At 42.7% G+C, this 288358-nt stretch overlaps 1 protein-coding gene across 1 annotated transcript; it reads right to left on the bottom strand.

The window, feature by feature from the left end:
* Positions 1-22603: 22603 nt before the first annotated feature.
* On the bottom strand, positions 22604-223277 carry LOC126153199 (suppressor of lurcher protein 1-like). Its single transcript, XM_049916053.1, has 6 exons — positions 223257-223277; positions 222606-222850; positions 168323-168513; positions 123155-123368; positions 30047-30288; positions 22604-26294 (listed from the first exon to the last, which is right to left on the bottom strand). The coding sequence occupies exons 1-6, from the start codon at positions 223275-223277 to the stop codon at positions 26239-26241; spliced, it is 969 nt and encodes a 322-aa protein (XP_049772010.1). The 3' UTR covers positions 22604-26238.
* Positions 223278-288358: the final 65081 nt, after the last annotated feature.

A 288358-nucleotide genomic window follows, 5' to 3' on the forward strand; every position in this document is an offset into this window, starting at 1 on the left:
AAATATGAAACTAATGAGAAGTAGCAGAAATGAGAACAGCGAACATGATAATCGTTATCCTTTGCTGTTAAGACATTATTTTGTAGTAAAGGTAATAAATTACGTGTTTAGGAAATACGATTTAATTTTCTCAGCGCCTTACCACTCTCCGACTGGTTCCCTATCGACTCAGTTTGATTTTCTTCCCAAGACTGCAGAGTGGGCTGTTCAAAATGGGACCCAGTATAGAGTGTAGTTTCTTTCAATCGAACAGAAAGGGATCTGGTCAGGGGAAAAATGTCTGCAAATTGGGAATACACTACCTCACTGACCTGACAGACGAAAGTGTAAAACCTAGAAGGGGAAGAGGAAACAAGATGAAACTTCACGGGTTTAGAGGCTATGTAATGTTATTTGAGTTGTTATAGAATCGAGTCAAATTTACAAAGAACTTGGTTGTGTTTACCCACATATCAGTATGACCTTGCACCCTCTGTGGCCTTGACGCATGCTCTGATTCAGTGTCTCCTGAGGCTAGGTCCACAACTGCTGCAACTAAACCTTGGTATCCTGGACCTACATCTACATACATACATACTGTACTGTGCGTGGCGGAGGATAGTCTGTACAACTACTAGTCATATCCTTTCCTGTTCCGCTCTCAAATAGAGCGAAGGAGATACGACTGTCTATAGGCTTCCGTATTAGTCAAAATTTCTCGATACTATCTTATTGGTCCTTAAGTGAAATGTATGTTGGCGGCAGTAGGAACGTTCTACAGTCAGCTTCAAATGTCCGTTGTCTAAATTTTTCAGTTGTGTTCCACGAAAACAAAAGTCGTCTTACATCCACGGATTCCCATTTGAATTCCCGAAGTGTCTCCATAACACTTGAGTGTTGTTCGAACCTTCTGGTAACGAATCTACCATCCGGTCTTTGAACTGCTTCGATGACTTTCTTTAATTCGACACGGTACGGAGCCCAGGTAACTGAGCGATACTCAAGGATAGGTCTCAGTAGCGCCCTATATGCGGTCTCCTTTACTGATGAACCACAATTTTCCAAAATTCTTTCAACAAGCCGAAGTTGATCATTCCCCTGCCTTACATAATCCTCATATTTTGGTTCTGTTTCATATCGCTTTGCACGTTTACGTCCAAACATTTAAACGGGGTTACTGTAACACGCAGTGCACTAATAATGCTGCATACGAAAATTATGGGTTTGTTTTTCTCTACTTTTACGCAGTAACTTAGATTTTCTACATTTAGAGTTGCTGCCATTCATTGTACCAACTAGAAATTTAGTCCAAGTGACCTTGTTTCCTGCTACAGTCACTCAACTTCGCCACCTTTCCGTACACCACATCATCTGCAGCAAAGAACCGCAAATTTCTGCCCACCCTGTCTGCCAGATCATTTAAGTATGTAGAAAGTAACAGAGGTCCTATCTCTCTTCCTTGGGGCGCTCCTGACTATAGCTTTGTCTCTGAGGAACACTCGTTTCCGACGACAACATACTGGGTTCTGTTACTTAAGAAATCTTTGAGTCACTCACATATCTGCGAACCTGTACCAGTTGTTCGTACCTTTGTTAACAGTCTGCCGTGAGTCACGGTCTCAAATGAAGTCTTCGGAAACTCTCTCAAATTCTGGTTCTAATATGGGATCCCCCATCTCTTCTAAATCGACTCCTGTTTCTTCTTCTATCACATCAGACATATCTTCCTCCTCATAGAGGCCTTCAATATACTTTTTCCACCTACCCGCTCTTTCCTCTGCATTTAACAGTGGAATTCCCGTTGCACTCTTAACGTTACCACCGTTGCTTTCAATGTCACCGAAGGTTGTTTTGACTTCCCTATATCCTGAGTCAGTCTGCTGTGACCGCCTACATCAGACATCGTAGCACCTCTTGCTTCGGCGTCTCCCTTCACGTCGAACCAACAAGGGATGCCTACAGCACAGGGTGTATATTTAGCAGGAAAACTTACGTCGTCTGTATTGCCAATACAAATATTTACGGCGGCCACAACACAACACAATACCAGGTCTCCATCAACAACCGCCAGAGACCACTACCCGTTCGCGAAGCCTGCAGAACAGCTCCCCCAGAGGTCGCAGCTGGCTCAGGAACTACTTTGATACGCCAGGCACGTGATCGCAAATATTTCTGGAAGATACATCCGCGAAACGGGCTTTATATGACGGCGCACTGCCGGCAGAGGGCAATTCGACGCACCCCTTGGAAAGATACAACGCTGCCAACCCGGCAGCTACGGCCTGACGCCTATTCTTGCTGGCCGATCTCTTGCTGATGAACTAGGTATAGTGGACGAACATCTTGACGTTGTAGAATATTTTTATTGTGATCTCTGCCCATGAAGAGTCGGGTCTTTTCTATTATTATTTGTTATTTTATATTTGGAACGATTCGCAGTTGGACTCGAGTCTGTTGTTCTTTTGGAGAATGTATTATTGTTTCGTTTTGGTTACAACAATAAATTGTTTTCCGGCTTGTGTTTTCCATATTTCTATTCTGCTAGAGCAAATATTTCAGTCCTTCCGACAGTTATTTCTTTATCGATATCTTCACATTTTCCATGAAGCCACCTCGTCCCAGCTTCCCTACATTTCCTATTTCTTTAATTCCTCAGCGACTTGTATTTCCGTATTTCTCAATTTCTGTGGACATTTTTGTATTTCTTTCTTCACTGAAGTTTTTCTTCTGTTACCCATGGTTTCTTCGCAGTTACCTTCTTTGTACCTATGTTCTTCTTTGCAACTTCTGTGATGGCCCTTTTTAGGGTTGTGCATCCCTTTTCAACTGTACCACCTACTGAGCTACTCCTTATTGCTGTATCTATAGCCTTAGAGAACTTCAAGCCTTTGTCGTCATTACTTAGTACCTCTATATTTCATTTCTTTGCTTATTGATTCTTCAAGATTAATCGCTTGAACTTCAGCCTACCCTTCATCACTACTACACTGTGATCTGAAACTAAACCTGCTTCTGGGTGCACCTTACTTTCCAGTATCTGATTTCGGAACCTCTGTCTGAAATGATGTAATCTAGCTGAAATTTTCCTGTAACACACGGTCTTTTCCAAGTATTCCTCCTTCTCTTGTGATTCTTGAACAGAGTATTCGCTATTACTAGCTCAAATTTATTACAGAACTCAATAAGACTTTCTCCTCTCTCATTCCTTGTCCCAAGTCAATATTTTCCTGTAACCTTTTCTTCTACTCCTTCCCCTACAACTGCATTCCAGTCCCCAATGACTATTACTTTTTTTTATCTCCCTTTACGTACTGTATTACCCTTTCAATATCCTCGTATACTTTCTCTACCCCTTCATCTTCAACTTACCACATCAGCATGTATAGCTGAACTGTCGTTGTCGCTGTTGGTTTGCTGCCGATTCTGACCAGAAGAACCCTGTCACTGAACTGTGCACTGTACCACACTCTTTGCCCTGCCTTCCTCTTCATAAGAAATCCAACCCCCGTTATACCAATATGCTGCTGTTGATATTACATTGTACTCATCTGACCGGAAGTCCTTGTCTTCTTTCCATTTCACTTCACTGAACCGTACCGTATCTAGATTGAGCCTTTGCATTTCCCCTTTCAGATTTTCTAGCTTTCCTACGACGTTTAATCTTCTGAAATCCCATGCCCCGACTCGTAGATCCTTTCCTTCGTTATTCAATCTTTTTTGGTGATCACCTCCCCTCCCGGAATACGAATGGGGAACTATTCCCGAATCTTTTGTCTATGGAGACATCATCATGGCACTTTTCCAATTGCTGGCCACATGTCATATGGATACATGTTATGTGTCTTTGGTATAGTGGTTCCCATTTTCTTCTGCGTCCTCATGCCGTTCATCATTTATGATTCTTCCGCCTTTAGGGGCAGTTTCCCGCCCTAGAGGAGAGACTGCCCTGAACCCCTGTCCCTCCTTTGCCCTGTTTCGACAAGGCCGTTGGCGCAATTAGGGTGACTTCTCATGCCGGAAGTAGTCGGCCGCCAGTGCTGATTAAGTGGTGGCTCATTTCGAACGCGGATCCGAGGACGTTTTGAGTACTAATCAAATACTCTTCCAGTTTTTTCTTATCTCATTTCGCTCTATATTCTTCGTTGCATTTGTTCGGGGCCGACGTCCCATGACACCCGTTCAAGTCCAATGTTAGTCCTTTCACTCAGTTTTTTTATAACAGAGGCCAACTAATCCTCTGATCCCCTCGACCACGGATCCATGTGAGCTGTATAAATTATATAATCATGTCCTTGAAAATGAAATTAAGTTTTAAAGTGGTTGTTAAAAAAGTCAGTCCTGGAATAACATGTACGGTTGTCAAGTTCACTTGAAAGTGAACTGATTCTTGGATTTAACCAGAAAACATCTGTATATGACCCTGTACAGTCATCTAAAACTTATCGATATGCTTAGTAAAGCTTTGGAGAAAGACGAAAGGAATTAGAAGTTGCAGAAATGAGAAACTAGAAACTTCAGAATTGGTGATCACGTAGTACATGGAGTTAAGGTATTCTGCTTCATAGGCAGAAAAATAGCCCGTGGTGGTCGGAGCAGGGAGGACACAAAAAGCAGACTAGCGCTGACAAAAAGAGTATTCCTGGCGAAGTGTCATAAATCTTCATTTGAGGAAGAAATTTCTGAGAATGTACAGTCGTGCTCAAAAGTATCCGAACGACCTGAATTACGTTTCGCCTGATTTGCATGCAACCCACATAACGCAGCTGTCTAGCAGGTCTTCTAATCGCTCCTTGGTACAGTCGTTTGACTATTGAAAATGTGTCCAACAAGTTACCACTAGAATACATTGCTCTGTATTGCAATAACTAAAAATGTAAAGTAATACCACGATACTAGAAATATAAGGGAACAACTTATCACAGATGAGACTGTCCTTAAGGCTTGTAAGTTCACATTTATTGCAATAAATGACGTACCTGAAATGTTACCACTCTCATTATTACGTCAGATAGGTAACGCACGTAGTAAGTTAGTGGTATTCATGATTTGGCCTTCAAAGTAACATACCGTACTTGTTATTTAACAAAAAATGACATTAAAAACTTAAGTTACTCACGAGCAGCTGGTTGATAATATGTTTGAACTTCAAATGACACAACGAACCGTCTCGTTCTGCATATGGATTCAAACCCAGGTCATGCAGACAAAGATTTCGTGACTGACGGAAACTAACACTCATTCGTGACTAGGCATACAGAGAGTGATATACCTCGATTTTAGACAGTATCAGTTAGTAAATATCAACTTTAAATTACATAACGTAAACATTTTAACGGACGCAAATTCCTACCCAGCATCTATTGTCCATGTTAACGAACTACGGGAGATGTCAAATATTGCTTCTTCACAAGTAACTTACTTGAAATGCCGTGAGGTAAAGCTTTGTGTTGGACAGGAATTCGAACCCAGAATCTAATCGGATTGTTATGGAAGCACAGTCAACTGTGACATATCGGATTTTCTCGGCAGCAGCTAGATGTTTTAACTGATATGACGAGACGAAACATTAATTTTTTCCTTCCCAGGACTCCAACACGGCACTTATCGCTGTTATATTCTAGAGAAAACGAACGTTAAATGTGGGTTTGTATCACAAGCAGCGACATGTGAATATGTTTGAACTAGAAATAATATGACGAAGAGTGCAGTGCTGACTGGGAATCGAACCCCACGCACATCGTTGTTGACTACACACAAACAGACGTCAGCTACCGAATTTTTCTCCACCAGCAGCTCGGAATAACATCCTTGAACTTACAGTGATCTCGCAAATAGTTATGTGTCTCACTGGGAGTCCAAAACGTCAGATATCGTTAGTGTTGACAACGAATGAAAATGCTTAAAAAAATCAAAATTATTATCCACCAGCAGATAGGTGTTCTCATGCTAGAGCTTGATAATTCATAATGAAAATCTTAGTGCCGGGCCAGGATTCGAACCCATTCATGCGCAATATGTGGAGATGTTGAGGAATCTGCAGTTTTGAACAAACAACAATTTGTAGTCGAGCTGTATTGTCACGAAGGAATCGAATTCCGCGTTAAGGGCGGTCTGAGTTGCATTCCCAGTTCAGAACCAATTTTATCGGCATACAGAAGCTCAAATAAAAGATGAAATAAGTGTCCTGTGACCCTACATAGCGTTTGTTTCGTCACTAGAAATAAATAACTAGTATAAGTAAGGATACTGGTGAAAGAGTTTCTACATGTCGCCACTCCTGACTTCATTGTGGTCAACCTTACGTCTACTTGGTAGAGAAGGAATATCATGTTTAATGTGACCTTCAGACCACAATGCCATTATACTTTCTTCACTTGGCGTAGCCAGAAGCAAATAGAATCTGTCTCACCCTATGAAAAAGCATCGGTAGAAGTTGAAATCGAACCTTAGCCGTCAGCATATAAGCCTATCATCAACCCAACAGACCACCAAAGCCTCTTCTACGTGACCCATTTTTCTATCGTAACACCCGTCCACTGAGACAGAAAATTCAATTTTTTGGCTAAACAAATGCTATTCTTCACATAAGTGACAACTTTTATAAGCGTTTACGATGCGTTATGAGGCTGAGCGACTAATACCATGATGAGAGTGGGGTGTTGGCAGCAGTGTGTCCGTAGCCACATGGTACCGCCCGTGTCTAGGGTAGTAACGGTTCAAGGAGTCATCAGTTATAACTGTGGTAGGGGCCAGCGTGTGTTAGGTTTTTTTTTTTTGTTTATTTTATGGAGATGCGAATTCCCAGAAGAAATTCGGTAACGAAATGAGAAGAAAACCTTCACACATCAAATCCTCTTGGCAGTTCGACTCAGAAAGTTGTTTTAATGGACATAGAACTCGGCTTTCGGGCATTAAGACCCACTCCTCGGTACCTGGCCTGACTTCAGGTGATGAGGTCCTTGTTGATCCTGTGGATATCTCCAACGCCTTCGGCCGCTTTTTCGCGGAGGTTTCAAGCTCCGCCCATTACCACCCTGCCTTCCTTCCCAGGAAAGAGGCAGAAGAGGCTCGGCGACCTTCCTTCCACTCGCTGAATCTGGAAAATTATATTGCCCCCTTTACTATGCGGGAACTCGAACGTGCACTTGCACTGTCCCAGTCCTCTGCTCCGGGGCCAGATGCCATTCACGTTCAGATGCTGGCACACCTTTCTCCGGCAGGCAAAAGCTTCCTTCTTCGTACCTACAATCGCGTCTGGACCGAAGGTCAAGTCCCCATGCGTTGGCGTGACGTCGTCGTTGTTCCTATACCCAAACCCGGGAAGGATAGCCACCTTCCTTCTAGTTACCGCCCCATTTCTCTTACAAGCTGTGTCTGTAAGGTGATGGAGCGCATGGTTAACGCTCGGTTAGTTTGGATTCTTGAATCTCGACGGCTACTTACCAATGTTCAATGCGGCTTTCGTCGCCGCCGCTCCACTGTTGACCACCTTGTGACCTTGTCGACATTCATCATGAACAACTCTTTGCAAAAGCGCCAAACGGTCGCCGTGTTCTTCGATTTGGAGAAGGCTTATGCTACCTGTTGGAGAGGAGGTCCTCCGCACTATGCACAGGTGGGGTCTACGCGGTCGCCTGCCCCTTTTTATTGATTCCTTTTTAACAGATCGAAAGTTTAGGGTACGTGTGGGTTCCGTATTGTCCGACGTCTTCCTCCAGGAGAACGGAGTGCCTCAGGGCTCGGTCTTGAGCGTAGCCCTTTTTGCCATAGCGGTCAATCCAATTATGGATTGCATTCCACCTAATGTCTCAGGCTCTCTTTTTGTCGATGACTTCGCGATCTACTGCAGTGCCCAGCGAACATGCCTCCTGGAGCGCTGCCTTCAGCGTTGTCTAGGCAGCCTATACTCATGGAGTGTTGCAAATGGCTTCCGGTTCTCTGAAGAGAAGACGGTTTGCATCAACTTTTGGCGATATAAAGCGTTCCTTCCGCCATCCTTACATCTCGGTCCCATTGTTCTCCCATTCGTGGAAACAACTAAGTTTCTAGGGCTCACACTGGACAGGAAACTTTGTTGCTCTCCGCACGTCTCTTATTTGGCTGCTCGTTGTACACGTTCCCTTAATGTCCTCAGAGCTCTTAGTGGTTCATCTTGGGGAGCGGATCGCACTGTCCTGCTTCGCTTGTATCGGTCCATAGTCCGATCAAAGCTGGATTATGGGAGCCTCGTCTACTCGTCTGCTCGGCCATCCCTCTTATGCTGTCTCAACTCCATCCACCAATGGGGGTTACGTCTTGCGACCGGAGCTTTCTACACTAGTCCCGTCGAGAGTCTTTATGCTGAAGCTGACGAATTACCATTGACCTACCAGCGCGACGTACTGCTTTGTCGGTATGCCTGCCGGCTGTTGTCAATGCCCGACCACCCCTCTTATCAGTCCTTCTTCGCCGATTCTCTCGACTGTCAGTATGGGTTGTATGTGTCTGCCCTGCTGCCCCCTGGAGTCCGCTTTCGTCGCCTGCTTCGACAATTGGATTTTGCCCTCCCTACCACTTTCAGAGAGGGTGAGAGCCCGACACCACCTTGGCTCCAGGCTCCGGTTCATGTTTATCTCGACCTCAGCTCGCTCCCGAAGGAGGGTACTCCGGCTGCAGTGTATTGCTCACGGTTTGTCGAACTTCGTGCGCGACTTGCCAGTCGCACCTTTATTTACACTGATGGCTCCAAAACTGACGATGGTGTCGGCTGTGCCTTTGTCGTCGGGGCCGTCACCTTTAAATACTGGCTCCTCGACCAATGTTCCGGCTTTACGGCCGAGCTTTTTGCTCTCCATCAGACCGTTCAATATGCCCGCCACCACCGCCATTCATCGTATGTACTCTGCTCTGATTCACTCAGTGCTCTTCAGAGCCTTGGAGCTCCATATCCGGTCCATCCCTTGGTGCAACGGATCCAGCAGTCCCTGCATTCTTTCGCTGAGGGTGGCTCTCCTGTCAGCTTTCTGTGGGTTCCCGGTCATGTAGGAGTGTCTGGGAATGAGGCTGCTGATGCTGCAGCCAAGGCTGCAGTCCTCCTGCCTCGGCCAGCCTCCCATTGTGTCCCATCATCTGACGTTAGTGGGGTTGTTTGTAAGAGGCTTGTGTCCTTGTGGTGGGCTACTTGGTCCTCACTTCAAGGAAACAAGCTCCGGGCAGTAAAACCATTCCCAACTGCTTGGACAACCTCCTCCCGACCATCTCGGCGAGAAGAGGTCCTTCTGACCAGGTTGCGGATTGGGCATTGCCGGTTTAGCCACTGCTACCCACTCTCTGGTGACCCAGCCCGGCAGTGCCCTTGTGGTCATGCATTAACAATGCGCCATGTTTTATTGTCGTGTCCACGTCTTATTCAATCTCGTGTTGTCCTATCTCTGCCATCTACTTTACAGGATATTTTAGCGGATGACGCTCGAGCAGCTGCTCGTGTTCTTCGTTTCATTGCTTTGACTGGATTGTCCAAAGACATCTAACTCTTTCACTTATTTTATCTGCCTCTTTGTAAGAACTTTCTGGTGTCCCCCCCTCCCCCTTGAGTTTTACTAGATTCTGTGTGCTCTAACAATTGTGACTGGGCGCTAATGACCTCAGTAATTGAGCGCCCTTAAACCCCAAACAAAAAAACAAAACAAAAAAAAGAATTATCCAGCTCTAGCATGAGAACACCTATCTGCTGGTGGATAATAATATTGATTTTTTTAAGCATTTTCATTCGTTGTCAACACTAATGACATCTGACGTTTTGGACTCCCAGTGAGACACATAACTATTTGCGAGATCACTGTAAGTTCAAGGATGTTATTCCGAGCTGCTGGTGGAGAAAAATTCGGTAGCTGACGTCTGTTTGTGTGTAGTCAACAACGATGTGCGTGGGGTTCGATTCCCAGTCAGCACTGAACTCTTCATCATATTATTTCTAGTTCAAACATGCTCACATGTCGCTGGTGGTGTTACAAACCCACATTTAACGTTCGTTTTCTCTAGAATATAACAGCGATAAGTGCCGGGTTGGAGTCCTGGGAAGGAAAAAATTAATGTTTCGTCTCGTCATATCAGTTAAAACATCTAGCTACTGCCGAGAAAATCCGATATGTCACAGTTGACTGTGCTTCCATAACAATCCGATTAGGTTCTGGGTTCGAATTCCTGACCAACACAAAGCTTTACCTCACGGCATTTCAAGTAAGTTACTTGCGAAGAAGCAATATTTAACATCTCCCGTAGTTCGTTAACAGGGACAATAGATGCTGGGTAGGAATTTGCGTCTGTTAAAATGTTTACTTTATGTAATTTAAAGTTGATATTTACTAACTGATACTGTCTAAAATCGAGGTATATCACTCTCTGTATGCCTAGTCACGAATGAGTGTTAGTTTCCGTCAGTCACGAAATCTTTGTCTGCATGACCTGGGTTTGAATCCATATGCAGAACGAGACGGTTCGTTGTGTCATTTGAAGTTCAAACATATTCTCAACCAGCTGCTCGTGAATAACTTAAGTTTTTAATGTCATTTTTTGATAAATAACAAGTACGGTGTGTTACTCTGAAGGCCAAATCATGTATACGACGAACTTACTACGTGCATTACCTATCTGACGTAATAATGAGAGTGGTAACATTTCAGGTACGTCATTTATTGCAATAAATGTGAACTTACAAGCCTTAAGGACAGTCTTATCTGTGATAAGGTGTTCCCTTATATTTCTAGTATCGTGGTATTACTTTACATTTTTAGTTATTGCAATACAGAGCAATGTTTTGTAGTGTTGACTTGTTGGACACATTTTCAATAGTCAAACGACTGTACCAAGGAGCGATTAGAGGACCTGCTAGACAGCTGCGTTATGTGGGTTGCATGCAAATCAGGCGAAACGTAATTCAGGTCGTTCGGATACTTTTGAGCAAGGCTGTACGTTTGGAGCCCAGCATTGTCTGGCAGGGAAATATGTCCCGTGGGAAAACCGGAACAAAAGATAATCGAAGGAATTGAAATGTGGTGTTACAGCTACAGAAGAATGTTGAAAATTAGGTGGACTGGTTAGGCAAACAATGAGGAGGTCTTCGCAAGGTCGGCATGGAAAGCAACATATGGAAAAGACTGACAATAAGAAGGATTAAAGGATATCTGTTAAGACACCTGGAAACTACTTCAATTCTATTACAGTGAGCTGTAGAAGGTAAAAGCTATAGAGGAAGACAGCAAAAATTGAGGATGAGATTGCACCTGCTACTCTGAGATAAAAGGGTTGGCACAGGAAAGGAATTTGTGGTGGGCCGCATCGAACCAGACAGAAGACTGTTGACTAGAAAAGAGAGCTTTGAATTTTGATGAATTAATTGCTTTTAGACTGACTTTAAAGTAATTTATTTGTATAATAAATATTTTTCCTGATTTTGAGATTGATAGCAATAAAAATCGAGTGTCATCCCTTTATTTTGACATTTAGTCGTTGTGGCTTTGAGATTTAATGTATTTCGTTATTCACTGTTCATTGCTCCTATGTTAGTATCGGGGAAGAAAACCAATGGGGCTCTTGAGACAACGTTAGAAGCCGCGAGGTAAGAAAACCTTTCGTCCAGCCACAGTGAAAGGAAACTTGCTAGAGCTTCTAATTGCGAATTGGCTAACGTAGCCCTCCACATGCAATGATCTGCAAAGAACAACCTGCACTGTTGTTATGTCCGACACAGTAATGTCTTGCGGCAGGAACATTCTAATTATTTAATTAGTTAGAAAGAAGCAGAAACAGCTACAAGGTCTTAGTCACCTTTTTTACAAAAAATTCTTTCGCTGTACAGAAGTTCAAATAGGTCTGCTTGAAATCTGGACCCTGCTGGAGCCTCACGTCTTTTCAGCCAAATTCCAGAGGAGCTCAGAGAGAGTCTGAGATGGAAATATTTGGCGGGTATATCCACTTTCTACATATCTTATAGCCAAGGAAAACTTCCCTGAAAACCTTGGCTAGAATGGTGGGATGGGAACTATTTTTAATTTAGTTCAAGGATAAAACGTTCCTCATAAAAATTTGAAACATAGAGTGTAAGAAACTGTATTTGTTTGAGCGTTTACAGTTTGAAGTTGAGGACTTCTCGATATGTGCAGCGTACCTGCGTAGCTACTGGTGTGGATGAGAAGACTGTTTTGTCTGTACCTATCATTCTCTGCTCCAAGGAACACGCGGGCCCTTTGAGATCTGGGGACGCGGTTTACATTGAAGTAGCAAAAGTAAAGAGATAGCGCCGGCCGCGGTGGCCGTTCGGTTCTAGGCGCTTCAGTCCGGAACCGCGGGACTGCTACGGTCGCAGGTGCGAATCCTGCCTCGGACATGGATGTGTGTGATGTCCTTAGGTTAATTAGGTTTAAGTAGTTCTAAGTTCTAGGGGACTGATGACCTAAGTCCCATAGTGCTCAGAGCCATTTGAACCATTAATGAGATAGCGATTTGAGTCTATACAGCTGGCGTGTAGTATTGCGTTCACGAGGTAGAAAGGGCAGTGCATAAGCGGAGCTGTCATTTGTGCTTACGTTGATACATATAAAAAGGTTTCCGACGTTATTAAGGCTGCACGACGGGAATTAACAGACTCTGAACACGGAATGCATGGGGCACTCCATTTCTGAATCGTTAGAGAATTCAGTATCCCAAGAGGCACAGTGTTAAGAGTGTGACGAGAATACCAAATTTTAGGCACTATCTCTTCATCGATAACACAGTGGCCGACCGCCTTTGCTTAACGATCGAGAGCAGCGGCGTTTGCGTACAGTTGTCAGTGCTAACAGCCAAGCAATACTGCGTGAAATAACCGCAGAAATCAATGTGAGACGTACGACGAAAGTATCTGCTAGGACAGTGGGTTGAAAATTGGCTTTAATGGGCAATGACCGCAAACGACCGACGCGAGTGCATTTTCTAACGGAACGACATTGCCTGTAGCGCCTCTGCTGGATTCGTGACCGTATCAGTTGAACCATAGACGACTGGAAGACTGTGGTACTGTCGGATGTGTCCCAACTTCAGCTGGTAAGAGCTGATGGTAGGGCAGGAGTGCGGTGCCGATTCCACAAGAGCATGGGTCCCAGTTGTCAAGAAGGCACTGTGAACGTTATTAGTGATGGCTCCATAATTGTTTTGGTTGTGTTTTTAGGGAATGGACTGTATCCTGTGGTCCAACTGGATGATGACGATGATGTTTGGTTTGGGGGGCGCTCAACTGCACCGTTATCAGCGCCAGTACAAATTCCCAACCTTTTGTTCAATCCAAACGCGCCACTTTCATGAATGATGATGAAACGATGAGGAAAACATAAACGCCCAGTCATCTCGAGGCAGGTGAAAATCCCTGACCTCACTGGGAATCGAACCCGGGACCTCGTGCTTGGGAAGAGAGAATGGAACCACGAGACCACGAGCTGCGGACTGGTCCAACTGGACAGATCGTTGACTGGAAATGGTTTTCTAGGCTACCTGGAGATCATTTGTACCAATTCATGAACTTCATTTTCCCAAACAACGATGCAATTTTTATGGATGGTAATGCGTCATGTCATCGGGACACAATTGTTGTCGATTAGTTTGAAGAACATTCTGGACATTCGACCGAATGTTTAGCCACCCAGGTGGCCCGACGTCAATCCTGTCGAATATTATGTGACATAATCGAGAGGTTAGCTCGCTCACAACATCCTGAGCTGACTACATTTTCTCCATTAGGGAAGGCTACGTTAGCAGCATGGCTCAATATTTCTTCAGGGGACATCCAGTGAGTTGTTGAGACCATGTCACGTCGAGTTGCTCTACTACGCAGAGCAAAAAGAGGTCCGACACGATTTTAAGAGGTATCCCATGACTTTTTTAGCCTCAGTGTACGTCAGGTAATATCCTAGTAGGCTGACAGTGTGACCAACGACGACCCAAGGTTGGAATTTAGGTTAGAATTCGTAGATCCGGCACTCGCCAGACAAGCAAGGGAAACCTGCAGTAGACCATGATCGGGACGGGCCATTGAGAGTAACTTCTCGGTAAAGGCAGTCCATCGTCCCAAACAAATATTAAAAGTGAATGTGTACAAGTGGTGTGTTGCATGTCAGTGTATAACACGATACGGTAGCTATTTTTATAAAGACTTTTTACTCTACCTCTAAAGTTAAGAGTAATGACTCACTGAAGAGCCAGACACTTTGCAACGAAACAACAGACGAGCTGTTAGTGGAACAGAGGGAATCCCAAATGGAAATATTTGGGAGAGGATTCCAGTTCCAGTAGTTGTTTTACTAGGGAGGGAAGTCTCCCGGACACCAAAAAATCAATTCCAATGGATCCGCCTCCGTAACTGAGTGCTGCCGTTACGGTAGCTCAGCATGTGCAAATTGAAGCAAATTTTCATTTGATACCTCTCCCCGTTTGAGGACAGACGGACAACAAATAAAAATAATTTTAGCTACTAATTAAACATTTAATCAAAAATTAACTGTTTTGGGCTTTTTCCTTCACATGTACTGTGAAACCTGTGACACAAATACCCGTACCTTTTGACTGAATAGATGTACACTGAAGCACCACAGAATCTAGTGTAGGCATGCGCATTCAAACACGGAGATATATAAACAGGCAGAATACGGCGCTGTGGTCAGCTACGCCTATATGAGACAATAAGTGTCTGGCGCAGTTGTTACATCGGTTATTGCTGCTACAATACAGGTTATCAATATATAAGTGAGTTTGAACGTGGTGTTACAGTCGGCGCGCGAGCGATGGGACGTAACATCTCCGAGGTTGCGATGAATTGAGTATTTTCCCGTACGACTATTTCACGAATGTACCGTGAATATCGGGAATCCGGTAAAACATCGACTCTCCGACATAGCTGCGGCCGGAAAAAGATTACTCGAAAACGGGACCAACGACGACAGAAGAAAATCGATCAATCTGACGGAGGTACAACGCTTCCGCCGACTGTTGCAGGTTTCAAAGCTGCGCCATCAAGTGTTAGCGTGCGAACTATTCAACGAAACATCATCGATATGGGCTTTCGGAGCCGAAGGACCACTCGTGTACCCTAGATGACTGCACGACACAAAGCTTTATGCCTCGTCTGGGCCCGTCAACGACGAATCTGGACTGTTGATGGCTGGAGACATGTTTCCTGGTCGGACGAGTCACGTTTCAAATTGTATCTAGCGGATGGACGGGTATGGGTGTGGAGACGACGTCATGAATCCATAGACCCTGTATGTCGGCAGGAGACTATTCAAGGTAGTGGAGGCTCTGTAACGGTGTGGGGCGTGTGCAGTTCGAGTGATATGGGACCCATGATACGCTTAGAGACGACTCTGACAGGTGACATGCAAGTAAGTATCCTGTCTGATCACCTGCATCCATTCATGTCAATTGTGCATTCCGACGTGCTAGGGCAATTCCAGCAGGACAATACGATACCCCACACGTCTAGAATTACTACGGAGTGGCTCTAGGAACACTCTTCTGAGTTTAAACTCTTCCGATGGCCATCAGACTCCCGAGAATGAACATTATTCAGCATATCTGGGACGCCTTGCAAGGGGCTGTTCAGAAGAGATCTCCATCGTACTCTTACGGATTTATGGACAGCCCTGCAGGATGCTTGGTGTCAGTTCCCTCCAGTACTACTTCAGACATTAGTTGAGTCCATGCCACGTCGTATTACATGCTAGAGGGGGCCCTACAGGATATTAGGCAGGTAACCAGTGTTTTTGGCTCTTACGTGTAGAAGTTTAAATTATTTGCATCACAAAGGAACCATAAGCCCCAATACTTGGCATAAATTTCAACAATACCTCTGCCAGTCCTAGGGAAATAGAGGACTTAACTGTCGGACAGACACACAGACGAACAAACAAGTGATCATACAGTCGTTGCGCTTTTGCCGACTGAGGTGTGGGATCCCACAAACTACTGAGGAAACAGGTAGTCAAAACCGGTGGTAGGCAGAAAACATCTTTCGAGATTGTCCTAAATGCTTTCTCCGAAAATTTTTTCGAGCAGTTAGTCCACGAACCCACGCGAATTATAAATGGTTGCGAAAACACACTTGACCTCTTAGCCACAAACAATCCAGAGCTAATAGAGAGCATCATGACTGATAAAGGGACTAGTGATCACAAGGTCGTTGTAGTTAGGCTCAATACCGTTTCTTCCAAATCCACCAGAAACAAACGCAAAATAATTTTATTTAAAAAAGCGGATAAAGTATCACTAGAAGCTTTCCTAAGAGAGAATCTTCATTCCTTCCGAACTGACTATGCAAATGTAGACGAGCTGTGACTCAAATTCAAAGATATAGTAGCAACAGCAATTGAGAGATTCATACCTCATAAATTGGTAAGAGGTGGAACTGATCCCCCATGGTACACAAAACAGGTCCGAACGCTGTTGCAGAGGCAACGGAAAAAGCATGCGAAGTTCAGAAGAAAGCGAAATCCCGAAGATTGGCTAAAATTTACAGACGCGCGAAATTTGGCACGGACTTCAATGCGAGATGCCTTTAATAGGTTCCACAACGAAACATTGTCTCCTAATTTGGTAGAAAGTCCGAAGAAATTCTGGTCGTATGTAAAGTACACAATCGGCAAGACGCAGTCAATACCTTCGCTGCGCAGTGCCGATGGTACTGTCACCGACGATTGTGCCACTAAAGCGGAGTTATTGAACGCAGTTTTCCGAAATTCCTTCACCAGGGAAGAAGAACGGAATATTCCAGAATTTGAAACTCGAACAGCTGCTAGCATGAGTTTCTTAGAAGTAGATACCTTAGGGGTTGCGAAGCAACTCAAATCGCTTGATACGGGCAAGTCATCAGGTCCAGATTGCATACCGATTAGGTTCCTTTCAGATTACGCTAATACAATAGCTCCCTACTTAGCAATCATATACAACCGCTCACTCACCGATAGATCTGTACCTACAGATTGGAAAATTGCGCAGGTCGCACCAGTGTTTCAGAAGGGTAGTAGGAGTAATCCATTGAACTACAGACCTATGTCATTGACGTCGGTTTGCAGTAGGGTTTTGGAGCATATACTGTATTCAAAAATTATGAATCACCTCGAAGGGAACGATCTATTGATACGTAATCAGCATGGTTTCAGAAAACATCGTTTTTGGGCACCCAATACTTGGCATAAATTTCAACAATACCTCTGCCAGTCCTAGGGAAATAGAGGACTTAACTGTGAGACAGACACACAGACTAACAAACAAGTGATCATACAGACGTTGCGCTTTTGCCGACTGAGATGTGGGATCCCAAAAACTACTGAGAAAACAGGTGGTCAAGAAGTAGGAGAGAAAAGAAAAGGGGTCAGCGCATCTGACTCTCATGCACAGGACCCGAGTTCAATAACCGGTAACGACAGGGATTTTTACTTTGATGGAGGACTGGAAGAGAGTGCATTCAGCCTCGTGATGTCAGTTAAGGAGCTATTTGAATGAGATTTAGTGGCCCTAACGTCTGGAAAGTCTAAAACGGTCTGGAGAGTGGTGTGCTGACCCCATGACTCTCCACACAGCATCGGCTTGGCGTCGCGTGACAGAGAGTGACAAGGCGGCTGGGCGACTTTGAATGACCTTTCGGACAGATCCGCACGCAGAGTGGGAGGGGCAGGGGGCCTTGACTCCGTGCCCCCGAATGTTCGGCCTTATAGTAGATACAATGGAAATTTTCTAGTATCAAAATGTTTTCTTAATGTTGTTCATTCTTGATTATGACTGCAGGTCCTTAAAGGAGTTTCAGCCGTAAAGAAGTTGATGAAAACAGAGGAAGATTCACGAAACTATAAGAGACTTCAGTTCTTGTAAAGCAGAGTAGATGGTGAACAGTTTCATAATGTTGCTAACTGTGTATTTGCGGAAAGGTTTCCATGTAGCTGAAAACAGGTCACTAAAGGACAGTTCTGAGGCAATTACCTTCATTTGTTTCCAGGCCCATTGCTATAATTAGCCACATAAGGAAACATTTAGGTGCAACAATGCTGCATCTGGGACATTTCGCAATAGAACAGAATATGCTTGAGTTATTAGCAAACTTATGTAAAATAATAGATGTCTTTCACGTAGGAAAAAATAGCAAATGATTTTGACTTAAATTTGTAACCTTCTGTTAGTTTCTTTGGATTTTTCGAGGTATTTGCTTTTCTATTGCGTGCTACGTGAAACTGAAGCTTTAGTAACACAGCTGTACATTAAATAAATATTTATCTAGTAGTTATCGGAAATTTGAGCTATTAACACGTTTGTGGATCATTTACGGCAACTGAAAACAAATATTCTTGTCCGCCTCTCTTGTATATTAAACGGTTTAATCTCGTCTGTATTTACATTAAAATATAAAACTCACACTAGCTAAAATTAGCTTTCTGATATACCTCACCCCTCCCACCGTCCGCTCGAAAAATAAACCTTTGTAAAGGCCTGCTTCAAGATCTGGGTCTAACTTTTTTAGTTCTAGTGGATGTCCGCATTATGTAAGAAATGTTCCTTCCAAACTCCGTGTTTCTAGGACCAATATCTGGCTGAGATGTCAGATTGTCTGTCCTTTTCTATGCTGGCATTCAGGTCTACGAGTCATCACGCTCGTTTTCTCTAGTGTTCTGGCAGATATTCACAGTATTAAGTTTTTGGAATTTGTAGACAGATTAAGGCCTAACACTCATTTGCTCATCAACTGTTTCATGCGACGCCAAATATCATTGACAAAAGTAGTTTATCCAGGTTGTATCACGTCTGCATCTCTCAAGCTAACATCGTATTTATTGAGGTTCACAAGCAAGTATATTTTCCTAAAATACTTACGTAGATAATTTCTGTTCAACTATATTGATTGTGAAGGTGCCTTATGTGAAACAAAATTTGTACTGTAATATTTACGAACAGATGTGTATATAAAGCTTCTTTAATGACACACCAAAACAATCCAGATCTCTAGAACATCTCCAAAAATCATATTAGTGATAACCAAAGGAATACACAATTAGACACTGGAATCAACAGAGTTATATTTTTAGCGATCCTTTATGTCTGCAGATATTATTCTCGTATCAATCGAGAAGTAGTGTGTGAAAAGCGCTGGAATGTTAACGCTCCTATTTTGTGAAATTGCCTTTTTTCTGTGAGAAATGTACCTCGATTTTTGAACACTGCTGGCTTTTGTCTTGTCTTGCTTTGCTTTTTTATATATTTTTTCCCTCTGTTTTCATAACAAGTTCAGGCACATCATCTTTCGCAGTGCCATAGAATTGGAATGTAAGCCTGTTAAGATGCTGAGTACATGAGTCAGCAACAAACTTTGCTGGTGCATAAACAGAGTGAAAGTCTCTTAAGGATGCTCTTACCTTCGTGCTGAGTGCTGCTCTGCGTACTGTGGATCTGGAGCTCTACTAAAGCTACCTGCTCGTTGATGGCTGGAAAACGAGCACGCAATACATTCTCTATAGTACACATACAAGTACAGAAAGTTTTATTCGAGGAACTTGTATAAATATATATTATCCTCAGTTTCCATTTGTTTACTTCCAACTATTGTTTCACTTCTTAGTGACCTGCAAGCCTTTCTAATGGAAGAACTACGAATTTGCTGTATATCTGTCATAAGTTCACGAGTACATCTTCGTAAGGCGTTTGTGTTAGATTAAGAGAACAGATTGAGAATAGACTGAGAGCAACAAAAGTCGTCTCCTTCCTCCACACATTGCGTTAAAGGCTCATGGCATTTGATGAAATAACAAATTGATCGAAATTTGATGAAGAAGCATAATGTCCTAATCAGAGTCTCCTATTAATGTGCCATTTGCCTTAATTTATAACCAATACCTAGAAAAATGACTTTGCCATTATTAACAGAAATCTTGGTATATGGTAGAAGTACATAAGGCCTTTTGTGCTAATTACATCAAGGTAAGGTATTAATGTTGCACAGTGTAAATACTATCAGATTAATCACAGCCAAAAATAGATATCATAGAAAAGAGAGCAGTTGTTTCCAGAATAAATTTTCATTCTTCAGTGGAGTGTGCGCCGATATGAAACTCCCTAGCAAATTATAACTGTGTATTGGGCCGGAAAACGAACCTAAGACCACGTTCGGGTCCCAGTCTGCCAGAGTTTTAATGGGTCTGGAAAATTCGGAACCAATTGTAACGCCTCATTATCACAGGTGGTTCCTTGTATTTTTGTGTACTGCATATGTTACACTCAAATTCATTACTGTAATTGGTTTGAATGAAAGTAATTTTCTGCACTAAAGTGAATTGCTCCCGCTTATCAAAGACATTTAAATTAAACTAGTTCCTCGACCTACATAAATCCATAATAAATCGAACATTACATCTTTGTTTATGCAAAAGTTATTTCTGAATCTGTGTGTCTCGTTTTTATTAGGAGCGGTAAGTGTAGTCCTAACTTGTTTGACTTCCACTAAGAACCCATTTTTTTCTGGCTAAATTCATTGACTGGTGGTTTAATTAACATATAAATCGTATTAGTTTCTTATATTCTCAGTGTCTCTTGACAAGTTCATAACACTCAAAATGTAACATGTGCATGAATATCCTCTATATAAACCAGTTTGTTGGTTTAGCAAGATACTTATATATTATGTTGGTCAGCAACATATGCACATATTTTTAGTTCCTCGTTCTCGCAACTGAAAAGTGAATTCTACAATGGAATGTCTGTAGCATTATGGTTTTTTCTGTTATTTTTGTTTAAAAATATTATTGGAATTTCTTTAGATGTACATCTTATCAGTTGTCTACATATTTCGTCACTTCCGTGACCATACTTATTATTCACCTTCTTCAGAGCTTAATGCAATTTCCTAATCTCTTTTAAATGTATTAAGCTGTTTCCTGTCTGTTGCCATTTGTTGATCTTTGTACATAGTTTACCTCTTTTAGCTACAGTTTATTACGTAATCTAGTTACAAATCTTTGTGCATGGCGTGTTTTTCTATGATCATTGTCTGTTGTACTGAGATACTCGACTTTTTAGTAAGTAAACTTTGGCCTTGTATATAGACCATCATCAGCTGCGATTATGGATCTACCGTAGTATTTATTTGTGAGCCTGTGGATGTACCTACTGCTGACCTAACACTGTTACATATTGTTTCCATTGCGATTATCTACATATTACCTATAAGGCTAGGTCTTGACCCATATTTATTTATTCGTAAATTTTAATGTTTCTGTACTTACCTTCTTTGCTGGACATATGAGATGTCGATTTCTATGAGAGGGCTGTGTATTGTGAATTTTTTAGATCACTTAAATTGTAATTAACAGATGAAAAGTATCCTGCACACACACACACACACACTCACACAGACACACACACACACACACACACACATACACACACACACAGACACTACTGTTTGAATCTGCATCACATTTCACATAGGGCATGTGATGCTGCACGGGACACACAGTTATAAATTCGATTGTATGTCCATCGAGAGAAGAAATGGCTTTATGTTGTGTAAAATTCATTACTAGATCCTAGTACAGTATTCTTTGTATAGGTAGATTTGCAAACATCTTTTTAAGGTATTGGAAATGATTGTGTCACCAATGTGATACAAAATATCCAGCATAAAATTGTGTTCGAAGCTCAGTGGAGTTCACACACTTTCCTTATTGTGTCGACAGAAGATTGTTTGCATCGTATTCTCACTCTTCGAAAATATAAGAATATTTTCAACTCTAATGTAGCTTTATATGCAGTAATTTCTAAAGGAATTACGTATCATCATATGGTAAATTATTAGAGACCTTGAACAATAGAGAGGAGTTACTCTTTGATCTAGCCTAGAACTCCCGCAAAATACGTCGTAATTTGAAGTAGCATCACAGGTTTGCCACCGACTAATCTCGAGATGTGCGATAGAACTGCTGAAGTAAAGATTTTTTTTTTTTTATTTACCTTCCTGTCAGCATCTGTTAGTTAAATGTCTTATGGGAAATCTAGTTATTTCACTTTTCCTCTTTCTCACGGTGTAATCCTGAAGATCGATGATTTTGGTGTTGGTGTGCCTATAAAAGTGTTTCTTCGTTCGATGATACTTGAATGTATTGTCTAAGCACAAATCTTTCCCTTGCAGGGGTTAGTACAAGGAAGATGCTCGTGGGATGAACGTTTAAGTCAAGCAGTGGGACTCATCTGAATAGCTTAATCACTGAGAGTATTGTCTGAGAGAAGTGACAGACTGGTTACATCTCAAAATCCCACACATACATTTAATCTCTCAGGAAGTTTCATATTGGTTAACTCTGTAACATATCCTCTATCTTCCTTTTTTCAAAAACGTGACATTTGAATATAAAGCGAGTGATTCCATCCAACTTGACAGCATAAAGGAAACAAGCTGTATGGCAGTGATGTTAGTCTTATATACATACATTTCTACATTTTTTATTAAATTGCTGTTGTTAGAGGAACAATAAAATTTCTTTTGACTTAAAATACAGTACTGTGGTCTAATTGGATTTAAACACTGTGGAAGCTATGTTTATCTCTAATGACACACAGAAAAATTTATCTCAAATTCATGTTGCTTGTCTGCCAAAACTGTAGGGGAGGTGCTTCTTACAAAGACACACCATTAATTACAAAGTAGTTTTTGGAAAGTGTCTGTAATTACTAGGTTAATTATAGTGGAAACTGTGATAATAGAGGACTCATCTCATTGGATGTTTAAGCAGTGTACAGTTCAAGGAAGTAGCAGATACATAACATAGGCTATGTGTGAGAATTTTTAAACAGAGTTTCAGAGCAACTAGAAAGAAACTCTACCACAATCTGAATGAGCTAAGCTTAACAATAGTACTTATGTACCAAATAACAAAATTGACAATCATGACGTAAAATTTCCAATCAAACAACCATTTATTTTCGTTATTAAACATTATGATATGTTTCTCAGTAATCTGGGTTACAAATATTCTTTTATGAGATTTACAGATTGTACAACATTACAACTAAAAGTGCTCATAAACAATATAAGTGTGAGTTGGGCACTCATACTTTTCGATTTATTTTTACAATGCATTAACCTCGCTCAATATCTTTTGGGGTCCTAACTCACATGTTTTACACAGTGTACAATATTTGTGTGCTGTTGGTAATGCCCACTGCCGTAGTGAGTGCTGTTTAAAGCTGTCAGGTGTCATTTACTTAAATACTTTTAAGAAATCCTACCTTCAGAACTGCAAATGTGTTAGTATATACAATTTTAAGAGAGATATTAAGCTCGTGAATACCATGAAGATAAAAATCATAGATCAAATCACAAGATTTATCTGGAATCTCACCATTAAATTGTAGTTAGTCGACAAAAATTGTCATAAATGGCTTCCTCTTTCATATCATATTCCCCAAACGCTCGACAAATAAGTACACAAATATTAGAAACACTTTTATTAATATGTTCTGCTGCAAGCAGGTTAATATCTAATTAGTGAGCTGACAGTACCAGTATTAGTATAAAATTCATTTTAAAAAATGAGATATAACAAAATTTATTATGAATTTATGTCAAGGGATCACAGTATAAAATCTGTTTAGAAATATGAAACTTCAAAGGTTTGGTTATTAGAAAATAGAACAGATGTTTTCGTTTCAGGGAACTGATTTCATAATTCTTGTAAACTTTATGCAAATTTAAGCGATGTCAGTTTGAATCAAATTTGTGTATAATATAAGTAACATGTTCATAGGAAAAGAAACTACAGTACAGGATTATTAATGTTTATGAAACGAAAATTCTTATAAAGGATTATGAAATACAATATATAGATACATATTCATAGCTGCAACTATTGTTAATCAGTTACACAAGGCAGACTTACAGGAATAGCTACAGTAGACTTAATGCATCTGCATCACAACTCTGTAGCAGTACTAACTAAGGAGTATCTTTATGTGTATTTCCAATCTCTTTGCAACCTATCGAGCTAGAACAGTATTTGGACAAACACAAACTTTTTGGTACAATTTAAATTTCAGCAATTTATCCATCATTAGTTAGAAATTCTGTGAAAAAATGGAATGAATTTACTTTGTTGTATATAACACAAAGGTTTGGTTGTGATATATTACAGAAATAATGACAGTAATGATTACAGTTTATGAGATTCTCAGTGACTAATTACAGCAGAGTCAAGCAATAAGTTACTCAAGTTTTAGGTAAATGTTTGGTTCTGCACATCAACTTGAAACATGTTCCTTCAGTAGCATAACGTATAGTGTGTTAAAGAATAATAATTTCCTTAGACATTAATAGTGGATCAGTATGGACCTTGTGCTGTTTACTTGAAGCACTTTAAAAAGTGTCTGGAATTTATGGTACTGTTTGTCACTTTTTTTGTAATGTGAGTTATTGTGTTCAGATCATTTAATTTCACATATTAAGAAATAATATTTTACAAAAAATAGCAAAAACATTTTCACAAATATGATCGTGTAATAATGCTAAAACCTGCTAAGTTTGCATATATTTTATAAGAAGTGCTGGCAAAAGATTTGCAAGTAATGCAGTGCATACAGAACATGTTTACTCAACTGATCAAGAAGAATACATGACTGGAACAGTGTTAATTGACGCCATAGGCAACTTAAGTGGTAAGTGTAAGTAAATTAGTTTATGATCAAAGAACAGACTGGAATACTGAAATCTTCTCATAGCATAGTATCTATGCTTTCAAAAATGCTCTTTTGTTTCGTAATTATGAAGCAATGTTACACAGAAAATTTGATTACTCTGATTTTGAAATCTCACTATTCATAAATGCATGAAATGTATGTCTGATGGTTCCATCGCAGAGCTGCAGTAATTCCTGTTCACATTGTAGATGATAAAACAAAATACTTCGTTATGAACGCAAACTGTTGTAAACATCAGATGAGAGATCCACTGAATCAACACCTAAGGCGACGTTATGAGGATATACAGAAGTTCAATTCATTAAGATACTGCTGCATTCAGTGCTGTTTCGTGTTTCACTTCTACGTTATTTGTTTCAGACACTATAAATATAATTTTTGCCATATTATTATTTATTTTGTAAGTGGCAGGGACTCTCATTGTCGAACCATCAAAATTTCATGCTGAAAGATTTTCGTTAGTATACATGCTCTATCTGTGAGAGGACATTAACTTCTTGTGTTGCGTAGTGATAGATATGACCGAACACACTTAAGGTGCAAAACACACCGATGTTATTCATATTCTATTTTCGTGTACAGGCACCGCAGAATTCGTGCTAAGGTACAACGCCAACTTCTTTACGCTGTCAACAGAATTCAACTTTTTGAATAATTACAAAATGCTCCTCTTCATAACTGTCCAACACAGTTTCCACAAGCAGCTATCATCAGAAGTACAATAAAGTTATTAGCATATACTAATGACGCTACTGTGCATAGTGCGAGGTAACGACAACGTGTTGTGTTTCAAGGGGATTAACAATTGTAGTTTGTTTTTCTAGATGTAACCCATGTAGAAACAAGTCTAAATAATTTATTTTTGGCTTGAAAAAATACCACTGTTCTCCTGTCTGAGAGAAACTCGTGGTGAGCTTAAATACAGGGAAATGGAAGAACAGATGTTATTGCTGAAATTTTTAATACACGTAGAAACTATAATGAAAGCTTATATACTAAAAGTATGTAGTCTGAGTTTTGGATGCAGTTAGGATGATTAAAATATTCGATCTGTGGCAGTGACCTCGTAATAATGACATGTGACGTATCTTTTAAAATAATGTAGTTCCGTTTAGCAATACCTTCGCTTCTATTAAAATAATCAACACTTCCATATTGGTCATATATTTCTGAATTGGCACACACGTTTAACAAACTACTCTTACTTTGAGTTTTGCCTTAACATGTGCTAAACTATTTACATAACGAAGTCTGTCTACAAATAAACTTTAGTAATTTTCAACATTACTTTGTTCCCACGCATGTGGTACCTGCGGTATTAAGAACAGTTACAAATAACTTTTATGTACAGTGTTTTCTAAGTAGAGGCTATAATCTATTGTAGCATTGTTGATTGTCCTTCTGTTCAGCACTTACGAAAAGGTTGTCCATGCGCTCGCAAATGAGCATCAGAGAGAGAAAAGTAAATAAACCTTTTTAGTTATAAGCGCTGTGTTACATCTGCACTCGTTGTTTCAAGAGTTGACATCAGCACAGCAGGGAGAAGATGTTGAGGATTACCAAGGCCCAGCAGACTGCATTTCCTGTGAATAGAATAGGTGTTTGTCATATATGTAACACACTTAAACATAGACAAATTATGGTCATTCAGGACTGGTACAAGATTTTATACTGCCATGCATTATACTTAAAGCTACTTTCACTGCTACCATGGGAAGGTTGTGCACTTAGCAGTTTGACTGGCAGAGTGATGGTTTGACATTGTTATGAGACATATTTAAAAAAGACTGTTTTGTTCCTTTGGTGGCGGAAGAAAAACTAGAAGGAAGCAAAAGAAAAGAAAGTGGCATTACAGTTTAACGTGTTGTCAATTAGAAGTTCTTTAACAAAGGAAAAGGAATTCGGATCATGCATGTATTGGATATTAAACATGTCACAACCACATTAAAGGAATCATTCTGTCATTTGAATTATGTAACTTTAGAAATTTTTTAAATGTTTAAGTTGCTTTCCTGGTATAGATATTTAATCTGATTGAATCTGGTGTCCAGATCCAACAGCATGAAGTTTGAATTTATAGCTAGTTTACAATATTTTAAGTGACTGACTCTGAAGTACAAATACATTTAGGTTATTTTCAGTATTCTCTCTATGTTAATGTTAAATTATAACCTATTGCCTGTATTAGTGTGATGTTAATGTTCAACAGTTTATTGACTGAAAATTATTATTTAATTTTTCCTCCATCCTAGTTTAGTATTACTCACGCCGGCCGCTGTGGCCGAGCAGTTTTAGGCGCTTCAGTCCGCAACCGCGCTGCTGCTACGGTCGCAGGTTCGAATCCTGCCTCTTGCCTGGATGTGTGTGATGTCCTTACGTTAGTTAGGTTTAAGTAGTTCTAAGTCTAGGGAACTGATGACCTAAAATGTTAAGCCCAATAGTGCTAAGAGCCATTTGAACCATTTTTTGTTACGCATATTTTGGTTATTGTTATGTCGATTTGGAGTTTTGCAGGGTCCAGTGTGCAAGGAGCAAAAATGTAAATGATGTTTAATTACAAGTGTCCCGTTTTCTGACAAGAAATAATAATGGTGAAAACTAAAAAAAAAGTTTTATAAGGATATGATCGGAAATAAAAAGACCTTGGGTTATGACCTACAGGTCTTTCTTCACCAGTAATTTCTGAACGAGAAATTAATATCAGTATTCGTTAACCCCACCACTGCAGAAATAAGCTTGATGTACGTTATAGACGATGGGAAAACATACCATTTTCTGTACCTTGTATGACGGCACATAATTGAAATGTTTAATGAACGATGTATTGCTCTAGAAGATGCAGTATTATTGTCTCAATGGTGAATTCACCTTGGTGGTTAAGGAGAGTTTTAAGAGTTGGGATATAGAATGTACATGTGACCAATGTAAATGTTCATGTGACCACAACCAGTCGGGTATATTCACCTGAGCTTCTGATACGTCGACAAGGAGCGCCGAAGGACGTATTAGATAGCAAACATCAGCTGGAACGCATCCTTCGGTCTCAGTAGACGGACAGCTATTATAAGACTCGGTCATCGAAATATAACCAAATTTGTGAAACTTCATTTTTAGTTTTGGTGAAGACTATGCTCTCCAACTTGAAAACATTCTTTTCAATCCCCTAGTGCTTAATTCCAGCCTCGATAAAGATCGCATGGACGCTGGTTTTGCCCGTTCGATGAGATCGTTGTTCTACTACTTTACAAAACAATTAGGTGACTAGATACGGACGTGCACATCCGTCCCAGACTCAATTCTTCATCTAATCAGTCTCATTTTCAGTTCACTCCAAGCTGCCATCACTTGAAACCACAGTGTTGAGCTCTTCACTAACCACCTAAATTTAAAACAACTGGGCATTTGGCGTATAAGGCATTGTAATGGAACTCTTTCATTACGATAAATAAGTTATAACGTCTTGTGATATTTTAGAGATTCAGACATAGTGGGCAGACGCAAGGGTTCACTTAAATGCGTAACGTGATGTAACAGGTAAATAGTGCTTTGCAGAGAAGAAAAACGTTATTATTTGATCATCGAAAAGAGGAGAGATGGTAGCGTAAAGTTCCTGATCAACAGGCTTCGCTTCAGCGAGGTCGACTGAATTACAGACTTCTCTGCAGTGTCTCATGGAGTGAGCAAATGTGGCACTGACGGGAAGTATCCGTCCGTCGGATCGGCCCCATTGCCGGTGTTCGAGAGGAGAAGACCATGTGACTCCTTTCTCACGTTATAGATCACAATCGTGACACCAAAAACAACCATCACAGTCAAAATATAACCTGAAGATAGCACTCTCATACCGTGCGAGAAAATGGACCTCTGTGCAAAGGGAATAAAATCATTTTCGATTAGTCTGCTGAATCAACATCTTGGGGTCCATCTAACAACTGAGGGTTTCACTACTGGTATTTGAGTCTCTGGCGAATTTTGTTTTATAGGCATTAAGCTTTGGTCTACGCTGTGATTTCATTCGAGGATCACGTTGGCTCACAAAAGTCGGCAACGCGCATTGATGTCTCGCTGCAATCCGCAACGACGAATGGGAGGCGTTCCTGGAGATACGCACTCTCTCAGCACTGCAAAAAATGGCTCTGAGCACTATGGGACTTAACTGCTGTGGTCATCAGTCCACTAGAACTTAGAGCTACTTAAACCTAACTAACCTAAGGACATCATACACATCCATGCCCGAGGCAGGATTCGAACCTGCAACCGTAGCGGTCACGCGGTTCCAGACTGTAGCGCCTAGAACCGCTCGGCCACTCCGGCCAGCTCAGCACTGCAGCGCCATCACATAGAGTCCTATACAGAGGCGAGCACGGAGTCACTCTGACCCAACTGGTGATCTCTGATGAAGCAGTCAGTATCATCTAGTTAGGATACCGATGCTACTCAAGTTTCAGATGGATCTGTGCTTGTATGTCGGCCGGTGTGGCCGAGCGCTACAGTCTGGAGCCGTGTGATCGCTACGGTCGCAGGTTAAAATCCTGCCTCGGGCATGGATGTGTGTGATGTCCTTAGGTTAGTTAGGTTTAAGTAGTTCTAAGTTCTAGGGGACTGATGACCTCAGAAGTTAAGTCCCATAGTGCTCAGAGCCATTTTTGTGCTTTTGTAAATGAACTTGTACGTATAATTGTGTGCAAAAGGTGATGTTTCACTGTCAAAGACAGATGTAAGTTTTCGACATTCTCCTGTAGCAATGGACTATATAAAGTTAAGTACGCCTTTTTATCATCCTTGTAATAAAGTGAAATGCTGTCTCATATGTTGTAGTCCGATAAGCCATCTCCCTGGCCAATCAATTATGACCGGACGATTGTAATTTCGTCAAGTCATAACACGAGGCATATTTCTGTGACTGATAAGTCGTCTTCCAATACTTGAGAAATCATCGGGGGCTAAAACGACTCAGTATGCAGTTGCAATCTCAGACAAGGTTGCGCGACTTAGCCATCGGTCTCATGACACCACGAACCAAACGTTGCGTGCATACGTATGAACAGCTCGGATTGCTGAGCTTGTGTGAGGTTGTAACTACTTTCTGAGCCGTTATGGCATCTGACTATGTCTCCAGCATTAGAACCCGAAACCTCGGGCTGAGAAATACGGCTTGGATCACTGCCTAATGCCCGTTGAACAAAATTCGCCAGTGACATCGTTGTGCCAAAACTAACGGCGATACACGACCCCTTCTTGAATGTTTGTTTACGTCGCTGACAGTAGACTCCTCGCAGCCCTAGTTGCACTATTTACGAAGCGACTCGGCACACCTGCAGACAGACATACGTACCTCTGGCGCTGCTGGTCGGTCTCGGCTTGGCGGGCGAGCTCTCCTCCTCGTCCAGGAAGTAGTAGGTCGCGTTGAAGCCAGTGCCGTCAAGCCGGTCGTTCGAGCGGAAAGTCAGCCTGAAGAATTTGCGGTCAGACTCGATGTCGAACTCCTTCAGCTGGCCGCAGTATCTCGAGTACTTTCGGTCGCGTGCCATGAAGTTGGAGAACTCGACGTAATCGCTGGCGGAAGATGCTTCGCACCTGCAACAGTGCAGTTAGTGAGATGAAACGAATGGCAGAGTATGTACATAACTGATCGTTCAGCGTCACGACTGTATGGAAGAAGAATTCTGCACAAAGTAATGCACGATGTGTTCTACCGATTTATGACCCACTAACTGTACCCGACGACACATTATTGTGACACGGTGTGGTTGGACGAAAAAGAAAGAAATATGTATGAGAACTGGATAGTTGTCCTAATCTCCTTCTGCCCCCCCCCTTCCCCGTCTCTGTCCACCTCCTCCTCTTCCTCTCTTTATCATCTCACCCTCCTCCCCCCTATCTCTGTACATCTTCCCCACCACCTCTATATCCATCTCTTCCTACCCCCTCTCTCTGCCCATCACACTCTTTCGCCTCCGCCGATAAGCTCGAAACACAACTTTACCGTTTTCTGTGAAAGCCGTCTGCGAGAAGGAAAACAAAACAGCACATTTTGTGTATACAATTTATGTTTAAAAATAGTCCGCCCCGATAGCTGAGTGATCAGCGCGAGGGATTGCCGTCCTACGGATCCGGGTTCGATTCCCGGCTGGGTCGGGGATTTCTCCGCTCAGAGACTGAGTGTTGTGTTGTATTCATCATCATTTCATCCCCATCCGGCCCGCCGGTCGTCCAATGTGGCGCCGAATGTAATAAGACCAGCACCATGGCGCCGGACTGCCCAGTAAAGGGGCCTCCCGGCCAATGACGCCAAACGCTCACTTCCATTTCGATGTTTAAAAATATAGACAATTAGAAAGAATGTTTATGGGAGAAATAATTTCTCTAACTAATTTTTCTAGATCCATCGTTTGGATGTGGATGCGGGACGGGAGCTTATCCATAGCTCGTAGAGAAAGTACATCATGAGCCGTAATTCTTCCTAAAGCAAGCGTCAAATGTGGCTGCCTGAATAACAAAAAGTTTTAGAAGGAATTAAGCGTCTTGGTATCCTTTTTTCTAAGAATTTATCCAATGGTTTAAATATCCCACTATCGTAGTTAAAATTGGCAGCGAAAAAGGAAACACAACCGCACATTATTAAGACAAAGCACAGCACAGCATTTTCTTCTAATGATTAAATGTTATTAGCTAAAATCTCGAATAGTTCTTGATCAACTTACTTCAAATTTTAAACGATACTCTGTTATACATTTAGATCGACAGAGACTACATATTGTTTTAAACAACAATGGGCAGGCTTTCTTGTTTAAAAAAAAACCGTCTACGACAAAAAAAAATGCTCTTCTATGCTCTAGTCAATACATACAAGTATATAAACCCTAATGCCCGTCTGAATGTGCCTTAGATTATCACGTAACATTTTAAGCAAATCTGGCAAGAACGTTACGAGATTTTTGATAAAAATGCTCCTCTTTGTATATTACATTTATATACACTTCAAGGGAAAAAAAACACACACACACACCAGAAGCAATTATCGAATTCGGTAGAAATCTGCGGCAGTAACGTACATGTACAGACAAACACATGATTACAATTTCAGAAAATATGGACGATTTATTCAAGAGAAAAAGCTTCACAAACTGAGCAAGTCAAGGCGTTGGTTCCCCTCTGGCCGTTATGCAAGCTGTTATTCAGCTTGGCACTGGTTGACCGAGTTGTTGGGAGTCCTCTTTAGGGATATCGTGCCAAATTATTTCCAATTGGCGAATCAGATATTCGAAATAACTAGTTGGTTGAAGGACTCTGCCCATAAAGTTCCTAACGTTCTCAATTGGGGAGAGCTCAGGCGACCTTGCTCGCCAAGATAAGACAAGCAGCGGGCACTATCTTGCTGAATTGTAGGCCCAAGGTGGCTTGCTATGAAGGGCAACAAAACGGGAGTACAATATCGACAACGTATCGCCTTGCTGTAACGGTGCCACGGATGACAACCAGAGTAGTCTTGCTATGAAAAGAAATGCCACCTGGGCCATGTCGAGAATCGGCCTACTGCGCCAGGTTTTCGAGAGCGTCCAAAATGGCTCTGAGCACTATGGGACTTAACCTCTGAGGTCATCAGTCCCCTAGACTTAGAACTACTTAAACCTAACTAACCTAAGGACATCACACACATCCATGCCCGAGGCAGGATTCGAACCTGCGACCGTAGCGGTCGCGCAGTTCCAGACTGTTGCGCCTAGAACCGCTCGGCCACCCAGGCCGGCTCGCGTGCGTCCACGGACGGCTTCTAAAAACTGCTGAGGCAATGTCTTGTAACATTGTGGCAAGCTACGGAAATGCTGCGTGCGCCGTCTTGTAGCATGCTACAAAAGGCAGCAGCTTGAGGCATATGTTGCACGCGGCAGATAAATTTGTATCAAAGCAACAGAGTTTGTGCCACACTGAATCGGTCTTGCAGGAGAACGGGTGATAAAGTGATTGCGGCGCCTGCTTACTTGGTCTCACACATGCACTAATAATTGAAAAGAAAATAAACGGAAGAGGAAACGGTGGTGGAAGACAAGAATATTTAAAATGGGTCCACTAACTAGTATGATAGGAGATCTAGCAGCAGATGATGGCGGATTATTTAGTAATTTTACGACAATGTCCAATGAAGACTTTAATTATTTACTGCAGTTAAGTTCAAATGGGGGGTGTTAAATTTTATGAGACTTAACTGCTAAGGTCATCAGTCCCTAAGCTTACACACTACTTAACCTAAATTATCCAAGGACTAACACACACAACCATGCCCGAGGGAGGACTCCAACCTCCGCCGCGACCAGCCGCATAGTCCATGACTGCAGCGCCTAGACCGCTCGGCTAGTCCCGCGGCACAGTTAAGTACACGTCTTATTCTGAAGAAAGATACCAATTGGCAAGAGAGTATTTCACCAAGAATTCGAATGGCCATCACGTTACGATTTTTAGCCACTGTGGATTCGTATAAGTCACTAATGGACTTATTCAAAGTTTCTGCTAGTTCCCTCATAGTGCCAGAAGTACGTGAAGCTATTTCATCAGCGCTGAAGAATTACATAAAGTCAGTACACAACATCCAATACTGACTTTATTTAAATAATATTTTATTTTCATTTTTAAGTAAGATTTAATCGAAATTATATAATTGCTACAAGATATTTCACTTATATTTAAAATCGCAAAAATTGGTGTAGGTCATCTGATGTATCTGCTACTTCAAAGAGTTCTTTGCTCTCACCAGTATCGTTGTCAACATACATAATTTCGCAGATAGCTTCAGGACACCTTATTTCTACAGTTTTCTTATTCGATAACCGATAGTGATGTTTTGCTGCGGGTCTGCTTCTCATACTACACCAACGCTGCTTTGAACAGCACATTTGCAAAGATGCTGCCACGCGGAGTGGCCTCGGTTTTAGAGGCGCCTTGTCACGGATACGAGTCCTCACTCGGCCATGGGTGTGTGTGTTTTTCCTATCGGGCATGGGTGTGTGTGGTTTTCCTAAAGTAAGCTAGTTTAAGTTATGTGTAAGTCTAGGGACCGATGACCTCAGCAGTTTGGTCCCTTAGGAATTCACACACACACACACACACACACACACACACACACACACACACACACACACGCACATATAAAGATGTACTTCACGTATGTTTCTGTTGTCGGGGGAAATTTTTTCATTTCATTGGCGATGAACTCGCAACACACACTCCATTGACCTCTGTGCTACAATGAGATGAATGCAGTGCTGGTAAGCTTCCTCACCTCTATCTATTCACTGAGTTGTTCTTCTTTTGGGTTTAGTAATTCTCTTTCGCTGTGTTTACTCATGAGATATAGTTGGTGTTCGAGGCACATTTTCTTCAGAACGCTGACTTGCACATTTACCTTTTGTTTCTTTGTCCCCTGCGTTGTCATTCAGAAAAAAATAGGGAAAGTAATGTTTATGTTTTACCTTCAAGATTCCGAAAGATAACCAAGAATGGAAGAACGTTGCCAGAAATTTGGGAGTGAAGTGGAATTTCCCTCAGTGTATAGGAACCATAGATGCCAAATATGTGGAAATTATATGTCCCGTCAATATTGGAAGTGAATGTATTACCTACACCAAAACAATGTAGCATTGTCCTTATGGCGATTTCCAACGCGAATTACTGTTTTCAGTATGTACATGCTGGTTGTCAGGATAGCATATCAGATCGAAAACTTTTTTTAAAACACTTCGTTTTATAAAGCGGTAGCAGAAAATAAATTTCTCTCCAACAATGTTTTCCAGTAACAGAAAATTTGACACTGTATGTTTTAGTAGCGGGCGAGGCGTTTCCATTGCTCACAAATATAGTGAAACCGTATGCTGGGCTATTACCGGGGTCGGAGGAAAGTATATTTAATTACCCACTTTCTTGAGTACGACATACTCTCTTAAATGCTTTCGGAAAAAATGTCCTCGGTTTTTGAGTGCTTGGGAAGCCAATGTTACTTAAAGTTGTGAACGCTGAAAAAGTTGCAAAAGCTTGTACGTATCTCCGTAGTTTTTTAAGGCAACTATTTATTCACCTCCAAGTAGTTCGGACAAAGAAGACGTAGATAATGGTGTAATTATTCTTGGAGAGCGCAGAGAAGATATTCGTAGCTCTACAGGTCTACCGAATTTATCAAAGGTGCTCTGAAGACCTTCCTGTGGTGCACAGGCAATAAGAGAGGAATTCGAACAATATTTTATGACGCCATATGGAATGGTTGAGTGGCAGAATAGATACCAATAGTTTCATCCTGCTTCTGTGTATCTTAATTATGTACGTGCCACGATGGTAATCATTTACGTAAATAAATAGAATTATATACAGGGTAACAATTATTGAACTATACGAAAAAAAACGTAAGTTAGTCACAAAGTACGGCGTGCACACACTTTATTCAACATGTAAACGTCAGTAGAGATATTCGAATTTAGGTTATGACACGTTCGATATACCTGCCATCAGTGGCGATGATGTGGCGCAGGTGAATAGCGAAATTCTGCATGACCCGCTGAAGTGTCGGAATGTTGATGCGGTCGATGATCCCCTGAATGGCTGTTTTCGACTCAGCAGTGGTTTTGTGGTTAATGCTGTACACCTTGTCTTTAATATAGCCCCACAAGAAGGAGTCTCAAGTGCTCAGATCCGAAGAATATGGCGATGCCAGTGGCCTCTGTGTACCTCCAGAGGCAGGATGCGGTCCCCGAAGTGCTCGTCCAGGACATCAAACACCCTCTTGCTTACATGAACCCCATCTTGTCGAAATGAGGGTCATTTTGGGTAATGGGGGTGAAATCATCTTCCGAAACTTTGACGTACCGTTCGGTAGTCACCGTGCCATCAAGAAATATAGCACCGATTCTTCCGCGACTGGACATTGCACACCACACAGTCACCCGTTGAGGGCGAAGAGACTTCTCGATCGCGAAATACGGATTCTCAGTCGCCCAAATATGTCAACTTTGTTTATTGACGAACCCATCGAAATAAAAGTGGGCTTCGTCGATGAACCAAACCATATTTCACGCACTAATACGCATCATGCCCCGCGGTCGACCGTACAGTTTGAACGTCCTAAGGCCAACTGTTCAGAAGTTTGACGATTTTGATTCGTACAGTTCAATAATTGTCATCCTGTAAATGAACTCAAACATTTTAGTTACTTTTTTCTTACAAACTCGTTGTGTGGTCTGCTGTAGTAAAATGAATTTAGAAACTACTATTTACATCTATCTATTACATATTTATTCGAATGCATTTTGTAGAAGGTACTATATGTAGCGTATTCATTAGAAGAATTAAAAATAGTTGGATTTTTCTAAGAAAGGAATAAAATTTCGTATTTTACAAGTACACTTATTGATGGTTTTTGGCCATGGAGTGGTATAGTACAGTACTCTGTTAAGAAATATGAAAAGTTACTGAAATCAAGATACTTACAACTGAGCTGTCCATTCCTGCACGTGGTTCCGTCACATATAGAATGAATTTTAATGATTCATAATGGGACTATTTTCTTTCCGTATTAGGCGCTGAGCAGCTTTCTCTATTCGTTACAGCGTGTGTTCATGATGAAAGGCATTTCTCAGATTTTTCGTCTTCTTTCTCAAAGCGTTCTCATCGATTTCATATTTTGAAATGAGATTCCGTATAACGTCTCGGTTCATTACATTATTATTAAAATTACTTTCACGTACGTTCCTCAGAACCTCAAGTTGTTTCCATGTTTTCGGATTTGCCGCTGCCGCACAGAAAATGTCGTACACCCTCCCATCCAGCTCGGACGCTAGTTACGGCACGCTACGGCAGCCTGCGACATGACACACGGTGCTGTCTATGCCTCTTGAATCAGGCGACAACGTGCGTCATCCAACATGCGGCACTGTAGCATGCCACAATGTTGCAAAATGATGCCTCAGTGTATAGGAGGCTTAAGAGGTCTCTAGCAAGCTGGCTGTCTCGCACAAGTGAGCCGAGGAGACAGGTGGTTGTTAGCTGGAAAGCTGATGGGACGCGAGCGGGTCCTGGTGGTCCGCGGTGGTTGGCTGTGCCTTCGACGGCGGGCGTGTGGGCTGCGCTCCGCCGTAGATAGTGGTATCACGGGCCTTCTCTGCTGCGGCCTAAGGACTGGTGCTGCAAACCGCTGTCTGTGCCAGAGTTCTACTCAAAGTGCTGACACGGGACCGCAAGCTGCATGTTCACGTCTTTCCTCTAGCACCTGGTGAGGAGGTTGAAGTTGTTGCTTACATTTAGCAGTGCAGCAGCGCTTTTCTAACTGCGATTACGCCACGTTATACCAGACGAGTGTTTCGTAAGGTGCGCCAACACGGATAATGTTCGTTAACTGGGCGGACCACTGAGAGAAGACGATACCCGCTAATTATCACCTTCCTATTTATATCACTTGATTTGTTTGTGAAGGTTCAACCTCCAATGGTAAAACTTCCATCTAATCATATACCTGCTGTTTATTGCGTTGGTCCTTCGGTGAGGCGAGTGGGTAAGGGGATACTATCTTACATGTAAATTTTGCCGTTGTTAACTTTGTAGAGTTTCGAGTGATTTTTAATGCTCTATCTGTGTTCTAGCGGCCTTCCTTATGGAGTTGGCTAGGCTGCGTTGTCCAAGTACTTGTGGGAGCCGGCCATTGTGGCCGAGCGGTTCTAGGCGCTTCAGTCCGGAATCGCGCTGCTGCTACGGTCGTAGGTTCGAATCCTGCCTCGGGCATGGATGTGTGTGATGTCCTTTGGTTAGTTAGGTTTAAGTAGTTCTAAGTCTAATGCTGACCTCAGATGTTGAGTCCAAATGGTTCAAGTGGCTCTAAGCGCTGAGGTCATCAGTTCCCTAGACTTAGAAATACCTAAACCTAACTAACCTAAGGAGAACACACACATCCATGCCTGAGGCAGGATTCGAACCTGCGACCGTAGCAGCAGCGCGGTCCAGGACTAAAGCGCCTAGAACTGCTCGGCCACAGCGGCCGGCAGATGTTGAGTCCCATAGTGCTTACAGCCATTTGAACCATTTTGTACTACTGGAATTCTTTAAGAACTGTAAATGAAGAAACATTGTATTAACTTATTGTAAGTCTGTTATTATCTGGTACCTGGAACTTTTTTACTTGTCCTTTCTTATACGATAAAACAGTGGTTTTGAAGGAAGAGTCTGAGGTTCAGCTAATTGTTGGCACGCTGTATTGCGAGCGTTAATTTTGTTTTTGTAACGCGTGTTGTGTATGTTTTACAACCTTTTAACCTGGGGTACTGGGCCGAGTTTTCGTGCAGTGTCACGGGCTCTACCGCCTGGTACGAACCGGTTACAATACCAAAAGGTAACTCTGAATATTTTGTAAAAAGTTCATCTTAAAATTTATTATTGGAGTTGTTGTATTCGTCTTTTTTAAAACATTCTTTACATTAATTAAATGTCACTGGATGTGCACAGTTAAGGTTTTAATGTGAGTTTGTGTACATTAGCGGGCAGCTAAAACCTGTTAAGTGTTATTTGATTTTATTCAAAGCCTATAGCGTTTACTTCATGTAATTTTACTCTAAAATACTCACTGAACTAAAGAATATTTGGTAAATTTCATCATACCCAGATATTTGTCTTGCAGTGCTCTTAATTTATAAATCAGTGACTTTATAGTTTGGTTTTGAGGCCCATTTTTTAAGTTTGCGGCCAGCCGCTGTGTTCGAGCGGCTCTAGGCGCTTCAGTCCGGAGCCGCGCGGCTGCTACCGTCGCAGGTTCGAATCCTACCTCGGTCATGGATGTGTGTGGAGGTAAGTTACGTTTAAGTAGTTCTAAGTCTAGGGGACTGATGACCTCAGATGTTAAGCCCCATAGTGCTTAGAGCCATTTGAACCATTTTTTTTAAGTTTGCTGATTTATTCCGAATTTTATAATATTGTATTGTATTGTATTGTATTGAACTGGGGATCTCAAAACGACGGAGAGGCTTTGTCCCCGCCATAGCCAACAGTGGTACACAACTGCACAACAGGCTACAGCAGTCCACTCATCCCACTGCCGCCCCACCGAACCCAGGGTTATTGTGCGGTTCAGCCGCCACTGGACCCCCCCCCCCCCCCCCTCCCGCGAACACCAGACGAGTGTAACCCCAATGTTTGCGTGGTAGAATAATGATAGTGTACGCGTACTTGGAGACAGTGTTTGCGCAGTAATAGCGGACATAGTGGAACTGAGGCGGAAAAGGGGAACCAGCCCGCATTCGCCGAGGCAGATGGAAAACCGCCTTAGAAACCATCCACAGACTGGCCTGCACACCGGATCTCGACACGAATCCGCCGGGCGGATTCGTGCCGGTTACCGACACGCCTTCTCGCCCGGAAAGCAGTGCGTTAGAGCACACGGTTAACCGGGTGGGCTTTTATAATATTAATACATTGTAATTCAAACCTGGTTTTCCGGGCCTATGGCGGACGACAGTCAAGTTGGTATCCTACTGCTGTCCGGGGCCTCTGCGGAAAGGTCTTCGCCTCGAATATCATTGACTGTAGAAAAATGGTCCTCAGTGACGAATCCCACTTGGAACTGAGCCCCGATGATCAGCAAGTTTAATGAAGAATTATGTTAAGAGTGAACTTTAAACAAATACTTACAGCTTATATTTTTACATGGAACTGTTAACAATGTCAATGATTTAACTTCACTGAAAGTGAACGAAGATAAATACACTCCTGGAAATTGAAATAAGAACACCGTGAATTCTTTGTCCCAGGAAGGGGAAACTTTATTGACACATTCCTGGGGTCAGATACATCACATGATCACACTGACAGAACCACAGGCACATAGACACAGGCAACAGAGCATGCCCAATGTCGGCACTAGTACAGTGTATATCCACCTTTCGCAGCAATGCAGGCTGCTATTCTCCCATGGAGACGATCGTAGAGATGCTGGATGTAGTCCTGTGGAACGGCTTGCCATGCCATTTCCACCTGGCGCCTCAGTTGGACCAGCGTTCGTGCTGGACGTGCAGACCGCGTGAGACGACGCTTCATCCAGTCCCAAACATGCTCAATGGGGGACAGATCCGGAGATCTTGCTGGCCAGGGTAGTTGACTTACACCTTCTAGAACACGTTGGGTGGCACGGGATACATGCGGACGTGCATTGTCCTGTTGGAACAGCAAGTTCCCTTGCCGGTCTAGGAATGGTAGAACGATGGGTTCGATGACGGTTTGGATGTACCGTGCACTATGCAGTGTCCCCTCGACGATCACCAGTGGTGTACGGCCAGTGTAGGAGATCGCTCCCCACACCATGATGCCGGGTGTTGGCCCTGTGTGCCTCGGTCGTATGCAGTCCTGATTGTGGCGCTCACCTGCACGGCGCCAAACACGCATACGACCATCATTGGCACCAAGGCAGAAGCGACTCTCATCGCTGAAGGCGACACGTCTCCATTCGTCCCTCCATTCACGCCTGTCGCGACACCACTGGAGGCGGGCCGCACGATGTTGGGGCGTGAGCGGAAGACGGCCTAACGGTGTGCCGGACCGAAGCCCAGCTTCATGGAGACGGTTGCGAATGGTCCTCGCCGATACCCCAGGAGCTACAGTGTCCCTAATTTGCTGGGAAGTGGCGGTGCGATCCCCTACGGCACTGCGTAGGATCCTACGGTCTTGGCGTGCATCCGTGCGTCGCCTCGGTCCGGTCCCAGGTCGACGGGCACGTGCACCTTCCGCCGACCACTGGCGACAACATCGATGTACTGTGGAGACCACACGCCACACGTGTTGAGCAATTCGGCGGTACGTCCACCCGGCCTCCCGCATGCCCACTATACGCCCTCGCTCAAAGTCCGTCAACTGCACATACGGTTCACGTCCACGCTGTCGCGGCATGCTACCAGTGTTAAAGACTGCGATGGAGCTCCGTATGCCACGGCAAACTGGCTGACACTGACGGCGGCGGTGCACAAATGCTGCGCAGTTAGCGCCGTTCGACGGCCAACACCGCGGTTCCTGGTGTGTCCGCTGTGCCGTGCGTGTGATCATTGCTTGTACAGCCCTCTCGCAGTGTCCGGAGCAAGTATGGTGGGTCTGACACACCGGTGTCAGTGTGTTCTTTTTTCCATTTCCAGGAGTGTAGCTACATGTTATTTGTTGCAGTACAGAGATAATTGTTTGTTTCTTTTACTGAACTATAGGAGGAGGATATTGGTGTTTAACGTCCCGTCGACAACGAGGTCATTAGAGACGGAGCACAAGCTCGGATTGGGATGGCTGGCAAAGGAAGTAGGCCGTGCCCTTTGAAAGGAACCGTCCCGGCATTTGCCTGAAGTGATCTAGGGAAATCACGGAAAATCTAAATCAGGATGGCCGGACGCGGGATTGAACCGTCGTCCTCCCGAATGCGAGTCCAGTGTGCTAACCACTGCGCCACCTCACTCGGTTTTTACTGAACTATGAAAAGACCCAATTGTTTAAATAATTTTCTATATTGAAGTTTATTTCAAGAGTGTAGACCTGTTAGTTGTATTGACGCTTTGCAACAATAGAGCCGAGTGCAAAAGAATCAGACTGCATTGTAACAATTAGTGCTACACGTGAAATATAATAACTCTCCCTACTACACTCTGGGTCTGATAATAAGCCTTAGCCAGAAAATCATAGTCAAAAATGTAGATAAATCGTATCTAACTAATTTTATGTATTGTGTAATATGGCTTACATTGTCATCGTAAATTTCTACCGCTCTTTATTGGAGGGACACGGTACCAAAATACTGGGATGCTTTTTCAACTGTACCTGAGCCTTCATATTTAACCTTTCTCTCTGTAGCGGCACTGCGCTGCTTTGAAACTTCGTGACAGTTATTGTGAGACCGTCCAGACTTATTCTACACCAATCAGGCATTTTTATCTTACTTGCTCACATGAAATCTCTGCCTGTATGTCAAAGATTTACTTATTAACAATTAGGTGTTCTCATTATGATAAATAGCTCGGCAAGATGCAGTGCTCAGATAAACCAGCATACCCAACATGCTCAGGTCCACAATTTGGGTGAGCTTGGAGACCCATAGAAAAATCGTGTATCCTAAACTATAGCGAGATGACGCAGAAATACCTGATATAACTTGGTCGATAATATGAGACTGCTTACTGTGGCTGCAGCAATTTGTATTGGCAGAAGTGTTGAGTACAACTGAGGACTGTGTAATACAACTGCCATACATCGATTCACTATTTTTGTTTCAACTCTGTTATAGTTACTTCATAATTTATTGTGCGAGCTTGGTACTCTTAATCTGAGTGGAAAGTTAATAGGTTTCTTGCTGGAAGCGAGTGGGCCTCGAGTGCTCAGCAGTGTACAGTTTGTTCAGTTCAAGCCGGTCGAGGTGGCCGAGCTGTTCTAGGCGCTTCAGTCCTGAACCGCGCGACCGCTACTGTCGCAGGTTCGAATCCCGCCTCGGGCATGGATGCGTGTGATGTCCTTTGGTTAGTTAGGTTTAAGTAGTTCTAAGTTCTAGGGGACTGATGACCTCAGATGTTAAGTCCTATAGTGCTCAGAGCCATTTGAACCATTTGTTCAGCTCAAGGCTTTCACTATGTCTCAAAATCAGAGAACTGCAGTCTCGTGGGAGGCGCCCAGTTTCCAAATAAAGCTTGTTTCCAAAAATGTCATTGTAGGCCATTCCCAGGCGCCTGTCCGGTGCAACAGGCATGATGCTGCCGGCCGCAACAGCGTTCCCCTGTGGAAACTTCGGGGTGAAATTTGCCGTTCTGTTTACACATCAAAGGAAGCCGCCTAACGGCTCTACACTGATCACGTGAGAGCTTGTTACTTTCCTTTCGATTTATGGACTAATCATTCCAGAGTAGCACCCTTGACACCAGCCCTGGGGCGAACGATGCTGACCAATGCAGAGAGACTGTTCAGTACCAGCACCAACTTAATGAAATGTGATATGCATTTTTGTATGGCTTAAGAGGCTTGTTTCTGGTACCCCCTGTCACTACACAGGTGAAGAATATTCTCGTTCGTTACATAAGCAGCTGCATTGTCACCCCTCCAAGTGGAGTTTTGGAACTGTGGTCAGTTCAGAAGTGAGAACTTGAAGTTAGTATCTATTCGCTTCACAGCTCTCGTCTTGTCCTGACTGGAGCACAGTCGCTGCAGTTGGAAAATGTAAGTATCACTCAGGCTGTAGCGCACTCCAGCCTCTGAACAGCTCGCAGATAACTAATTCTTTTCTGCATCTTGCAAGCAGGGTGGCAAGGAGAAGTCTGGCGGAGAGAGTGCTCACATCAGTATCTTTCTTATCTGTGGGAGTCATATTACAGCAGAGACAACTGTGCATGACATATTTTGCTGGCAGCAGCAACAGCATTTGCTTATCTTCAAGGTCGTACCCGGAACGACATGCCAACATTAAGGATGGGACGGGAGCGAAAGGAAGGGGACAGTCTGACTCCCCTCCTACCCTGCCCTGCGCTCTTACAATTTCCACAAAGCACCCCCACCCCAAGTGCCCCAGGTCTGCAACCAATGATGTGCATGTTGTCAGCATGTAGCACAGCGCGGCATTCGCGCTTTTGTGGGAGTGAGTGTCGACTGCAGTTTCCATGCGTGTCATATTTCACCGACATCAACGCCAGCATCCAGCCACAACCATCCCATGCCACATATGAAGTGCAAAATATGTTGGAATTGTTTGAGATGCCTATCTGCACAACAGGCAAGAACTTATTCATCCATCTATAATTATTTTCTGTATGACGTTATACTTATCTTTTTTCGTTACTGTTACAGCAGTAGCACGTTTTAGGTTATCAATATCCACGCACAGTGTTCTCATTGCATTTGATTTGTCTTGACAATAAAGACGATTGATAAGGATTTTCTTCATTAAAATCCTTATTTGGCAGCAACAGGATAAATAAATTAAGGCCGGTCGCAGTGGCCGTGCGGTTCTAGGCGCTCAAGTCTGCAACCACGCGACCGCTACGGTCGCAGGTTCGAATCCTGCCTCGGGCATGGATGTGTGTTATGTCCTTAGGTTAGTTAGGTTTAAGTAGTTCTAAGTTCTAGGGGACTGATGACCTCAGAAGTTAAGTCCCATAGTGCTCAGAGCCATTTGAACCATTTGAAATAAATTAATCCAGAGTGCACTGTCATCCATCCCTTAGAATACGTTATTCAAGGCTGTACAACTTAATTTACGTAACAAGCATAAAGTAAATTGTACTACCTGATATTTATTAAAACATGTAAATAAAAACAACGAAAAAGTCATCACTGAGCTCTTGCTAAAATGGATGAACCAATTTCTCTTTAATGATATTGCAGTACCTGTGCTAAGGAGGATCCAATGTTCCTTTGGACACGCATTCATGTCTCAAAAAAAGGGCACTTTTGCGACTACAGTCGATATGAAATACATAAAACGTATTTGCAGTAGCGAACACGGACGTCTATAATGGAATGACGGCAATCAGAATCTGTGCCAGACCAGGACTTGTATACGGATTCCCAACTTTACGCGAGCGGTCGGTGTTAACCACTTTGACCATGCATTTACGGAGGAACGTTGCATTATTCTTCTTAGCAACAAGGGCAAAGCAGTATCGTAGTTATCCGCCGAATCAGCAAGCGACTTTAATTAACAAAATGTTCTCCCCTTGCGGGAATTATAGAAGGTGAATATTAATAAAATAGACATACTGCAGGGACGGATTACTGACCGGAAATGGAGGAAAAAAGATTCTGTGAACATATGCCCGGAAATGCATGGTTGCCATGGTACATGGCGCTGAGGAGTTCCTCTACCATGAGCAGTACCGCTATACCAAAACAAATGCCCTCAAAGACACCAACCACATCACACACTTCAAGCTCTTTTGAGCGTTTGTATGATCATCGATTCTTCCAAATAGACGAATGTGCAGTGAGGCGGTGGACTGTACGTAAATCAGATATGGAGGGCAAGGCTCTAAAGGATCTTGAGACGAGCCCTAGTACAAGCTCTCAGGTAAGCGGCCCGCCAACATGGTGTAAGCCAAAGTACGAATATCCGTATGCTGCATGACATTGCATCCTATGGAGGCCACTTTGAACGTATATTGTGACGTGGATGCGTTCCTGCTCTGTACCGTGTTCTGGGATAATTTGTTGTCGCTGTATGTGTACCGTCCATTTATTTTCAGACACATGTACATCGGACCTTTTTTCCTCCATTTCCAGTCAGGAGCCTATCCCTATAGTTTTTCGGTTTTATTAATGGCCACCATGTATAATATGTCTATGAGTACAGGTTTTAACGCAGGAACGACGACACACGGAAGTTTGGGACGGCCAGTGAATCGTACATGCATAGCCAAAGCGGTTTAGGGAACAGCTCGCGCGAAGCTGGAAATTTGTTTCCGAGTCCAAGTCTTGCACAAATCTACACTGTCTACATTCTGTTACACACTTTGTCGTTCGTGTTCTGGACTGCGAATACATTTTATGCAGTTTCTGTTGAGCTAATTCTGCTTCCTGCTATGAGAACAACTGTAAGATTTGAAACCATGCATGGAAATTTGGATGTTTCTGCAATATTTTGATGACTGTCATAGATGAAGTTAGACCATTAGTGTTGGCTTTCATAGTAGCGTTGATGTTTCTGAATCACATAACAAAGACAGGACTGACGACTCAGGTGTAACTGTTATTCTTTGTAGTAGGGCACAATTTCCAGTCGAGTTTCAAAACATCTTCGACCATTACTGATTTCTTCGATGTTCTGTTCATGATGGCCGGTTTCTTCCTAGTCCATTTCTATATCCTGTTCTGGTCACCGCATTGTTACGGCGTCTGCACCACTTGTTAGCAGCAGACACAGTGCCTGCGCCAAAGACTGAGACGGCGTGGAGTTTTACAATTATCAATTGAACTTTCTTTACAATTTCTCCCTCGTCGTCGCTGCCCAGCCCTGCGGATCCCTCTGCCTGGCTGCTGCTGTGTAGATTCTCCGACAATGGTCGCAACGCGCGCCGCTGATCGCACTCGGGAGCCTCAGGCCACCAGTGCTCCGCTGAAGCCAGGATGCCCTGTGGTTGAGATGAACTTGTCGCCGTGAGGTCAGCCTCCGACGCCTGCTGACCGGCGGCTGGGAAGCTGTCAGTCGCGATGCCCGCGAGGTCCCGTCATGGACGGACCACGCGCCGTGTGGCCGGGTTGCCTTGACGTCCGTGCGTCTGTCCCCGGTGGCGTCTGTGACCGAGACCGCGCTGCGGCCGGTCCTGCTGGAAGTTCTCACTGTAGTTAGTCAGCCATGGTGCCGACCGGACTCGGGCCGACCTCCAGAGCTGAAGCTGAGATCTGGCGGCGCACGGATGACTCCTGCGAGCTGGAACAGACTTCCGGTATCTTCACCTACGAAGATTGAACATTCATACACGGATCACGTCCGTCCTCAGATCTGAACTGCTTCCTAATGGCTTCTGTCTGTTGCTGCCTGCGCTCCACTATTTATATCCGGCAGGAGGAGGCTTTTTACCCTCGGTGGTAGCCTTGTGTTATTGCTCCGGCAGTATTTTTGCAGCATAACTTAGCGTTCTGGCTTCACTCGCCTTATTCAGCACTTTCTAGGCTTCGCTCGGCGCTTGACCTGTGCGCGTCCTTGCGTCGGTCTGTTGGTAGACTGCTGCTGTCAGCAAGGCTATCTTTGCATATTTACTGCGCAACACCTCGGTGGCCGGCGTGCCTCTGTTTTGCCATTCTCCACTGCGTGAAGCAATGCTTACTACATGTGGCCGCAACACTGCCTCCTCCAAAAAATTAAATTCGTCCCCGAATTTACCCTATACGTTAACTCTAGTTCTATCCTATATTCTACTTCTTCCATATATACACCCAGGTTGCCCTGACTCATGCCTTATTGGTAATCCATTCTACAGGAATCTCATGGGGCGGTCTTGCATTAACATGCTGAATCCTCCGTTTTAATAAGACATATACCACACCCCTAGATACAATCAATGGTAATAGTACTGGTGGAAATACCAACGGTCACTATGGTACGTTTCCGCCTGGTATCGTACTCCTCCACGTGCCTTAATAATTGCTGCATTGAAATTTGACCTTTCTCCAAATCTACTAGTTTATCTATCGTTTGCAATAGTGTAGCATCCAAGGTGTTGTTAATATACGTCAAATTTTCTGCTGGAGCGATGCTGAATGACACATCTGGCCAGTACAACGGCAGATGAGTATCTGTAAGCTTGGTGACTCACCAGACTGTCACTGGTAAGCTGAAACGATCCCCTACTATTTCACAATTTGTCCCGTTGATTAGCAAACCACTGTCCCATAATTCCATCTCCGTGGTTGCTGTCCAATTCCCATTGTCATAACACTTGGCTGATATCTTCTCCATAGTGAACACTGCATACAACCATTCTCCGACACTCCGAAACTTCTGCTTCTGCCCTAAATAACTGGATCTCACACGACCCCTTGCCAATGAAAACAACCCGTGATGGACAAATGGAAACTGACTCCGTTAGACATCTACTCAACTCTAAACTCGACATAGTAGCATGAGTATCACCCTCCTTATAAATTCATAAAACCTCCTGTGTCCTGAAATGTACGCCCTTCCGCATGCACTTCCATCTCACCAGATAAGGATGCACTGTGTAACAGTGATACTGTCTCCCCACACTAGTTACTAGAACTGTACTCTCTATATACACTCCTGGAAATGGAAAAAAGAACACATTGACACCGGTGTGTCAGACCCACCATACTTGCTCCGGACACTGCGAGAGGGCTGTACAAGCAATGATCACACGCACGGCACAGCGGACACACCAGGAACCGCGGTGTTGGGCGTCGAATGGCGCTAGCTGCGCAGCATTTGTGCACCGCCGCCGTCAGTGTCAGCCAGTTTGCCGTGGCATACGGAGCTCCATCGCAGTCTTTAACACTGGTAGCATGCCGCGACAGCGTGGACGTGAACCGTATGTGCAGTTGACGGACTTTGAGCGAGGGCGCATAGTGGGCATGCGGGAGGCCGGGTGGACGTACCGCCGAATTGCTCAACACGTGGGGCGTGAGGTCTCCACAGTACATCGATGTTGTCGCCAGTGGTCGGCGGAAGGTGCACGTGCCCGTCGACCTGGGACCGGACCGCAGCGACGCACGGATGCACGCCAAGACCGTAGGATCCTACGCAGTGCCGTAGGGGACCGCACCGCCACTTCCCAGCAAATTAGGGACACTGTTGCTCCTGGGGTATCGGCGAGGACCATTCGCAACCGTCTCCATGAAGCTGGGCTACGGTCCCGCACACCGTTAGGCCGTCTTCCGCTCACGCCCCAACATCGTGCAGCCCGCCTCCAGTGGTGTCGCGACAGGCGTGAATGGAGGGACGAATGGAGACGTGTCGTCTTCAGCGATGAGAGTCGCTTCTGCCTTGGTGCCAATGATGGTCGTACGCGTGTTTGGCGCCGTGCAGGTGAGCGCCACAATCAGGACTGCATATGACCGAGGCACACAGGGCCAACACCCGGCATCATGGTGTGGGGAGCGATCTCCTACACTGGCCGTACACCACTGGTGATCGTCGAGGGGACACTGAATAGTGCACGGTACATCCAAACCGTCATCGAACCCATCGTTCTACCATTCCTAGACCGGCAAGGGAACTTGCTGTTCCAACAGGACAATGCACGTCCGCATGTATCCCGTGCCACCCAATGTGCTCTAGAAGGTGTAAGTCAACTACCCTGGCCAGCAAGATCTCCGGATCTGTCCCCCATTGAGCATGTTTGGGACTGGATGAAGCGTCGTCTCACGCGGTCTGCACGTCCAGCACGAACGCTGGTCCAACTGAGGCGCCAGGTGGAAATGGCATGGCAAGCCGTTCCACAGGACTACATCCAGCATCTCTACGATCGTCTCCATGGGAGAATAGCAGCCTGCATTGCTGCGAAAGGTGGATATACACTGTACTAGTGCCGACATTGTGCATACTCTGTTGCCTGTGTCTATGTGCCTGTGGTTCTGTCAGTGTGATCATGTGATGTATCTGACCCCAGGAATGTGTCAATAAAGTTTCCCCTTCCTGGGACAATGAATTCACGGTGTTCTTATTTCAATTTCCAGGAGTGTACATCTTAACTAGATCTGTTGTTACCTTAATCCTAGACATATGATAAAAAAGTGGCACACTCGCTTCAATTATCGGCACTATGTGCTCTGCTCACTCTGGAAACTCTCCCTCTGCCTGCTTGAGACTCCGTCAGAATTTTTCTGGTAACATCAAAGTCACACTCACCTGCCCGTGCAATGCGTGATGTACTGCCTCTTCCAATGCATACATCCTCACTCATACATCACCAATGCTGCTAATCAGTTCCCGCAGCAATTTAGCCATTGCCAGCTTCCTTTACACCATATCCTATCGCGTTTGTAACTGTTCCAGATCCGTATTCAATAATCTCTGTGTTTGTTCTATTTATGCTTGTAACCCCGTAGCCATCCCACGCACCACGTGTGTCACATTCAACAACTCTGCACCTAGTCCCCGTATCTCTGTTGAGTGTATATCCACTGCTTTCCTCCCTGTCGTGAATAACTGTTAAAGAATTGTTCAAACCCTCAATATCGTCTCTATCCACTGTTCCAAAAATTGTTTTCAGCAACTTCCCACCTGCATTCAACCAACCCCTTTTTACTCTCTTTCTCCTCCCTGGAATTATGCTCACGACTTGGCGCAGTTGTTCCCTTATCTCCTTACATGACCTATCCAAAGCCTCGTACTCTTCTTGCATGTCCCGTAATATTCCGTTCTCAGATGCAACCGTTTCCACACTCGATACCACCTCCTGTAGCTGCCGCATCTCGTTCCTTACCTGCAGGATATTGAGTGCCAGCCGAAGCGTCCACTCGTGACTCGTGAGGACCACATCCGGTTGTTTCCCGAGCAACACCCCACTTCGCAATGGCATATCCTGTACCTGGCCAGCTTGTGTCAGCTGCCAGAGGACTATGCCCCATACTATCCACTTGTACCCCATCCTGCGTAACCTACAGAATGGAGGAGGAGATTAGTGATTAACGTCTCGTCGACAACAAGGTCATTAGAGACGGAGTGCAAGCTCGGGTTAGGGAATGACGGGGAAGGAAATCTGCCATGCCCTTTGAGAGAAACCATCCCGGCATTTGCCTGAAAGGATTTAGGGAAATCACGGAAAACCTAATGAGGATGGCTGGAGGCGGGATTAGAGAATGGAGAGAGAAGGAAAAAACTCCCATCACTACCCCTTAATACCAAAAAAATAACCCTAGTCCGTGCACAAAAATAATACACACATGATAATTACTGCTAACTACACATCCCTCGAACGCAGCTTATGCTTAATACCCGGTTTACTGTCTGCTTCTGGCGCTTCTTTTCACTTTCTGCTAGAAGGAAAAGTACATATACACGGATCTACTACCGCCTGGAACGGCTTAACTCTGCTAACGTGAACCACCATTGTCTTGGTAGGGAATTGTAATTTTACATTGACAGGTGATGTCATTTCCACTACCTGGTACGGTCCCTGGAACTTGTTTGTGAACTTCTTGGTTCTCCCTTTTGAAACATACGGATTAGCTAATAGCACCCATTGGCCAACTCTGTACTGTGGCAACTTCATCGTTGTACGTCCCATCCGTTCTTGTCGTTCCAACGCTTTCGTGTTAGCTCGTCTAACTGTCTGCCATGCTTCCTTAATGGTTTTTGCAAATTGCCTTACATGCTCGCCCTCCGCTCCCAGCCTTGGACGAAGTATGTCAAAAGGTAATAGAATCTTCCGCCCATACACCACTTCGTATGGCGACAATCCTGTCGATGTATGTTCCTTACTATTATATGCACTGGTTACGAATTGCAAGTACACATCCCAATCGCCGGCCGCGGTGGTCTAGCGGTTCTGGCGCTGCAGTCCGGAACCGCGGGATTGCTACGGTCGCAGGTTCGAATCCTGCCTCGGGCATGGGTGTGTGTGATGTCCTTAGGTTAGTTAGGTTTAAGTAGTTCTAAGTTCTAGGGGACTTATGACCTAAGATGTTGAGTCCCATAGTGCTCAGAGGCATTTGAACATTTTTGAACATCCCAATCGGTGTGTTGAATATTTACATAGTGACTCAACATCTTAGCGATCGTGCGATGCACTCTCTCCGTTCGACCATTTGCTTGCGGATGGACTGTACTAGTCCGTAGTTTCTTTAGCTTCAATAACTTACACAGTTGCTTCATCAGATCAGATGTGAAATTAGTACCTTGATCCGAGATTAAGGACTGAGGTATCCCATACCTGAGTAACCAATTATTAACTAAAGCTTGTGCCACCGTACTTGCTTTCTGATCTGGTAATGCGACCATGACTAAATACCTAGAAAAGTGGTCAGTCACTGTTAACACATACTTATTCCCTGCTGCACTCGTATTACATGGGCCTAATACATCAATTCCGATTTCTTGCAAAGGTCTGTCTGTCTCTGGTAATCTTTGAAGCTGAATCTTTTGATGGCTCAAGTCCGCACGCTGTGCACATGGCACACAATTCCTGACATACCCGTCCACGTCTTGACGTCGTGTCCTCCACCAAAGCTTCTCCGCTATCCGCCTATCCGTAGCTCTTCTCCCGCCATGTCCTGAAAGAAAATGATCAGGCGCCTGTTGCAAAACTTCAGATCTTAACGCTGCTGGTACGACGACGCGCGGGCCGCATTTCGTCGACTTGCAAAGTATCCCGTCCTGTACTAGGAACTGCGGTTGCTTCTCAACAGTTGGCAATCACTATCCACGGCTTGTGCCATTTTCCACTCATCTTCAGTCACCCCTGTTACTTGTAATACTGCCACTGTCCTGCTCAATGATTCAGCATTGGCATGTTTCACACCTGGCTTTTGTATTACCTCACAATCGAACTCACTGAGTTTCAGCGCCCATCTCACTAGCCTACTCGCTGGGTCTTTCAGACCTAATAATCATTTCAGAGCTGAATGATCAGTCACAACCTTAAACCTTCTACCGTACAGATAACATCGAAAGTACGAAATCCCGTATATTACCGCGAACAATTCCTTCTCCGTCGTGGAGTAATTTTGTTCCGCCTTGTTAAGTTGACGAGACGCGAACGCAATCGGATGTTCTTTGCCATTAATTTCTTGCCCAAGTACAACCCCAAGAGCGCGATTAGACGCGTCACATTGTAGTATAAACTCCTTCGAAAAGTCGAGAAACTTCAAAACTGGATCTGATGTCAGTATCCGTTTCAACTCTTGAAATGATTTCTCGCACTCTGATATCCACTGGAAGGTAACACCTTTTCTTAGCAACTTAGTAAGTGGCCTCGCTATTTCTGCGAACCCCTGTACGAATGTTCGATAATAGCTCGCCAGACCAATATACGATTGCAATTGTTTAACCGTTTGCGGAACCGGAAAATCTCGTACTGCAGAAGTGAGACGAGGATCTGTCCGTACCCCGTCCTGACTGATAACATGCCCGAGATTATTTACTTGTGCTTGCGCAAAACGGCATTTGTCCAAACTTAATGTTAGCCGTGCTGCCTCTAATCTTTTGAACACCTCCTCTAACCGTTCCACATGCTGCTCTATATCTCTTGAAACAACTATAATGTCATCCAGATACACCATGCATTTTTTCGGTTTCAACCCACGAAGGACTCCATCTAACAACCCCTGAAATTTTGCTGGAGCGTTTTTTAGTCCAAACGGCATTCTTTTATACTCGAAGTGACCACAATGCGTCGTAAATGCTGTTTTTGGCCTGTGCTCCAGACATACTTCAGTCTGGTGATAACCGGTTCGCACATCCATAGTGGAGAAAAATTTACACTGCCCTAGGTTGTCTAACGTTTCTGTGATATTCGGAATCGGATATACGTCCGCCACTGTCCGTTCATTCAAATGTCTGTAATCGCAACAAAAGTGAAATTTTTTAGACCCGTCCGGTGTCTTCTTCGGAACTAGGATCACGCTACTAGACCAAGGACTATTGCTGTGCTGGATTATCCCATCTTCCAGTTGTTGCTCTATTAATTGCTCTACTACTGGTTGTAATTATTTCGGTAGTCTGTATGGCTTACGATACACCGGAGCGTGATTCCCTGTCGGAATACGACGCTGTGTCATCGGTGTAGCAGGTAACGTACCCCGTGCTTCAGCAATGCTTTATACCTTAGTAATAATGCTTCCATACCCGAACGATCATTCCCTCTCAAATGATTTACCTTGTCACGAAGTGCAGACATGCTGACGGTTTGCTTTACATCATAGTCTAGCCTCGAACTATCGATGTCCTCTTCATACATTAACTCTACTGTGGCTATTACTAATCCCTTCGGCAGATCGACATCATCCAGCCCGAAGTTATCTAAACTCACCGGAACCATAGACTGCCACTTTATCACTTATTTCATAAATTCACGTGATTCTAATGACGAGCGGTATAACAGTTCAACAAACATATCTTCAATACTTTCGCTAATGTATTTTAGGCTTCTGTCCTCTCAGAACTGTAACCGTGACTGAACAATTACTTTAAGAGCCCTTCGTCATTTCCAAGTGACTTATTCAGGGTAGTGCGGCTATAAAAATAACAGCACACTTTCTCCCCGAGATAAGGTCTAGTGACCCCTTACACAGCAGTTAAACACAGGCGAAACACAAGGTTTCTGAATGTTATTCAGGCAGACCACCATAAATAGAGACATCTAGACTTCCCATAATTCCAAAACATTTCATCGGCAGCAGGTCTTCTGATTCAGCAGCGACACTGGATTTGCTCGTTAAATCCGCAATTTCGCACAGTTCCATAGTCCCTTAAATGGACTGTGAGCAGTATAATTTTCAATAATGTCCTGCAGCTGTTCATGAATCAAATAGGAACTTTCCAACACACATTTTAAGACCCCAAATCAAAAATATGCTACCTGAGTCACATTGAGCAATACAAACCTATAGTATAATTGTGGTGCTTCAGTCGAACTGTGCATAGTCAAAGACAGATGAGAAACCAACGGTACACGCCACTGGCATGCTCACTTACTAGAATCCGAGCTCGAATTCCTTTGACAAATACAGGCATTCTGAAGTTGGGCAGCGCTACGATGAGTAATTAAAGCCATACGTTTACTCTGTAGGACGGAGATCGCCATCAAATTAACTTTGTCGTGCCTCTCTCCTGTCTACTCGTTCGACATTCAAAATTAGAAGTCGAAGTAATTAGCAGTTACTGCGCATTCGTTGTATGTTGGCTCTAGCGAGAGGACAGATACTGAAACTGCTTTCGGCAAGCGTCGAGGGTATGGATTACACTTCGCTCGTCTGTCCTCTCTTGGAGGACTGCTACGTGGAGTGTGATCTTTACCAGGTAGGTTTAACGGAGGACATCGAGAAAGTTCAATGAAGGGCATCACGTTTTGTATTATCAAGAAGCAGGGGAGAGCTGTGTCACGGACATGACGCAGGATTTGCGATGGATATAATTAAATCACAGGCGTTTCTCGTTGCGGTGGGATCTTCTCACGAAATTTCAGTCACCTACTTTCTCCTCCTAATGTGAAAATATTTTATTAACGTCGACCTACATAGGGATAAACAATCATCATAAAAATATAAGGGATATCAGAGTTCGCACGGAAAGATATAGGTGCTCGTCTTTTCCTCGCGCCGTTGGAGAGCGGAATAACAGAATTATAGTGAAGGTGGTTCGATGAACTCTCTGCCAGGCACTTAAGTGTGATTTGCAGAGTAGCCATGTACCTGTAGATGTACTGTCGTATAATTGTTTCACGCTGTGCACAAAAGAGAGCAGAAATTCGGTAGAGGAGAAACTAATTAAGCTCCAAGGATTCAGGCAATGGAACCAGACTGCTAGCGAAAGCTAAATTGGTAATATCCATTGAAATTAACTTGTCCAGGTTGTAGCAGGCTCACTTTGCAACACAGTAATTAACTCATCGGTTTTCTGTTTCTGTTTATCAACAAACATACAATTTTCTAAAACAGAAAAAACAGACATCAATTTCTGAGTTCAATGTCCGAAACTGAAGCAATGAATTGAATCACTACAAAAAAAAACAACCATGTTGAGAAAACGTTGTTGAAATTCGTTATGTAGGGTTTGCTCAATGATCCATTTCTTACGTCTTTCTGAATAACACGTTTCCTGTTTCTTGTAGTGTATTTTCTTGTCTAATTACTTGATTTGGAGATAATAATTAGCAAATTATATCACTCCTACGAATTTCAGCGGCACGGGAATGTCATACAACTACAAAATAGTGTATCATAATCAAAAAGTATGAAACTCACATGTATAGGTTTGTTCCAATACAGCGCTGGAGCAATTTCTACTGAAGTAGGTAATAAATGATTTATCATCTGGAAAATAGTACCGATAGTACCGTGGAAAGGAATACGTGACTTAGAACACCCCTAGAACCAACAGAGGTGGAAATATCAATGAAAAAGAATGATATAAAAATAGTCATAATCCTGAAAGTAATTTAAACTAAATTTTGTACGCATACAACTTAATATATAGAGAATAATAGTGTGTCACAAAACTCTATCAGGGCTAAGAATGGAGAGGCGGTGAGAAAATTAATTACTTAATTAAAAACAAGTGTAACTACTATACAACGGCTGGAGTAGTTTTAACCAAAACTGTGACGTCCTAACTGAACAAAGCTTCTATGTGAGCCAGAAAAACGTAGAATCCATAGAGAGGACGAGGGAAGTGGGAATAAAAGCTATTTTGCATACAATAGGACATGTTCCACGCGCAAAGAGATCAAATGGAAAGAAAACTCCAGGTGGAACCTTGCAGCTGTTCCGGAGAAGATAAACAGTGACTTAAACAAAACTACGTGCTTCAAGAGATTGTGAAAGGATACAATAAAAGTCTATCAGAAAGAACTGGTGAGCACGAAGAAAGAAAAAAGTAAACCACATAACTTTTTCACCAGTTCAACTGACAGTTCCAACAATCACAGAGAATATTGTACCAACATCCCACAATATATTAAAATGTTCGTATAATTCAAGAGATAAAACGAGATCCTCTCCTTGTAAGCGCAACATGTTGCAGAGTTGTACTTCTTTCAGGCTGTCACTTATTTACTCTCGAAACACTTGTTTGTTGGTTTTAAACGTAGAGCAGAGTACCGCAGACAATGCGGTCATTTCAGGAATGAGATGAATGAGCTACTTCTCGCCTTAGTGTAATGGAGTAACTGTAGGGCACGGAAACGTTAGCTAGTAAAGTGAGTTCCGGGGAAACGGCGGATAAGCTGGAAGTAGGAGGCATTTCCAGGAAAAAATGTGTTTTGTTAGTGCTAAACGTAAGCGAAATGGTAGTAATTATCGCAGAAACGTAAACAATAAAAGTAAGGTTTGTGAGAATTTTTCTATCTGCTTTGGTCGACATATGAGCGGTAAGAGTGAGTAGCAAGGAGTTAAAATAAAAAGTTCAAATCTGTGCGAATGTAAGGAGAGAGCACATTGGAGAACTATGATTCACAGACGCCGCAGTTAGGAGATTTTATTCTGAATGCAAGACGTGTAGGAAAAATATAAATAACGAGGTGATGTACTTGGAATATGCTTCCATTTTTTGGAGAACTTTCCTTTGCCGAATGTACCAATGGAAAAATATTTTCGTAGGTAACTGTGATTGAACACAATCAGTATCCATAGTCTGAAGGCAATAACGCACAGTACTGTTCATGTCATGAAGGTTCAATCTCCAAATGAGGTATGTTCATTTCTGCTTCATTACATTCAGAATAGCACCCCTTAAGCAGTGAAAGAATTGCATATTTTTTCAAATAACTGCGGCGGGATCAAAACAGATATAGTACCTTTATTCGACTTTTATTTGCGCTAACTAAAATTGGGAATGTTTCATAAGATCAATCAGTGTGTCTCACAGCGAAGTCATTAATTTCTTCCATCATAGCCTGAGTTCACGAAGTCAGAAGATAGGCGAGGGTATATATGTCAGGATAATATATACCTTAAACAAACAGGCAAGCGTAAAGAGTAAATACGCTGTTAATACAGTCACTTTGAATGATGTTCTGAACATCAAAAGAAAATTTGCCAGAATTTTGCAAGAGAATCTGCTGCCTAAGAATGGTACTTGGGATAAAAAGTGAAGAGAAAATGTTTCCTCGCGCGCAGTTAAGTGAATTTGTTTACTCAAATGACAAACCTGGATTTGTAAGGGCTAGTGTTTACAATGGTAATAGAGTAACTTACGACATATTGTCTTTGCGAAAACGTGTCGCTGGACGCATGACGTTACCCATACAAAAGACATACAGTGTGTCAACTACCATTAATAAAAAAAAAAAAAAGTGAAGCAGTACAATCCTAACAGAACACAGTACCTTCTCTGAAGATGTGCAGGGCTGGCCATTTTGTGACAAGGTGTGTGCGCTGAGAATTACGTTTGAGATGACACTGTGTGCATCAGTGTTCTGCCGTTCATTTTGGAGGTTTACTTTGAAATATTTACTGCAAGACTGAAACAACTCTTTATTAAGCTGTAGTAACTGTTACTCATAATACGTCAGTCTCATTTCTTTAATGTTAAGGTATGTCGTTTTCTAGCACGGGAGAATTTTGTACCTTGGAACAATTTTCAGACTTCCACCTGTAGACAGCTTTGTAATAGATGCTTAATATGGTCTCTTATTCCAGTTTTTAAAGGCCGCATTCACTTTTAATGTGCTACAGTCGTCTTCGAAAACTTTTACTCCAGAAAAATAAGTTTTTTTTTCCAAATGTGAAAAACAGTTTCGAGATACATGTTCAGATACCTAGGAACAAATAGTCTGTTACAGCTACAGTCAAGAAAATCTTGCCAATACTGTATTTAAAAGTGTATATGTTACTTTAGTATAGCGCTACTATGCACTTACAAATAATATATGTTATATTAGTATTGCTCTACTACACACCGATAAATAATAAGTGAAATAAAATTACGCAGATGTATTATCAAAAACCAGTTATATCTTGAAATAGAACCTGCTGAAAAATAACATACATTTCAGTATTCTAGACAGGTAAAATTGATAAGATATTGAAGAAACTAGTTCATTAACAAATATTCACATTTACAACGGTGGAAAGCCTTCTACCATTTTAGGATACAAAATGGTGCACGACTGACGAAGCATAGCTTAGCCGTCCACACGTTAGGCCATGTTTTAAAAATTTACAGAATTTTACCGATTATCACACTCTACTATTGAAGAATAAACATTAGCCTCTAAATATCTTTACTATATTACGCAAGCAGTTCAATGTATACAACCAAAAATATTTGGAAATGCTCCACAAAATGCCGCTTCATGTCTCACAGCAACGAGAAAACCAGGAATGACGAGAACTGCTAATGTCTAGCTCTAGTGCGTATACCTTCACCTCCATATAAAACCGATCACTAGACTGAAACATAGAGCGGGTACACTATCCTCCAGGTGCAACACTCTTCCTTACCTTCCGTTAAGCTGTATTTGACTGTCTGTGCATAAATAAGATTTATAAATTGGAAAACAGTAGGAAATGTAGGGTATGTCACTTGTTTGCTTTCTGCTGTAGTAATTATCCTTTTTCCACAACACTTGTGCTTAAAAAGTGATGTGTTCCACTACATTCTTACGGTATATCAGACACTACATTATTGAGAGAAAGTAACTATAGGTTAGATTAAAGAATATTCTAGATACCTCAGGCTTAAAACGTGCACAGTGAAGCTTCTTGAATATTAATCTGAGTTTGGGAGAAAGGGCTATAAATATTAATTACTGGAAGAGAAATTAATTTTTCTTTTATTATCTCAGGATTTACATTCCTTGATTTATCTCCTTTCTCCAGTGACCGATTGAAACAGGATTTTCAAATTTAATATTGCGATGTGGTGGAAAAGAAAACCGTACATAAATGTAAATTATCAGCTTACATTCATTCACTTTAAATACGAAAACTCACGGTTACGCAGTTATGAATTGAGTTATGCACATTTGAAATTACTGAGAGCTACAGGGATAGTATGAATGGATCAGGGAAGAGACAAGAGTTGAAGATGTAATTATAGCTGTAAGGAAGAGGAATTACGGTAGGTGGGACACACAATCAGGCGAACGACTTTCATATCGACCAAGGACGTTCTCTGACGGTTTGAGAGACGAACAGATAGCGACAACGACCTAATGAAATATGTGCAGATGAAGTTGAAAGCCATACGGGAGAAACATGGACGGGTAACACGTCTTCATCGGTCAGTACAAATGTTTAACTTGTGCTCATTTTGACTGCTGATTTATGCAAATTATTCAGACGAAATGCATCCACAGCTCTTGTTCTAAGTTTTTTGCATTCCATGTCAATCTATTTTTCCCCATTATCATTGTTTTTGTTTTATCATTGTAAATCCATATTTAAAGTTCCTATCTGCAAGAGGTGATGTGAATTGTCTCTGTTACATTGATCGACAGGTATATTATTAACGCAAACTGAGGTTGTAAAGCATGAGAAATTAGAATAAGCTTGTTTCCCATGTAAATGTTATACATGCTTTTAATGCTCCGTACTTGAAGTCAGATCAAGAAAATTTATGAAAATATTGTCCTGAGATTCAATTGCAAATATGAAATGATGACTTAATGGATCAAACAAAAATGTACGAAGGTGGGAAAGAGCTATTAAAGAAGCTTTAAAAATAATGAAAAAATGAAAGGTAGCTGGTGTAGACGGCATTAACAGTCGTTTTATTGAAATGTGGCGGAATTACCATTAAACTCAAATTTTTACATTTCCTAAAATTTTGCTGAGAGGAAAGCGCGAAAGGTGAACAGCGGTTGTGTACTTAATTTTTGAGAAAGGAGATGGAAGCGACTGTAATAATTATGCGGTAATTGCTATTTTAGTAGCATGATATGAAACACATGCAATAATTTCAACTTTGAGATTAAGACCAATAGTCGAAACAATTTTGACTGAGGACCAGAGTGGGTTTAGATTTGGTCGAAAAACAATGGACAGATACTGATAATAAAAGGAATAGAATTCAATAATGACACACATACTGCTTTCATCGATTATGTCGAGCCGTCTGAGAGGTTAAGCAGGACGAAACACTCTGCGATACAATAAGAAAATGGAATTCCGCGACACTTGATACGTGCTCTAAGGAGCTTGTACAGTGAAACTAAATTTGAAGTAAAAACAGGAAAGAAACTAGGAAAGAATGGCATTAGAACTAAGCAAAACGTTAAAAAATGTTTAAGCCTTTCCCCAATTCTTTTTAGTTTGTATATGAATAACAAAATTAAAAATTGTAAGAAAAAGGAAAAAAGGACATTTATAAAAAAATTTATCTAAGTTGACGATCTGACTATAACTACTACTTTGATAGAAGACGATATTAGAAATGAGCTTAAAATATTTACAATAACAGGCAAAATAGACTTATTAGCAGAAGGGGAAGTAACATGAAAATCGAATGTAACGAGTTGGTTACCAGAAATAGTTTTGCAATTCACAGGATGATTCAGGAGCACTTACCGATGCCGTTTTATGGAACTCGCAAAGTTATTTCTGGCCTTCAAAAACCACGCGCTAAATTTTCATATTCTCTCGCTCGCTACCGCAGACTTTTTTAGTCACACAGAAAAAAATAAATAAACAGGATCCTTTTGCAGGTAATTTTACTTTGTGCTGGGATACATTTGCGCTAGGTATCGCAATTTTCGTGTTATTGAAGAACAGCATAAGAACGTGAGCTTCAAATCCCACTCACATGCCCAGGCCCACCCGTCAGGATTTCTAGTATGTGTGTCTGTACTGTAAACGTATTGCGCCTTGGCAAATTACAGTCAATAATTGTGCTACGGCACTGCTGGTTTATAGGGACTGTGCTAAGGCAGACAGTTACGGGAGTTAGGTGTGTTGTGCATTTGGTTAGGTCATACTTGAGGAAAATGTATTTTTATCTCCTGCGAAGATGACTGTATAGCAATGGTTCCCAAAACTTTTTGAAACGCGACCCACAATTTTTCTGGAAACATTTTCGCGACCCAGTATATTCATATGTATACTCTACCATTACAGTCACTACGCAGTAGTTAATAGTAATATGAAAATTATATATAATATGAAACTGAACTAAGTATTGTATGGAAAAATGCTTTTCTGAGTAATAATTTTGAAAATGCTGAAACAATAGTTTGACCCCTAAGAATTTTATTTCACGCAAATTAAATAGTGAACTTAATGAGATTCGTGGTATTGTTTAGTCTTGGTGTTAATGACACCTTCTAAATCTGTATTGAAGCTTGTTAGTCTTAGTCGTAAACTGTTTTCCGCGCAAAGATGGTTTCTATATATATTTTAAGAAAACCAAGCTAGAAAAAGCACATTCACACACGTAAATAGTTAGTTCCTTCAAAGCTATGTTTGCAAGCACTCGATACTCTCCCTTTAATTTGATCCAAAATGGGATTAGACTTAATTCTTGATTTAAAGGTTTCAAAGAAGAATCACACGACAGGTATACCAGGGAGTCTTCCTCAGATGTCGACAGTTTTAACTTTTTAATTTTGTGTTCTTCAAACGGATTCCTTATCCATAGTAGTTCATCAGGAATTCTTGGGAAGTAATACATACAAGAAGAAATCAGTATTAAGTAACACTCTTGAATAAGCAAACAACTATCAGGAGGATTAACGTAAAACTGTCAGATTCTTTTGAGGACGGCCTAACTATCATTTTGAAAATGGAGGTGGTTGACCTTAATTGTTACTTTTGCATGTTGGGTGAAAAACAATAACACGAAAATTATAAACACGTTTAATAAGGAATACTTCAAATCTAAGTGATTGCTAGTAAAATTATTTCAGAAGAAGTACCTGAAACTAGAGGCCAGTGCTTCAAGATGTTTCTTTATGGCAGCTGCTGTTACCTCGTTAACTTAATTCAATATATTTCTAAGAAATCACTGAGGAGTAGGAATGCATCAAAATAGCCCTCTTTCACTTAACTGGACCATCTTTCAAGTTTCTTAATAGTTGCTTCTACTTTATCTTGAACATAGAACTTGTGGACATGTCTCCCTTGCAGCGATGAATTAAGACTATTAAGAGCACTGAATATGCCCCCAAATATGAAAGACGTATTAGCCAGTTTCCGTCATTTAAAACGTCCAAGAAACTGCTCACAGATTTCGCATCACTTTTTTGCTCGAACAGGAAGATTCTCATCTCATCTCGAAGCTCAAATAATCTTGATAGCACTTTCCCTCTTGTCAACCAGGGTACTTCACAGTGAAGAAGTGTTTTGTGCTCACTGCCCATCTCATCATACAGTATGGCAAACAATCTTTCAATTTTAGGTCTAGATTTAACGAAATTCACAATTTTCACTGCATCATTAATGATTTTCTTCGAGCTATCAGACAGACCTTTACATACAAGGGCCTCTCGGTCAGGCTACAATCCACTGAACAGAGGGGGCAACTGCCCTCACTTTGGCAGTCAAACCTGAGTAAGCGCCAGACGTAGCACAGGCACCATCTACATCTACATCTACATGATTACTCTGAAATTCACATTTAAGTGTTTGGCAGAGGGTTCATCGAACCACAATCATACTATCTACCATTCCACTCCCGAACAACGCGCGGGAAAAACGAACACCGAAACCTTTCTGTTCGAGCTCTGATTTCTCTTATTTTATTTTGATGATCATTCCTACCTATGTAGGTTGGGCTCAACAAAATATTTTCGCATTCGGAAGAGAAAGTTGGTGACTGAAATTTCGTAAATAGATCTTGCCGCGACGAAAAACGTCTTTGCTTTAATGACTTCCATCCCAACTCGCGTGTCATATCTGCCACACTCTCTCCCCTATTACGTGACAATACAAAACGAGCTGCCCTTTTTTTGCACCCTTTAGACGTCCTCCGTCAATCCGACCTGGTAAGGATCCCACACCGCGCAGCAATATTCTAACAGAGGACGAACGAGTGTAGTGTAAGCTGTCTCTTTAGTGGACTTGTTGCATCTTCTAAGTGTCCTGCCAATGAAACGCAACCTTTGGCTCGCCTTCCCCACAATATTATCTATGTGGTATTTCCAACTGAAGTTGTTAGTAATTTTAACACCCAGGTACTTAGTTGAATTGACAGCCTTGAGAATTGTACTACTTAGCGAGTAATCGAATTCCAACGGATTTCTTTTGGAACTCATGTGGATCACCTCACACATATCGTTACTTAGCGTCAACTGCCACCTGCCACACCATACAGCAGTCTTTTCTAAATCGCTTTGCAACTGATACCGGTCTTCGGATGACCTTACTAGACGGTAAATTACAGCATCATCTGCGGACAACCTAAGAGAACTGCTCAGATTGTCACCCAGGTCATTTATATAGATCAGGAACAGCAGAGGTCCCAGGACGCTTCCCTGGGGAACACCTGATATCACTTCAGTTTTACTCGATGATTTGCCGTCTGTTAGTACGAACTGCGACCTTCCTGACAGGAAATCACGAATCCAGTCGCACAACTGAGACGATACTCCATAGGCCTGCAGCTTGATTAGAAGTCGTCATTGCAACACAGCTTGTCCACTCTGTTTCATTTTCTATCATAAAGCCATCAAGACATTTAAAAATTTCTTCCCCTGTTGTTGTCATTGGCAAACTTGTACAAAAGAGCATATCTTCTTCTATACTCCCATCAAATTCAAATCTAACAAAAGCTAAAAGAACAGCCTCACTGGCTAGTCACTGTGATCATGGACTTCTTTACAAACTCTGACATTTCATCGATCCTTCTCTGTACCGTTGTGTTTGATAGACGTATTTCGCAAATTAGTCTTGTGTGCTTTTCGCTAAATAAAGCATGAGATATTATTTTGGCCGCTAGTGAAATGATACCCTCTTCTACGGTGTGAGCTGCCTCCTTCTCGGCTATCAATAACGACAGTCGATATGAAGCGATTGTAACTTGCTTATTGTGTTCCCCAGAAGTCGATTTTGTCATCACTGATTTTGACTTTAAATATTCTCTTTTTTTGTTTTGGAAAAGAAACGATTGACTTGGATGTTTCTTTGATAAATGTCTTTTCAGTTTTGAGTATTCCAAACTCTCGTTAGAAGTACTTCAAAGTAAACAACACACTGAGGAAGCGGCTCGAGATCTGTGCCAGAAAACACAAACCCATATTTCAAATAACGATCATTATATTCACGAAAGGAAAATTTTGCCTTCTTCTGGAAGGAGTTCAGTTCACTATCTTCACTAACACATTCACCTTTAGGTGTATTACATGATGCGCTGGTACCGGATGTACTTACGCGAAGTCTGTCTTTCGCAGCACCTTTTAATCCAAGCATCCATAGTGAAATAACATGAAACGAGCCGCCACAGTAAACACGCATGCACACACTATACCAACCAACAAACAAAGGACGCTCTCACAGCCATGAGTCACTTTATCGCAAGTGGAAGGGTAAGCGGTGTTGCAATATCGCAATTGACGATCAGTCCTGCGCCTGCGCTGTTCTCATTTCGCCCAGAGCACGTTATTAAGCTACAATATTTTCTTGCTTAGGATGATTTTGTATATAACTGTTCGGATTATTAAACTTTCGTATTGAAATAAGATTTCACATTGTCAGTCGGTAAAATATTTTACTTCGTTATCTTAAAAATACCCACCTACATAGTGGGTCGCGACCGACAGTTTGGGAAACACTGCTGTAGAGAATGAACGTACAACAGTACAGCTGATGGCAGAAATATGCTTTTTTTTAAGTGTCGAAAGATTTCTTACATACGAGGCTTGCCCAGAAAGTAATGCACCACATTTTTTTCTCAGCCGAAAAAAATGCTTAGAATGTGAAACTACATGTATCTATTATCTGAAGTCTCCTGAGTGAGCGCGCCGAGTTTCCGTCGCCTCCGACAGAACGGAAAAGCGTGAATATATTCACTTGCCAAATTTTATGGTGATGAAGGCAGAATGAGGATTGAGGCATCTGGTTCCCCAATCTTCTGTCAGTTTTTTAAAGTGTAACAAATTTGCCTTTTTTTCGCTTCGACAAGAGAATTTTTCTGCTTGTTTCCCTCTTCTGCTTGATACAGCAGAGTGTGCTGCTTATATTGATGGAATTCTATAGGTCAGGAAATTTTTATAGTTTATTTGTATACTTCGGCACATTTATATACTTTCACGCATATAAAGAACAAATCAGTACACATAGTACAAGGTTAACACACAATCGTTAGCTTTACATTTTTTTCTGTATAATTCCCTCGTCGATCGAAGGTTCATCGAAAACGCTTTGTACCTTACGAGTAAATGTGTTACTAGAAATATTTTACTGAATCTGTTGTCTTCTCAGTTTTATATTATGTTTGGCAGTCATTTTAAATTCTTTTCAGGCATCTTAAGACTTCTTTTAGCCCACATTTGGTCACTGCGGTATCCGTCGGGCATATTTATGCTAGGGTGAAGTTCAAATTATGCTGAGACGGCGCATCATGAAGTTTTGTTGGCGAAAATACAGTTTGGTGACATCAGAACTATAGTGATTCTCATAGAACTTTTTCGATGTGTTCACAACGTCAGCTAAAACTACATTTACGCCTCATACCGGATATTTCTAGCATAAGTACAGTAACTTTGAACCTATGGATCTCGGTAACTGATAGAGATAACGAAAAAAGTTTCAAGGTTGCCAGAGGACATCACCTTAAGAATATGTGTAAAGCATTTCGGTTATCTGGCATGAATATAAATTGTACAAGTGAACATCCCCACAGCTGGTGCTTTTAGTACCCAAAAAATTATGTTTTGTCGGGATTTTCTCAGGAACCGTCCATGAACAGATGTTGCTTTTATAAGCCACCAAAAGTCCACCCTACACGACACCTAATGCGAAAGAATCAACCCATCTGCTGAATTAGTCTGGGTGGGAGGAAATATGTAATACTTAAATTTTGATCCTGTAGTGCAGGATAGCTGCAGTATGCCCATTCTCGGTATACTAGTGGTCGCTAAGCCAAGAGCTATCCAAAACGCTTGTCCCCTTATCTATGTGATAACTGGAACTCGAGGTTTGACTCCAGAAAATACCATTTCCGCGCGCGGCTTTTTGGAACGTATTGATACCGTGCACGGAACAATAAATGATATAAATTATTCCATTGTTCGTTGTATGTAGTTATCTGAATATGTCTTTGTACCACGAAAGCCTCCGCAAGCATTTAAAAGGAATGCGAACTACACACAGTAATGCCAATGCTATATGTCACGTCTACCGACTTCACGGGACAGTCAATTGCCAATATAGCGTGTCACTTTTCCTGATTATTCAGTACTACTAATACAAGCATCAATCAAACAATGAAAAGGAAGGTTGCTACTCACCACGTAGCAGAGATGCTAAGTCGCAAAACAAAAAGACTCTCACAAATAAAACTTTCGGCTCGTAAGGCCTTCGTCAAAATAGATGACAGACACACAAACATAACTCACGCACACGACTGCAGTCTCAGACAGTTGTGCTAATCACCATTCGGCGAAGATGCTGAGCTGCAGATAGGCACAACAAAGAGGCTGTCACAAATAAAGTTTTCGTCTAGCAAGGCCTTCCTCAGAACAGACGACAGACAGACAGACACACACACACAAACGCAACTCACACACACAACTGCAGTCTCAGGTAACTGAAACTATGCAAACTGACTACGAACAAACACACACACACACACACACACACACACACACACACACAATCGCAACTCTCACAGACGACAGTGTGTGCGTGCGTGTGTCCGTCATCATTTTTTGATGAAGGCACTATTGGCCGAAAGCTTTATTCGAGTCATTATTTAAATAGTATCATTTAACATCTTCTAGACGTTCAGTTGCAACTTTCTTTTCATAATACTAAGCACCATGTATGCTGCGCATGTCACAACACACAGCAATGAGAAGAATTGATCTACAGAATCTCGACGAATAACACACACACGTCGGCTAATTTATAGTGTACAAAGAAAGTAAGTGCCTGCGAGAGAAACTGTTGCTGTTGACCATGTTTCAGACTGAGCGAGCAGTACGTGGTATGTGTGTCTGCCAGTCGAGTCAAATGTTTCAGATAAAATAGGATTCCATGTTTTAGTTGTATCATAGCCGTTGTTCGCATTGCTAATATTATCTGCCAGTCTAACTTCATCCTATTCCTGTGAGACATGGTCCAAACAGTGAGCCGCAGGAGCAACTACTTGTGTCCCATCACACATCATTCTGCATCCTTCACAGGGAAGTAAGATAAAGACCATATGCTTACCATATTTTCAAGTCCTGTATGATGTATAATCGTAAGTGAAGAATTATTCGCGAAAATACGATAATTTTGGGATTTCTACTATATGAGCGAGAAACCGTAGCGAGACAAATCAATTTTGCGTACGTCATTAGGTTACAATCAAGCGATTACGAAGCACATACGTGAGGAACTACGCCCGCTTTGAGACAGTTCAGTATAAGAACTGTTTCCGATACTCGCACCTCTCAGGGACGTAGCTGTGCAGTACGGTTCACTTTAACGCCGTGTGTCATAACAGTTCGGCTTAATACTTCAATATTTAATGAACAACGGATTTCGACTAGGTGCTTCCTGCAGTCTACGATTTCTCATTACTCGTGGCTGCACCGTCTGCAGTGCTGTGAGATAACAATCATTCTCAGCTCTTCGTCCTCTCGTTCGTTACATAGCACGCGTTGTCAAACAACAAATAATATAGACATTCTGTGTTAATTTGTGTACTTTATTAAGCAGGTTTTATGTCAAGTAGTGATGAAGAGGTGTGGGGTATTTATACGCCAAAGAAAAAGAAGATACAAAGAGGTGACTTGAAAAAAAGTGAGAAACCTAAACAATATCGCACTGCATGGCTGAAGGAGCCAATATTTCGTTCATAGGTAGGAAAGGACCCTAATAATTGCTGTAAGGCAAAAGGCAAACACTGCAATGATTCCATAGTAGCTGCTCACGCTGTATTAAAGAAACACATGCAATCAAAAAAGCATATTAACAAAATGAGTGGTATCACTGAACAATCATGCGCAACTTCTGTAAAGTTTTTGCCTAAGACACGACAACACTCGACAAGCAACAGAAGCCGAGGTTAAAACTGTCGGTTCCTAGCAGCTCATGATATTTCTTTAGATACAAATGATCATTTGACAGGTACTTTAGAAAGTGAGTTCCCTGATTCTAAGATAACACAAAATGTTATAAAAACTAATGAAAGCATGGCTAATACGAGAAATACTGTTGTAACTTATCATAAAAATGATACTATTTCAAAGCCTCAAGAAGTAAAATCCTTTATTTTTAAGTACTGATATTGCTTCACCCAGTTCTTCTTGCATTTTTGTGTGCTATTAAGACAGACAGGAATGCCGAATATTGAGCACACTATTCAGTTGGACTGAAATAATAACTGTCTGCAATTGGCGCAACCAGGACTAACTTGTATGAGAAACTCACTCAAGCTGCACAACAGAATATTCCATTAGGAAACGTCATTGGTTTTGGCTCAGACGATGCAAATACTGTGCCGAGGAAGCACAATACCATATCCAGTCGATTAAAAGAGTTCCTTCCTGGAACAATATAATACAATGCATTTGTCATTCATTTCACTCGGGTGCTAATGATAGTTGCGAGGTAGTTCCTAGTCGTTGCAAGCTGTACATAATTATTTGAAACTAAGTCGCAAACGGCGATATCAGCTAGATCAATTTCAAAAATATATGCTGCTTAAAGTGAATAAAAATCAGGCTCGTTGACTTTCACTTCTTTATGTTGTGCAACGGATGTTGGAGAAGTCGAATGCATTAATTTTATTTTTTATTTGTCTGTTGGCCACTGGAAAGTTTAATAAGGCCAAAGAGGTTCTAAACTTGTTCAGTGACCCATTTATTAAAATCTATTTCCAATTTCTAAAGAGGATTTCGCCCATATTTAATACAGTGAATGCTCACTTCCAATCATCAAAGCTTGTAGTGCTAAGAGAAACTTAAAGAAACAAAAAGAAAAATCTTTAAAAGACATTTTGCTAACCAACATGACACAGGATTATGTTCACAAAGAATCTCTGGCTGCCTTTATTGTGGATCCTGTAGCGGCTGCAGATGAGACCAAATTTTTTGAACATTAACAGCATTTACTTAGGTGTAGAACTTCTGAGACCAAAGAAGTCAAAGAATGTTTTGGCCATGCCTCCACTTATAAGAGAATTAGGCAGAGGCGTCACAATTTCTTAATCATTGAATGTAAAGGATTTCAGATGCCGTTTATATTTCATGACCCACTGCTAAAACGTTTATCTGTGTTTCCTCTAAAAAGAGGCCTGTATCATAACAGAGAGCTATGTTACACCGACTTTTACGACGCTGATAGATCTTGTATCGCGAGTTAAACCACGTGAAATGTAAGAAGTGGATGACAGATGGTTCTCTTTGCCCTCGCATGTGCTTCCAGCAGATGTTTCTACAGAAGCTAAGCTTGATAGATTTTCGCACAAAATAATTTAGCTTTCCATAGTAATTTTCTGAGTACGAAATTTTAAAATTAGGCCTATTTAAGTTTGAATCCGCACATGAAGGGAAGAGTGTTATGTCATGTTTCAAATGTACATAAACACAGGCCTAATTAGGGGATAATATCTATATTTTGGAGGTTGGACTAATCCCATCCGATGACAATGTGCTTTAGCGGACTTCACCCTGGCAGTACTATCACTTCCGAATGTCATAGCAGAATGCATGGGAGGGAAGGTAAAAATCTTTAGCGTGAGAAGGTTGTAAGCTGTTTGGTTGTTACTGTTAGCATCCTTATAGGGAACTAATAAGATTATTTAATGAAAGAAGAAGAGAGAGATGAGGCATCCCAAATCGAAAATTTTCAATATTATTTATCTGAATTAATTTCCTCTTTAAATTTTTGTTTTCAGCAATATATTCAGAATGAAAACCAACTTGATGAAACGGCTGTCTATACCTATAATGAATGGAACTCTCCTAGCATCAAATTTCGTTAAACAGTCGGCGGTCGCTGCACTACTTTCCACCAAGCCTCTGATTGAAAGAATGACCACTGCTCATCTTTACCCATCAAAGGATGTAAATGAAATTGATAACTTACCAACTATATCAGACGATTATAATGAAGTCAGTGACAGAGAATAGATTCATCCACACAAACGCAAACAATTCTAGTAGCGGCATTGTTTATTTCAATTTTATTTCGTTAAACAGTTTTCATGTTTTTTATAACATAGGACAAGTAACACTATTAGCGTAGGCCTAGATGGTAATAGGTGGGTAGAGAGTGAAAAAGGAAATTGTATATTTTCAGAGGTACCATGATACTTTTCTGGTGAGTTATATGATCCATTTGCAGTGACTTCCTAACAACACGTCAATGTTCAGAAAAAAGCGAAATAGAGGAACTTAGGGAATTCTGCTACCTTGGGAGCGATATTACAAGGACATAAAAAGTATCCTAGTACAGGTGAAGGGGGCATTTCTGACCAAAAGAAGTCTACTAGTATCAAACATCGATCATGATTTGAGGGAGGAATTTTTGAGTATGAACGCTTGGAGCACAACATTGTACGAAAATAAATCATACACTGAGGGAAAACCAGAAAAGAAGAGAGAAGAGAACTGAAGATTTTCACCTCTAATGCTATAGAAGGATGTCGAAAACTAGGTGTACTGATATGAAAAGAAATCACAAGGTTCCCGATGATATCGAGGAAGAAGGAATGAATGGAAAACAATTACTGTAGGAAAAGACAGAGTGATAGGACATGGGTTAAGACATCGGGGAATAAACGTCACGCTGCTAGAGGGAGCTGTGCAGATGTAGAGGGAAAAAACTGTAGGGAAGACAGAGATTTGAAATTCTCCAACATCCAGGGTAAGGCAGGCCATCCCAAATATATCCAGAACAAAGAAATATATCGATGTGCGGCTTTCGTCAAGTTACAGCGGGCAATATGATGAATTGCCTGACGATTGCAGGTAATCTTTATTATTGTACAGTCTGATAAACGACCTCTTTCCAGTAGACTGTGCATTTTTTTTTCACACTACTGGTTCCGGGCACTGCCCCTTCTCAAGCGCATCTGAAAACGTAGCGACACACCGTAACAAAAAATATCTAAACACAAATCATGTAACTAATAGGACACTGGTAATATTTACCTCTAGTAACATATGTTACTACATCGTTGTCATTAATTTATAAATTTATTTTTATTGTTATTTGATGGGCTGGGGTGCCAGCGGTACAAACAATCCACATTTCAGGGTCGGCAAACGTTCTCTTCTAAAACATAAGGTGCATTACATGAAAGTGTTTATAAGAACAAAAGTATTACCACGTTATTTAAATGTCAAAGGCAGCCGGAAGCACTAACGAAACAAACTTTGAAACATTTTCTACGAAGCACACTGTTTACACTCACTCAGCGAACTGCCACTGGTGCAATTTGCATTGCCTACTTTGAACTGTCAGTCAGAGAATAAAAATACATGACAATTTTATAGCTAGCTCCATAATATCAAATGATGGCAGTACAAGACTGTTGAAACTACTCGTCTTGGAGCAACAAAAATGATTATACTGCGATAGCGGTGTACGAAGTGTGTTCATTTTCAACCATATTTATAGCCCCACACCACAGCATGTGTATCTTACAAAAAATGCAAGGATCTTAAAACTGTCGATAGGATTTCAAAAATAGCTCCGTCTCCTAGTAAAAGTTGTGTGAAAAACGTATTATATAAATAATTCGTGTCGCACATAAGTACCGTTAAATAATCTTTAGTATGTATGTCGAGACATACTTCATGAACTGCACAAAAGCTATTTACATCGTATATATTCTGTACATTTTTAATCGATGTAAATAACGTCAGATCTCAAAGATAGTATCTCAGTACGAAAAATATGTCCACACCTTTAGTCTAAAACAACGTGTTCACAATTACACCATGTGACAAACATGGAGAAACAACATTAGCAATTGATTATGGATAAAACAAACTTGTTAAGTGTCATACACAACGGTGCCCATACAAACTATAATCAAGATAAACGATAACAGTAGATATCAGGTGAAAACAAATAACATTTAGGGGGGACGTATGCAAAACTACAATTCTATGAAAAAATCTTATAATGACCATAGTTTCCATGTTTTCGTGCCTATTGATGCTTATTGAAGTTATGCGTTTGCAGATGTAAACAACTGAAATTTTTCAACATTATGAATACAAATACTGTTTATTTGAAAAATCTGTCAGAATCAAATTGATGTTTTTTTGCACAAAGACTGATATACCATTATTACAGATATCTCTGGAACAGAATATTGATATTTTCTTTTGCTAGATTTTTACAGCTCTCCAAATTTCTGTGAAAAAATATACCAAATTTTAGGGCTTTTTTCTTACATAAATGCCTTACTATTGTAGTAAATGAAAATTACTCCCACAGAACGTTCAAATATGGTATTGAATAATTACATGCAAAATTTAAGTACTATAGTTTCAGTGTTTTGTGATGAAAAGGTGCCTAAAGCTGTCAAAATGTACGTTACGGGATATCTGAATGAAACACTTGATAGTGTTTATGTTAGGCCTTACGTTATTTGGGTGAACTAGTGCAAACCATATGAATTCTCCTCTTCATCCTCAAGCTGTCTGTATTTGCTTGTCCTCTAAGGTTAACCTGATTTTCAAATTGAGTAACAATAATGCCAGCTGCATCAGTTCTCCTGTTATCGATTTCCTCCACTGTCAAAAGTGTGAAAGCTCCTGGATCAAATACTAGCCTCTGTACAGTCCGTAGTCTGCCGAGATTAGCCCAGTTAAAAACTAAACAAGCATCGTACTCTGCAACTTCAACGGCAGTTGAGGAAAGAAATGTTGTTTTGGGGCCTGTTTATCCTATCAGAGAGTTGTAACAATGATTAGGATTTTGAGTTTTTCCATACACACACACACACACACACACACACACACACACACACACACACCTTTGCGCAAGTTATGAGTGTGCTAAACACAGAAATATTCCCACATCGTGATTACATAAAACTGGAAGATAATACCGCCGCAATAAATAATGAGGAAATACAGAACGACGAAGGAGCATGGCTCCGCGCAAGCTTTTGGTAATTATTATTTTTATCATAGTTGGGAGCGGAATTTGAACATAATATTCAGGACGTGAAACGTATTATTTAGGAACCGAAATTTCAATATCATGTAGTAAACGAAGATCAAATAAATTTTTTTTCACGATACGCTTTCGCGTTCGTCCCACCTTACGACGTCAGTCTGTATACGGAGTTGTATATGCAATAGTGTCTTCTACTGTAAGCATGTTTCTATGGGCTTTTGTGTGACTATTCATGGTTGTTGATGGCGCATATCCTCTCCTACAGTGTAACCATACTTGAAAAATTACACAATCTCTTTTAGGAATAATTCTTATCATATAATAAACTTATATACGAGGGTCACTCGAAAAGAAATGCACCCTTTTTTTAAAAAAAATCCATCTTTTATTCTACAGGTTTGAAAGTTTTACAGTGTGTAGGTACTTCCTTTAGGTACAATACTTTCATTTCTCCTCATAATTTCCACCTCTCTCAACTGCCTTACGCCATCTTGGAATCAGCGCCTGTCTACCAGCACGGTAAAATTCTGGACCAACCTGTTGGAGCCAGCGTGCACAAGGGAGTCATCATCTTCAAACCTTGTTCCACGAAGAGAGTCTTTCAGTTTCCCAAAGAGATGAGAGTTACATGGAGCCAGGTCAGGACTGTAAGGCGGGTGTTTCAGTGTTGTCCATCCGAGTTTTGTGATCGCTTCCATGGTTTTTTGACTGACATGTGGCCGTGCATTGTCGTGCAACAGCAAAACATCCTGCTTTTGCCTATGTGGTCGAACACGACTTAGTCGAGCTTGAAGTTTCTTCAGTGTCGTCACATATGCATCAGAATTTATGGTGGTTCCACTTGGCATGATGTCCACAAGCCAGAGTCCTTCGGAATCGAAAAACACCGTAGCCATAACTTTTCCAGCAGAAAGATTCCGAATCAGATATTGAATTGTAAGGTGCACCCAGGAGCAGATATACCACAATTGAATAGTGATGGAGAGTAAGTTGAAGTTAAAGAGATTAGTCAATCAGAGTCAGTGTGCACAGACGTGGGATACGAAGTACCAAGGAATGATGAGATGCACTTGAAGTTCTCTGAGGCTGTAGATACTGCGATCATAAATAGCTCTGTAGACAGTTAGTTGAAGAGGGATGAACTTCTCTGAAAAGGGCAATCACAGAAGAGGACAAAACATATATACAAAGAAGGTAACTGCGAGAAAATAATAGGTGACAGAAGAAATAATTCAGTTTATCGATGAAAAGAGGAAGTACAAAAATGTTCTGTGAAATTCAGGAATATAGCAATAAAAGTCACTTAGGAATGACATAATTACGGAATGCAGGGTAACTAAGGCGAAACGGCAGCATGAAAAGTGTGAAGAGACCGAAAAAGAAATGATTGTTGGAAGGATTGACTCAGCATGTAGAAAAGTCAAAATAATCTTCCGTGAAATTAAAAAAAAAGGGTGGCAGCTTCAAGAGTGCAATGGAATTCCACAGTTGAATGCAGAGAAGAGAGCGTATAGGTGGAAAGAGTACACTGAGGGCCCTTTTGAGGGGGAAGACTTGTCTGATGGCGTTAGCCGGCCGGAGTGGCCGAGCGGTTAAAGGCGCTACAGTCTGGAACCGCACGACCGCTACGGTCGCAGGTTCGAATCCTGCCTCGGGCATGGATGTGTGTGATGTCCTTAGGTTAGTTAGGTTTAAGTAGTTCTAAGTTCTAGGGGACTTATGACCACAGCAGTTGAGTCCCATAGTGCTCAGAGCCATTTGAACCATTTTTTTGATGGCGTTAGAGCAGAAAAACAGGAGTCGACGTAGAAGAGATAGGGGATCCAGTGTTAAAAATTCAATTCAAAAGGACGTTGGAAGATTTGAGATCGATTAAGGCAGAAGGGACTGATAACATTCCATCAGAATTTCTAAAATTATTGGGGGAAGTGGCAATAAAAAGACTATTCACGTCGGTGTCTAGAATATATGAACCTGGCGAAATACCATCTGATTTTCGGAGAAACGTCATTCACACAATCCCGAAGATTGAAAGAGCCGACAAACGCGAGAATTATCGCACAATCAGCTTAACAGCTCATGCATCCAAGTTGATGACAAGAATAATACACAGAAGAGTGGAAATGAAGATTGAAGATTGTCAGATGACGATCAGTTCGGCTTTAGGAATGGTAATGGCAACAGAGAAGCAATTCTGACGTTGGGATGGATACTGAAAGCAAGGCTAAAGGAAAATAAAGACACGTTCATAGGATCTGTCACCCTGGAAAAAGCGTTCGACAACGTCTAATGGTGCAAGATGTTCGAAATTATGAAAAAAATACTGAAAGACAGATAATATGCAATATGTAAAAACTGTTAGGAAGGAACAATAAGAGTGGGGGACGAGGAAAGAAGTGCTGGTATTAAAAAGGGTGTGAGACAGGGATGTAGTCTTTCGTTCCTACTGCTCAATCAATGCACTGATTAGCAATGACGGAAATCAAAGAAAGGTTCAATTGTGAAATTGTGAAAAGAATGCAATGATACAATTCGCTGATGACATTGCTATCCTCAGTGAAAGTAAAAAATTACAGGGTCTGCTGAATGGAATGGACAGTCCAGTGAGTACAGAGTATGGATTGAGAGTAAATAGAAGACAGACGAAAGTAATGATCAGTAGCGGAAATGAGAACAGCGGGAAACTTAACGTCACGATTGGACATCAAGAAGTAAATGAAGTTAAGGAATTCTGTTACCTAGGCCGCAAAACAACCCATGACAGACAGAGCTCGGAGGACATAAAAAACAGACCAGCACTAGCAAAATAGGATCTTCCTGGTCAAGAGAGCTCTACCTGTACAAAGGCCTTAATGCGAAGTATAAATTTATGAGAACGTAAGTTTGTAGCACCGCATTGTATTATAATAAAATAAGGACTGCGGGAAAACCGGAAAAGAATAGGATCGAACCATATGAGATGTGGTGCTACAGAAGAATGTTGAATATTAGGTAAGAAATGAGGAAGTTTTACGGAGAACCGGTGAGTGAAGGAACACATGGAAAACAATGATAAGAAGGAGGGAAAGGATGATAGGACGTCGCTTAGGACATCAGGTAATGACTTTCATGGTACCAGTGGGAGCTGCAGAGGCAAGAAACTGTAGAGGAAGACAGAGACTTGAATACATCCAGCAAATAATTTGGGACCTGTTGCAAGTGATACTCTCAGATGAAGAGATTGGCACGGGTGGCGGGCCACATCAAACTAGTAAAAAGAAAAACTTATGCTACTCTCCCTCTGTCTTTTATCTTTAGCGAAACATTCATTTGCCATTTCATCTGTATCACTCCTGTACGTAGTCAATAAATCCGCTTTTTATATTCTGAATAATGCAAAAAAAATTGTTAATTTGTGGCAAGATCTTGCAGGACCCTACTGCGTAGGTCATCGGTCCCTAAGTTTACGCGCTATTTAATCTAATTTAAACTAACTTACACTATGGACAACACACATATCCTGCCCGAAGGAGGACTCGAACCACCGATGGGAAGGGGGGGGGGGGGAGCCGCGCAACCGTGACAAGACGCCCTAGACCACGCGGCTCCCCCTCTGAATAATGCAACTGAATCTATGTCTTTCTATTACGCAAAACACTCATTTCTCCAAGCGCCGTCATCTAATGTGTTTCAATCGTTTTACTGTCATATAGCTGAAGAGCAGCGACTTGCATCTGCTGACAGTGCATCCCCTCCCCGCCCCACCCTCATACCCCACCCCATACGAGGCGAAGGGATTCAAATGATAATAAAGGGAAATGAATGTTTCACGACTGCAAAACCAAAACAATAATTACAGGCCTAATCACCCGCAGCTTGCGCCTCCACGACTTTTATCTCACCATTTACGACCAGACCAAACTATCAAAACTACTAACCGGCCGAAGATAGAGATTGCTCCCGTCCACAATTCTCCACACCTACAGGCATAAATCCCTAATCCGACGCCTCATCTGCTGTGCCAATGTGGTATGGACCTACAGTCCACCTTCTATTTATCACACCCTACAGATCCTCGAACGTCATGCACTTAGCCTCCTCTTCCAGATCTCCCCCACCTACATCCATTACCAAATTATAAAATTCCCGAGTCTATTCTACCAACTTGAACACTTCCGAATATTCTACGTTACCCGCAAAATAGACACTACCCGCTCCTGTAGTTCATCCCCTACTCACTGATCATGGCATTCTGCCTCGCCTCTATCACCACATTCCTCCAACACTACACCTCCACATCCTCCACATCCTCCACATCCTCATCCAACTAAATTTTGATCGGCTTCTCTTACCCGACCATGAAATCTGCCCTTATGTGTAACGACACGTTGTCAGGGCTCCGTTCCTCTCCAATCGTCTGCCCCCACTTCTTAAGTCCTGGTTTGGAACCACACCCCTATCCATGCTTCCCCTATCCCTCCTGCAAACATCCTCCCGTACAAATACCCTCCTGTGTACTACCTTTAAGTGCTACATTCCCATGATATCCTTCTCCCTGACTACATTCACTCATCTCTTCCCCTATATATGTATCTATTTTAAACATTCAACACACTGGTCTTTCAGTTTTACTTTATACAGTTCTCTATCGGTTTTTGTATTTGGTGTGCGACGTTCTTTCCCGATCATTTTTATCTATACTTTAAATAACAACCAAATTAACCTTTTATATTTTAACTTACGCAACGGACGATTTGCCTTCCTATCGTATAAAACATATATTTTTATATTATGTTTTTAAAAATTCTACTCTTGTCTGTAGCGCGGCAAATTATATCCGCTGATAGCCCACCTTCCTATTCGTATGGGGTGGGAGGAGACGAAATAACAAAAAAGGGAAGAAAGTGTGACGACTGTGCTTTTCACAATTAAGCATGGCACTCGATTTTTAAACTAATGACGACGATGTAATCACTATATTACTAGAGGTAAATGTTATCTGTGTCTAATGGCACGTCCAATTAGTTACTTGGCTCAAATGGCTCTGAGCACTAAGGGACTTAACATCTGAGGTCATCAATCCCCTAGAACTCAGAACTACTTAAACCTAACTAACCTAAGGACATCACACACATCCATGCTAAAGGTAGGATTCGAACCTGCGACTGTAGCGGTCACGCGGTTCCAGACTGAAGCGCCTAGAACCGCACTACCACCACGTCCGGCTAATTAGTTACTTGATTTGTGGTCCCAGGCACACTTGAGAATGGGCAATGCCCGAAAACAATAGTGAGAAAAAAAACACAATTTCATGGAAAAATGTCGTTCTTCAGATTTATTGAGTCTGGGAGCCCACGCAGAAGAATTTTTTAGTCATCAAAAGTTACTGCACTGACTTTGTTTTTTATAATGGAACTATCTACTTTTTATGTGACATTCGAAAGAACCTTCTAATAGAACATCAATGGCGTAACATGTATGGCACTTGATTAAATAGTATCAAGATAACTGTGCCGCCAAACTCTGCCCCGCCATAAGGAGAGGAGGATCCATAAACGGCTGCCGCGTGATAACAAATGTAAGAAAACCTGCAAGGAACGGTTCGTCTGTTTATTATCACGGCTATCATATAATGCCCTAATAATGTTGACCCTGAGTGTTGCTACAAGCTATATACTAGTTGACAAAAGTCGTAGGATAGTGAAATGCACATATACAGTACACAAGGTATAAAAGTGGAGTTGTCATTTGTGCTCAAGTGATTCATGTGAAAGAGTTTCCGACGTGGTTATGGCCGCAAGACTGGAATTAAAAAACTTTGAATGTGGAATGATAGTTGGAACTGGACGCATGGGACAGTCCATTTCGAAAATCGTTAGGGAATTTAATATTCCCAATGTCACGGTGTCAAGTGTGTGTTGAGAATACCAAGTTTCAGGCATTACCTCTCTCCACAGACAACTTAACGACAGAGAATCGCGGCTATTGCATAGAGTTGTCAGTGCTAAAAGAGAAGCAACTCTGCTTGAAATAACCACAGAAATCAGTGTGGGACATACGGCGAATGTATCCGTTAAGACAGTGCGGCGAAATTTGACGTTATGGGCTGTGGCGGCAGACAATCGACGCGAGTGCCTTTGCTAAGAGCACAGCAACGCCTGCAGCGCCTCTCCTGGGGTCGTGATCGTAACGGTTCGACCCTTGATTTGGGGGGGGGGGGGGCGTGGCCTAGTCAGATGAGCGCCCCGATTTCAGTTGGTAACAACTGCTGATATTATTCGAGACTGGCGCAGACTCCACGAAGCCATGGAACCAAGTTGTCAACAACGCATTGTGCACGGTGATAAAGTCTCCATAATGGTGTGGGCTATGTTTACATAGAATAAATAGATCCTCTAGTCCAATTGAACCGATCATTACCTGGAATTGATTATATTCGGCTATTTGGGGACCATTTGCATTAATTGACCTCATGTTCCCAAACAACATATCGCTGGGCCACAATTTTACGCGACTGGTTTCAAGAACATTCTGGACAATTCGAGCGAACGATTAGGCCACCCAGATCGCCCGACGTGAATCCCATCGAATAGTTAAGGAACATAGTCAAGAGGTCAGTTTGTGCACAAAATTTTGCACCGGTAAAGCTGTCACAATTATGGACGGCTACAGGTGCGGCATGGCTCATTATTTCTGCAGAGGTCTTCCAGCTATATGTTGTGCCCGTACCACGTCGTGTTGCTGCGAAAGGAGGAAGGACACAATATTAGAATATATCCCATGACTTTTGTCAACTCAGTGTAAAGTAATTCTACAGAAACAACACTGCACGCTGAATTTCGTCTGGAGTTAATGGCAGCGTAAGCCCGTGTTATAAGGCATTTCATGCCCACGGGGATCGTCGGTGTTTCCTGATAGATTTTCGTTACAGATAAACGTATTGAAGCTTTAAGTTTGGTGAGTGTGCAGACCATTTTGTATTTCCTGAACGACATTTCCAATTCTCTCCAAATGTTCTCTTCAGACAATGTGTCGTTACAAGTTCGGAATTAAAGAGACATTCGTCAGGTTGGTACCATACTGATTATTATCCAATGGGATGTTTCCAATAATTTTGGTAGCATCATATCTTAGAGACTCGAGACACTGAAGTGCACTCAAATTCCCATAAATAAAACAGGGGTCCGCAGCTCGTGGTCGTGCGGTAGCGTTCTCGCTTCCCGCGCCCGGGTTCCCGGGTTCGATTCCCGGCGGGGTCAGGGATTTTCTCTGCCTCGTCGTGACTGGGTGTTGTGTGATGTCCATAGGTTAGTTAGGTTTAAGTAGTTCTAAGTTCTAGGGGACTGATGACCATAGATGTTAAGTCCCATAGTGCTCAGAGCCATTTGAACCATTTGAGCCAATAAAACAGGGACCAATGATTCAGGTCTTGAATAACATACTTCGAACGTTGACGCGTCAAGTGCGTTGTTGTATGCACTTCTTTGATTCAGTGTAGATTTTCAACTAATGATTATTGCGTACTGTGAAAATCTACATCTACATCTACATGGATACTCTGCAAATCAGATTTAAGCTCCTGGCAGAGGGTTCATCGAACCACCTTCACAATTCTCTATTATTCCAATCCCGTATAGCGATCGTAAACAATGAACACCTAAATCTCTCCGTACGAGCTCCCTTATTTTGTCGTAGTGATCGTTTCTCCCTATGTAGGTCGGTGTCAACAAAATATTTTCGCATTCGGAGGAGAAAGTTGATTGGAATATCGTGAGAAGATTCCGTCGCAACGAAAAACGCCTTTCTTTCAATGATGTCCAGCCCAAATCCTGTATCATTTTTGTGACGCTCTTTCCCATAATTCGCGATAATACAAAACGTGCTGCCTTTCTTTGAACTTTCTCGATGTACTCCGTCAGTCCTATCTGGTAAGGATCTCACACCGTGCAGCAGTATTCTAAAAGAGGACGAACAAGCGTAGTGTAGGCAGTCTCCTTAGTAGGTCTGTTACATTTTCTAAGTGTCCTGCCGATAAAACGTAGTCTTTGGTTAGCCTTCCCCACAACAGTTTCTTAGTTTGAAAAAGATGGTTCTTCCTTGAACAAAATATTACAACTGCCGAATCACTTTATACTTCTGGTAGTTAAAATTCGGAGAATGTAACCAATTTTGGAAGTCATTGCCAAATAATTGTAGATGCATCGAAAAGTGAACAGGATGAAATGCGATGGAATGTACTCGTAGTTGATCCCTCTCGTATTTGGCACACTGTGGATATTCTTTATCATGCAACCACACCGCATCTCTAATAGTTTGCCGACACTGGCCGTAATCGGTATCCACTCTTTCGACTGCCCAATCAGTGTGAATGTCATAAGGGCTTTATGAGCAAGTTATTTGATTGCTACATCAGCAAAACGCAGACTCATGGGCTTCAAGTACACAGTTAAACACAAGAACATTACCTGAGTTACGTGTGTGTTTACATCTGGTATAATAGGGCATACGTTTGTGGTACCTCTTCTCCATACGCTAGGATAGTACTTTGCGGCGCTGAGCCAAAGAAACTGGTACACCTGCCTACGGCCCCCGCGAGCACAAAGAAGTGCCGCAACACGACGTGGCATGGACTCGACCAATGTCTGAAGTAGTGCTGGAGGGAATTGACACCATGAGTCCTGCGGGGCTGTTCACAAATCCGTAATAGACGAGAGGGTGGAGATCGCTTCTGAACAGCAGGTTGCAAGGCAACCCAGATATGCTCAATAATGTTCATATATGGGGAATTTGGTGGCCATCGGAAGTGTTTAAACACAGTAGTGTATTCCTGGAGCCACTATGTAGCAGTTCTGGACGTGTGGGCTGTCGCATTGTCCCGCTGGAACTACTCATGTCGTAGCTAGACGTATCAGAGGTCCCATATGACTTCAACTGCACACGACGGACACCACTACACAGTCCCCACTAGTTTCAACAGTCCCCTGCTGACATGCATGGTAGATGGATTCATGAGGTTGTCTCCATACCCTTACACTTCCATCCGCTCTATACAATTTGAAACGTGTCTCGTCCGACCAGGCAACATCTTTCCAGTCATCAACAGTCTAAAGTCGGTACTGGCGGGCCCAGGCGAGGCGTAAAGCTTTGTGTCGTGCAGTCATCAAGGGTACACGAGTCGGCTTTCGACTCCGAAAGCCCTTACCGATGATGTTTCGTTGAATGGATCACCTGCTGACACTTGTTGATGGCCCAGCATTGGAATCTGCTGCAATTTGCGGAAGGATTGCTCTTCTGTCACGTTGATCGATTCTCTTCAGTCGTCGCTGGTAGCGTTCTTGCAGATCTTTTTCCGGCCGCAGCGATGTCGGAGATTTGATGTTTTACCGGATTCCTGATATTCACGGTACACTCGTGAAATGATCGTACGGGAAAATGCCCACTTCATCGCTACCTCGGAGGTGCTGTGTCTCTTCGCTCGTGCGCCGACTATAGCACCACGTTCAAACTCACTTAAATCTTAATAACCTGCTATTGTAGCAGCAGTAACCAATTCTAAAAACTGTGCCACACACATGTTGTCTTATATAGGCGTTGCCGATCGCAGCGCCGTATTCTGCCTGTTTGCATACTCTGTATTTGAATACGCATGCCTACTCAAGTTTCTTTGGCGCTTCAGTGTATTTGATCAAGTCCCACGCGTGGTATTTCGTTGAAGTTCTCTTAGAAAATTCTTTCAAATTTCACAAGAAAGTGTACATATTTCCTTTAGAAAAAACAATGTCGATGTTGTAATTCGGCGCCAACAAACGACAGAAAATATTTGCGAACGTCAGGAAATTCGTCATATTGCCTGCTACAATTTGTAACTTGGTCAAAAGCGCTCCTCGATGCATTTATTTATTCTGCAGATATATGAGGTGTCTTGCCTTTGTCACCTCACCCTGTAAACTGAAGGTGGAGAGTGTAAGTGCTATTCTGGGATAAAGATGTTGGCACAAAAGAGGAATTCGTGGCGTACCGCAACTCACCAATCATCAGTCAGTAGACTGATGAGTCAAAAAAAAGTCTCAAGAGAACTTCAGAAGCTCATCATTTGTCAGTACTTCGGTATCTTATTTATTTCCACGCTGATTCTTCCGGGCTATTCTCCTTCAGCCTTCTTTTCATTACCGATAGTAATTGTGATGTGAGTCTAAATTTCCTCCTGGGAATAACTTACGATTTAATATCTGATTTTAGCATCCAATGCAATGAAAAACCAAACCTTTTTTTCCTTTTTACAACTTGTAATGAATTGAGGGAAAAATCATCAGAAGTTGTTAGCTACTTAAGATCGGTCGGTGTCGTCTTTTCATGAGGCGTGTGTAGTCTAGAGGGCAGCATCTTTCGATAGTAATCAAAACTTTCTGGGCCTCGCCGTTCCAACGAAAGTACTGCTCAGATTGTGAATAACAAATATCAGCAATAGCAGCCAAAGACATCCAGCATAAGAAGTCACCTTCGTTTTGCCAACGACCTTATCAAGGAGGGTGAAGGTGTGGACGGAAGTTCGCGGCACTGTCTTGCCTGTGGGATAGGAAATTGCTCCGAAGAGTCAAGCAGTATATTGCTCACTCCTACGTATATCTCGCGAAGAGACCATGAGGATAAAATCAGAGAGATTAGAGGCCACACAGAGGCATACCGACAATCCTTCTTTCTACGAACAATACGAGAGTGGAATAGAAGGGAGAACCGATAAAGGTACTCAAGGTACCCTCCGCCACACACCGTTAGGTGGCTTGCGGGTTATGGATGTAGATGTAGATGTATCATGCGGAAGAATGAGAGCTGATCAGCGACATGAGGGTACAGAAGGCAGCGCAAATCACTTCATTAAAGACACATAATGTGTATCCACACAGCACGTGACCCACAACTGAAAATGTGTCATGATGATCTCTCTAATGGCAAAAAATTCCGGACGAGTCACCCATTCGCATCTCCGAGGGGACTGCCCAGGTGGAGATGACCATAAGAGAAATGTAGAATAACCAACGACGAGATAACATTGTACAAGTCGGAGCGTGGAACGTCAGAAGTTTGGACGTATTAGGAAAGCTAGAAAATGTGAAAAGGGAAATGCAAAGCTCAGTCTGGGTGCAGGCTAGACGACGAGGGCCATGTATCATGTTTTGTATTTTGGTGGCAGATGGATAACATATTTGTCAGAAATTCAATGCAAAAAATAACGAAGTTTATTGCTGATTGTCAAAAACACATTGTTGAACCAGTGGTATGCCTTACTACCATTTGGTAGAGTGAATGTTGTACCTTGCAACACTTTTCAGGCTCTCACTTGTAGCCAGCCCTGTAACAGAAGTTTGTTACATTTTCTTATTCCATGTTTTAGTCCGTCCCGATAGCCGAATGGTCAGCGTGACGGAGTGCCTTCCTAAGCGGTCTGGCTTCGATTCCCGACTGGATCGGTGATTTTCTCCACTCAGGGACTACGTGTTGTGCTGTCTTCATCATCATTTCATCCCGATCCGGCGCGCAGGTCGCCCGATGTGGCGTCGAATGTAATAAGACCTGCACCAAGGCGGCCGGACCTGCCCCGTAAGGGGCCTCTGACCAATGACGCCAAACTCTCAATTCCATTTCCATTCCGTGTTTAAAAAATGGCATTCACTTTTTATGCTCTGCAGTCTTTTACTGAAATTACAAAATTTATTCTGGATGTGAAGTTTTTTCCTAATATGAAAACGTGTTCCAAGGCACACGGTCGTGTACCTAGGAACACATATTCTATTGAAATTTAAAAACATTGCAATCCAGAAAACCTTGTCAGTACTGTTTTTAGTCGTTACTTTATTTGATTCACATCAGTAATCAATAAGCGACATCAAATTAAGCAGAAATATTAACAAACACGAGTTACAAGTGAAATACATTTTGAAATTTGATCAGTTGGAATCTACATTTTCAGGACAGCTGAAATTCCTTAGACACTAACGAAACTCAGTTAATCTCTAAATATCACATCTGCCATGGTAAAAGACCTCCTCCTGTTTTAAGGTACAAGCTGATGCAGAATCACTTACGTATGCTTAACCCTCAATGTGATGCACGATCATCGGTGTATGCTTAACCATACATAAAATTTTATGACTAGTTTTAAAAATAAGCGATCCAGTCACTGTAGCGTCGATAGTTCCGATGCCACAGCGTAGGTGCACGCTCGTAGGTCGGCAGTACGAGAGCGGACCAACTACGCCGACCACAGCGCCCTCTGGCCGACGCTGTGGAGCTCAACGAACGCCGCTCTGCTTTCTGCCCAGTTGATCAAGAGCAGACTACCAGGCAACTTAGCTTCTACTTCGTAGGGGTCTAGCCATTACAGACTTTGCCTTTGTTACTTCAATGATAGTTTGTCCAACTACTAGTAACTGTTAGCTGTGATACATGGACAACAGCTTCGCACCTACGTGCTCATCTTTACCAAAAGTTACATATATGTCATTGACTAATATTCTCTATTAAATGTGCTTTTACTTAACATGCAGCCCACCTTCTCCAGTATGCTGACAACACCGCCTTCCTGGCTCTCTATCCTACCCTTCAACGGTCCCAACGTACCCTCCAAACCCACCTTAACCAGTTCACCACTTGGTGTAACCAGTGGTTCCTCTGTCTCAACCCCTCCAAAACCCAGGCAATCATCATAGGTCGCACCACTCGCTCCTTTCGCCTCCATGATTTCTACCTCACCCTTTATTATCGTCCCATCCAGCTCACCCCCACCCTGAGATACCTTGGCCTCACCCTCGACCGACACCTCATCTCCAGACCATCCAGCAGAAAGCCCATTCCCTCCGCCTTCTGAAACTCCTGTCTGGCCGGACATGAGGATTGCATCCTTCAACCATCCTCCACACCTACAAATCCCTCATCCATCCTATCCTCTGTTAAGCCAGCGTTGCCTGGATTTCCGCCCCCACCCGCTTTTACAAGGCCCTCCAAATCCTTGAACACCATGCGCTCCGCCTTGCTTCCGTATCCACCTTCCTTCCCCCACACGGCTCCTGTATGAACTGATCCTCTTCCCCCACCTCCTCCTGTTCCTCCAACATATCCGCATCCTTTACATTGTCAGCAGGCTTGATCCCCCCCCACCCTCTGGTTTCCTCCTTCCTCTCCACCCCCCACCCATTGCCTCGGCTCTATCGCTGCATCCCTCCCTCTCTCCACCTCCACACCCTCCATCTCCTTCATCAGGGCAATTTCCAGCGCTTCCCCCTGCCGGATGACGAACTTCGCCGTGACATCTACCCTTCCTTCCAACTATAACCTGGCCTTGTTCCCCCCCCCCTCCCCAGGGCCCCCTTTTTCCTCTCCCCTCCTTCTCCCAGAGTGGCTTTTCCTCCTTCTCCCCCCCCTGGGACCCTGCAACCCATACTTGCCTCTTTCCTTCCCACATCCCTCCCTACCTGGCCCTCTTCAGCGCGCCCCCCGCCCATCTCCCCCCCTCTCCTCCCCTCTCTCCCTCCCACCCTTCTTCTGGTCTCCCTCATCTCCTTGCGCCTGGCAGATCCTCCGTTTTGATCATCATCAGTGTGCCACGTCAGTGTTGTGTTTAGTGCTGTTTCTCCTGTGTGTCAAAAGTTGTGATTTTAATTGTGAACTGCCTTGAGGCTGGCTGTCAGTGTTTGTTATGTGCTACACCATCCGTCGATACTTTTTATGTTCCGGTCATACTGTGCCTTGAGTTCTTTTAATCGTCGCAGTGTGTGGCTTTTTGTGTGCGCTACTTTTAAACAGTTTTTATCTCCATTTTACAGTCGCCTCTTTTTTTTCTATTGCCTTCCATGATGTTCCCCCTTTTTATATCTAGTTCACCATATTTTCTCCTTTGTATATTTTAAATGTCTTCTCTTGTTTGTTCTGTCTTTCCGCTGAAAAGCAGCGCATATGCTGCTGCCATCCCGCCCCGATGGGGAACTGAAATACAATAAAGAAAAAAAAAACAAAAAAACATGCAGCACCGAAGTGCTTTACCTGCGGATCACAGGAGCAGACTGACGCACTGCCTTCCGGGCGTGATACAAAGGTCGCAGTAACGTAACCACCGCAGATGTTCGACGCCAACGTGCAATAACCACACGTAGACGGCTTGTGACAGACTTGGGAGCGGAGGATATAAAAAGCAAGTCGGAGGGGGTAGGAGGGACGTAGTGGCTTTCGAACCAAGGATGGAAGCATGTCCAAAACGGCTAAGTTTGTGAACTGTTCACGTGCCGCCATGGTTAAAGTATACTGTGAATGGCAAAATGCCACTATCCAAAACCGGCACCGAGGAGACTGTAGTGCACCATGGGCCATAGAAGACAGGCATGAACGACGGCTGCGGAGATGTGTGGTGTTAATAGATGTGCTGCTGTTCAGCAACTGACCGCACATATGAATAAAGGGGCTGTCAACAACGTCTCCTCAACGACCGTTGCCGCGTATGGGCCTCTGCAACAGGCAGCAGGAGACAGCTTCATGCACCCATGGTGACTGCTGCTCATCGGCGACGAAGGCTGGAACTGGCACGGCGTCATTGAACTATACATCCACTGAGTACCGACAGTTGGCCTTTCCTTTATGCTTCATCGAATAGATGGCCCTTGGCGTATATGGCTGGAGGGGTAAGTGATATGGTCTAGTGAACGTTTGTTAGCATGCCCTGCGTGATCAAGTCATTCTGGAAGTTATAATGGCTCAACACAACTATGCACCTATCCTTGGAACCGTGCCTGCCCCTGCATGAAGTCTCGTTTTTCATCGGCAGGGTGACATCTATCAAGAGGTTATTGCAACGTGTCACACAACTCGCTGCGAACGTGCGTAGTTCTAAGAGCACCAGGTTAAGTTTACCACGTTCCGCTGGTTACCAACCTGCCCGCATTAAACCCAGTCGGGAATCTGTTGTACTATAGCGATCGCTCATTGAGTCTCTTCTTTCATGTCCGCACTGCAAAAGGTGGTTGTGCAGGCTGTCGACAGGTAGTCACACTAATGTGAATGGATCTATATAGCTCCACTCACCACAAAATTCTGTAACTGAAGTATTAACAGTATACTTCAAAGAGCTATATCATATAGTCCTTAAATGTGTACAGCTCGAAATATTTAAAAATGCTGCACAAGACACAACCTCATATCTAGCAACAACAAAAACTGTAGGAGACTCATTTGGCGGTCTCTAGTGTAGATTCCTACACGTGATTCTAAAATCAGTGACTGAACTGAAGTACCTACCGAAAAGATCGTGTTCGTAGGCGCAATATACTTTAAGTACGACGTTCCCCCCACATAGTGAGAAATATGAAATTTATCTTTTGAATCGAAAACTTTCTCAAACTGTGGACCCTATTTTGTCCATCGTATGAGTAAAATATCTAGTAAATATTTGTCATTCAGGTAGTGTCAAGGGCTGATAACAAACCTCGTGCGTAGTCTTGTACCTTGATGCTGTTTTCTTCTAGAAGAAACCTGCAAAACAAACAAGGCTTCCTTCTCGAAACTTGTCCTTCATGGTGTCATCAGCTTGCACATCAATAATCCCAATTTGCATTGCTGCTTGAACATCTTCCTCTTCGCAAGAAAACGGGTTCTAGAAAATTTTAATCTCCTTCGAATGAGCTTTTAAATCAGATAACAGAACTTGAGATCACCAAGAAATTCTGTTGCAAACAAGAGTGGAAAAACTGAACAATGTTCATTTTTCAGCGACTATCGTTTGACGAACACTGAGAAAATTTTCTTTCTAAAGTTATGTTAAAAAATTATTAGCCTGTGTCTGAAAGCCTTAACACATGTTTAAGGGTTTCAAATAATGTTTGCCTCCCACTGCAGTTTTCTTATCCAGTTGTTTCAAATGGAGATAAACGTCAGCTAAGAAAGCTAGATTCCCTAGCCATTCTTTGTCAGACAGGACTTCTGAACGATTATTTAGCTCCTTCAGACATATTTAAATCTTTGTTCTCAAGGAAAAGAAACTTGACAAAATTTTACCACAAGCTAATGCGTGGGCTGTAATAATAACATTATAAATCTGGTCATACGGTATGAGAGATAGCAAGGCAAAAATTTTACCTCTTCTAGGAAAGATTTGAATGACGATGGTGGAGTACATCGCGGCGTATGAAACTGAGAACCAAAATTACAGGCTTCATCACATACGAACTTATCTACTGGCTTTGCACAAAGTGCTTCCTGATTAACAACGCAGTGTAGTACCAAGAGTCTGGTAACTTCACTTGCTTCACCTTTTCCTACGAAACCTGCATTTTTACTACACATATTCCTGCCCTTATTTGCCCATGAAAGGAAATCAGATCCGCTAATTCTTTAGTACCTTGGGAATCTGTGTTAATACCTCTCAAAAAGTCACTTCTTCAGCATTATCAGAGAGGTCTGTAGATTCGTCCACTATCTAGCAAAGTTCTTGTAACTCTTACCTCAACTGTACGCGCCACTGTATTTGCTAAGCAAGTAACTGCTTTATATTGTTTGGTTTTCTTGGAAAACAGTGCTTTAGCTGTAATTAAAATGAACCTTTTTTATCAAACTAGGCACCACTTGTGTTTTCGTAGTAGCGACGAATATTGTATTCACTGAGAACAGCAATAACTTCGTTACACATAGCATGTACTGATTTGTTATCTCTCTCTATAGATGAATATTTCAGAGCCCACATTGCAGTGAACTTACGACACTTACTATTCATTTTTCTCTAGTTAGTTCCAGCGGACATATTTCAAACGAATTCGAAAGAAAGTTAAAAGTAACAACACAGCAAACACAGCCAGGAAATCAGTCAGCTGCAGGCAGAGCTCCTGGTGGCAGTTTGGTTACTTTTGAACAAGTTAAGGCAGTACTCCTAGTAGCCTGTCTTAGAGTTAAACGAGCGAGAATCCTCGCGCTAATTAAAAAAAAAAAACTTTCTCTTCTGCGTGGTCTGTATGAAATGCCATAGCAGGTCGCATGCGACCCAGGAGCCGTATTCTGGATACCCCTGATACGGGGTAACATCAACAGAGGCAGAAAGTGGAACAAGGGGATTGTAGGATTTGGTTTGAATAGAAAAGCAGAGTAGAGCGAACCACCATGAACACTTCAGTGATAGCTCTGTTCTCATCAGATTCGACAGCAAAAAAAGAAAAAAAGAAAAAGAAAAACAAATGAAAAGGATAGTTCAGGAACGCACGCCGACGTACAAGCAGCAGATGAAGAGATGAGGATGTTAAACGGATAAAAGGAGATGAAAATCCAATAATGATGTGGGACTGGAACGCGGTTGAACGGGGAAGAAGCAAAAGAGAGGTTTATGGGAGAATAAGGGTTTGGCAATAGGAATGTGAGAGGAGAGTGACTAAGTTTGGCAATAAAGTTCAGATAGTAATACCGAATACGATGTTCAACAATCACAACAAAAAGTACTTGAAAATACCCGGAGACACGGGAAGAAGCCAATTGGTTTACATTGTTGTCAGGCAGATATTGAATTGCAAAGCGTACACAAGAGCAGATATAGACTCAGATCATAATTTACTAATGGTGAGCTGTAGACTGAAGTTTCAGACTTGTCCGGAAGAATCAGGGTGGAAGGACGTGAGTTACTGAAATACTGAGGAACGATACGACTCGGCTGAAGTGAGCCAAGGATGTGGGTACTGCAATGAGGAAAACTAGAGCAGGCACTTCAATGAATAGGAACGAGCATCTCTGAAAAGGGCAGTCACATATATTGGACAGACAGCCATAGGTAAAAGGAAAGTAAGTACAAAGAAACCATGGATAACACAAGATATATCAATTGATCGACGAAAGAAGGAAGTACAAAAAAGTTTAGGGAAATTAAGGAATGCAGAGGTGCATGTCACTTAGGACAGAAATCAATAGGAGGTGAAGGGAAGCTAAGGAGGAATGGCTGCAGGGAAAATGTGAAGAAATCGAAAATGAAATGACTGTCAGAAGGACTGACTCAGCATGTAGAAAAATCAAAACACCCATCGATGAAATTGAAGGGAAGGGTGGTAACATTAAGACTGAAATGGGAATTCCACTATTAAATGTAGAGGAGAGAGTTAATAGGCGGAAAGAGTATATTGAAGGATCTATGAGGGGAAGATTTGTCTGATGACATGAGAGAAGATGAAATTTGTGTCGCTATGGAAGAGATAGGGGGTCTGTCAGAATTTAAAAGAGCTCTGAAAGACTGGAGATCAAATAAGGCAGAAAGGATATATACCATTCCGTCAGAATTTCTAAAAGCATTGGGGGAAGTGTCGACGAAACAGATATTCATTTTAGTATCCAGAGTCTAAGGGAATGGCGACGTTCTATCATACTTTCGGAAGCATGTCATAGACAAATTTCCGAAGATAGCAAACGCTAAGCGTGAGAACTATCGCATATTCTCCTTAACGGTTCATGCATGCAAGTTCCTGACGAGAATAATGCGCAGAATAGTGGAAAAGAAAACTGAAGATCTGTTAGATGACTTTCATATTAGTTTTAGGAAAGGTAAAGAGAGGTAGTACTGACGCTATGCCTGATAACGGAAGAAGCACTGATCAAAATTCAAATCATGTTCAAAGGTTTTGTCGACCTAGGAAAAAAGCAAGATTTTCGAAATTCTGAGAAAAATAGGAGTAAGTTACATCGAAATGCGACTGATTCTACATTGTACAATAACAGAGAGGAAACAACAAGATTGGAAGACAAGGAACGAAGTGCTCGGAGTAAAAAATGGATAAGAGAAGGAAGCTGTCTTTCGCCACTGCTGTTCAATCAATAATAGAAGCAATAATGGGAATGAAAGAATGGTTCGAGAGTTGGATTAAATATCAGTGTGAAAGGATGTCAATGATAAGTTTCACTAAAGACGTTGCTGACTTCAGTGTAGGTGAAGAAGCATTGGAGGACGTGCTGAATGCAGTGAAGAGTCTTATGAGTACGAATTATGTACGGAGAATAAATCGAAGAAAGATGACAGTTATGAGGAGTATCAGAAAAGATCAGCGATAAACTTATGATCACGAAGTGGACAATGTGAAGGAATTGTTCTACTTTGGAACCAAAATAACTCATGGCAGACCGAGCAAGGAAGACATGAAAAGCAGATAATCACAGAACGGTAAAATAAAATCGACTAGTATCAAATATGGGCATTAGTTTGAGGAATAACTTACTGAGAAAGTGCGTTTAGAGCACAGAATTGTATATTATTGATTCATGCGCTGTGGTAAAATCGGAAAAGAAAAGAAACGAAGCATTTGAGATATGGTGCTGTAGAAGGATGTTTAAATTTAGGTGGACTGATAGGACAAGGAATGAGGAGGCTCTACTCAGAATCGACAAAGAAAGGAGCATATGAAGAACACTGACAAAAAAGCTCTTATGAAAACAGAAATTTGGTGACATCAAAGAAAAATTAAAATATTTGGATGTTTTCTGAAGAGATTTGTGTGAAGTGTATCATTGTAGGGAAGTGAAACCAGGACAATACACAGTCCAAATAATAAGTGAATAGTAGATTTTGAGATGTGGTGCTTCAGAAGAATCCTGAAAATTAAACGGATAGATCGAATAATCTATGGGGCGGTAATGAATCGGTCTGGAAACACAGTAAGTTTGCGGCCAAACCTAACTAAAAGATGAGATCAGTTGGTACGACGCATCCTGATATATCAAGGAATCGTCAGTGTTGTAGTGTAGAGTAGCATGGGGGGCAGAATTGTAGACGGAGGCCAAGCATCGAATACAATAAGAAGATTCAAATGGATGTACACTGAGGTAACGACGTCATGGGGTAGCGATATGCACGTATACGCATGGCGCTAGAATCACGCGCACAAGGTATAAACTGGCAGTGCATTTACGGAGGTATCATTTTTACTCAGGTGATTCGTATGAAAAGGTTTTCGGACATGATCAGGGCCACACGACCGAAAGTGCACGCGCACAAGGTATAAACTGGCAGTGCATTTACGGAGGTATCATTTTTACTCAGGCGATTCGTATGAAAAGGTTTTCGGACATGATCAGGGCCACACGACCGGAAGTGCACGCGCACAAGGTATATACTGGCAGTGCATTTACGGAGGTATCATTTTTACTCAGGTGATTCGTATGAAAAGGTTTTCGGACATGATCAGGGCCACACGACCGAAATTAACTGATTTAGAACGTGGAATGATGGTTGTAGCCAGACGCAGGGGACATTCCATTTGGGAAGTGTTTAGGGAATTCAGTATTCCGATACATCCAGTGTCAAGAGAGCGCCGGTAATACCAAATTTCAGGCTTTACCTCCCACCGTGCACAATGCACTGGCCGATAGCCTTCACTTAACGACCGAGAACGGCGGTGTTATTGCAGAGTTGTCAGTGTTAAAAGACAAGTAACACTGCGTAGAATAACCGCAGAAGTCAGTGTCGAACGTACGAAGAACATATCGGTTAGGACAGTGCGGCGAATCTGGCGTTAATGGGCTACAGCACCAGAAGACCGATGCGACTACCTTTGCTAACAGCATGGCATCGGCTGCAGCGCCCTTCCTGAGCTCGTTGCCATACTGGTTGAACTATAGACGGCTGGAAAATCGTTGCCTGGTAGGATGAATTCCGATTTCAATTGGTAAAAGTTGATAGTAGGATACGAATGTGGTATTGACCCCACGAGCACATGGACCCAAGTTGTCAACAAGGCACTGTGCAATCTGTTAGCAGCTCCGTAATGGTGTAAGCTTTGTTTAAATGGAATCGACTGCATCTTCTGATCCAACTGAACCGATCATTGACTGGAAGTGGTTGTTTTCGGCTAGTTGGGCACCATTTGCAACGTCTCATGGACTTCGTGTTCCTAAACAAATGCGGAGCTTTTATGGATGACTGTGCACCATTTCACGGGGCTACAGTTGTTCGCGATTGGTTTGAAGAACATAACGGACAACTCGATCGAACGATTTGGTCACCGAGATTGCCCGAGATGAATCCCATCGAATATTTATGGGTATAATGTAGAGGTCAGTTTGTCTATAGCGACAGCATGGCTCAATATTTCTGCAGGGGCTTCCAATGACTTGTTGAGTTCATACCACGTCGAACTGCTGCACTATGCCGGGCAAAAGGTAGTCCGACAAGATATTAGGAGGTACTCCATGACTTGTGTCCCCTCAGTGTATGTTACAATAGTATTGAGAGATGAAGAAACTTGCACCGGAAAGAGTTTCGTGGAGAGCGGCATCAAATCTGTATTCATACTGAAGGCCGCTGCAACAACATGTAACGGTAATTGCTAACAAAATTTTATTTCACTAACTAGCACAACAGCGTACCATTTTCATCACAATATTGAAACAAAATTTGTGTAGGCTGTGTGTATACACTGAAACCAACCAAATGACCTAGGTGCCCCTACTTCTGTTTCACTGGGTGTTAAAATAAGCTATTCACCGTTCGAGAGTTTTAGCATTGCTCGAGTTACTGGCAAGCAGGAATCGGAGTTGAAAGCCATTCTAGCCGCTGATCTGCAGAGGAAAGTCTAATAAATTGTACCACTTTCATAATTTTTCTGATTTTACTCAAATTTTATATGTATTATCTAATTTAATGCTAATGCTCATTCTCTCAGACACATATGTTGAAAGTTTCATAACAAATTTTTCCACAACTTAAACAATTTAACAAAACTCGTAGAAGGGTGCAAAGTGGTGCACTTTATAAGTAGGTCTTCTAAATTGTACCACTAAATATTTTCTCAACCAAAGCAAGAAATACGTAAATTTGGTATGATTAGTATTTATTTTAATCTTGTTTATGGAGTCTTCCGTCACTTCTTGGTAGCACAGTTACATATTTAAGGTTAAATAACAAGTAAAATGCTTTTGTTTCAGTGATTTTTGTTTATTTCTAACTAGTTTTCGGCTTACTAGGACAGCTTCAAGAAACAACGACTAGCGTCCGCAAGGGACAACAGATCTTACTTAGGTAACCAAACGTTATAAGCGAAGATACAATCCACTTGCACAGACTATGCTACACCAGTCTTGGTTTTTAACGTTGTAAATGACAGTTTAAGCAATGGACACTATTAAAGGCAATAAATAATTAAACTACACAATATTACAGTATTGCAAATTGTATGGTTATGATGCTATACTTGTGTGGCGTGACACTGGCTGAAAACTGTCAGAGCACTAGTCACTTATGTTGTGCACCAAACATGGTTTACACTGTAATTTACTATTTACTCAGTGAACAATATTAAACAAAGTACATGATTAAAATACACATTATTATATTCTTAGAAGTTATATTGTTATAGTGTTAATGAAAACAATGTAAGGAATATGAAATTGTGAAATACTATATTTTAGTATTGCAGTATGTGCTATTGTGATTGTTTGTGTATATGTGGCTGGTTGACTGCATCGACTTTTAAGCTTCAAATGATGAAATCAATCAGCCACGTACCCACAGACGGCGCATGAAACTGCTACAGAAAATTAAATAACGATAAAATTTCATATCCTGTGCAATTATACAGTTCTCAACCAATGTCACGGCCTCACAAACTATAGCATCATATAGCATCATAACCATTAGCCTGTAATACTATAATATTGTGTATTTTAATTATTTGCTGGTTTTTATATTGTCCATTGCGTTAAGTGTAATTTACAATGTTAAAAAAATTATTTAACGTTTACAACAGTAGCAAATTTAACATACGCATTATCTAATATATTAAATCTATACTGTAGCTACTCATTCAGGTTTGCAGCTGTCACAGTAATACTCTTTCTTTTCCTCACTTACTGTCGCACATCAAGTATGGAATCATATACAACATTCGAGGTATTTTATCAGTTCTTTCTGTTAATCAATTTCGCAGATCTTACAGAACCAGCCTGAAGACGTACTGCCATTTTCCACTTTGCCAGTTTTACTTTAGTTAGGTCTACTCGCGTTTCTGTCCCATTATTTGTCCCAGAGGAGCCTCTTATAAGGTATATCGGTGATCCCAAAAGCAGATGATGTTACTCTGCTAATTTTTTGTAGAATTGGTATGGAGATTTCTTTGGGTTCACTGACACTGTCTTTCTACAGGTGATTTCTTGATTTGTCTATTCACTCATATGTTCTTCCTCATTTCTAGCTTCTGATTCTGGTTTGGACCTAGTCCCACGAAATACGAATCATGAAAAATCTGGGGATCCAAAGGCCAGAATCCCGTTTTGGAAGGCTACTAATAGTATTTTATACGGTTGCAGCCCTGACATATGACTCTTCTAACAACTGAGCAATCCTTGTGTGACAAATTGCTCTCAGGGTTTGTGCGAAGCGTTTTATCAGTTGCTTGATTGTAATGAGCTGCAAGTACCTTAAAATTGCAACGTCTAGATGATGAGGCCTGTAAGTGGCATGCAGAGACAGGCAAAGGTGAAGTTTGCAGGTTTTTAGGTATTACATATCATTCTAGTATTAGTAACACGTTTCTATTAGAGTCAAATTTTATGATCTTACGATTACGTGTTTCACTAAAATAATGCAGCACATGAAGTGCAGTAAAACAATATTTGAAAACTGCAATTACAAATTTAACATAATTTCTCTTATTCTTTAGTTAAATAAAATGAAATGATAACTAACATTTTTACAGTTCACAAAACATATACCAGTGCAATTATTACATCAAATAAATTGTTAAAACATGTATAATGAACACTGTTTCAAAATGAAGCGGTACAATATACAAGAAAGGTGATGGTAAATTTATAAGACGAAGCCATTTTTTCCAACTTACTTCTTACTGCACAGAGGCTATGGTGATTTTAAATGTTTCTACTCCTTATTATCACAGAATATGTATGTCTATGTTCTATACAAATTATAAATAGACTTTACATATCTGTAAGGGTACGGGCGATTAGATTCATAAACAAATATTTACATCCTCACAACACAAAATAAACTTCACCATCTCCACGTCAGAATTCTCAATAGTCTGTCGAACTGGTCATCTGCAGCCACTAAATATAACATAATACACATTTAATCTTTGTTGGTTCATTACAGCCAGGGAACATCGGTTGGTAAGTACTTTTCAATTCTATAAACTTTACCAACAGCCGTACACTTTAAGATACTTTATTTATTTTGAAAGCAACCAGTTTCGCCAATTCATTTTGCCATCTTCAGGTCCCATACACGTTTGTCGAATCAACGAACTTATCATATAGCGCCATAAAACTGGATATCGTGAATCCCAATGTTTATGCAGCTGATTTATACGAAAGCGTGACAGCAAAGTTGCTTAAAGTGAACGGATATTGGTAAACTTTATTGAATTGAATAATACACATGTTGTTCAGTTGCCAGAATTAACATGCACATTGGTTGCTAGACATGAAAGTCATACAAATTAAAAAGCGGTGTAGTTTATAAGACTCTACAGCCTGTACCAAAATTAATTGCAGCTTATATTAAGAATGAAACACGTATTATTATGAAGTTTAACCTGGCTATAGACAAAAATTTCTCAGCACCCTACAGAAAAGTTAGTTTATTTAGCTACTTTCTAGGAGATCAACAATGAGTTGCATTTTTTTCATGCAGGTTATAATGTTTTCTATCATGCAGCTGACGTGTTTAAACCAACTGTTTACACACCTCTTTGAATTAAATTTATGACAGTTTAGTTACGAAACTAGGTTATGGTTGGTGCAACATCCTAAACATAAATGGCTGTGCTCAGATGGATGATCTGGTGTCAGAAACTTCTTTTACTTGAAGTGTTCAACTGACTGCCCATTTTCCTGAATACGCAACTCGGCGTGACTTCTAAACGAGCCACAGACGATATTTAAAGTTGCTGGCAAGTTTCGCCGATGTGCTGTTGGAAACCACTTTGAAATGTGGGTACAGTCACTTAATCTTGATTTCTTAGGTATCGAGAGGAATAAATCTACTGGCGTTCAATCAAGAGACCATTCCTGAGGAGTGTGGTTTCTATCCTTCTTCCGGGGAATCTGTTATCCATTTCATGAACTTGACGCGCAGAAAGGGTTGCGTGACCGTTGTGGTGCACCAGCCTAGATATTTAATGTCTACATTAACATTTTCAGTGAGAGGACATAAATTACCGGCGATAAAAGCTCAATACGCCTCACTTGTCAGAATACCCGTTAAGTGGTGTGGAGATGATAACGTCCCCAAAACTCAATACCACACGTTAATGAACTGCCTACATTGACGATCAACATGACACATGCACCTAGGATTTTCTGTGACCAAATTATGCATATTACGATGGCTCACTGCACCGCAATTTGTGAACGTGCTTTCATTAGAGAACATAAAGCTTTGTAAGGCGTTCAGAGCGAAATTATTCACGGTCTGAAAGTAATCCTCCGATTTAAATCATTACAATGCAGCTCCTGTATCAATGACAAGTAGTAAGTGAAAGGTAAATGAAAGGTGTTCACATAACAATGTGTGCGTTTTTCTTCCACGCAATCGGTTTTAACACATAACAAGAACGCTGTATTAGTATTTCTATAATTAGAATACTATTACGGAATCTTAATCATCCCATACTTTGTATCCTGTCCATTCGCAGATTAAAACTGTGTGAAATATTGTCGTTGAAACTTTTGTCATCACAGATCCAACAGCTGAAGATGTCGTTCTCATACGTCGTATACCAATGATCCAGACTGATTCCATCATTTTCTGTAGTGTATCTGTCTAATGACAGGATACAACTGGAGACTCTCCATTGCGTCCTGTTCTGAGCATCTTCCTACTTCTGTCTGTATATTCGTCCTCTTCTGCTAATGGGATCCATCATTCTCTCTTACAACCTCCTTCTCTCATTAAAACAAATGGTTGAAATGGCTCTAAACACTATGGCACTTAATATCTGAGGTCATCAGTCCCCTAGACTTAGAGCTACTTAAACCCAACTAACCTAAGGACATCACACACATCCATGCCCGAGGCAGGATTCGAACCTGTGACCGCAGCAACCGCGTGGTTCCGGACTGAAGCGCTTAGAACCGCTCGGCCAACGCGGCCGGCCTTTCTCTCATTCTTTCACTTTCCCGATATAATTCTTTATTGCAGACAATTCTTGAGCAGTATACCGATATGTTCCACCCAAGATTTTTTCCTGTTTCTGATAATTTCCAATGATGTTATTTCCTCCCCTGTTTACCTCATTACTTCTTCATTCTTAAGTCTGTCAGTTCACCTCACCGTAACCTTTTTTTCAACAGCCGCATTTCAAAACTTTCTAAATATTTTTCTTCTTCCTTTCTAATTGCCCATGATTCACTGCTGTATAATATTCACCAAGTATTTTCTACAGCTCCATTGGAATTCTTTTAGGTGTTAGTAACTACTTCACCTTTTAAAATGTTCTCTTTCCCATAGACAGGGTGAACATTATTGAAACCGATAAACTACATGGACGGATTCCTTATTGGAAATGGACGGAAAAAGTTCCTACTAGCGTGTCTAGAAATGGACGGTCTGAGTGCAATAACAACAAATCGTCACGGAACACAGTACAGAGCTGCATCGCATCCACGTCACAACATATGTTCAAAATGGCCTCCATGAGATGCATTGCACCTGTTCACGCATCGCACTGTGAACTGTCACACTCTTTCACACATTCCGGTGCAAAAACTATCGGCAAAATCCTCCCCGTATAGGTAAATCTGTTGATGAAAATTGTTGCACTCATTGCAACTGATTGGGATAGGGATAGTAGCAATTGTCACGCAAGAGACACGTAATTGTACTTCGGGTTACACCACGTCGGTGGACCACTTGTACTAGGGTTCGTCTCAATATTCTGTTGAGCCTGGCCCTCCGAATCTGGTGTAGGCGTTCGTCAGTTTCGAAGGGCACATGATCACACAAACGCCCAAAAAGAGCTTGAAATGTTGTGGGATGTGGCTGGTGTCCGAGGGGTTTGGTATAGTCGTGCCGCCTCTCGACCGTTTTCATCTGTTTGGGCGTACACAAACACCATATCAGCTATCTCGTGAATCGGGTGTAATGCCGGTGGTCCGCGTCTTCCCAACACGATATTTCGACGTCGTAACTCGGCGTCTTCATCAGGTGTTCCCTGAGACTGGTTGAGACTGGTTGGCGAGCTGACCTTGTCACATATTTATACGTCCGCGCCCACTGTGGCCACTTCTGGGGGTGGAATCAGTCTCTAAGCGCTCCATCTTCGGTCCGCGCACGTTGCGGCTCTCTTCTGAGGTAGCGGACATCCCAAAGCGTTCCATATTGGGTCCGTGCCCGATAGGCGCGATCCTAGCACTGTTATGGCTCTGTTGAAGTTCCTTATGCTGTCCGCGACCGCGGCGGGTTTCTCTCGTGGCCGAGCCATTCGCCTGGCCTTCTGAACCCGGTATGCGCCTGTGAGGTACGCTTCCTGCGGGATCCGGCTGCTGTTGGAGGTGCATATTATGATGGCCATTCTCCAAGGAGCTAGCTGCGGCCTGGTATCGCGTATGCCGTTCTGTTCCGTTACTTACGCCGTTGGACGTCTGTAGTTCATTCCTCGAGAAGGGAACTTTCTTCCGTTGTTTCTGTAGTAGTTACAAAGCAGGGTTCCACGCAGTACTAAGCTGATGTCCCGCTTCCCGGTTGATCAAGTTCTCCGCCATTTTGATTACAATCGATTCATTAATGACACTGGCCCATAATCATGGGGGGGGGGGGGGGGGTGTCTGAGCCAGGGTCCTGGTTTTGTCATAATCCATGGTGTGCTCAAAGTCCGGGCAATGTTCTGCTATTGCAGATTTAGTTACCTGTCGTAGCCTGGTATGTCTCTGGTGTTCTTTATGTCTTATTTCAACTGTTCTGGTAGTTTGACCGATGTAAGACATCCCACATTCACAGCGTATATGGTAAACACCAGGTTTTCTTAACCCAAAATCGTCCTTGACAGTTCCAAGGAGAGTCCTTATCTTGTTAGGTGGGCAGAACACACTCCTGATATTGTGTTTCTTCAAGATTCTGCTGATCTTGGTCATCGTATGGTAGAAAGGCTACTTTCCTAGTCTCTTCTTCCTGCTCCTGTCCTGTTGCCTCAGGTCGTCTGGTGGGATGGAGCGCTTTGCGGATGTCCCTGGTGGAGTATCCGTTGTCTGTGAACACTCTTTGTAGATGTTCTAATTCCGCTGTCAGGCTGTCTCGGTCAGAGAGTGTTTTGGCTCGGTGTACGAGTCTTCTCAGTACTGCTTCCGTTCTAGGTGATGGCAGCTGTCAGCCTGTAGATATAAGTCAGTGTGTGTTGGTTTCCTGTACACAGTGTGGCCTAAGGTACCGTCTGGCTTCGTCTTTACCAGGACATCGAGGAATGGGAGCTGACCATCACTCTCTAGGTCCATGGTGAACTTGATATTGGGGAGTCCTGTGTTCAGATGGTCCAGGAACTCACCCAGTCTTCTCTTGCCATATGGCCAAATGACGAACGTGTCATCAACGTATCTGAAGAAACACGTCAGCACACCGCCCAGGCATAAATATGGTACAAGGTCAGCTCGTCAATCAGTCTCAGGGAACACCTGATGAAGACGCTGAGTTACGGCGTCGAAATATCGTGTTGGGAAGACGCGGACCACCGGCAGTACACCCGATTCTACGAGATGACAACATATCGCCGGGGAAGTCTTAGAAATTATGCCATATCGGCTGGTTTCCGATGTGAATACCGGACCATTCTGCTGCTTATACTACGCTGTATCAACCACGCAGCCTGCAACACACAAGGAACCCAAGGCACGTGGTGAGAGAAACTTTCATTCGTTAGCGCCAGCTACCGTGGCAGTGATGCATTTCCGGACATGTTCAGAGGACATTTTTACTCCGTTCCCAATCAGTAATCCGTCCCTGCAGTATTGGTTTTTATTAATGTTCACCCTGTGTATCCTGATCCTTATTCTAGAGAATGAGGAGGAAATGTACAGGAGGAGGTGGGAGGAGGAGGTTAGGACGTTTATGCAGTTCCCATAAACTTTTAGCAATTGCGAACCATTATCGAGTTTCACATATTTATCTATGCGTCTAATACGCCAGTGTTTAAGGCCCCAACGGAACGACTTATTAAATGTAGCGGTTTAATCGCACGGTGAACTTTGTGGCCGCAACACCAGTGTGAAACCAGCCTGTGGCTATGTCCAGTCAGTCAGAGCGTACCCAAGTAGAAGTTGCCACCACAGGCATCGAGCTTTCTCGCCTCTCGTGACCTTGGCAGCTACTGGGGAGTGGGGCGGCCACAGACTCGTGGGTTCGAGTACTATGGGTCATGAGAAACGCTACTTGAACACATTCGTACTGAAATGCAAGCTGACAAAGGTTGATAATGAACGACCTAAAGCGGAAATTGTAACATGAATAGTACACGTTTAATGAATACATTATTTCAACGTTGTACTATTTTCGTCTTTACATTTTTTTGCCCGCTCGCTTACAGACATCTTTGTACTAGAAAACTGGAACACTGTGTTGAGCAGGTGCCTTTATGAAGTTATCTCTCGACTAGTATTTACTATTAAAAACAGTCTTGATCAGAATTTATTTAGTACGGTGACGGGTTTCGACCATTTCTGTGGTCATCTTCAGACCAATGAGTAAGAACCTCCTTCTGCTAGAGAATCACTACTTCTCTAGCAGAAGGAGGTTCTTACTCATGGGTCAAGATGACCACAGTAGTGGTCGAAACCGATCACCGTCCTAAATAAATTGTGATCAAGACTGTTTTTAATAGTAAATATTTGTAACATATTGATCACTGTGACTCCCATAATGTATTCAAAAGTAATATTTCGTGACTGTTCAGTGAATATTCTTTAAGATGTGTCACACAAGTAAACCTTCGAATCCCTCTGTAGAAGGACTCCAATTATGGCTTTAGGCCACCAACATAAGTGAAACACACTATTAATAAACATTTGTTCTGCCGAATGTAGCTCCCTGTGTAGTGCTCTAAGCACTTCAGAATAACGCACCATTTTTTTTCGAAACTGGGGAAAAAAAAGAATGCAAAGATGAAATTACTGTTCTCACTATTCCCTTACCGACCACAAGCTGGAACTAGAGAAACACTTTCTCGGGAAAACATGAAATATTATTCACATTTTTCGATAAAATCAAAGGATAAGTCCGTTTCAGCAACCGTTTCACCTTTTGTTTTTCGGCGTGACGTCTGGCGATATTCTCAAACATTAATACATAATTGACGGTTAGTTTTATATGGGAGCGAGATAACGCGATAAGCGAAACAAAAACATCAATTTTTGCAGTTTTAGCACGCCACTGTTGAGAAACTACAATCTGTGCAATATAGTCTTAGGCACTTCGATATCAGATGGCTGTATGAACGAAAAATATAAACTTCTGCAGAACGGTTAACGCTGGCTGGAGCACCTAGTTTAGCTGGCACTGAATGACACAAATACAAAATAAAATGAAACTAGTAAAGTGAAATTATCCCAGCTAGAACAACCTGGGTTTACTCTGGGTGCGACGAGTAAGTACGGCCTCTTAAATTTCGTTCATCATCCTTCTTCGTCCTCATAACACTGTAACAGACCGCACTCGAGTGCAATGTCGTCCTTTCCCGTGGGCAAAGCAGGGGCGGGGCGGGGGGAAGGGCATAACTCAACGTCTAGCCTCCCCCCCCCCCCCACACACACACATACAACCATCGCTACGAAGTATCCATGGGCGGCGACCTTGGTCGAGTTCAACTCCTACGGTGCGTTTACACGAGCCATACTATACGGCGATATTCGGCGGCAATAACGCTGCGATATGGATGCAATGAACGGCAGTATTGAGGTATTGCTGATGGAGCATGATGTGGCATGTAGTTTTGCTGGGAGGTTGCTGGTGTTGTAAACGAAGAGTGGAGAATATTTTGTATTGCAGGGAAATAGCGGTCTTTCACGGACAGCGCTACAGTCACGTGCCTGACCTGAGCGAAAACAATATCGCTCCGCTTTTGTTCAAAATTTATGCATGTCCCTATAGTGCTCTGTTTGTTTAGTTATTTGTTTTGTGAGTTTGTTGTGTGCAGCAGTGAAAAAGTGGACAAACGAGGGAACTACGAATTTCACAAATGCGATTCATCTACGACCAGGGATTTGGGACGTCGAAAATAAAGCATACAAAGTCAGTTAGCAAGCTCTTGCCGTTGAAGTCGAAATAACGCTTCATTTGTTGCACGCTTTGCAACATGTATTTCCGTGTGCTGCTGAACAAACAGTAAATAGAAATTGTATTCTTATTTCATAAGTTCGTTAAAGAAATCCTTCAGCTCTTCTACCAAAAGCATTGCATATTTCTGGTACGATAGTATTTATTGATGAATAGTACACTTTAACACTCTCTCATACTTTTATCTGATTCAGCAGTTCTCGGACCAGTTGATTCTAGAAGATATTCGTAGGAAGAAAGGTTAGGATTTAACGTCCCATCGACATCTCGGTCATTAGAGACAACGCACGAGCTCGGAATGTTTCAGTGATGGCGAAGGAAATCTGTCATGCCCTTTGAAAGAGACGATCCCGTAATTTTCCTGGAGCGATTTAGGGAAATCACGGCGAACCTAAATCTGGATGACTGGACGCGGGTTTGAACCTTCGGCGTTACGAATGTGAGTCCAGTGCGCTAACTACTGCGCCATCTCGCGCGATACGAGGTATTCGTAATCGTGCTTCAACGTCCTAATAAAATTATAAGAAAATTATGCGTCCAGCACCAATGCACGAGTTAAATTTTGTGAACTGTTTCCCTTACTTAAAAAAAAATTAGGCACATGTGATTAGCACTCTCACTCTGAGGATTCCACACAAATTACGTATGTAGACATCTAGGGAGTCGAGAATCTCGATAATTTTTGCCTTCTATCAACATTGATACCGGCAAGATATCGTACCGGGAATTCCAAGAATTTCGAGGATATTTTAATTTTAATTTTGAAGTCGTATAATAAATGACAAAAGGAACATTTTTTTGTGATATAATCACAAATCAACAATTTTATGTTATTTTCCTTATTCTGTAAAACCTTGCTCCTTGCCAAACGTCGTTATTTTAGGTCAATGGGAAGTACACTATAGGTTTTAATGAGTGAGTTTACGAGTACCAAGCTACCTGACGTAAATGGCATTCATGTCTGAGTAACAAAGGGACCATAGACCTTAGTATGTGACATGAATTTCCAACTAATACGTTTACCCGTCCTTGGCAAAATGGGGACATAAGAAACGAACGGACTGAGTCAGTCAGTCGGATAACACATGACAGAAGCTTTTTTTCCTTCGATATAATTACCGATCAACAATTTTCGGCTCTAAGTCCGCCACCGTAGCTGAGGGGATAGTGCGCTGGTTTTCCATGTCGGAGAGCCTGGATTCGATTCCCGGCTGGGATGGAGATTTTCTTCGCTTACGGACTGGGTGTTCGTGCCCTCTTCATCATCATCATTTCATCCTCATCGACGCGGTAGTCGCCGAGGTGGCGTCACCTCTAAAGACTTCCGCCAGGCGAAGAGACTGTAGATCTTAACATGTGACGTAAATTTACTGAAAAAAAAACGGTTTTTGCCAGACAGGCAGGCAGAAGGACAACAGAATGGACCTATTAGGTTTCCGACTGATGTATGGAATCCTAAAAAGAACTCATCCATCCACAAACCCGGTTGCTCTTGTTCTTTCTAACATCATCGGGTGTGTGATGTAAAAGCAGAAAAAACTCCCTTATTTCCACTACCTCGCTTTCGTCCATTTTGTGGCAATAGCGTGGCTCTCTGTGAACACTTCTGACACGGAAGTGTATAGCCGAAAGCATTTCCGTACAACTGGTTCTGATAACGTACGGTCGTACAACTGGTTCCGATAACGTACTACCGTACGTTCCTGTGGCAACAGTGTTGCTAGACAATGTTGTCCGGATATGTAGTCAGCAGTATGCAGTTTGTATGGTCCGAATTATCGTGTCCTTACAAAACACAGTGAGAAGTGGCAAGCTCGTGGCGTCATTATGTGTACCGCCGTCTTCCGGCGCTTTGCACCTCGAAGCTGCGGGTGTGACACCGTCGCCAGCTGTCGCCCGACCGCTTACCCACCGTGACTGCGATCAATCCGTCAGTCGTCAGTTTCAGCTAGGTTCAAGAAGGTCAGAAAATTCATTCTATCGAACGGGTTAGCGTGTATCCTGACCTTTTTTTGCGAGATGATTGCCACGACGCCTCTGTGTTTAGAGACGGCTTTTGCAACTAGAACTAGCCGAATGCACGTGAATAAGGTACATCTGCCTCGAAAAGAATGTACTGTACACTCTTTTCTCAGTTACTGGAATAAAAACAGAGGTCTTACAAATATTTTGAGATGAAGAGAGAAACTATTACATACTCGAGATTATTTATTTTACATATCCGTTTTAATCGCACAAACTTTTACACTTCGCTATTACCCCTTTCGGGTACTACCATCTTCAGATCTGTTACAAACGAAAACAGGGTATAGCTAACTAATTTCAGTTTGCTGAAGCCGAATTATAAATAGCCTACTGCTACACAAGATAAATAAAAAGGTACTTTCATGATTCACCGATATGAATACGAGACATAAATACCATAAGATATTCTGATGAAGTTATCAACATCAAACTATACATATAGGTACATAGTAAGTGCTGGTGATGATCTAGATGAGTGTGATATTTATACAAATAACTGAGACCAACCGATGGCATAGCTAGGGTACACGAGTAACCATCGCAAATTTAATTATTAGAGTGCAATATGAGTAGTCATTAATTAAAATTACTTCGCACGGCAGAACGAGCGTCTAATAGTAAAACATGTACTGATATAGAATATGTGTAATTAGATCCACACTTGAAATACACATTAAAAGTGAAAATAGTATAATGGTTAGCTCCAGGCAAAGTAAAATACACAATTGTGTAAGAACCAGTATGAAAAAATAAAAATAAATTCACTTCTATAAATTGAAATCTTCCACCATGAAACAGCAATTAAAACAAAACTGTAAATGCAAGGTAATTAACAATACAGTGATTATTAATTAAAAAACGATCGTCGATAATACGTGGCACCGCCTCTTGGATTTGGGTTGGATCTTGTGGTAAGTTCTGTGGGACCAAACTTCTGTGGTCACCAGTTCATAGGCTTACACAGTACTTAACCTAAATTAAACTAACTTACACACCCATGCCCAAACGAGACTCGACTTTCCGACGGAGGGAGCCGCGCGAACCGCGGCAAGGCGCCAGACCGCACGGCTACCCCGCGCGGCACACCGTCTCTTGGCTTCTCTATATATCGTTCGTTCTGCTGTGGCGGAGACTGCGAAAGAAGGCCCAGGCTCCTCGCCACTGGTGAAGAGCTCACGCCACCGCACGACAAGTTGCTGTGGCGCTCGACGCTGCTCAGACTAGCAGGTTTTGTGAATACATCAGGACAAGCATTCAGGTTAGACTGATTCTCTTCATTGACCAGTATTTCCGGGTGCCTTTTTCTTTGTACATAAGTCTCCATTTCCTCGACTAGGTTCAGTAATTGCCCCTTTGACGCCCTATGCAACACTTTCACACTGTCCTTTATGTTTTCCACCGAATGTTCTTTTCTATCCAAGTATGTACCGGGAGCGCTTTTATTTTGCTTATACGTGTGCTCTCTAGAACGACTCTTGAAGTTCCTTCCCGTCTGACGGATATAAACTTGTCACAGTCCTGGAAGTTGATCTTATAGACATCATATTCTAAATATTCGTTGCTGTTGCTGTCAACTTGGTGCCTAGAATGAATTGTACCTTTTGTTTCAAATCCAATTTTCACTTCTGTTTTTCTGAAAGCCTTTGCAATTCTGTCGAAAACTGCACCATTGTATGACACAGCAACAAACTGGTCCTTTTGTTTCCTTCTTGTCACGTATATTTGACTTTAATATGGAATTTCATTACACCACGGTTCTTATACCCGTTTGCCTTGGATACTTTTCTAATCACATTTAATTCTTCCAGTTCGTCGCTAGGGGTGAGTGGTAGTTTTAGCATCCGGTTAATCAAGGCTCTGAAGTATGCCCATTTCTGCTTCTTAGGGTGACGTTATTTCACATTTATAATCGTCGTTTTTCTAAATGTGCTAATTTTATGCCTTCCATCTCTTTTCGGTAGCCTAATATCCAAAACTTATACTTCGTTCTTCTTCCAGTTCTACTGTGAACTTAATTTTTTGTGTATCCCACTTGTTCTTCCTGCTACCTCGCGTATTTCATGTTCGTCACCTTTGTACATTAGTATGGTATCGTGTACATATTGTCTGTAATAGACGATTTTTTCGCAGACTTCAGGATTCTGATCAAGAAACTTATTTTGTAGCACATTTACAAATATCTCAGCTAAATTACCCGGCAAATTCTTGCCCATTGCGAGTCCATCCTTCTGAAAAAGTCTTATAGTTAAACTTAAAATAATTAAGTGACAACACAAGTTCTAAAATTACCAAGAGTTCTATCATTTCCCCTTGACTCGAGATGAATGGTGGTGACACACACTGCACATTTCAAATCAATTCAGTAAAACAGACATTGTCAGTTAACCTTCAATGAGTGTCACGCACTATATGTGTGAAAGACAAACACAGATTTTAGAATAACATACTCTGAAACCCTGGATCATCGAAAAGAGGAATCGAATATAACACCTTTGCACACCACCTCGTGTAACGGAATCACCACCCTACTGTTTTAAAATACCACTGACCAATAATAATAATAATAATAATAATAATAATAACAATAATAACTGGTAGACAGCTAATGTCCACCTACCACAACCCAGGAAACATCCACTGCAGTGGACTTTAAGCATCAAAATCCATATCCTCACTTGAACAAACAAATTTTAGAGGTTATAAGAAGGGCCTAAAATTTCCGAAACAGAGTTTACCTGTTTTGCAGGTGACATGCTGCATTAAGCACAAACAAAAGGCTTTAATGGCTAGAAAGCCACAGTACATGCATAAACTATACTGATACATGAAAACAACACGTGTGAGCATGTGCGTGTTATATACAGGGTGTAAATTTTAAGTTGGAAAACCAGAATAAATCAAAAAATAAGCTTCAAACGAAAAAATGTGTAGAATCCAAAGTTGATTATTTTCGATGGGGACATCTGCTGATGCTAAAATTAGCCTCCCCTGCGGGTGGGACGGGAGGCAACTTTAAAATTTCAAATGGGAACCCCTACTTTTTATTGCAGAATCAGATTCTACATAAAAAACTACATACACGTTGTCTTAAATATTTGTTTTGATTCTTAGTAGTTGGCGCTGTAGATCAAGAAAATCCATGTTCTCATTTTTGCGTGGAAAATGGGTATGGATAAATAAAAAATACTTATTTACTTCGTAAATTTTGATTCGCTAAAACTAAAACTCTCCCTCTCTCCCCACAAGGTGAGGTATGAGAGAGAGGAATTAGAGTTTTATAAATGTTGACCTAAATATTAATTTTTTGGGCAGATTCGGATAAGTTTTGTTTGTTTCGCGATCATGAGGCCACACAACTTTTAATTATCAAACAAATCATCTGACTAGCTAACTAACTAACCAAACATCCCACTTACTAACGAGTGAACTCATTGATTCACAGAGTAGACAAAGTAAAAGACTAACTGAGGAAAAGACTAACCCACTCGCTAACTAAAGATGAACTTATTCCCGTTTAAGATTTGGTGGTCCTGAAAAGAACGATTCTTTTCGTTTTATTGTCGATTATTTGCAAACACTTGCAAGTAAACGAATGTCCGGGTACTTGTTTCCAGTGAGTCCCCTCGCCTCGCCCGATATACTAATGATCCCAGTCAGTTTACCTATTCATTTTAAGCGATCTCAATTCCCAATCAAGGTTTAGTTTGCACAAAACAATAAACAAGATTAAATGCCAGATAGACTGGGGAAGAGAGAACAGAGTGAGAGAGAGGGGGGTGGGGGGGAAGAGGAGATGGACAACAGAGGGGGGGGGGAGACCCTTATACATATTTAGTGATTGTGAAGCCATGCCAGGTCCCCTAGTGTAACGTACGGTAACGTTTCACTGATAATAATTAATTTTTTAAATTGTTCGAAAGTTGTGATTTCCAATAAATTAGCGATTTTAGACCATATATTCGGAAACGTATTCCTATTATTATATTTCTCATTCTCGGTTTACCAGAAACACCTTTCTCGTACGAAGCATAAAAGTTTTGTGTTTATGTACAACTCCCGATTTATCCGAAGAAAACAAACTGACTTGAATCGACGTCCGAAGTTTGTACGTTCCGGCCTTGAAATCAGCAACACCGACAACGCGCACGTACTGGCGTACTGATTTGAAAAGATCGACCGTCTCCGCCCGATGTCACGACTTCGGTGCCCCCTTTCAGTCTGCAGAATGAGACGACAGGCTCTAAAATCCTGGTCTGAGGTAGAATGGATAAAGAGCAGCTGATGTTGGTTTTACGGCCGACGGGGAAATAGTTTAGAGATTTCATCGCGGATGGCTGTGGGTATATCTGGCTTTCTTCAAATCATTACTGAATTGGTACCTCCGTTAATCTGCTGAGCGAGGATGTGGGTCAGTTGCCGGTGATTCTTTCACGTCTGTTATATCAGGAGCGGGAAGGCTGCCTGTCAACCGAAGATGTTATTAATAAAGCCTTGGAGCTGATCGTTGAATCCACTTGTAGCAATGGTGTTGGGGTCGTGACTGAAGACGTCGTGAGGACCGTCGAGAAGCTTTGTCGGTCGTCACTACTCTCTTGTTTACGACAGATGTGGCGTCTTCTGTCGGTTGGAGCACTACTTAAAGGACAGGGCTGTTAAGCTCGCATCCCGCAACTTGTTGAGAATATCGTCTCCAAAGGGTGCCCTCAAGGTCCCGAGTGCGGCTGAACATTTTGGTGTAAACCAAACAGACAAGATCACATAAAATACATTTTTTTAAATTTTAGGTCGGGGCGGCTTCCCCCGTCGGAGGTTCAAGTTCTCCCTCGGGCATGGGTGTGTGTGTTGTTCATAGCGTAAGTTAATTGAAGTTTGATTAAGTAATGTGTATGCTTAGGGACCGATGACCTAAGGAGTTTGGTCCCATAAGCTCTTACCACAAATTTACATTTTTTTTTTATTTGAGGTAACTGGTTTCAGAAGGTTATGCTGTCATCTTCAGGTCGTAAAATCTTTTGTTATAAAACTTTTTGATTTTAAGCTGACCTCACGCACAAGGCGTCAAGTGGATAAAAATAGCACAGCTGTGCCTGAGCATAAAATGAACATGTTTTACAACAAAATATTTTAAGACCTGAAGAAGATAGAGTAGTCCGTTGAAATCATTTGTCTTTAATCTTTTTTATGCGGTCTTGGCTGTTGAATGATTGTTAGCAGCTAAACAAATCTCTCTTCAGTTCTCGCAAAATGAGAAAAATCAAGCAATTTTTGGTCGATCAGGGTAGAGCCACTGTTGAACACCATGTGGTAAGAAGCAGCCGTGTCGGAGCCGTACCCATCTGCATGATTTTCGTTTGTTGGTTCGCACGAACTCTAGAAAACAATTCGAGAAAAGTGCCGTCGCGACCACTGAAATATTTGATAGGTGGTGTCCAATAACAGTTTCCTGAAAGAAAAATTAAATCGTGACTTGGAGATGATGAAAACCTTAGAAGACAAAACATGGTCATATACTTGGGCGTCTACCTCGACCAATACTTGAAGTACAGGCCTCAAATAGAGGAAGCAAGTAAGAAATCACTTGGTTTGTTAAATAAAATTGTAAGTAAAGGTCAGATAAATTTTCATCGTCCAGCTAACATGATAAAAAAGTCGCCTTAGTGGTTGTTTATGGAGTAAGCATGTAGGCCCATACATGACGTCCAGTCAGGAAGGACCTCGTGGTGCCAAGAGTCCAGAGAAACGTTATACTGAGAAGTGTTGGCGCCTTTGGCACCTTATCAACAGATGGCCTGCTAGCGGTAATGGAGCTGTGTCCCTGTAACTTTGTCACCCGTCAAGGAGCTGACGTTTACTGGCTTGAAAAGCGAAAAAATTGTGAAAGCAGATCAAGCGTAGGTTTCTTGCAAGTGGAAGAGACACAAAAGACCCAGCTCTTTTGGCAACAGCCAGAGGAAATGCCAGATAAAGGAGGAGAGTGTTTAGGTTTCTCCCAAATGTAATAAAAAATAAAAATGAAATACAGCTATAGATACGACTAATATGATTTCTCGCCGGACACGGTGTTTGCACCTAACAGGGACGAGGCTGAGCACAACATGACGCTGTCTAGTCGAAGAGATGACATTGCAGCACATGGTGTTCATCTACTCACGAGATGACACAGTGGGGAGGCAGCTACTACATGCAGTGGAGACGTTGGACATACTTATTGATCAAGTGAAATCACAGTTCTCTATTGGAATGTAAGGATTTACAAAAAAGTTCACCAAGTGTCGAAACCCAAACTTTAACGGAAAGGTATGCTGATGAATCGAGGAATTATGACATCATGGTAAATAGTCTGTTGATCCACTGTCGAAGCTGAGTGCAGTATCGAATCTGCGTGTCAAGGATTCGACAAATTCTGGTTAGGTTACCCGAGGACTGCGGTACCAGATGTCTACACACAGGCTACGAAACTGACATAATTTGGCCGGTGGCCTGTCGGCGCGGAGCTGGCGCCTGATAAAGTTCCAGATGTGTACCAACGGGTGCAGATCAAAATTTGGTAGTCAGGACATCAATAAAAGTTTACTTTGTGCTCCTGAAACCACTATATCTGGATTCTGGGATTATGACACTGACAGTTATCCTGTTGGAAAACGCCAACACCAGTGGGAAGATACAAAGCACGAAGCGATGGAGGTGGTCCGTAATAATGTTCAGATCGTCGTCAGCTGTCATGGTGGCTTCTGTTGCTACCAGAAGTCCCATGGAAAGGCCGATGAATGTCTACATCTACATCTACTTGATTAATCTGCTATTCACAATAAAGTGCCTAGCAGAGGGTTCAGTGAACCACCTTCAAGATGTCTCTCTACCGTTCCACTCTCGAACGGCACGCGGGAAAAACGAGCACTTAAATTTTTCTGTGCGAGCCCTGATTTCTCTTTTTTTTTTATCGTGATGATCATTTCTCCCTATGTAGGTGGGTGCCAACAGAATGTTTTCGCAATCGGAGGAGAAAACTGAGGCCGGCCGGCGTGGCCGTGCGGTTCTAGGCGCTGCAGTCTGGAACCGAGCGACCGCTATGGTCGCAGGTTCGAATCCTGCCTCGCTAATGGATGTGTGTGATGTCCTTAGGTTAGTTAGGTTTAATTAGTTCTAAGTTCTAGGGGACTGATGACCTCAGAAGTTAAGTTGCATAGTGCTCAGAGCCATTTGAAGCATTTTTGAGAAAACGGATGATTGAAATTTCATGAGAAGATCCCGCCTCAACGAAAAACGCCTTTGTTTTAATGATTGCCACTCTAATTCACGTATCAAGTCTGTGACACTATCTCCCCTATTTCGCAATCATACAGAACGAGCTGCCCTTATTTGTACTTTTTCGATGTCATCCGTCAGTCCCACCTGATGCAGATCCTACACCGCACAGCAATACTCCAGAATAGGGCGGGCAAGCATGGTGTAAGCAGTCTCTTTAGTAGACCTGTTGCACCTTCTAAGTGTTCTGCCAATTAATCGCAGTCTTTGGTTTGCTCTACCCGCAATATTATCTATGTGATCGTTCCAATTTAGGTTATTTGTAACTGTAATCCCTAAGTATTTAGTTGAATTTACAGCCTTCAGATTTGTGTGACTTATCACGTAGTCGAAATATAGTTGATTTCTTTTAGTACTCATGTGAATAACTACACACTTTTCGTTATTCAGGGTCAATTGCCGCTTTCCGCACCATACAGATATCTTATCTAAATCATTTCGCAAGTCGTTTTGGTCATTTGATGACTTTACAAGACGGTAAATGACAGCATTATCTGCAAACAATCTAAGATGGCTACTCAGATTGTCTCCTATGTCGTTATTACAGATCAGGAACAATAGAGGGCCTGTAGCACTTCCTTGGGGACCGCCGGATATTACTTCTGTTTTACTCGATGATTTTCCGTCTATTACTACAAACTGTGGCCTTTCTGACCGGAAATCACGAATCCAGTCGCGCAACTGAGGAGACTCTTTGTAGGCACGCAGTTTGGTTAGAAGACGCTTCTGTGGAACGGTGCCGAAAGCCTTCTGGAAGTCTCAAAATATGGAATCAATTTGACATCCCCTGTCGATAGCTACAGCTTTATTAGTATAAAGAAAAAAAATGGCTCTGAGCACTATGGGACTCAACAGCTATGGTCATCAGTCCCCTAGAACTTAGAACGACTTAAACCTAACTAACCTAAGGACAGCACACAACACCCAGACATCACGAGGCAGAGAAAATCCCTGACCCCGCCGGGAATCGAACCCGGGAACCCGGGCGTGAGAAGCGAGAACGCTACCGTACGACCACGAGATGCGGGCTTAGTATAAAGAGCTAGTTGTGTTTCATAAGAACGATATTTTCTGAAACCATGCTGACTATGTGTCAATAAATCATTTTCTTCGAGGTACTTCATAACGTTCGAATACAGTGTATGTTCCAAAACCCTACTGCAAATCGACGTTAGTGACATAGGCCTGTAATTCAGCGCATTACACCTACTTCCCTTTTGGGTATTGGTGTGACGTGAGCAATTTTCCAGTCTTTATGTACGGATCTTTCTGTGAGCGAGTGGTTGTTTGTTATTGCTAAATATGGAGCTATTTTATCAACAGACTCTGAGAGGAACCTGATTGGTATACAATATGGACCGGAGGCCTTGCCTTAATTAAGTGATTTAAGCTGTTTCGTTACACCGAGGACATCTGTTTCTCATCTTGGCAATTGTTCTTGTTTGGAATGTCTCCCATAGCATGGAGCTACTGCCAAAAGGCCTGTGTCCATGGTGTGGTGCATGTTTCGTTCAGCAATTAGATTGGATGACAGCGTATCCAGACACGACCGTCGACCCGGTGTAGCAAGAGGCATGATTCATATGACCAGGTGATAGGTTTCCACTGATCCAAATTCCAGAGTAAATTCCGTGCCCATTCCTATCGTAATCCATTAGTCCATAAGTACTAAAAAAATACGGACGTGTGTGTCTGTGTGTGTTTTCCACATCTGCTCCCAAACCTCTGTACTGATTTTAGCCGAACTTCGTATACATGTCCCTTACTGCCAAGTAAAAATCGCTATGGGTGGAGGAACTACCTACCTTTCATAGCTCAGAAGATTCGACGTCATAGACAGTGAGACGCGTGAGAAACGTCTGCATCATACATGACGTTTAAATTTATCACTTCAGTGCTGCTAAGTGTATTTCGCAGCCAGAGTTCACATATGGCACTAAATGCAGCTACAAAAGTATATCATGGTATCACACACAGTTCAAAAGGCAGGGATCACGCACACAGATGTGTGAAAAACTGCTGCATTGTGCATGACGTTTAAAATTATTACTTATTTCCTACTAAGTCTATTCGCAACTCATTCCGCAGACACTGACCACATACGAATGTGGGAGCACCTACAAAATCATATCATAATATGACACACCGGATAAATGACGACATCAGCACTAAGAGAAGTGAAGAATTGCTGCATCATGTATGAAATTTGAATTTATTACGTCTTTACTACTATAATCGGAACACATATCGCAGCGGGTATAAAGATATAGCACTGAATGTACCTGCAAAATTACACTGAAGCGCCAAAGAAAGTGGTTTAGGCATCGTATTCAAATACAGAGATATGTAAACAGGCAGAATACGGCGCTGCGGTAGGCAACGCCTCTGTAAGACAAGTGTCTGGCGCAGTTGTTAGAACGGTTACTGTTGCTACAGTGGGAGGTTATCGAGATTTAAGTGAGTTTTAACATAGTGTTACAGTCGGCGCACGAGCTATGGGACACATCTCCGAGGTAGCGATGAAGTGAAGATTTTCCCGTACGACCATTTCACGAGTGTACCGTGAATGTCAGGAATCCGGTAAAACCTCAAATCTCCGACATTGCTACGGCCGGAAAAAGATCCTTCCAGAACGGAACCAACGACGACTGAAGAGAGTCGTTCAACGTGACAGAAGTGCAACCCTTCCGCAAATTACTGCAGATTTCAATGCTGGGCCATCAACAACTGTTGGCGTATGAGCCATTCAAGGAAACATCATCGGTATGGGCTTTCGGAGTCGAAGGCCCACTCGACCACCGTTGATGACTGCACAACACAAAGATTTATACTTCGCCTGGGCTCATCAACACCAACATTGGACTGTTGATGACTGGAAAGATGTTGCCTGGTTTGGCTGGTCTCCTTTCAAATTGTATCGAGCGGATGGACGTGTATGGGTATGGAGACAACCTCATGAATCCATGGACTCTGCATGTCAGCAGCGGACTGTTAAAGTTGGTGGAGGCACTGTAATGGTGTGCGGCGTGTGTAGTTGGAGTGATACGTGACCCCTGATACGTCTAGATACGACTCTGACAGGTGACACGTATGTAAGCGTCCTGTCTGATCACATGCATTCATTCATGTCCATTGTGCATTGCGACAGACTTGGGCAATTGCAGGAGGACTATGCGACATTCCACACGTCCATAAATGCTACAGAGTGGCTCCAGTAACACTCTTCTGAGTTTAAAAACTTCCGCTGGTCACCAAACTCCCTAGACATCAACATTGTTGATCATATCTGGGATGCCTCGCAACGTGCCGTCGTGAAGATTTCTCCACCCCCTTGTACTCTTGCTTATTTATGAATAGCCCTGCAGAATTCATAGTGTCAGTTCCCGCCAGCACTGCTTCAGACAATAGTCGAGATCATGCTACGTCGTGTTGTGGCACTTCTGCGTGGTCCCAGGGGCCCTACACGATATTAGGCAGGTGCACCAGATTGTTTGGTTTTTCAGTTATATCAATGTACGATAAAAGTTACAAGAAATAATACGTCATAAACAATGAGATAAGTGAAAAAAATGCCGTATCAGGCTTGAAGTATTAATAAATTCATGCTTTACTACTAAGACACCTCTGCAGTCGAGTCAAGTTAAGGAAATCACTAATATCTGGCGGCGCTTTTAACAGCTTTCAACTGTAAAATATGAACGGCTGTAGAGGAAACGATAGTCGTCTATAGAGGTATCAAGGTGCGTGGCGATACAGATGTTTACATAATCACATTGTAGACATGCGAACCAGCTGCGCCCAGCGTACAGAAACTCTTCGGGATCATGTTTCTTAATTTGTGAATCACTTACATTTCTTTGTACTGTTGTTTCATAATATCATGGAAACGAAATTTATTCGATAGCTGATATAAAAGCAGTTTGTTTGTTATCGTTCCTAATAGAAAAATGGCAAAATGAATATCTGGGAACGCCAGGTCTGACAGCTAGTTGATGATATCGTTGAGACAATATGGGGACTTGTAGAGGTCGTCTGCAGCTGGGCTCTAAGATAGTCAGAAACACCTGTGTCTGCACCAGCACTGTAGTCTGTCGTCTGGTCTACTACGGATCACCCGTCCAGCTTTACTTAGCGGAAAAGCCAACGACCTCCACGTTCTGTGATATGGCGTGGATTGCCAACACTTTGTTCCCATGCCCGTGGTTTCACCGTTATTCTACCATTTTCTGCAGGCTATCATGAGAGTATCACGCGAAAAAGCCACACTGCTTCGACGTTTTCAAGATGCTAGTTTTTAGGCTCCTAGCCATAGCAGTCTTCCCTTTGTCAAAGTTGCTTATGTCACTGGATTTTCCCGACTACTGTTCATATCGTCTTCTGAGTGATAACCCGTTCATCTTTGCTCCACACATATAGCTTCCTTGCCGAGTCACGCTACCGTGACAGTACAAGGCGTCATTCCTTCTCACGGCGGGTTGCGGTCCATAATGTTCAGACGCGTCAGTCTGGGTGAGATCGTCACGCAAAACCTGGTCGACTAAAACGTCTGGACCATCCGGTGGACTGGCGGATGATACACACTGCGAAATCCCGAAGATTAGCTAAAATTTACAGACGCGCGAAATATGGCACGGACTTCAATGCGAGATGCCTTTAATAGGTTCCACAACGAAACATTGTCTCGAAATTTGGTAGAAAATCCAAAGAAATTCTGGTCGTATGTAAAGTACACAAGCGGCAAGACGCAGTCAATACCTTCGCTGCGCAGTGCCGATGGTACTGTTACCGACGACTGTGCCGCTAAAGCGGAGTTATTGAACGTAGTTTTCCGAAATTCCTTCACCAGGGAAGACGAATGGAATATTCCAGAATTTGAAACACGAACAGCTGCTAGCATGAGTTTCTTAGAAGTAGATACCTTAGGGGTTGCGAAGCAACTCAAATCGCATGATACGGGCAAGTCTTCAGGTCCAGATTGTATACCGATTAGGTTCCTGTCAGGTTACGCTGATACAATAGCTCCCTACTTAGCAATCATATACAACCGCTCAGTCACCGATAGATCTGTACCTACAGATTGGAAAATTGCGCAGGTCGCACCAGTGTTTAAGAAGGGTAGTAGGAGTAATCCATCGAACTACAGACCTATATCATTGACGTCGGTTTGCAATAGGGTTTTGGAGCATATACTGTATTCAAACATGATGAATCACCTCGAAGGGAACGATCTATTGATACGCAACCAGTATGGTTTCAGAAAACATCGTTCTTGTGCAACGCAGCTACCTCTTTATTCGCACGAAGTAATGGCCGCTATCGACAGGGGATCTCAAGTTGATTCCGTATTTCTAGATTTCCGGAAAGCTTTTGACACCGTTCCTCACAAGCGACTTCTAATCAAGCTGCGGGCGTATGGGGTATCGTCTCAGTTGTGCGACTGGATTCATGATTTCCTGTCAGGAAGGTCGCAGTTCGTAGTAATAGACGGCAAATCATCGAGTACAACTGAAGTGATATCAGGTGTTCCCCAGGGAAGCGTCCTGGGACCTCTGCTGTTCCTGATCTATATAAATGACCTCGGTGACAATCTGAGCAGTTCTCTTAGGTTGTTCGCAGATGATGCTGTAATTTACCGTCCAGTATGGTCATCCGAAGACCAGTATCAGTTGCAAAGCGATTTAGAAAAGATTGCTGTATGGTGTGGCAGGTGGCAGTTGACGCTAAATAACGAAAAGTGTGAGGTGATCCACATGAGTTCCAAAAGAAATCGGTTGGAATTCAATTACTCGATAAATAGTACAATTCTCAAGGCTGTCAATTCAACTAAGTACCTGGGTGTTAAAATTACGAACAACTTCAGTTGGAAAGACTACATAGATAATGTTGTGGGGAAGGCGAGCCAAAGGTTGCGTTTCATTGGCAGGACACTTAGAAGATGCAACAAGTCCACTAAAGAGACAGCTTACACTACACTCGTTCGTCCTCTGTTAGAATATTGCTGCGCGGTGTGGGATCCTTACCAAGTGGGATTGACGGAGGACATCGAAAGGGTGCAAAAAAGGGCAGCTTGTTTTGTATTATCACGTAATAGGGGAGAGAGTGTGGCAGACATGATACGCGAATTGGGATGTAAGTCATTACAGCAAAGACGTTTTCGTCGTGGCGAGATCTATTTACGAAATTTCAGTCACCAATTTCTCTTCCGAATGCGAAAATATTTTGTTGAGCCCATAGGTAGGAATGATCATCAAGATAAAATAAGAGAAATCAGAGCTCTAACAGAAAGGTTTAGGTGTTCGTTTTTCCCGCACGCTGTTCGGGAGTGGAATGGTAGAGAGATAGTATGATTGTGGTTCGATGAACCCTCTGCCAAGCACTTAAATGTGAATTGCAGAGTAGTCATGTAGATGTAGATGTTGATGTAGATATTTCATGATGGTGAAGGATGACTGGAATGGGAGATGGCGACTCCTCTATTATAGATAGAGGAAGGATAATCAGCGAATAAGCAGTAAGTAGAAGGTTATGTCCCGACGTTTCTGAAGTTGTATAGGTCAAAAAAAGAAACGACACACAATGAAAGAATTTGATGATTCATTCAAGATCAAGAGCTTCACAAATTGAGCTAAGTCAATAACGTGTTGACCGCCTATGAAGCAAGTTATTCGGCTTGCCATTATTTGATATAGTTGTTTGATGTAATCCTGAGGGACGTCGTGACAGATACTCTCCAATTGTCACGTCAGATCGTCAAAATACCAAGACGGTTGGAGGGCCCCCCACACAATGCTCCAAACGTTTTCAGTTGGGGAGGAATTCCGCGACCTTGCTTACCCAGGTAAAGTTTGGCAAGCACGAAGACAAGCATTAGATACTCTCGCTGTGTGTGGGCGGGCATTATACTGATGAAATATAATCCCAGGATGGCCGGCCGCAGTGGCCGAGCGGTTCTAGGCGCTTCAGTCTGGAACCGCGTGACCGCTACGGTCGCAGTTTCGAATCCTGCCTCGGACATGGATGTATGTGATCTCCTTAGGTTAGTTGGGTTTAAGTAGTTCTAAGTTCTAGGGGACCGATGACCTCAGATGTTAAGTCCCATAGTGCTCAGAGCCATTTGAACCATTTAAAACCCAGGATCAAATGCCATGATGGGAAACAAAACGGGGCGTGGAATACCGTTGACATGCCGCTGCGCTGTAAGGGTGTGGCGGATGGCAACCAAAGCGGTCCTGCTACGAAAATAATGGGACCTCAAACCATCACTCCTGGCTGTCGGACCGTATGGTGGATGACTGTCAGGTTGGTATCTCACCACTGTCTGGGGCGTTCCAGACACGTCTCTGGACTGGAATCTCATTAATTGGAATAGAATTGTGCTGAGTTATAAGTCCCGCTTCGAATGACCAGCGAAGAAGTGTCTGGAGACGCCCCAGACAGTAGCGGTATACCAACCCGACTGCCACCCGCCGTATGGCCCGACAACCAGGAGAGATCTGGGGCGTCGTTTCATGTCATAGGATGACCCTTTACAGCACAGCGATATGACACGGTATTCTACGCCCCGTTCTGTTGCCCTCCACATATCAGCAAGGTAATGCCCGTTCGCACGCGGCAAGATATTCTACTCTTTGTCTTCGTGCTTGTCGAAACCTACCTTGGGTAGCAGTGTCGCCGGACATCTCCCCATCTGACAACGTTTGGGGTATTATGGGTAGGACCCTCCAATCATCTCGGGATTTTGACGATCTAACCAGCCAGCTGGATGGAATTTGGGACAATATGTCTTAGGAGGAATTGCAACAACTTTATCAATCAATGCGAAGCCGAATAACTGCTTACATAAGGGCCAGAGATGGACCATCACGTTATTGACTTGCTCAAGATATGAAGCTCTTTCTCCTGAATAAAGCATCCAATTTTTTATGCAACTGTAAACATTTAATATAATGTAGGCTTTTACAGCCTGTGTTGTCTTCTGTTAAAACTTCCGGGCTGAGAGGCCGTGGTCGATGTATAAAATTTCCACCTGACGTTTCGTCTCCATCTGCGGGAGACATCTTCTGAGGTCTTCCGCCTATTGCCACTGAGGTACTCTCGCATTTATAGAGCGCATAGAGGTAATTGAAAGGGTGGATGGGACGCTGGGCCACAAGGTATATAGAAAGAACACTCACACGGATCGATACCTCCACAAGGAATCAAACCATCATGCTAGGCAAAAAAGCCTTGGTGGACAGAGCCTACAGAATCAGCGAGCCGGCTTACTTACAAGATGAACTAAACCATTTACGGTCAGCCTTCATGAAAAACGGATATACCTGCAAGAAAATTGATCGAGCTCTCCATCAGAGAAGAAAAGCAGCCAGAAGTCCAGAGCAACAACGGTCACCTACTGGAAAAGTTTTCCTACTGTTCATTGATAAAGTCACGGACCGTATCGGGAAAGTTCTGGCCAAGTATGGGATCGAAACACTCTTCAGACCCACCAAGAAGATTAAGGAATATTTAAGAACTGCAGCTGGCCGAAGTGGCCGTGCGGTTCCAGGCGCTTCAGTCTGGAACCGCGAGACCGCTACGGTCGCAGGTTCGAATCCTGCCTCGGGCATGGATGTGTATGTCCTTAGGTTAGCTAGGTTTAACTACTTCTAAGTTCTAGGGGACCAATGACCTCAGAAGTTGAGTCCCATAGTGCTCAGAGCCATTTGAACCATTTAAGAACTGCAAAAGACGCCCGACACTCCGTAGCAACACCTGGAGTATACAAAATTCCATGCAGTTGTGGACAAGTGTATATTGGAACAACGAGATGAACTGTAAACACCCGCTTAGCCGAACATAAAAGAAATTGTTGCTTAGGAAACATCGAAAAATCGGCTGTAGCTGAGCATGTTTTTCGAGATGGGAACCACGAAATTAAATTTAGTGAGACACGCGTTCTAGCACTAACATCCCATTAATATGCGCGCATGTATAGAGAAGCAATAGAGATTCACAAACAGCATAACAATTTTAATAGAAAAGAGGAAGTTTTAAAGTTAGACAAAATATGGTTGTCGTCGTTGCGCAAGCAGAATGATAATCGATTACTCTTAAGCGAGAATGATGACGCCTTCCAAAGATAGGCATACCGTCGGCATCACGTGACGAATGGTGGTGCCCTCTATACGTTCTATAAATGCGAGAGTGCCTGGAGCCTCAGTCGCAGTAGCCGGACGACCTCAGATGATGTCTCCCGCAGATGGAGACGAAACGTTAGGTGGAAATTTTATACATCGACCCCGGCCTCTCAGCCCGGAAGTTTTAACTGAAGACTGTAAACATTTGTTTGTTCGTACACATACATCTATCGATTTCTGTCCCATTCGGATAATTCCTTATTTGTGCGCCTTTTTTAAGTGTTTACTTTTTTCTTTTAGAGTGTATTTCAGTGCAAATATACATTGCGCTACGCAGAGGCGGGAATTTAGTTTGAAACTGTGGCACTGTACTTACGGTTGGACGCCCTCGACGTCGAAGTAGTGGAAGCGCAGACGCACCCGCTGGGTGCCGGCGCCGTGGAAGAAGTAGTGACACTCGGTGTCCCTGGGGTACAGCCCGGGGAAGTTGGGGCTGGTGACGTAGCCGCTGGTCGCCTCGCTGCTGTTGAAGGCGAAGCCGCACGGCCACTCCGACAGCTGCCGGCCGCCGCCACCCAGCACGCCGAAGTCTGCAACAGCCGACGGTGGACCGCTGCGAGAGCGCCGCTACATCAGCGCAGAGGATACAGTGGTGTCGGCATGGGCGAGTACTCCGCGATATTTGTTAAAGCCAGCTGAGAGTAATAAAAGTGGGATGTGAACGGAAAAAGAAAACAGCACAAGTGCGAGTAAGACTGGGGCTCTGACGATTCCGTACAAACTTAATTATCTGTATGTCCATTTTTTCACACTCTGTAAGTCCATCTTTCCACAGGCGGTGTCGGGACCTCAGCTGTTCAGTACAGAATGTCAAAAATCAAACACCTTTCAGCCGTCTGAGTTTCCAAATTGTTATTTTGGCACTGAGCACTATGGGACTTAACATCTGAGGTCATCAGTCCCCTAGAACTCAGAACTCCTTAAACCTAACCAACCTAAGGACGTCACACACATCCATGACCGAGGCAGGATTCGAACCTGCGACCGTAGCGGTCACGCGGTTCCAGACCGAAGCGCCTAGAACTGCTCGACCACAGCAGCCGGCAAATTGTTATTTTATTAGGTTACCAGTTTCGGCGATGCATTATGCCATCACCTGCCGAGAAGGCACGTGATATTTGAAGTAATCACTATCTCAAAAATTTACGGATATGGTTTCTAATAACTTCTGTTTCAAAATCTATTTAACTGGTAACTGATTTCTGATAGCACTTTTGCTTAATTTGATTTCACTCACTGATCACTGGTATGTAGTAAAGTGATGATACAATAAATTATTAAATACAGTACTGACAAGATTACCTTAATTTTCCAGAGTAACATTTCTAATTTCAGAAAACGATTGAAGAATAAAACATGAATGGCATCATTTGAAAATGGAATTCGAAAACATGTAAAACCTCTTTTACAGGGGTGATTAGCTGCAAATGTCTGAAGAGTGTTCGAAAGGAACAACACTTCCCCCTACGCTAGAAGTTATTCCCTAATGTCTATTAAAACATGTCCCACATTCTAGACTCTTTTTTGTCAGTGTCTTCCATATGCTCCTTTCTTTGTTGATTCCGTGGAGAACCTCCTCTTTCCTTATTTTATTAGCACACTTATATTTTCAACACCTTTCCACAGCGCCACATTTCAAACTGTCTGATTCTCTTCTTTTTCGGTTATTCACTGCTTTACAACGCTGTGCTCCAAACGTACATTCTCTCAAATTTCGTCCACAAATTCCGTCCTATGTTTGACACATGTAGCATTCTGTTAGCGAGGTATTCTTCCTTTTCCATTGTTGGTTATCTTTTCATGTTCTTCTCATTTCATCTGTCGTCTGTTATTTGGTTTTAAGACTTCTCATGGTACCAAAATTCAATCAAGCCATCTACTTAATGGTACTCAATTTTAATAACTTTCTCACTGGTATCATTTTCGCTACTCCTAATTATTTTCACCTCTCTTCGATTTATTGTCAGTCATATTCTGTGGTGATTGCACTGTTCATTCTATTCTTCCTTCACCTCACTGTCATGGATATCCGTTCACTGTGAACTTAAATTTCACTAACGAAACATTTTTTTTAAATTCCCGTATTGCTTACACATGTACCGGTTGAACAGTAGAGGAGAAAGACTGCTTGTCCGTCTTACACTATTTTTAATTCGAAAACTTTTCTCTTTGTTTATTTCCTTTGTTCTCTTTTGGAACTTGCAGATTTGTAAATAGCAGATCTTTCCCGACACCTTACTTCTAATTTTCTGAGCATTTCTTAGATCTTGCAGCATTTCACACTGTCAAATGCTTCTTTTCTGTCGACAAAATCTTGTGCTCGTAAGTTAATTATCCTAATATCTTGCTACCACAATCAAATGCAACGTCGGAACAGCTTCTCTGGCGCTTTTATCTTTTCTAAAATCAAACTGATTGTCATCTGACACATCCTTTCCATTGTTCCATATATTATTATAGTCAGCCACGTGGATGCATGTTACGTTAAGCTCTGTATGCGGTATTTCTGACATGTACCTGCCATTGCTATAACCAAATTGGGTGGACGACATGTATCAGGAAGTCTCTTTATTTTAGAAGGCCCGAAGGACAGTTACATCACTTCCTTATCTGATATAAAACTCTGTTAAATTATGACTCTAATACTGGGTCTCCTATGTACTCCTAATCGACTTCGATATCTTCTGTCGCATCTTCCTTTTCGAAGGGGGATTCAACACGGTTAATTCCATCGAATAAGTTTTCCCAGTGGAAGACACCGGGCTCTTATTCGGCATGTGGTGGTTCGATTCCGGGTCCGCTGCTCGTGGTCTCACGGTCGCGTTCTCGGTCTCGGTTTCGATTCCCGGTGGCTTCAGGGATTTTCAACTGCCTCAAAATGACTGGGTGTTTGTGTTGTCCTCATCATTTCATCGTCATTCCTGAATGTGGCGAGGTTGGACTGAGCAAGGGTTGGGAATTTGTACGGGCGCTGATAACTGCGGAGTTGGCAGCCCCACAAACCAAACATTATCATCATCATCATCATCATAGAATTCCGGTGCAGCTGTGATTTCCTTCAAAAGCTTAGTCAGAATGCAGTGATCTCCTACCCCAATCCGTCTGTGACGACGTGATCGTCTTTTTCTTTTGGGTCATCAGTCTTCTGACTGGTTTGATGCGGCCCGCCACGAATTCCTCTCCCGTGCCAACCTCCTCATCTCAGAGTAGCACTTGCAACCTACATCTTCAATTATTTGCTGGATGTGTTCCAATTTGTGTTTTCATCTACCATTACTACCCTGTACAGCTCCATCTAGTACCATGGAAATAATTCTCTGATGTGTTAACAGATGTCATGTCATCCTGTACCTTCCTCTTATTAGCGTTTTCCACATAGTCCTTTCCTCTCCGATTCTGCGCCGAACCTCCTCATTCCTTATCAGTCCATCTAATTTTCAACATTCACCTGTAGTACTACATCTGAAATGCATCGATTCTCTTCTGTTCCGGTTTTCTCACAGTCCATGCTTCACTACTACACAATGCTGTGCTCCAAAAGCACAGGTTCTAGGCGATTCAGTTTGGAACCGCGCGACCGATACGGTCGCAGGTTCGAATCCTGCCTCGGGCATGAATGTGCGTGATATTTTTAGGTTAGTTAGGTTTAATTAGTTCTAAGTTCTAGGGGACTGATGAACTCATATGTTAAGTCCCATAGTGCTCAGAGCCATTTGAACCATTTGAACGAAAAGCACATTCTCAGAAATTTCTTCCTCAAATCAAGTCCTATGTTTGATATTGATACACTTATCTTGGCTAGAAATGCCCTATTTGCCATTGATAGTCTGCTTTTGTTGGCCTCCTTGTTCCGTCCGTCGATGGTTATTTTACTGCCTAGGTAGCAGACTTTCTTAACTTCATCTACTTCGTGACCATCAGTCCTGATGTTAAGTTTCTCGGTGTTCCCATTTCTGTTGTTTCCCATTACTTTCGTCTTTCTTCACTCAATACATATTCTGTACTCACTAGATTGTTCATTCCATGCAGCAAATCAGGTAATTTTTCTTCACTTTCACTCAGGATAACAATGTCATCAGCGAATGTTATCATTGATATCCTTTCACCTTGAATTTTAATTCCATTCCTGAACCTTTCTTTTATTTCCATCACCGCTTCTTCAATGTACAAATTGAAGAGTAGGGAGGAAAGACTATATCTCTGTCTACACCTTTTTTAATCCGAGCACTTCGTTCTTGGTTATCGACTTTTTTTATTCCCTCTATGCTCTTGTACATTTTGTGTGTTAACCGTCTCTCCCTATACCTTACCCCTATTTTTCTCAGATTTTCGAACGTCTTGCACCACTTTACATTGTAGAACTCTTTTTCCAGGTCAATAACTCATGTGAACGTTCTTTTTTTCTTTCCTCTTGCTTCCATTATCAGCCACAACGTCAAAATAGCCTCTCGGGTGCCTTCAGCTTTTCTAAAGCCAAACTGATCGTCATCTACCGTTCCTGGGACGGTAAATCCTAGGCTTGTCCGCCTCGGTAGTCGCGGGACCAGCGCAGCTGCTTGCTAACCGAAGGGCACAGGGATCGATCGCCGGTCGGATCGGAGAATTTCACCGCTAGGAGACCGGCTGTTTTCCTTATCTTCGTATCATAATCACTGACTCAAAAGTCGCCTGAATGGCGTTACATAACTTCGTACCAGGGAACAAGTGTATATTCAGATCAGTCAAAATAATCTTTCACATCGTCTTTCCAATGTTGAGATAGGAGTATGTGCAAGACCCCAAAGCCTTTAAATTTACAAAAAAAAAAGAAAACGTAGTATAGTTATATCTGCTGACAAATCAAATTGAAACGAGATGGGAAGTGGTAGGAGATATTTTTGGGGGTAAGTTCGTTTTCCGACAAGAGGAGGATATGTTTCGCTTACTTCACACTTGTTGTTGTGAATGTAGATATATGCACTGTATTATCTCGAGAAACAATTTCAACATAATCTACACCCTAAGAAAGAAACACGACACACCACGAAGAAATAATCCGAATAAGATGGAAATCGGTAGATGTATAGACAAACAAGTGATTACAACTTCAGAAAAATTGGTTGGCTCTTTAACCCCAACAATACGGCCTGTATCAAATGCTGAAATTCGCAAAGGCTTTATGCCATCGTATCGACATGTCCCCTGTTTACTATCCTCGCCAGCTGCGCTTTCAAACTGCGCTACATCTCACACATTCATCCATCGGCCGGCTAAGTTTACAGTTTTGCGTTTACTGTCGACACGTGCATGAATACCAGTTTGTGATCAAATTCCATAACAACTCCGTCTTGTGTCCGGTTTCAGTCTTAACAGATGTGCTACAATCTTGTCTCATTTTCTAGTCAATGTTTTCCATATATTCCTTTTCTTGCCGATTCTCTGGAGAACCTCCTCATTCCTTACTTTATCAGTCCATCTCATTATCAACATTCTTCTGTCGCACCAAATCTCAAATACTTCTGGCTACCCACTGTCGATGTTTCGCTACCACACAATGCTGTGCTCAAAACGTACGTTCTCAGAAATTTCTTCCTCAGATTATGGCCTATATTTGAAACTAGTAGACCTCTCTTGGTCAATGCTGGTTGGCTTTTGATATCATCGTTGCTCCGCCCGTTATGCGTTATTTTGCTGCCTAGATAGCAGAATTCCTTAACTTCATCTACGTAGTGATCATCAATCCTGATGTTAAGTTTCTCGCTGTTCTCATTTCAGCTACTTCTTAATATTTTCGTCTTTCTTCAATTTACTGTCAATCCATATTCTGTACTCAGTTAACTGTTCATTCCATTCAACATATCCTACAATCCTTGTTCGCTTTCACCGAGGATAGCAATGTCATCAGAGCATCTTATCAATGATAGATATTCTTTCTCCCTGAATTTTAATCCCTCCCTCGAACCTTTCTTCTGTTTCTCTCATTGCTTCCTCGATTCAATGAAGGAGGCAGAATCAGCAGTGATCAACGGCATAGGGATGAGAAAGCAGTGAAAACCACTGCATTAAAGACACACAGGACACGAGGCCTGTATCTCGAAAAGTATCATGATGATCTCTCCAATGGCAAAAGATTCCGGAATAAGCCCCCATTCGGATCTCCGGGATTGCCAAGGAAGAGGTGACCATGAGAAAAAGACTGAATAACCAACGAAACCATAACGTTCCACTAGTCGGGGCGTGGGATGCCAGATGTTTGAACGTCACAGGGACGCTAGAAACACTGAAAAGGGAAATGTTAAGGCTCTATCTAGATAAAGTGGGCGTCAGAAAACTGAAATGGAAACAAGACAAGGATTTCTGGTCAAACGAGTATGGGGTAATATCAACAACAGCGAAAAATAATATAGCAAGAGAACGATTCGTTATGAATAGGAAGGTAAGGCAGAAAATGTGTTACCGTGAACATTTCAGTGATAGGGTTATTCTCATCAGAATCGACAGCAAATCAGCACCGACAACGATACTTCAGGTTTGCATGCCGACGTCGCAAGCCGAAGATGAAGAAATAAAGTATATGAGGCTATAGAAAGGTGATTCAGTATATAAAGGGAGATGGAATATAATAGGCACGGGAGACTGGAATGCATTTGTAGGGGAAGGATTGGAAGAAAGGGTTAGGGAGAATTTGGGGTTGGTAGTAGAAACGAAAGAGGAGAAAAACTAATCGTGTTCAGACATAAATGTCAGTTAGTAACAGGGAATACTATGTTCAAGAATAACAAGTGGAGGTACACTTGGAAACGGCCGGAAGATACGGTGATTTCAGTTACATTATGTCATGGCCAGGCAGAGGTTCCGAAATAAAATATTGGATTGCAAGGCGTACCCAAGACAAGATATAAACTCAGATCACAATTTAGTAATGATATAGAGTAGGCTGGAGTTCAAGACAATAGTCAGGAAGAAATATTGCACAAAGAAGTGGGAGGTGGAAGTATTAAAAAATGAAGAGATACGTTTGAAGTTCTCTGAGGCTATAGACACCGCGATAGTGAATGGCTCTGCAGGCAGTACAGTTGAAGAGGAATGGACATCTCTAAAGAGGGAAATCACAGAAGTTGGAAAGAAAACAATAGGTACAAGGAAGACAACTGCGAAGAAACCATGGATAACATATGAAATATTTCAGCTGAACGATGAACGAAGGAAATACCAAAATGTTGAAGGAAATTCAAGAATACAGAAATAAAAGTCATTTAGTACGTAAGTAAATAGGAAGTTCAAGGAAGCCAAGGCAAAATGTCTGCAAGAAAAATGTAAAGAAACTGAAAAAGATATGATTATCGAAAGAATGGATTCATCATAAGATAGGGATGTAGTCTTTACCCTTAACGTTTTTTAGCCGCCTAATCTACAGGGTGTCTGGAAAGTAACTACCTATTATAAAATTGCTGCAGAAGTTAGATATCAATCAACTCATAATGGAAATAATGTGTACAAATAGGTCATTAAAGACGTTTGGATTTCTACATTGAATGTGCGGACATGCGTCCGCTGGTCACGATTTATTATTGCCATATGAACTACGGTACAGCTGCAAACATCTGACTACCAGGCCAAACTTGCGCTCCAAACAAGGCATTTGTTGCATCTCCAGCTGGCACTGAAAGACTGTGATAGCAGAATGGAGAATGGAGTGTCGATGTTGTGTTGGCACGAAGAGTGGCCTCGACCATTTAATTACATCCACTCGAATGACGAGGCAGTATTCGATGTGCGAAGTTTTATCAGTCGACACAATTGCCATGATGGGGTTGTGGAAAAGACGCAATATCGTCGGAAAGTGACCGCGTGGAATGACAGTCACAAATGTTATCAGGCCATTCATCCTGCGTGGCATAATGATCGCAGAACTGTACTTGAGGGTGCTTTAAAATTATGTTTGGCCCACAATATCTGCATGGGACAACATTGAAGACATTTTTAAGAAGATGGCGCACCATCTCACTTTGCAAACGACGTGCATGGGTGGTTGGATGAAAAGTATCCAGGACATTGACTGTGAAGACGCGGATCTGTTGAGTGACTTACAAGAAGTCCGAACCTTCCACCAGGTGTACCGAACAAAACTTCTCACGATGAAGAAATTGGAAGCACTGATTCGGGATATCACCAGCAATATTTCACGCAACTTCCTCCAGAGATTCCATACCCAGCCGATTGAGGCGTATGGCTAATTACGTAGACGCCTACATCGAAAAGCTTGCATCCACATTCTTATATAACATTCTATGAATAAAATTAATTTCAATGAAATAGCGTTGTAAACGTAAAATTTATTCGCCTTTTTCAATACCTAGCTACAGTCACCTTGTGTATGGACGATGCTGGGTAGTCCCCAGGCAAAGTAGCAATGCAAGAAGCGGAAACATGCGGATTTACCATCGCGCAAAGAGGTGAACATCCAGCTACCATCGGTCTAGGTGTGGTACGGAAAGATTATGGTCGTAAAGGGCAAACTGTAACAGCACGATACTACCCAAGTCTCCTGCCGATTTTACGAGAAGTTGTCGAAAAGATGTTTTGTGGGAAGCTGTCCAAAGGAGTGTCCCTGCCCAGCGACAACACCCCAGCACTGGGCACAATTGGACATGCTTCGTCTTTGGCTACCAAATTGAGCCCATGCCCATTGTCGCAGTGTGGCTTCTTCGTCTTCCCTCCTCAGAAGAAAACCGTTGAATCACAGGCACTTTCAGAATGGCGACGAGGTGATTTTCAAAGTGGACCATTTCCTGAGAAGCCAAAATACAGCATTCTACGAAGAAGGTCTCCACAAAGTCATGCTCGCTGGGATTAATGTGTCGCATTGAAGGGTGAATATCTGGAGAACGTGAATTTGAAGGTCAATGAAGAGAAAGTAGAGAGTATAGTAGTAAGAAGGGTAAATATAGAAGCGAAGGGAACTTTGGAGGTAGGAACACGGTGTTAAGAAGACCTGGTCCTTCGAATATGTAAGAAGCGTTGTTAAATGGAATCATGAGACGCGCTCGAGGTACTGAACCGTCTGAAGTTTGCAGAGAGATGCATGTTTTCAATTAATGCAGGGGACAGTCTATAGCTTGATACACTTTTCAGACCTTCACCTCTAGGCAAACGTGTATCAGAAATTTAATATATTTATTTATTCTATGTTTCAACAGTAGCACTCATTTATTATGTGCTGATTCCAAGGTACAACATGGCCGAGTGCCTGAGAACAAACATTCGACTGAAATTTAAATGCGTTGCAATCGAGAAAATCTTGTCAGTACCGTAGTTAATAGTCTTCCTGTTGCATTAATACTCTACAACACACCAATAATCAGTAAGTAACATCAAATTAAGCAGAATTGTTGTCAAAAACCAGTTACAAGTTCAGTACGTTTGGAAACAGGAGATACCGGCAATTAACACAATTTACGTTCTCAAAACAGGTAAATCTGTTAAGAGAGTAAAGAAACTCTATTCATTGGAAGTATTACATGTTCCACAGTAAAACACCTTCTATTTCGAGAAAAAAGATGTAGCACGACTGACACAATATGGCTTAACAGTCTACATGTTATATGAACAGTTCTGAAAATATATAACATTTTACAACTGTTGATATTCGTCATCAATGATAAAATCCGCAACAGTTGTAAAAGTTATTTAATTAAAAAGGAAAGCACAACCCGGTTTCAGAATCTGTGCCTTTAGGTGCATCTGCAAAGTTATTTGTCAATAATAACTTCTATCCATATTGTTAATATATTTTTCGAGTCATCAGTCTTCTGACTGGTTTGATGCGGCTCCCCACTAATGACTTTCCTGTGTCAACCGCTTCATCTCAGAGTTGCAATTGCCACTTACGTCCTCGATTATTTGATGGTGTTTTCCAGTGTTTGTCTTCTCTATAGTTTCTGCCCTCTAGAGCTCCCTCGAGTACCATCGAAGTTTCTCCCTGATGTCTTAACAGATGTCCTACCAATCTGTCACTTCTTATTATCAGTGTTTTCCGTACATTCATTTTCCTTTCCTCTGCGATTCTCCAAAGAACCTTTCTATTTCTTACATTACCAGTCCACCTAATTTTAGACATTTTCCTGTAACACCACAACTCAAATGCCTCGATTCTCTTCTTTTCTGGTTTTCCCACAGTCCATATTTCAATGTCATAAAGTGCTGTGCTCCAATCGTACATTCTTCTGTTAACATAAGAAAACATAAACAGAACTAACAGAAATTCTTAAATATAGAAAACCTTTATGTACATTAAAATGTTAGTCCGTCAAGGAACCATAACAGAGGTTAAAATATGTTAAAACAGTGCATTTCTGGTACATGGCATGAAACAGGATATCCTTTTCAATCCTTGTCAGCCAGAAAGCCTGTCGCAGAGAAGGACCTGCAAACAACGGCAAAGGTGACCAATTAAAAGAGCGGAGTCACCGTTAACTCATATAAAATATTAAGTATTAACGACCCAACATCCCAAATCGCCACTGCACAACTTAAAACAGTCCTGGCTTAAGGAAGTGCCATACATGAGCCCGCAAGAAACCAGACTGCCTATCTACTTTCATACGGATTCATGTGTAGCACGCCCTTAAACCCAGTTCGTTTTAAGTTTTGTAATGGTGATCTGGCATGCTGGGTCGTTAATACTTTACATTTGATTCCATTCAATGGTGATTCCGCTCTTTTAATTGGGACCTTAGTTTTGTATCTAGGGTCTCCACTGCGACAGGATTTCTGGCTGGACTAGCATTGAAAAGGATATCCCGTTTCATGCAGTGTGCCAGGGACACAGTGTTTTAACATATTTTAAGCTCAGTTATGCATCCTTTATGGATTCACAGTTTAATATAAGTACAGTTTTTTTCTAAGAATTTCTCACGGTTGTGTTTACCTTTTCTTACGTTAACAACGTGGATAGCTGTCATAAACGATTTATAATTTCGCAGATGCACCTGAAGATGAGACACAGGTGCTTTTCTTCATACATAAATAACTTTTACAACTGCAGCGGATTTTGTCATTGATGGTGACGTAGCATATCACTCACTATAAAATCCTGTACCCTAATAATTAATGATATATTTCAAATAGCTGTACTATATTACACAGCACTTAAATATGTAGAATGCGAAATATTTACAAAACACCATCTTATGTCTAACAGCAACAACAACAAAAATTGTAAAAAAATGGCGGAACTGCTTATGGCTGTTTTTAGTGCGCATTCCTTCGTGTGATTTTAGTCAGACTGAGATACCGAATAAAAAAACAACTCTAGTCTTCCTAGCTACAATATCATCTAGGTACAACAGTCTCCCTTACTATTCGACAGTAAAAATGTTAACGATACCACCAAATTTCCACATTTATAAGAAAAGTTTGTGACGGTGTCACAGACATTGAGAAAGAACATGGGCAAGAAACTTGCTACCTTTCAAAGCAATGTGTCAAGAAAAACGTTTCGAAATGTGTTTGGTCACGGAATTCTCACGACATAAAACATAGAAACTGATACAAAACTATGTGCCGGATGTGACAGCTGTAGTAAGGAGGAGATGATCTGAATGGGTTGGACATGTTGAGAAGAGTTTCGTAATAAGAGAGCTGCAGGCGAGACCACAAGGACGGTGAGACACAAATACTGGAATGATTTGCTTGGAAACGCATCACAAAATACACGACAAAAGAATTCTCTTGTCAGCAAGAGGGATGAATAAATATTACAAACTGTACAGAAGTTCGAATTCTAGTGTTGGAAACTGAAATGTTACTCGATCTGTGACAGTATTTGTCGGTGAAAGAGAATAACCAATAAATAAATTAACGATGTTTGAAAAACAGAGGGTTTGATTTCAGCTGAGCGATCCCCATATACAGGCAAGAAGGAGAAATACTTACAATATGTATTGGGAAAGCTTCGTTGCCGATTTATGGTCTTCAAAACAGTGATGTTCACCAGAACGTTTTTCTTCCTGTCGGTAGTTGGCTTTCCAGAAGATACTGAAAATGTCCGTCTTCTGCCTGCGGACACGAGCACATTCCAGAAGTGTTGCGTTTTTCCTCACAACCTCCCACAGTTAGAAGCCGAAGAGATTCATTGTCAAGCACTGGGATGAATACACCAATGATTTTAAACTGCGCCACAAGCAGAAATAGATACGGTTCAAATCAGGTTGTGGAGGGTAAGTACACTCCTGGAAATTGAAATAAGAACACCATGAATTCATTGTCCCAGGAAGGGGAAACTTTATTGACACATTCCTGGGGTCAGATACATCACATGATCACACTGACAGAACCACAGGCACATAGACACAGGCAACAGAGCATGCACAATGTCGGCACTAGTACAGTGTATATCCACCTTTCGCAGCAATGCAGGCTGCTATTCTCCCATGGAGACGATCATAGAGATGCTGGATGTAGTCCTGTGGAACGGCTTGCCATGCCATTTCCACCTGGCGCCTCAGTTGGACCAGCGTTCGTGCTGGACGTGCAGACCGCGTGAGACGACGCTTCATCCAGTCCCAAACATGCTCAATGGGGGACAGATCCGGAGATCTTGCTGGCCAGGGTAGTTGACTTACGCCTTCTAGAGCACGTTGGGTGGCACGGGATACATGCTGACGTGCATTGTCCTGTTGGAACAGCAAGTTCCCTTGCCGGTCTACGAATGGTAGAACGATGGGTTCGATGACGGTTTGGATGTACCGTGCACTATTCAGTGTCCCCTCGACGATCACCAGTGGTGTACGGCCAGTGTAGGAGATCGCTCCCCACACCATTATGCCGGGTGTTGGCCCTGTGTGCCTCGGTCGTATGCAGTCCTGATTGTGGCGCTCACCTGCCCGGCGCCAAACACGCATACAACCATCATTGGCACCAAGGCAGAAGCGACTCTCATCGCTGAAGACGACACGTCTCCATTCGTCCCTCCATTCACGCCTGTCGCGACACCACTGGAGGCGGGCTGTACGATGTTGGAGCGTGAGCGGAAGACGGCCTGACGGTGTGCGGGACCGTAGCCCAGCTTCATGGAGACGGTTGCGAATGGTCCTCGCCGATACCCCAGGAGCAACAGTGTCCCTACTTTGCTGGGAAGTGGCGGTCCGGTCCCCTACGGCACTGCGTAGGATCCTACGGTCTTGGCGTGCATCCGTGCGTCGCTGCGGTCCGGTCCCAGGTCGACGGGCACGTGCACCTTCCGCCGACCACTGGCGACAACATCGATGTACTGTGGAGACCTCACGCCCCACGTGTTGAGCAATTCGGCGGTACGTCCACCCGGCCTCCCGCATGCCCACTATACGCCCTCGCTCAAAGTCCGTCAACTGCACATACGGTTCACGTCCACGCTGTCGCGACATGCTACCAGTGTTAAAGACTGCGATGGAGCTCCGTATGCCACGGCAAACTGGCTGACACTGACGGCGGCGGTGCACAAATGCTGCGCAGCTAGCGCCATTCGACGGCCAACACCGCGGTTCCTGGTGTGTCCGCTGTGCCGTGCGTGTGATCATTGCTTGTACAGCCCTCTCGCAGTGTCCGGAGCAAGTATGGTGGGTCTGACACACCGGTGTCAATGTGTTCTTTTTTCCATTTCCAGGAGTGTAGTTGGGCTACCTCTATCTATTCGTTGATCAGAAGACACTCTGTGCGAGTACCACCGAGCCGTACGACTGAAGTGTGCAAGATTATCATTATGCAAGAACTGAGCTCCTTGACAAATGATTAATTTTTGTACGATTGTAAGTTTGTTTATGAATACGAGGGGCGTCAAATAAGTAATGGAACACATTTTTTTTATGAAAGCAGAGTGTTTTTATTCAGGATTATAACACATCATATTATTCGCCACTCTTTTGCCTCCAAAAACTTACTTTGCTACGTAAACTTCGTTTAATGAAATGATCTTAGATGTCGGACACAATATCCTTCCCATCATCCACGTTCCCTCCCCACAGAGTGCACCCTTCACTGGGAGAAACAGATGGAAGTCTTCCGAGCTGGAAGTCGGCTTTGAAAAGCCCAAGTGATGCACGGGTGTGTCAGCACTACCAACAGAGACGTCCAGCTGAGCAGCGAGGTGTCTGATTGTGATCCACTGATCACCTCGAATGAGAGTGTCCGCACGACCCAACATTACAGCTGTATGCGGACAACCGGCTTGCGGAAGATCGGAGAGGTTTGCGCGACCTTGTTGCGATAATGACAAACGCGCCGCCCAATGACTCAACACCTATTGTTTGCTACCAGGTCACTGTAGACATTCTGAAAACTCCTGTGAATACCTGCGACGCTCTGATTTTCCGGGTGCAGCCCAAAATCCTCCCTCGGTCAGAAAAATGGTACCGAATCCTCCCAAGCCCGCAAGGGTCTGAAAAACGATGGGACCGAATCCATCCGTTCGAAGCAGGTAACAGTTCTAAACGTTATGAATACCCCAAGCAGGCAAAGGAAAGCATATGAAGTTACAGTAGAAGATGTAAAAAATTTTGCATATATGGTGAGCATGTTTAAAAGTTTTATCTTTTATCTTATTTAGATATTTATTTTTAGAAACTGGAATCATTATAGCCTTGATTTCTTCATAATTAATTTATTAAAATATCAAATCATGATTTTGCAACACATATTCTATCTCAGTGTTCATTTGATGAATTACGGTTACATTTCCAGCAAATACGAGGGCAGTTCAATAAGTAATGCAACACATTTTTTTTCTCGGCCAATTTTGGTTGAAAAAACCGGAAATTTCTTGTGGAATATTTTGAAACATTCCCGCTTGGTCTCGTATAGTTTCATTGACTTCCGACAGGTGGCAGCGCTGTACGGAGCTGTTAAAATGGCGTCTGTAACGGATGTGCGTTGCAAACAACGGGCAGTGATCGAGTTTCTTTTGGCGGAAAACCAGGGCATCTCAGATATTCATAGGCGCTTGCAGAATGTCTACGGTGATCTGGCAGTGGACAAAAGCACGGTGAGTCGTTGGGCAAAGCGTGTGTCATCATCGCCGCAAGGTCAAGCAAGACTGTCTGATCTCCCGCGTGCGGGCCGGCCGTACACAGCTGTGACTCCTGCAATGGCGGAGCGTGCGAACACACTCGTTCGAGATGATCGACGGGTCACGATCAAACAACTCAGTGCTCAACTTGACATCTCTGTTGGTAGTGCTGTCACAATTGTTGACCAGTTGGGATATTCAAAGGTTTGTTCCCGCTGGGTCCCTCGTTGTCTAACCGAATACCATAAAGAGCAAAGGAGAACCATCTGTGCGGAATTGCTTGCTCGTCATGTGGCTGAGGGTGCCAATTTCTTGTCAAAGATTGTTACAGGTGATGAAACATGGGTTCATCACTTCGAACCTGAAACAAAACGGCAATCAATGGAGTGGCGCCACACCCACTCCCCTACCAAGAAAAAGTTTAAAGCCATACCCTCAGCCGGTAAAGTCACGGTTACAGTCTTCTGGGACGCTGAAGGGGTTATTCTGTTCGATGTCCTTCCCCACGGTCAAACGATCAACTCTGAAGTGTATTGTGCTACTCTTCAGAAATTGAAGAAACGACTTCAGCGTGTTCGTAGGCACAAAAATCTGAACGAACTTCTCCTTCTTCATGACAACGCAAGACCTCACACAAGTCTTCGCACCCGAGAGGAGCTCACAAAACTTCAGTGGACTGTTCTTCCTCATGCACCCTACAGCCCCGATCTCGCACCGTCGGATTTCGATATGTTTGGCCCAATGAAGGACGCAATCCGTGGGAGGTACTACGTGGATGATGAAGAAGTTATTGATGCAGTACGACGTTGGCTCCGACATCGACCAGTGGAATGGTACCGTGCAGGCATACAGGCCCTCATTTCAAGGTGGCGTAAGGCCGTAGCATTGAATGGACATTACGTTGAAAAATAGTGTTGTGTAGCTAAAAGATTGGGGAATAACCTGGTGTATTTCAATGCTGAATAAAACAACCCCTGTTTCAGAAAAAAAATCTGTTGCATTACTTATTGAACTGCCCTCGTATATACATACAACAAATTGATAAGTGTCCGCTGTCACTGCGTTATGTTTTAAGGTTTGCAGAGTCACAAAATATGATCACTTTTTTCTCGGTGTTATTTTCTAATAAACACTTTGTCCTGTCTGTGGTCTACACATTCAGCGTATTGATAACATCATGAACATCTGCAGCATTCGTGGGCAGTTTTGGCAGAATTTTGCGTCTAGCTTTGTAAATAGCTTTACGAAAATTGTTGACATTTCTCGTAGTTATATCTTGTGTATCTTCTCCTTTTAACTTCTGGTAAATTATTTTTGACGGTCTCTCACAAGTATCTTCTATGGCTTTTCTCTTTAGGTCAGAAATGATTTCTTGCTTCTGAATTTTGTTATGAGGCATTTCTTCATGATTGTGCTCTTCATGACACTCCACGACATCCAGCGCCTCAATAGAAATAGTTTTAACAAAACTTCTGCAGCCATTAATGTAGCACGTCCATCGCGCTAGACCACCTTTCAGCAGTTTTTGAAAACCGAAGGTATTACCTCTCAAAACCAACATTTTCCTTCCGTTCCTACTTACTGAAACTGTAAGCTCGTCTGAGGACATGTTCACTCTACAACGATCTGCTGAGAACTGTGAAGTGGCCGCAGGCAGCTGTGCTCATTAGCGCACACAATACTCTATCAAACTGTCTCAGTTTGGGAGGATTCGGTTCTGTTACCTGCTTACCTACCTGGTTTAGGGAGGATTCGGGACTGCGCCCGATTTGCCGCCCACTCTATAACAGCTCTGTTATTGGAACGCACTTCCATTACAGGCGCAGCTTTGAAGACTACGTATAGTGCCGCCACCTATCTGAAATTCATGGAACTATAGGGGCTGAAGCGAGAATATTCCATGACGTCCCGCAACTAATTCCGCCTTTTTTTCAACGGAAATTGCCCTAGAAAAAAATTTGTTGCATTGCTTATTGAATGCCCCTCGTACACGAGGTCCAGTTAATCCATCACCATCACATGTTGAACGTAAATCACACTTGGGGATAGGTGAAACAACTGCAAGTGGGATTTCATGTGCCCGCAGACGCTGATCTTGAATAGTAGTAATGCCATCACGTGTGAACTAAGTTTCATATGTATACAGGTGTACCGGTATGGAATGAGCGATTTTTTGTGAAAATGAAACACTAATTTTGAATTGAAAAGTAAAAACATTTTATCAAAGTACTGACCGTTGCTTTCTATACATTTTGAACACCTTTCTGGCAATTGTTGGACACCTCGCCAATAGAAATGTTCGTCTTTTGAAGGAAACCAGTCAGACATCCAATTTTCGGCTTCTTCGTAGGAATCGAAGTGTTCCTCAGCCAATGCGGGTCCCATTGATGAAAACAAATGGTAGTCGGAAGGGGACAAGTTTGGTGAATACGGCGGGTGAGGTGGCAGCTCCCAGCCAAGTGTTTTGATTGTATCCTGAGCCAGTTTTGCTTTGTGTGCAGGTGCATTGTCGTGTAAAAAAATTACTTTGCCATGTCTTCTGTCCCATTCTAGTGTTTATCCGATCAATGCATAGTTCAAATTGATCATTTGTTGTCTGTAGCGATTAGTATTCACAGTTTCACCGGGTTTTAGAAGCTCATGATACACCACACCTTTCTGATCCCACCAAACACAGAGCATTGTCTTCTTGCCGAATCGATATGGTTTTGCAGTTCATGTTGATGGTTGTCCCGGATTAACCCATGATTTTTCCCGTTTAGGATTCTTAAAATAAATCCCTTTTTCATCATCAGTAACAATTCGATGCAAAACTGGTTTTCTTTCATGTCTTTGAAGCAAAATTTGACAAATGGTTTTTCGGTTTTCCATCTGTCTTTCATTCAAATCATGTGGCGTCCATTTTCCAGACTTTTGGATGTTTCCCATAGCTTTCAAACGGCCAGAAATTATTTGTTGTTCAAGATTTAGCATTGCTGGCATTTGCTTCTGACTCAAAGTATCATCTTCATCCAATATTGCTTGCAATTCGGCGTCTTCGAACGTTTTTGGTGGTCGTCCACATTCTTCAATTCTTACAACAAAATCATTATTTCTGTACCGATGAAACCATCTTTTGCATGTTGCTTCTGATAGAGCATGATCACCATATGCCTCGACAAGCATTCGATGCGACTCTGCAGCACTTTTTTTCAAATTAAAACAAAAAATTAATGCTTTCCTCAAATCATCACTTTCTGGTACAAAATTCGACATCGTTAACACGATGAAAACATATGATGTTGTTTGTTCCATGACTTGATGTACACTAAGTATCTTTGACAGAAGTCATACCAACCAAACAAAAAAAAAATTAAGGCTCTTTCAAAACAAATGTTTCCTATCGACACATTTGTATTTTAACGTTCGTTTCATACCGGTACACCCGGCAGGAAAGTTCGTATTTTATAGCATACTGGTGCAAGATCCATTGGTAGAACATGTCTTGTGCAGGTGGTGACAGGAACTGTCTACGTTGTAAATGGAGAGGATACAACTAATTCGCTCGCAAAAGTCTCCAGACATTTGTGTGAGGAACATTCACTTACAAGGCTAACTTTCGAGTGCTGATTGAAGTCCAAAATCCTGTACGTCTGGAGCTGTAAATCTTGAACATTACTTCGCCAAATATAAGATGTAAGCTTCCCAGGAGCGCACAGATGGCGATAGAGGCACTCGAATGTCTTCTGCGCTGGACATCTTTGCTGCGGATACCTCTCCTGAGACAAACAATGATCCAGAGCAGTACTGCCTTCCGTCTTGTCGAACATGAAGTGCACTTTTGCCAGCTCTTGTTTTAAGCACATGTCGAGTGCTAAACACAACACTCAATCTACACTGTCCTGTTAATATCTCCTGTCATGGCAACTACCTATTGAAAGAAGAACTTACCGGTAAATATCACACTACTGGCCACTAAAATTGCTACACCAAGAAGAAATGAAGATGCTAAACAGGTATTCATTGGACAAATATAGTATACTAGAACTGACATGTTATTACATTATCACGCAGTTAGGGTGCATAGATCTTGAGAAATCAGTACCCAGAATAACCACCTCTGGCCCTAATAATGGCCTTCACGCCTGGGCATTGAGTCAAACAGAGCTTGGATGGCGTGTTTAGCTACAGCTGCTCATGCATCTTCAACACGATACCACAGTTCATCAAGAGTAGTGACTGGCGTATTGTGACGAGCCAGTTGCTCGGCCACCATTGACCAGACGTTTTCAATTGTTGAGAGATATGGAGAATGTGCTGTGTCCAGGAGAGCAGTCGAACATTTTCTGCATCCAGAAAGGCCCCTACAGGACCTGCAACATGCGGTCGTGCAGTATCCTGCTGAAATGTAGGGCTTCACAGAGATCGAATGAAGGGTAGAGCCACGGGTCGTAACACATTTGAAATGTAACGTCCACTGTTCAAAGTGCCGTCAATGCGAACAAGAGATGACCGAGACGTGTAACCAATGGCACCTCATACCATCACGCAGGGTGATACGCCAGTATGGCGATGACGAATACACACTTCCATTGTGCGTTCACTGCCATGTCGCCAAACACGGATGCGACCATAATGATGCTGTAAACAGAACCTGTATTCATCCGAAAAAATGACGTTTTGGCATTCGTGCAACCAGGTTCGTCGTTCAGTACACCATCGCAGGCGCTCCTGTTTGTGATGCATCGTCAAGGGTAACCGCAGCCATGGTCTCCGAGCTGATCGTCCATGCTGCTGCAAACGTCGTCGAACTGTTCGTGCAGATGGTTGTTGTCTTGCAAACGTCCCCATCTGTTGACTCAGGGATCGAGACGTGGCTGCACGATCCGTTACAGCCATGCGGATAAGATGCCTGTCATCTAGACTGCTACTGATACGAGGCCGTAGGGATCCAGCACGGCGTTCCGTATTACCCTCCTGAACCCACCGATTCCATATTATGCCAACAGTCATAGGATCTCGATCAACGCGAGCTGCAATGTCGCGATACGATAAACCGCAATCGCGATAGGCTACAATCCGACTTTTATCAAAGTCGAAAACGTGATGGTAGGCATTTCTCCTCCTTACACGAGGCATCACAGCAACGTTTCACCAGGCAATGCCGGTCAACTGCTGCTTGTGTATGAGAAATCGGTTCGAAACTTTCCCTCATGTCAGCACGTTATAGGTGTCGCCACCGGCATCACCCTTGTGTGAATGCTCTGAAAAGCTAATCATTTGCATATCAGAGCATCTTCTTCCTGTCGGTTAAATTTTGCGTGTGTAGCACGTCGTCTTCGTGGTGTAGCAATTTTAATGGCCAGTGGTGTACTTTTTCAAAGGCAACAGCTCTGAAACTAAGTATTTCCGAGCACTTGAACGGATCTTTGTTTGGTATCTATGTATGGAAACATATAGCTGAAATTATGTCCTCTATTTCTAAAATATCGTGTGTATTTAAAGAATAAGACTTACGAATCACATCTATACGAAAGATCAGTGCTTGGCAAGAGTGGTTTTATGATAGTCGTGAGTGGCGAGGCTGTTGCTGCCGTGATATTTCGGGAATGGGCAGCAGCGTAGTTGTGGGATGGGTGTTGTCGAGGCTGCGAAAAAGCAATACTCGAACAGGCGCTCACCGGAGTAATGGGAAATTTGGAGGCGAGTGAATGAATCGCAGGTGGCCGCCGCTGTCGGAAAAATCTGTATCAGATCGTGGAGCGCAATGATTCAAAGAGAAACGTGAAACGGAAAATGGCAAGAGAGCGTCGCTGAGCTTCGATACGCCGTGGCGTTCAGGTGCCGCGCAGCGAACTGTTTCATGCCAACGAGTGTTGTGTTTCCATTACAAGCTACAGTGGAAATTGTATAATTATCTGTTCTTTCCATTCAGGCGAGACAGTGTGGCAGAAGTAAAATTGAATTTCATTGGGTTTTGTGATCCCGAATACCAGTTTCTTTGTTCCAGCGGCGTTGCTGTGCGAAATAATGTCAGTAGCTTTGCATGTTGTTACTTTTTGTAGCCGTCTATTTAGACTTCCGGAAAAGAACATAAAGTACCGAACATAGGAGGGGCAGATAAGTGCGTGAACCAACCAAATTGAATGTCACATTTTAATTTAAATATCTTCTGGCGCGTGGGGTCGACAGTCAAAATTAATTTTTTGGAAATCACCTTTCTGCCTTTGAATGTAATGTTTTCAATACACGATTGTAATTTTGGCACTTAGGTTTAAAATAGAGCCCTGGCTTAAGTGGAAAATATCCGGTCATAAAGCAATCATTGAGACACTCGAGGCAGTTATCGACATTGCTCCGTGGCATCATAATTTCAGCTCTGAATAAAAATCCTATCAAACAGATACCTGTGTGTGTTATCACTACCATGTCTGAACGCAGAATAAAGTATTGAACAGGAATAGTTTCTCCTTTTCATTCTGCACGTGCATTATTTTTTCTTTGAGGCCCAATATTAAGCACTTGACAATGACTCTAAGTGCTGGGGTTGTAGATGTGTATTGAAAAATAAAATATTACAACGGATAGCAGGAAAATGTAGGTCCTGAAAACCATAAACTCATTTCTTAAATAACTATACAATTTGAAGTGTAACAGTTCAGTTTTGCTGTGAATAAGATTGTAATTAATAATTTGAAAATGGATAGGTATGCGGGTTTGTACCAGCGTAGGGATATCACTCAGACATAATATGGAACTGTCGATGTTAGTGCCGAATCTATAGTTTTATGGATCGACCTCTATAGGACCCCCAGGAAATATTTAGTAACATTACCAATACCTATACGTCCTGAGAATACGTATATATGCACATTCACATATGGAGAGGCCAAAAGACAGGAAGTTTTATAACTGGATACAATAATTCTTTACTTCCTGCATAAAATTTGTTAAATCCAAAAATGACTTTCTTTGAAAACTGAATTAAAAATCTGACAGAAAACTGTAAATCCAGTTATTGAAACTGAATAATCCAATCATTAATACCTTTTCTTACAATGCTGTTTCACTTCCTTTCTTTATTTTTATTTTATATTATTAGGAAGAACAACGACAAAAACAACAACAACAACAACAACAATAACAACAGTAAGAAAGGCAAGCAGGATCCCGAGCGCGAACATCGGTAATAGGCGACGTGTTCACAATGAAACTAATATATGTAAATCGCACAAAGGTTGGACTGGAGACTCCTTTTGCCCTGATTGACCTAGAGAATGCATACTATAGTGTACCCATCAACAAACTGTGAGAAAAATTGAAAGAGATAGAACTTGTTCAAAAATTTCTATAGACTGTTATGAAACTATATGAAAATAATACAGCGAGAGCAAGAATTGGGAATAGTTGGACCGAAGGATTCAAGCTGAATAAGGGTCTACAGCAGGTCTGTGTGCTGTCACCCACCCTTTTTAAGCTGTATCAGCAGGAACAATTTCTCCTTTCCATTCTGAACATGTATTTTTTAATTATGCTACGCACAGTGGCATAGAAAATGCAAGGTTATGGGAATGGCATCAGAACCTGTATTTTGCAGATCAGGTTGTGCTAGCGGAAGATAAAGGTGGTCTGGGCTACACTACATAATAAGAAAGCTTAAAGAGGAATACCAAAATGCTGGCCCGGAGTTAAAAATGAATAAGTGAGAGTACTTAGCTGTTGGAATACGAAAGTAAATAATTTTGAGGTAAGGAGATAAGTAATTTTATGGATGAAAGACAGGTATTATTTAGTAAACAGGCACAAGCAATGATGAAATCGTTAGTAGGACTAATAACCAACGAGGTGTAACAAGAACAATGTACACTGTTCTGTGAAAAAAAAAGATAAGAATAACAATGAAGTAGAGAATGTATAAGATTATAGTCCATAATGCACTTTAGTTCGGAGCAGCAGCCTGGGACGTTAGCAAAAAGAATAAGAATAAACTGCTTGCTACTGCAATGGATTACTTAAGACGAAGCACAAGCTGTACTAGGATGGATATATAAAAACAAAAGATGTAATCCCACAAAGGATGAAAATGGATACGGATATTGAAAGGTGGCTACACTGAGCCACGGCGCCAGAGAGTATTGTTCCGCCGCCTCCACTGGCAGTGATTATTGAGACGTAGCGGCAGGCAGTTCTTACCGAGAAGTTGTGGTGGACACTGCTTGTCGTGAAGTCAGTGTGAGATGTGGTAGTGGAGAGTGTTGTTCCATGTTTTGTGCATTGGTTTGATGGGAGAGATAGCAGATGTTGTTCTAATGGAGATATTGTAATGGTCAGAGTGCATTTCGTCAATATATATGGAGGTATTTTCTTTTATTCTTTTATTATTTGTGTGTCCTGAATAATGTGCCATTACAGGTTCAGTCAACAAAGCATCTGGCTTGTGTTCTTGTATTAGAGTGTAATTCTGATTTCCTTACGCAATTATAGTATTTCTAATTTTCTTTTATCACGTCAGTATAATTGGTATTTAAAAATTCTTGTTTTGTTGAAGAAGAACCGTGCCAGATGTGCGTTGAGTCACACTACCACACACAGAACAGCTACACTTGTTTTTGTTGTTTCGTAGGTTTTATAGTTGCTGGGGATTTAATTAATTAATTGTATTAACTGAAATTTCATTTCATTCTTTGTGGTTGTTACATGCAGTCAGATTGCGTACAAAAACTAGTCAGGGCCAGCCGTTTACGAAACAGCGTAATCGGACATACAGCGACAGAAAATTAAAAAGTATTTGCATTGCATTCCTATATCTTTATTATAATTAAGCCCCCATGCACGTGGCGACCGCTGCCTCGGATCGTCCCTTGGAATCTTCTGATTGTAAAAATAGTAGACAGTAGTATTGTTGTAGTAATTTGTAGTTTAGTAATTGTAGTCTATTTTGCATGTGTAGATTTGGTAATTGGCATTCTTCTAATGGTATTTTTCAAAATTTAATTTTTATTGCCTTGTATACGCGTTTGACACGTTAGCTCAATTATTTCAATTGTTCGATTAATCGTGTTTGAGGGAAATATTTCGTGTGAATGGTATTGTTGGAGATAAAGTGTCATTGTGTGCAATTTTCATATAGTGACGAGTTTTGTATATTTTGTAAATGATTACGCGATCAATGAAAAAGGCAAAAATGATGAATAGTGAGGATGACGAAATTGTTAACATGGCGAACTCGCCAACACAGGAGAACAGTGTGATGGATAATGAAGTGGAAAACAATGTAATAAGTCGGGAAAATAGTCCGAAACCATTTCAAAATTTTTCTCAATCAGAAAATTCGCAGAATACGAGATTAACGATAGAAGATTCTGAAATAATATCGAACACAGATAGCTTTATGGCTATGCAGAAGGAAGTTAGTTTTGTGGGAAATGTTAGGGGCGAAAAGAATTTCGAACAACTTAACATGGAGCAGTTGATGAGTGCAATATTAAATTTGGGATCTGAATTAAAAACAGTGGCAACACGGTTAGACTCACAAATAATAACAATTAAAACTGAGATGGGAACAATGGGATCACAGTTACGATCTGAATTAAAAACAGATAGGGGAACAATGGAGCAGTTTCGATCTGAATTAAAAACAGAGATAGGAACAATTAAAACTGAGATGGGAACTTTGGGATCTGAATTAAAAAATGATATGGGAACAATGGAAACACAGTTTAGATCTGAAATAAAAACACAGATGGGAACAATGGAAACACGGTTAGACTCACGAATAGGGACATGTTTCAAAAATATGAAAGATGAATTAAAGAAAGAAATCAGAGAAGAAGTACAACCGATTTTGAATTCTCACAATAATAGATTAATGGCAGTAGAGATTAGACAAAGGGAACAGGATAGAGAACAGTGATCGAGTGATAGTACAGAAATTTTCCGAATTAAATTTACAATGTGCACACGATAAGGAAGAAATACTTGAAAGAATCGAGGAATCCGTACCAAATGACAGAATAAATAACCTAACACAACAGTATGAACAGTTAACTACTAAATGTGACCATACCGAAACGCGAGTCGCGACACTTACGGAAGACGTAAATAAACAGAAAGAACAAATTGGTGATTTATCGGAAAGAGTTGAGGAGATTTCAGATAAATTGACAAGTCTCAGCTTAAATGGGGACAGAGATTCAGATGACACAGCTCCATTGCCATTTTCAGAAACCGAAGAGTACCAGAACATAAATAAGCATGTTGAAAATCAGGGAAAAATTAATGAACGCGTTAAAAGGGAAGTTGAGGCATTACGAAAGCAAGTCAAGCAAATTGAAGGCGAAATCGTAGGAAAATATAGCAGAAGAAATTTAGAATCACAGGTAGCAGAGGGCTTTGAAGAAAGTAATTTATTTCATTTACGGGATGCAACAAGAGAGCGCCATGCGCACGAACTTGACAATAATCGACATTCGGACTGGAACAGACGCTGTAGGTCTTTGTCGCCACGAGGCGAAAACTTTGACTATAAACACTTTTTGACTGTTCGGAAATTTAAGATCTTCCGCAATTCTAAGAATGACACACATCCATGTTCATGGTTAGATCAATTTATATGCGCACTTCCACCAAATTGGCCACTAAGTCACAAACTGGAATTTATGTGTGGATATTTAGAAAACGAACCGGCGACGAGGATGCGCGCACTCATTAGAGATTGTAATAATCTGAATGATTTTTATCATGCATTTCTATCGGCATATTGGTCCGAAAACACGCAAGACAGAGTCAAACACAGTCTTATTATGCTTTAGCTGGAAGATGTAAAGACGACATCGAGACTTTTAAGACTTTGTTGCAAGAACTTGAGTACGACAACGACGACGGGACTTCTTGTAACTTTTTCAGTAACAGTAATTACAATAGATTTTCAGAGAAAAGGGATAGTGATCGGAACGGGCGTTATATGGGTAACTCTGAGAATGACAGACGTAACAGACAGGACAATAGATACCAGCCTTATGACAATAACAGACGTTCTAACAGAAATTACACAGACAATTATAATAACGGTAATTCGTACCGGAAGGATCAATCATACGGAAACAGTAATCGGTATTATCAAGACAGAAATTATTCAAACAGTAATAGAAATTCTTACTACAGAAATAATCCGGGTAGTAGATACAACAATAATTTCAGAAGTGACAGTCGAAATTACACAAGAAGTAGGTATGCAGACAGACAGGAAAACAGAAATTTTAATAACAGACACAACCAAGAATTTGTATCTAACAGACAGGAGGGACCTAATTGGCATCCTCCACGTGACAGAACTTCAGAGAGACAAGTGCAAATCGTAGAAATGGATCCGCGAAATGACGCGAATAATCAAAGACGTGACGCAAACAATCGACAATGACTAGCAGCTTCGGCTTCTGGCAGCAATATAGACGGTTCAGAAAGTAATGACACTACGGCTTTACACTACGTACGCCTGGAAGACATGAGAGACATATTGTTAGACGAAAAGGAAAATAATGTAGACGCATTTTTACATCCTGTTATTGAAGTATGTGTGGGTAAGAATAAGTTCACTGCAGTTTTAGATTCTGGGAGCCCATTGAACGTCATTAGTGAATCAGTTTTTCGTATATGTGAAAGGACTATTGCCTGTCCTGTGTTACCTATTTCTAAAACTACAATTCGAGGAGCGATTTCTGGAAAAGGTGTAGAAGTTAAACAACAGACCAACCTAAATTTCAATTGTCAAGGATACGAATTTTCTGCTAATTTTATTATTGTTCCATTACTCAGTACACAAATTATATTAGGTATGGAGTTTCTTAACGCACATAAGGCAATTTTGAACTTTAAAGAGGGAAGTGTGAATTTGACTGTTGCCGGAATGACGAAATGTTTGAAATTTTTCGAGTGTTTAACAAGATCTGAGTCAGATACAAAATGTTTAAGGTTTCTTACTTCTGATGTTTTCGTTGAGCATTATGACGACAATGTGTTTATTCATGACAATGACAATAGATACAGAGACGCGATGGATGATATAATTAATAGCGAAGAACTGATTAATGAAAAGGTTAAGAAAGCTGAAGTGCCAGATGACGTTGCAAGAGAAGAGCTGCACCATATTTTGACTTCACATGCTACAGTGTTTAGTCATCACACGGGAACTATACAAGGCTTACAATATTTATTTAAAGTAAAAGAACACACACCATTTCGGGGGAAAACGTACGCTATTCCTTTGGCTTACAGAGACAAGGTTAAGAATGAACTTCAGTACATGTTAGATCAGGGCATTATTGAGCCTGCAGTCAGTCCTTATACTAGCCCATTACACGTTGTTCTTAAAAAGGATGGGTCAATTCGTTTGGTTCTGGATTCCAGACAGATAAATAATATCATCATTCCTGAAACTGACCGCCCACAAAATTTAGATGAACTTCTTCAACATTTCCATGGAATTAAAGTTTTATCCACGATTGACATGCGCGCAAGTTTTTGGCAAATAGAACTCCACCCTGATTGTAGAAAATATACTGCCTTTTTAGCCTTTGGTAACTGTTACCAGTTTCGGAAATTACCGTTTGGACTTACTGTATCTTCGGCAGCATTCATTCGTAGCTTAAATGAAATTTTACCTGTTTATCTTCGTGACAATATTACTTCATATGTTGACGATATTCTTATTGCTAAACGTTCTTGGAGTGAGCACAACAAAATTTTGGATTCATTGTTACGTATCTTTGCAAGAGTTGGCATTACTGTGAACTTGGAGAAATCTGAATTTGGTCGTTCACAGGTGAAATTTCTCGGTCACATTATTTCTACAGAAGGTATTCTTCCTGATCCAGAAAATCTTGACGCTATTCGTAATTATGCTGTTCCTACCACAAAACGTGATGTTCGTAGTTTCCTTGGTGTCTGTAATTTTCTTAGACGCTTTGTTAGATTGGACAATTTGGCCACACCTCGTTTATGTGAACTATCCGGAAAGAAATCTAATTGGTGTTGGGATGAGGAAGCTCAGTCAGAATTTGAACAACTTCGTGATGCTTTAGTTGCTGCCCCACTTCTTTCACACCCGGATTTATCTAAAGATTTTTGTTTGGCGACGGATTCATCATACAAAGGCCTAGGTGCACATTTATTTCAAGAGATAGAAGAAGACGGCGTTGTAGTCCAGAAAACTATTGCATTTGGAAGTCGTGTTCTTTCTAAATCAGAAAAGAATTATTCGATAACGGAACTTGAAGCTTTGGCGGTTGTTTGGGCTTTTACAAAATTTCGCACATTTTTGTTTGGCAGACATACTAAGGTTTACACCGATCATCGAGCTCTGGAATTTCTTATGTCGACAAAATTAACTCATGGCAGATTGTCACGATGGGCGTTGTACCTACAGGAGTTTGATTTTAGTATTGTTTACATACAGGGTTCTTCAAATATTGTTGCCGATGCTTTATCACGTGCACCTATGGGTTTGAAACAAAGTTGTGAAGAGGACTGCAAGGAAAACAATTATTGTTTGATGTATATTCAAGGTGTTGCGTTTGAGAACTTTATTTCGTCTTCGCTCCAGGACATCGCTAAGGAGCAAAATAAGGATCCAATCTGGAAGGACATTAAGGAGAAGTGGAAGAGAAAGGAAAGCGTAGCGATTAGACAGCATTATTTAGTTCGCAATGACATTCTTTTTAAACGAAAATTGGTCGACAGCTCTGTTTGGTTAGTTTGTATTCCTGATGAGTGGGTTAATAAGCTGATTTGGTATACGCATTTCAGTTATGCACACTTTGGTCCCAGAAAATGCTTTCATAAATTACGAGAAAATTGCTACTTCAATAATATGGAAAAACGTATTCGATTTGTTCTTGCCAAATGCAAATTATGTCAAAAGGCTAAGCCGCCGACAGTTTCTCACAGAGCACTGTTGTTTCCTATCATTCCAGCGAAATTAAAGGACAGGCTGCAGTCGATTTGTTCGGTCCAGTGGTTCGATCTACTAATGGTTTTGCGTACATTTTCGTAGCAGTGGAGTTGACATCAAAATATGTGTGTTTTACACCTTTACGCAAAGCAACAGCTCGTTCAGTATCTAACGCTTTCATCAAAGATTTTCTTAAAGAAGTTGGTCATGTTGATAAGGTTATATCAGATAATGGATCACAGTTTCGTTCTAAAATTTGGCTTCGTACTCTACAGCGTCGTAAAATTAAACCAATTTTCATTTCACTTTTTCACCCTCAATCTAACGCTTCAGAGAGATGGATGAAGGAAATCAATAAATTGTGTCGTCTTTATTGTCATCAGAATCACAGAACGTGGGATCAGTATCTTCATATTTTTCAAAACATTCTGAATGAACTCCCTAATGATTCAACTTCTTTACCACCTATACTGATATTAAAAAACAAAGCACTGACAAATCGCATTTCTGAAATCGTTCCTTTTCCGCCTTCACGGAAACTGCGGCATTCTGAAGTTGTCAACCTGGCTCTACGAAATATTGCATCTGCGGCTGCTAGAAGAGAGAAATCAGCTAAGCGTCCTGGTCGTTTAAAAATCTTGTCAGTTGGTCAGAAGGTGTTAATTAAGGCTCATCGTTTGTCTCACAAAGGAAAAGGCTTGTGTCGAAAATTTTTTCTGCTTTATAACGGTCCATATAGAATTCGCAAAATTATTCATGATAACACTGTCGAAGTAGAAACTCTTAAATCACGACGCTCTAAGGGAATACATCATATATCTAACGTTAAAATTTTTGTGGAATGATATACTTTTGAAAAATTTTTGTAGAATGACATACTTTTGAGAAACTAACAGTTGTATGTAAACACACGGAGAGTACAAGGATACCGCGCTGTGTTTTGGCGGCGGCATATACTCAAAGCAACAGTCAAGTCTGCGCGCCGCACAAGGCAGTCGTTGACCGCAAACAATCACTTCCTACATCACGCGCCTACAGCTGATCGAGCGCTCAGTGCGAATGCACTGACAGCCGTAAATAAATACACAGTCTAATTTCTCCGACTAAATTCAGTATAAAGCTATAGTGACTTGATGAATTCTGTTATTAACATTCAGTATTTTTCAGGATACGGTTCTATAAAATATTTAAGAACTTCAGGTAAATTCTGTGCGTGTCCAACGTTAAGACGACTTGCTATCGAGAAAATTTCAGGAAAAATGTCATTTCGAAGAAGAAAGTAATAAACTAAAAAGGTAATTATTAATTGAGTTTATTTTTCAGGTAACATATTTCCACTTAGGTACGTACTTTAGACGTAATTTGCTGCTCGCGATTACGTGATTCATACTTTGTGCTAAATTTCATGTTCTATGAAATTACTTGTGAAGCGACGTGCTTGCGTACGTTAACTGATTTTGACAATGATTATTAATGAACTGGGCTGTAACTTGTGTATATTATGCATCGCTTGACTGCACTGCTTTTTCACTGATGTTATATTTTTTTTATTATGTGCCTGCTGTGCTTATTTATTTAAATTATAATTGTCACCTGATTAATTGTGCTGATGTGGTTTATCTGCTTGCGCCTTCATGTTCACTTATTAAGATACGATGCTAATGACCTGTCTAGTACGTAAGATATATGTTTACTGCTATGCGTATGGATTGCACATTTACACATTTCTGCTTGTTGTCATAACTATACTTTAATTTGGTATATAGCAATGCTGATGTACAGTGTACGGACAGAGTGTGGGTTACGATGTGGTATGGGTTACGGATTGTTCGCTTGGCGAAGCCTCGTTATAGAAATTGTGCTGCATCCACTTGTTGACATTCTGTTCACTACTGGTATATTTACTCGCTGTTGCTTGTTTTGCTTACGCTCAGTGCTTTATATTTTAACATAAGAAAATGAACTGCTATAATTCTACGAACGACATTAGTACAAGAAACTTCATAGAAGTCACATGAGCTGGAGGTTTTATGAAAGCTGTATAAACGTATGCCAATAGGAAGGAAGCTAACGACATGACATACCAACACAGTTATTACACTGCATTTTTCGTGAGCAATTGAAATAGGAAGTGACACTTGACACAAGAAATACTCCACATGTTTGCTTCTGTTTGCCATAATTCTTGAAGTGGTGTACACACTGTGAAATATTAGGATCATTCACACTCCGTAATCGTACTTAATTACTGAGAGTTATTCGAACTAAGTCTGTTAGAGGTCATGTATGCATTCTTTGTTTATAATTCACGATGAGTAGAAGATTTTGGTCAGATGGATTACACAGAGGTTGTGTGTTGACAGTGAGTCTTCGGATTGTATGGGATGAGGAGGTTTGCATTAGGATTTTATCTGTACTCGATTGAGGAGACTGACTAGAGGAAATAGTTGTTATGGAAGTGAAATGATACTGGCAATAAGGTTTATATGTATCGACGTATTGAAGAGGTATTATGGAGGTATTGAGATTATATGAAGTTGATTGGAGTTATGGTGTATAAGAGGTAAAATAAGTGAGGTGCATATTTTTTGTTGTTGTTGTTGTTGTTGTTGGTCTATATGGAACAAGGAGGATGAAGATAGCAGACTAGAACACTAAAATGGAAGGAAGATTGTCTACACACACTTTGTTAAATCACTAAGCAGTATGTACTTTTTTTTTGGAGAGAGGAAGTTGCATATCTTGGCACACTGACAGTTGTTCAGCAACCGTACATTTTGGTCTTGACATGATGACTATGACGTTGACTTAACTATTATTGACTGTTATACATTGCTGTCACTACTACTTGATACACATGATGAACATGAAATTTGACAGAAGTGCATTTACACAGAACACTATTCAATTACACAGTAGTACTTAATGTGGATGAAAGATGAGTGAGTGCGTTTTGTGTGTTTTCCTTTCCTAATCCTACCCACCTATCTCCTAAATATTATTTTATTTGTTTGTAGTGGCTTGCACTGACACCCATAAATATTATAGGTTTACTGATGTTTGTGTATTTGTAATAGTAATATGACAATTATCTGATATCATTTGTGTGTTTGTTATGATTTGTATGTTTAGTGTAAGAGCATTGTAAAAGCATTTGTATGTGCATTCAAACTATTGTTCATGCTTGAACTGTCTGATTAGTGATAGTAAATATTATGGACTGTTACTTGTACTTTTTCTACGTGATTGGTGCCACTAGGACATGTTTAATTTCTGCTAATGAACTGTGTGATCAGTGATAGTGAATATGATGGACTGCTCTCTGCATCTGCTCATCATTGCTAGGTGCAACTGATGGAACTGCCTTTATTGAAAAGATGTCACTTGCTGCTCTCTGCACCTACTCCACAATGCTGGGTGCCACAGATGGAGCTACTTCTATGGAAATGATGTCATCTGTCGGTGTCTGCACCTACTCAACAATGCTGGGTGCCATTGATGAACTGCTTCTACTGAGAAATGTGACTTGTTGCTGTGTGTACCTCTTCAACATTGCTGGGTGCCACTGATGGACTGCTTCTACTGAAATGATGTTACTTCTTGCTGTCTGTACCTCTTCAACATTGCTGGGTACCACAGATGGAACTGCTTCTACTGAAATGATGTCACCTGTTGGAGTCTGAACCTACTCCACATTGCTGGGTGCCACTGATGGACAGCTTCTACTGAAATGATGTCACCTGATGGTGTCTGCACCTACTCAACATTGCTGGGTGCCATTGATGGACTCCTTCTACTGAAATGATGTCACCTGTTGGAGTCTGAACCTACTCCACATTGCTGGGTGCCACTGATGGACTGCTTCTACTGAAATGATGTGACCTGATGGTGTCTGCACCTACTCAACATTGCTGGGTGCCACTGATAGACTGCTTCTACTGAAATGATGTCACCTGATGGAGTCTGCACCTGTTCCACAATGCTGGGTGCCACTGATGGACTGCTTCTACTGAAATGATGTCACCTGTTGGAGTCTGCACCTACTCGACATTGCTGGGTGCCACTGATGAACTGCTTCTACTGAGATGATGTCACTTGTTGCTGCAGCACCTATTCAACAGTGCTGGGTGCTACTGCTGGAACTGTCAACTACTTGTTGTGAATATTTGTATAAACTGATTTTTTGTGTATTACTGTTTGTGAAAAGTTATAAGACTCTTACCTGCTCATATTCGTCATTGCTGACGCTATCGATTGAATTGTTTAACCACATGATATTTGTGTAAACTATTATGTAAAGTCATATGTATGAAAGAATTTGTATTCCTTACTGTATTTTATATATTAGGCTATTGTAAGGTCAGTGCAAAGCCAAAATTTAGTTCTAGTTATCTAGTTATATGATACTTACGTATTAATATTATCTTTTATTTTTGTCTGTATTTTTTTTGACGAATTTGGTGGTATTTTCACCACCAATGCTGGCAAAAATACCATCAAATTCTAGCCCGTGGAGGAAGGGCATATGAAAGGTGGCTACACTGAGCCACAGCGCCAGAGAGTATTGTTCCGCCGCCTCCACTGGCAGTGATTATTGAGACGTAGCGGCAGGCAGTTCTTACCGAGAAGTTGTGGTGGACACTGCTTGTCGTGAAGTCAGTGTGAGATGTGGTAGTGGAGAGTGTTGTTCCATGTTTTGTGCATTGGTTTGATGGGAGAGATAGCAGATGTTGTTCTAATGGAGATATTGTAATGGTCAGAGTGCATTTCGTCAATATATATGGAGGTATTTTCTTTTATTCTTTTATTATTTGTGTGTCCTGAATAGTGTGCCATTACAGGTTCAGTCAACAAAGCATCTGGCTTGTGTTCTTGTATTAGAGTGTAATTCTGATTTCCTTACGCAGTTATAGTATTTCTAATTTTCTTTTATCACGTCAGTATAATTGGTATTTAAAAATTCTTGTTTTGTTGAAGAAGAACCGTGCCAGATGTGCGTTGAGTCACACTACCACACACAGAACAGCTACACTTGTTTTTGTTGTTTCGTAGGTTTTATAGTTTCTGGGGACTTAATTAATTAATTGTATTAACTGAAATTTCATTTCATTCTTTGTGGTTGTTACATGCAGTCAGATTGCGTACAAAAACTAGTCAGGGCCAGCCGTTTACGAAACAGCGTAATCGGACATACAGCGACAGAAAATTAAAAAGTATTTGCATTGCATTCCTATATCTTTATTTTAATTAAGCCCCCATGCAATATCTGCAACGACACCCAACAAAAAGAGGTGATGTGGTTTGGCTATGTCAGTATGAGGAATGAGCTTCTATGGATACTACTATGGATACCATCCCAGCGGAAGAAAAGGTGGACCAGTCGCAACTGGTAAACTGATGTGCAGGAGCCAACGCAGGCAAGGAATAAGGTGAGAAGAGCCAAGACAGAAGAAGATGAGGACTGGGGACGGAAAAACGGTGCCAGCCGTGTTTAACCGGCAAGAGGAAGAAGAAGAAGAAGAAGAAGTAGATGAATAGCAAAATGTGCATGAGTCGTTTTTCCTTGTAAAAGTTGATATACAAGTAATTGTTTCTCTTACTTTGATCGTTCATTAAGTTCTATGAAGATGGTCTATCACGCTTCTTCTTTATCTTCCAGTATTTTTTTTTTTTTTTTTTTTTTTTTTTTTTAGCGAGAGATGCCAGACAGAGACGCGTCGTAAGAACCTTAACGAAATGTCATTCATCAGCATTAACAGGAGATAGAAAAAAGATCCAATGAAAAACATTACGTTTTGTCAAGGGATCGTTTGCTCGGTGCTAGACTGTAACGGAGATACTCAACTCGAGTTGCAGACCCTGCAAGAGCGGATATTCAAATTCATAGAGAGAACGTTCCGGGAAGACTTTGAGAACATATTACTTTCTCCCAAAAACATCTGGCGAAATGACCGCAACGAGAAAATTCGAGAGATTAGAGCTCATAACGAGTGCTACCGACAATCATTCTTCCCACGTGCCATTCGCGAATGGAATAGGGAAATGGGGATCAGATAGAAGCACAAGAAGTACCCTCCGCCACAACCAGTCGAGGAGCTTACAGAATACATACGTATATGTACGCTATACTGAGGTGACGAAAGTCATGAGATGCCTCCTAATATGGTGTCAGACCTCCTTTCCTCCGACGTACTGCAGAAATTCGACGTGGCATGGACCCAACAAGTCCTTGGGTCTTCTGCAGAATCACTGAGCCATGCTGCCTCTAAGACCCTCCATAATATGATATTGCCGCTGGAGGATATTGTGCACGAACTGACCTCACGACTATGTCCCATAAATATTGGATGGGATTCATGTCGGGGGACCTGATTGACCAAATCATTAGCTCGAATTCTCCAAATTGTTCTTCAAACCAGTCGCGAACAACTCTGGTCCGATGACATAGCGTACTGTCATCCATAAAAATTCCATCCTTGTAGGTTTACAAATGGCCGAACATGACCATTTCCAGTCAATGATCAGTTCAGATGGACCAGAGCAATCAATCCATTCCACATAAACACAGCCAACACCATTATGGGGCAGCCACCAGCTTCCACAATGCCTCGTTGACAACTTGGGTCCATGGCTTTGTACTGTCTGCGCCACTCTCGACCCCTACCATCAGCTTTTGCCAACTGAGGCTCATCTGACCAGGCTAAGGTTTTACAATCGTCTAGCGTCCAGATGATGTGGTCACGAGCCCAGGAGAGCCGCTGCATACGATGGAGTGCTGTCAGTAAACGCACTGGTGTCGGTTTTCTACTGTCATAGCCAACTAACGCCAAATTACGCAGCACTATGCTAACGAATACGTTCATCGTACGTTCCACATTCATTCCTGTGTTATTTCACGCTGTATTGCTTGTCTGTTAGCACTGACAACTCTATGCAAACGCCGCTGCTCTCGGTCGTTATGTGAAGGCCGTCGGTCATTGCGTTGTCTGTTGTGGGAGGTAATGCCTGAAATTTGGTGTTCTCGGCACACTTTTAACACTGTGGATCTCGGAATATTGAATTCCCTAACGATTACCGAAGTGGACTATCCAATGTGTCTAGCTCCAACTACCATTGCGCACTCCAAGTCTGCTAATTTCCGTCGTGAGGTCATAATCTCGTAGGAAACAGTTTCACGTGAATCATCTGAATATAAATGACAGCTCCGCCAATGCACTGCCCTTTTATACCTTGCGCACACGGTATTACCATCATCTGTGTTTGTTCACTTCGGTATCTCATGACCCTTTGTCACCTCAGTGTACCTTACATCGATTTTTGATAATGTCATGTTGAAACTAATCATTACTATCCTTGTAATCCCGCCGGTCGTATCAATGGTTCAATCCATATAATTCATCATACATCCAGCGAGAACGCTGGCGCGGTACGCAGTGCTTCATCCATCGGACCAGGTCACGTAGCTGAGCAACAGCAACACATTAAGAGCTTCCCGTGGAGCGTCTCGGCCTCACTTACTACAACTAGCCCGTGTATACTAACTGCTTTCTGGAGACTTATTTACGACGATCTAGTCAAACTTGGTTATTAATTGGAAGGCGATTTGGATTGTATTATTACTGTCTTTCGGTGTTTGGCTTTCAGAAGGATGTATCTATTTTGCTAAAGGGGCGCCGTCCCTGTTCTGTCGAGGCTTCCATTGACGTACCGACAGCTTGTGTGGGCGCCCAAAAGTTGTTCGTATTAGCGCGTTGCAGTGTGATGAAGATACACTGTTCTCCAGCACTGACATATGAGATTTTCAGAAAACATTCTGTGTATTTTAAATGCCATGAGGTATGCGGTTCTAGACGACTCTTTTGTGTTTCAAAAGGTACTGGCAGAATTGAAGCTGTGAGGACGGATCGTGGGTCGTGCATGGGTAGCTCAAATGGTAGAGCACATGCCCGCGAAAGGCAAAGGTCCCGAGTTCGAGTCTCGCTCCGGAAGACAATTTAATCTGCCAGGAAGTTTTTCTGTGTTTGTGGGAAGAAGAGTCAGCGTCTGTTTTTTCTGTGATATATTTATACTTAACTGATGTTCAGTAAATTCTGTGTTGTCGAAGAAGCAGACACAGGACAACTAATGTGTTTACGTATAGGTGTAAGCGTCAGGAATTCTTTTCTGAAAGTATCTGCATGAGCAAAGCCATGTATGGAAGTAAAACTTGGACGGTAAACAATTGAGACAAGAAGAGAATAGCAGCTTTTGAAATGTGGTGCTACAGAAGACTTCTCAAGATTAGCGGGATAGGTCACGTTTCTAATGAAGAGGTACTGAATAGAATTGGGGAGAAATGAAATTTGTGGTGCAACCTGACTAGAAGAACGGATCAGCTGGTAGGACACATTCTGAGACAGCAAAGGATTACCACTTTAGTACTGGAGGGAAGCATGAGGGGGGGGGGGGAAGGGTGAAACCGTAGAGGGAGGCCAAGGGATGAATACAGTAAGCAGATTCAGAAGGATGTAAGTTGCAGTACTTACTCCGAAATGAGGATGTTTGCAGAAGTTAGGGTATCATGGAGAGCTGCATGAAACCAGTCTTGGGATTGAAGATCAGAACAACAACATACACTTGTGGGCTTTCAAATAACTAACCACCCTCCAACTCAGAGTTGCAAATATTAAGAAGTTAGGCTGGTTTCGTTGTCTAGGGGCTGGGATACGTAGTTGCCCCATTGCAGGCCAAATACTGCTGAGCCTACAGTACACGAGAAGAGTACGCACATGAATCGAATGGTCGAAGGTTTCTGTCACTCGGCAGTTGCGAATTATGAATGTAACCTATAAATTTATAAATTAAATAAAATCTGCTAGTTACTATCTTAACGACTTTAAATTATAAGTACGATAGTAGAAGTACTTTTGAGAATGCGATGTATTTCTGCAAGACGGTTATTGGTGTCGATGATTCAGTAATTAAATAAATTATAAGCTGAATAACAGGGAAACAATAGATTCCTACTGCACGTATTTAATTATGAACGACAACATAGCTCGCGAGATATTCACTTCTGAACGCACACTACGTCTTCATAGTAGAAGCCACGGAAATCTCACAAGTGCACAAGTCGGGACTCCGAAATATTTCCATCTGTCGCGACCACGCGCAAACCGCTCCACACTCTCGCAGCCTCTCCGAGACACCGCGTCCGTCGCGCCGTCGCGTGCAGCACTTCCCGTGTCCTGTGCGACCGTGCAGCACTGCAGCCCTCCGTGTCACCTATCGAAACGATCCTCATCCCCCACTTCCATACAGTCTCACCATTAACGAGCGCTCTGATTGTCTCCCTCCGTGTTTCCAAGCGAACGTACACTCATAAACATATTTAAGCACATACGAAATACTGCATTTACATTTAAATACTTGAAATTAAATAAATATTCCTACGGATGGACCATAAACACTCTCTAATATACATTATTGAATAGATAAACAATTAAATAAACATATATCAAAAGAAATAAAACAACAGGTAGGCCAGTAGCCAAATATCTATGTGCTTTCTAAAACACAGTAAATATTTAACCAATTTCTTCATGAATAATATATATCGGTTATAAGCAAAGACGCAGATGAATGAATATATTTATAAGCATGCTGCTAGCGTTTTTTCGTGTAACTGTGGAGTACTTATGGCCTGACGCGATCGATAGTAATCGGCCAGTTTGACCCCCAATAACTCATGTACTATTCAAGTTATATGCCTGTCATTCATACCAATTTAGGTTTACAGTAATAGCTTTCTAAAGACACGTCGCTCGACGAAATCGGGTGAAGCGTTTACATTTTGGAAATTCGTTGCTGGGTGTTACTTGTCTAATTTACAGTCGGATACTAAACTTCAAACTAATAAAGATATTGAAAGTCTGATTACACCATCAGAATCGTCGTGCAAATAATGTTAATGTACATGTTTCTTTTTGATGTATCGTGATTCCTCTGTCTACTATTTATTTCTATACGAACTGTGAAATGTCTGCCATTAAGGTTTCACAAAGTCCGCCATCTTTGGCACTCCCGGCTTAGACATCTCCTTAATCGACACAAAGCACCGTCCTCGTCACAGCGGAATTCCCAACCACGCGGCTGGACCACGCGCTGGGGCTATCCCTCTCGTCCGGCTAACGTTTGCCTCCACGTGTTTGCTGCCGGGCCCCGGCTTTGACGAGCGTCCTGTGCGGCCGCCCCAGTTCCGAACATATAGCATTTGCAGGGCGCCACAACTCGCCCGTTACCTCACACGCTGCAGGATCAAAAGTTTTCAGACACGCCTATGTAATGCGGAACTAACCACGCGTTGACACAACAAGCGGATCCTCCAACGTAAAAGGAGGCGGCGAGTGTTGTGCCAAGTACAGAATCAGTCGGACAGGAGAACTCCGTGCCTTCGAGCAGTTGTCAATACGTTTCACCCACACTGAGACAGATTCAGATTCATTTATTTTACGATGATTCCTGGTCCTGAGAACCAAAGGCACAGTCGACATGTAATACGATGAACCCTTACCTCTGTTGTAAACTTCACAAATCTGAAATGTGCGATAAGTGATGACATCACGTGGGTTGAAATTATCTAGCCCTTTTACTTTATCGACTTTTGGTCCACGTACAAGAGCAACGGTGAACCAGCCGTTACCGTGTTCATTCGTATCCTTGTTAGCGAGAGGGAATTAGCCTTTCGGTGCCAATTAACTAGCAGATCTATCAGGGACATTTCAACGCCTTTAAAGTTGACCAAGTCGATTGTTCGTGACTGTGAAATGGAAAACCACAACTAAACCATCACCAGGCAGACCTCATATACCTGACTGACAGGGACTATTGCGCATTATAGAAGGTCATTGTAAAAAGTGGCATAAAATCACCGGAATGAATTGCTCATGAGTTTCAGTGTATTACCACCAGTCGAGTTAGCGCAATGATAGTGCTTAGGGAGTCATAAGGAATTGGGTACAATGGAGGAGCAACTCCTCATAAACTACAAATTTTCTGTACCCAGTGCTATGCGACGCTTGAGGCATTCTAAAGGGCGACCGCACTACGACTGGAAATGCGGGATTTGGAGTGATGAATCACGCCATGCCCTGCGGCAGTCCGATGGAAGTGTTCGGCTTTTGCGAATGTCGAGAGATCCTTACCTCACATCACGTGTATTAGTGCCGGCAGTGAAGTTCAGAGTGAGTGGAGTTACGGTATGGGGGTATTTTTTGTGGTTACTGGATGGTACCTCATTGCAATCAAGAAAACAGCGAATACGGAAGTATATGAACACATTTTACAGCATTGTGTATTGCGTACAGTAAAGGGACATTTCAGAGGAGATAACTATATGAATCAGAATGACAATCAGTAAGTATTTCCTGTATTAACTGAGCGCCAGAATTTATGTCGACCGCAAAGTGTATTTAAGAGCGTGTTGTAGTCAGAGTTACCTGTGAAATCGGACTACTCTTTATTTCGCGACTCTCGGTAAAGAAAAGTAAAGTGAAATGGTTTCTATTGTGAACTGCGATAGGATTCTGTCGTATACAAAACTACTATGTGGCTAATTTCGATAGAAAATATTTGTACATGATTGAAGTATCAAGATTATTGTGATACGGTCGTTGCTTTAATCTGCATCGAGACATTAACCTGCAAGGGACTTGCGTGTTGTATTTACTCAGCAATAAAAACTCAGATGGGTTCTTGACAAAAGGAATTTTCGCATATCACTTTATTCTCTATGAAATTATACTTAAGTCACAGTTCGGAACATACGTTGACTCGTGGTCGGGCAACACAGAACCTGCTTGGGTTAAACTTCCTTAATTAAAAATACAATTTCACCCTTATTACCTATTAGTCATCAAATTTAAAGTGCACTGAAGTATGTGCGGTATTCTTCCCAGCCGTATTGACGTAAACTCTGAACAATACGTTCGTAAGTTTAATGTATGTAAAATTTTGAATCTGAATAATTCTAGCAAAGGAATATTACAAGAAACTTCGACTGTCTCCAAACAATTAAGCACAAAAGTATCCCAAAGCTTACATTCACTCTCAAATAGATGGAGTACAACTATGCATATGGTTTGCACTATCTCTTTACTGTATAGAAAATTATGTAAAGTACACACTAATTATATGTTACCATGCACACTATCACAAGGCAGTATCTGTGAACAGTGGCCTGTGACACTAACATTCATTAACTGTACTGGCCTACTCAGAGTCCATACCTGAACATAACGACTTTAGGAATGTGCTAGAACGATGGCTTCTCTGCCATTCTTCTACAGACACCTCACTGAAAGTGTCAGCAGCAGTGTTCAATCCGGCATGAAGGCAAATAGCAGACAAACCCCATATTACTGTTTGATAATAAGATAAGCTATAGGTAAAGTCGGTTAGTATACAATACGCACAAGAACCAAGACACAACGGTGAGACTGGAAGACCATGAACGAAGTGCTCGCGGTAGAAAAGGCGTAAGACAGGAATGCAGTCTTTCGCTTCTAACGTTCAATCTATACATCGAAGAAGAAATGGCGAAAATAAAAGAAAGCTTCAACAGTGGGATTAAAATTCAAGGTGAAAGGATACAAACAATAAGACTCGCTGATGACATTGCAATCCTCAGTGATGTTGAAGAAGAATTACAGGACGTCTTCAATTGAATGAACAGCCGGCCAGTGTGGCCGTGCGCTTCTAGGCGCTTCAGTCTGGAACCGCGTGACCGCTACTGTCGCAGGTTCGAATCCTGCCTCGGGCATGGATGTGTGTGATGTCCTTAGGTTAGTTAGGTTTAAGTAGTTCTAAGTTCTAGGGGACTGATGACCACAGATGTTAAGTCCCATAGTGCTCAGAGCCAATTGAATGAACAGTCTAATGAATACAAAATACAGACTAATAGTACATCGAAGAAAGACGAAAGTAACGAGAAGTAGCATAACTGATAACAGCAAGAAGCGTAGAATATTAATTGATGAATAAGAAACAGACGAAGTTAAGGAATGCTGCTACAAAATTGTTAAGGCTTTCGTGGCCACTTGTTGACAAGCTGCCTATTGGCTTCTGTCTCGGGTTCTTCGGCCGACGTTCATCTAATGATTTTACTGACGTTTCGTCAGCACGAGTGGCTGGCATTGTCAAAGCTTCACCCTCCATTGCCGGTGGTGAACTGGAGCCGAACTCGCGGCCGCAGACTATACAGGTTGAGTCACCTAACATTACCGCTGGATATATTTCGTAAACCACATCAAATACTGACGAATCTATTCCACAGATCGAACGTGAGGAGTGGGGCTGGTGTAATTGGTTAATACAAACCATAAAAAAATGCACGGAAGTATGTTTTTCAAGAAAAACCTACGTTTTTTTAAATGGAACGCCGTTCGTTTTGTTAGCACATCTGAACATATAAACAAATACGTAATCAGTGCCGTTTGTTGCATTTTAAAATGTTAATTACATCCGGAGATATTGTAACCTAAAGTTGACGCTTGAGTACCACTCCTCCGCTGTTGGATCGTGTGTATCGGAGAGCACCGAATTACATAGGGATCCAAAGGTAACGGTGATGGACCTTAGGTACAGAAGAGACTGGGACAGCACATTACGTCCACATGCTAACACCTTTTTATTGGTGTTTTTCACTGACGCACATGTACATTACCATGAGGGGTGAGGTACACGTACACACGTGGTTTCCATTTTCAATTACGAATAGAGTGCGTCCCGACATGTCAGGCCAATAGATGTTCAATGAGGTGGCCATCATTTGCTGCATACAATTGCAATCTCTGGCGTAATGAATGTCGTACACGCCGCAGTACATCTGGTGTAATGTCGCCGCAGGCTGCCACAATACGTTGTTTCATATCCTCTGGGGTTGTAGGCACATCACAGTACACATTCTCCTTTAACGTACCCCACAGAAAGAAGTCCAGAGGTGTAAGATCAGGAGAATGGGCTGGCCAATTTATGCGTCCTCCACGTTCTATGAAACGCCCGTCGAACATCCTGTCAAGGGTCAGCCTAGTGTTAATTTCGGAATGTGCAGGTGCACCATCATGCTGATACCACAAACGTCGACGCGTTTCCAGTGGGATATTTTCGAGCAACGTTGGCAGATCATTCTGTAGAAACGCGATGTATGTTGGAGCTGTTTGGGCCCCTGCAATGAAGTGAGGACCAATGAGGTGGTCGCCAATGATTCCGCACCATACATTTACAGTCCACGGTCGCTGTCGCTCTACCTGTCGGAGCCAGCGAGGATTGTCCACGGACCAGTAATGCATGTTCCGTAGATTCACTGCCCCGTGGTTTGTGAAACCCGCTTCATCGGTAAACAGGTAGAACTGCATTCTCTGTTAATGCCCATTGACAGAATTGCACTCGATGATTAAGGTCACCACCATGTAATTGCTGATGTAGCGACACATGAAACGGGTGAAATCGGTGACGATGCAGTATGTGCATGACACTACTTTGACTCAGTCCACCGGCTCTCGCAATGTCCCGTGTACTCATGTGTGGGTTCATGGCAACAGCAGCTAACACACCAACTGCACCCGCTTCTCCTGTGACGGGCCTGTTCCGGACCCGTTTGCGTGCTACGACCATACCTGTTGCATACAGTTGGCGGTAGATGTTTTGCAATGTGCGGCACGTTGGATGCTCTCTGTCCGGGTACCGTTCTGCACACACCCTGCAGGCTTCAGCCGCATTTCGTCGACACTCACCATAGATGAGTATCATCTCCGCCTTTTCAGAGTTCGAATACACCATGGTCACAGTTCCTACAGCACTACACTATCACAGACGTCTGGTAACACGTTGTACTACAGTTGGTCTGCGTGCGGAGACGAATGCAGAATAACAATAGCAGCAAGCGCTACATGCGGACACTGCGACAGCTAGACCAAACCACAACAGACTCGTAAACACGGTCGTCATCGTAAACATGTCCCTGCAGATGCTGCTCGCCGACCGTGGCCCGTATGTGTTACAACACGCAACTGAACGTCGGAGGTTTCAAGCGTCAACTTCAGGTTACAATATCTCCGGATGTAGTTAACATTTTACAATGCAACAAACGGAACTGATCACGTATTTGTTTATATGTTCAGATGTGCTAACATAACTAACGTGGTTCCACTAAAAAAAAAACATACTTCCGTGCATTTTTGTATGGTTTGTATTAAACAATTACACTAGCCCCTCTCCTCACGTTCGGTCTTTGGGATCGGTTCGTCAGTATTTGATGTGGTTTACGAAATCTATCCAGCGGTAACGTTAGGTGACTCACCCTGTATATACCTGGCGCGCCAACGCCCGAGGGCTTCTCCGCGTTCATTTCCGGTGCGGTTCTCCTCTTGCTACCTGCGACGGCCGTTCGCTGCAGTGCGGGAAGCCAAGATCCGTTTACCTTAAGGCTTTCCTCTTCTTGTTGAAATATAAAAACACGCGAACAGTTTCCACAAGAAAGAGGAATATCTTAAGGTAAACGGATCCTGGCTTCCCGTACTGCAGCGAACGACCGTCGCAGGTAGCAAGAGGAGAACCGCACCGGAAATGACCGCGGAGAAGCCCTCGGACGTTGGCGCGCCAGGTATATATAGTCTGCGGCCGCGAGCTCGGCTCCAGTTCGCCACCGGCAATGGAGGGTGAAGCTTTGACAATGCCAGCCACTCGTGCTGGCGAAACGTCAGTAAAATCATTAGATGAACGTCGGCCGAAGAACCCGAGACAGAAGCCAATAGGCAGTTTGAATGCTGCTACCTTGGCAGAAAAATAACTCATGATGAGTGGAGCAAGTTGGGCATACAAAACAGATTGGCATTGGAAAAAAAGGCATTCCTGGCCAAGAGAAGTCTATTAGTATCAAACATAGGCTTAATTTCAGAAATAAATTTCTGGGACTGTACGTTTGGAGCACAGCATTGTATGGTTCTGAGATATGGATTATGGGGAAACGAGAAAAGAAGAGAATCGAGCATTTGAAATGCGTTGTTACGGAAGAATGTTGAAAATTAAGTGAACTGGTAAGGTACCTAATGTGGAGGCGAAGAAAGGAATATACGGGAAACACTGAGAACAAGAAAAGATAGGTGACAGGACATCTGTTAAGGCATCAGGGAATAACTTTCATGGTACTAGAGAGAGCTGCAGAAAGTAAAAACTGTAGAAGCAGACGGAGATTACAACACATCAGCAAGTAATTGAGCACGTGGGTTGCAATTGCTACTCTGAGAGGAAGTGGCTGGCTCAGGAGAGGAATTGGAGGTGGGCCGCATCATATCATTCGAAAACTGACGACTTAAAAAATAAATAAATAAAATAAAATAAAAAAATAAAAGGAGGTTACCAGACACTGTCAGCTCTCCAGGCAGGGGTGGAGGGAATAGTGGGATGGTTAGCGCCGAAATGCTGGTTTCTCGCCTAGGAGTTCATTTTACAATTGCAGCGGCATAACGCGACGGCGTGGACCACTGGTCCGGACTCACTCTCGGTGAAGCTGTAGGTGGCCTTGAAGCCCCTGGCGTGGCTGGAGGAGTGCTGGCCGCGGAACTCGAGCAGCAGGCGGGCGCCGTTGGACATGAGCGGCTTGGGCATCGCGTCCCCGCAGAAGCTGTCGATCTTCTCCATGCGGCCCTCGATGTGCACGTACGCCACCAGCGCGTCCACTCCCTCGCAGCTGCAACGAGAACATCCGAGGCGTGGCGCTCGAGGTCACGGGAAGACAACAAGCAACATTATGTAGCAGACACAGATGCGTAGAATAAGCAACAGACCCTTTATATCATGTATTAAAACTTCCTGGCAGAGTAAAACTGTGTGCCCGACCGAGACTCGAACTCGGGACCTTTGCCTTTCGCGGGCAAGTGCGAACCTGGTTCGCAGGAGAGCTTCTGTAAAGTTTGGAAGGTAGGAGACGAGATATTGGCAGAAGTAAAGCTGTGAGACCTGGCGTGAGTCGTGCTTCGGTAGCTCAGGTGGTAGAGCACTTGCCCGCGAAAGGCAAAGGTCCCGAGTTCGAGTCTCGGTCGGGCACACAGTTTTAATCTGCCAGGAGGTTTCATATCAGCGCACACTCTACTGCAGAGTGAAAAATCTCATTATGTACTCGTATTGTTTGCTAAACCGCATAATGGAACTGCGTATGCTTCCGCGGCCAGAATAAGTGGACATAAAAGTTTTTTGAATATGGTACCGCACCATAATGTAAACAAGTATACAGGAGAAAACAACGTTTTGGTCATGGTTACAGCGGCCAAAACGTTGGTTTCTGCAACATAGTTATTTACATTATGACGCAATACCGTACTCCGAAAACTTTGTAACCTTCCAACACTAAAAAATAAGTATATCATTCACATTCTGCATAACTTCGCAATAATAATGTGACTAACCTCCCAATAAAAAAATGTGACTCATATATAACCTGTCAATAATTAACTGACTGTGAATCTAAACTGGTAAATTTGGACGTCAGCAGTGCTGCGTCATGGCACAGCCCAGTGCAATGCTGGCCCCTAGATTGGTCATGTATAAAAAGAAACAACTGATTTTTCTTTACGATAATTGGGATGACCATGGATTGCAGAAATTAGTAAATTCTTTAAATTCAAATGAATGATTGTCAAAAAAGTTAATTTTGTAAAAAAAATATTATTAAAAATTTTTAAGTACATTTACATGGGACTTGATATGACAATAGTACAAATTTTGTTGTAACAAACTAGATGTGCGTGGGGCTGCTTTTACCTTATACTACAACGCTCAGGCAGCGCCATTGCTCCCCACGACCGGTCCCGCCCCGACTGCTGCTGGCTACTACTTACTCCTACTGCCAACATTGCTCTTACTGCAGCCAACACTGCTCTCTGGTGTGAGATTCTCTTATAGCTTAAATATCGCAGGCAGCGCGTGAGCAGTCCATCGAAATTACATCTGCTCGAGTGCACTAGCAATAAATTCCTTAGTCAAGGACCTCTTACAACTTCTATGTCAACAAATCCCATAATTATGCAAAGGTACGCTGTCTTTTCGACTACACAAGGTGTCCAAAGAAGAGAGGGTAGTATTCAGGGATTTGAAAGGAACGCTCATTTGAGGCGAGGAACTTCATACAGACATGTGCCCTATTCCGAAAGGTTTGTGGTATAGCGGTGCGCACCCATGTTCCTTACCCTAATAGCTGGTCTAGTCCTGGCAGTACAATTAAGGGGCCACCAAGACCGCCATTATATTCTTTTATGGAGCTGGATGACGGCTGAGCTGTAAAAACTAAAGGTGACTACGCCAGATGAACTGCCTGGTCGCATGAACTACGCTGCTGCCCTCATCAGAGAACGTGCAGAGGCAACACTACATGTTCTCCCATTGTTGCGCAGATGCATTGAAGTTGAGAGTGGGATATTCGATAACGTAAACTAATAGCTATAATGTGTACAAAAATACTTAGAGGTTAATGTGTTAAAAATACCCGTATTTCAATCGGTAACTTGTAAGAAACAAGTTGTACTGTTTCCTAACTGTTGAACAGGTGTGACCATCAAACTGTATTACAAAATACAGAAAGTAAATCACAATGTTCGTTGAATGTGTTAGATGTCGGGAAAGATTTCGAATAGGGCACATACCCATACGAACTATTTTCCATCAGACGATCATTGCTGAGATATCGCTGAATACTGAACATTTCTCCTTCATAAGTAACCCCAGGTTTTCAGAAGGCGACTGCGAGAAAATTACAAGACAAACCGAAAACTAAACACATATCAGTAGACAGACCATCTCTCCAAGTTTTGATGTATGGGGCAGGAGTTGTTGGAAGTTGTCCGTCACATTCACAACTTACACTGTTGACATTATTTCACCTTTTCTCAAATCTCAGACATTCCACAAAGGTGTATTACGTTCCGAGCAGTTGATAATTGAATATGATTGTTCCTGATATGATCAGTAAGACCCCTGAATGAACTCTTTGGCGAGGCGGCTGACACAACCAATGGAAAATAAGCGCACCGCGTGTTTCTTGGAGAACGTCATGTTTCCATCGACAAAGTAGAGTCTAGCTGGGCGCTGGGGCTTAGCAAGAGGGGTGACTCTTGATGTACGGTATACAATCTGGATTTCTTTAATCTACCCGAATATTTGGGCAGTTGAACTCATCCCATTCGCGTTTAATGAACTTCTTTAATTATTTTCAGATGCATATAGCTCGTTTTTTATACAGTTGTTTAAAATTCTTTGTACCACGTCTTACATGCACGTATTCTCTGTGTGCGTGGTGGCTTCACTATATTTTGAATACAATTACATATTTTTCTACTTGAAGGTTATATAAGTTACTCTTGATGCCTTGCCATTACGTATAAAATGTGAAACTTCTTGGCAGCTGCAGCTTAAAACTGTGTGCCGGATCGAGACTTGAACTCGGGACATCTGCCTTGCGCAGATAAGTGCTCTACCTACTGAGCCACCCAAGTACGATTCACGATCCATCCTCACAGTTAGTTCTGCAAGTTTCGCTGGAGAGCTTTTGTGAAGTTTGGAAGGTAGCAGACGACGTACTGGTGGAAGTAGAGTGGTGTGGAAAAGTCGTGTCGTGCTTGGCTGTCATAGTCGGTAGAGGACTTACCTCCGAAAGGCAAAAGCCCCGAGTTCCAGTCTCGCTCAGGCATACAGTTTTAATCAGCCAGGAAGTTTCGCATCAGCGCACACACCCCGCTGCAGAGTGAGAATTTCAGTCCGAAAATGTGATGTCTTTTTGGTCGAGTTGCACTTTAGATTCAGTAGCTAGCTATTTCAGGTACTGTGCATTTTGCCTTCATGAAAGACAGCAATTTTCCTGAACTGCCATTGTGATCAAGATACACGTCTTAAAATAACCACGGTGAGTCGTATGCTTCAGTTATTTCCTTTCCATTATTTTTCAAAACTATAGGAAACTTCACCACTGAAATTTGCCGAAGGCGATGCCTGTTCTTTACTATATAAATAATGTGAGTGCTTATGTCTCTGAATATTCAGATTTTTATACAGAAAGACAAGGCTAACAGATGGAGGAAACAAGCCTACCGCACGTACGTTGGCTACAAGCATACATCTACATCTATATCTACGTGATTACTCTGCTATACACAATTAAATGACTCGCAGAGGGTTCAATGAACCACCTTCAAACTGTCTCCCATCCGTTCCACTCTCGAACGGCGCGCGGGAAAAACGAGCACTTAAATTTTTCTGTGCGAGCCCTGATTTCTCTTATTTTATCGTAATGGTCATTTCTCCCGATGTAGGTGGGTGCCAACAGAATGTTTTCGCAATCGGAGGAGAAAACTGGTGATTGAAATTTCACGAGAAGATCCCGTCGCAAGGAAAAAGCCTTTGTTTTAATGATTGCCACTCCAATTCGCATAACATGTCTGTGGAACTAACTCCCCTATTTCGCGATAATACAAAACGAGCCGCCCTTCTTTGAACTTTTTCAATATCATCCGTCAGTCCCACCTGATGCGGATTCCACACCACACAGCAATACTCCAGAATAGGGCGGACAAGTGTAGTGTAAGCAGTCTCTTTAGTAGATCTGTTGCACCTTTTAAGTGTTCTGCCAATGAATCACAGTCTTTGGTTTGCCCTACCCACAACATATGTGATCGTTCCCATTTAGATTATTTGTAGATTTCTAACATGGCTGAAACAGCAACTGTTGAAATTCTTCACGGCAAATGATAACAGCCAAACAGTTGCAGGATAAAGATACATTAAAATCCTTGACCACGGTTTCGGTATATCTAATTATACCTTCATCAGAAGTAAAATACACTAAAACATCATTAACAACTGACGACGCCTTTGGCACGATTGTTTTATGTATCTCCACTGCAGGATGTGATTTTAATGTATTTTACTTCTGATGCAGGTATATTTAGATATACCGAAACCGTGGTCAACGATTTTTATAAATCTTTATCCTGCAACTGTTTGGCTGTTATCATTTACCATGTTGATTATTTGTAATTGTAATCCCTAACTATTTAGTTGAATTTACAGCCTTCAGATTTGTGCGACTTATCGCGTAATCGAAATTTAGCGGATTTCTTTTAGTACTCACGCGAATAACTTCACACTTTTTTTTATTCAGGTCAATTGCCACTTTTCGCACCACGCAGATATCTTATCTAAATCATTTTGCATTTACTTTTGGTCATCTGATGACTTTACAAGACGGTAAATGACAGAATCATCTGCATATAATCTAAGAGGGCTGCTCATATTGTCGCTTATGTCGTTAATACAGATCACGAACAATAGAGGGCCTATAACACTTCCTTGGGGAGCGCCGGATATGACTTCTGTTTTACTCGATGAATTTCCGTCTATTATTAAGAACTGTGACCTTTCTGACAGGAAATCACGAATCCAGTCACACAAAAGAGGCGATATTCCATAGGCACACAGTTTGGTTAGAAGACGCTTGTCAGGAACGGTGTCGTAAGCCTTCAGAAAATCTAAAAATATGGAGTCAATTTGACATCTCCTGTCGATAGCCCTCATTACTTCATGAGTATAAAGAACTAGTTCTGTTTCGAAACAACGATATTTTCTGAATCGAAAACAGAATATGTTCCAAAACCCTACTGCAAATCGACGTTAGTGATATGGGCCTGTAATTCTTACATCCATTTCCATTTCTGGGTATTGGTGTGACTTGAGCAACTTTCCTGTCTTTAGGTACGGAACTTTCTGTTAGCGAGCGGTTGTATATAATTGCTAAATATGGAGTTATTGCCTCTGCATCCTCTGGTAGGAACCTGACTGGTATACCATCTGGACGGGAAGCCTCGCCTTTATTGAGTGATTTCAGCTGCTTTGCTACACCGAGGATATCTACTTCTATGTTTCTCATCTTGGCAGTTGTTCTTGATTGGAAAAAATGGTTCAAATGGCTCTGAGCACTATGGGACTTAACATCTTAGGTCATCAGTCCCCTAGAACTTAGAACTACTTAAACCTAACTAACCTAAGGACATCACACACTACCATGCCCGAGGCAGGATTCGAACCTGCTACCGTAGCAGTCCCACGGTTCCGGACTGCAGCGCCTAGACCCGCACGGCTACCGCGGCCGGCTCTTGATTGGAATTCGGGAATATTTACTTCATCTTCTTTGGTGAAGGAGTTTCGGAAAACCGTGTTTAGTAACTCTGCTTTGGTGGCACTGTCATCAGTGACTTCACCGTTGTTACCGCGCAGTGAAGGTACTGAGTGCGTCTTGCCACTGGTTAGTTAATTACACCTTATAAATGTAGGGGCAGGTACTATCAGAACTTAACACGTTTCTGGAAAACAGTTCAACGTTTATTCACGCAAATTATTATTACAGTGCGCAGAAGCAGGCTATCCCTACTCTTGGCCAATGATTTACCTCTGCAACCTTTCCAGTCAGTTTGCGTTAATGTGTAAGTGGCAGTCAAATGAAAACGAGACAGATGGAAAAAAGCAAGTAAACTTGTTTATTATTTCAGAAGTATTTTTCATAACTGTTGATACATTTCTTCCACAGTGAAACAAGACTGTCAGCGCCTTCATTGAAAAATGTTTGCGATTCGCTACGGAACCATGATTGTAGCTGGTCGTGTACCTCTCCGTCCGAAGATAATCTTTTTTCAGGACTCCAAAAATGTGGAAATCGAGCGGAAAGAGATCGGGACTGCATGGAGGACATGTGAGGGATTCCCAGCAAAACTTTTGTGGTGTTCTCGAAACATACTTGGTAACATATGCACCCGCGAACGTGTTGCCAAGGATGTTTCAACTACGACGCTGAGCGTTCACTGGAAAGCTCCTACACGCCCTCAATTAACACCATACATCTCCCTAAGGGATTTACATGTTTTTGGAGTTTTGGGGAAAGACATTCCTGGTCGTCGATTTGTTTCGGACTGAAAAGCACACGACTGGCTACACTCCTTATTCCCTATGGATTCGCAAACACTTTTCCATGAAGGCACTGACCGTCTTGTCTCATAGCGGGATTAATGCCTCAACAGTTATGAGAATTACTTTTGAAGTAATAAACATTTTACTTGCTTTTTTTTTCACTTGTCTCGTTTTCATTTGACCACCCCTTATGCTATGCGTGGTTCCAAGATTTATATATACAGGGTGGAGAAAAATTCTGTCACGAAAACTGAAAACCTTAATAGCACATATTGACGTTTACCGCGTCACAAACGACGCCCATATTGCCCACCCATAATGTCAGTTAAACACTTAAAGATATACTGTACACACGGATGTGTGACTGTTTCTGTTTGTATTGTAGTTTCCACGCAGTCATCTTCTAAAAACACCGGAGACATCAATAACCTTGAATGTTTTTTTATTTTATTTTATTTGAGTCATCAGTCTTCTAACTGGCTTTATGTGGCCCGCCATAATTTCCTCTCATGTGGCAATCTCTTCATCTCATTCATCTCAGAGTAGCACTCGCAACGTACGTCCTCAATTATTTGCTGGATGTGTTCCAATCTCTGTTTTCCTTTACAATTTTGACCCTCTGCAGCTCCATCTAGTACTATGGAAGTGATTACGTGAATTCCTAACAGATGGTCTGCCGTCCTTGTTACGCGTTTTCTACATTTCACTTTCCTTTCTGATTCTGTGAAGAACCTCTTCATTCTTATCAGTCCACATTCTTCTGCAGCACATCTCAAACGCTCCGATTCTCTTCTGTTCCGGTTTTCCCACAGCCCATGCTTCACTACCGTACAGCGATGTGCATTCTCAGAAATGTCTTCCTCACTAGTAGACTTATTTTGGTAGGGAAAGCTCTTTTTGTCATTGCTAGTCTGGCCTTTATGTCCCCATTACTCATTCCGTACTGGGCCACTTTGTTGCTTAAGTAGCAGAAACTTCATCTACCTCGTAATCATCAATCCCGACGTAAAGTTTCTCGCTATTCTCATTTCTGTACTTCTCATTACTTTCATCTTTCTTCGGTTTACTGACAGTCCATATTCTGCACTCATTGCATTGTTCATTCTATCCAGCAAATGCTCTTACTTTTCTTCATTTTTACTCAAGAGAGCAATGTCATCAGCGAATTGTATCACTGATATCAGCGAATCGTATAATTGATATCCTTTCACCTTGAATATTAATCCGACTCTTGCCCCTTTCTTTATATCAGTCATTGCTTCTTTGATCTATAGATTGAACACTAGGGGAAAAATACTATGTCCCTGTCTTACACCCTTTTTAATTCGAGCACTTCGTTCTTCGTCTTCTACTCCTATTATTCCTTTTTGGTTCTTGTAAATATTGTATATTACCCGTCTTTCCTTATAGCTTACCCAAATTGTTCTCAGAATTTGGAACATCTTGTCGAACTCTTTTTACAGATCGACAAAATCTGTGAACGTGTTTGATTATAATCTTTTGTCTTGTTTCCAATATCAACAGCAACGTCGTCATCTGCCACATCCTAAGTTTTCTTTTACATTACTCTGTGTATTATTTTTGTCATTAACTTGGGTGTATGAACCGTTAAGCTGACTGACCGATAATTCTCGCACTTCTCGGCCCTTGCAATCTCCGGAATTGTGTTGACGACGCATAGTTTCATAGTAGATGTATATTTCTTTTAGGCACGTGAAATTCAATTTGGTTAGTAGATTTTTGATGATGGCTGATTTCACTTGTGAATCACTGTCGTGACAAGCATGCCACATACAAGACGAAGTGTCATGATACGACAAATATATTTCTGAGAGTCAGTTCGTGAGAGTCCAACCTTCGTTGGACCCAAGTCAAATGCTAAAATTCTCTATTGGATGTTGCCATGGTACCTATCAGCCATGTTTCCACATAGCTTGACGGCTGTTCATTAAGCATGAGTGCTATAACACCGATCCTTACGTTCGTAGGAGACAGGGCAGTGGCAGAACTACTTGTAAGGTGGCCGTTGCTAAATTCTATTTTTAAGCATACTAGGCTTACTGCCTTAGCGGAAGACATTGGCCACTTTGTAATGATATGCTTTTGGGGTATTTTTCAGACTCGTTCAAGTACAATGGTTTTATTGCTGATTTCCACCTCTTATCAAGTCATCAGATCGGCTGAATACATTATAAACCAACCACCTGAAAAGGTGTCCATCCCCGGTAGCTGAGTGATCAGAGCGACGGAATGTCAATCCTAAGGGCCCAAGTTCGATTCCTGGCTAGGTCAGAGATTTTCTCCGCTCAGGAACTGAGTGTTGTGTTATCCTGATCACATCATTTCGTCCCCATCGACGCGCAGGTCGCCGAAGTGGCGTCAAATCGGAAGACTTGCACCCGGCGTATGGAGGCAAGACTTATGAAAAATCAAAGAATTTTCATACGGTTTATCGACTTAGAGAAACGTTCTGCAACGTCATGTGGTAAAAGATATTTTACATTCTCAGAAAAGTAGGTATACGCTATGGGGAAAGAAGGGTAATATATAAGAACCAAGAGAGAATAAGAAGATTGGAAAACCAAGAACGAGGTATTTAGATTTAAAGGGGCATAAGGCAGGGAAGCAGTCATTCTCCCCTATTGTTCAACCTGCACGTCTGTGAGGCAACGAAGAAAAAGAAAAAAAAATCAGAACTGCGGTTCACATTCAACTTGAAAGGATATCAGTTACAAGATTTGCTGATGACATTGCCATCCTTAGTGACAGTGCGAATGTATTACAGGACCTGTTAAGTGAAATGACCAATCTAATGAGCTCACGCTGTGAACTGAGAATAAACCGAAGAATGACGAAGGTAATGGGGAGTAGGAGGAATGAACTTCGCGACACCGTCTGTATGGAGGCAGAGGCTGTGGAATGCAGCATTCCGTAGCCAACAAATCGGGTAATTACCTGTCACAGAGTATACCTGTCCCCTTGTCCTAAAATGTATTCCGACTCCTTATCTGAGATCATGATCAACATGAATTTAACAACAGTAGGTGGATTCCCATTAGGAACAGAACGTCATATTAAACAAACTACTGGCCCAGAACATCCAAAACATTAGAACTGGTGTCCACTGTTGGCCTAAAGAATAATCTCTATACACAACGGACGTGCAACAGATGTTTGAGTATTATTGGAATGACTCTCTGAATTACATGTGTTTGACGCAATTTCCAGGAACTATTGTGTGTAAAAGTCATTCTGAAACTAATACCCCGTTTTTTTACTAAGATTTAAAGCTCCCCTTGATGTCCTTCTGTGTTCGTGATTTAAAAATTGAGTTGTTTTGAAAACCCGCCTTATGCAAAAACAATTAGTTTATTTTTTACTTTTTTTTATATGTAAGAATATAAGAAGATAGTAACTGCTCTCGAAAGAACAGCTACCATAAATGACCGTGCAGCTTCTCTAGAATAAACCCTCACCTACCGACAGGTGTTGTTGACAAACCTCGATGGGAACAGCTGAAAATGTGTGCCTCGACCGGGACTCGAACTCGGGATCTCCTGCTTACATGGCAGACACACTATCCGTCTGAGCCAACGAGGACACAGATGAAAAGCGCGACTGCAGGGACTTACTCCTTGCACGCTTCCCGTGAGACCCAAATTCCCAACTGTCCGCAATCTACATACGTAATGTACCTAATAGATATTTGCCCATCCACTCATTACTCGCGCACACTAAGGTGACGATAACCGTAAGAGTTCGGGCAACCTGTTCGCATTTGCACAGACGAAGGTCAACGGCTGGGTAGCCTTTAACTATATAAAAAGATAATAATTGCTCTCGAAAGAACAGATACCATTTATGACCGCGCAGCTTTTCTAGAATAAATGATAATTAATTGAAACCCTCAGTTGCCGACAGGTGTTGTTAATATACCTCGATGGGGACAGCTGAAAATGTGTGCCTCGACCGGGATCTCCTGCTTACATGGCAGACACTTTATCCATCTGAGCCACCGAGGACACAGATGTATAGCACCACTGCAGGGACTTATCCCTTGCACGCTTCCCGTGAGACCCACATTCCCAACTGTCCACGTCTGCCATGTAAGCGAGAGATCCCGGGTTCGAGTCCCGGTTTGGGCACACATTTTCAACTGTCCCCGTCGAGGTAGATCAACAACACCTGTCGGCAGCTGATGGTGTCAATTAATTATCATTTTTAATTTTTTAAATATATACCGATACATGTCTCGACAACAACATGTCATATTCTGTGGGTCAAAATAAACACTAAGTTCCATGGTCGTAAAACGGTCTTGGTGCCTGGTGTTAGCGCGTGATAAGGGACAGTTCGTCTTCGTCCTTGGCCTGACTGGATATTCTGGCTTTCTTCTGTACTGTCAAAAGAAGCACTCACAGCCTACCCCAGAATGTGCACACCACTTTTTCTGCAGATGGCTGTGTTTTCAAGTTCTTCTTGGAGAATTCGCATGTCACCACTGCGTGCACTGTCTGAACTGTCTTTTGTCCGGCTGATAATGGTGACACCGCTTCCCATCTCCGGTGGTGGTGGAGTTCAGAAACATCGTTAGCTTCGTGCAGGGCCTGGAGTTCCCAACAAATTTCGATTGCATGATTGTTTTGATCATATGTAGGCATCCGTGGGGCCAACTACGCACACATTTTGTGGTAGCCGAGGTTGCTAAACATATTGCCTAAGGGCCTTAGGCTAAGGCAATACAGACGAGATTCAGGTTGCAAATGACTCCTCGGTAGTAACTGTCTGATCATCATGGATGAATTAGTCGAAACGCTTTTCACTATGAGGGACGGCAACTGGTCACGGTTTGCCGAGCACATCCTTTTCATCACTACCGAAACGCAACATAGTTCAGCTCACACCTCTCGCGTCTTCCATATTGTCTCCATACGTCTTCAGCAAGCATCGATGTATTTCGATTGATGTAAATGTTGAGGGGTGAGGCACTGAATGACACATCTCTGTTTTATACGTACCTCGACATTCATTTTTGAACGTTCCCCTTCTGTTAACATTTTTACAGCATCAAAAGAATGCAGGCCTCAGTATGTGACATAAATTTCAGCTTGATACCTCTTCCTGTTCCTGAAAAAAGGTGCTTAACAGACGAAAGTATAGAATGACACTCTTGGTTGGTTGGTTTGGGGAAGGAGACCAGACAGCGTGGTCATCGGTCTCATCGGATTAGGGAAGGATGGGGAAGGAAGTCGGCCGTGCCCTTTCATAGGAACCATCCCGGCATTTGCCTGGAGTGATTTAGGGAAATCACGGAAAACCTAAATCAGGATGGCCGGACGCGGGATTGAACCGTCGTCCTTCCGAATGCGAGTCCAGTGTCTTACCACTGCGCCACCTCGCTCGGTCCAGAATGACACTCTGATAATAAAAAAGAAATAAAAAGAATTCTGTGATATAATAACAAATTCAGAATTTTCGGATTTTTTTCCCTTTATTTGTAGTGAGAAACCTTGTTTCTTGGCGAATTTCTAGTTCTACGGGAAGTACGCTGTTGGTTGTGATGAGTGAGTTTGCGAGTATGAGACGTAAACGGCCGCATCTTTCGTCTGTTTTGACTTAGAAGCCTCACGTTTTTGTATCACCAAGGGACTACAGACCTTAATGTATGACATGAATTTCAACTTGATACGTCTTACCTTTGCTGAGAAAAGGGCTTTTGAACAGACGGCCAGACAGTTAATCAGAAAGACGGACAACACAGTGCTCCAATAAGGGTTCCGTTTTCACCGACTTAGCTACGAAACCCTAAAAATGAGTTCTGCACCATCATAATGCGGCTGCGACACCCAAAGTTAAGACAAAACAATAGGAGGAGCAAGTTTCGGAACGACCCTGGCACACCTCCATCTGAGAATGTGTATTCCGTTGTTTCGCCAAGACGCTGCACCTGTGACATCCCCCAATTTGAAACAGAAACTTTTCGTCGTTCCTTTGATGAAACTATAAGATGGAAGCATACTGAGATGAACTCTCGGTGTGCAGAACAGCGCAGGCCGCCCGACGTAATACACGAAGAAGGCACGGAGAGTTGTCGCCAGAATCGTGGCTGCTGTGGACGACAGAGCGAACTTACATTTGCCTGCTTAATAACGGTTTCATTTGTGTCGCGTCGCTACCCGCCGCTTGTAAGGAAGGGAACCTCATTTACAGGGCGGCCTGCGTTCGCAGCAGCACCGAGAGCACAAAGTGGACGGGTGGAGGACCGCGGGACCTTAATTGCAATTTCTGCTTCCCAGCTTATAACTACATTACTTAGGCAAAAATGTTGCGCTCAAAGTAACTAACATTTATGCAGAAAAAAATGAGACATGAGGAAGCGACGTGAAATTCACGAACTACTGAATCACTTGTAATAGAACAACATAGTGCCTTGCATACTTTCCAATAACTGGATTCTTTGATTTTAAAACTATACAATGAGGTGACAAAAACCTACCAGGTTAGCCGACAGCGCTAATGGTCTGCTTCCTGGACTCGGGTAGGCGCGCTGGCCCCAGATCGAATCCGCCCGGTGGGTTAACGACGAGGGCCACTTTGCTGGCCAGCCTGGATGTGGTTTTTAGGTGGTTTTCCACGTCTCGCTATGTGAATACCGGGCTGATCACCACGTCCCGCCTCAGTTACACGACTCGCAGGCATCTGAAGACGTTCGCACTATTTAATGCTTACACTAGACGCACACAGCTGGGGTACACTCATTCCTTACTGAGTGTAGGGTGACGACTGTAAGAGCATCTGGTCAACCCCTGTCACTAACATTGCCCAATTCCATAGCAACAAGACCGACCCCGTGCTGAAGTGGGACAAAGGCCAAAAGGAAATGGTGATGACAATGAGGTGACAAAAGCCTTGGGATAGCTAAGGCTCCCAACGTGATTATGACAGCACGACAGGACCTAACACTTCGAACATGAAATACTAGTTGGAGCTAGATGCAAGGGACATTCCATTTCGGAAGTCATTGAGGAATTCAATGTTGGATCCACAGCGTCAAGAGTGTGCTGAGAATAACAATTTTCGGGCATTACCTCTCAACAGTCAACTCAGTGGCCGACGGCCTTCACTTAACCACCGAGGCAGTGGCGCTTGCATAGAGTTGTCAGAGCTAACAGAGAAGGAACACTGCGTGAAATAACCGCAGAAATCCATGTGGGACGTACGAAGAACGTACCCGTTAGGACAGCGCGGCGAAATTTGGCGTTATGGGCTAATAGCCTGCAGCTTCTGTTGGGCTCGTCACCATATGCGTTGGGCGCTAGACGACTAGGAAACACTGACCTGGCCAGACGAGTCCCGATTTCACTTGGTAAAGCCGGCCGCTGTGGCCGAGCGGTTCTAGGCGCTTCAGTCTGGAACCGCGCGACTTGTACGGCCGCAGGTTCGCCTCCTGACTCGGGCTTGGATGGGTGTGATGTCTTTAGGATAGTTAGGTTTAAGTAGTTCTAAGTTCTAATGGACTGATGACCTCAGATGTTAAGTCCCATAGTGCTCAGAGCCATTTTAACCATTTTTTTCAGTTGTAAGAAACGATGGTAGGGTGCGAATGTAGCAGACCCCACGAAGCAATAAACCCAAGTTATCAACAAGGCACTGTGCAATGGTGTGTGTTGTGTTTACATGCAATGGACTGGGTCCTGTGGTCCAACTGAACCGACGGTTGTGTTCGGCTACCTGGAGACCATCAACAGCTATTCATGGACTTCATATTCCCGAACATGTCACCGGACCACAATTGTTCGCGATAGGTCTGAAGACAATTCAAGCGCATGGTCTGATTGCTCACATCGCCCGACATGTATTCAACCGAACATCTAGGGAGATAATCGGTAGGTCAGTTCCTGCACAGAATCCGTCACCAGCAACACTTCCAAAATTGAGGACGGCTGTAGAGTTAACGTGGCTGAATGTTTCTGCAGGGAGCTTCCAGCGGCTTTTCCAGTACATTCCACGTCGAGATGCTGCACGACGCCGGGAAAAAGATGGTCCGTCATGATATTAGGAGGTATCCTTTGACTTTTCTTACCTTCGTGTATGTACTTCAGGGTTTTGTCAGCAATTACTGTAATGTGATGCTAGAAGAACAAGTAACAAATAATTATATCGAACCTTTGTAGTAAATACACCTGGAAAAGGGAGGGGGAAATACGTACTGTTTGGAGTCCAAAGGGTCTCTTTTACAGTAACAGTAACATCGTCTGCGAGAGCGCGCGCAGTCGTAGTAAGACAAGTTGGAGACTTGCGAATCATCTGTGGTGGGATACGGACGTGAAGTGTTGGTGTACTAATGCCAAATGGAGATTGTTCTGTCGTCGGTTTCGTAATATGTGGAGAGGCAAAATATATAAGTGAGCGATCTTGTGCACGTGGGCACAGTACAGTAATTAAGGAAGGTTACTGTGTGGTACCAAAGTCATTCAGGCTTCTCGATAACCAAGAAGAGCCTGCTGCCAATAATGGATACCATAAAAAGAAGCACGTCGGACCACGAGCCACTCGACGCAAAGTAAGGTCAAGTTATTTATTTTGTAGGCAGCGTAGTAGTTAATTCTTCTCAACATTATACTCTGAGGTGACAATAGTCACCAAATATCGTGGCGGACATCCTTTTGCCTGGCGTAGTTCAGCAACTCTACTTGGTACGGACTCAACAAGTCGGAAGTCCCGTGCAGAAATAAAGAGCCATGCTGCATCTATAGCCGTTCACAGCTACGAAAGTGTTAAATAAATGTAAGCGTTGTCTGACTACGGCCTCCCGTCTGGTAGACCGTTCACCGGGTGCAAGTCTTTTGCCACTTCGGCGACTTGCGCGTCGATGGGGATGAAAGGATAATTATTTCCCAAAGCTGTTTCACAGAGGGAGACCGCACTGCAGTTCCTTCTCTAAATTCTCGCACAAACGAAAAAATGGCTGAGATCGAAATAAGTGTCCAAGGAATAGAGAAGCAACTGAAGTCACTCAACAGAGGAAAGTCCACTGACCTGACGGGATACCAATTCGATTCTACACAGAGTACGCGAAAGAACTTGCCCCCCTTCTAACAGCCGTGTACCGTTAAGTCTCTACAGGAACGGAAAGTTCCAAATGATTGGAAAAGAGCACAGGTAGTCCCAGTCTTCAAGAAGGGTCGTCGAGCAGATGCGCAAAACTATAGACCTATATATCTGACGTCGATCTGTTGTAGAATTTTAGAACATGTTTTTTGGTCGCGTAACATGTCGTTTCTGGAAACTCAGAATCTACTCTGTAGGAATCAACATGGATTACGGACACAGCGATCGTGTGAGAACCAACTCGCTTTATTTGTTCATGAGACCCAGAAAATATTAGATACAGGCTCCCAGGTAGATGCTATTTTTCTTGACTTCCGGAAGGCGTTCGATACAGTTCCTCACTGAAGCCTGATAAACAAAGTAAGAGCCTACGGAATATCAGACCGGCTGTGTGGCTGGATTGAAGAGTTTTTAGCAAACAGAACACAGCATGTTGTGCTCAATGTAGAGAGGTCTACAGACGTTAAAGTAACCTCTGGCGTGCCACAGGGGAGTGTTATGGGACCGTTGCTTTTCACAATATATTTAAATGACCTAGTAGATAGTGTCGGAAGGACCATGCGGCTTTTCGCGGATGATGCTGTAGTATACAGAGAAGTTGCAGCATTAGAAAATTGCAGCGAAATGCAGGAAGATCTGCAGCGGATAGGCACTTGGTGCAGGGAGTAGCAACTGACCCGTAACATAGACAAATGTAATGTATTGCGAATACATAGAAAAAAGGATCCTTTATTGTATGATTATATGATAGCGGAACAAACACTGGTAGCAGTTACTTCTGTAAAATATCTGGGAGTTTGCGTGCGGAACGATTTGAAGTGGAATGATCATATAAAATTAATTGTTGGTAAGGCGGGTACCAGGTTGTGATTCATTGGGAGCGTCCTTAGAAAATGTAGTCCATCAACAAAGGAGGTGGCTTACAAAACACTCGTTCGACCTGTACTTGAGTATTGCTCATCAGTGTGGAATCCGTACCAGGTTGGGTTGACAGAGGAGATAGAGAAGATCCAAAGAAGAGCGGCGCGTTTCGTCACAGGGTTATTTGGTAAGCGTGATAGCGTTACGGAGATGTTTAGCACACTCAAGTGGCAGACTCTGCAAGAGAGGCGCTCTGCATCGCGGTGTAACTTGCTCTCCAGGTTTCGAGAGGGTGCGTTTCTGGATGCGGTATCGAATGTATTGCTTCCCCCTACTTATTCCTCCCGAGGAGATCACGAATGTAAAATTAGAGAGATTCGAGCGAGCACGGATGCTTTCCGGCAGTCGTTTTTTCCGCGAACCATACGCGACTGGAACAGGATAGGGAGGTAATGACAGTGGCACGTAAAGTGCCCTCCGCCGCACACCTTTGGGTGGCTTGTGGAGTATAAATGTAGATGTAGATGTTGATTAGGACAACACAACACGCAGTATACGAGCGGAGAAAATCTCCGATCCAGTTGGAAATCGAACACTGGCCCTTAGGATTGACATTCTGGTACTCTGACCACTCAGCTAGCGGGGGCGGACGTACGAAAGTGTTGCCGATGCAGGACTTGATGCATTGATATCCTCTTTCCTCCATTACTGTACGTAGCTTATTTATAATGAGCGAGTCAAGGACTTTCTGGAAGTCAATGAGAGAAACAAGTGTTTCTAAACTTACTTCGGGCCGTTCTTCAAAAAATTTTTTGCTGATAATGTTGTCGATTGGGGAGCGCCCCTTCCGAAATTCGCTTTCTTCTTCTTCCAGAAAACATCTGCTCTTGCACTCAAGCGATTATTTAATATTTTTAAGTACATTTTTGTAACCTTGATTTAAAAGGCTTGTACCTTTACAAACGTCACAAGCATATCTAAATCTATTTTCTAAAAAAGAGGTACTCCATGAATTTGCCAACATGCATTGCCTAGATCTAAAAGCCTTCTCACAGATTCCTTACACAGTTAAGAGGTTCGATATTTCCTCCATTTGAGATTTTTTTACGGTTTTTAAAAGAAACATCTTTTAGCTCTTCTAACGTTTTATTATATTGATGAGTCACGTATTCCTTATTGTTGCAACAATTTCGTTACGACATAGATTTATGATGCCCTATTCACTGTTCTTTATTGGTTAAATTATGCTTGCGTTTCTCTTCAGGTGTGATTTAAGTTTTTCAACATTTTATCGGCAAAAAGTTGAAGGTCTAGAATTTAATTCAGTAAACTGAAAACCTGTTTGTTTATGAGGAACTGCTTACAATTATTTCAGCGCTGGGATCTGAATTTCTGCATCAAGCGACACCATGAGAGCATGATAGCTACTGGTTAAGGAGAATGGTTAAAGCTGCAATCATTACTTGAAAGTCTTTTCGGGTTTGCTGCCGTATCCTAAAATCAACTTGTTTCAATATTTCTGCGGCCCACCTGTTCGCCATCTCCAGGAGAACGCTGCATCTGCCGAGTCCCGCTGAGAACTACGAAGTCACATAATTATAATGTGTAGCGGCGTTAAGGGCCTACGTCGCAGCAAAGTAAGTATAAAGGATGTTTCAAACTCTTTGCATCAGAGCCTAGGGGTGGCAGATCAGCTTTTGTTAGAAGCAAGAAGTTCGCTGACGCCCCCTGACGATCCTAGGCGTCCTTTAGCATTTGCCGACCCTGGGACGACGACATTTCACCAAACTAGAAGGGTCTACTAACCAGGCATCTTGCGTACTATCTATTCGAGTATAGTGTAAGAATGGCTTTCAACAACAAAAGCTTAGGAATGAGTGTGTCTAGGCAGAGAAAGATATTTTTGAAGTGAATCAGGATCTTTAATTGGCTCAGCCTCACAGGCTACACGCGGAGCAGATGACTGCATTATAGGCAACACAATTTGTATAGGGTGAAGAAAAAGTGCTGCACTTGGTGGTCGGCTTGCAATACCTCGTCCCAGTTCAAGTGCCGGGTGATCAAAAAGTCAGTATAAATTTGAAAACTGAATAAATCATGGAATAATGTAGATAGAGAGATACAAATTGACACAGATGCTTGGAATGACATGGGGTTTTATTAGAACCAAAAAAATACAAATGTTCAAAAAATGTCCGGCAGATAGCGCTTCATCTGATCAGAATAGCAATATTTAGCATAACGAAGTAAGACAAAGAGATGATGATGTTCTTCACAGGAAATGCTCAATATGTCCACCATCATTCCTCAACAGTAGCTGTAGTTGAGGAATAATGTTGTGAACAGGACTGTAAAGCATGACCGGAGTTATGGTGAGGCATTGGCGTCAGATGTTATCTTTCAGCATCCCTTGAGATGTCGGTCGATCACGATACACTTGCGACTTCAGGTAACCCCCAGCCAATAATCGCACCGACTGAGGTCTGGGGACCTGGGAGGCCAAGCATGATGAAAGTGGCGGCTGAGCACACAATCATCATCAAACGACGTGCGCAAGAGATCTTTCACGCGCCATCTGTCGGACATTTTGTGAACTTTATTTTTATTTGGTTCTAATAAAACCCCATGTCATCCCAAGCATGTGTGTCAATTTGTAGCTCTCTATCTACATTATTCCGTGGTTTATTACGTTTTCAAATTTATAATGGCTTTTTGATCACCCTGTATATTGTATCTAGCAAAATCTAGTTCAACCATTAGGTTTAATATAAATGCAATTAAAAAAAGAAAAAAAACGAGGCTCTGGCAATGTTGTGACTGCATTCGAACAGGTATCATTAACTCTGCACATTGCCGAAGCTGTCCCTTTAGCTCAATAAGACGAGGCAATGCCATGAGGACCGAATGTGCTATCTCGCCGATGTTCGAGTCTTGTTCGCTCCAAACATCTTTTTGTTGTAGTTAAAACATTAAACTGTATCCAATTAACACCTCCACAATGCGGTATCTTGGGAATTTATTTTGTTACTGTTACCTTTTTTAAATATTAATACATAACATGATCTTCTTACTGACATAAACGACCATTTAATTTGGTCCATGACACAAATAAGGCCAATAGGGAATAATAATGGATGCAGTCACATCGACTGTATCCAATGAAGTACGAAACAGACAGTAGGTAGGCTGCACTAGACTTCTCGTTCGACTACACGCAGTAATTCCATTCTGAATATTTGATGTACAGGCTTGCCTTCTCAGAGGTGGTGCGTACACGTATGAGCAGCGTTCAATTTATTAAAGACGATCAAAGCGACCACCTTGCATTTACAAACACTTTGCCATTCGCTGGGTCACACTTCGCTAAACCTTACGCAGCACACCTGCATCCACCATTCCCGAAGTGGAATGCAAGCGATCTATTTGTTCCAGTACATCCAGGGGTGGAATACTATAAATGTGATACTTTAAGTGGCCCCACAAATAAAAATTTAGTGAATTAAGCTCAAGGGAACTTGGTGGTCAGAACGTTGGGCTTCCGTGACCAGTTTATTTCCATGAAAACGCTTCATTTAAATAGTTACACACATTCATTGCAAAGTGTGGCGATACACCATCATGGTGAAACAATAGTTGTCGCCGAACACCAAGTAGAATGTTTCTTAATGCTTCAGGGAAAGTACTTCAAAGAAATGTACAATACAGGGTCGAATTCAGCTTGTCCTCTCCAGCAATAGGCAAAGGCCCAAAAGCACTCCTCCCACGATTCCAGCCCACAGCTTTACGCAAACGCGTGTCTGAAAGCCACCTTCTCACGTGACATGTTGGTTGCATTCTGACCAATAATGGTTGTTGTGGAGGTTGGAAATACCTTCACGAGTGAAGCTAGATACGTCAGGCCATATCATGTTATTTATGAAACATCCGTTGTCTTCCACTTGGCGCAAAAGCCATCCAAAGAACTGTACTTGTCGAATGCGATCTTCTGGCCGCTGGTCTTGAGTTAACGTGTAATGGTATGGATGCAGCTCTTCATCGTGCAACACTTGAACAGCCTGTCTAGTCCTTAGACCTCTGGCCACTACTTGTGAATGAAGATTAGCGGTATCCCAAAGGCGTTGCTCCGGGCGACGAGAAACATTCTTATCGGGATGGCACCTTCGAGTGTACCGCACAGCAATGCACGAGCAGCAGCAGCTTGGATGCGCACAGCACCAAAAGCATATCATCGTATTCGTCGTGTACTCCATTGGGAAGCCCCCTTCATTAACTTGACAGGACCAGTTATGGTTGTGCTCTGCACGGTTAGTAGACACATGCATACAGTTTACTGGATCTCACTATTCTGTGATAGACATTTCTCATGTGACAAAGTGATTTCCTGCTTGTAAACGACGACGACGACGACGACTAGGGAACGAACGTCTAAAAAAGTAAGAAAGAGACTTTACGGGGATTCGAACTCTAGCTCCACGGTGGACGTTGGCTTCATTTCGCTGCAGTCTATTTGTATTTTTTTTTCCGTGAGCCGAAGAAGCCTTCGCGTCAGAAGCGTCTACTTTACTCCGATACCACCGCCACTTTCACAGAAAAAGCTAACTAGAATGTCCTCGTCCGAAGTACGTAGGTAGTGTATCGTCCACATAAAGAGAGCCCACGTGTACCATTCCAATGCCGCTAGCATGTGTGGGCAACGTCAGTGTCTCACAAAGGGTATTGCAACACCTTACCGTCATTGACGAAATGACCAAGGCCTCTAGAACTTGGCAGCCACCGTAGTAGGCTGCGAGAGAATTTGCATATAATGATTAAGTTTCGGAGCGAGATAGACGTTCACAAAATGTACTGGCATGATAAAGTCAAGCGTCCGTAAGGTATGGAGACACATTTGCGTGCAGATCTTATTAAGTTGCCTGTCCAGAATAAGACAGTGCTTGGGTAGCTTAGTTGGTGGAGCACTTGCCCGCGAAAGGCAAAGGTCCCGAATTCGAGTCTCGGTCCGGCACACAGTTTTAATCTGTCAGGAAGTTTCACGTTGTCTGTGATACACAGCCACTATTATACGCTGTGTGTTCCCACAGAGGGTTATTCTCAAACATTTCATCGTTGGGTCCTTGGTAATGGGCACCAGAGTAATGATGGCCAGTTCTCTGCCCACATCGATATAATGCGACTTCCACGACCTTCACAGTTTGATACAGCTGCCAGACACCACGCCATAGTGCTGAAGTCATGCAATCGCCATGCATACGTCTTCCACCGATCTCACCAAGAAATCTACGTTGTCTGCACAGACAAGCACTTAGAACGCACATTGTGGAGGAAATGCCCTCCAAGAGCTGGCGCAGACCCTGAAGTGCAGGCTTGAGGGTGACAGTGAAGAGAAAAGCTGACAAAAGGCAGCCTTGTCTCACTGAGCGATGAGTAGTTAATGGTGATAAGCGATAGTCATTTGTCAGGACCATGGGAGGTGCCCTGTGGGTGAGGTAGAGAACCACACCAGCATTGCTGGGGACGGAACCATGTTCTCTAAGGAAGTCCGCGAGAAACCATGCTCACCTTGGTCAAATGCGTGGTCTGGGTCGACTGGCGTGAGGTCGCCTCCTAAGCGACACTCCTATATGAGCGCCACCACATCTCCATAAGAGCTTAACGCAAGACATGTTTGGTGGGTGTGAATGCCACTCTTCACAGTAGAGAGGTACTTAGCACGAATTAGGTGTGCTGATTACGAGCGGAAGTCTTGCTGCCTGCATCCTCCTTTCGGTTTTGGCACAGAGATTACCATTCGCTCCAAAACTTCGGTGGGAGGACGGGGGAGACACGGACGTCCAGATCCAGAAGTTCACAGAGCATCCGTTATCAAACTTCCCCCAACAGGTCAGAAAAGATGCAGTAAACTTCAAGTGTCAGATCATCAGGTCCAGAGGATTTGTTTCCTGCTACCCGCGACATGGTCATGCTCAAATCTTCCAGCCTGATTGCCTCGGAGAAGATGTCGTCTTCTTGTGTTCTACTCAAAGACGGCAGGTCGTGAAGAACGTTCTCAGTGTCACTGACAGACCAGATAGAGAATGCGGCATCAATACAGTTCATGGAACTTCCTGGCAGATTAAAACTGTGTGCCGGACCGAGACTCGAACTCGGGACGTCTGCCTTTCGCCGGCAAGTGCTCTACCATCTGAGCTACCAAAGCACGACTCAAGACCCGTCCTCACAGCCTCAATTCTGCCAGTACCTCATCTCCTACCTTCCCATCTACGGCACGGTAGCTCAGCGTGTTCGGTCACAGGGTTAGCTACCCTCTGTAACAAAAAACCTGAGTGACCAGATCAACGGAGAACCTAAATGGGTGTCATCGGCCGTCCACCCCGAACAAATTCAACGAACAATATAGAATTTTACGAAATTAAGTGGTACAGTCAACGATGTGTCTGTCATTAAATAAGAGTTTGATGCTGACTACGAGAATGTACACTCCTGGAAATGGAAAAAAGAACACATTGACACCGGTGTGTCAGACCCACCATACTTGCTCCGGACACTGCGAGAGGGCTGTACAAGCAATGATCACACGCACGACACAGCGGACACACCAGGAACCGCGGTGTTGGCCGTCGAATGGCGCTAGCTGCGCAGCATTTGTGCACCGCCGCCGTCAGTGTCAGCCAGTTTGCCGTGGCATACGGAGCTCCATCGCAGTCTTTAACACTGGTAGCATGCCGCGACAGCGTGGGCGTGAACCGTATGTGCAGTTGACGGACTTTGAGCGAGGGCGTATAGTGGGCATGCGGGGGGCCGGGTGGACGTACCGCCGAATTGCTCAACACGTGGGGCGTGAGGTCTCCACAGTACATCGATGTTGTCGCCAGTGGTAGGCGGAAGGTGCACGTGCCCGTCGACCTGGGACCGGACCGCAGCGACGCACGGATGCACGCCAAGACCGTAGGATCCTACGCAGTGCCGTAGGGGACCGCACCGCCACTTCCCAGCAAATTAGGGACACTGTTGCTCCTGGGGTATCGGCGAGGACCATTCGCAACCGTCTCCATGAAGCTGGGCTACGGTCCCGCACACCGTTAGGCCGTCTTCCGCTCACGCCCCAACATCGTGCAGCCCGCCTCCAGTGGTGTCGCGACAGGCGTGAATGGAGGGACGAATGGAGACGTGTCGTCTTCAGCGATGAGAGTCGCTTCTGCCTTGGTGCCAATGATGGTCGTATGCGTGTTTGGCGCCGTGCAGGTGAGCGCCACAATCAGGACTGCATACGACCGAGGCACACAGGGCCAACACCCGGCATCATGGTGTGGGAAGCGATCTCCTACACTGTCCGTACACCACTGGTGATCGTCGAGGGGACACTGAATAGTGCACCGTACATCCAAACCGTCATCGAACCCATCGTTCTACCATTCCTAGACCGGCAAGGGAACTTGCTGTTCCAACAGGACAATGCACGTCCACATGTATCCCGTGCCACCCAACGTGCTCTAGAAGGTGTAAGTCAACTACCCTGGCCAGCAAGATCTCCGGATCTGTCCCACATTGAGCATGTTTGGGACTGGATGAAGCGTCGTCTCACGCGGTCTGCACGTCCAGCACGAACGCTGGTCCAACTGTGGCGCCAGGTGGAAATGGCATGGCAAGCCGTTCCACAGGACTACATCCAGCATCTCTACGATCGTCTCCATGGGAGAATAGCAGCCTGCATTGCTGCGAAAGGTGGATATACACTGTACTAGTGCCGACATTGTGCATGCTGTGTTGCCTGTGTCTATGTGCCTGTGGTTCTGTCAGTGTGATCATGTGATGTATCTGACCCCAGGAATGTGTCAATAAAGTTTCCCCTTCCTGGGACAATGAATTCACGGTGTTCTTATTTCAATTTCCAGGAGTGTATTTGAGAATGAATGTGTTTATGGATATGCAGCAATTGGAATGAAGAAGGTTATTCTACAAGCAAGTATGAACTATCATCACGAGGCAGAGCTAAACGAAGCGAATTGAGAACAACCACTACACAGAGGTATAAGAAAATGTATGCATATGGAGAAAAGTTAAAAAAAAGCGTAACAGAAGAGCCGTATCGGCGTCCTCAAAGAAGTTCAATTACACGACGAATGTATTTAATAAAGCGATAATATTTAGCGAAACACCTCCAAAAAATTATCAGTATTCCACAATAAAAAACGAGTCGGGTAGGGCTCCAGCACTGAGCGTTCTGTACAAACTTAATTTATGTATATAGACGGTTCATCCAATCCAAGAATGGAGAATCTCGACCATTTTCGCGTGTTATCGACATTGATACTGGCAAGATATCGTTCCTAGGGATTCCAAGATTTTCAAGACCATTTCAATTTCAATAATACACACATCAAAAAATCGGTTTTGCATCGCCTCGGTTCCGAGAGTTCCGGAAACTGTACAGAACATTGGAATAGAGATCAACATAAACATCATATCCGTCCACTTTATTGCTCATGAAAACCACGCATTGCATGTTGTACCACCATACAGCGAGACCTTCAGAGGTAGTGGTTCAGATTGCTGTACACACCGGTACCTCCAATACCCAGCAAGACGTCTGCCTGTATTCGAAGTGGCATACTATCCACAACTTCATCAAGGCACTGTTACTCCAGATTGTCCTACTCCTCAACGGCGAATCGGCGTAAATTCCTCAGAGTGGGCGATGGGTCACGTCGTCCATAAGCAGCTCTTTTCAATCTATCCCAGGCATGTTCGATAGGGTTCATGTCTGGAGAACATGCTGGCCACTCTAGTCGAGCGATGTTGTTATCCTGAAGGAAGTCAAAATGGTTCAAATGGCTCTGAGCACTATGAGACTTAACATCTGAGGTCATCAGTCCCCTAGAACTTAGAACTACTTAAACCTATCTAACCTAAGGACAACACACACATCCATGCCCGAGACAGGATTAGAACCTGCGACCGTAGCAGATGCGCGGTTCCGGACTGAAGCGCCTAGAACCGCTCGGCCACCACTGCCGGCTGAAGGAAGTCATTCAAAAGATCTGCACGATGGTGGCGAGAATTGTCGTCCATGAAGACGAATGCCTCGCCGATATGGTTGCACTGTCGGTCGGAGGATGGCATTCACACATCGTACAGCCGTTACGGCGCCTTCCATGACCACCAGCGGCGTACCTAGGCCCCACACAATGCCTCCCCAAAACAGCAGGGAACCTGCACGTTGCTCACTCGCTGGACAGTGTGTCTAAGGCGTTCAGCCTGACCGGGTTGCCTCCAAACACGTCCCCGACGATTGTCTGGTTGAAGGCATATTCGAATCTCATCGTTGAAGAGAACGTGATGCCAAACCTGAGCGGTCCATTCGGCATCTTGTTGGGCCCATCTGTACCGCGCTGCATGGTGTCGTGGTTGCAAAGATGGACCTCGCCATGGACGTCGGGAGTGAAGTTGCGCATCATCCAGCCTATTGCGCACAGTTTGAGTCGTAACAAGACGTCTTGCGGCTGCACGGGTACCATTATTCAACTTGGTGGCGTTGCTTTCAGCGTTCCTCCGATCCATAATCCGTAGGTAGCTGTCATCCACTGCAGTAGTAAGACTTGGGCGGCCTGAGCGAGGTATGTCATTTACAGTTCCTGTCTCTTGTATCTCCTCCATGTGCGAACAACATCGCTTTGATTCAGTCCGAGACCCCTGGACACTGCCCTTTTTGAGAACCCTTCCTGGCACAAATTAAAAATGCGGACGCGATCGAACCGCGGTATTGACCGTCTAGGCATGGTTGAACTTCAGACAACAAGAGCCGTGTACCTCCTTCCTGGCAGAATGACAGGAACTGATCGGCTGTCGGACGCCCTCCATGCTGCTCATGCATGGTTGTTTACATCTTGTAAGTAGGCTGTTTATGTTTTTATGAAAAATTTTATCAAATCATTATTGGCCACTGCCCAAAACAATTTGTAAAATTTTTTGTGGGGAGCATGGGGGCTATGTAAGTAGGCTGTTTATGTTTTCTTATTGGTAACGCCACGTAGCGCTCTGTATGAAAATCACTAGCTGTGCCGTGTGCAGTCTGTGGTTAGTTTGCATTCTTGTCTGCCATTGTAGTGTTGGGCAGTTGGCTGTTAACAGCGCGTAGCGTTGCGCAGTTGGAGGTGAGCCGCCAGCAGTGGTGGATGTGGGGAGAGAAATGGCGGAGTTTTGAAATTTGTCATGAACTGCTATGTATATTATGATTTTTCAACACTGTTAAGGTAAATACATTGTTTGTTCTCTATCAAAATCTTTCATTTGCTAACTATGCCTATCAGTAGTTAGTGCCTTCAGTAGTTTGAATCTTTTATTTAGCTGGCAGTAGTGGCGCTCGCTGTATTGTAGTAGTTCGAGTAACGAAGATTTTTGGTGAGGTAAGTGTTTTGTGAAAGGTATAGGTTAACGTTAGTTGCACTAAAAATATTGTGTGTCACTTTAGTGAATGTTTGAGTACGTTCAGTTTTGCTCAGCTGTTTGAAAAGTAAATAAAGTAAGAGGTTTATCAGCACAGTAATTCAGAAATTTTTCTAAGGGGACGTTTCAGTCTTTGGGCGGGTCTAGTGATATCTCTGAACAGTCAAAGGGACTGTGTCTGTGATACAACATCCATAGTCAACGCCTGTCTTCAGTAGTTCTGGGAAGTGTGGGGATGCAAAACATTTTTGATGTGTGTATAAATGTCATAACATGTGTATAAATGTGCCAAGTCATGCATGGGGAAGGCGACCATTAGTATAATAGTCAGTAGTTCTGTATTCAGGCTGACTGGATCGCAGTGGTAAAAGCCAAATACCAGGCGAGGAATGGCTTTATTGATAGTCACGACACGTTTCTGAATTTAGCCATCATCATACGTCCATGAGCGATTACTTCATTTAGAGGATGAAGAAAACAATGCTGTACTTAGAGCCCGGCACGGTTCCTCATCCAGATTCTAGACAAAAGCTTGTCTAACAAAATCAGATCCGGAGCACTTTGAAAACGAGAAGCTGCAGATCATCGGAATGTACAGAGGAACGTGTATCACCCCACCCACTACTATACCAACCGTCATAGCTCGCCGAGTCGGATCTCAGTCGTGTTGTGCAGCGGACGTGCGCGGGGCACTGAGCAGTGAAACTCGAGCGGGTTTTCGTTCACTCGCGAGAGGAGTGGGGTTGCAGCGTCAACCTTGACCGACGATGGCGCTTTCATACAGAAAGGACACGATAAAATTAACGTTCCGTGCCCATTATGCACGACCTAAGGTATACGAAGTAGAGCGTTTTGTGCTGGAAGTAATACTCGTCGTTCCACAGGAACTACTTGGAATACACCTCTCTATCGTTTACAGCACGATCTACCTGAAATTCGTCGACATAGCAGCGTGCTAATGGCTTATTCACTATCCCGCCGACGGATATCCGTTCCATGACTCAGACGGCGATGTGGATGTAGTGACCGTCGACCATGCGAGCGAGGCTGCAAGATTTTGTCCCAGATAAACCTGCTACTCTCCTTCAGATTGTCAGAGAATGGAGACATCACAAGAGGTGACTCGTACGGCAGTTATCGTAGCAGAAAAACAGGTTGTAGAAGATCGTAAACACACTGCTATTATACTTTAAAAATTTAACAGCATGAAGCCAGAATGATCTATGACGTGTAAAGACGCATTACTGCTCTACGGTTAGTTCCTTCTGCATGACAACAGCAGCGGGAACTGCCTGAATTAACATGCCGTAAAGGCACCCTCTCACTATACCACCCAAGCAGTGGAGTAGTTGCTCGCAACGAGGACATTTACGAAGGGCGTTCAATAATTAACACAACACTTTTTTTTCTAAAATAAAACTGATTTTATTCACGATCCCATTACACCATATTATTCCCTACTCCTTCAGCTACAATCCATTACACTGTATTATTTCCCATTCTTTCGGGTATGGAACCCTAGTTTCAAATACGAGGGTTGGAACTTAAATAGTAGCAACACTGCTGTGGAGACACGCATTACGTTCCTCCACGGGAGAGCGTCAGTGCACAGTATTACTGTACGTTTTTGGAGCATCACCTGCTGCCAGCTTTGCGAAGGAAGCGGCGACACTTTTTACGTAACACACCCATCAACTTGCATCGTGAATCAATGGAAACGCATCGCTCGATCGGATGTATCACGTTTCTTGTTACACTAGCTCGACGGTCGGGTCCGCATTAGTTGTCAACAAGGCGAACGACGGACGCAGGGTGATTGGGGATATTTGTCTGATCCTCCAGGGCGGACCATGACATCTGTAGACAACGCGTATGTTATTGCGGACCACCTGCATCTCTTAACGTTCGAGGTCTGCCCCGACGGATGACGTTTTCCAGCAGGATAGCAATCCGTGTCGCAAGGCGAGGGTCCTGCAGCAGTACTCTGAGGAGCGTTACAGCGGACTAACGTAAATGTCTTGGCCTCCGAATTTGCCTGATCTGAATCCAATGAAACGTATATCGGAGGGTTTTGGGCGCCAACTCCGCCTTCGAAGTCCACCGGTCCGTACGAATTTCATGACCTATGCCTAGACATCTGGTGCCATATATTTCTGGGAAACTACCAACGGCTTTCAGAATAAATAGCACGCAAAATAATTGTTGTACTGTGTTAGAGAGGTGTTTTATTTTTTATTTTATTCTGTTTATTTATTCATTGAGTCCTCAGTCTTCTGAATGATTTCATACAGCCCGCCTCGAATTCCTCTCCTGTGCCAACCTCTGCATCTCTGACTACCGTTTGCAACATACGACCACAATTACTTCCTGGGCGTACTCCAATCTCTTTTTCCTCTACTTGTTTTACCCTGTGCAATTCCATCTATTACCGCGGAATTTATTCCCTGATGCCTCAGCAGATATCCCATCATCCTGTTCATTCTTCTTGTTTGTGTTTTCCATATATTCCTTTCCTCTCCGATTTTGCAAAGAACCTTCTCATTCCTTACCTTATCAGTCCATCCAATTTTCAACATTCTCTTGTAGCACCACATCCCAAATGCTACACCTCTCTCTTGTCCCGGATTACCCACAGTTCTTGTTTCATACCATAGAATGCAGTATTTCAAACGCATATTTTTCTGAAGTTTCTTCCTCAAACTAAGGCCTATGTTTGACACTAGTAGACTTTTCTTTGCCAAGAGTGCCCTTTTTCCAGTGCTAGTATGCTTCTGATGTCTTCTATGCTCCATCCGTCGCGGATTATTTTACTACATAAGTAGCAGAATTCCTTAGTTTTGTCTACTTTGTGATTCCCAATTTTGATTTTGTGTTTCTCGCCGTTCTCATTTCAGTTACTTTTCAATACTTCCGTCATTCTCTTATTTACTTTCAGTTCATGGTTCAAATGGCTCTGAGCACTATGGGACTCAACTGCTGAGGTCATTAGTCCCCTAGAACTTAGAACTAGTTAAACCTAACTAACCTAAGGACATCACAAACATCCATGCCCGAGGCAGGATTCGAACCTGCGACCGTAGCGGTCTTGCGGTTCCAGACTGCAGCGCCTTTAACCGCACGGCCACTTCGGCCGGCTTTCAGTTCATACTCTGCGCTCGTCAGGCTGTTAATTTCACTGAACAGATCCTGAAGTTCTTCTTAATTTATACTCAGGACACCAACGTCATCAGCGAATTTTATCTCTGAATTCCTTTCTCTTCGAATTTACATCCCACTAACGTATTATCATCCTTAGAAATTAAATGGTTGTCTGGAAGGATGAAGTCTATCAATGGCTGTAAATGATCTCCAAGTAGTCGAACAATAGATTTCCAGTCAATGATCGGTCAGTTGGAGAGGAGAACCCAGTCCATTCCAAACCATTATGGACCCGCCACCAGCTTGCACAGTGTGTTATTGACAACCTGGCTCCGCGGCTTCGTGGGGTTTGCAACATCCCATCAGCTCTTTCCAACTGAAATACAGACTCATCTGATGAGGGCACGGTTTCCCAGTCATCTGCAGTTGACGTCGTGCTGTTAGCACGTCCTACACTGTCTTCTGGGGTTTCTCACGCATTATTGCTTGTCTGTCAGCACTGACAACTCTACGCAAGCGCTGCTGTTTTCGGTCGGAAAGTGAAGTCCGTCGGCCACTGCGTTGTCCGTGGTGAAAGATAAAGCCTGAAACATGGTATTCTCGGCATACTATTGACACTGTAGATCTCGGAATGGTTCAAATGGCTCTGAGCAATATGGAACTTAAAATCTGAGGTCATCAGTCCCCTAGAACTTAGAACTACTTAAACCTAACTACCCTAAGCACATCACACACATCCATGCCTGAGGCGGGATTCGAACCTGCGACCGTAGCAGTCGCGCGGTTCTGGACTGAAGCGCCTAGAACCGCTCGGTCACCGCGGCCGGCGATGGCGGAATACTGAATTCCCTAACGACTTCCGAAATGGAACATCCCATGCGTCTGAAAGTTCCCATCGTGTCCCATAATCACTTCGGAAACCTTTTCGCGTGAATCATCTCAGTGCAAATGACAGATCTGCCAATAGACTGCCCTTAAGTACCTTGTGTACACGCCATCTCTACTGCCTTATCCCTGTCCCAGGTCTTTTGTCATTCAGTGTATATCGTGCAAAGAAAGCCGTATACGAGCAATCCCGTCTCCCATCTTTGGAAAAAAAAAGGCAGAAGGCGAGAGGAAGAATGAGCGGCCTGAAGAACACAGAGGTCACGAGAAATTGTTCCGTCTACTCGTCCCTTTAGGGCATGACCACATGTGGATTTCGCCCTCCAGGCCTTAAAGCGTAATCTGGAAACGTTTACGGCCTCTTACATGCAGAATATAGTCGCTCGCAGAGTGGTTGGACGGGTCCGCTTTGTTTCTCAAGCCCAGAGCAACGAGAGCCTCATCTGTCAGCGACCGCCTCCATTCTCACAGCGATTACTACGGCCTGCAAGAAAGGCTGGCAGCACTGCTGATTGCGTTCGCGGCAGTAATTGCGGCGGTCGTCACCTCCCGGGGAGGGGGACAGCTTGCTGACCCTCACCCCTCAACCCTCTTCATACCCCGCCCCTCCCCTGTACCGCGAACTCACAGTGGTAAGCGCACCTACGCGATAAACCGCTGCCCCGCGGCGCATAATGTTCTGCAATTAACGCTCGTTGTTCTCGGTGAGCGGATTGCAGCAATCCTCTGCGTCTGCTGATTTGACATCGCTTGAAATTGCCGCTGCGGACACATTTCGAGCTCCATCCGGACGGTCGCAATTACTGCGTTAGCTTCCGAAATTGCAGCTCATTCTCCTTTTTTTTGCTCTTGTCTCCTTCGGAAACGTCCCACATATTGTCCGCTAGGCAGGTCAGTATTATCGACTTAATACGCGCGAGTAATATTCCGGAATTACGGTTTCCCATTCATCGTTCCGAGCTTGAGCCCCTATGTATAAGGGGAAAAGGGGTAGGACCAGTAACGGAGAACGTGCGTAATTCATCCTGCTCAGATTAATGCTTTGACTGGAATTTTCGTCAGAAGCATAAGGGAAACAATCTCGCCATTTGCTCAGAGTTTATGGCTTTGAAGGTAAAATGAGTAAGGGGTTAGCTTCATACTTCACTGATAAAGTACTCGGATGTCATTTGATAAAGAATGTTATTCTAAGTGGGGAGCGATTACTACTGGTGTTCTACAGGGTTTAATATCGAGACCTCACCTGTTCTTTCCTGTAGAAACGACCTCCAAACTTTTCCGATAATGAAAATATTTTAATCAACTCCACAGAGGTGCTACTACAGAAGGAACAATAAATAAAGTACCCAAAACAATTTTCATAGTCTGTGTCAATAACTTGACACTTAATTTTGTACATGGCAGGATGTAGCATCGACAAATATAGTAGAGAAAAGTGGAACGGATATATTTAATCCTCGATGTCCAGTATTTACAATTGTGCACATAGATCAGGACTTGAGCTTCGTAAGCAAATGAGTTCAGCAGCATCTCATCAACTTGTAACTGCTCATTTTGTTGATGAAATCATGGAAAATAGATGACTTTGCATACTTTCATTCATTTATGTCACGTGGATAAATATGCATCGGAGAGTATTCATTGCGTATAAATGTGGCTGGAAGATAATGTCTGGTTCCAGCCGCCAACATATATCTCGCTTCAGGAACACAAAGATACGAGAAATTATGACACATGTGGAGGCATAAAGATAGTTTACTCCTCGCTCATTCTGCTAGTGAAACAGGAAAGGAAATGACTAGCAGTGGTATAGAATACCCTCCTCCAGGCACCGTACGATAACTTGCGGAGTACTTGCGTAGATGCAGAACCTCATATAAGTAATTCTTTGAAGAAATAGGCATTTACTTTTTCATGAATCTTCTGAGAAGACCAGAAGAAATTTGAATACAACGCTGGCAAGAAGAATAATTTGCAGAGTCCACAACTTAACTTTTCTCTCGCATTGGACTGAACAAAGTAGGCAGCAGTATATATTTTTGACCACCTCTGTTAGGAATTAAGGATGCTAGCAGATAATGGAGCCGTTAAAAATAAAATTTAAAAACATGTCTGTTTTCGAACTCCTCCTACTTACAGGATAATTTCTGAATATGTAGCTTCGGTATGTGGCTGACTTACGTTTATAAAAATTTGTAACTCAGTTCAAAGTAAGAAACCGGTTACTTAAATGAGTAGCATGTGCCAATGTTTTCATAGATAAAACGTATCTTGTTTATAAACCTACAGGGTAACAATTATTGAAGTATATGAAATAAAAACGTCACAACTTGTGAACGGTTTGCGTTAGGACGTTCAAACTGAACGGTTGGCCATGGGGCATGATGGGAATTAGTATGCGTATGCGCACCCGTCTTGTTGTTGTCGGCCATTTACACTTGAAAATGTCACGGTAAAGCGTGCCTGAGCATATAGTGCTTGTGAAGGCCCACTATGCGAGCAATAACAGCCCAACTACAGCTCAAAGGAGGTTTGTAACCGAGTTCAAGCTGAAGACAACCGGTCCAAGTGTGCTAACAATCAATAATTTGATTCCCAACTTTGAGAGAACCGGTAGTGTTCGTGATGACAGTATTGGCAACGTCGGTCGTCCATCGAAGTAGGAGAGTGTTTGATGTCCTGGAGGAGCACTTTCGGGACTCCATTCTTACTCTGAGGTACCCAGAGGCCACTGGCATAGGCCTCGATTGGCCGCCATATTCTCCGGATCTGAATACATGCAACTCCTTTTTGTCTTTACATGCAGTACTTCGCTATTCGTCTGCGCCATATTATCGCAAGTGATGGCAGCCATATCGAACGTGTCATAACCTAAATCCGAATATCTGTAGTGACGTTTACATGTTGAATAAAGTTTGTGCAGCCTTAGTTTGTAATTAATTTTCGTTTTTCTTCCACATAGTTCAATAATTGACACCCTATGCTTAACACAGCCGAAATCGTGGTGAGGTATTGTAAAAATCATCTACGGAACATACAAAATGCAACCAACTAATTGGCTTCGAATTATGAGAGGAATAGCATGTTATTATCCTATGTTTATTCGTATAGAGAAGTGCACATGGCTGATTTACGCGATGCAGTTATTCCTCTAAGCTTTTTGTTCACTCCATCTATAGAAACAAGCAGACACCCTTCTCTCAGTCACCATTGTCAGTTTAACACAACCATCTAATACATAGAAGTTCCTATTGATCTTGCACGAGCTGCGTTCTTTGATTTATTGTTGAACTCTGAGAAGAGATGAGGATAACCTGAGTCCGAGCAAACAACGTACATAACTTTGCAAGCTGAAGCTATCGGAGAGCAGTTGAAGACATTATATCCGAAGTGTCTTAAATCCATGAAATTAAAAAAAATTACATTTTTTGTATTTAAAAAAATAATTCGTATAGGAATTCAAAACACGGTATGATGATTAAACTTTATATTCAAATTCTCATTTAATTTAAAAAATTCTTAAACCTTTGACACAAATGTACGTCTCTTGACGTTTTCGGAGCAACAAATTGTTTAAATATTATTTACGTCATGTAAATTTCATTTAATAAGTCAGATACCTAATAACAAATGCAAGTATGATATTTATTTGTACCTACTCTACACGTAGTAATTTGTCTTAATGAATGATTTATTTTTTCTCTTGAGTGAGGTGAAGTGCATATTCGTGTCATGAAAAGTTTGATTTTAAGTTATGAATTTCATAAGGCAAACGCGGAAAATATGTGTGAAAATAGAGGAAAAACTGAACAGTGTAAACTTACCACACAATCCAAGAAACTGTTTAGCACCATCAAACTATTTTCTCCATCCTGTTCGTACACATCACTTCACGCAAGAGGCACATTTGCATACAAATGTTTGTAAATACTTCACAGTTGTTTCAGTTCATGGTGTTATCGAAGGTGTATTTATCCGTAGTGACGGAGATCTAATTGTTACACAATTGACATACGCATGGAATTGCTTTACAATAGGTCTTTAAACTTACTGAAATAACTGTGGCTTGCGAACTCTGTTCGTTTAATATAGATTCTGTTTTCTTTATTTCTTTTATTTTGTGGAGATATATCTGCAGTTGTTCTAACAGATTTGGGGTCTTACATGTTCTTGAAAAAGAGTTTTAAAGTTTCTGCCTGTTTTCCTTACATACTAGCAGGACAGCTGGGGCATGATACTTTGTACCAAAAGTTCTTTTCTACAATAAACAATATGTCGATTGGTAGTTGCCTTCTTTCATTTGACAGAAAGTTTAGCTGTCGCAGTTCTTTCTCCGATTTCCATGCTGCACCTGTTGTCTTATGCAAGTAAAGTGCCTGAATAAACATTAACCAATTTTCTACTCTGTTTCTTTCAGTTTTGCAATCAAGTTCAGTCCTGGTTTTTGATTTGGTCACTGATTTAGGTTTCTCTCCATAGTCAAGGGGAATTTTGAAAGTATATTCTGCAAAATTTTCCAATTGTGTGCAGTGAATGAGAATTCCGTCATCATGTTATATCGTCATAGCTTTCACCGAAAAGGTGAAACAAATAGGTGATAACGAACATCTTTGTCTTACCCCTTTTCTAATTTGCGTTTCACATTGCTCTTCGTTAATCTCTGTTCTCGCGCTTTGGTATTTACTCATGTTTAATATTGTTGTTCTATTTTTGTAGTCTAAATGTGTATCTCGTAAGATTTTCGGTATTATATCTCAGCTAATGCTGTCAAATCTTTTTGACAGATTAATAGAGGCTATGTAAGTGTTCCTATTTGATTCGAAGCTTCTCACTAACAAATTCCACAAGTCTATCATGGCTTCTCTAGTCGCTATTTTTGTCTAAATCTGAAGTGATACTTAGGTTCCATTCGACTTTTGTTTTACATTTTATTCTATTTCTCTTTCACTTGGTTGTATTTTTATTACATGTGAAACTGGGATTACCATAAGTGGAGTAGTTAGTCGTATCCCTTCGTTATGAAAACGAAATGTTACGTTTTGTACAAAATCTTGTGGAAAGAGTTACACATACATGATAGCGATTTATCATTTAGGAAGTTCATTTTTCATTTGGGAGTTCACCTGGACCGGGACCTTTATTCAGTTTCAGTCCATTCGGTGCTGCTTCAAATTCGGTTTTAATTATTTGGGAAAGGTGCTTCATTGGGTGGTAGACTTCTTAACAGAGATAATCGACTGTTGTTTAAATAACCACTTTCATTGTTCAGCTGTCAACGTGCAATATGGGTCACGTGTGGCTAAACAATAACAGAAGGTGCCTTTTGTCAGTGAGCTTGAGAAAAATGTTTTTAGATGAATACTAAATTATGCTACATTATAATCCATAATAGCCACAGACTGCTCAGTTTGCACTTATAGTATAGCTCATATGATGCTTTGGGATCATATTTAAAAAAAAAAATTTGCTATTATAGAACTTCACTTGACCATAATTGCGTTTTAATACGTGAACAATTTTTGAAGAATGTTAAATAATCCGAAACATGTGAAGTATGTTAACTTTGCAATATTCGGATGATAATCGAAAAAAGATCACATTCTGCACCAATAATAATAGATTGAAACTGCATCTTAGACCGAGACCCCAGGCGATGCTTATTGTCCTATTTAGCTTTCCGAGATTACGTTACCTGCCATTTCACATTGAATCCTCTCTACTGCCTGTAAAATAGTGACACGCTTTCATTTGTAGCAGTTCTGAGAGGCTGGCAACATATCATTTCCAAGCCTGCAGATTCAAGTACTGACGCAGTTAATTATCTTGAAGTTAAGAACGTCACTGGAGAGCATGATTAAGAGTATGCACGCAATGTTTTCGAATCTAAGACCGATATACAGTCTGAACCTATGATGGAAGTTCAGTGCATCTTAAATATTGCAGGTATGTATAACTTGAATGTATTACACGTCACTAGGGGTAAGAAAATTTAATGGAAACGGTGACGCGGCAAACAACGCGAAATCGGTGGTTTTTACGAAACATTGTAACAACGTTTTTCATAAATAGTAATATAAAGTTCTAGGGAGCAGTTTTTTTAATATAAGTTATTTAATGTTGAAATTGCATCTGCAGGGCAATACTTAGCAGACTTCCTCTCCAGGCAGCGCGTACTAGAAGTTCAATATATTTTCTATTTCCATTTTTCAATGATTGCATTCGTTTGATGTGTACTGCACAATTTTTCTTATACTGCAAAAAATAATCCGAAATGAATAAGGTTTTTCCGAATATAAGAAACTGTAACAAGGCACTACATGGTCATTTACCTAAGAACAAATAGTCTATTCTATTTAGAAGTGTTACATTCGAGAGAACTTGTCAATAGTGCATTTAATAGTTTATGAGTTTATTTCTCTAATGTATACCAAAATTCAGTAAGTGAAAGCAAATTAAGAATTATTATCAGAATCGAGTTATAATTAAAAAACATTTTGAAATAAAAGCTATTGGCAAATAACACAAGTTTTCATTTTCAAGACAGTGAAAATCGTTAAGACATTAAAGAAAATCAGTTCACTTCCAAATACCACGAGTCCCATGGTAGACGACGTTCTTTCGTTTCAAGTTACAAGATGGCGCACGACTGACGAACTATGTCTTAACCACCCACACGTTAGGTAATTAATTTTAAAAATAGACACAATTTCATTCAAATAACACTCTTTAACAGGAAAGTGATCAAAATCTTTCAAATAGCTTTAATATATTATACAGAGCTCCTAATATTTAAAAACGTTGCACAAATCACAGCTTCATGTTTCATAACAACAAAAACAGGAGAAAATGCTAGAAACGGCTTGTGGCCTTTTCTACCGCGAATTCCTTGTTGTGATTCTAATATCAGTCACTAGATTGAAACACGACCAGGAAACATCACGTGTTCCTAGGTACTCGATGCACCAGGTACAACACTCTCCTCTACTTTTTTCTCAAAGGTGATGTTCACGTATAGCCCTACAGTTACTGTTGATTTCTCGAGCGAGGAACTGATGCCCTAGATATACTCTATATGCCGTGCTGGCCGTTCTGTTCGCAATTTTATACGCATCTTCAAGCTGCCTATTTTGATAGCACGAAAATATAAATATGAAAACCACCAAATTCGGTACTTTAGCATTATAAATGCGCAAATTAGTACGGCCGCTGCTCAGGTTTGCTTCTGCCAGCCGGTCTGACCTCGGGCTGGGCTAAAGCTGAAGGTGCCAACAGGAACTTCATCCCACTAACAGTAAAAATTATTTAGGGTATAATGGCACGTACCTGGCTTGGGTTGATAGGGGAAAACTGAACAGGCGCTATGTTAATTTACGTGCTAGAAATGTTAAATGCGAGCATATAAAGTTTAAATGATACACTGCATTAAAGATCTTTTCGAAATGTGTCGCTTTTTGTGCGACCTGTTGTGGAAACAGGTTGAGAAGTCTGACGACATTGAATAAATTTTTACCTCTGTTCCATTTTAAAACGGCTTAGTGACGTATTTATTATTGTGGCAAGTTCGATGATGAAACATGATGCACTAGACGTAATATCAGACCTATTTGCCCTACTGCCATATTCTCCGATCTCTTATCACAGCAAGTGTTAGCATATCAGGTGCGTAATGTCTTCGAAGCGACCTTACAAACATGTTTTGTTCCTACAAAGTTTCAACAATGTTAGGTTGCAGAGTAATTTTTTCATCAATTAATAAGATCTGAGTAGCTATAATATCAATTTTTCCTTTTTCAATTAGTGGAATAAATGTGATATGTGATACCAATAAGCGCAATGTTCAAAACAGGCTATATCGTCTACATCAGTGGTTCTTACCACGGGGGTTAAATAAAATTTTCTTGGGGGTAAAAAGAATATGAGTCAGTATGTTTCGCTCACAAAGCTATAGTATTTTTAAAATATCGCTCTTTCGTCAGCCTGTGATACTGATTGCATAGGATACCAATAATTAAACCTTTTTTACATTTCAAACACTAGTATTAACGCGTAAGACGATGTGGAGGAGGTTACTGCTTGTGAAACGAATGTGTGAGCATCTTCCTCTCATAGTCCATCAACTACATACATAGGCCTACTTATTTACAGTGCACATACGACAGTAAAATTGAGACAAATGTTTCACATACGCCTAAATATCTAACGAAAATATTGGAGGTAGTTCCCCTAGTAGACAAGAAATTGCTTCTTTATATACTTCGCAACAGTAAACGAACTAGTTTACATCACCAGCATAACAATAACAATTTAATGGTTACTACACTGCTGTAGTGGTTACAACACTGCTGTTATTATTATTATTATTATTACTGGCAGTACTAAGAAACAAAGCATTTGTAGCTCTTCTAATTTCTGCCATTTCATATGTAAGGAGTAAGGAATCATTGATTTACAAACAGTATGTATAGTGCACTAATTTTAACTTGGTTGACTTTGAATGGAGATGCAGGGTGTGGATGAAACGAGTGCCACAAGGGAGAGGAGTGGTTGGGCGGAGACATGTTTTGTAACAAGTGACTACCCTAAATGTGGATAGTTAGCTTTCATTTCTGAGGATTCGTAATAGCACTCGGCATGAACTGAAAATCGCTTCATCATTCTATAAAAGGGGTTGTTAGAAGTAAGAAATACCAACTGTGTCGTTGACTCTCTAGTTTGTGGTAAAATAAAACGCTCACTCAAACTAAATATCATTTACCTTTCACCATTTAAAAATAAAACTTTCCAAAGAAAATTCTTGATCATTCTGAGTGTGGTAATGTGTATATGTGTAAGGGAGAAGGGGGAGGGAATTGTCCTAGCTAATATCTGACTCGACTCAGGGGTAATGGTCTCAGAAGGTTTATGAACCACTGATCTACGTGAATCAGAACAGAAACTTGGGATGAATTTCAGGAGATGCACAGAACTAGAAGATTTTAATTTTCAAAGAACAAGTCCATTTTAAAAGTAAATCTCTTTTACTTGCATGCACATAAAAAACTTGCGATGATCTTTATATTTACTTTTAACATCAAAGTTTTCAGTTACCTTTCACAAATGTTCAATGTGCCCTCCACCGTACGCACGGCAAACATCCTGACTATAGTCAAACTCATCTCAGACATTTGGGAGCATGTATGGAGTTCCTGTATTCATTGCTGCTACTATGAAGAGTCCCCTTCACATATAAGTATTACAAGAGCGCTCGTAGACAAACACTTTCCACAAGCAATGAAATATCACTGAGAACAGGCAACCTTGGAGGCCAATGACAAATGCCCAAACGTATGCCCCTTACCAATGCATCACGTGTAAAGCCGAACAATCGACAAAATGCGTGCAGTACAGTTGCAACTGAAGTGCATCTGCTAAAACATATAATACAAAATGCGTGCAGTACAGTTGCAACTGAAGTGCATCTGCTAAAACATATAACACAAAATTACTTTTGTTGCTGGGCTATTCGAATCTCGTTGTGACTTTAACGAGAGAGCTAGCAAGCCGCAGCTAGGAGATCACTACCAGCAGCCACACAATCCAGCAACTTAGGATTGGCCCCAGAGTTAACTTCCAGATCCGATATGAAAGTTAATATTCCCAAAGATTCTGTCCTCATTTATGTGGAATATACGGCGAATTGGATGAATTTTTTGAAATACCCTGCAGAATACAGTAGATAGATATACAGGGTGTTACAAAAAGGTACGGCCAAACTTTCAGGAAACAATCCTCACACACAAATAAAGGAAAGATGTTATGTGGACATGTGTCCGGAAACGCTTAATTTCCATGTTAGAGCTCATTTTAGTTTCGTCCACTTACGCTCAATGGAGCACGTTATCACGATGTCATACGGGATACTCTACCTGTGCTGCTAGAGCATGTGCCTTTACAAGTACGACACAACATGTGGTTCATGCACGATGGAGCTCCTGCACATTTCAGTCGAAGTGTTCGTACGCTTCTCAACAACAGATTCAGTGACCGATGGATTGGTAGAGGCGGACTAATTCCATGGCCTCCACGCTCTCCTGACCTCAACCCTCTTGACTTTCATTTATGGCGGCATTTGAAAGCTCTTGTCTACGCAACCCCGGTACCAAATGTAGAGACTCTTCGTGCTCGTATTGTGGACGGTTGTGATGCAATACGCCGTTCTCCAAGGCTGCATCAGCGCATCAGGGCTTCCATGCGACGGAGGGTGGATGCATGTATCCTCGATAACGAAGGACATTTTGAACATTTCGTGTAACAAAGTGTTTGAAGTCACGCTGGTACGATCTGTTGCTGTGTGTTTCCATTCCATGATTAATGTGATTTGAAGAGAAGTAATAAAATGAGCTCTAACATGGAAAGTAAGCGTTTCCGGATACATGTCCACATAACATATTTTCTTTCTTTGTGTGTGAGGAATGTTTCCTGAAAGTTTGGCCGTACCTTTTTGTAACAACCTGTATTTCCAATTTGAACATTGCACTGTGAGGAAATGAAATAGCACAAAAACTAAAAACAGCGTTGAAAAATCAACCAACAGTAGGTATGAATAGCGGTAAAAAATTAAAAACTTAGTTCAAAAACAAGGAGCCAGAAACTAACACCGTAATTGGCAAATATTAACACAAAATTCGGCGAAAAAATCGTAACTGGCCGTAAAATAAAGAGATGTTTCTTTCTGTCCCTCCTCATCACTTTTCCATTAGCGTAGCCCTTTTGCAGACAGGTGAACATTTCGTTCAACAGAGTCTATTGCGTCAAAGTACCGTCTTTATGTCGGCTACGTACCAAGGGTGTGATAGAGGAACCGTGGCGTTTGCTAGTTACATCCCACTTCAAGCGATCACCCTTAGATTCAGACGTAGCAGCACTTTTTAGCAGCACTTCCGATGGCAAATTCTGCAGGTGTACGAGCGGTTTCACACAAAGCCGCCGGTCGGGGTGACCGAGCGGTTCTAGGTGCTACAGTCTGGAACCGCGCGACTGCTACTGTCGAAGGTTCGAATCCTGCCTCGGGTATGGATGTGTGTGATGTCCTTAGGTTAGTTAGGTTTAAGTAGTTCTAAGTTCTATGGGACTGATGACCTCAGCAGCCAAGTCCCATAGTGCTCAGAGCCATTTGAACCAGGACACAGCCACTGAACGGTGGCGCTGCCTCCAGGCTCGCTGGTCTGTTTCGTCGCGAGTGGCGACCACACAGAGTTTGCCCACTCGTGACTACGCAGGCAACGTAATGGTAGCGTTCGGACTACGCCACAGTCGTACCACTGTTTCAAACGGGCGAGTGCAACGGTGCTAACCCAAGTATCCCTTGTGCAGTAGCTACTGCAAAGAGGGGGGTGATAGGTATGGCGTTGGACAAGGGAACAAACGCGCCAGACATCAATACAGAAATGTTACCATTGTAATTAAAAAGTGGCCTGCCATATGGGATCTGAAACAGCACGATTACTGCAAAGAGATTGCAAAATAGAATGCTTGGAAGTCCATCATGGGGACATTAAGAACAAATTTCACTGGAATTTCCACAACAGAGGAATTTTCTCGGTAAGAAAAGTAATGTTTATTTCCACTAAATATACAAGTACAGGAAATACAAGATGTATCAAAAAGAATCATCTGATTTTGAAAAAAAAAACGTAACTATTATATTATATTAGAACAAATAAGCCCTCGGTCACAAATATTAAGTCAAAATTGACCAGGTTTCGACGCTACTATGAGCGTCGTCTTCAGAATTAGACTAACTGTTCTAAAACATATTAGGTATATAATACATTAATAAAATTAAAGTTTGTACTGACTGGAAAAGATGCAGTACTTACAAGTCACACATTAAAAAAGATCTAAGGCGGAAAGGCGACGTCATGAATAGTTGTGAGATGACGAGCCGCTAAGGGCTGCCCGTACTGTGAACAAGAGTCTTGTTGCAACCCTTGTTCACAGTACGAGCAGCCCTATTCATGACCTGGCCTTTCCGGCTTAGATTTTTTTAAATGTGTGACTTGTAGGTACTGCATCTTTTCCAGTCAGTACAAACTTTAATTTTATTAATGTATTATATACCTAATATGTTTTAGAACAATTAGTCTAATTCTGAAGAGGACGCTTATAGTAGCGTCGAAACCTGGTCAATTTTGACTTAATATTTGTGACCGACGGCTTATTTGTTCTAATATAATTCTGACACGGTCACTGAACCTTAGCAGCTATGTTCAAAGTTTTACGTAACTATTATATTATTTGAGATATGTGCGAGAACAACTTACTGTTGGAAAGAGCAAACTCTCGAGTTCTACGTGGTTCCCGATAGGTAGCAGCAGTGAGGTCCCACCTCAGTTCTGGTAAAAACAGTGTCGGGACAACAGAGCGTTTCGTTTTATACGTTGTGCGCAGTGCAGGTCAGTAACGACCGTTCAGCGTGCCTTCTGTACTAGGTATGGTGTGGATCCTCCTGCAGCAAGGAGCATTAGAGGGTAGCATGAACAATTCCGAGGAACAGGTTGTTTGTGTAAAGGCAAATGGCCGGGCCGTCCGCGAGTGGCTGGCACAGACGTCGAACGCATCCGCCATAGTTTCACAAGGAGTCCGCCGAAATCCGTTCGTCCTGCTGCTCGACAGCTCAACATGCCCCCGATGTCCGTTTGGCGTGTGTTGCGTCGACTTTTACGCGTGAAACCGTACAAAATTCAGCTACTGCAAGTTCTCGTGAAGGTGACATACAACAACGTGTGGACTTCTGAATTTCGTGCTTGGCTCGATAGAGGATGAAAAAAAAAAAATGGTTCTGAGCACTATAGGACTTAACATCTCAGGTCACCACTCCCTTAGAACTTAGAACTACTTAAACCTAACTAACCTAAGTACGTCACACACATCCATCCCCTAGGCAGATTACAACCTGCAACCGTAGCGGTCGCGGGGTTCCAGACTGAAGCATCTAGAACAGCTCGGCCATGGAGGATGACAGTCTTCTTCCATGCTTAGTGTTTAGTGACGAGGCAACATTCCATTTACATGGAAAGATGAACCGTCATAGTGTGAGAATATGGGGTACGAAACAACCACATGGAGTTGTAAAACATCAGAGGGACTCTCCAAAATTTTATGTGTTTTGTACATTTTCACAGGAAAAGGTGTACGGTCCATTTTTCTTTGCCGAGAACACTGTTACAGGAAGCACATATCTCAATATGCTTCAGAACTTTCGTTTCACACAGCTGGACACTGATTCAAACGACTTCATTTACCAACAGGATGGGACACAGCCACACTGGCATCTGGAAGTGCGGAAATTTTTAAATCGAACAATTACTGAACGATCGATCGGTTCCACTGGATCGAGTGATTCAACCTTACATTACTGTCCTCCAAGATCACCGGAGCTGACTGCATGTGATTATTTCTGGTGGGTGGTCATAAAAGACTCTGTTTATGTGTCTCTGTTGCCAACAACAATGACTGAACTGAGACATAACAGTAGCTGTGGAAGCTGCAACTCAAGACATGCTCGGTGCAGTGTGGGAACAATTTGAATGCCGCATTGAGATAAGCCGTAAATTCTCAATGGGGGCAGGTAGAACACATATGAAAACGTATGAAAAAAAAACTTTTTGAGTTTCCCGTCCATCAAAAAACCAAATTCATTGCATATCTTTATTAGTTTCAGAAATATAGACGTGCCAAATCGGATGATTCTTTTTGCTATGGCCTGTGTTGTAGTAGCTATAATACTTCACAAATGCAGTACATGGAAAGTCGTATTTCAACAAATATCTCAGCTGCATCTTAATCGTGATTTCAGATTTGTTGTACATTTAAGTCATTTCCATGTCCCTTCTTTCTTGAAGTAATCTGCAATCTTTGTTTGGAATCATTTATTAGCGTTTCCAGGTAAAGAGCTGTCTACCGGCATCTCATCCTCTAGTCCAGAAACACAAGACGCGTCCTCAAACTTACATCGATCTCTTTCTCTGACAAAGTTAAGCAGAAGGCGGGAAGTTTGTATTGTAATTTCTATCGTGTCTTGTTGAACATTTAATGAAATATCCTCCACTTACTGCTCAGTGTCTTACACGAGGTGAGCAGAGTTTGCAGCGCCGCTAACGCCTCTTTGCAGCACCACTAACGCGTGCTTGGAGCACCACTTAAACGCTCGGTAGGAGCACCACTAAGGTCGGCGGAAGCGCTGCTTACGAACCACTGAGCAGCGCTGCAAAGTGGCCCCGCGTGAAGCCAGCCTGAGCACTGGGTGTTGAATAACACACATTTCCCGCCTTCCCTCGCTTAGATTAGCGCCGTAGCTCTTGTCTCTTGTGTGCTCCGCTGTCTGTAGCTGTTTCTTATTTGCGATTGTACAGTAAGTTAATAGAACGTCAGTTTTTGTTGATGGCAACCAGTCATGTGTATCTGAAATTATAATTTGCGTCCCGTAAGTCATTACTACCACCCAGCTTTCGCAATGAAGGAGATAAGCGTGTGGAATTTCAGCCTAAAATACTTGTAAAGTAAGCATGGAGTCATCTCGTCTTGTCAGTCAAGGAATTTTGGAATCTACGTGCTGCTGACCTGACGATTGATGTAATAGCTACAGTATGAATTAGCAGGATATCAGAAGTCAGTAGTCGCTTAACGCGACATTTTCCTCTTGTTATTGTCAAAGACAGTATAATATTCAGCGAAATTAATACTGAAACAGTGCAGAGTTTGTGCCGGCACCAGTGTGTTCGTCAACAACAAAAGAAAATAAGGCAGAAAATGGTTCAAATGGCTCTGAGCACTATGGGACTTAACATCTATGGTCATCAGTCCCCTAGAACTTAGAACTACTTAAACCTAACTAACCTAAGGACATCACACACATCCATGCCCGAGGCAGGATTCGAACCTGCGACCGTAGCAATCGCGCGGCTCCGGACTGAGCGCCTAGAACCGCTAGACCACCGCGGCCGACCAAAATAAGGCAGAACACGTCAACTGTTACAAATAATTCTTTCCAAAAGATAACAAGTAAATGAAACAATCGATACGGAATATCAGGAAGCTTTGAATTGTCCAGCACAGTTGGACATTTCCATCGTACCTTAGAGATTTGCTAGACACGTGGTTTTGATAAAAATAACGCCGGCCGCAGTGGCCGAGCGGTTCTAGGCGCTTCAGTCCGGAACCGCACTGCTGCTACGGTCGCAGGTTCGAATCCTGCCTCGGGCATGGATGTGTGTGATGTCCTTAGGTCAGTTAAGTTTGAGTAGTTCTAAGACAGTCGACTGATGACCTCAGATGTTAAGTCCCATAATGCTTAGAGCCATTTTGATCCAAAGAATTCTGGTCGTATGTAAAGGATGCTAACGCCAATGCCTTCTCTATGCGACAGCAATGGAAAACTACCGATGACAAAAACACAACCTTCCGAAAATCCTTCAGCGAAGATGACGATGTTGACATTCCAGAATTCGAATCAAGAACAGCTGCCAACATCAGTACCTCAGAAGTAGATAACCTCAAAGTAGTGAAGCAACTTAAGTCACTTAATATAAGCGTATTCCGGCCAGTTAGGTTCCTTTCAGAGTATGCTGATGCAATAGCTCCATACTTAACAATGATGTACAACAGCTCGCTCGACAAAAGATCGGTACAGAAACACTGGAAAACTACACAGGTCACGCCAGTATTCAAGAAAGGCAATGGGAGCAATCCACTAAATTCCAGGCGCATGACATTAACGTCGGTACGAAGCAAGATTTTGGAGAATACATATACTGTGTTTGAACGTTATGAATTATCTCTAAGAAAACGGTCTTCTAACACTCAGTCAACACGGATTTAAATAACATGTTCCTTGTGAAACACAACTCGATCTTCACTCACATTAAGTGCTGAGTGCTATCGACAAGGAATATCAGATTGATTCCTTATTTCATGTTTTTCCAGAAGGCTCTTGACACCCGAATGTCTCAAGCAGCTTGTAGTGAAACAGCGTGCTTATGGAATATCGTCTTAGCTGTGCGACTGGATACGTGATTTTCTGCCAAAGAGGTCACAGTTCGTAGTAACTGACGGAAAGACATCAAGTAAAACATAAATGATTTCTAGCGTTCCCCAAGGTCGGGTTATAGGCCCTCTGCTGTTCCTTATCTATATAATCGATTAAGCAGACAATCTGAATAGCCGTCTTGGGCTGTTTGCAGATGGTGCTGTTGTTTATCGTCTAGTAAAGTCATCAAACAGATTGCGAAAGAACTGAGAAAAGATATCTGTATGGAGCAAAAATTGGCAGCTGACGCTAAATAATGAAATGTGTGAGGTCATCCACCGAGTGTTAAAAGGAATCCATTAGACTTTGCTTACACGATAAAGCAACCAAATCTAAAGACTATAAATTCAAATAAAAATCTTGGCATTAAAGTAAAGAACAACTGAAATCGAAAACAACACATAGAAAAGGTCAGCTAAGCGAAGACTACGTCTTATCGGTAGAACACCCTCAAGATGCGACAGATCCTCTAAAGAGACTACCTACACTACACTTATACGGCCACTTTTGGAGCACTGCTGCGCTGTGTGGGATCCTTACCAGCTAGGGGTAACGGAGTACATCGAGAAAGTTCATAGAAAGGCAGCACATTTTATATTATCGATAAATAGTGGAGAAAATGTCACGGAGATGATACAGGATTTAGGATGGACGCGAGTAACACAAAGGCGTTTCTCGTTGCGGCAGAATACCTCACGTAATTTCAATCACGTACTGAATCGTCCGAATGCAAAAATATTTTGTTCACACCGACCTACATAGTGAGAAACGATCTTCATTAAAAAAAATAAGGGAAATGAGAGCTCGCATAGGAAGATATAGGTGTTTGTTTTTTCCTTGCGCTGTTCGAGAGTGGAATAATAGAGAATTATTGTGAAGGCAGTTAGATGAACCCTCTGTCAGGCACTTAAGTGTGATCTGATGAGTATCCTTGTAGATATAGATGCAGGTTTTCTTTTAATCTCTTTATTCTCTTCGATTGTGAAGCTAAACATGCTTCTCGCTGCTGACCTGTTTCATTTCTTCACTGTTGTGTATCCTTGTCAGTTCATCATTAGCAAGACCTTCTCCTTTTTTGTCGGCATCCTGTTAAACGTTAATCTCGTGTAACACAATAAAATTCCAGTTAATACACTTCTCTCTACCTTTCGCAATTCAATTTCATTTCAGTTTATTTCACTTTCTATTATTTCTCACTTTTCCTTGATCCACACTAATCGGTTTACAAAAATATAGTGGTGCATGGCTCAAATGGCTTTGAGCACTATGCGACTTAACTTCTAAGGTCATCAGTCGCCTAGAACTTACAACTAATCAAACCCAACTAACCTAAGGACATCACACACATCCATGCCCGAGGCAGGATTCGAACCTGCGACCGTTGCAGTCGCTCGGCTCCAGACTGTAGCGCCCAGAACCGCACGGCCACTCCGGCCGGCAGTGGTGCATGTATCGCGCCGCCGTCTACATATACCCTCCTGAGCTGGAGAATATAAAGCTTATCACAAGCACAACGAGATAACGGAACAATGGGGAATATCCTCAGACATACTGAAACATTAAAAAAAAAAAACGTACTGAAACAATCTCGAAAGTTCTGGAAGATTCTATAACGTTCTGGAAGATTCTACGACTTTATTCAGCATTCAGGCCAATCGATTCCCAGCTGCTTCCCTTAAGAAGACCATTGGTGCGACGCTATGATATTTTCGAATCCACCCTCTATAGCTCTGAACCGAAACCTTCTTAATGGGTGGGGGATGGAGGGATAACTTACCACGTAGCCCCCGTGGACCTGAAAAATTGGCTTGCGAAGTTTTAGCGTCACGCACTGACGCACCATACTTATATACAAATGTGGTGTCTGTACGACTGGTGTAAGAGCGGCCGTAACGAAATTATGTTACAAGAAACGAGGAGTCCAGCAGCCTACAGGGGTTGAATTAAATGAGTGATGAAGGTTGGAAATTTGTGCCGGACGGAGACTCAAATCCGAATGCTCCGCTTCTCTAGAATGTTTGCGTTAGTGGCCTCGGCCGACCGGACACGCTTCCCATCCGACGGAACAGACACTACAAATCAGTACGGGCGAGGATGGCTCCAGGTATTTTCAGTGTGGGTGCACCGAACCCCGGCAGGACATCGATTGCTACGACCAAGGGACCTCTACTTCCACGTGATGGGGTGAGAATTTGGGTTGGATGGTCTAAGGGTAGCGTCTTTGATTCATAATCAAAAAGTCTTCGGTCCCGGGTTCGATCCCCGCCACTGCCTAAATTTTGATAAATATTCAGCATTGGCGGCAGAAGACTTTCGGCATAAGAAGTCAACCTCATTCTGCCAACGGCCTTGTCAAAGAGGGCGGACGAGCGGATAGAGGTTCAGGTCACTCTCTTGTCCTAGGGGTGGGAAATTGCCCCTAAAGGCGGAAGAATCAGCAATGATCAACGACATGAGGATGCAGAAGGCAATGGAAACCACTGCATTAAAGACACGTAACGTCTATCCACAGGACATGTGGCCTGTAATTGAAGAAGTGTCATGATGATCTCTCCATTGGCAAAAGATTCCGGAATAGTCCCCCATTCGGATCTCCGGAAGGGGACAGCCAAGGGGGAGGTTACCATGAGAAAAAGCTTGTATAATATACAAAAGGATAACGTTCTACGAGTCGGGGCGTGGAATGTCAGAAGCTTGAACGTGGTAGGGAAACTAGAAAATCTGAATAAGGAAATGCAAAGGCTCAATATAGATATAGTAGGGGCCAGTGAAGTGAAGTGGAAGGATGACAAGGATTTCTGGTCAGATGAGTATCGGATGATATCAACAGCAGCAGAAAATGGTATAACAGGTGTAGGATTCGTTATGAATAGGAAAGCAAGGAAGAGGGTGTGTTACGGTGAACAGTTCAGTGACCGGGTTGTTCTAATCAGAATCGACAGCAGACCAACACCGACAACGATAGTTCAGGTATACATGCCGACGTCGCAAGCTGAAGATGAACAGATAGAGAAAGTGTATGAGATTATTGAAAGGGTAATGCAGTATGTAAAGGGGACGTAAATCTAATAGTCATGGGCGACTGGAATGTAGTTGTAGGGGAAGGAGTAGAAGAAAAGGTTACAGAAGAATATGGGCTTGGGACAAGGAATGAAAGAGGAGAAAGACTAATTGAGTTCTGTAACAAGTTTCAGCTAGTAATAGCGAATACCCTCATCAATAATCACAAGAGGAGGACGTATACTCGGAAAAGGCCGGGAGATACAGTAAGATTTCAATTAGATTACATCATGGTCAGACAGAGATTCCGAAATCAGATACTGGATTGTAAGGCGTACCCAGGCGTAGATATAGACTCAGATCACAATATAGTAGTGATGAAGAGTAGGCTGAAGTTCAAGACATTCGTCAGGAATAATCAATACGCAAAGAAGTGGGATACGGAATACTAAGGAATGACGAGATACGTTTGAAGTTCTCTAACGCTATAAATACAGCAATAAGGAATAGCGCAGTAGGCAGTACAGTTGAAGAGGAATGGACATCTCTAAAAAGGGCCATCACAGAAGGTGTGAAGGAAAACATAGGTACAAAGAAGGTAGCTGCGAAGAAACCATGGGTAACAGAAGAAATACTTCAGTTGATTGATGAAAGGAGGAAGTACAAACATGTTCCGGGAAATTCAGGACTACAGAAATACAAGTCGCTGAGGAATGAAATAAATAGGAAGTGCAGGGAAGCTAAGACGAAATGGCTGCAGGAAAAATGTGAAGACATCAAAAAAGATATGATTGTCGGAAGGACAGACTCAGCATACAGGAAAGTCAAAACAACCTTTGGTGACATTAAAAGCAACGGTGGTAACATTAAGAGTGCAACGGGAATTACACTGTTAAATGCAGAGGAGAGAGCAGATAGGTGGAAAGAATACATTGAAAGCCTCTATGAGGGTGAAGATTTGTCTGATGTGATAGAAGAAGAAACAGGAGTCGATTTAGAAGAGATAGGGGATCCAGTATTAGAATCGGAATTTAAAAGAGCTTTGGATGACTTACGGTCAAATAAGGCAGAAGGGATAGATAACATTCCATCAGAATTTCTAAAATCATTGGGGGAAGTGGCAACAAAACGACTATTCACGTTGGTGTTTAGAATATATTAGTCTGGCGATATACCATCTGACTTTCGGAAGAGCATCATCCACACAATTACGGAGACGGCAAGAGATGACAAGTGCGAGAATTATCGCACAATCAGCTTAACAGCTCGTGCATCGAAGCCGCTTACAAGAATTATATACAGAAGAATGGAAAAGAAAATTGAGAATGCGCTAGGTGGCGATCAGTTTGGCTTTAGGAAAAGTAAAGGGACGAGAGAGGCAATTCTGACGTTACGGCTAATAATGGAAGCAAGGCTAAAGAAAAATCAAGACACTTTCATAGGATTTGTCGACCTGGAAAAAGCGTTTGACAATACAAAGTGGTGCAAGCTGTTCGAGATTCTGAAGAAAGTAGGGGTAAGCTATAGGGAGAGACGGGTCATATACAATATGTACAACAACCAAGAAGGAATAATAAGAGTGGACGATCAAGAACGAAGTGCTCGTATTAAGAAGAGTGTAAGAGAAGGCTGTAGCCTTTCGCGCCTACTCTTCAATCTGTACATCGAGGAAGCAATGATGGAAATAAAAGAAAGGTTCAGGAGTGGAATTAAAATACAAGGTGAAAGGATATCAGTGATACGATTCGCTGATGACATTGCTATCCTGAGTGAAAGTGAAGAAGAATTAAATGATCTGCTGAACGGAATGAACAGTCTAATGAGTACACAGTATGGTTTGAGAGTAAATCGGAGAAAGACGAAGGTGATGAGAAGTAGTAGAAATGAGAACAGCGAGAAACTTAACATCAGGATTGATGGTCACGAAGTCAATGAAGTTAAGGAATTCTGCTACTTAGGCAGTAAAATAACCAATGACGGACGGAGCAAAGAGGACTTTAAAAGCAGACTCGCTATGGCAAAAAAGGCATTTCTGGCCAAGAGAAGTCTACTAATATCAAATACCGGCCTTAATTTGAGGAAGAAATTTCTGAGGATGTACGTCTGGAGTACAGCATTGTATGGTAGTGAAACATGGACTGTGGGAAAACTGGAACAGAAGAGAATCGAAGAATTTGAGATGTGGTGCTATAGACGAATGTTGAAAATTAGGTGGACTGATAAGGTAAGGAATGAGGAGGTTCTACGCAGAATCGGAGAGGAAAGGAATATGTGGAAAACACTGATAAGGAGAAGGGACAGGATGATAGGACATCTGCTAAGACATGAGAGAATGACTTCCATGGTACTAGAGGGAGCTGCAGAGGGCAAAAACTGTAGAGGAAGACAGAGATTGGAATACGTCAAGCAAATAATTGAGGACGTCCGTTGCAAGTGCTACCCTGAGATGAAGAGGTTAGCACAGGAAAGGAATTCGTGGCGGGCCGCATCAAACCAGTCAGTAGACTGATGACAAAAAAAAAGGGGAAGCTTACCAAGATAGTCAAAGGGGTTAGGAAAACCGTTCTAGAGGAGTATCCGGGTTAGAGTCCCTGCCCGGCACAAATTTTTAACTTTCATCACTGATTTACACTCACGCTCATAAATTAAGCCTAATGCTGATACATGGTGAAACAACGTTCTGGTCGGAGGTTGGCGGGTTTAAATCACCTCGGGGTATGCCCATACGGTGCATTTGACCTGCGGGCTTCGCACGGTGGCGCTGGCAGCTGTCCACATACGCAAAAGTGTGTTGGTGCATGTCAGAGTACGGTGCAGCGAGTGGGTGTGCAGACGTTTTCAGAAGTGCTAATGGTGACTGTGTGTTGAAAGTGTCTCAAAGAACACATATTGATGACGTTATGAGGGGTAGAATACTGGGGCAACTGTAGGCTGGTGAAAAACAGCAGATCGTAGAACGGGCCTTCCGTGTGCCACATAGTATGATCTCAAGGTTATGGCAACGATTCTAGCAGACAGGAAACATGTCCAAGCGGTACAGTACGGAACGTCCACAGTGTACAACACCACAAGAAGACCGATATCTCACCATCAGTGCCACGGAGTACTGCAGGTAGCCTTGCTCGAGACCTTACCGCAGCCACTGGAACAGTTGTCTCCAGACACACAGTCTACAGACGACTGAACAGACATGATTTATTTGTCCGGAGAGCTGCAAGGTGCATTCCACTGCCCCAGTCACAGGAGAGCCCTTAAAGCCTGGTGTCAACAACACGGTACATGGTCATTGGAACAGTGGTCCTAGGTTATGTTCAGGGACGAATCCAGGTATAGTCTGAACAGTGATTCTAGCCTGGTTTTCATCTGGCGTGAACCAGGAACCAGATACCAGCCCCTTAATGTCCTTGAAAGGGACCTATATGGAGGTCATGGTTTGATGGTGTCAGGTGGAATTATGATTGGTGCACGTACACCCCTGCATGTCTTTGACAGGGGAACTGTAACAGGTCAGGTGCATCGGGACTTCATTTTGCATCAGTATGTTTGCCTTTCGAGGGGTGCAGTAAGTCCCACCTTCCTCCTGATGGATGATAACGCACGGCCCCACCGAGCTGCCACGGCGGAGGAGTACCTTGAAACAGAAGATACCAGGCGAGTGGAGTGGCCTGCCTATTCTCCAGACCTAAACCCCATCGAGCACGTCTGTGATGCTCTCGGTCGATGTATCGCTGCACGTCTTCAAATCCCTAGGACACTTCAGGAGCTTCGACAGGCATTGGTGCAAGAATGGAAGGCTACACCCGAGCAGCTGCTCGACCACCTGATCCAGAGTATGCCACCCCATTGTGCGGCCTGTGTACGTGTGCATCGTGATCATATCCCATACTGATGTCGGGGTTCATGCGCAGAAAACAGTGGCGTTTTGTAGCACATGTGTTTCGGGACAGTTTTCTCAACTTATCCAATGCTGTGGACCTACAGATCTGTGTCGTGTGTGTTCCCTAAGTGCCTATGCTACTAGCGTCAGTTTTGTGTAGTGCCACGTTGTGTGGCACCACATTCTGCAACTGTAATTTATGAGTATGAGTGTATTTCATTGTCTCTAGGCAGCGGAAGTACTGATTTCTCGTAGTGTAGCAACACACTTGTTTTTATTATTGTATTGTTTATTCGTTGTGTAAAAAAGATGATAAAGGAGGAACAGTGAGCGAGTAAAAAAAAAATAAATAAAAACCTGGTTCCACAAAGGGGCTGTTCGCCAATGGAGAACTGGTTGCCAAATTGGAACCTCTGCAGACTACTGTAGGAGAGGGCAATAGTGCGATACTCACTCCCTGTGGCTCTCTGGCGGCTGGTGCAGCAGGAAGTCGTTGAAGACCACTTGGACGCGCTCCTTGCCGCGCCCCTGGAAGTCGTAGCGGCAGTGGCTGCCCGGCGGGTAGGGGTCCGGGTAGCCGGGGGACGACACCGACCCATTCTTCACCAAGTCGCTGCTCAGCGTCGCGTCGCAGTTGGACGCTGTGGGCACACCAGAGAGGAAGGCGAGCGTCAGCGTCAGCCTGATGAACCGCCCGGCCTGCCAGCCTGCTATGCGAAGTATCCGAATGGCGAGTTCAGCAAATGCAATTTCTGATTAACTTCTCACGGGCAGTGTTAACAGTCTTATAGAATCTTTTAAAGGACGTCATATTCTACGCTAAGGAATTATTCTTTTCACAGCTGCCTACAAGTGGCACTGAAGCAAAATCTTTTGCAGTAACGCTTGAAAATGGCGCAAAGACCGTAAGTGCGATTGTGAAATAAATAATAACTGCAGCCGAAGGCAAATATCATGTCTTTAAAAAAATGCAGTTTCGTTTCAAACTCCAAGGCCAACAAAACGTCACACAACCAGGGAATTATCAGAATGCGGCGTAAATCGGTAGATGTGATGTACATGTACAGTCAATGCTAAGCGGGACTTATAACTATAGACAAATCACCTCCAGTCGGTAAGATTCCATGGAGAAGACGTGTCTGGAGACACACCAGACAGTAGTAGGGAATTATCAGAATGCGGCGTAAATCGATAGATGTGATGTACATGTACAGTCAAACACGTCTTCGCTCAATGCTAAGCGGGACTTATAACTATAGACAAATCTCCTCCAGTCGATGAGATTCCATGGAGAAGACGTGTCTGGAGACACACCAGACAGTGGTAGGATACCAACCTGACTGTGTCCGCCCCAACAGCTGAGTGGTCAGCGTGACGGAAAGCCCTCCTACGGGCCCGGGTTCGATTCCCGGCTGGGTGGGGATTTTCTCCGCTCAGGAACGGGGTGTTGTTCTGGCTTCATCATCATTTCATCCCCATCCGGCGCGCAGGTCGCCCAGTGTGGCTTCGAAAGTAATAAGACCTGCCCCAAGGCGGCCGGACCTGCCCCGCAAGGGGCCTCTCGGCCAATGACGCCAAACGCTCAATTCCATTTCATCCTGACTGTAGCCCGCTATACGGCCCGACAGCCAGATGTGATGGTCTAGGGCATCGTTTCTTTTCATAGCAGGTCTCTTTTGATTGTCATCCTCGGCACCCTCACAGCAGAGTGGTACGTCGACTATATTCTACGCTCCGTTTGGTTGTCCTTCATGGCAAGCCATCCTGGCCCTACATTTCAGGAACATAATGCTTGCCCGCATAGAGCGGGAATTTCTACTGTTTGTCTTTGTCCTTGCCAAACCGTAATTTGGCCAAAAGGTCATCGGATCTCTGCTCAACTTGAGAACTTTTGGAGCATTATGGGCAGCACCCTCCAACCATTTCAGGAGTCGATCTAAATCACCAGTTGGACAGTATTTGGGACCACATACCTTAGGAGGACATAAAAAACTGTCAATCAATATCAGACTGAATAACTGCTTGCATAAGGGTCAGAGGTGGATCAACGCGTTAATGGCTTGCTCAGTTTGTTAAGCTCCTTCCCTTGAATAAATCATCCAATTTTTCCAAAACTGTAATCGTTTGGCTATACACGTATATCAGATCTGCCGATTCCTTGCACTCTTACTGACGAAATAATAAATTAAGTATTAATTTTTCAGCTGTGTTTCATTTCTTAAGATCTGATGACGTACTTCATTTGAAATATTTCTTGCATTAAATGTATTATGTAAGTTTACAGAGGCCGTTTTTCAAATGGCTTGAACCGAATTATTAATCGACCAAACGATTCGGGCTATATTTGCGCTGTTTCGTTAATCATTCTCTTAATAGACACAACCTGTCCTCGTCAACATCGAAGTCGGTTATCTTAATTCCTACAATATTTCAGAGTAACAATTTCATCAAACTTTCGCTGTTGAGTGTCACTGAAAAATAACCGCAGACAATCAAAACTTTCCCTTTTAGCTAAGAGAACTTCTAATGATATCTCTTACTATTTAGATGATGACGGGATATTTATAAATGGTGTTACTTTGGAATTCTAGCATGCTGGATTAATAATAGGATACCAACGGGTATCAATCAGTTTGGTGAACAAAAACAGCCGAAGTTGCGAACTTAGTTCTTTTTCTTTAATTAATGACCGGTTCCGGGTATCAGAACCCATTCTCAAGTCATCCAAAGACAAAAATGTTATAAACTCCGTAACAACAAGCAAACCTTGTTAATATTGTACAAGGTTTATGTGCTATCACGAAGTATACCATTTTTTTCTGTTTGGATGATTTGACAATGTGTTGTGGTACCTCAAACCGGTCGTCAGTCAAATAAAAAGAACTGAATTTCGCAATTTTGGCCGTTCATCAAACTGATGAAAACGGTGTCCTCTTGAATCATTTGAATTATACCCATTTCTTAATGTCGTTCAGTTGCAGGACTGTTGTACTGTAGAAATTTCCCTACTTAGAGAGACATTTTAAGACCTCCATTGAAAATTTTTTCCTTTTAAACAGCAATTGGCACTGTCAGTGCAGCCTTCTCATCTTTCTTTGTCTCCTTTGTTTCTAATGATACTGAACAAGGCTTCGAAGGTGTTAAATAATCAGTATTGTTGTTATTCTTGGTGTTAATATAAAAGGCATTTATAATTATCATTCTTCACACCTGTTATTTGTGTTGGTAATTATAATTCTTCGAATGATAATTTCTCAGATGTATATAAGTGAGACAGGAGCATGCATAGAAATTGCGAATATTTTTGTAAAGTTTACTGGTATTTGTTGTTACTGATCTGATTTAACATAGAGCCTAAGGGACATAACCCAGACAAGGTAAATAAACAATAAATAAGAGGGCGTGCTGAAATGTAACGCGTCCGAAATTTTAATGTGAAAGCTCTTAATGTTTTTTTAAATAAAACAAACTTTATTAACGTTCTACAAGTTTGTTCTCCATGTGTAGACATTTCTCAATACAGTCTCCCTGGCGTTGAACACATTTCTACAAACGAGGCACCAGTTCGTTGATACGAACACTGTAGAATGTTTGCCTTCGTTGATGGAGTCACAACTTCTCGCTGTTTGCACCACTTTATCACGATCAAAGTGAAGTCTTCGTAGTTGTTCTTTAAGTTTCGGAAAGAGATGAAAATCGGATGGAGCCAAGTCGGGACTGTATGGGGGACAATCGGTGACAGTGAATCCAAAGCATCTGATTGTTGCAGATGTGTCAGCGCTCGTTTGTATTCTGGCGTGGTCATGCTTAAGGAGAGGGTACACCATATGTGGACGAACTGTAGAATTCGAAACTCTATTACAGCAAGTGTTTTCTCACACAGCAACAGAGTTACGTTACACACGGCCATGTTATGCGGAACAATTCTGAGCCCTCTAGTGGCAGAGGGCTGGAAGTATGTAAACACGAGGAATTAAGAATAAAACTTTATGGATTGTCACATAAAAAAATTCGGAGGCATTACATCTCAGTACGCTCTTGTAAATATAATAATGTGTGATCTGGAAATTTCAGTCAAATAAATTAGCTACACAACTGCTTAGGCTAAATTTGATTCCTCTAACCTTATAACTTCTTGGTGGTGGAATTTCATTTTCGTCTGTGTAATTAATATGACTATTTTTAAAATTAATCCCGTACGCAGGAAGCTACCCCTGACTTTACCTGGCCTGCTCTTTTTTGCCTTTTATTATTTACATTTCGAACAACCTGTCACCATGGACTCGTGTAACCGGCAGCTGCCACGCAGATGTGACGCGTGCCCCCAGGGAACGGGACTGCGTGATTTCCGCAGCAGTCACACAGCGCTACCCGCATTCGTAGCAGGCGCGAGACGCAGCCAGTTCCGCATGCGGGCCGTGCGTTCATCACGTGAATAATACAACGGCGACGAACGAACCGTATTTTCCTCCGTTCGCGAGAAATTGGACAGCGTTGGCACGACGTAAATTTTTGATAAGAATAGAACGCCCGGAAACAACGACATGACAAATGCAGAAGAGCGCCGCCTCTGTGTTGTCGGGAAGTTCCTCCTTGAGTTTCAGTTCCGTTTCGCTGTATTTTCGCTTTCTATCCCGAGGGAATTCAGCGTTTTTCCCGGAACCTTACAAGGCTGCACAAATACAATTTCGTACCAGTGGAACCCATCAGTGATTAGTGTTCAGCGTCGATTGTGAGACAACATATGAGAGGCGTTTAGCATGTCTTGCACACATTTTTGTTCTCGGACAATTTCGGTTGAAACGAAACTGGAATTTGTTGTGGGACATCATGGAATATTCTCGCTTCACCACTTTCTTTCTTTGCTTTCACTGGTGCCATGTCCCGCGCTGACGCAGGCTCGGCATTGATAGGAACGGATTTGGCAAAGTTAGTGGAAAGGGGTGGCCGGAAGCCCTTCCTGCCGCCACCCCGTACCCCCCGGGACGGAATTAGTGTACCCCTGCTGTCTGCGTCGAGTGTAATTAATGGAATAGTGCGAGTGTGTTCAGATGTCTGCGAACCGAGTAACTGAGGCGGAACGTGGAGACCAGCCCGATATTTACCATGCGGGATGTGGAAAACCGCCTAAAAACTACATCCAGGCTGGCCGGCACACCGACCGACGACGGTAATCCGTCGGGCGGATTCGATTCGGGGCCGGTGCGCCTACCAGAGTCCAGGAAGCAGCGCATTAGCGCTCTCGGCTAACCCGACGGGTTCTCGCTTCACCACTACATTCTCATTAATTTCCGGTTGGTGGCGGCGCTTTACGTAGCCTTCAAAATTGCATCTGTAACAGAGGTGCGTTCCAAGCAGAACTCTGTCACTCAGCCACCGCAACAAGTTCGCGCAGAACTGTTCGATCTTCCGCTTGGTGGCCGGCTGCACACAGCTATGAGCTGCATTGTTGAAACGCGCGGACACTCTTACTGATAGTGGTGACACACTCGTCCACCATTTGGGATACACCAAGATGTGCGCCATCTGGGTTCCTCGTCGCCTAGCAGATGACCATGAGGAGCAACGAAGGACCGTATGTGCGGAATAGCTTACGTGTTTCGAGTCTGATCGTGACAATTTCTGTCGAACATCGTCACGGCCGATGAAACATGGTTTCAGCATTTGGAACCAAAAACAAAACGGCAATCCATGAAGTGGAGCCGCATCACCTCTTCTCCGAAGAAATCGTTCAAAGCGGCAACCTCAGCCGGTAAAGTCATGGCGACAGGTTTCTGGGACTTTGGAGGGGTTTTCTGTTTGATGGTGCAACGATCAACTCTGAAGTGTATTGCTCTACACTCAGGAAATTGAAGAAACATCCTGGGTGTGTTCATTGACAAAAATGCAAACGAACTTCTCCTTCTCCGTGACAAAGCAATGGCACCCACTGATCGGCGCACCCGAAAGGAGCTCACAAAATTTCACTGGATGGTTCTTCCTCATTCAACCTTCAGCCCGGATCTCGCATGTTCCAACTTCCATCTGTTTGTCCCAATGAAAGACGCACTCCAAAAGAAGAAATACTTGGATGACAAGGAGGTTATTGATGCAGCAAGTCGTCTGCCAGTAGAGTGGTACCATGTGTGCATACAGGACTTACCTCTAAGGAGGCGTAAGGCCGTCGCACTGAACAAATGCAATGTTGAAAAATAGGGTTTTCTAGCCAAAACAGTTGGGAATAATATGCTGTAGTAGAATGCCGAATAAAACCAACCTGCTTGCGGGAAAAAATATGTTGCTTTATGTATTGAACGCCTCTTAAGGACCTTATAGACCACACGCTTGCTTCACGTATCTTCTATTTCTTACTGTTGAGAGTGTTCATAGTCCATTTGAACTAATTCTGACCTAATTCTGGGGTCTTACTCTTCGTCTCGCTCCAGCTGTTGTTCTAGAGAACAACGTTGCAGATAGTCCATTCACTGAGATACTTGCTGTATGACCAGCCCAGGTCAACATTCTCTTCTTTAGCAACTCGACCACGTTACTTTGTTTGTGAAACTCTCGCAGTCGGTGTTCTCTTTCAATAACACGTTATTTTCGTGGACTGTAGGTATAAAAAATTTTCATTGTTTTTTTCCTATCCAATATAAATAGTTTTTCTTGGTCGTTGTTTCTCTACGTTAAAGCTTCTCATTCATATAGTATTACAAGGTGTACAACTTTGCTTCTGCCCTTTTTCCCCCAACATCTGAGGTTTTAACGAAACAAATTGGTTAGACATATATTATTCAAAGTATTTTACATCGCTGGCCACTACTTTCTCCCATCTTTCTGGCAGTGTATGAAACCCGCGTCAAAAATCGTTCATCTTTTGAAGCGATCCACGAATCGATCTAATTTATGACGTCTTCATGAGATCGGAAGTGTTGGTCAGCCAGCCGGCCGGAGTGGCCGAGCGGTTCTAGGCGCTACAGTCTGGAACCGCGCGACCCCTACGGTCGCAGGTTCGAATCCTGCCTCGGGCATGGATGGGTATGATGTCCTTTGGTTAGTTAGGTTTAAGTTGTTCTAAGTTCTAGGGGACTGATGACCTCAGATGTTAAGTCCCATAGTGCTCAGAGCCTTTTTAACCATTTGTTGGTCAGCCAGGCCATACGCCATGATCTAAACAGGTTGTAGTCAGAGGGAGAATACGGCGAGTGGGGTAGCACTTTTTTAACGTTTCCAAGTACGTTTTGACGTCTTTTGCAGCGTGGGGTCGAGTGTTGTAATGCTGCAAAATCACTCTTTCGTGCCTCTAGCTGTATTGTGGCCGTTTGTCTTTTAATGCTCTGCTCAAACTCTTCAATTGCTTTCGATAATCAGCACCTATGATCGTTTCACTTGGTTTTAACACCTCATAGTACACGACGCCGAGCTGGTCCCACCAAAGGCAGAGCATGATGTTGGAGCAGCGAATATTCGGTTTGGCCGTCGACGTGGAAGCATGGCCGGGATATCCCCATGATTCTTTACGTTTAAGGTTATCGTAATGAACCTATTTTTCGTCCCCGGTCACAATGCGATGCTAAAGTCCCTCCCGTTTTTGCCTCTAAAGCAACTGTTCACAAACACACAAACGCTCACGTTTCAGCTCACGCGGGGCTCAAGTTCCTTCTTTCTGAATCATGCCCATAGCCTTTAGACGTTTTAAAATGGCTTGCTGTGCAACTCCCGCTAATCGTGCCAGTTCTTCTTGAGTTTGATGCGAGTCTTCACTCAGCAATGTCAACAATTTTGCATCTTCGAAAGCATTCTCTCTTCTACCAACATGCCGGTCTACAACGTTAAAATCACCGTTCTTGAAGCGTTGAAACCACTCGCGAAACGTTCTTTCACTAATACTCTGTAGCGTCCTTACCACACGGACTTGAGAGCATTCGATGAGACTCTGCAGCTGTTTTCCTCGTATTGAAACAACACCTCCCGGAAATGACGAGAATTAGGCTCGTAAACTAACATTTTCAATCAAGAACAACTTTATGATGCAGACACAAATCGACTAATGTATGAATGAGGTTGTGTTGACCGAGGTCCAAGCTAACTGCCTGTCATCTGCGATGTGTTTCTTTCGACCGTTACTTACCCTTGTCGTCACCTATTGGCAAACGGTGAAAGCAAAGTTGTACTCCTTGTACTTTTAAGATATTTTCCTTAAGACACTGATGTTCCTGTAGCTGCTACTCAGTGGACACTTATTTCAGTAAAAACTGGACATACTTATCACCAGAGAGTACTTGAGATCCTTCATTATACAAAACTGTCAAATTTTATCTGTCTGCAGATCGCTGTTCTTTAATTTTGAATTACGGTTTCGTGTAACGTCGCTTATCTTCAGGTAATATTTTGTATTTACAGAAAAAAACCTTCGTAAAGGAACTGTTAGTTCACTGTCGTATGCCACAGCATATAACTGTGAGATGACAGTTTCTTTAAGACAAGTTACACTGTAACAGGAACATATGACCTGAGGATGGACGACATTGCCCGAAACAGACAATTCGGAAATAGAAAGCAGCGACCTGCAGGCTGAATACATTAGACAGTGTATTTCTATCTCTGTGCTATTTCCTTTAGTAAAACAAGCAACTGAAACTTTTAGCTGCTGCCAGAGATTTATTCCTACGCCAGTTTTCTCCTTCGTAAAAGGCTCAAGTACAACTTAACTTATTCATAAGAACAGAACGCCCAGAAACGACAGAACGACCAATGGAATAGACTGTCCAAAACATCTTTTGAGTCTTAACACACAATAGGACGTCGGAGTACGCTAAGAGGTGGTGTATCAGTCGATAACATTCCGAAGTAATTGAAGATGAAGCCATAGTTTGTTTCGGAACGACAGCAAACACTATAAAACAATAAACACGTTTTGGTCGTAACGTGGTAAGGTAACAGCCTTTGCCCTCTGTGGCAAGATGCGGGTACGTCGCTCGAATCTGCTTCAAGTATGTGCCATACTTCATCAACAGTAATGGCTGGCGAATGGTGGCGTACCAGTCTCTCGGGAATACACGACCAGATGTTTTCAGTGGGTGCGGCATCTGTAGAAAGTGCTGGCCAAACACCCTCGGTATCGAGGTAGGTCAGGATTACATGGACAACATGGAGTCGTACGTTACGGAAAGATAACGTCACGGAGGCCTCAAAGTTAGGGCACATCCACCGGGTGAAAAAAGTAAAATATGAAACGGCTGTTGCCAATATTACCGGCTATGCGAACCGGAGGTAACCGTATTCAGTCCCCATTGGCGCCACATACCACCACCTCGGATGCTGGACCCATTTGACGATTATGAATGCAACCTGACGAAGTTGGTTCTCCTTGGGCTCACCGAAACCGGGTACCTCCATAGCGGTGCTGCACGCAGAACCAGAACTAGCATGAAAAGACCGCGTGGTGGCTCTCCTGTGTCCAGTGTTGTTTGGTACTCCAAAGTCGGCGTGCGTAAGGAGGCGGCACAGACCAGACTGCTCCAGACGTCGCCGTTCCTTTGTATGGGTATTTTTTCCTAACTTAAGGTACATAAAGTGACCCCTCGGTTGCTTGTCCCCTGCCTCCTTTGAGATACTCCATGGCGTAGGGTATGGCGTTCCCCAGCCCTTAGACCCTATTACGAAATTAGAATTATATTAATACCTTCAGCTGTTGACGGGCGTTGATATATATCAACGGGGACAGGTGAAAATGTGTGCCCCGACCGGGACTCGAACCTGGGATTTCCTGCTTACATGGCAGACGCTCTATTCGGCTGAGCCATCGAGGTCACACAGGATAGTGCGACTGCAGGGACTATCTCGCGCACGCCTCCCTCAAGACCCACATTCTCACCTTGTAAGTCCACACACTACATTCGTAGTGTCCCACCCCAACACACTGATTACTCGTGGAAGACATTCTTATCAGTTCCCGTAAGAGTTCAGGGAATATGTGTGCATCCGCACAGAAGAAGAAGGTCATGACCGGTATTGCCAGAACTATACAGGGTGAGTCACCTAACGTTACCGCTGGATATATTTCGTAAACCACATCAAATCCTGACGAATCGATTCCACTACCGAACGTGAGGAGAGGGGCTAGTGTAATTGGTTAATACAAACCATAAAAAAAATGCACGGAAGTATGTTTTTTAACACAAACCTACGTTTTTTTAAATGGAACCGCGTTAGTTTTGTTAGCACATCTGAACATATAAATAAATACGTAATCAGTGCCGTTTGTTGCATTGTAAAATGTTAATTACATCCGGAGATATTGTAACCTAAAGTTGACGCTTGAATACCACTCCTCCGCTGTTCGATCGTGTGTATCGGAGAGCACCGAATTACGTTGGGATCCAAAGGGAACGGTGATGGATCTTAGGTACAGAAGAGACTGGAACAGCACATTACGTCGACATGCTAACACCTTTTTATTGGTCTTTTTCACTGACGCACATGTACATTACCATGAGGGGTGAGGTACACGTTCGACGGGCGTTTCATAGGACGTGGAGGACGCATAAATTGGCCAGCCCTTTCTCCTGATCTTACACCTCTGGACTTCTTTCTGTCGGGTACGTTAAAGGAGAATGTGTACCGTGATGTGCCACGTATTGTGGCAGCCTGCGGCGACATTACACCAGATGTACTGCAGCGTGTACGACATTCATTACGCCAGAGATTGCAATTGTGTTCAGCAAATGATGGCCACCACATTGAACATCTATTGGCCTGACATGTCGGGATACACTCTATTCCATTCCGTAATTGAAAACGGAAACCACGTGTGTACGTGTACCTCACCCCTCATGGTAATGTACATGTGCGTCAGTGAAAAAGACCAATAAAAAGGTGTTAGCATGTCGACGTAATGTGCTGTCTCAGTCTCTTCTGTACCTAAGGTCCATCACCGTTCCCTTTGGATCGCTACGTAATTCGGTGCTCTCCGATACACACGATCGAACAGCGGAGGAGTGTAACTTTAGGTTACAATATCTCCGGATGCTATTAACATTTTACAATGCAACAAACGGCACTGATTACGTATTCGTTTATATGTTCAGATGTGCTAACAAAACTAACGGGGTTCCATTTAAAAAAAACGTAGGTTTGTGTTAAAAAACATACTTCCGTGCATTTTTTTATGGTTTGTATTAACCAATTACACTAGCCCCTCTCCTCACGTTCGGTCTGTGGAATCGATTCGTCAGTATTTGATGTGGTTTACGAAATATATCCAGCGGTAACGTTAGGTGACTCATCCTGTATACTTATATGGATATGGTGTCTGTTCTTTCGGACATGTCCGAAAGACCAAACTCCATATCCACATAAGTATACTTAGACTCTATATTCACGTGACAGTAGCGGTATCCCGATGCAAAAATTAGCAAGCTGCCACGCAGGAATTCTTTATACCTGTGATGTGGATATGCTCTCGTAGTTTTATATCTACTGGCAGAGACATAGCAGACCATCTAATTCTAAAAGTGCAGTCCTACTGTCTATGTCTTATGCAATGATGCGAGAAGAATGTTTTTGTGCAAATAATTTTTTACGTGGCATGCCATTATGGCGCGTTTATTTAACACACACCGTAAAATGAACTTGTTCACACTGATTATGAGCTAACTATTAACGGTACGAGAGCGTGGTCTACCGCATGACTAGATGGAAAGGTATCCTACTGATGCCTCCCAACTATGGCGCACAGTCTGTAGCTTGAGCGTACAATCGATATAGTTCGTATAAGATCGTACATCTTCGGTTATGCCAAAGCTATTCGTTTATTTATTAATATTAACTTTTCCTGGCACTGTTAAATTTCTGAAAGATAGTATTTAGGACCTGTAGACCCTTCCTAAGTCTGAGTGGCAAAAGGCAACTTTTGTTAACAAATGTTCGTTAGTATCAGTCACTTGATTCGCACCAGAATAAACGCACTCTATCTACGCATCTCTTTGTGATGTCACCAGCGATTTCTGCATCGGCACCTCATCCCACTGGCTTTGAGAACGCCACATGTTCAACCGCCTAAGCTAGCGAGCGTGGGAACTTACCTCTCGCTCCGTACTCCGTACGTACTGCAGCGCTGATGATACATTCCCTTCAAATATGAGAAATAACAAAACTGGAAATAAAGTAAAATTCCGTCTCATCTGCAAACAAGCGGTACCTTACACCGACCAATGTGGACAGCAATATCGTTGTAAGATAAAGCCCAGTACTGATAGGCCAAGGAGCTGCTGCTGTAAAATTGCGTCACATGCTTGCAGACGACCCCCTCATAAACACCAGCGTTCAAAAGTGATTTGTGAATGAGAGATCTATTACGTAATTTTCCTGATGTAGTATTATTCTCAGGAGCTTTGTTCGGTTGCGTTGGAATGCTAAAGATTTGCGTGCCCAAGCTTGTAATACACCTTCATACAATTTGATGTTCGTTGTATGCCACCATGTGTTGCCCTTTTAATAACCAGCAGTGCAGATTTCGTTCATTTGTTCGTGTTCAGTCCTATCACTTGGCCGCAACTCATAATTATTTAAATAAAAATAAATTTGTAATAAATAACGTTTTGAAATCGCTCGAGAATTTATGAAACAATTTCTACCAGTTCCGTATATATTCCTAACTCCATACGGACAGTCCTGAAAATTTCTTATTATGAATTTATAATAGTTATAAAAAAGCTTGTAAGATTTAATACGTTAACGTGTGGTGCATACAACAGATAATGGTAAGGATGTGAACTCGTGCATCAGTTATGTACTGCGTGCATCCCACGCTTTTCGTTTTAAATCTCGCAAGTATTCTCATAGCTATTAAAAATTCACAATCACAGGACTATCTTTATAGTGTTAGGAATCTATATGAGACTAAGCGAAATTATTTTATACCTTTCATTTCGGCTGAAACATATGACACATAAAATTCTTATTTTTATTTAAATTTTTTTACTCTTGCCACTTTCAAATTTTTCAATGCATTTCCTACAGCCTGATAAAACTACAGGACGGACATTTTAAATTTCGCGTTTCTTTCAGTGTCTTCTCACCTGATAATATATGTATTATACCTACTGCCTAGTAATATATCAGTTAGTTTAGCTGTTATTTTTCTAAAAAATAAAACGAAGAAGTAAGGAAGATTAACTATATAACATAGGTATAAGATTTTTGTTTCAGCGTTAACGTTATACCTCCTCCAACCATCTCCTCCTCACCTACTCTGTCCATCTCCTTCCCTCCCCCCCCCTCTCTCTCTATCACTCTCTCTCCCTCTATCTCCTCCCCATCTATTACTTCCTCTCCTTCACTCTGTCCGTCTCCTCCATCTCATCTCTGCATCTCTTTTTCCTCTTCCATCTCTCTCTGCTCAGTTGAGCCTATCTGCCCCTGAAACACAATGCGATGCACCTACACAACACACTGCTCATGCAGGTCAGACTAGATGTGAGGCATTACCTAATTTTTTCACTCACAACTACACCCCTGCCGAACAGACCGAAGAGAAAGCGAGACAATACTGCATTTTCATCCAGCTCTGAGCTACGTTTAAAATTTCATGTCTCTACCTCATCAGGAAGTTAGTATAAAATCAACAGCAAAATTTATACCGAATGGGCAGACAGACAAAAAAGTGAATTAAAATACATGGTAAAATTAGATCCTCTCTGACAAGTAATTTAGTAGTTATTTTGAAAGTGGGATCCTTACCAGACAAGACTGACGGAGTACATCGAAAAAGTTCAAAGAAGGACAGCACGTTTTGTATTATCGCGAAATATGGGAGGGAGTGTCAATGAAAAGAAACAAGACTTGGGCTGGACATCATTAAAAGAAAGTCGTTTTTCGTTGCCACGGAATCTTCTCACGAAATTCCAATCACCAACTTTCTCCTCCGAAAGCGAAATCATTTTTTTGACACCGACTTACATTGGGAGAAATGATCACCACGATAAAATAAGGGAAATCAGAGCTCTCACGGAAAGATATACGTGTTCGTTCTTTTCGCGGGCTATACGAGATTGGAATAATAGAGAATTTTGAAGGCGGTTCGATAAACCCTCTGCCAGGCACTTAAATGTGATTTGCAGGGTATCCATGTAGATGTAGATTTATAAGAAGAACATAGCACTGTACATGCTTAAAATCTCTTTACGTAAATAATGTTTCGTGCAACATTACACTGAACAGCATGTTTAAATTATTGAACTGTGGGTATGCTGATCTGATTCTGTCAGCAAGTCCCTTTGGTCCCTCTACATCTGTTACCACATCACAGTAATCAACGACTCGTGATTCGTGTGTACTGCATTTCACTGTGATCAATTGTGTTACGTTTTTCCTAATGGTGGATCTCGACCGTAATCAGCCGGATTACACATTTCAATCGAATTGTAAGCCTACTTTGCGATGGGATTAAATCCATAGCATGTTTCTGCTCTGCATGATTTTCTTTCAAAATGAGCTCATGGTGTAGATGGCTTGTTATAGAGCGATCTCTGTGCACTTTGCGTATTAGGGACAGTTGCATGCTTTTAGTCCTCTCAGTGTCGCCATTTTCATCTGTGAGTCATGGTCCAACAGAATAGGTCTCCTTCCAGGTCTCGCTCTCAGTAGTCTGCTGGAGGGTTGAGGAATATCTCAGTAAAACACATGTGACAGTGATCGCGGTTAACAAGCTGATCTTTCATGGTCCCTTTGACCTTACAGATACACCTCATCACCTGTATTCCAACACCCGCTTTACGGTGTGTGGCGGTGGGTGCTTCTTGTACCATTACCTTTCGCCCAATTCCCCGTTTCATTCGCGAATGTCACGTGCAAGGAATGTGTGTCGGCAAATCTCCGTACACGATCTAATTCGTCTGCAGCCACAATACGAGATGTACGTGGGAGAAAATAATATGTTTCTCGACTCCACTAGGACCGAAGGCTTTCGGAACTTCGACAGTAACTTTCTACGTGATGCCGAACGCCTCTCTTTTAACGTCTGCCGCTGGCGTTTGTTAGATCTCATGACGAAACGCACGACAGCGAATAATCTGTCGACCAAAAGTTTAGTAAGCCACTTCCTTCGCCCATGAATAGTATTTTCTTAAGATACTTCTAAGAATCTCAGCAGAGCATCTGCATTTCCTACACCCAGTTTATGTAACCATTCCACTTTTAAGTCGTTTCGGACGGTTTCTTCTAGCTATTTTATGGTTATTATTTATCACCAATCGAACAGTAGTGGGTCTCTGCGCCTATATGCGTGCAGTATGTGACATATGTATTAGGTGGGAATCAATTGTCGTTCTCAGTAGGTCTTCGTCCATATCGTTGCAGTCTTTTGGCACCTTTACGTTCGCATAGATAACAGAGTCGCCAGCGAATTGCCTCAGGAAAAGTTTTAAACATGGCAGCTTGGTTCAGTGACCGTTTCTAAATTAAAATTGAAACAATTGAGCCCTCAGTCACTTTTATTTTTAGTCTTATTGATAAGGTTTCAACACTTCTAAGAGTACAAAATTGTTAAGGCTTTCGTGGCCACTTGTTGACAAACTGCCTATTGGCTTCTGTATCGGGTTCTTCGGCCGACGTTCATCTAATGATTTTACTGGCTCGGCTCCAGTTCACCACCGACAATGGAGGGTGAAACTTTGACAATGCTAGCCACTCGTGCTGGCGAAACGTCGGTAAAATCGTTAGATGAACGTCGGCCGAAGAACCCGATGCAGAAGCCAATAGCCAGTTTGTCACTTCTAAGAGTGCCTTAAACAGAATTAAAACAATTAAAAAGGCCTATAACATAGTTACAAATTCATAGGAAAAGACATTTTATACGCCGGCTGCGGTGGTCTCGCGGTTCTAGGCGCGCAGTCCGGAACCGTGCGACTGCTACGGTCGCAGGTTCGAATTCTGCCTCGGGCATGGATGTGTGTGATATCCTTAGGTTAGTTAGGTTTAAGTAGTTCTAAGTTCTAGGGGACTGATGACCACAGTTGTTAAGTCCCATAGTGCTCAGAGCCATTTGAACCATTTTTTTTGACATTTTATATAAATATACAAAGTCTAAGTACTAAATAACAATAAAAGACAGAGGCAGTACTTACATGTCACATATAAAATAATTAACAGGACAGAAGTGTCTACATCACTAAGCATTTTAATTGTTTTAATTCTGACGAAGGCACTCTTAGAAGTGTTGAAACCTGGTCAATAACACTAAAAATAAAAGTCACCAGGGCCTCACGGAACTTTCTACATTATCCACTGCATCATTTATGCATACTGAAGACAGAAACTGCCCTGTCACACTTCTTGCTGAAACTATTTAAATCTATTGCTTTTGGCTCTTTGACATGTTGAGTTTTGTCTGCAAGAAAGTTCTGAATCCAGTCATAAATCTAGGCTGGTGCTCGATAAGCTCGAGTTTTGTTCAATAAAGAACGGTGCTAAACTGTATCGAACTCCTTCCTGAAGTCAACACACGATATCAACCTGGGAAGTGGTATCTAAGGGACCCATATTATCATGGAGGAACAGAGTGACCTGTGTTCCGCAAGATACCTATATGTTTGCATAGGCAATGTAGATTTTTGTAGGGAATGAAAGGTATTCGCAGCTGCGGTTACAAACAACCGTCAGCTGTATAAGGGAATCACAACAATGAAAATTTGTGCCGGATCGGGCCCGAACCCAGCCCACTGTGTGTCGCAACTGCGTGTACATTTCAAGTATTTCATAACACCTATAGTCGCCGCAGTTTCTGTTCCTTCGGACATGTATGCAGGCACTGTAATATCGTCTGTATGGAGGAGATTTTCCTTCTCCAAATCAGTGGGCGTAGAAATGCACAGTATCTCCAGAACAGAATGACGTCAGTGGTACAGACCTATAATTACGTGTGTTCGTCCTACGCTCCTTCAAGTAACCGGGAATGAGCTCCTCTTTTATTCCAATGCTAAGCTTTTAAAGCTCTAGCCTTAAACTAACACGAGATGAGTTAGCGAAGCTATGTTTGGGGAAACGAATGTGACCAGGTTGTCCAGTGATCAGAAAGTCGAAATATCCTCGTAGGTTCTACTTTCACTAATGTATTTTCACGCAAACAAGATTTGTCAATAGCAGACTCTTGTTATGAAATTACACTGTAGAGATCGTGTAACATCGTCTTGCAGAAGGTCCTGACTTGCAGGAAGGCTACGCCCTGCGACACAGCCTCGCCTGCTCCTTTTTAATATTCCGGGAACGCCGGAGTCGCGTCACGTAAGTCCAGAATTAGATTCCTCCGCGCCAAAACACGGCGCAGCCCGCTCTGCCTGTCATTGTGTGTGTGTGTGTGTGTGTGTGTGTGCCTCATTCTGTCCGCCACTCTCACGTAATACGGTTACCTTTGAGCGATACAGGACCGGCGCGATACTACATTAACATCAGGAGCACAGCGAGAAAATCCCATCTACGCTTCCCTTTTTATTATCCCGTGGAACGTATCTCGGGACCTCATAAGGCGTGACTGTTCTCTCGTGGAGAGCTTTCCCTCTAGGTAAGTTCATTTCTGCTACCATCTACCTCGTAGTCTTCAAATTCTGTCTAAAAGTAATACAGTTAATCACCTTATGACCTGCTCGAACGGATACGTAATAGCAATGCAAAAGACAAAAATTTCTCTATTGGCTTGAGATGTGCTGCTGTTGACTTCTTATAGCTGTCACAGTTCAAAGGATGACTTATAGTCAATTATACCGCCATCATAATACAGCTTTCTTTTTTTTTCTGATTTAACTTCCGGTTATTCTAACAATTTGTCATTCGATCAGAGCGGTGTTGTTTCCGAAATTCTGCCCACTTCGCTCCAGTTTTCTTTTTCTGGACTTTGGAATATAGCACATTCTCTTGAAATGTAGCGGGTGATCAAAAAGTCAGTATAAATTTGAAAACGGAATAATGTAGATAGAGAGGTACAAATTGACACACATGCTTGGAATGACATGGGGTTTTATTAGAACCAAAAAATACAAAAGTTCAAAAAATGTCCGACAGATGGCGCTTCATCTGTTCAGAATAGCAATAATTATCACAACAAAGTAAGACAAAGCAAAGATGATGTTCTTTACAGGAAATGCTCAATATGTCCACCATCATTCCTCAACAACAGCTGAAGTCGAGGAATAATTTTGCGAACAGCACTGTAAAGCATGTCCGGAGTTATGGTGAGGCATTGTCGTCGTTGTCTGTCAGCATCCCTAGAGATGTCGGTCGATCACGATACACTTGCGACTTCAGGTAACCCCAAAGCCAATAACTGCACGGACTGAGGTCTGCTAGGCGCTACAGTCTGGAACAGCGCGACCGCTACGGTCGCAGGTTCGAATCCTGCCTCGAGCATGGATGTGTGTGATGTCCTATGGTTAGTTACGTTTAAGTAGTTCTACGTTGTAGGGGACTAATGACCTCAGAAGTTAAGTCCCATAGTGCTCAGAGCGATTTGAACCATTTGAACTGAGGTCTGGGGAACTGGGAGGCCAAGCATGACGAAAGTGGCGGCTGAGCACACGATCATCACCAAACGACGACATCTGTCGGACATTTTGTGAACTTTTTTTTTTTGTTCTAATAAAACCGCATGTCATTCCAAGCATGTGTGTCAATTTGTACCTCTCTATCTACATTATTCTGTGGTTTGTTAAGTTTTCAAATTTATACTGACTTTTTGATCACCCGGTATCTCTCGTCAAAATTTCATGTCCTTAAATGTTCACCTTTTCCAGGTCACTTCTAATTTCTTGGTATTAGTTGCACCAATGAGCTTTTTTCCGCCTGACACGTTCAAAAATTCTCTTGCATATCCTCTCTCCATTCATGCGCGCCAGATGACCGTGAAAGATCATTCTACGTTTTCTCATCATTGCATTTAATTGTTCAATTTTCTTGTACAGATCTTCATCACTCCTGTTCTTGTATTCAACGTTACGTTTTACTGGCCCCAGTAGTGTTCTTTGTTTTCGTTTCTTTCTTTTACATGGTTTCTGTTTCTCCTGTCTTATAGTTATTCATATCCAAGCGTTCAGCTGCGTGTAAACATTCTTGTTTTATTAGTGTCTCATAGTGCAACAACTTTGTTTGAGACGACATAGGTCTCTTATTGTAATTGTCTCTAGTCAGATGAAAGAACATTTACGTCTTCCTTATATGAGTTTATTAACTTGTATGAGTTTATAAGCAGCAGGAGTCGGCGCCTTCATTATCAGAACGCTGTCTACTGACGACGTGCTGCAGGTTTCGGGACTGGCAAAGAATTTTGCGGCTCCGGCATTGTAGAACCAATCATTTTTATACTGAAGCCCACAGCAGGATGCGGGCTCGCTTTGCTACAAGTCTTTCTTGTTTGTTTCTACATGTGATTTCATTTGAGTTCTCACTTCTAACCACTATAGTGGCCGAGCGGTTCTAGGCGCTACAGTCTGGAACCGCGCGACCGCAACGGTTCCTTAGGTTAGTTAGGTTTAAGTAGTTCTAAGTTCTAGGGGACTGATGACCTCAGAAGTTACGTCCCATAGTGCTCAGAGCCATTTGAACCATTTCTAACCACGATACTGCATTATAATCGGGGGAGTAATATTTGAATCATTAGGACCTCCAGTTATTATCGTCAATATATTGCATCACAGAGAGTAGGAGTTCCTTGTTCTCGAGCCAGCTCTTATTCTCATAATAGTTCAGTATACCCTGTCCTTTAGCCTACTGTTTGTATCGACAATCAAGCACCTTTGTGTTCTAATTTATAATAAATCTCTTTACAATATTTAATCCGTATATCATTTCGTAGATAGATACAGAATAACATTTCCTATCTTTTATTGTGGTAAAATTCCCTTTTTTTACTGACTAGATTAAGATTTTTATTAAATTATGGTGAGTGTGCACTCCTTATTTTACTAACTAGTAGGGTCCACCATCAATTCCTTTCGTTACCGTTGTGCACATAATAAATTAGGTGGTAAGTAAGGAGGGGGCCGAGTGCATGTCTAGGTCTCATGCAAAATTCGGTAGAATTAAAGAGGTACAAACTCTTCACCACCCCGGCACCGCGCGTACTTACAGAGGAATGGAGAAATAAATAGCAGCCGACCTCGGAGACGATCAAGATTCGGTTCCAGAGTAATGTCGAAACACCCGACACAATGCTGCCGCTACGGCTTTAGGATAAACTGGGAAAAGGTAAACCTACATTTACAGTGTATATAGATTTAAAGAAACTTTTTGACAATTTTAAGTGAAATATTGTCGCTGAAATTCTGATGGTGGCAGGGATAAAATACGACGATCGAAAGTTTTTATTTTTGTTTTAATTTACACTGAAAGCAGACTGTAAGTTATAAAAGTCGACGAACATGAAGGAGAATCAGTAGTTAAGAAGGGAGTGAGATAGGATTGCACTCTATTCCCGTTGATATTAAGCAAGCTACGGGGAGAAACAAGAAAACATTTGGAAAGAAAAGAAGTAGAAGCTTTTGGTGACGATATAGTAATTCTGTCGTACACATTAAAGGAGTTAGAACAACAGTTAAACGAAACTGGTAGTATCTACAAAAGTTAAACAAAGACTGTCGAATTAAATCAGACGATCCTAAGGTTTTGCTATTAGGGCGGAAATATGCTTGGCTATGACCATAGTAGGGAGGATACAGAATTCAGAAAAACTGAAGGAAGTCTTTCCGAAGGTGTGTGGAGGAAGAAAAGTTTCTTAAATGTTGTGTTCCAAAAGAATGCTAAAGACTAGATGGGTAGACCGAATAACTAATGAGTCTCTTCGGTCGTTATCCACTCTATCCATATAATCTTTAACGTTATGAATCGACCTGAGAAAGAAAGAATTTTGTGACACAACTTGACTACAAGAAAAGGTTGATTGATTGGCATCCAGCGATCGTAAATCTGGCAACGGCGGGAGTGAATCTTTTAGGAGGACACCAAGGATTGATTACCGCAAACGGAATCAAATGCCTGCAGCTTGTAGTCGTTACGCAGAGACGAAGATATTCGTACAGTACATATTAGTTCCAACTCCTATGCTCTGTTAACAAAGTTGTCTCTCGGCATCAGTTACACTATATACAGCAGAAGTCCTGTTTTATATATTCTAATCGTCACCCGCCTCCACATTTTTCTCCTCTGCTATATTTTTCCTTGCTCCAAATTTACTACTCCAGTAACTGTTAACTTGTTTCTCACTAGGCTGTGCTTCTCCTCGTGAGGAACTTCGAACGCTTCTAGCAACCTCTAATTTCATACTACATTACTTTTTAATATCCTTTATGTCACCATATTTGCAGCACCTTCAGATCCTTCATATTCACGTTTTCAGCAGTTCACATTTTTCTTTGATACGATGGTGTTCCCGACGAACACTTTCAGAAATGGGTCCTCCATCCCATACCGACATTTAATAACGGTAGGTATCATTTAATAAAGAGATCTTCGTTCAAATTTTGACTCCAATTCCTTAAGGGATACCGATAAGACTTCAGCTAGTAAATCGGTTAAAGAAGGAAAAACATGTGGGGCTAAAATTTAATTCCAGAGCTTGAATGAGTGAATGAGTGAATGTTCAAATTTGCATATCAGTGTGATGTATGGTGAGGGTGTGGGCAAGAAGTAATAAATAACAGATTCTTGGGCATGTAGTTCGAGTAATGCACCTAAATAAAAGCCTGTTTTTATTGTAGAGTACGCTTTTCGCTTCGTTTTATTTGTGGGCATCTTCACTGGAAAACATACCAAACCAATACACAGTGAAAGTAAGGTGTTCAGTCGAAACGTGTTTGAAAAACGCCAAAAATAGAACATCCTGATGTACGCACACCAACAGGACGGCACAAGACGCAGCTGAAAATGATTCACAAGTAAAAAGAAGCGAAACGCCTTTCATTCACATGCGTTATACGAGCCACGTCTACAGAAATAGAGAAGCTAATAAGGAACGTCCGGAAATATAAGAAATAATGGTTGTAAGTGGGTGTGAAGGTATTTTATCTTATTTTTGCGAGATGCTGAGTAATTATATTAAAAGCAAAACTTTGCGGGAACTTGAGCTCTTTCTCACTCAGGAATGCGCCTGCTAGACGAAGTTCGGTCGTTGGGCAACGTAACATCCCAGAGTGCCTTGCGAAATTGCTGCAAAATTCACAGTTTGGCTGACCATAAAATGTAGTGGCACTTTTGGGAGTCGAGATTTCCAACAGCGCCGAAGCGAACAGTGGCTCTCACTTCTCAGACCTATGTGAATAAGTCAACACACGTTTCCGCGACAGATGCTATCAGCCTCCGAGCAACACGGACCAACAATTTAGGTGCTATTTAGTAGCAGAAAATCTGAGAGCTGTAGTATCAAATGTTTAGGGAGGGCTGCCGGTTTTCTACGAGAAAACCATTAAAGCATCTTGTTGGTCAATAAAGGAAGGAAGAAGAATAGAAGTCCCGTCGACATCGAGTCATTAGAGACGGAGCACAAGCTCAGATTGTGTAGGATGTTGAAGAAAATCGGCTGTGCCCTTTCAAAGGAACCATTCCGGCATTTGCCGCGAGTGGTTTATGGAAAACCTAAATTTGGATGGCCAAAGGTGAATTTAAACCGTCATCCTCCTGGTGCAAATCCAGTGTGGTAACCACTGCTCTCGGCTGTGGCTCAATCGTCGTGACAGCTCGATTAATAAATATTACGATGACAGCTAGAAAGTACGACTGCAACCGAACCTCGTAATTAACCCTGCTACCGTCCAGATAATGCTGAAATTTCGACCGTCACCATAGCATCATTTGACAGCATTTCTCTCCATAGCCTTAATTTCTCTCTTATTTTAGCATGTATTACGTGTGACTTACTCCAGTTGACCGAGCCAGCCCAATTGCCTGTGCAACTGGGACATTTCAAACACTCTTTGCCACTTCTTTCAGTGCTATAATATCAATTAATCAAGTGATCTTATTTCACCTGTAACTAAGGCTTTTATTGAAAATATATGTTTCTTTGAGTCTGTCTACAACTCTTATTAACATAGCTTTGTAAGTGAAGCGTCTGTGCTTAATTTCTGTTAATAGCTTGAACATAATTACGGTAATTAATCGAGAGGCGAAGGCTAATTACGTCTAATAGCAGGAGAGGAACGTGATACCTGGGTCTCTGTCAGGACACGAAACTGTACCTATTTTAGCAAGACCATTCAGCAAGAGCATTTAGCAAGAGCCCGTGCTAGTCTGGTTTGCTCGATGCCATTTTTCAAGTCTAAATGTTGTCCTAATCTACATATTTCTTCCTATCAGATACACCTAACGTACCAGACAAAATTGTATTAACCAACTTGCGAAATTTTCAATCCTACGTCATTAAAACCTTTTACTTTCTTCACTGTTCGCTCTCTGTTGTGATATTTCGGATGTTGCCAAACGCTTCTAAACGACTAATCGTGATGTATTCGTTTGCCTGCCCAGGTTCTGCATCATCTACTGAATATCAGTTATACTCACACAAACAAGCAGCACTTAATACTTACTTCACAGACTAAACACAATACCCAAACAGAAATGAAAATCACAGTAAAAATAACCACAAACAATGGATACAAAGAAAAGTTAGTAACACAGCTGAAAAATAACATGAAGAAACTGAAAAAAACAAACAGCCAGCTATCACGAACACAAGGACAGATTGCTATATAAACCTGTACGGTACAAACACAGGAAAAATAGAAGATGTCATACGACGACATACAACTATAGCTGCACATGCAGAATACCTGATCCTTTAAGAAAACAGGGCATAAAAATAGCTCAGCAAAACAACAATTCAGTTCAAAAATGCTTTCGAAAAGCAATAAGAAAGCAGATCTATTTCAGAAATCAGGACTCTACAATCTAGAGTGTAATACATATGATGCAAATTATGCAGTACAAAACAGGAGAACATTTGACACCCGATGCAAAGAACTTTAAGAGTATGGAAGTACTGGACAAATCATTCAACTGTTGCCAAAAGCTTACACAAACATCAACGTAAATTATCGCTGGAAGATCGATACGTAAGAATCATAAGGATAAAGAACAAAAACACCTTACCCTACGAAGAAACAACTAAATTGAAGAGCCAAAGAAACTGGTACAGCCGGCCGGAGTGGCCGAGCGGTTCTAGGCGCCACAGTCTGGAACCGCGCGACCGCTACGATCGCAGGTTCGAATCCTGCCTCGGGCAGGTTAGTTAGGTTTAAGTAGTTCTAAGTTCTAGGGGACTGATGACCTCAGAAGTTAAGCCCCATAGTGCTCAGAGCCACTTGAACTAATACACCTGCCTAATATCGTGTACGGTTACGCGAGAACGCAGAAGTGCCGCAACACGACATGGCATGGACTCGACTAATGTCTGAAGTAATGCTGGAGGTAAATGATACCATGAATTGTGCAGGGCTGCCCATAAATCCGTAAGAGTACGATGGGGTGGAGATCTCTTCTGATCAGCACGCTGCAAGGCATTCCAGATCTGCTCAATAATGTTTATGTCTCGGGAGTTTGGTGGCCACCAGCAGATTTTAAACTGAGAGGAATGTTCATGGAGCCACTCCGTAGCAATTCTGGACGAGTGGGGTTTCGCATTGTCCTGCTGGAGCTGCCCAAGTCCGTCGGAATACACAATGGATACGAATGGATGCAGGTGATCAGCCAGGATGCTTACGTATGTACCACGTATCAGAGTCGTATCTAGACGTATCAAGGGTCCCTTATCACTCCAATAGCACACCCCCCACACCACTACAGAGCCTCCACCAGCTTGAACAGTCCCTTGGAGACATGCAGGTTCCATGGATTCATGACGTGCCTCCATACCCGTACACGTCCGTCCTCCCTATACAATTTGAAACAAGACTCGTCCGACAAAGCAACATGTTTCCGGTTATGAACAGTCCAGTGTCGGTGTTGACAGGCCCAGGCGAGGCGTAAAGCTTTGTGTCGTGCAGTCCTCAAAGTTACGCGAGTGAGCTCTGAAAGCCCATATCGATGATATTTCGTTGAATGGTTCGCACGCTGACACTTGTTGATGGCCCAGCATTGAAATCTGCAGTAATTTGTGGAAGGGTTGCACTTCAGTCACGTTGATCGATTCTCTTCAGTTGTCGCTAATCCTGATCTTTCAGGATCTTTTTCCGGTTGCAGCGATGTCGGAGGTTTGATGTTTTACCATCCACATTCATGGATTCTCGTAGAATGGTCGTACGGGAAAATCCCCAATTCACCGCTACCTCAGAGAGGCGCTGTGTCCTATCGCGCTTGCGTCAACTATAACACCACGTTCAAACTCACTTAAATCTTGATAACCTTCGCCTTCAACTTCCCCTGAAAAGAAGGGCCCTGGTGGCCACACCGCTGGTTGCCACAGTACTTCACGCTCGGACATTAGGCAGCTGAAGTGGCGCGAAGCGCTTGACTAACAACCGATGCGAGCGAAAGTCTAAAATCTTTGGGTGGATCGGTTGCTGGACATGGCATCTAGCAACAGTGTTTTTTTTCTGCTTGCCATATTGTAAGGAGAGAAAAAGTCCAGCTTGGTGGTGTTTCCTTGTAAGTTTTCCTTAGTTTGGCTCCGCTTGATGATTGGGACTGCATCACACAATGATCAAGAAGTTTGTGTGCCTTCATAAAATAGGTAACACACGGAGGCATTATTAGGGTTCTGTGCGGATTTTACTGAGTATATAACCTTTTGCAAATATTGTCTACTTGTTGTTTATTATCTTATTAAACAATGATACTAACTTAACCTAAGCTGACGTTGGCCAAGAAAAGAGATGAAATTTGTTTGTAGTGTAAAATAGATGTACCGGTATTGCTATTTATGTGAATTTAAAATGGTGGTATGAAGTAAAAATCACCAAAGAAAATCTTTTTTGACGTCACTATAAAATTAATTTAACAGGTAAGTGATTATCAATAACAGATTTAGTAACAGTTACAGAAGCGAAAGTTAAGAAAGGTATTAAACCCACACGTGTCCAACCCACATAAATTGTAGCTATAGGCCCCCTCCTGATGCCTTTTACTAGCATATACAGTGTCGTTGTGAATCAGTCAACGGAAAACTGCACTCAGGTTCTGAAAAAAAGGAAGATAGAAACAGAACGACTAGAGACAGACGCTCATATTCACGAGATATGTAGATTAATATGTTCTACAGAAATTATTAGCATTTCAGTCACTTCGATCCAGCATATGTCCCGTTGTTCAAAATGGTTCAAATGGCTCTGAGCACTATGGGACTCAACATCTTAGGTCATAAGTCCCCTAGAACTTAGAACTACTTAAACCTAACTAACCTAAGGACATCACACACACCCATGTCCGAGGCAGGATTCGAACCTGCGACCGTAGCAGTCCCGCGGTTCCGAACTGCAGCGCCAGAACCGCACGGCCACCGCGGCCGGCTGTCCAGTTGTCTAGTAAGCACAGGGTCCGCGTGGGTCCTGATAACTTGTTCTATGCATCACGGCATCAATGCGTATAAGGTGCCAATGGCGTCTTGTGGTACGCCATCTACGCTGCATTCACCTGGTTGCAAAGTTCATCTGTGGTGTTTGGCACTGTGTCACAGCACTGCACCCTTCGTTTCACCATATCCCACACATTTTCGCCTGGTAACCAAGCCTGGTGATCTGGCAAGCCAGAACAGAAGGCTGACATCCTGTGACACCAAGAAGGCACGTGCTCGTGCAGCAACATATCATCGTGTAATCTTCTCCTGAAAAATGGCGTCTGGGGAGTTGTACAGCAAAAGTACGGCTACGGGTCGCAGGATGTAGGTCACACTGGTCACAGTGCCCTGGACACGCACCAGCTAAGATTTGTTGTTGTACCCAATAGCATCTCACACTACGAAGTCTTGAGTTGGCGCTGTATGACTTATGCGAATGCAGTAACTGTGATGCCGCTCCCCCTGTCTGTGGTGAACCAAAATGTGGCCATCGTTTTCAGACAGACAGAACTTGGATTCGTCCGAAGACACTACCTGCTGCCATTCCTGTCCCCAGCGAAGTCTTTCTGTACACCATTGCCGTCTAATATGTTTGTGCACATTCGTGAAGGGTAGGCGGAGAAGCGGACGTATCCCATGTCGTAATAAAGGGCGACGGACTGTCACCCTTGACAGTGTATGACGAGTTATAATGTTCCACTGTTGCGCCAGAGCGGAGGAGGACGCACATCTGTCTTGCTGTGTCATTCGGATGAGGTGTCCATCCACTCGGGGAGGGGGGGGGGGGAGAGTGGTCTGGGTGGTACTACCTGACACATCTCGTGGTGTTCTACGGCCTTTCCCGAATCATTTTGTACACACCCGTTGCATTGCCGAAACGCTTCGTCCCACACGAGCAGCAGTTTGCCGGATGGATGTATCACATTCTTTCAAGCCAATAATGTGCCATCTTTCGACATATCTGATTTGACGGTATGTTTCACTCATACGTTTGCGAGGCATTCTGCAGATTCACTCAAGTCACACTCATCCATTATCATCGGTTTATAGCGACAACGAGAGCAGCAGGCACGTTTTAACGGTAGGTGGTGTTGCTCCGCGGTATCGATGTTGACCTTGAACCCGTGGGTCGACATGGTTCAAATGTTAATCATTTCTGCACAATATACTAATGTACATGTCCCGAGAACATGAACGTCCTATCTCTAGTAATTGTATATCAAAAAAAGTTTTGCATCCACAGGTTCCCAGAATTCCTGAAGATAGACGTTGATTGTGGATATTGTATCACAGACACAATACCTTTGATTGTTCAGCGATGTCACTAAACACGCCCGAAGATGTAAACAAGATGAGCAGCGCCTATTAGACGGAGGGGATGTGACAACTGATCAGTTCCAGTCATTCCACCAGAAAGGAGATACACGGCTCGTGTTGTCTGTAGTTTAACCATGCCTAGGCAGTCAATACTGCTGTTCGATCGCGTTCGCATTGTTACTTTGTGCCAGGAAGGGCTCTCAACAAGAGAAGTTTCCAGGCGTCACGGAGTGAACGAAAGCGATGTTTTTCGGACGTGGAGGAGATACGGAGAGACAGGAACTGTCGATGACATCCTCGCTCTGGCCGCCCAAGGGCTACTACTGCAGTGGATGACCACTATCTGCGGATTATGGCTCGGAGGAACCCTGACAGCAACGCTACCATGTTGAATAACGCTTTTTGTGCAGCCACAGGATGTCGTGTTACGACTCAAACTGTGCGCGATAGGCTGCATGATGCACAACTTCACTCCTGACGTCCATGGCGAGGTCCATCTTTGCAACCACGACACCATGCAGCGCGGTACAGATGGGCCCAACAACCTGCCGAATGGACCGCTCAGGATTGGTATCACGTTGTCTTCACCGATGAGTGTCGCAAATGCCTTCAACCAGACAGTTATCAGAGACGTGTTAGGAGCAAGTCAGCCAGGCTGAACGCCTTAGGCACACTGTCCAGCGAGTGCAGCAAGGTGGAGCTTCCCTGGTACTTTGCGGTGGCAATGCGTGGGGGCCGACGTACGCCGCTGGTGGTCATGGAAGGCTCCGTAGGGGCTATACGATACGTAAATGCCATCCTCCGACCGACAGCACAGCCATATCGACAGCGTATTGGCGAGGCATTCGTCTTCATGGACGAAAATTCGCATCTCCATGGTGCACACCTTGTAAATGACTTCCTTCAGGATAACAACATCGATCAACTAGAGTGGCCAGCATGTTCTCCAGACAGGAAACCTATCGAACATGTCTGCAATGTGTGGCTTTCGTAAGCAAAAAAATGGGTGGAAATGATGTTTATGTTGATCTCTATTCCACTTTTCTGTACAGGTTCCGGAATTCTCGGTGATGGAAAACTTTTTTTTGATGTGTGCATATCTCCAACACTAACTATATGGCAGAGATAACGACTCCAGCTCATTTTCGCAACGCAACTTTTGGGGCATCATGTCGAGCGCTCATCACTGACTTATACGTCTTCCATATATTGTTCTATTTTACATAACCTCATAATACATGTTTTAGTGACTCTGTTCGCTCTGGAACGTTGTAGATGGTGCAGGACTGGTACCAGGAGGTCACGAGAGTCCCCACCGCTGCCCTGTCTCGGCACTTAAGTGGTGAGCATACGGCAGTCATTGTATGGAATCAGTGGTTCGACAAGAAGATATACAAGAATGGTGGAAAGGAGCTATTATGTTAGGACCAGTACACGACAACGACTTGAATGAAGTCGCCATTCTATCCTATGTGATTACAAGGAATGGGGTACTACTTGCAGTCAAGTAACGCGACATGCGAACGATGGTCATTAAAAATATCCTAACCTACAGACAAAGGTCACGTCTTTTAAACAACAATACGTTTCAAACTCCTACGAAATTAGATACTGTCTGATAATCCTGATCCGATTCAACCAGTTCCGAAGTGAACACTGCGAAAGAGTCCGCCTGCTTAATTGGGTGGTAACGTGCTTGCCTACCATGCACGGGGCCTGGGTCCGATTTCTGGCCGGGTTGGAGATTTTCTCAGCTCACGCACTGGGTGTTGTGTTGTCCTCATCATCATTTCATCCTCATCACAGGCCGCAAATCACCCAATGTGGCACCAACATAAATAAGACTTGCGATTGGCGGCCGAAGCCGAATGGGACATCACGGCCAGCAATGCCATACGATAATTTAATTTCATACTGCGAAAGAAATTGCATGGAGCGGGCATTTGGAGTCGAGTATGTAAATGGAAATGAGCGATTGGCATCATTGGCCGGGAGGCCCCTTGCGGGGCAGGTCCGGCCGCCTTGGTGCAGGTCTTACTACATTCGACGCCACATTGGGCGACCTGCACGCCGGATGTGAATGAAATGATGATGAAGACAACACAACACCCAGACCCTGAACGAAGAAAATCTTCGATCCAGCCGGGAATCGAACCCGGGCCCGTAGGACGGCCATCCGTCACGCTGACCACTCAGCTATCGGGGCGGACATTTGCAGTCGAATAAAGCGGAAGCTCACAGCGGCGCCGAAAACAGAGACTGCACAGTAGCTGACTTGAGGCGAGTTGTGTGATCCATTGAGGCATTATGCCCATTTTCAAATTATGCAAGACTCACTATTGTAGGGGCGGCTAAATGAGTCGTCTGACTTATCGTCAATGGACGGTTTCGTTCTGGCTGAGGATGGTTGCATGGCGTTTTTTATGCGCTTCTCGTATCATGTCTTGGGGCCAACCACTCAAGCTGTTGTGAACATGAACCAGAATTTTTTTCATCATTTTCGGTTAATAGATGTTCCCATTAGTTCTACATCTTCATGCATGTCTCGTCTTACAAGTTAACAACAACGATATTACTCTGCAGGCATGCGTTACTTGTTTGACGAAACACTCTGGCACTCTATGGCAACTCAACAGTACACTAAATCATCCGGTCTTAATTCCACAAAGTATATCAGAGACTCCCTACTAAAGCAGGTGAAACGTAGCGATAATCATCCCGGAAACCTGCTCGCTCTAAGGGATCTGATCACCAATGGATGGCTTCAGCTGGATACGGCATTCCTGAGGAAACTTGGGGAACCTTTTCATCGCCGAATTAAGGCGGTTAACAAGAATGGAGGCGATGTTACACAATACAGCATGATATAACCTTGTGGTTACTAACTGTTCATCAATTCTCTTGTAGCTGATGTGGTCCAACACTCGAATTTCCCATTGCCTACAGCACATTTTTTGCATGGCAGGGACTCTACCCATCTATATGATTTCGGCTGACCCCGTCCTTATTGAATAACCCCTCCAACCATCCCCTCGGATCACCAATAACCTTTTAGCTACGTTCGTATCACTTATATGTCCGATATTCCCAACCCATCTCCATCTGGCTGATTTCACTTGTCCCTCTAATAGATTCTAACAATCCTACCACAACAGAGGTCAGCATTTAATAACGATTGTGGTGTTGCTCATGCTGCTAAATACTGCATTTTCGGGCAACAACAGTCATATTATGTGACAGGTGTCATTAGAGCACAGTTAATAGTCATTTCATGTAATAATCAAAAATTAGGCACTCATATTTTTGTGTTTCCCACGCTGGTCTCGTAGTAAAATCATGGCTCAATCGTTGAAAACCTAGGTGGTTATGATTCCAAGCTCGGGTGCAAAGAGGTTTAGGTTTTATCCTGCTATATTCAAAAGTTTTGTAGATGCGCTTCACAAACCATTCTTGGAGATTAAACCTTTCAAAGTTAGCATAATGGTGAGGTAAAAAAATAATCGGCACTCCGAATTTAAGTTACACTTCCTTTTAATTGCTTTTATTGCAATATCACGTGACACACAAACATCACTTCACAATACAAAACATACTTGAAAACATCTTCCTCACATTTTATAAGCCAACTACAATATGCATCTTTCCAACATGGCGCCCAAGACTTCACTTTTTCAAGGTCCGACTCTCTAACAAGTTAACAACTAACTAACTATCGCTTACGCGCCCAAAAATCAGAGTTGCAAGTACGTCAAAGATCATAGTGACAAAAGAAAGATACACATAAGAATAATATCATTGTAATATAAACATATCGAGGTATCAAAAGTGAAATCAAATCTGAATGTTGTCTCAGAAATATGTCAACTACTTTACAGAAATACAGTAGAATATTGCTGGTATCGAGAGGTTCAGGTGAGCTGCCGTATTGGTTACGTAATTCAAGTACCATTACAAGATGTATCTTTATATGTGTGGTAACGATAGCTACGATGCAACAGAGTAGGTTGGCACTACGGCAGCGAAAGATCTTCGCCCACCTTAGCGCCCTCTAGCCGACGCTATGCAGCTCAACTAGCGCCGCTCGACTTTCACCGAATTTTTCAAGAGCAGACGACCGGGACACTTCGCTTCAGCTCCTTTGGTAGAGAGACTTTCCACTACTTACGACGGGTCTAAGGCTTCGCATGTACGTGCTCATCTGTACAAAGTTATGTATGCCTCTGCACATATTCCTGCACCAGTAAACCTCTTTTATTTACTTGCAGTACCGACGTGTTTTACCTCACCTGCTCCTACTCGCTTCCTTCATTCGGCCAATCTTTAAGATTTCAGGAGCAGACCCACGCGCCGCCTTCCAGGCGGGATAAAAAATATTTAATGTATAGCTACTGCTTCCAACCACCTCCATTTTCTTGTTCCACATGTTGGGCCAAATATCCTTCGAGGAGGCTTCCTCTAAAAGGCTTTTAACATTCTGCATCTACATGTATATACACTCCTGGAAATGGAAAAAAGAACACATTGACACCGGTGTGTCAGACCCACCATACTTGCTCCGGACACTGCGAGAGGGCTGTACAAGCAATGATCACACGCACGGCACAGCGGACACACCAGGAACCGCGGTGTTGGCCGTCGAATGGCGCTAGCTGCGCAGCATTTGTGCACCGCCGCCGTCAGTGTCAGCCAGTTTGCCGTGGCATACGGAGCTCCATCGCAGTCTTTAACACTGGTAGCATGCCGCGACAGCGTGGACGTGAACCGTATGTGCAGTTGACGGACTTTGAGCGAGGGCGAATAGTGGGCATGCGGGAGGCCGGGTGGACGTACCGCCGAATTGCTCAACACGTGGGGCGTGAGGTCTCCACAGTACATCGATGTTGTCGCCAGTGGTCGGCGGAAGGCGCACGTGCCCGTCGACCTGGGACCGGACCGCAGCGACGCACGGATGCACGCCAAGACCGTAGGATCCTACGCAGTGCCGTAGGGGACCGCACCGCCACTTCCCAGCAAATTAGGGACACTGTTGCTCCTGGGGTATCGGCGAGGACCATTCGCAACCGTCTCCATGAAGCTGGGCTACGGTCCCGCACACCGTTAGGCCGTCTTCCACTCACGCCCCAACATCGTGCAGCCCGCCCTCAGTGGTGTCGCGACAGGCGTGAATGGAGGGACGAATGGAAACGTGTCGTCTTCAGCGATGAGAGTCGCTTTTGCCTTGGTGCCAATGATGGTCGTATGCGTGTTTGGCGCCGTGCAGGTGAGCGCCACAATCAGGACTGCATACGACCGAGGCACACAGGGCCAACACCCAGCATCATGGTGTGGGGAGCGATCTCCTACACTGGCCGTACACCACTGGTGATCGTCGAGGGGACACTGAATAGTGCACGGTACATCCAAACCGTCATCGGACCCATCGTTCTACCATTCCTAGACCGGCAAGGGAACTTGCTGTTCCAACAGGACAATGCACGTCCGCATGTATCCCGTGCCACCCAACGTGCCCTAGAAGGTGTAAGTCAACTACCCTGGCCAGCAAGATCTCCGGATCTGTCCCCCATTGAGCATGTTTGGGACTGGATGAAGCGTCGTCTCACGCGGTCTGCACGTCCAGCACGAACGCTGGTCCAACTGAGGCGCCATGTGGAAATGGCATGGCAAGCCGTTCCACAGGACTACATCCAGCATCTCTACGATCGTCTCCATGGGAGAATAGCAGCCTGCATTGCTGCGAAAGGTGGATATACACTGTACTAGTGCCGACATTGTGCATGCTCTGTTGCCTGTGTCTATGTACCTGTGGTTCTGACAGTGTGATCATGTGATGTATCTGACCCCAGGAATGTGTCAATAAAGTTTCCCCTTCCTGGGACAATGAATTCACGGTGTTCTTATTTCAATTTCCAGGAGTGTAGATATATAGATACTACGAAAGCCACGGTACGGTGTGTGACGGAGGGTATCCTGTACCATTTCCTTTTGTTGCACTCGCAAATAAAGGCAGGCTAAAAAGACCGTTTATATGCCTCCATGCGAGTCCTAATTTCTCGTATCTTAGCTTCCTGGTTCTTAAGCCCAATGTATGATAGCGGGAGTAGCATGTCAGCATCTTTTGTATTAATCGCAAGTTTTGGGAACATATGTAGTGAGCAAAGTTTTTTTTTTTCGACTCGTTTTGTCTTTGGCCGTCACCTGCTCCAAACTCTTCATCTTAGAGTTGCACTTGCACCCTACGTCCTCAATCAGTTGCTCGATCTATTCCGATCTCAGTTTTCTTCTACACTTTTCTACATCTACAGCTCCCGCTAGCATCATGGAGGTAATTCCCTGATGTCTTAACAGATGTCCTATCATTGTCTCTTTTCTTCTGGTCACTGCTTTCCACATATTCATGTCCCCGTCGGTTCCGCAGAGAATCATCACATTCCTTACCGCTTCAGTCTAATCAATTTTCAACACTCTTGTCAAGCACAATATCTGAAATGTTCCGATTCTCTGCTGGTCCGATTTTCTAATTGGCCATGATACAGTACCATGCAGTACTGTGCTTAAGATGCAGTTACTCAGAAATTTCATTCTGAAATTAAGACGTATATTCTCTAGGTCAGGAATTCCCTCGTTGCTTATGTTAGTCTGCTTTTTACCTCCTCTTTGCTTCTTTCCTCATAGGTTATTTTGCATACTTAACTTGGTCTATTTCGTGACAGCCAATTTTGATGTTAATGTTCTCGCTGTTCTCATTTACGCTACTTCTCAATACCGTGAATCAATATTCTGTACTCATTAGAATGTTTATTTATTTATTTATTTTTATTTATTTATGCATTTATTTTACCTGGCAAGATTAGGGCCTTCAGGCCCTCTCTTACACTTAACCAGGCATACTCAGATTCAACAAATTTCAGTTTCTACAGAACATTAAGGACATATAACATGTTATACAGTATTAATGTTACAGAAAAAAATTAGAGATTATAAAAGTAGTACAATGATAATTATAACAATCAAAAAATAATTATAATAATCAAGAATAATAATAATAATAGTAATGACTATGTATAGGAAAGTAAACATATTTTTTCTTTTATGAATGTCAGTCCTATTGCTAGTTGGGAATTTTCTCGTTATATTCTTGCAGCTTGTGAGTATTCTCATCAAGCAGAGACATAAGACGATAGAATGGGGTGAAAGAGATATAGAAGAGGTAGATAGGTTAGAGGAAGAGAAATAGAATGGTAAAATTCGAAGCTATGATGGAGAGGAGAAAGAAAAAGATGAGAGGGGCACGACAATGGTGGCTATTCCGTCCCTAATATGTAAGTCTTGAGTTCCCTCTTGAATGTTAAGTGGTTCTGGATAAGATGCAGATCACAGGGGAGCGCGTTCCATAGTCGTATGGCTGAGATGGAGAGTGACACAGAGAAAGATTTTGTGTTATGTAAAGGTACAGCCAAGATGCTAGACGTGTCCGATCTGGTATTGCGGTTGTGGAATGATGATAGGTGTTTAATGTGAGAAGATAAGTATTGGGGGCACCAGTGGCTAAGAAATCGATGAAGTAAGCACATCGTGTGGAGATCGCGTGCCTTATGTGGGCGTATCCAACCTAGCTGGGAGTATGAAGGACTGATATGATCACACAACCGTATATTGCATACGTATCTAACGCAAGCATTCATCACTAGCTCGAGGCATCTAGAATTTTCACTATTTGTGCCGTGTTGAACTACATCACAGTAGTAAAGATTAGGCAAGACTAGTGTTTGGACAAATATTTGTTTAACATGGGTTGGAAATATTTTCTAAATTTTTGAATTGCATGTAGGGAGGAGAGCGATTTCCAGCAAGCTGTGACTGTTTGTTCTTCCCAGTTTAGGTGTTCATCCAAGATTATTCCAAGGCCTTTTACTGTTTTTTGGTATGGTAGTTGGGTACCATTGAGGAGTATTTGAGGGACTGTTTCGCGAAAGTACCGACTGATTAACTTTGGATGAGATATAAGTATGACCTGGGATTTCTTGGGGTTTAGTTTCAGACCTAGGTTCTGTGCCCATCGAGAAACAGAGCAAAGATCTGCGTTCATACTCGCTACTGCGTCAGCAATGTTCTTGGGGCTTGCACTTATGTACAGTTGGATGTCGTCGGCATATAGATGGTAGTTGCAGGAGTGAATCACTGAAGAACTATCATTAATGTACAGTGAGAAGAGTAATGGACCAAGGACGGAGCCTTGGGGAACTCCAGAGCGCACGTTTTTCCATGATGACTTTTCCGACCCACAAATGACTTGTTGACTTCTGTTTTTGAGGTAGCTGTCGAACCAGTGTATAGCGCTGTTTGAGAAATTCAGCTGTTTCATTTTAATTAGTAATATATCAAAGTCAACTGTATCAAAAGCCTTGCTAAAGTCAAGCAGTGTTAGGATGGTAGCTTCACGTCTGTCCATAGCATGTTTAATGTCATCAGTTACTTTGATTAATGCAGTTGCTGTACTATGGTGCTTTCGAAAGCCTGACTGATATTTGTTGTGGATGTTATGAGTTTTGAGGTAATCCGTCAGCTGTTCATGGACGATGTATTCTAGGGCTTTAGATATTGCAGGTAGTATGCTGATCGGCCTGTAGTCACCTGGCGACTTAGGGTTGTCAGTCTTGGGTATAGGTTGAATTAAACTTTGCTTCCACTCAGTAAGATATGTACTACTGACAAGAGACAGGTTGAAGATGTCTGTGATAACTGGAGTAATAGTGTCTACGACGTTCTTAATCATGCCAATGCTCACTCCATCATTTTCTACTGCCTCGGAAGAGATTCTTATAATTGCCTTGTGTACTGTGCCGGTAGTTACATGTTTTAGGAAAAACTTGTCTCTCGAGAGATTGATATCTTGGGGCTGGTAATTTGTCGCTGCGTGGCAGTTTACAGCTGTTGAGAAGAAATCGTTGAATTCTTCTGCAGACGCTTGATAAACAGCGTCAGATCTTCGCTTCCCTAAACCGAAACTGCGCAGTTTTTTCCACAGTGCAGCAGGTTTTGTTATACCGCATACGACAGAGCGGGCATGTCTGATTTTGGCATTCCTCACGCTTTGCTTGGTTCTATTTCGGAGTTTTCTATAAGCTTCGTACGCCTCGGGAGTTAGGTTACGCTTGAAGGCCCTATGTGCAGCATCACGTTTATTCATTAACTGGCGTAATGCAGTGGTGAGCCACGGAGCGGGAGCTCTCTTTACCTTGACAGTGCGTTGAGGAGCATGTTTATCATACAGTGCAATAATTTTGCGACGTAATTCCCGAATTTTTCCGTCTAAAGTCGGTTCATTGCTTATATCATGCCAAGATATATCTGAGCAATCCTTTTGAAGAGCGGCATGGTTAGCATTTTTTAGGTTTCTGTAGGTTACCAGGTGAGATTTTTCTTTGGTAGTATGCACTGAGTAATTTAAGAATATCACGTCGTGAGCAGAGAGTCCTGCAGCGGATGTCTGATGTTCATCCCATTCAAGAGATTCTTCATCAGTGTTACTGAGGATAGAAGTGTCATCGGGGAATCTTATCATTGGTATCTTTTCGCCCTGAACTTTAACAACATTTTCACACCTTTCTGTTATTTTCACCACAGCTTCTCTATGTATTACGTTAATAGCAGGGCGAAAGACCACATCCTTGTCTTACCATCTTTTTCATCCCATCACTTCGCTCTTCGTCTCCCAGTCTTACTGTTCTCTCTTGGTCCTGTACATATTGTGTATTACCCGTCTTTCCCTAGAGGTTTCTCCTATTTTTCTCAGACTTTCAAATTTCTTATACCTTTTTACACTGTATAATGGTTTTTCTGGGTAGATAAATCCTATGAGGATCTCTTAAGTTTCCTTCATTCTTGCTTCCATTATCTAGCGCAAAGTCAGAATTGCCTCTCTGGTGGCTTAACATACTCCAAACCCAAAGCGATAGTCTTATAAGTGTTTGAGCTTTGAAGTCCCAAAGAAACTGATCTGGGCGTGCGTATTCAAATACAGGGATATGAATACAGGCAGAATACGGCACTGCGGTCCGCAACGCCTATATAAGACAACAAGTGTCCGGCACAGTTCAAATGTTCAAATGTGTGTGAAATCTTATGGGACTTAACTGCTAAGGTCATCAGTACCTAACCTTACACACTACTTAATCTAAATTATCCTAAGGACAATCACACATACCCACGTCCGAGGGAGGGCTCGAACCTCCACCGGGACCAGCCACACCGGCGCAGTTGTTTGATCAGTTACTGCTGCTACAATGACAGGTTATGAATATTTAAGTAAATCTGAACGTGAACGTGATGTTATAGTCGACGCACGAGCGATGGGACACAGCATTTCCGAGGTAGCGATGAAGTAGTGATTTTCCCTACTACCATTTCACGAGTATATCGTGAATGTCAGTAATCCCGTAAAACATCTCGCATGTCCGACATCGCTGCGGCCGGAAAAAGATCCTGCCACAACGGGACGAACGACAACTGAAGAGAATCTTTCAACGTGACAGAAGTGCAATCCTTCCGCATATATTTTTGCAGATTTCAGCGGTGGGCCATCAGCATGTGTCACCATGCGAACCAGTCAACGAAACATCATCAATAATGGCTTTCGTAGCCGAAGGCTCACTCGTGTACCCTTGATGACTTTAGGACAAAGCTTTCCACATCGCCTGGGCCCGTCAACATCGATATTGGACTGTTGATGACTGGAAGCATGTTGCGTGGTAGGACGAGTCTCGTTTCAAATTGTATCGGGCAGATGTGCGGGTATGGAGACAACCTCATGAAACCATGGACCCTGCTTGTCAGCAGGGGACTGTCCAAGCTGGTGGAGGCTCTATAATGGTGTGGGGCGTGTGGAGGTGGAGTAATATGGGACCCCTGATACATTTAGATACTACTCTGGGAGATGACACGTACGTAAACATCCTGACTGATCACCAGCACCCATTCATGTCTGTTGTACAAATCCAGCAGGACAATACGACATTCGACATGTACAGAATTACTATAGAGTGGCTACAGGAACAGTCTTCTGAGTGTAAACGCTCTGGCCACCAAACGTCTTAGACATGAACATTGTTGAGCATATCTGGAATGGCTTGCAACGTTCTGTTCAGGAGAGACCTCCACCCCGTTGTACTATTGCGGATTTCTAGACAGCCTGCACTACTTCAGACATTAGTCGGTTCCATGCCACGTCCATGTTAGGTGGGTGTACCAGTTTCTTTGGCTCTTCAGTGTACACTACTGGCCATTAAAATTGCTACACCAAGAAGAAATGTAAATGATAAACGGGTATTCATTGGGCAAATATATTATACTGGAACCAACATGTGATTACATTTTCAAGCAATTTGGGTGCATAGATCCTAAGAAATCAGTACCCAGAACAACCACCTCTGGCCGTAATAATGGCCTTGATACGCCTGGCCATTGAGTCAAACAGAGCTTGGACGGCGTGTACAGGTACAGCTGCCCACGCAGATTCAATACGATACCACAGTTCATCAAGAGTAGTGACTGGCGTATTGTGACGAGCCAGTTGCTCGGCCACCATTGACCGCACGTTTTCAGTTGGTGAGGGATATGGAGAATGTGCTGCCCAGGGGAGCAGTCGAACATTTTCTTTACCCAGAAAGGCCCGTACAGGACCTGCAACATGCGATCTTGCATTATTATACTGAAATGTAGGGTTTCGCAGGGATCGAATGAAGGGTAGAGCCACGGGTCGTAACACATCTGAAATGTAGCGTCCTGTTCAAATTGGCGTCAATGCGAACAAGAGGTGACCGAGACGTGAACCAATGGCACCCCATACCATGACGCCGGGTGATACGCCAGTATGGCGATGACGAATACACGCTTCCAATGTGCGTTCACCGCGATGTCGCCAAACACGGATGCGACCATCACGACGCTGTAAACAGAACCTGGATTCATCCGGAAAAAAATGATGTTTTGCCATTCTTGCAGCCAAGTTCATCGTTGAGTACACCATCGCAGGCGCTCCTGTCTGTGATGCAGTGTCAAGGGTAACCGCAGCCATGGTTTCCGAGCTGATAGTCGATGCTGCTGCAAACGTCGTCGAACTGTTCCTGCACATGGTTGATGTCTTGCAAACGTCCCCATCTGTTGACTCAGGGATCGAAACGTGTCTGCACGATCCGTTAAAGCCACGCGGATAGGATTCCTGTCATCTCGACTGCTAGTGATACGAGGCCGTTGGGATCGAGCACGGTATTCCGTATTACCCTCCTGAACTCACCCATTCCATATTCTGCTAACAGTCATTGGATCTCGACCAACGCGGGCAGCAATGTCGCGATACGATAAACCGCTATCGCGACAGGCTACCATCCGATCTTTATCGAAGTCGGAAACGTGATGGTACCCATTTCTCCTCCTTTTATTTATTTATTTATTTATTTATTGTTCCGTGGGACCAAATTAAGGAGAAGTGTCCATGGTCATGCAACGAGTCAATACATGAAATTATAACACGATAGTAGAAAGAGATAAAATGAAATATAAGTAACATATTCAGGCGACAATTCGTAAGTTTAAATAAAGAAAATCAACAATGTAACACTGGAATTTGCTTAATTTTTCAGCTCCTCCAGGAGCTCCTCGACAGAATAGAAGGAGTGAGCCATGAGGAAACTCTTCAGTTTAGACTTAAAAGTGTTTGGGCTACTGCTAAGATTTTTGAGTTCTTGTGGTAGCTTACTGAAAATGGATGCAGCAGAGTACTGCACTCCTTTCTGCACAAGAGTCAAGGAAGTGCATTCCACATGCAGATTTGATTTCTGCCTAGTATTAACTGAGTGAAAGCTGCTAACTCTTGGGAATAAGCTAATATTGCTAAGAACAAACGACATTAAAGAAAATATATACTGTGAGGGCAATGTCAGAATTCCCAGACTATTGAATAGGGGTCGACAAGAGGTTCTCGAACTTACACCACACACAGCTCGAACAGCCAAAAATACCCATTTTGAATCAGAAGAATTACCCCAAAAAATAATACCATATGACATAAGCGTATGAAAATATGCGAAGTAGACTACTTTTCGTGTTGAACTGTCACTTATTTCAGATACATTTCTAATGGAAAATAAAGCAGCATTTAGTTTCTGAACAAGATCCTGAACATGGGCTTTCCACAACAGCTTACTATCTATCCGAACGCCTAGGAACTTGAACTGTTCCGTCTTGCTTATAATCTGCCCATACTGTCTGATCAAGATCTCGGTTCTTGTTGAACTGTGAGTTAGAAACTGTAAAAACTGAGTCTTACTGTGATTTAGCATCACATAATTTTCCACAAGTCACGAACTTATTTCATGAAATACATTATTTGATACTGTTTCAATATTACACACAAGATCCTTCACTACCAAGCTGGTGTCATCAGCAAACTAAAATATTTTTGAATCACCTGTAATACTAGATGGCATATCATTTATATAAATAAGAAACAGCAGTGGCACCAGCACCGACCCTTGGGGAACGCCCCACTTAACAGTGCCCCATTAGGACTGAACATCACTACCACTCTCAATATTGCGGAGAATAACCTTCTGCTTCCTGTTCTTAAAGTAAGAGGCGAACCAATTGTAAGTTACTCCCCTTACTCTATAATAGTCCAACTTCTGCAGTAATATTTTGTGGTCAACACAGTCAAAAGCCTTCGTTAAATCAAAGAAAACACGTAGCGTTCGCAACCTTTTATTTAATCCGTCCAAATCCTCATAGAGAAAGGAGAATATAGCATTTTCAGTTGTTAAACCATTTCTAAAACCAAACTGTACATTTGACAGCAAATTATGTGAATTTAAATCCCCCAGTGTCCTAGTATATACAACCCTCTCGATAACTTCAGCAAACACCGATGGCATAGAAACAGGTCTATAATTGTCGACATTATCCCTGTCTCCCCTTTTATAAAGTGGCTTGACTACCGAGTACTTTAATCGGTCAGGAAAACGACCACTCCTAAAGGAAAAGTTACAGATATGGCTAAGTACTGGGCTAACATACATAGAACAATACTTCAGTATTCTGCTAGATTTTTTTTTTTTTGTCATCGGTCTACTGACTGGTTTGATGCGGCCCGCCACGAATTCCTTTCCTGTGCTAACCTCTTCATCTCAGAGTAGCACTTGCAACCTACGTCCTCAATTATTTGCTTGACGTATTCCAATCTCTGTCTTCCTCTACAGTTTTTGCCCTCTAAACCTTCCTCTAGTACCATGGAAGTCATTCCCTCATGTCTTAGCAGATGTCCTATCATCCTGTCCCTTCTCCTTATCAGTGTTTTCAACATATTCCTTTCCTCTCCGATTCTATGTAGAACCTCCTCATTCCTTACCTTATCAGTCCACCTAATTTTCAACATTCGTTTATAGCACCACATCTCAAATGCTTCGATTCTCTTCTGTTCCGGATTTCCCACAGTCCATGTTTCACTACCATACAATGCTGTAATCCAGACGTACATCCTCAGAAATTTCTTCCTCAATTTAAGGCCGGTATTTGATATTAGTAGACTTCTCTTGGCCAGAAATGCCTTTTTTGCCTTAGCGAATCTGCTTTTGATGTCCTCCTTGTTCCGTCCGTCATTGGTCATTTTACTGCCTAAGTAGCAGAATTCCTTAACTTCACTGACTTCGTGACCATCAATCCTGATGTTAAGTTTCTCGCTGTACTCATTTCTACTGCTTCTCATTGCCTTCGTCTTTCTCCGATTTACTCTCAAACTATACTGTGTACTCATTAGACTGTTCATTCCGTTCAGCAGATCATTTAATTCTTCTTCACTTTCACTCAGGATAGCAATGTCATCAGCGAATCGTATCATTGATATCCTTTCACCTTGTATTTTAATTCCACTCCTGAACCTTTCTTTTCTTTCCATAATTGCTTCCTCGATGTACAGATTGAAGAGTAGGGGCGAAAGGCTACAGCCTTGTCTTACACCCTTCTTAATACGAACACTTCGTTCTTGACCGTCCACTCTTATTATTCCCTCTTGGTTGTTGTACATATTGTATATGACCCGTCTCTCCCTATAGCTTACCCCTACTTTTTTCAGAATCTCGAACAGCTTGCACCATTTTATATTGTCGAACACTTTTTCCAGGTCGACAAATCCTATGAAAGTGTCTTGAATTTTCTTTAGCCTTGCTTCCATTATTAGCCGTAACGTCAGAATTGCCTCTCTCGTCCCTTTACTTTTCCTAAAGCCAAACTGATCGTCACCTAGCGCATTCTCAATTTTCTTTTCCATTCTTCTGTATATAATTCTTGTAAGCAGCTTCGATGCATGAGCTGTTAAGCTGATTGTGCGATAATTCTCGCACTTGTCAGCTGTTGCCGTCTTCGGAAATGTGTGGATGATGCTTTTCCGAAAGTCAGATGGTATATCGCCAGACTCATACATTCTACACACCAACGTGAATAGTTGTTTTATTGCCACTTCCCCCAATGATTTTAGAAATTCTGATGGAGTGTTATCTATCCCTTCTGCCTTATTTGACCGTAAGCCCTCCAAAGCTCTTTTAAATTCCGATTCTAATACTGGATCCCCTATCTCTTCTAAATCGACTCCTGTTTCTTCTTCTATCACATCAGACAAATCTTCACCCTCATAGAGGCTTTCAATGTATTCTTTCCACCTATCTGCTCTCTCCTCTGCATTTATCAGTGGAATTCCCGTTGCAGTCTTAATGTTACCACCGTTGCTTTTAATGTCACCAAAGGTTGTTTTGACTTTCCTGTATGCTGAGTCTGTCCTTCCGACAATCATATGTTTTTCGATGTCTTCACATTTTTCCTGCAGCCATTTCGTATTAGCTTCCCTGCACTTCCTATTTATTTCATTCCTCAGCGACTTGTATATCTGTATTCCTGATTTTCCCGGAACATGTTTGTACTTCCTCCTTGCTTCAATCAACTAAAGCATTTCTTCTGTTACCCATGGTTTCTTCGCAGCTACCTTCTTTGTACCTATGTTTTCCTTCCCAACTTCTGTGATGGTCCTTTTTAGAGATGTCCATTCCTCTGCAACTGTACTGCCTACTGCGCTATTCCTTATTGCTGTATCTATAGCGTTAGAGAACTTCAAACGTATCTCGTCATTCCTTAGTACTTCCGTATCCCACTTCTTTGCGTATTGATTATTCCTGACTAATGTCTTGAACTTCAGCCTACTCTTCATCACTACTATGTTGTGATCTGAGTCTATATCTGCGCCTGGGTACGCCTTACAATCCAGTATCTGATTTCGGTATCTCTGTCTGACCATGATGTAAACTAATTGAAATCTTCCCGTATCTCCCGGCCTTTTCCAAGTATACCCCCTCCTCTTGTGATTCTTGAACAGGGTATTCGCTATTACTAGCTGAAACTTGGTACAGAACTCAGTCTTTCTCCTCTTTCATTCATTGTCCCAAACCCATATTCTCCTGTATCGTTTTCTTCTACTCCTTCCCCTACAACTGCATTCCAATCGCCCATGACTATTAGATTTTCGTCCCCCTTCACATACTGCATTACCCTTTCAATATCCTGATACACTTTCTCTATCTGTTCATCTTCAGCTTGCGACGTCGGCATGTATACCTGAACTATCGTTGTCGGTGTTGGTCTGCTGTCGATTCTGATTAGAACAACCCGGTCTCTGAACTGTTTACAGTAACACACGCTCTGCCCTACCTTCCTATTCATAACGAATCCTACTCCTGTTATACCATTTTCTGCTGCTGTTGATATTACCCAATACTCATCTGACCAGAAATCCTTGTCTTCCTTCCACTTCACTTCACTGACCCCTACTATATCTAGATTGAGCCTTTGCATTTCTCTTTTCACATTTTCTAGTTTCCCTACCACGTTCAAGCTTCTGACATTCCACGCCCCGACTCGTAGAACGTTATCCTTTTTTAGATTATTCAATCTTTTTCTAATTCGTAACCTCCCCCTTGGCAGTCCCCTCCTGGAGATCCGAATGGGGGACTATTCCGGAATCTTTTGCCAATGGAGAGATCATCATGACACTTCTTCAATTACAGGCCACATGTCATGTGGATACACGTTACGTGTCTTTAATGCAGTGGTTTCCATTGCCTTCTGCATCCTCATGTCGTTGATCATTGCTGATTCTTCCGCCTTTAGGGGCAATTTTCCACCCCTAGGACAAGAGAGTGCCCTGAACCTCTATCCGCTCCTCCGCCCTCTTTGACAAGGCCGTTGACAGAATGAGGCTGACTTCTTATGCCGGAAGTCTTCGGCCGCCAATGTTGATTATTTATCAAAAATTAGGCAGTGGCGGGGATCGAACCCGGGACCGAATACTTTTTGATTATGAATCAAAGACGCTACCCCTATACCACGGGTAAGGAGCTGCTAGATACCCCGTCATATCCATGAGAGTTCTTGGTCTTTAGTGATTTAATTATTAATTCAATCTCCCTCTTCTCAGTATCATGGAGGAGCATTTCAGGTAACAGTCTCTGAACACTTATTTCTACAAGCGCTACATGATTCCCTGTTTGGACTAGGTTTCTACAGTATTTAGTTCACCTGCTATATTCAGAAAGTGATTATTATATACTGTACATAAATGCGACTTATCAGTAACACGGACATTCCCACTGTGTACTGATTCTATATCCTCGACCTGTCTCTGCAGACCAGCCACTTCCTTTACGACTGACCATATGGTTTTAATTTTATCCTGAGACTTAGCTATTCTACCTGCATACCACATATATTTTGCCTTCCTAATAACTTTTTTAAGCACCTTACAATACTGTTTGTAACGGGCTGCTGCATTTAGATTTTGACTATTTCTAACGTTTTGATATAATTGCCACTTTGTTCTACAGGATATTCGCATCCCTCTAGTCAGCCACCCAGGCTGCCTGTTTGTGCTAGTACCCCGTTTTGAACGTTCTAACGGAAAGCAACTTTCAAAGAGCACGAGAAAAGTCTTGAGGAAAGCATTATATTTATCGTCTACTGTATCAGCACTACATCTTGCCACTCTTGTTCCTTGATAAGATTTACAAAGGTCTCTAAAACAACTGGATCAGCTTTCCTAAAAAGTTGATAACTATATTTGACATGTGTTGCAGCACAAAAATCTTTTAGAGTTAAAATTTGTGCATCATGATCCGAAAGGCCATTCACCTTTTTGCTAACAGAATGCCCTTCTAGTAATGAGGAATGAACAAAAATGTTGTCTATGGTTGTTCTACTGTTCCCTTGCACTCTCGTTAAAAAGAATACGGTTTGCATAAGATTATATGAATTAAGGAGGTCTACCAGCATCCTTTTCCTTGCACAATCACCTATACAATTTATATTGAAGTCACCACATATAACTAACTTTTTGTATTTCTTATAAAGTGAACCAAGAACCTCCTCTAGCTTACACGAGACATCACAACAACATTTCACCAGGCAACGCTGGTCAACTCTGTTTGTGTACGAGAAATCGGTTGGAAACTTTCCTCATGTCAGCACGTTGTAGGTGTCGCCACCGGCGCCAACCTTGTGTGAATGCTCTGAAAAGCTAATCATTTGCATATCACAGCATCGTCTTCCTGTCGGCTAAATTTCACGTCTGTAGCACGTCATGTTCGTGGTGTAGTAATTTTAATGGCCAGTAGTGTATATGCGCTTAAGAGACTTGAGCGTAACAGTTCTTTGAATGGAATGTAGGCTTACAAACCTAAGAATAATGTTGAACGCTAGCCATGCGTACGCGCACGAGTGTACGTCTCTGTATGTGTGTGAGAGAGAGAGACAGAGAATGGAAGGTAATGGGAGAAAAACGGAAGGAAATGGGATGGAAGGCGGCTATTTAGGGGGTACCGCAGTGGCGCCGTGGGGGCGACGCAGCTGGAAGAATGGGTGATCGCGGCGACAGGCAGACGGGGGCAGGTAGCAGGTAGCTGTCCAGAGGCCCGGTCCCTGGAGAGGCCGCAGCCGCCGGACGCTTCCTGATTGCCTCACGGAGCGGCGGGCGCGGTCGTGACCAGCAAGCTCGCCGCGGCGTACTGCCCCATATCGCTCGCTCCACGGCGCTAGACGACGGCCGCGCGGGCCGCTGCTGCTCTGTCGGCCGAGACGACTCGGAAACGTCCTCTGTTTTATTTACGAGACAGCTCGCACTCCCCAATTCCGCATGTAGGGTTTAGTTCATACATTGTTTAGGAAGTTTTTCAAAGGCGAAAGGCGAAGAAATAGCGTTCTCTCCTACTGCCATTTCTTTATAACGAACCGGTTTTCGACTTATTAGAATTTTGGGTGATAAATGAGAAGCGTCTCTCATAGAGTAGGAATGTCTATGGAGAGAGCATAGGGTAGTGAGCATGTGGCCAACATCAAACATCAATACATTAAATGTATTCGCAGTTTCGAATATGGACAACCATCGGCAGCGTAATGGAAAGACGACAATGAAAATGTGTGCCGAACCGGACTCTTGTAGCGAGCAGTCGCTTTACCATTAGGCTAACCGAGCACGCTTCACGGTCAGACCCAAACTCCCATAATATGTCTTCAACCATATGTACAAAGGAACACTACATCGTGCTTATGAACAACATGGCACCGCAATAACGTATCAAACCGAAACAGTCACGCGCACATTTCTGCATTACAAAGCTATGTTGAAGTACATTGTTGTGATGGAACAGGCCTTTGTAGGTAGTTGCCGAGGCATAGCCGATGTATTGTCTGTGTTTTGTAAAACGTGTCCTGTGAAAGTAGCGCCCAGAAGAGGACGAGGAAAGATCCGATAATTCCCCTGTTCGAACTCTAAATTTGCCCAATGATTCGTACGTGGTGTTTCAGTTGATGACAATGAAGAGGACTTGAACAAGAACTACGTTGGGCGTCTTCAGAAACTACGATGGAAAACATAAAAACCAAGTTACCAACACGAAACTTAAAAAATGTGTCTCACCTCTTCTACTTGACAAAGCACTCTATAAAAATAAATATAAATTATATGTAATCTATACACTTGGATCAACGTACACCAGATGCGTTGCCATAAGAGTTGCCCTCTACCGAATGTACATCTCGGTAGTTTTGGTACAGTACATAAATGACGTATATATGACGGGATCAGCGGTATTATTAGTAGCATTGATACGGAAATAAACATAAATAACCGTGTGGGAGAGGAACTGGGAGCCGACGATTTCTGCTTGTTTTTTGTTTATTTGGTTGTTTGTTTTGCACACAATTAAGACCTCCCATTCTTCTGTATAGTCCACTGTGTATCAAAATCTTAAAAATGGCTGCGAAACAGCAACTGTGTAATTCAGAATAGATTGAAAAATCAGCCAGCCAGTTGCAAATAAAGGTCTACTATCCATTGACCATGGTTTCGATATGTGTAAAAATATGTTCTTCAGAAGAATTAGTCCGCATATGCAAATATACACTCCGTATATTTGTAGCAGTTGGTCTTAGTCTCTGACGAAAGGTACATGTAACTTAGGCAAATATTTTATCTCGCGACGCCTATTGCGTCATGTGATGTAGTAAGGCCAATACTTCTGAAGAAGATATTTTTACAAATATCGAAAACATGGTCAAGGGATAATAAACCTTTATTTGCAACTGGTTCACTGATTTTTCAATCTATTCCACTGTGTATTCTGCATCCTCACAAAATTTAAATTACATTTCATAAGTAAGTAATTAACAATTAGTTGATCGCGAACATAAATTCAATTTCATAAGTAAGTTATAAGCAATTAGTCGATAGCGTAGCTTCTCCTCTTTTATGTAACCACAGCTACTACTTTTGATGAAAATACAGTTTATATGCAAAGACATAGAAAAATCTGTATTATCATTATTGTTATTTTGTACTCAATAGAACAATCTTCATTATTATCAAAGGCAAGAGTGTCCTGTTATTACTGATGACTGCGGAAGGTTTTGTGAATAACATGAACACGTTTTATATAGGCTTCAATAAACGGCGTTTTCGAGCGCTGTATGACAACTTTTTTTCTTTTAATTTCTACTACAAGGTCTCTCAGTTTCAGATTACGTATCAATTTCAGATTAAAAGTTGAATTACACATACAGTTTAAATTTTGTTACAAATACTGTTTACTCTTAATTAACAGACAAGAGGATAACTGTATTCAACAAAAATGTTCTGCAGGTCAGGCGGTCCTTTATATAACCTGACTTGGTTCATGGTTTTTAGACGACTCACCGCATCCTGTTTCTAGGGGAATCTAGTAAGACACTGATCGCATACGCAGACAAATCTAAATGACATGACGGCCGATACTTATGCAACACACCTAACATACTGGTAATGCGATTACGCTCTTAACTGACCAAAGGTACTTGGAAACTTGCCTACGCTACAGTAGTTTTACAGCTGATGGCGCCATATTTGCTAAAACTCCAGAATGCACGTGTAGAGGTGACATGGTATACATAGCTTCTTCTTCCACACCAATAACTACAAGCGCAAGTCCTCTATATGCGACAGAAGAAAATCAATTTTCTTTATAGTTCTCTGTACCATCGTCATTAAAGGCATGCGGAAGATAAATGAGAATTATAGCATTGTATATTGAGTAATGTATACTGTACAAGGGCATTGCATGCATAATAAAATAACGTGTGTAACACCAAACAAACAAAAATTGTTGTTCATATATACATAATTTGTTGTACTAGAACAGAATATGCAGCATAAAAACAGAATTTAAACTTTATAACAAGAAGAACCAGTGCAATATGCGTTTGTAGTGGGGCGTAACTTAGGGCGTTATCTCGACAGTTGATGGCATTTATCTTCCGGCAGCAGGATGTTGACGTTGCTGGTCATTTGTTTGGAGGCGTCCACGCGCCTCGGATAGGGCGCCATTGCAGTTCAGTATGGGCGTAAGGCAACTCTGGCAGAAATAAACGCCAGCACCTGGCTCACCCGAGCATTAATGGAAAATTCATTTCGTTCAGCAAGCTATTTGCCAGCTAGTTAGTTAGTTTGTTTGTTTCATGTACCATGTATAATTTTGCACGATAAAACGTAATGAAGTGACACGAGTCATTTTATATTTACATCGCAAATTAATTTCTAAATATGGCTACATGCTGATTTGTTTTAAAACTTTACTTTTCTGCCTATCGGACATTTCATATCAGTGGATATGTGGTGAAAAATTTTTTGTTGCAGCATTATGCACCCCTTTTTGTGCTAAAGACAAACGAAATGTGGATTAATGAATGTTATTTTTTCTTCTGGTATTGTTATATCTACATCATTTTTCCTTTTGAACAGTAATGGATTTTTGACAACAAACTTCATGAGAGAATGAATATACTTATGCTGTCAAGCAGTTAACGCCTACAAGATGATGCTGGGTGAGCACTATTTCTTAGCAGGGAATACTTTATTTCTTAAAGGTGAACTGTCACAGAACATTATTCTGAATGACGTTATTGGATGAAAATGTGCCAGATACGTCAACTAAATGATTTGTCTCGCCTCAATGTTTGAAATTATTCTAAGTGCAAATGTGGCTGAACTAAGTTATTTGAGAAGTTCCAAAATGTGCTTTTTCCAGTTTAAATTCTCATCAATACAGGCACCAGTAAATCGTATTTTTAAGAAACTGTTTAGCATTTCTTCTGATTCTGTACGCATTCTTAGAGTGGTTACTATACTATACCCGGGCCGGTGAAACATGTAACTTGACAGGTCGCGTGTGGTTGGCTACACTGCGATTGCGAGGTCGCAGTAGCTGCCACCGAACACGCCCACAACTCAGAAGTACGTTCTGTAAATGTAAGCTACAATCAATGTTTATACGTAAGTGCAACAAAGTACGTTTTTCTAACAATGGAGAGAACGACGACGGAGACTAAACGTTTAATAGTATATTAAACCTGGAAATAAAAACACCCGAAGTTAATGACAATATCTACGAAAAGTCGTTCCAAATTGTTACAGCAATATCTGCATGTAAAACGTCGTATAATAATGTAGTCTAAGCATACCAGATAACACGCTGTCAACACGCATAGAAAGAAATAAAGCAAAACATGCATAGCTACCTGATTGCAGAGAGAAAAAGAATTAATTCTGTATACATTTACACTCACCGATTTACGATGTCAATGGCGCAATTCCATTCAGTTCTCTTTCACTGTCATCGGAATCGGCGCCAAAACCGTTCTCTTCGTCATCATCATCATCATCATCATCATTAAGAGAAATCATTAATTGTTCGTTTTCATTAATAATGCCATCTATAGTCTGTGCTTCACTTATTAGTTTAACAACATGGTCCACTTCTCTCCTCCATGACGCAGCGTCTACAGTAGCAAGACCTTCACTTAGCAATCTGTCCACTTCTGTTAAAGTCTTATTGTTACTTCTAATGTACGCCTTGACTTCACTCCAAACCATTTCAATTGGATTAAAATGACAGTGATAAGGCGGTAGCCTAATTACCAAGTGGCCCTTTTCGCTTGCAATTTCATCTACAACGAATTTAGGCGTCACAGGCTTATTTTGTTATACGAGCGAGTATAACAGCGGGTTTGTCATGCTCATGTCCGCAGCAATGTCTGTCGCCTGCAACCGCTGCACCATAGTTTCTTTACGGGCACTAGTGGTGGGAGTTTTATCTAAAATCACGGAATGGTACGGTGCATTGTCCATCACAAAAACTGTCGGAACACTAAACTCGTGCAACAAATTTTTAAACTACTGTATAAATCGTGGGTGGTCCATATCTTCATGATAATCACCAGTTTGTTTTTCGATCCAAAAACTGAAAGTCCTTCACGCGCAAAGCCGTTTGAGGATCCTGTATGGGCCACAATGAATCGGGATCCTCTTTCTGTTGGCTGATGACCGCTGCTATTCGGAGTTTCATCTGTCCAGCATTTCTCAACTGATTCTCCAGCGTTGACCCAGGTTTCGTTTAACCATATGACTGAGTGTATGTCCTTTCCTACAATTTTGTGTAAGAAAATGGTACGAGCTGCAACGACATGGACTTTTCTAGTGACAGTTTTCGTCCGTCTAACTTTTTAAAACGGAGGCCCATACTTTTTAGTATCACCTTCAGTGACTTTTTCCACCCTAAGAAAAGTTCACTTTCTTTTAAAGAAATTAGAAACTTCGCTATTGTGGGGTATTCTTTCCTTTTATAGTATACGTATATGTGCCGACGAATTGCATCGGATTAGAAAGAATCAATACCTGAAAAGGACTAGACTGCTTTTCTTCTTGCCCGGAGTACTTAAAAACACACTGTTTCTTGCACAGGGGCTTTCTTCCACACTGTTTACTTCACTGTCTTGTAAGTCTTGAAGTAGCACCCCTTTCCTTATAACTGTTCTTTCACTGAGTCCTAGAGTTTTCGAGGTACGCTCTAAAACTTTATCGGCAGGAATCGACACATGCCCATGAACAAAAACAAATTCTTTCTCTTGCTCGTAAAACTCACGCGTCCTCCGTAGCAATTCCAAAGCCTGACTATTTAATGGCACTCCATGGCGCAACGGATTGTCGCTTGGTGAACATCGTTTTGGTGACATTGTTTAACAAATAAAAACTGTAGTCGGCCCGATAACACAACAGCAGGCGTTCTCGCACTAACATACAATGTTTACACGGAAGCCGGCAAAGTGGTAGCGTCGACGCCGGAACCGGCTTTTGTTCGGTGTGCTGTTATTGGTTCAGAAGACGCGGCGCCTCCCGTTCTTCACTTGTTTGTTAGTTATACTACCAACTCTACGGCGCTTAGGGAGTGACGTTGAAGTGACATGTTTTCAGCGGCCCGGGTATAGTGTCATCTACTAAAAGAAATAAATCTCCTTGTTATACATTAGCCGGAAGATCGAGGGCACATATTAGCAAAAATAGTGCACCTAAGATTGAGCCTATGGAGCCCAGTAAGTGATTTATGTCCAGTCACTATTACATCCCTGGACTACGTTGGTTGAATTATTAAGTACAATTTTCTACACTTTTTGGTAAGGTATGACATTATCCATTGATCGGCTATACCATCATCCCCATAAAACTTTAACTTTTCCAGGAGAGTACTGTGATGCGAACAGTTCAATGCTTTACATAGGCCGCAGAAAAACCAACCGGCGCTGTGTCATTGTTTAGTGCTTGTAAAATTCGATGAGTGACCATGTAAATAACGTTCTCAGTAGAGGAACTCTTCTGAAACACTAACTCTGACTTGCTGCGGACAGGGGCGGATCCAGGATCTCAGTCAGGAGGGGGGGAAGGGGGCAAATATTTTGGTACCTGCCTTCCAAAAAATTAATTCCAAATAAAACCATTAATAGTCTATACGCGAGCGCGCGCACACACACACACACACACACACACATATATATATATATATATATATATATATATATATATATATATATATATATATATATATATATATATATACTGTTTTTAGTTTAATTGTGTATCGCTATGTGTTAAGTGTGTTTAATGAAATAACTTACTGCATTACCTAAAAAATATTCTTCAAATACGACACGTGCACTTGAAAAAGTCTGTGATTGGCTGCTAATGTAAAATAATCTATAAAAATGCTAATGTTCATTTGTTTCCATTCTTAAATCTTCGAAATTAGTTCACCAATTGCTTTCATTTGTCAGAATGTTGCCATCGAATTCGCGCATGTCTTTATACGCAGCAATGACGATACCACTGCGAAAGTTATGGTAGGGTATTTGACTGTGTTCAGGAAATCATCTTATATTGTTAATTATGTCATTTTATGCTCATAATATGCTGTTTCTCCTCATGAATATAAATATTAACAATACGAAAAGATCGGTCACGCACCAGGGGGGGGGGGGGGCAATTGCCCCCTTTGCCCCCCCCCCTGGATCCGCCCCTGGCTGTGGATATTATCTTTGCTAAGTTGAGATACTGTTCTAGAATAAATCCCTTTCTCAAAAAATTTTGTGCACTGACGTCAGCATCGAAACAGATCGTAGTTATTGACATCTTTCTTAGAACCCTGCTGAAAAAGGGGTGAAACAGAGTCATATTTCATCCTCTCTGGAAAAATGCCGTTAGTGGTGCATTATACACTCCTGGAAATTGAAATAAGAACACCGTGAATTCATTGTCCCAGGAAGGGGAAACTTTATTCACACATTCCTGGGGTCAGATACATCACATGATCACACTGACAGAACCACAGGCACATAGACACAGGCAACAGAGCATGCACAATGTCGGCACTAGTACAGTGTATATCCACCTTTCGCAGCAATGCAGGCTGCTATTCTCCCATGGAGACGATCGTAGAGATGCTGGATGTAGTCCTGTGGAACGGCTTGCCATGCCATTTCCACCTGGCGCCTCAGTTGGACCAGCGTTCGTGCTGGACGTGCAGACCCCTTGAGACGACGCTTCATCCAGTCCCAAACATGCTCAATGGGGGACAGATCCGGAGATCTTGCTGGCCAGGGTAGTTGACTTACACCTTCTAGAGCACGTTGGGTGGCACGGGATACATGCGGACGTGCATTGTCCTGTTGGAACAGCAAGTTCCCTTGCCGGTCTAGGAATGGTAGAACGATGGGTTCGATGACGGTTTGGATGTACCGTGCACTATTCAGTGTCCCCTCGACGATCACCAGTGGTGTACGGCCAGTGTAGGAGATCGCTCCCCACACCATGATGCCGGGTGTTGGCCCTGTGTGCCTCGGTCGTATGCAGTCCTGATTGTGGCGCTCACCTGCACGGCGCCAAACACGCATACGACCATCATTGGCACCAAGGCAGAAGCGACTCTCATCGCTGAAGACGACACGTCTCCATTCGTCCCTCCATTCACGCCTGTCGCGACACCACTGGAGGCGGGCAGCAAGATGTTGGGGCGTGAGCGGAAGACGGCCTAACGGTGTGCGGGACCGTAGCCCAGCTTCATGGAGACGGTTGCGAATGGTCCTCGTCGATACCCCAGGAGCAACAGTGTCCCTAATTTGCTGGGAAGTGGCGGTGCGGTCCCCTACGGCACTGCGTAGGATCCTACGGTCTTGGCGTGCATCCGTGCGTCGCTGCGGTCCGGTCCCAGGTCGACGGGCACGTGCACCTTCCGCCGACCACTGGCGACAACATCGATGTACTGTGGAGACCTCACGCCCCACGTGTTGAGCAATTCGGCGGTACGTCCACCCGGCCTCCCGCATGCCCACTATACGCCCTCGCTCAAAGTCCGACAACTGCACATACGGTTCACGTCCACGCTGTCGCGGCATGCTACCAGAGTTAAAGACTGCGATGGAGCTCCGTATGCCACGGCAAACTGGCTGACACTGACGGCGGCGGTGCACAAATGCTGCGCAGCTAGCGCCATTCGACGGCCAACACCGCGGTTCCTGGTGTGTCCGCTGTGCCGTGCGTGTGATCATTGCTTGTACAGCCCTCTCGCAGTGTCCGGAGCAAGTATGGTGGGTCTGACACACCGGTGTCAATGTGTTCTTTTTTCCATTTCCAGGAGTGTATATTAAAAAAATGGCTCTGAGCACTATGGGACTCAACTGCTGTGGTCATAAGTCCCCTAGAACTTAGAACTACTTAAACCTAACTAACCTAAGGACATCACACACATCCATGCCCGAGGCAGGATTCGAACCTGCGACCGTAGCGGTCGTGCGGTTCCAGACTGTAGCGCCTTTAACCGCTTGGCCACTCCGGCCGGCTATATATTTCAGATAAGACTGGTAACAGATGTTTAGTACCAGATGAACTGTTATTTTTGACCAAATGTATAATTTTCTTAATTTCAGAAGGAGAAGTCGGTGGTACATTTGTATGATTCAATTTCACGAGACTTACTTTTTGAACATACAGTTGTGATTTTTCTCTTGAACTGAATATTGGAATTCGTGGTAAGGTCTTGTGGGACCTAACTGCTGAGGTCATCGGTCGTTAAGCCTATACACTACCTAACCTAACTTAAACTAACTTAGGCTATGGACAACACACACACCCATGCCCGGGGGAGGACTCGAACCTCCGACGGGGCAGCCGCACGGACCGTGACAATGCGCCTAGGACCGCGCGGCTACCCCGCGCAACTTGAACTGTTCGTCCAAATATCTTGTACTGTATTTAAGAAATGCTTATTAAATGTATTTGCTACCTATGAATCATAATTTATTGCTCTTCAAATCAGTTCAGTTGTGAGTGATCCTGTCCTACGGCTAGCTGTCTTGTCTCTCGCTTCGCTACATTCCATACAGCCTTAAGTCTGTTGTCGGAACTATTGATTTCTGACATTATGAGCGTGTTATGACTTTTTGTTTTTGCAACGTCGTTCTCCAATTATTAAAAAACGTCGAGTCGCCTGCCTTTTTGTATATTGTACGTCATTCTCTTTCCTCTTCAATGTTAACTATACTAAGTTGCTTCTTGTCAAAATTTGAACCTACTGTAGTACTAAGAGTACTTGTTCAAGTGGTCATCCACTGGGGTGGACGAGGGCTCTCGGAGTACAGGAAGGTTGAGGTGCAGTGAGCAGATAGTTTCTAGAAATACTGGGCGAGAATTTCATAGATTTGCCATGTACACATGTGCTGGTATACACAGATGAAGGGAGGCATACACTGTTCCAGTCACGACGAGTACAAAGAAACATCAGAGGAGGTATTCTAAATGCAAAATTCACTGGGCACCGTTTTCGTATACCCGTTGTTGCCGGTATTGTCTCTCTAGAGTGGAGAATATCCACCTCTGTTGTCGTCTGTAATAGCTTATTTCTCTCTCCTGCTTCCTCTTTCTTGCGCCGACAGGTCACGTGATCTTAGGTTCAAATGGTTCAGGTGGCTCTAAGCACTATGGGACTTACATCTGAGGTCATCAGTCTCCTAGCCTTAGAACTACTTAAACCTAAGTAACCTAAGGACATCACACACATCCATGCCCGAGGCAGGATTCGAACCTGCGACCGTAGCAGCAGCGCGGTTCCAGACTGAAGTGCCTAGAACCGCTCGGCCACAGCTGCCGGCGCCACGTGATCTTAGGAGTGAAACTATTTCGCTAAAGTTCGAAAGATGGCGCTAGTAAGCACTATTCCACAGGAAAGTAGAAGAGGGCAAACGAGAGTACCATGAATTTCATAAATTTGATACCTGTATTTACTAGCAGAGCTATGAAACACAGAAAATAACATGTACCGAAGCGCAGTCTGGAAAAAGGACAATCTTGCTGTTACTGTCGTAGCAAAAGATCTGCAGGAGATAGTCATAATTGTACCACATCTTTGAAGATTCACGACGTGTGTTCGTATGATCACTGGCGGCCACTTTCCAATTGTTATTTTTTATTACAGTCTTTGTATACATTACTTTCCACATCCCATTACATGTTCATACGTGCACTGTATTTCGAAATTCTCAGTTCTCTCACTGTACTGCTGAACCTCAGTAACACTTAACTGCTATTTCAAACTATCTTTACGAATTCCTTGAGTCCTTCTACCCAAAGCGTAGCAGATGGCTGGTACCAAGAGGAATATTGACAATAAATGCACTTTAAGGACGTATAACAAACTGCTTGATGAGTCATTAGAAGCCAAACACTGATGATTGCCAATATGGTTTTAACTGTGTCGCGAACCCCAATCCCATAACAGAGAAACAGCCGGACCGTTGCGACGACGTTTGAATAAGCAGTCCAGCCAGCCCACACACTGGCACCGAGCGACAAACAGGGCTGGTATACACAGATGAAGGGGGGGGGGGGGGCGGGGTTGGGTTGGTTGGGGAAGGAGACCAGACAGCGAGGTCATCGGTCTCATCGGATTAGGGAAGGATGGGGAAGGAAGTCGGCCGTGCCCTTTGAAAGGAACCATCCCGGAATTTGCGTGGAGTGATTTAGGGAAATCACGGAAGACCTAAATCAGGATGGCCGGACGCGGGATTGAACCGTCGTCCTCCCGAACACAGATGAAGGGAGGCATACACTGCGTACGTGACTACAGCCACGACGAGCACAGAGAAACATCAGAGGTGGTGTTCTAAACGCGTCCTAATATGGTGTGATCTAAGAAAGCAGCCGGCCGGGGTGGCCAGGCGGGTCTAGGCGCTACAGTCTGGAACCGCGCGACCGCTACGGTCGCAGGTTCGAAACCTGCCTCGGGCATGGATGTGTGTGATGTCCTTAGGTTAGTTAGGTTTAAGTAGTTCTCAGTTCTGGGGGCTGATGACCTCAGAAGTTAAGTCCCATAGTGCTCAGAGCCATTTGAACCATTTTCAATCCAAGAAAGCAGTCTTTACCAACAATGTAAATACGGGTCTGTCCACAACCCAAGAGAGTATAGGGCCGCCGTAATGAGGGGACATTACCACTGTCTCGCTCGTAGCATGTTCTAGGGCATAGGATAGTTTGTTACCACCAGCATGCTGTCGTTGCTAACGAAACAGATTGAGGAATAATTAGTAGATTTAAAACGGCACGAATTCAGAGCTAAACATGGAATCAGCTAAAAAGGTCTTAGCCAGTGAGTAGTAACTCGAGCAGAGTTCCATTGTCATGAATTCAGTGTGACTTTTATTTCCCTTCTGCTCCCCTCAGATTTACAGCGAACTGTGTGCTCTGAAATACTTTTAATTTATAGCCGAGCCACTGTCGGAGTTCTAGAAACAGTCCATCTCACTCTTTCTCATCGACCGTATCGATGAGGTAAGAACTCTCGTCTTCTGTAAGTCATCCTTCTATCTCCGTCACAGGACAAGACAATTGCTATGAAGTCCTTCATACTGGTATTAGTCTTAACAATTCTCAGACGAATTTCTATTGCAATAAACTTAAAATCGTCTTTCAGTGTGCTGTAAAAGACATATTTACACCATCAATTCACGAGCTTCGGACGTAGTTCGTTTACTTCAAAAAAGAACGTACCCATATAACCCAATGTATGTATTTCTTGACGATTTCGTTCCTTGTGGAATGGAAATGCAGCATAGTCGCACTTACTGCCAATATACAGCTTTCGTTCAGTTCGCTATTATATCGTGGCCATATGTAACATTTCTGGCCCGGAAATGTATTGCCGCAAACAGTAACGAGCAACAGTAGCCGGAAATGTTGCCGACAGGCAGCTCAATTCGTGACGACAGATATATTACCCGGCAACATTACCAAACTACATCTTCGACAATGTGCAACATAAGTGGGTCTTCTAAACGTATTTTTACGCATAAGCTGTTTGTTTACTAGTTTAGCTAAGATTGAAACTATAATAACGTAATGTACTTACATGTCCTGTTTTTACACATTTACTTGTCACAGCTGCTAAAGGTGGAAATCGAAATAAGTCAAAGGAAGAAAAGTTACTGTTCGTAGGTACATACCAGTTATCGTAACAGAAATGGGGCGCTTTATGAGTTAATTAGCATCGATACTCATAAGGGAACATTTCTAATTAATTAATGATCCTAATGAAACTTAACGGGCATGTAGAGGAGGTAAAATAGTGCCACGCATACTGTTTTGTTTACGCTGAATTTCACTTTTACGGGATAAAACACACACCGAAAGGTAATTTGGCATATTAAGTTTGAAGGAAACATCTTTGAAATGGTGATACATGAGAAATATTTATCATTTAAAAGTTGAAATGTAATTAATATTCTTGAAAACTGTATAATCAACTTTATAATAATTTGAAGGTTGCAAATTACCCCACCGCCATAAATTAACTTTGAAAAATGGAAAATTTTGTTACAACATAAATTAAAGGAACTTACAAGCCATATACATCCCTGTGTATCAAAACTAACTTCTGAAATACCATTTTTTGAAAATACGCTGTACACAATTTGCTATCGACTATTTTCAACTTATCTGATTAAAATATCTAAACATTCATTACTTTTCTAATTATTTATCTTACTTACATTTTTTTATGTTTTAAATTGTTACTTTGCTTTTTACATTCATGGTTCTTTTTTTATTTTTTAGTTTACCGTTAACTGAAAACAACAAGTAACTCATTATTATATAGAAAATAATTACAGCAGTGTTAATCTGTAAGGAAATGTTTAAAACACAACGCTTTTTTTTTAGCACCGTGCACGTAAAATGAACGAAAATTGCTTCATGTAATGTATAAGACCGAGAAGACAACCTGAAACAAAAATTAAGAAGGATTTCAAATTGTCATGGATGCTCCTGTAAATAACTAGATTTGTATCAGGTACGTTTCAGTTCGTTGGTAAGCTTTGGCGAAGAGAACTGATTATATGCTAATGGCTCAAGTGGAAACTGACATCATAATCAGTCAACAGAAATCGATCTGAAAGATCTCTCACAAAGATCTTTCAACATCGAAAGCTGTGCGCATCCCACGGCTGTACCTGTGCCGTCGAGCCCTTTGGGATCACCAAATGAACAAGTCTTGCGTCCTTGGGAATGTTTCCCTGTCAGTGTAATAAAGGGTTAATATCGTAGCCCAAATTCATGTGATTGTATGGCGACGTATTTATGAGTCAAGTGCGGGAGTGAGATGCCAGTCAGTCCGTTAAATGCATAATCATTTCGAGCAATTTTCATCTGCAGATGGGATTGACATCCAACAGTCTGCTCCATTACCTCCCGATTATACAGCCATCCAAAACGTTGAGCTTATTGTAAAAAAAATCTGCGTGCGGTAAATGGCTAATTTACTGCAAGTCACAGCTCCAAATTAGAAACTTTTCGAGATTTTTCTCTTTGTCGTACTGCGAGGGCATTTCGTGATCCTATCGCAGAAAAATTTACTAAACAACGGGTCTTCAATACTACAAACTGCAGTAAAAAGCGTACGGAAACTAGAAAATAATGGTGGCTATCCCTTCTCTTCATACAGTACAATAACTACCGACAGCTAAGCTGTGTCTCTCGTCGCAATCAAGCGAAATAATCTTACATTTCACATTTGAGACTTCAAGGCACGTTTATTGTAGACATAGATTGCAATTTATTAAGATATGTACGAAAGACCTGTGCAAGGTCCATGGCACTTCTGAGGGAGATCCACCCCTGAGACGCAAACAATGTCTGCAGAGCGCTCATGGACAAACTTCATCACCACAACCATTCCATTTTAGCGAATTTGAATAAATGTAATTTCTACGAAATTTACAATTAATGAGCCCTTCTGCGTACAGTGTCTCAATATTTCCAATGTTATGGAGGTAATGGACTGAGAGTAAATCAAATAAAGGCGAAACTGTTGAGGAGTAGAAGCAATGCGATTAGTGATAAAATTGACATAAAAATTCGGCATCACGAACTACATGAAGTGAAGGAATTCTGATACCTTGCTAGGAAAGCAACGTATGATGGAGAAAGCAAGAAGGCCATAAAAAGGAGATTGGCACAGAAAAAGAGGACATTCCGAGCCAAAGATGTCTAGTAGTATCAAATATTTGTCTCCGGTTGAGAAACAATTCTCTGAGAACAATCTCCTCTGGAGCACAGCGTCTGAGAACGAAGCATTTGAGATGTGGCGTTATAGAAGGATGTTGAAATTTAGTGGACTGGTAAGGTGAGAAATTAGGAGGTTCTCTGCAGAAATATGTGGGAAATATTTACAAGAAGAAGGGACAGGATAATAGAACATGTGTTAACGCATGTGGAAATGATTTCCGTTGTACTAGAGGGAGCTGTAGATGGAAAAACTGTAGGAGAAGACTGAAATCGGTATCTGTCAAACAACTGAGGATGTTGAGTTTATGTGATGAAGAGATTAACCCTGGATAGGAAGAGGAGGCGACTGCATCAAACCACTCATATGGCTGTTGGTAGAAAAACTGAATATTTTCTGTGTTGTATAAAATTATCTTCTTTCCTCTAATTATTATTTAATCCTCCGTTGGTCAACGACTTTATTTACTTACAATCTGATAGCGTAATGCTACTAAAAGAATCAGCAACATGCCATGTCTTTTGTTGGACATTGAATCCCATTATTCTCATGGTGAAAATGAGTCATGATGTGTTGTCCTCCATGTACGAAATGATTGTCTCCAAAGCATTCCAACAATGTGCTATGTTTTATCTGTGTCAAGGCATCGTTCGTCTAATGATGACGTCACTGTAAATTTTTGACGTAGGAAGAAGAGCATTTAAAATAAGAACTCCACAACTGCATAAGTTTTTGAATTACGAATTGTTATGACTCATTTAGATTCTCGACACCAGCTGCTAATATATAGTATCGATTGCAGTATGTTTGTGAATCACGTTAGATACTGAAATGGAAACAGTACCTTGACTATTATTCACTCGAGCCTTTCTTGCACCCTCAACATGATTTTCACAGTCGTTAATATCTCCCAGTTCTCCGTACATTCTCATGGCACTCCATATTCCGGCCTATTTATCTTGAGCTTCTCTCCTTCTTTGGCCTTCGCCATCTTAATTCTCCGCAGGTGTCCCTCTAGCATTGTGTCTCCGCTTGCCTGTTGACGAGAAACCACTGAAGGATTCAGAGTGGCAAAACACGCGTTTCTCACGTGATTGTCTGAAGGGCCCATTATATTTCTGAACAAATCTTTTTTCCACGAGAACCAAAGAATTAAATCAAAGGGACACTGAATCCAGGGGCGAATTCAGGTAACTATTTATCTACTAATAAAAGTTGATGTGTTGTGACTTATCACTTATCATTGTATGATATTTGTTTATTATTCTGCTCATTTCTTGTATATTTTTGAGTAGAATGCATGGCTCGTTAACTCGGGAATAAGGCGTCACATTTTCTTGTTACAAACGAGCCGGTCCAGGAGGTCGTCTCGTGGCCTGGCTCCACCGAAAGTAATCAGTGGCTCTAGAGAATGGATGTGGTTCCCTAGGGCGTCGCAGTTGCGGAAGTCGGTTGTGGCAAGCCCCTGCTCCACACTTTGTCAGCAAATACGGTTTTCTCCTTTCAAGGCATCCGCTACTAAGTCACTGAATGGCCCTAGTCTATCATTGAGCGTGGCGACCTCACCTCCCTGTACGCGGACCTAAGAATGGGCTCCGTTCGGACCCCTTCATAGCCTTTCCCTCCAGTTTTTGTTCCCTAATCGAATGCGTCTTACCCACCACCGTAGCTCAGCGCCAAGGCATCGACAAATGAGTCGAAATTGGCTAGCAGCCGATACCAACCGCTTGCAAGTTAATATGCCATTGGTCTTGCCGCAGTAATAACAGCGGTTCCCGTCGGATCATCGAAGTTAAGCGCTGTCGAGCTTGGCTGCCACTTGGATGAGTCCTCGTCTGGATCTGCCGAGTGATTTTGGCAAGCGAAATGCACGCAGTCCTTGTGAAGCCAATTGACGAGCTACCGGGTTGAGAAGTAGCAACTTCTTTCGCTTGCGCCTTTGTCCCGCAATTTCGGCAGGGTCGTCGTCGTTCGGATTTGGCATGGTTAGTTTGAGGGGGTGCCCAGATGCCTTTCCTGCGACCACCCCGTATCCCCCGGGTTGGAATCAGTGCACCCCAACTGTCTGCGCCCATTGTAAATCATGAAATAGTGCGGCCGTGTTGCAAATGTCTGCGAGTCGTGTAACTGTGGCGGGACATGGTGACGTCTGGTATTCACCAAGGGGGATGTGGTAAATCGCCTAAAAACCACATCCAGGCTGGCCGGAACACCGGCCCTCGTCATAAATCCGCCGGGCGGATTCGATCCGAGGCCGGCGCGCCTACCCGAGTCCAGAAAACAGCGCAATAGCGTTCTCGGTTATTCTAGCGGGTCCGGATTGAGAAGCAGCAACACTGGTCACGAAAACTGACAACAGCCAGGAGATGGGCGTGCTGACCATATGCCCTTCCGTTTCCGCATTCGGTGATGCCTAAGGAACAATCACTTGGACCACAGATCTAGAAATGGACAAGTGTTCTAGAGCACAACGGCCAGTGCAGCTGACGATCCCTTAAGTGTGTCATGTTGACCCAAGGGCATAGTCAATTCTATCACAGTCGACACGGGATTATCACGGAACTGCGTTTCCTAGTCGGATTAATCAGGTTTCTTGTTACAATATGTCCATGGGGTCATGTCCAGATACACCGTTATCAAGACTAGCGGCTGCATGAAAAATGCATTGCGCCATGGATCCGGTGGGGCCACTATTAAACTAAAAAGGCTATGGGTTCTTCCATGGGACCTGTGCTAGTAATCGAAGACACCATGACGGCTGTGGATTTTGTGAACATCATTGAGGACCACCTGCATCCCTAAACTCTTAATGTCTCTCCTACGGCATTGGCATCTTCTTAGGATAACTGTCCGTGTCGCAGCGCCCGTGCTACGGTGGTTAGAGGAGCATGACAGAGAACAAACGTAGATGTCAATGATAAAATCCGCTACGGTTGTAACATTTATCTCTGAAAAGGGAAGGACAACCCCAGTTACAGGACATACGTCCCATCTTCAGGTGCATATTAAAATGTGAATCCATAAAGGATGCATAACTGAGGTAAAAATAGGTTAAATTATGTTACAATAGTGCATCCTTGGTACATCGAATGCAAAATATTTTAACCTCCGTATGGATCCTTTATAGACTCACGTTTTAATATGCGCCTGAAGAGGGGACATATGTCCTGAAACCGGGATTGAGCTTTCCTTTCTAGAAATAAATAATTTTTACAACCGTAGCAGATTTGATCATTGACAATGAATAACAGTTGTGGATGTCCCATCAAGAGAAACGTGTCACGCAGATGCGTTGGCCACGAAATTGTGCCGATCTGAAACGAACGCTACCCATGTAGGACGACAGTGGGCGCAAGCTGTAAGGTATGAGAATTACGCGAGCGATGCGTTCACACCTGATGCCTCATACTTCCGTAAAACTACCAAGTTCTTGTCATATCCGTGCCAAGGCACGTCGCCGTTGTGTCGGTTTACAAAGCCATAATGTTTTGTGTCATCGGTATATCAAAAATTAATTTGTAAGCATGTCTGCTCCACTCATGGCGGTTGGTCGCATTGTGTCACAATGTATTACCTAATCTCTACAACAATCATATTTTCCGACGATGTCCTCATTCAGGAATGTACCAATTGGTGACGTTAAGTATCTAATATAAATATCTGAATTGTTCCGCGACTGTTTCTGACATCATCAGCCGCACCCTACACCTAACATAAATGTTGTAAAGTGTCAGGTGCATGATGAGACTCATTAATTGCAGAAGCTGGAATGAAAATACGATTAGCACAGGAAAAAGCTGATAGTAGCCCGCACTATTACATGTTTCACTTTCCCAAATAAAAACATGTTTTGGACGCAATGCGCACACACTCGCACTTGACTGCCACGTTTAAACTGCCAGTCCTTGTTTGCAAAGCAGTTACGTCGGTCACCTGCTCTGTTTTATTATCTTCCCAACATAGTCTCGCGGTCTTTGTTTGTGCTTATTTTACACCGTATATATATGTGCTCTCGCATTTGCAAACAAATTAAAAAGGCCGTAACAAAACACTGAAAGCAGCGTCTGCAGCATGATGAAACAAATAATATCACGTAAACATTCAAAATGAAAAGCGAATTAGTCGCTTATGAACCACTAAGTATCTTCAGGAAGCGTTAATTTTTCTTTCTATTCGCATTGTGTGAATACTTTGCTAATTCTTTCAATATATCCTACTTCTCCGCATAGAAGTACTTTCCGCTGTTCACTGCACCTCGTTACACGGAGACGTAGGCAATGAATGCGTGATTAAGCGTCTGTAAATTTGTAGTGAATATTATGTCTTGTGTCTATTGCAAATACGATCCACCAGGTTAGCCGAGAGCACTAATGCCCTGCTTCCTGGACTCGGGTAGGCGCGCCGGCCCCAGATCGAATCCGCCCGGCGGGTTAACGACGAGGGCCGATGTGCCGGCCAGCCTGGACGTGGTTTTTAGGCGGTTTTCCACATCCCACTAAGTGAACGCCAGGCTAGTCCCCACGTCCCGCCTCAGTTACACGCCGCACAGACATTTGAAAGCACGCTTGCTCTATTCCATGATTTACACCAGACGCAGACAGCTGGGGTACATTGATTCCGTCCTGGGGGTTACGGGGTGGCAGCAGTAAGGGCATCTGGCCACTCCTTCATATTAACCGTGCCAAATTCGATTGTAACGTGTCGACCCTGCGCAGATTGCGAGACCAAGGCTCAAGCGAAAGAGGAAGGAGAAGAAATCTATTGCAAGTACGGTTTTTAACCTTTGAATAGAAGTATGATTTGTAACTTAGTTTCCTGATGTTTTACTAGTCCATTTTCATTTTTTGAATAATTATTTGCATTGTTATACTGTAACCTCCCCACATGAAA

The sequence above is a fragment of the Schistocerca cancellata genome, chromosome 2 (genome assembly GCF_023864275.1).
Source record: "Schistocerca cancellata isolate TAMUIC-IGC-003103 chromosome 2, iqSchCanc2.1, whole genome shotgun sequence".
NCBI lineage: Eukaryota > Metazoa > Arthropoda > Insecta > Orthoptera > Acrididae > Schistocerca > Schistocerca cancellata.

Coding starts and splice junctions, on each gene's coding strand:
- LOC126153199 (XM_049916053.1), bottom strand. CDS start 223,277: ATGGAATCTTACCGACTGGAG. Junction 123,369..168,322: donor CACCTACAGCTTCACCGAGA/GTGAGTCCGGAC, acceptor CGGCTGTTGCAG/ACTTCGGCGTGCTGGGTGGC. Junction 30,289..123,154: donor GACGTCGAGGGCGTCCAACC/GTAAGTACAGTG, acceptor GCACTGTTGCAG/GTGCGAAGCATCTTCCGCCA.